This window comes from Ceratotherium simum, chromosome 12 (assembly GCF_057802395.1).
Source record: "Ceratotherium simum simum isolate JZ-2026a chromosome 12, ASM5780239v1, whole genome shotgun sequence".
In the NCBI taxonomy this organism is placed as follows: Eukaryota; Metazoa; Chordata; class Mammalia; order Perissodactyla; family Rhinocerotidae; genus Ceratotherium; species Ceratotherium simum.
This window is the reverse complement of record NC_141911.1, coordinates 70,804,499-71,092,856: the sequence shown is the minus strand read 5'-3', so window position 1 is coordinate 71,092,856 and position 288,358 is coordinate 70,804,499. Positions and strand designations below refer to the sequence as shown.

General features: G+C 41.2%; 1 protein-coding gene and 1 long non-coding RNA gene across 4 annotated transcripts; one reads left to right on the top strand and one right to left on the bottom strand.

Annotated features, from left to right (window-relative positions):
- Nucleotides 1-96,703: 96,703 nt before the first annotated feature.
- LOC147915882 (uncharacterized) lies at nt 96,704-175,896 on the top strand. Of its 2 annotated transcripts, XR_015553754.1 has the most exons (4): nt 96,704-96,800; nt 112,863-112,975; nt 125,694-125,800; nt 175,808-175,896. It is a non-coding gene; the product is annotated as an uncharacterized LOC147915882 (long non-coding RNA). The 2 variants fall into 2 exon arrangements; XR_015553753.1 differs by lacking the exon at nt 175,808-175,896 and having other exon boundaries at nt 125,694-126,687.
- A 3,406-nt stretch (nt 175,897-179,302) lies between these two features.
- PAPSS1 (3'-phosphoadenosine 5'-phosphosulfate synthase 1) lies at nt 179,303-265,572 on the bottom strand. 2 transcript variants are annotated; one of them, XM_087437759.1, is made up of 12 exons: nt 265,419-265,572; nt 252,505-252,619; nt 247,119-247,354; nt 243,876-244,014; nt 239,748-239,866; nt 226,985-227,098; nt 224,477-224,588; nt 222,391-222,596; nt 219,325-219,460; nt 207,828-208,096; nt 196,292-196,521; nt 179,303-180,036 (listed from the first exon to the last, which is right to left on the bottom strand). In XM_087437759.1, exons 1-12 carry the CDS (start codon nt 265,476-265,478, stop codon nt 179,898-179,900), a joined length of 1,875 nt encoding a protein of 624 aa, XP_087293885.1. In that variant the 5' UTR covers nt 265,479-265,572; the 3' UTR covers nt 179,303-179,897. The 2 variants fall into 2 exon arrangements, with proteins under 2 accessions (XP_087293885.1, XP_087293886.1); XM_087437760.1 differs by lacking the exons at nt 252,505-252,619; nt 265,419-265,572 and adding an exon at nt 252,239-252,307.
- Nucleotides 265,573-288,358: the final 22,786 nt, after the last annotated feature.

Genomic DNA, 288,358 nt, shown 5'->3' with positions numbered 1-288,358 from the left:
TATCAAGGAGGTAATATATTGAAATTAGTGTTTAAACTTGTTGGTTAGAATGGAAAGAAGGAGGTATCAACAAAGCACTTCTCTAATAGTTTCCAAATCTGCTGAATCAGAACAAACCTAAAACATCAAAATATTCACTAAAACAAACTAACACTGTATTTGACTCATTCATTCATCTACTTACCATCTATTGGGCATCTACTGTGTGCAAGGCTATCTGTGAGATTCCTTTTTCCTTTAGTAGGCAAATTATTCCTATAATTTCATCTGTTCCTTAACTGCTAGTTACCAAATCCTAAGCCCAAAACCCCAGGAAAGGACTGTGGAAGAATCTTTCTAATTTATGACAGTCTTAGAAAAAAATTAAGGATTAATAAGGAGTAACTGTTAAGGGGCATCAATTGCCTTTGTTCATAGAAAAAAATTGGAAGATGATAGTAGCATCTCCTTGCAGACCATCATCTTCAGTGCACCTGTTTTCCTCATTCAATTTCCACCCCTTGATCAACCGCAGAATTTACTCCTAGAAATGATAATCTCCAAAACAAAATCAACAAGGCAAGTTAAAAAATGTTCTTTAAACTCTTCTTTTTCAAGAACTAGTAGATTTGTTTTATCAAATAAATTTACCTCTAGCGGAAAAGTCACCATTGCTGTGTTCTTTCTCATTAAATCCTTCTTCAGTAAAGAAAAGAAGTAGAATAATGATGTTTGTTTTTATAACCAAACAAGCAAAAAACAACCAATAGAATGAAAACTTTATCTTTTGGAATGGAAACTAATGAATGATTTAGAAAAATTCTTGGGTATTCTGATCATCAAACACAAAAGACACGTACAGAGTCAAATGGATTCAGTTAGAAATCTGTGATCTGGCCTCCTGCTCAACAATCTGAGCATTAAAAAGAATTCTGATGACTCTATAAATTGTAAATATACCTGCCTTCCATAATTCCCATATTGCATTCTCATGGAGCTTTAAATAATTGTTTTAGTGCAGCTAAAAACTAGGAAAAAGTCGTACGGTAAAATGCAATTTATGAGTTTTTGCTCCAAAGTGCATTTTCCACCCAAAAACAGAGAAGTTTTCCTTTCAAAGGTTGTCTCCCACCTGGACAGGAGCTAGTATTCTAGTGTAAATCTCTTGCTACAGAAACCTTATGTGCAATTTCATTCTCCTTTACCTCATCCTCAAGGAGGAAGACCTAATCTGAATCCAAAGGCTAAGAAACAGTGAGTACTACATTGCAGTCAACTTCACGGCTGCATCTGCTATTTTAACAGCCAGTGCTGGCATCATCATCATCCACTGTGATTCCTGACTCAGAATGGTTCTCTCGGTGCTCACAATTCTGTTTCTAGTGTAATAGAGTTTTTTAGGATACACGTGGAAATGACAATGAGCTCTCTATTAATATGATACGGTAAAGGAATGGGATGTTTCACTTAATTAAATGATTTAGCTAAGATAGCATTGCAATATGTACCAAGAAATACATTGACATAAAATCTATGCTAAAAAATTAATATTTTTCTAAAGATTTAAAAGGCATTTTAAAATCTTTTAGTGAATAATATCATTATTTTATAAACGATTAGTCAGCTAAAGATAGATAAATAGATTGCAAGATCAAAAGAATAAAAGCCTTTGAGCTTTTTTCCTGAGCAACAGCTAGAACTTGGGGAAGTGGAGGACAAGCCAGTATACCCGTGTGATTGGCGTAAAGGCCAGAAGACCGGGTACATTGCGAATAAACAATCAACATACAGACAAAAGTTCATTTTCTGGCCTGCCTATACTTACTTCAAGACAGATCCTAACTCCTTCCTTCTGAGGAGGCCCCTGGGCCAGGCGGAGCACCCGAGAAAGATCTGTTGATCCTCAGTGTCATGACTTCTCTGGTTGTAAGGGTAGTCATGTCCCTTCCTTTAGACCTGAGGTCTTTTCCTCTCAACATTTTTCTAGGCTAAGGTGAAGCATAGAGTAACAACTGCTTGATTCCTTTGCCAGCTTTCTCTAAGCCTCTAAGAGACTTTCTCATCTTATGGGGCCAAATGCTTGCAAATGATCTACAAATCAAACCTTTACGATAGCTGTATGGTGACAGGGTCTGGCCCTCTCCCGCATTGCTGAAATGGAGCCAGGTCTTGTATATTCCTTCTCTAAGGAGCTGTGCAGCCAGTTACACTGACCTGCCAGGTTTCCCATCATCACAAGAGAACAAAGGCCTTATGTACTTGGAAACCCTGGTAATCGAGTTCTGAAGAAGGGTCACATTCAAAAAAATTTAGTCCTGTCTCTAAAAAAAGTAGAAACAACTCAAGAATTTTAAAATTAGACTGTATCTAAACATATAGTACATTTATTAGAATTCTTTTCACTCTCCTCCTTTATCCTCTGCCCTGAAATTTTCTGGGGCCTATAATACTCCAAATATGGAAAACTTATCTACCCCATTTCTTCTCCACTATCTTGGTCCCCACCGTTCATGCCCATATAAGGCCTTTATCCATGATGGACCTGCTAAACGCAGCATTCCTGCCCACACAGCCCAGGAAAGGCCTATCTGAGCCCCCAATAGCACCGTTATCTTGAAAACCAGTCACAGCTTCAGGTCCAGTCAAACCTCTCTTCCCTCCCTTCTGGAGTCTGAGCAATCAGAGCCCAGTAATAGCCTTCAACAACTAGACACATTAACAGTGCCCTCAATAGTGGCAGACTTGGGCCACACTGTGAACATAACCCTTTATATCCGTTTCTATGATTCCAAGTTTTTTCCAAGTGATTGAGTCCATAGTCGGTGGTCACCATATTCGGGGACACCAACATCCGGTGCCTATACCCACGTTACCACAACTGCTCTTTTGTGTGTGTGTGTGAGGAAGATCAGCCCTGAGCTGACATCCGATGCCAATCCTCCTCTTTTTGCTGAGGAAGATTGGCCCTGGGCTAACATCCGCGCCCATCTTCCTCCACTTTATATGGGATGCTGCCACAGCACGGCTTGACAGGCGGTGCGTCAGTGCGCGCCTGGCATCCAAACCTGCAAACACCGGACTGCGGAAGCGGTGCGCGAGCACTTAACTGCTGCGCCACCGGGCGGGCCCCATCACAACTGCTCTTTTTAATGCTAACTCAGAGGCCACAGGAAAAGGAATTTATTTGAAATCTGCTTCATTTTAAACCTCTTTTTAAAAGTCTTTAAAACATCCCTTCTGGAGATATATAGGGAACGGGGGCATTTACTCTGTGGCATGAGGAGTCTGTCCTGCTCAGAAAATGGAAACATCTCTGCTCTTCTCACCATCACCATGCCAGCTGCTGATTGCCCACCTCCCCAAGATTGGTGGGTTTGCATGATGAAGTGCTTACTTGGCTTTGGCGGGGTTTGTTGAAACTCCAAGGACTTCTCATGCTGAAAAGCTACTTTGTTTGCTTTTGAGTGGAATGCATTTATTTGAGGGATGTAAACTTCTGGGATTTGTGGTAAGTTTGAAATCCTAATTCTGCTGCATGCTCTTCAATGGGTTGTTTGGCTGGAGGATTAGATTTAGTTTGAGATTTAATCACCTCGACTGTAACAATTTTTTGAGTACTAATTTCAAATCTAAACAGTTGATGCATAGTCCACAAATTTGGACACCTCCGGGACTGCACGTAGGATAATTGGTACAGATTTCTTTTCAGAGATGGGCAAGTTTCCTTCGCTTCTTGCTCGAAGCTATTCATTGGCAGTCATTAGATCCCTGGTAATGTCTGTGTGCATGTTAATTTTTGTCAAATGCTTTTAAATCATTTATTTTTTAGCTAACTCTTTTACATTGCTGACAATGTAATATTTCAATATAATTGTACATCGTTTTTTTGATACCCACATAGTAGATTCTTTACTGTTACTTACTTAGCAAAAGCAGTTTTATTAATGAGCTAGTTTAAGATTTCAGAGAACATAATTTTAATGAGCTCAACTTTATCATTTAATATTCATTTCAAGAGAGGTGAATAATAAAATATTTTATTTTCCTTTGGAATTCCTTAGTATGATATTCGTTGCACTGGATTCACTTTTCAAAGAATATCTGATTTTCACTGGTAAAAGCAAACCTCCATTGAGTCATGCACAGAGGTGGAGGGAGGGGATGTACTGGCATGTGATCGGCACAGAATATTCTAAGCTGAATCCTGAACTAAGTTTGTTTAACCAGAGGCTATTGATTCCTTGAGAATCTATCAAAACCTATTCCCCTGTCTTGCCACCTGGATGTATCCCTACCTTCCAACTGTACCAGGGCCTGCAGCCCACAAACCAGAAGTCTAGGAAAGAGGGTTCAGAAAAAATGACAAAGAATTTACCTGGACCTGGCGCATACTTGGATACTGAAGGATGGCTTCTGTGCCATGAGATAGCAGACCTTAAATGCTGAAACTCATCTGCCACTTCTGCATCAATGGCCTTGAAAGATCTTCCTATAGTTTCCTTAGATCCGCATTTCTTCTTGTTTTGGAAGAGCTTGGTATTGTCTGCAGGTTTGAGATGTCACTGTTAACACATTTTTGGATTGTCCCAGCATAATTTATTGAACAGTCTGCCATTGCCCAGGGATCTGTGGTGAAACCGGTTCCACGTAGGCATACAGGCATGGAGTTCTTTGAGAGCTCTCCCTTCTGTCCTGTTGGTTAATTGTCTCTTCCTGGGCCAGTGCTGCACCACCTTAATTATTATTACTGGATAATAAGTTATGATACCGGATAGAGCAGGCCCTCTGGCCTTGTCACACTTCTTCAGCGTGTCTTGACTATTCTTGGGCTTTTGCTCTTCCGTATAAATTAGACAACCAACTGTCGAGTTCCTGTAAAAATCCTATTTATGTCTGAATTACAATTGCACTTGCATATTAGTTTAAACCTTTGACATTGCATTAAACTGTTTTTGACCTACAAAGATAATTTCATATGGTTCTACCTAATAGACTGAAGGGGAAAGAAGTAACATCCTTCTGATATTGAGTCTCTACTCACAAACATGATGTATGCTGTGGTCTGAAAGTTTGTGTCCGCCCAAAATTCATATGCTGAAATCCTAACCACCACAGATGACGGTACTAGGAGATGAGGCCTTTAGTTGGTACTTAAGTCATGAGGGCGGAAGGCTCAATAAACGGGATTAGTGCCTTATAAAAGAGACCCCGCAGAGATTCTTAGCCCCTTCTACCAAGCGAGGATACAGTGAGAAGGTGACCCAGGAAGAGGCTCTCACCAGAAGGCAACCATTCTGGCGCCTTGATCTTGGACTCCCAGCCTCCGAACTGTGAGAAATAAATTACTGTTGTTTATGAGCTAATCAGTCTGTGGGTAAGCCACCCAGTCCATCCCGTTATCGCAGCCCAAATGGACTGAGACAATGTATCTCTCCATTTACTTAGGTCTTCTTCAATATCGTTTTTAAAGACCCTTGTCATTTTTCCATTCAGGTCTTGAACACATGTTATAAGATTTACTCCTAGGTATCTTACTTTTTTTCTTTCTCCTTTTTTTGTCTTTTTGCTGTTGTAAACGGTATCTTTTTATTACACTTTCAGTTTCTGCACATGTATAGAAATGCAAATTGATCTTTGGATACTGACCTTCCAATCATTTCTTAAATACTTAATGTTTGTAATAATTAATTTGCAAATTCTTTGTGGCTTTCTCTGTAGATAATCATATCATCTGTGAAAAAATGTACCATCTACCTTTGATTTGAAAATTGGTACATGATTTTTGGGGATGATTGGAGGGGAGATTGCTATTCCTGGTAAAATGACATGACATTTTATCTCAAAATAGGAGCCCTGAGGTTTGAGGGTTGTTTTTGTTTTTTAATTTACAATCAGCCTCTTTAATGGAACTTCCCAGCTTTTACAAACCAAAGAGTTTACGATTCATTTTTAATCCAATCTAATCATCTCTCCTTATCATCAGGCAAGTTTAGTTGTTTACACTTTGATCTCTTTGGACTTATTTCGACCATCTCTTTCATTTTGCCGGTTTAACTTTTGTCTTTCTCCATTTATTACTTCTGTTGGTTTTCAAGTTTCTTGATTCCATTTTTCCCACTCTGTTTTGAAGTTACATATTTGATTTCTACAAAGTCAGCATTTCTATTGGATTCATCCAAGTTGCTTTAATCTACCTTTACTCCTATTAATTTTGAGTTACATAATCTAGTTCTATTTCACATGACTTCTTCCATATAATGCAAGGCCCTTGGAATGTTTTAATTTTATTTAATGTTTTAATTTAATTGCTGCCTCTCAAATTTCATATTAGTGTAACTTAGCATTTTAGTTCCATTTTTTTTTAAATCTCCCACTAGTTAGACACTATTTCATTATATTTTTGTCAATGTTCATTTGGATTATAAATTTCTTTACATGACACAGTTCTTTGTATTCCACTTCTTAATTGATTTCATTCTGAATGAAGAAGGAAGAACTTCAGTAGTTTTTCAGACAGTCTGTAACAAGCCTTCTCATAAACAAAATTAAATGCATTCACTTTGCTCTTGGTCTTGAATGATGGTTTAGGTGATTTAAAATTCTAGATTGATGGCTGCTTTTCCTCAGTACTTTAAATATATTATTTTATTCTCATCTAATGTCCATTGTTAGTATTGCTGTCAATGAGAAATCTGTTGTCAGCCTAATTGTGTTACTCTCTAGAAGAAATCTCTTTTTCTCTCTGAGTTTTGTTTTTGGGGTTTTTGTTTTTATTTTTTTTTACTTTTGTTTTACCATATTGCATCCTAGTGTGGGTGTTTTCTTCAGAACTGCTTGAATTTTTCAAGCAGCTCTGATCTTTTAAATTTTTTATTCTTTACCTCTTTAATCCTTTTAAATATATTCACTTTGTAGTCTTTTTCGGATGGTTTTTGGTCTTTAACTTGGTGATGGCTAATTCTCCTGGGTATCTTCTCTGCTAAGTCTCCTTCATAGTGGATCTTATCTCAAGTTCTTCAAAACACTCTTATGATGAGCTTATCTTCAGTGGAGTTTGTTCTTCCTGTGGTAGTTGTATTTTTCATATTTTTTCAAAACTATATTGTAAGCTCCTTAAATATAAATATTTTATCTCACAGAGCCTTCTCATTTCTATGCATCTAATGAGTAGTCAGTAAATATTTAAATGGATTAATGCTCTGAATTTTACCTCTCAAACCAGATTGCAAATTTATCGAGAAAAGACATATGTTTTTGTTCCTTTGATTCTTTCTCACACCTTTCCCACCTCATAACCCCTTCACTGAGTATTATCAGCAAGTTATTGTAAGCATTTACAAAATGTATAGGACAATAAATCAATGAGTTTCTTAAACTATCAAATGCATAAGAATACAAATAACTCTTGGGAACACAAATCCTTTCTCAGAAGCCAATTAAAAAGTGCTAAAGGGGATTCGATAAAATTTACTACAACAAAATGTGGTTGCCACCTGTTTTCAATTACACATTATTATCTTACAATTCTGTCCCAACTGGATTTTTTTACAGCTTCAATCTCTTTATAATAGAAACTGTATGTAAACATAACTATGGTCTTTGATTTTTTTCTGTTTTGCACGTCAGTACATAGTTGCCATGTCAACAGTTGAAAATACTGTTAACAAATAAGTGTACCAGTGCTGAGGGGAAACCCCTTCTTCCAAAGAAAATAATAAAGAAACTATAAGAAAAACCTGTGTTATTTTTTTTAGTTGAAAATCATCACCTCATTTGGTCTCCATAGTTCTAAATGCAGAGGAGTTATAAGATCTTAAGAAGCAGCAAATTCTTATCCATTCAATAAACACTCATAAAGTACCTATTGTGCTATGCCTTGGAGCCACAACGATGAATAGTTGTATCCCTCTTCAAGATTCACTGTCTCTTGGGAAAGGCAGACACATCAGCAAGTGACTTGTGATGAGTGCTTGCTGAGCGGAGTATGGAAGGTAGGCGACCACAGACGAGGGAGGAAAAAGAAATGGCTCCATGGAGAAAGAACAAGCCTCAGGCAGGGAAGGTCTGAAAGATGAACAAGACCTGCTCTCTAGCTCAGTTATGGTAGGCAGCTTCAGGTTTATGAATAGGTTGTCTTTGGAGGTGACAAAGGAAAACGTCTACGTCACTCATTCTACATTTTGCATGGCCTTCCTAATTGACTTATGAAAGCTGTATAAAGTGTCTACACCCATTGCTAAAGATGAATTCTGTGTACAGAGGAGCAGGGATTCACTGAGATGCAGCCAAACTCACCCAGCTGAAGTGAAATGAAATGAAATGACGCCCCCAGAGGGCTTCAGAAGAATCTAGTAGTTGATCCCTCCTGCCCAGCTGAGTTGCTCTAAACTTCCACCAAGATCAAGTAAAAAGTGTTTGATGTTTGAGTGCAGGGCCTTCTACCTCAGGTAAGACAAACAGCTGATGATGGTACCATAGCCCTGACATGGGCCTCAGAAGAAGTTTCTCATCATCAATCCTTTAGCTATAGGATCCTGGTTCTTTGTTTTGGTTTTTTTGGTGTTTCATTGTTTTGTTATTTATTTATTTATTTACTATTTTTGTGTGTGTATGCGAGGAAGATTGGCCCTGAGCTAACATCTGTTGCCAATCTTCCTCTTTTTGCTGAGGGAGATTAGCCCTGAGCTAACATCTGTGCCCATCTTCTTCTGCTTTGTATATGGGACACCACCTCAGCATGGCTTGATGGGTGGAGCGTAAGTCCACACCCGGGATCCGAACCCGCGAACCCTGGGCCGCCAAAGCGGAGCACGCGAACTTAACCACTATGCCACCCAGCCGGCCCCCATTGTTTTGTTTTTTAATGTATAAGAACTACTCTTGTGGAGGAGGTGAGATGGGAGAAAATAAGGAGATAAAAAGTCACTCCAGGCAGAAAATCCATAAATGCAGAAGCTCTGATATATAAGAGAGCAAGGCTAGAGCTCACAGTAGTGAGAGTGCTCTAAGCAAATGTAAGGTGGGACCCATAAATCAGAAAAGGGGACCTTGCCAGCCATGCAAGGAGATTTGACTTTATTCAACAGACAACGGAGAGCTATCGAAGGGTTTTGAGCCAAAGGATAATAATTACAGTGCAGATAATGGTTTGGGGTAGGGGAGAAGCAGAACATGAGTGAGTTCAACTGGAAGTTGTGAAAAGTAACCCAGAGAGGAAATTGCATTGGCCTGCACTATGGTAGTAGCAGCAGGTATGGAGAGAAGTAGATGGCTTCAGAAGAGGTTGAGGAAATATATTCAATGGGACTTGGAATTCCAAAAGTACTTATTTTTAGTCTTGTATCTCCTTTCTTCTTTACCAATTAATGATGTTGTTCAGTGTACCTTCATGCCTCCAACTCTTAGGAATCTGTTTTTGAGAAGTACTGACTACGTTTGCTATGAGTAGAGCTGTCTGGTTTTTATTCACGAGACAAGCAGAGAAGTAGATAGAAACGTACATGAGGAGGTAAACATGGGGATGTCATGCACATTTATTTAAGCAGATTGAGTTCTCTATAGGCATCTGATCTCTGGAAACTCTATCAGGCAGTTCTATCTGTTCTCCTACCTCTAGGAACAGTTACACCCAGAGAATTCCTCAGAGTTTCAGCAAGAAAGACCTCTAGTCTCCTAATTTACCCTCCCCCAGGATATGGGAGAATAGGAACCTTATGGATATGTGCCAAACACCTCACCTTATTAATACTGCCTTCCAGAATGATCCTAAGAGTTCTGGGTCCTTTATACCCTGGAGATTTACCCAGGTTCCTCCACTTAGGAATGAAAGATCCAACACAATTCTATTTCTAAAATTCAGTATTAGGGATTATGCAGTTCTACCACTAAAACTTGTACCTTACCATTAAAATGCTTTCACCCTGCCTCGAACTCTTATTTTTTTTTATTATTTTGATTAAAAATTTAAAGCTTTTCATGAACCTTATTTCACAAGGTTATTTTTCTCCTTTTCTCTCCTCTTGCTTTTCCCTTCACTTATGATAACTCAGAAGAGTGCTCTGATTTCTTTTAACTCCCACTACCAACACTTCCTCCTTTCTGTGGGCTCTATTAGCATCCCAGGGAAGTAGGAGTATCCATCTGACTTTTTTTTTAATTTTATATTGGTACTAATATTTCTTCCATATAAAACAAGTGGCCAGAAGTTTTGACTTAATTAAAACATTGAAATGATGGCGTAAAGTTTGGTAAACTGAAATAATGTGAATAATGTGAAAAAAAAATCTTTTCTCCATAGATAATGATCTATATTTTCCTAAGAAAACTTTTGAGACAGTTGTCACATCACCAGTCCCGACTTTGGCATGCAGAAAACCTCACAACAGCTCTGCTCATGTGGTTTTATAGCTAAGTTATTGGAAACAAAAGTTCCAAAGAAAATTGGCCACAAAAAGAAGAAAATAAAACTAGCCATTCACGCCTAAAGTGCCAACTTCCCCCATATGTAGTCCCACAGAAACCAAAAGGAAAAAATAATCAAAGTAAAACACACCAGAGCTAGAATCACAGAGTCAGGGAGATGGAATTAGCTAAAGAGATTCACCCAAACCCATGAAAATGAAAATCACTCTCTTTTACACAGCTGTCTCCCAGACCCTGTAAAGGAATGTATTCTTACGATTTGCATTGATCTGATTAGTGTATTTACATGTTGCATCCTCCCTTCTGCACCATTCCTCATCAACAGGGCAACCAGTTCATCAACAGGAACACAGCTCTGGAGTTAAAGTAAACACGCCCAACTGTAATTAAAGCAACTTGCAAAATATAGTGCAGCATCAAAATGAGTTGGCTTCATTTACAAAATTATAGATTTTGGTTTTTGTCCCCCAAATTTTGACAGTTTGTATAACAGATTAGTCCTTAAGTACAAACACACACACACAAGTCTTTAATAGTATAGAGGGGAAATTGTAAAGAAATTAGCACACTATTTAGAAATAGTTCAAAATTACAGAGCATTATTGCCTCACAACCATCAATATTAGCTGTTAACTAGGGTTCCAAAGGATGTAAGATAGAAAGAACGAGAAAGAGTAGAGCAGACACATAAATTACACAGACTCATGTGCGCAAGTTCTAATGAAAATCAACCCAAGTCTAAAGGAAATCCAGCAGAAGACCTAAAAGGAATCTATTAAGCATGGTCTTTCAACTATCTCTTTGGTAGACTATCATGTAGCTTGTTTTTTTTAGGAAATCCTAAGTGTCTAGACGTGGCTGGCTTGGGTGTGAGGTGAGCTGGAACCTGTAGTGTGTGCTGGCAGGGAGAAGTAAGAAGTCTTCCACCACAAGGAAGGATGGAGAACTAATGGATCTGCAGAAGCAGTATTATATGGTAGAAATTAACAACAGCTACAGTTTATTTACTTGGTACCTATCTCACAAATTAAAAAACTGAATCTTAAAGAGACCAAGCAATTTGCCAAAACAATCACAAGCTACTAAATGGCAGTCTGGAATATAAGTCAGGTCGGTATGACTCCAAAGTCCGTGTTCTTTCTACTCTATCACGCTGTTACTCATCTCAAAGAGTTTGGCCATGTATTTTACAAACTCTTCTCTTCTGTTCCCCTACTAACTGTTGGGGGCTGGCAACAGGATCCATCCTTAAGGACAAAGAATCATCAAGACCTAGGTAGGAAACTGGTGCTCCAGCCATTAGCTAGGGTTTAGTGAGAGGATTGTCCAGTCCGAGAGAGTGAAAGGGGACAGAGCGCAGAATGTGAGATCCAAACAGAAGCCTGGTTCTACAGGGCAGCTGTGACTCTGGAAAGACACAGGTGCCTAGGTTTCCAGGCTGATTGAATACACTTGGCAGTAATGAGAAGAGAGTAGGAGAGGCACATGGTGGCTGAGCACTTGTACCGATGAGTGTGGTCATGTGAGGACTGTTCGTGGACTTCTATCTTAGTGCAGGGACTGGGAGAGTAAGTAGGTTAATCCAGGAACTAAACTATCAGGAGCTTAGAAAGAGAGGAACAGAATAAACAAATCAGACACTAAACCAGCCTCTAATATATAGAACTATATTTTCTGTTAGCCTAGTTTGGAAAGCCATAGTAATCAAGATGACTCCAAAGCAGAGAAGAGTAAATGTACATGGCGAACAGACAATTTTTGTAAACTGTTTCAGTTATCTTTTGCGTTATAACATATCATCTCAAAACTTAGTGGCCTAAAATAGCAATGATGTATTATTTCCCATGACTCTGAGTTGACTGGGCTCACAGAATCATGGGACAGTTATTCAGCACAACATGATGTAGCCAAGACCACCACTTGCTGTATTCAGTAGGGAGATCAGCCGGGCGTGAGCAGCCCAAATGGCCTCTCATCCTCCAAGGTCTCTCTCATCACTTAGTAGTGAAGTGCAGTTTTAAGACTACATCCATCAATGGAGCTATATAATTGGCTGCACTCCCTGTCAATTAAGATAACTTCTCCAATTTCCCCCCTCACCTAGTAATCTAATGGACACATCTGCCTGCAGGATATGCCTATCTGCACTCCTGCAGTTGTTATAATTAAAAGGAGGGGTTTCTAGAAGAGAATGGAGAAGCTGTCCAGTCTTGTTACAGTTCCCATTTAATGCCTCTCGAACACAGAAAATGTCTTCTACAGACATAACAGCACGGATCATGATGATTTCCAACAGCAGTTCTGCAACCACTACTTCTCCATCTAAGCAAAAGTTTAGAACACTGACATGCACGTTCTGTCATGAGGCGATGGAACACAGATATTCTTTGACTTAGTTTGTCACCATTGTGAGTTTAAATGGGGAAATCCATAGTTTAATAAAACATTCAAAAGACATGACTTACGGTTCTACTTCAGCCATTAACTTGCCGTGACCTTAAACGCATTATTTCACCCCTCTAATCCTCAGGATTTTTGCTATGGACCAAATATTTGTGTCCTCCCTAAAATTCATACATTGAAGCCCTACCCCTCAATGTGACAGTATTTGGAGATACGGCTTTTGGGAAGTAATTAGGGTTAGATGAGGTCATGAGGGTATGGTTCTCATGATGGGATTACTGGCTTTATAAGAAGAGGAAGAGTGAGAGATCACTATGTCTCCACCATGTGAGGACACAGCAAGAAGGCAGCCATCTGCAAACCAGGAACAAGGCTCACCAGAAACCAAATTGGCTTGCACCTTCATCTTAGACTTCCAACCTCCAAAACTTTGAGAAATAAATGTCAGTTACTTAAGCCACCCCAGTCCGTGGTATTTTGTTATAGCAGCCCAAGTAGACTAAGACAATCCTCTTCCATAAAATGAGCCATTGGCATAGAAGATCTCTAAAATCCTTTCTAGCTAAAATTATATTACATTGTATTATTTCCCCTATAAAGTTACATTGTCAAGTAAATATTGCCTCACCACTACTGAAAGCAACACTCAAATAAAATTAATGTAAGTCATCTAAAGAGTAAAAATAACTTCCATTCCAAAGCAAGAACTCAGAAGTCGTTTCAGAAGACATGGATATGCTTCTACTTATTAAAACTTCATAGCATGTCTGAGTCCATCACTATCCCAGTGTTGCAACATAGAAAGGAAGTCCAGTCTGTCTGCTCAGGGAAATCAAAATCATTCATCCAGAAAACAGGACAGAGACTGAGCAATAGTCTTGGCATTGATAGTTACTGTTACCTTGCCTTAGCAATCTAGTGTAAAAAATGTTTTTTGAGCACAAAAGGAGAGGAGTGTCTAAAATGAAGACATTTCACTAATTAACCACTAGTTGTTATAACCTGAAAATTCTTTAATATATCTCTCTCTTCCCTGCTCTGTCTTACACACGCTCACACACACACACACACACACACACACACACACCTGCCAAAAGGGTTTCTTGGCAAAAGGTTGACAATGATAAGTCTAAGCATAAAATACATATTTTTTCATGGTTTCATTAGTAAAATGAGAGTATTTTTTGGTTCCAGAAACTAGAAAGATGATAGAGTAGTATTTTCAAATCTTTTTTACCATTTAATTTTGTCTTTAAACCATAACACCCCCATAAGAACACATTAAAAACCAAAATGCAAGTTCAAGTCCAAGTTGGAGACTTAAGAGTTAATTCAGAAGAAGTTACTTTTGATTCTGAAGCCTTTTGTGACCCCCAAATTGTAGTACAGAATCAGGAGGAAAGGAGCTGGTGATGATTGAACTTTTTTCTCTTTTTGTCATTTCAATGTAGAGACAGTGTTTCTGGCGCAAAAAAAATCAGTTTTCCGAATTACCACAGCAGCAGCAAATCCCACAGAAATCATAAAGAAACAGACTCTTTTCTAAGTCTGTCCAAATTTATCCCAGTGGTGTCAATATAATCTGGTGTCCTAAGTGGATATAACACTATAAAATACACAAATAAAATTAACCTGATTTATCAACATAGAAGGACCACGTGTTTACATATTGAGGGAGATTGGCAGTTAAAGACTTATAAATCATAAGACAAAGAGGAACCCAGAAAGTCAGCTTTTCTCTCTTATTCCCCCACCTTTGCAGAAGTATGCCCTTCAGTGATTTTCCACTTGGGGATAAAGTAATTAGCAGGCCTGAATGACTAGAAACATAGCCTTGCGATAATTAGAACAATCATCACCCCCCACCCCCATCTTTGAGAATACACAGTACATAGCCCAGTGCTTTATCTAAACCACCCCAGACTGATTTATGCAGGGTTTTTCACATAAATAATGAACAAAGAAAACAATTCAGATAAGAGTCTACTATTCATTCACTAAATATTTATGCCAGATATTTAGCAAGAACTAGAAACACAGCAATGAACAAATAAGACACACAGTCTCTGCCCTTCGTGGAGCTTTGAGAGGGAGAAAAATTAAGTGTAATTTTAACATTAATTTAGAGAGAATGTGTAAAACTTTATTACAAGTATTTACTGATCTGTCCTGCATTGTGAGCTCCTCAAAGGCATGAATGAAAGTCTTTCCATCTTTTTCATGGACTTTAAAAAAACAGAGTACTAGTTTGCTCAATATATCTTTATATATATCTCAATATATCTTTTTGCAATAAAACATTTCTGGAAATAAATATATATTATATATGAAACAAACAGGTCAAAGTTTAAAAGGACATTCTTCTTTGCATTTTTCATTTCCAATATGATATGCAATCTTCATTGGTAAAGGAAGTAAAAAGTCTTGAAATTTTTTTGTAAAAAATTTCACCTTAAAAAATATCCAAATGCAGCAATCCATTTGTTTGCGTGGACGCTGCACATAGGAACACCCAGTGCAGTGCTGAGAACTCAGCAACATGAACGTTAGCTGAATGAACTCAAGTATGAATCAATAAAGCAGTAAGTAAACACGGGTGTGGAATTCCAAGGCGTCCACTTCATGACCTTGGTAGCACTAAGATGACCTTCGGGAAACATGGGTCATCGGACTTTGGCCCTCATCCGGCCATTACTGTCTTTATAGTGTATATATGTAACATACAGGAACATGTATGCTGTATTGCATAAATGGTATATATGGTCTCTTGCGAAATTCCTGATTCATAGTCCTTCTTTATGCTCCACTTGTGATAATTGTTTCATTACATTATAATTCAACAGACTTCTATGATCTTCTCAACCAGGCTATTAAACCACAGCTCACCTCCTTCAGGCCTCTGTTTCTCAATAAAGCTCACCCTACTGACTTCATTTAAAATCAAACCTCCCCCACTGCAGCACTCTCTCTCTCTCCCTTACGTTGCTTTATTTTTCTTCAAAGCACTTATGATCCTCTCTTGATTGACAATTTCTCACTTACTATGTAAGTTCTGTGTAAGACAGAGATTTCATCTTTGTTATTCATTGCTGCATTCCCAGCACCTAGAACTATGCTTGGCATGTACTGGGTTTTCAAAAACTATTTCCTGACTGAATGATTGTCTGACAAAGGACAGTCTCTAGGTCACTGCAAGGTGACTATAGGGCTGGCTGTCCTACTAACTGTGATAGTACAATCAGTGAACACAAGTGACTCTAAGCTTAATTTTCCTTTGAGCCCCAGAAATATGGAACTACTTCGTCTCCCATAGACACCAGGCTATTTCTCTCCACTCTGTCTTTTCTCATGTTCTCCCTCTTCCAGGAATGCCCTTCTGTCACCCAAACTCTACTCTACCTAGATAGTTTCTGTTAATTATTTAAGGTACTGTGCCCAGGGTCTCCTATCCAACATCCATGACACTGACCTTAGGCATCACAGCCCTAAATCCTGAGGTGTCCTGGTCCTTAGCACATTGCATTGAAATCATTAGTTACTTTTCTATCTCTTCAACCAGACTATAATCTCTTATAGGACAGGATTGTTTTATTCATCTTTGCATGAATTCAACACAATAGGCACTGAATGAATAATTGAAATGAATTGAGTTAAGTGCTCTTGGGAGGCAACAGCAAGTGATTCCAACTGAAGCAGGTGGTGGAGGGGAAAGGCAAGGAGTCCCAAGACCTGGATTCTGGTCCTGACTCTGGCCACTGTTTTTAAACCAGTGATAAGGCCCCTTCCAAAGCTAAAGACAGTATTACGTGTAGCCTAGTGAAAGTAGTTATTAAAATGTCAGGTTTTCATGCTCCATCTGCTGGTTAGACTGTAGAAAAACCTTGAGGCATTTTTGAAATGGAACAGTGAAGGAATTAGAAATTCTTGTTTGTGACCAATGAAGAAAACAATAAAAAAATTAAAAAAAAAAAAACTGTACTGTTTGTAAAAGGTTAATGACCTAGAAAACAAATAGTTGATAAAGAAAAATAAACATTGACAATTGCATGGCTGTAGTGAAAACAGGCAAAGATTACTTGCTACTTTTGTCTCACATCCGTGCTGTGGAACCCAGCCCCCAAGGAGCCCACACCTGCTGATGTCCACACCGTAGTCACTCCCACGGTGTATCAGGGTTAGTCTGTATGCACAACAGCATCCAGCAGATGTGGTGGCATGTCACTTCCCAGATTAGAGTATGAAAAACTGAGGCTTTCATTCTAGGCTCTCTCTTCCTTTTTCTTTCCTCTCTTTTTCAGATCACTTCCTTCGGGAGAGCCAGCTGCTGTGCCATGGGGACACTTGGGCTGCCCGTGAAGAGGCCAACAGAGTAAAGCATCCAAATCAGAAAGGAAGAAGTAAAACTGTCTTTGTCTGCAGATGATATGATCTTATATACAGAAAAGCCTAAAGACTCCAACAAAAAACTGTTAGAGCTAATCAATCAACTCAGTAAAGTTGCAGGATACAAAATCAACATACAGAAATCAGTTACGTTTCTATACACTAACAACAAAATATCTGAAAAAGAAATAAAACAATCCCATTCACAATAGCATCAAAAACAATAAAATACTTAGGAATAAATTTAACCAAGAAGGTGAAAGATCTATACACTGAAAAACTCAAGACATTGATGAAAGAAATTGAAGAAGACACAAATAAATGGAAAAACATCCCATGTTCACAGATCGGAAAAATTAATATCGTTAAAATGTCCATACTACCCAAAGCCAGCTATAGATGCAATGCAATCCCTAGCAAAATTCCAAACAATCCTAAAATTTGTATGGAACCACAAAAGACCCTGAATAGCCAAAGTAATCCTGAGAAAGAAGAACAAAGCTGGAGGCATCCCACTTCCTGATTTCAAACTATACTACAAATCTATAGTAATCAAAACAGTATGGTATGGGTGTAAAAATAGACACGTAGACCAATGGAACAGAACCAAGAGCCCAGAAATAAACCCATGCGTATGTGATCAATTAATTTACAACACAAGAGTCAAGAATATAAAATGGGGAAAGGATAGTCTCTTCAAAAGATGGTGCTGGGAAAACTGGATAACATGAAGAATGAAACTGGACCCCTATCTTACAGCACTCACAAAAATTAACTTGAAATGGATTAAAGACTTAAACATAAGACCTGAAACCATAAAACTCCCAGAAGAAAACGTAAGGTGAAACCTCCTTGACATGGGTCTCAGCAACAATTTTTTGGATATGATACCAAAAGCACAAGCAACAAAAGCAAAAATAAACAAGTGGGACTACATCAAACTAAAAAGCTTCTGCACAGCAAAAGAAACAATCAACAAAATGAAAAGGCAACCTACGGAATGGGAGAAAATATTCGCAAATCACATATCTGATAAGGGGTTAATATCCAAAATGTGTAAGGAACTCATACAACTCAAGACAAAAAAAACATCTGATTAAAAATTGGGCAGAGGACCTGAATAGACATTTTTCCAAAAATGTGACTCCAAAAACCAATGACTGTTGTTTGAAGCTGTTAGGTTTTGGAGTTATTTGCTACACACAATAGATAAGTAATACACACACAGACATCTAGAACACATTAAAATCTTTATTGAACACCTACATCTGGCTTGACTTTTTAACATGAAATTGCACACTTCCATCTTCCTCAGGAATGGTAATCGTTCTCCACATATATATCTATTTTCGGATACACACATTTCACTAGAATAAGGACTCAGAATTAGAGAGATTTAGAACCAGGGGATATATTCTGGAGAGTTTTTACTAATATCAGTACCTGAGAGAAGATTACAGGCCTTAGAAAACAGCTTGTCACCATCTTATAGTGTGTAAGTGATGAGCATAAACCTCAGGAGAGATCACAATGAACAGTGATTTTTGGTTTTGCTTCTTAAACTCCAATTTAGCAATTGGAAAAGCTCATCAATTCTGTAGACATTTTTTCAAGTTTACCATCTTGCCAAAGAATAGAAAAATATTTATAGACTCTTATCGTGTCTTTCATTTTCTTTTTTGCCATAAAGTGACTTGCTTACCAATGCTATGTAGATGAATGAGATGCAAAAGTGAAAAGAGATGCACATAGGTGATTATCTGAGATATCAGCAAGGTAACGGTTGCTATATTATCTAGAAACTTTTGATAAAATTTTCCAGGGAGATTTGGATTTAATGGTTGAAATCTTAAAAATTTTAAAGTAGAGATAAAAGATCAACTCATCTTGGTTTAACAAAATGTTTGAGAAGAATATAGTAGATACAGATTCCAAATCTAGTTGGTGACTTACAATGAATTAAAACAGAGACCATAAAAGCAAACACAGTATCTTAGCCATGCTCAAAAATCTTAGAGAGTCATGGAAATGAAGTTCTTTTGAGACAGGGAAAGGGGAAGCAAGTGATTTTTCAAGTGTCTAACTCTCCATTAGAATGTTTGGCAGCACCTTCCATGTACTGCAAATTTCGACTAGCCCATTAAGCAAAGACATATTTGTTCAATGGCGACCTTCTGCCAGAAAGAGGAGAAAAAGCAAGGACAGAGACCTAGCTATAGATGGCAGGACCGTTGGGTCTTTTGAGAGGTTCTCTTTGACATTCTCACAGGGTCTTGATGTTCTCTTGTTCTGGAAGTCTCAACTGCACACCTGCTGGCCCACCAGGTGCATGGAGCCCACTCTAGTGTGCCTCCTATAGGACCAAGTACCTCAAAGCTCAGAGTTCAGGCCTCCATACCCTGCTGCGCGCAGGCTTTAAACCTGACTGAATTTTATTTCCACAGCCTCATAAACATGGGGAGTTAAAAGATCCCCTCCCAAAAACCTCAAAAAATGAATCTTTGCACTTCCAGATTTGGCCTTTGTTGCTAGATTCCACGTATGCAGAGGTGGAGGGCAGAAAAGTAGACTCGACGGTTTCTGTGGTGCTAAGTCTCCCTGGTCTTCATCTGGGAGAACAGACCTCCTACAATTGTCTTGCCGATTATATGCTCCTTATAGTCTCTTATATCTTTGACTTGCTGTTGCTCATTACTTTTTTAAAGATACAATTCCAATGAACCTTGGTAATCAGGGATGGGGGATTATATAAATAGAGAGTTTCAAAATCTAAGCTCCACGGAAGCGTCAGGGCAAGGCCGTATCTCGTCCATTGTGACATCACCCTGGGATGGCTCCCTGCCTGCAGACCCACATTCAGAACACCATTCAAGGAGGTAGAATCAGACCACCTATTTATGAATGAGTTACATTTGTTTCTTCTACTACAGAATCAGTATCAAAGAGGCATATCTGCCAGAAACACCACATAAATGAAGATTTGATGAATAGCAGGAGAACAAACAACAGGTTATTCATCATCATCTGCAAATGCCTAAAAGGGAAATGAAACCTCGAAATATCCAACCTTGTACTTGTCTACACATTTATACTAAGGTTGTCACCACCCAGAAACACCTAAGATCAAGCCTTCAGCTCCTGGCAGGATTTAGCACGTTACCTTGTACATAATAGGGGCTCAATAAATATTGGCAGAAGAGGGCAGGAGGAAGGAAGCAGCAAGTTTGCAGCAAGGCACAATGCAGCCAACAGTCACACAATACAGCTACAAGGCAGATGATTCTTTTAAGCTGTTCGGTCAATTCGACTCAATAAGGATTTATTAACCCCCCCTCTCTGGGCTCCGCAGAGTTCAATACTATGTGAATTTACTCAGTCGGAAACACACCGTTTCAAAACGATATCACACTTCGAAGTGAGGAATTCATCCCCAGTGTGATGGGAGACGTGGCAAAGAAGATGGAGGGATAAAGAGAGAAGGCAAGGTTACGCTGACAAAGAAATACAAACCCCACTGTGTCCTCTCACCTCAAAAGCCCTCAACTCCAGGCTAACTCTAGAGGCAAAGGAGAGGCAAAGCAGATGAGTGAGCTTGGTCATTTTTGGCACTTGTCAAAAAAACTAAATATTTTCCCCAAATGTTTTAGGTTCAATAATACCAAACCACAATGTGCCAAGCCTTTTTCCCTTAATTGTTCAAGCCCATGTGTATTCCGAGGGAAATGTAATCCATGTGTCTCTGATTTGCTTACACTTAAATCATTATAAAATGTTAAATTTTTAAAAAGGAGGTCCAAGATATCTTTTGTGTCTTCCTCATGATCCTCCTTCAGGATTCTTCTTAAGAACGTGGCATTTTGAAGTGCCAATGGAGACACAGCCCTGGATAATTAATCAGAACTCAGGACATAAAATCTCTGCATAGACTTTGTTCCTGTATGCAGAAAAGCATGAATTTGTTCAATCATTAAGAATGAAAGCATGAGGGAACGGCCTGGTTGCCGTTAAGTTCTTGCGCTCTGCTTTGGCGGTCCAGGGTTCTCAGGTTCGGATCCCGGGCGCCCACCAAAGCACCGCTTGTCAAGCCACGCTGTGGCGGCGTCCCATATAAAGTAGAAGAAAATGGGCATGGATGTTAGCCCAGGGCCAAGCTTCCTCAGCAAAAAGAGGAGGATTGGCTTCAGATGTTAGCTCAGGGATAATCTTCCTCACACACACACAAAGAATGAAAGCATGAGTAGAATTCTTAGAGTAAATTTGCTACACTGACCTATTTCCTTCAAATACCCTTGGATCTTTATAATGAGGCCTGGTTAACGTGGAATCTTCAGGTACCTTCTTCAGACTACTCAAATAAGATACCTAAAATAGTGCGTGTGAGATAACACTTTCCTGAGGATATGTAGAACGTAAAAGATGGGTGAGCAACATGGGCACTAGAAGAATTAGGTACATCAGTTCCTCAGATGATGTCCTGTAATTTGGTCAAAGGTAAGCACGTACCTCATGTGACAGTTAACCCACCATAGCAAAAAGGTGCACTAAAGCTCTACAGCGTAGAAAATGAGGGAAGCCGACTGTGGAAGCTAAGTCAGTGAGGTCTCAGGGCGTGCTCCGGGTGCCTCTAAACCAGGCCAGTCTGAGTGAAGGAGAAACGGATGGAACCCACTTTCTGCGATTACCTTCTTCTTTTCCTGCAGGCTCTCTCTCCATGGTGGGGTTACTACAGAAAGAGGGAGGAGGATAGGTTCACAGCGAGTCTGCATCTTCAAAAGAAATACTTATACAGGACTTAGAAGAAAAATTTGCCATTCCTTGTTTTGCTTTACTACGTCTGTAATTTAAGAAACAAAAATAAAGAGCTTAAAAGCTATTACCTTAAAGGACCTAGAAAAGAGGTTAGCTCCCTCAAAGTGGGAGGTAGACAAAGTCAGCCTGACAATTTGAGGAGTAAGCACAGAAAGAAAAAACAAAAAAGTAGGGGCAAGGCGCTTGATCAGTGCTCACTGGCTCTAGTTTGTCATTTCATGCTCCCAACAAACCGTAATCGTATCCCAGTGGTTGACCCCCAGGTGGTAGCACTTGCACCTCTGTCTCTCTGCCCTCCACGGTCGATGAGGACGCGGCGCATGCCTTACAGACATCCCCAGGGACCTGGTGAAGCCACAACACAAGCCCATCAGCGGCTGCCCTGGGGAGAAGCGGAGGGGGGAGCAGCTGCACAGATTGGCAACCGCCTGGACCAAGTCGAATGGATGCCGGCCTCTGACACGCAGAGGAAGCTGCAGAGACATCTGGGCCACCCCATCACAAACCTCCTTTGTGAACCAGACTCACAACACTGGATTTATTTCCCTGGGAAAAAGAAGGTCTTGAATCGTTCTCAATTATTTTTATCCCCATTAGGAAAAGCCTCAGATACCCTGTTGCTTCTTCGGAGGAGCCCACAATCACGAATCATAAAAGTTAGGCAAATTATTTGTGGTAACAAGAGAGCACCACATTGATTGGGATTACTTAACATCGCTGGATGTGGTCCAGCTAAGGTCCAGCCAAATGTTCAGCACAGTCTAGGTGGGAACCCGAAAGAAAAGGATATTTCATTTGAACTTGACTCTCATTTTGCACTTGAACTTAAAGAAACTCAAATTCTGTGGGCAGGAAATTGATTTTAACAAGGCATAATTTGTTTCCTTTAAAAAATAAGAGAACTAACATGGCTCTATTCATGTTGTTTGCACTAGCATCCTTTTTGTTTTTTATGACATGGATGACTCTTCTTACAAATCTTGGCTCCAGGGACACAATGTTCTTCTTATTTCTCTTCTCGAGCTCTCCTTTCTCACAACATCCCCATTGACATCACGTCTCCCCGTTCTACAGAGGTGCCTGCTCATTACCAGCAAACATCTCAACAGACTCAGACTTGGACACCTTGTATCCACTCCTTAGGAAATTCATTTATTCCCTTAGTTTGGTGATTTGGGGGTATTATACCAGATCTACATTTCTAGGAGCACGATTTTCTCTCCAGTTTCACAGTTATCACTGATCCTTGAAGACTGACACTACATTCTCATGCATGTCTAACAGTTTCCTTAAATAGGCAGGACTAAATGGGGCGCAGTCAGAAAGCAGTTTTATTTTTCTCCACTACTGTCTTTGATCACTCGCTGTAGAGGCAGTTCAGCTGAAGGAGGCAATGCAGAGGAGTGGTGGAAAGCTCAGACCCAGGAGAACCAGACCACCAGAGTCTCAATCCGGCTCCCAGCTCCCAAAATTAATTATAATTAATATATGTTACTTAATATATATTAAACCAATATGTACATTTGGGCTAATATAAATATTAGAACAGCATTGGGAATGTAGACTAAAAAGCACTATATAAATGTCAGCTATTATTTCAAGTAGATCTTATAATTTTTCCAGCTACTTTGAGATGAAAAAGATCCTCATTTTCTGCTTTTTAAAAGTCCGGTAAAAACTCCAGTCATTCATCCAATTCAAAATTTATTTTTTCCATAGTACAGACCTGATCTAGGCTCTTGCAAACTAGCAATGGGGAAATCAGACATAGTCTTTCAATGCTTTTCTAACTTTTTTTTTTTTTTTTTGTGAGTAAGATCAGCCCTGAGCGAACATCCATGCTAATCCTCCTCTTTTTGCTGAGGAAGACCGGCTCTGAGCTAACATCCATTGCCAATCCTCCTCCTTTTTTTTTTCCCCAAAGCCCCAGTAGATAGTTGTATGTCATAGCTGCACATCCTTCTAGTTGCTGTCTGTGGGACACGGCCTCAGCATGGCCGGAGAAGCGGTGCGTCAGTGCGCGCCCGGGATCCGAACCCCGGGCCGCTAGTAGCGGAGCGCGCGCACTTAACCGCTAAGCCACGGGGCTGGCCCTAACTTTCTTTTGAATATTCTTTCCCTATGCAATATTTTTCTTCTAGATCCTTGAGGGTCAGATGGGGAGGAGGAATTAAGAGAAAGGGGGAAAGGCCATTTTCCTTGACTGGTGCTGTCCCAAGTGTTCTCTTGGCAGTGAAATGCCCTCCGCCAAGGCATACATTCAACTGCCACCTCTTCACTTGTCTGGTTCTTTCCCAGGAACTCTTAGACTGGCCCAGCCCACACCAGAGGTGCCTGCACTACACAGAAAAATCATAAATCAAATTTGCCCTGGACACCATGGTGTATGCCTATTGTCCCAGCATGATTACTGGGTGTACCCCCTTTTATTCTTAAAACTGCTCTGGTTTAGAGAATAAATTATACAGTCACCTTAACACTATATAGCTGCTCAACTTGCATGACACACTTTCCAGCTGAGCTCTTCCACTGGGTGACTGCACCCCCAGAGTCTCCTTGGAATCTGCCACTTCATCCATCCAATCAGCATGTTTATGAAACAAGGTGGTGTGGCAGATTCCACAAGAGATTTTTAGAAGCCAAGCCTGGAGCTGGCTAAATCCTTTCCACCCACACACCACTGTCTATACCATGTCTAGTCACATGACTCATGACTCCAACTTCTAAATACAAGGGAAACTGAAAAATCTAATTTTATTATGTGTCCAAGAAGATGAAAGAAAATTGGTATCTTGCTAGCCTCATCACAGTCCACCCTCTGGTCACCAAATATCCAGTTTGATCTTCCTCCCACGCATAGACCACATCTACCCCTGCCCTGAAGGACAACCAGAAATCCTCTGCAGTCATAGTGTCCAAGATTACAGGCAATGCTCAGTCCCCTAAGTCAGATCTGTAAATGACTCCTTATTGTTTGACGTCCCATTGACTAAAATGATGCTCCCCCCTTCCCCACATATACTCAATATTCGATATAGTCAATGGTGGAACAGGGACAGGATAACTTCAGTAAACACCCCATCAGAAAGAAGAAGAATGGGAGCTATACGGTTGTCACTGGGCAGATATTGTGCTGACCCTTGTTCTGGGGTGGGGAAAGTTTCTTAACTGAACCCTGATTCTGTTCTCTGTGAGGAACTCCCTCATCCATGGTTCTCCTTGGACCTTGGCTCTGCCCTCTGGGATGATACTCATCTAAAGTAGGTATTGAGCAGCACGACCTCCGTGAAGTCTCTTCAGTCTTTGAAGTTACAATCCACTCATGAAAATTTTGGGCTCCAATATTTGTATTGTCATGGCTTTCTAAAGGCTTTCTCAGGTAGTGTTGTATTTTTGGAGGAATCAATTCCATCAAATACTCAGAGGACTTCTAATCACTTTGCCTCCAGTCAGTTCCATGTTCTCTATACCAGTAACCACACCCAAAATCATTTCCTAGACACAGAAGGATGTGGCATTTAAAAAGACTTTGAAGAAAAAATCTCAGTAAAATTTCTTTGTTGAATGAAGCGAATCAGGGGAAAGAGCAAATTAAGGGTGTGGTCCTCCCATTCAGGCCAGTTAACTTCAAGGTAGCCAATACTGAGTTGAGAGAAGGAGAAAGGCACCAAGACAAGAAAGCAAATAAATAAGGCCAAGATGAGATTTAATTAACTCAAGCTGCTTTAACAAATATTCTTTCACCTAAAATAGCCTCGTTTCCTTTCTTCAGACTTGTTTTGTGGGAACACCCATCTCTTCAACACCCTTACCAAACATACGTTAGGTTTTTCTCTCACATGGCAAAAGTTATTAAATACACAGCTGCTATGCATGGTTTGAGCTGTTCAAGTATGTCAAGGGTAGCACTTCTGTAAGTCTTTTGTTTTGCCCTGTTATGGTTGAAAGTTGGCGCCACAGATCTAAGAAGAACATCCATACTCATGGAAGGAATGGGGAGAAGTCGTGGCATCAGGAAATCATTCAACATTGGCATCCAGTATTTACCATTCTGCCTGTGTTCTACACAGTTTGAGCATAGGCAGTCTAAGTTTAAATGAAGTAAAATGGAGCTATTAGTTAAAATATCAGAATCAGAGCAAAAAATGCTTACTATTTAATACTTAAACAAATTTTATAACTGTTGAAAAAAATGGAAAATTAAGAATGTTAAACAAATTGCCTTATGGTGTGATATGGAATAAGGGAAATAATTTGTAATTTAGAAAGAAACTTGGACAAACTAATTTCTTTTTTATTCTCTATGAGTTCTTGAAATGGACTGAAAATTTTTTAATACCAAAAATAAAGTCACTTATAATGACTTTGGTAAACAACGCTGATTTGGTTCAATCAGCCATGGGTAAAACAAATGCAGGTGACTGAATTAATTCTTGATATATAAGGAAAGGGAGGGAGGGAGGGAGGGAGGAAGGAAGGAAGGAGGGAGGGAGGGAGGAAGGATGGAGGGAGAGAGGGAGGGAGGGAAGAAGGAAGGGAGGAAGGAAGGAAAGGAGGAACTCAAAATGGAAGACAATTTCATAACCAACAACTCTATATGGTTAACCAGTTTCAAACCAAACTAAAATAGGATTTATGAAAGTAGAATTTATGGAGAGAAATTATATGGGATTGTATCAACTGTTCAGGAGCAGTTTGACTGTGATTCCTGTGGATTTGAGTTGCTTGGTGGAGGAGAAAATGCCAACCACAGTGAGGAGAAGGCACAGCAAGAGCCAGACACTATTCTAGATACTCTTATTTTAATTAATAGGGTTATTATACTTCATTTAAACTTAGACATTTAACGATACTGCCCAACTCAAATGTTGCAGAATACTAGCAGAAGAGGAATGATAGGGGACTCAAACGTTAAGCCAAAACATTATGAAAGTGAGGAACCATTATTAGAACACAAGTGAGGAAATACCTTTTTACTTGGGGGATAGTGGTGGGAGTTTTCAAATGGTTTCAAGGGGCCATTGTAAAGCTATTGAGACAAGTTTTACAGGATGAATCAGGGCCATCAGGCAGACGTGATAGAGAAAGGGATCCCATGCTATTGGAACAGCAGCACATGTTGAGGCATGGACCATGGGAGAGCCTGAAGTCTTCTAGAACTCTAAGGATGAGGGTTTGTGAGATGGTGGTTAGCAGTAGCAAGAGTTGGAGCCTGAAAAGTAAAAGATCGGGAAGATTACAAATTACCTTGGGTGATTTATAAACTACTAAGTGTTTATTCTCTAACTAGGGGGAAACAGAGATTCATCAGGGATTTTAAGCAGATAAGTAGCTTTTCTAAAAGTAATTCTGGAAAAATTGTAGAAGAAGTCTAGGAGAAAGTGAGACCAGAGGCAGAGAGACCATTTTATTGCTATTTCATGGGCAAAAGAAGATGAATGTCTAAACGAAATCAGTGGAGGTGAAAACGGAGAAGAGGAAATAGACTCAAGACATATTCAGGTGATTGGAAAAGTCCAACTTAAACAAAAACCAAATGTGAGTAGAAGAGTCAAGGAAGATCCAGTGCTCTGAATGATGACTATTGGATGATGATGGTGTTACCCAAGCTGTGGAATGTTGAAAGGGGGCAAATAACAGATTCTTTTTGATCAAGTTAGGGTGACTGTATGGCAGGCCAGTATAAGCGTCTGTCAGATATTTGGAAATGAGCACCCAGAACTCAAGAAATAAAGCTAGTAAGAGCAAAAGATTTGGGCTTCAGCAGTGTGGAGGAATTCAAGGAAGAAGAGATCCTTCTAGGAGATTAGATAAAAGCAGGTATCAAAGATTTAGACGAAACTTTCCTGGGACGTTAGATAGGAGCCAGTGTTTTGGTGATTTTAGTTGCAAGTAATTGCTTACCTGGGTCTTTTGCCCCTCTGCATTCTCCTTCTGCTGTCTGCCTGCCTGTCCTCACACTGTGCCTCTGCACCTATACCACATAATAGACAGGAAAGGGAGAAAAACTGAATCAGTCCCCTTGGGAACACTTAGCAGCTCTGATCAAGGATTTGATGAGAGAGAAAACTGATGCTATTGATTAAAATCATGCATGGCTGTTAACTATAGGATTCAATTATACTTACATGGGTAATTGAGACTTGCTTATATGAAAAAAATCTAAAAGAGTCACTAAAATCCTATAAAGATATCCAAATTCCTAATTTCCCAGAATGGAAGAATGGATTATTCTCCATTTTCATAACATACTACATAATCACTGTAGATTGAAGCAACCTAGATACCAATCGCTTTCAGCCAAGAAATCCAAAGTAGGAGATAAACTTCTCAGTATCTGTCAAGCCTCAAAAAACACATTGGCCATCAATGAAAGACCAAGTCTCTTTACTGCAAACCCTGAGTTACACACCACACCTCCCCATAGACTGTGAATCTCCTCTATTCCCAGTGTCTAGTATACTGCAGTGGATATACAAGAAAAAAATTTCTTTTTCTTCTCTCAGGAAAAGACCACTCTTGTGGTGAAGTACAGATGGCCCCACCTTCCTTGCCATTTCTGTCATCTATCTATTTTTCCTCCTCTTGAATCTAGGTTGGCTCTGTGACTGCTCTGACCAATAAGATGTGGCAGAAATGAGGCTGTGTTTTAAGAGATTGTGGTTTATGCTTTTGTCTGCTTGGATTGCTTTCTTTTGGAAGCCAGCCATTATGTAAGACAGAGAGAGGAGGCTGCATGAGGAGATGCCTGAAGCTAGCTTGAATGTTCCAGCCCCAACTTCTCCAAGGCCCCAGAAGAAGAACCACCCAACTGAGCCTAACGCAACCCACAGAATGGTGAGGAATAATAAATTGTTTTATGCCACTAAAATGTGGGGTGGTCTATAACAAAATAATAGATAATTAAGACAACTTTTGATCTAAACGATGGGTTAAAAATGAAATGCTTTCACAAAAGAGGAATAAGCATAATTGCATTGTAAGTCATTTATTTGCATGCTGGTTTATGCAACTTTAATATTATTCTCTTTTTTTAATGTATGTACTGCTATTCATTAATTCACCCATTCACAAGAAATTATGAGGTGCTGCGATACATAAGACACTCTTCTAGAAGCCTAGGTACCCAGCTTTGAACAAGACCAGAAAGGTCCCTACCCTCAGGATGCAGCTTACATTCTGGTGAAAGGCGGGAAAAGCAGAAAATGAACAAGTGTACACGTAAGCAAACAGAAGACTTGTAGGCGATGGAAATAAAGCAGGGTCATGGGAAAGAGAAGCGACCCGGAGAGGGACCTTCTTGAGACTGGAGGGTTGAAGATGGTTGTCTGAGAATGGGGTTATTTGAGTTGAGACCAGAATAACCAGAAATAACCAGCAGTGAGTAGATGTGCAGGGAGGAGGGAGAGAGGAGAGCTGTCCAAGCAGAGGAAACCACCGGTCCCACTGCACCGCGCAGGAATGCATTAGGCTCATTGGAGGAAAAGAAAAGCCACTGTGGCCTGAGCAGAGTGAACAAGAGGGAGAGGGGTAGAAGACGACCAGAACAGCAGGCGGAGGCATAGAATCATGCAGGGCCTTGTGTGGGCTTCCTGTGTACGAAGTGGAAGACAGTGGAGAGCATAACCGTAGCTGTCTTCGATTGGCTCAAAGAGTGGACCCTTGGAAAAACTTTTCAACTCAGAGGCTAAGGACTCTTTCTGGACCTCAATTCACATGAAGGAAAAGTTACACTGATGCCAACTAAGAGAAGGAGCACCCCACAAAGGAGGCCTAGAACACATACAAAACTTAGCTCCTCCGGCCACTGCAGCCGAGCAGACCGCATGCTAAGGGGGCAAACACAACTAGCGGAGCGTGAAGAAGGAGCCAAGTCTGCCTATTCCATGTTACAGCAATGAGAACAGCAACTTACATTTCAGAATGTCAGAGCCTACAAAGAACCCACACTGTCTCGCTAGATCTTTACAGACACCAGGCGAGGAAGGCTAAGAAGATATTACAGAGATGGCAATCAAGATTCAAGGAGCTTAGACTACTCTGCCAAAGCCACACAACCCAGGACAAGATGTAGGTCCTGTGTCCTAGTCCCTTGTTCCTCTCATTAAATCACACCACCTAACCAGATCCTAAGTACCGTATTCCCAAAACATGTGGGAAATTACAGAACACATGGGAATTGTTTAAGAACTCATCAGAGGGAACACACTGAAAAGCAGCCTTCTATTCATCTGCATAGGACAACAGAGTTGCAGTGTTTGGTGATTCGAGAACGGATGTGCCCTTCAGAATAGGATATAGTAAACCTTGCCCACCTGACTTTATGAGGTCTACAACCTTGATAAACATGAAAAAGGGAATTCCACATCACTTCGGTATCATAAATTTGAAACTTACAACTGCAACTCAAATTTCAAAACCAGTCTCTTAACTCATCCAGCAAAGTCTTTTATGGATTTTCTTGCAATTCTTGGGAAACCTTGGAAATAACTGCTGGGAAAGGCTGCTGACAATAACTCTCTCTCTTGTTCTTGTGTGTTCTCCATTTTCTATTACATTTTTCTCAAATAGAATAGAGCTATATGAGGAATGAACCTGAAATTGTCAGAATAATGGATCTGCAGCAATAAGTCCACTAATTTTATTATTAACTGAATATTATATATAACAGGAAATGACAGAAAACACATAGTAACTAGCTTTCAATGAATCAGAGAGCCTTTATCATGGATTATAGTAACTTCTTTCCTAGAGTGCTCGTGGATGATTTCTGAGGCAACTCCTAGACCACAGTCTGCCCCTTAAGGAATGCTTAATTAGTAGCTACGCCTTGGCAATGAGGTGCTTTGAAATGCTGAGAGTACAAACATCCCCCACACCAAAATATGTTTAATTAACTATTTAGCAATACCCATGTGTTACAAGGGAATTCACATTGTATATTGATATGTTTACTATGTACTTGAAAAGCAATAAATCTTAAAGTTTTATTGTATTATACAACAGAGTATTTGATTCATAACCTGACAACCTAGTGTAAAATTCCAGTCTATGGATCATTGGATCACTTTTATAACATATTCTTCAAAGCTGAAGGTCTCAAAGCTATAAAAATGTATTTGGGGTCCTATATAACAAATTTTGCTTCCCTCATGGTATTTAACCAGCCACTATAGAATTCATAAAATGATATGGCTCTCAAATTTTTAAATTATATCCAGAAAGAGGATTATGCTTGCACTATCCCTGTGGACTACTAGCTTTTGACATGATTCCACTTGTTTTGTTTTCTAGTGTTGAAAGGGGTGGAAAAATCGATCCATTTAATGAACATTTCTGAAAAATATTAACACAACAACAACTGAAAAGAAACGTGCTTTTAAAAGTTTAGAACTTAGAAGAAACAAAGCCAGCTGTTGGGGGGAGGAAAATGAGTCTACCGAAAAAATGAACACAATTTATTTTCAAACATAGACCCAAAGACCATTAATGTTTTCAATCTAAGTGAGCCATAAAGGCCACTTTGCAAAATATCTGTCTAGTAACAGCACTGATTTCAATAATTAAGAAAATAAGTTCCTCAACAAAAGACCCCAAATAGCCAAAGGAATCCTGAGAAAAAAGAACAAAGCTGGAGGTATCACACTTCCTGATTTCAAAATGTACTACGAAGCTATAGTAATCAAAACATCATGGTACTGGCACAAAAACAGACAGATCAATGGAACAGAACTGAGAGCCCAGAAATAAACCCACACATTTACGGACAGCTAATCTTTGACAAAGGAGCCAAGAACATACAATGGAGAAAGGAAAGTCCCTTCAATGAACGGTGTTGGGAAAACTGGAAAGCCACAAGCAAATTACCATACACCATACACAAAAATTAATTCAAAATGGATTAAAGACTTGAATGTAAGACCTGAAACTGTGAAACTTCTAAAAGAAAACAGGCAGTACGTTCTTCAACATTGGTCTTAGCAGCATATTTTCAAATACCATGTCTCCACAGGCAAAGAAAACAAAAGAAAAAATAAACAAATGGGACTACATCAAACTAAAAAGCTTCTGCACAGCAAAGGAAACCATCAACAAAACAAAAAGATGACCTAAGAATTGGGAGAAGATATTTGCAAACCATATATCTGATAAGGGTTAATCTCCAAAATATATAAAGAACTCATACACCTCAACAGCAAAGAAACAAACAACCCAATTAAAAAATGGGCAAAAGATCTAAACAGACGTTTTTCCAAAGAAAACATACAGATGGCCAACAGGCACATGAAAAGATGGTCAACATCACTAAATATTAGGGAAATGCAAACCAAAGCTACAATGAGGTATCACCTCACACCCGTCAGAAGGACTATAATTAACAAGACGAGAAATATAGAGTGTTGGAGAGAACGTGGAGAAAAGGGAATCCTCATACACTGCTGGTGGGAAATGCAAACTGGTGCAGCCACTATGGAAAACAGTATGGAGATTCCTCAAAAAATTAAGACTAGAACCACCACATGATCCAGCTGTTCCACTGCTGGGTATTTATCCATAGAACACGAAAACACGAATGTGTAAAGATATATGCACCCCTATGTTCACTGCAGCATTAGTCACAATAGCCAAGACTTGGAAACAATGTAAGTGCCCATCAAGGAATGAATGGATAAAGAAGAAGTGGTATATATACACAATGGAATACTACCCAGCTATAAAAAAAAAAAGATGAAATCTTGCCATTTGTGACAACATGGCTGGACCTTGAGGGTATTATCCTAAGGGATACAAGTCAGACGGAGAAAGTCAAATACTGTATGATCTCACTCATAAGTAGAAGATAAAAACAACAACAAACAAACACATAGAGACAGAGAACAGATTGGTGGTTGCCAGAGGGGGTGTGGGGAGGGAAGAGAGTGAAAGAGGTGACAGGGTACATGTGTATAGTGATGGATGGTAATTAGTCTTTGGATGGTGAACATGATGTAGTCTACACAGAAATCGAAATGTAATGATGTACACCTGAAATTTACATAATATTATAAACCAATGTTACCTCAATAAAAACAAATAAATAAATAAATAGAAAAGAAAAGAAGTTCCTGTAAAAGGGAATATAAAGAGAGTAACCAACCATTGCAATAATAATTATCATCACCGCCTGGAAGACTGATGTGTAAGGTAACCTGTGCACACTGCCAAGTGTGCTTGTGTGCACACAGACAACCAGGAGGCCACCAGCAGTCAGCACAGTTAAGGAACCCAGTGGGACAGAGAAAAGAGCTTTGAGTTCAACAACTGAGTTTTCCCAGGTCTACTGCCAACTAAGGGAAAGACTGGGGCCTCCATTTCTCAACTCCAGAACGGAGGAGGCAGCACTGGCTGACACTCTGCTGCTTTATAACTTGTTCTATAACGTCATGAGAAAATACACACACAAGAAGTAATTATAAGGATAAAACAGTGATACACTAATTACCACAGGTAATAATTTGGAGAACTTTTTAGTTGAAAGCTGGCAAATTCCTCAGCCATACCATGGCCCCACATTATGCCTCCACTCGTAATAATTCTTGCGGAATTATTAGCATTTGAGTCCCTATTTCTTTCTAACCATTACTATTTTGTCACCAGAAAATTTGTTCCCCATCACTAGAGTATCCAAAAATATGTTGTACCACCACGTAGTTGAGATGTAGCAAAGAAGATCCCACATCAGCAGGTAGGTGCTGGCATTTCCCCACTCTCTCTCTACAATCCTGCACACAAAGTGTCATCACCTCTGTAATGCAAGTGAAGAAGTTGAAGCTCAGAAATGCACTCTGCTCACGAGCTGAGATTTAAGCCCAACTTCAAAGGTGGTACATTTCCCCATACCATCATTTAATGCCATCACAAGAACCAGGAAAATATTGATTAATGGAAAATACACTTTCTGATATGTGTATATAAATCACTACATCGTCACAAACCTTTAAGAAAATCTAATTTCAAAATTTTTCAACTCATAGTCATTTGCTTATGGCTCATATGCTACTGCTCTCTAACAAAATGAAACTATCTGTGTGTCTGTTCACTCCCTTGGACTGGAAGACCATCGAGGACATAAGTTGTATAGGATTCATTTACATATTCCCAACCTAGCACTCTGCCTGCCAAATAGTGGTGTTTAATAAATGTAGACCTAATCTGAAACATTTAAGATAAATTTATGGGATAAAACAGTAATATTGAGAAGATTCTACCCATGATATCAGTTTGTTTCACATATTTTCCTTTTTTTTACTTTTTTAATTAATTTGTAAATTAGGAAAAATCACCTTTGTAAACTTATAGTGACAAACCACGTTGAGTGGGCCACCAGCATTTTCTGTGAGCATAGTTTAAGAAAGACCAGTCAAAGATGAAATAGGATCTGAGTTGACATCCTTCCTCAAAATCTAGTGAGTCCTGCCTCTGGGGAAATCAGTTAGGGCAGGTCGGTCTCTACTTTTTGTTGTCTGTTTGTTTTGTTTTACACATCACGGTGTGAGCAACTTAGATCTTCAGAATGACTTTTCACGTTTCCCCTTCTTCTCCATTCTCATCCCACCCCCACCCCAAGACAGGAGGCGATTAGCTCTTTGGCTGACTGTCCCATCTCGTGTCCACTGAGACATATTAGTGCCTCTCAATGGGGCAATGGTAGTGAATCTGGCCGATGATAGCTGGGCTGAGTAGTTAGTGGACCTACCTGCCGATGAGCTCATCCCCAAAGCCATTCATGACTCTAGCAGATGTTCAGACTTCACAAAGTTGTATCCTTTTTCTTCCGTCTCCAAAGCCAACCAGGATCGCATGGAAATCTGCTAAGCAACGCGGCACACACAGCTAGAACACGGAGAACAGGAGAAAGACAGCCAGAGGCCGTGCTTCTGCTCTACTTCCTCACACCAAAAACCATACCACTGGAGCTGCAAATGACTGCAATGGAGATACCGTGCACAGCTGTGCGAGCTGTCTGCCAGAGGAAGAAGGAAGAAAGAGAGGAAAATCTATACTGAGATCAAAATTTGCCTGCTCACATGAAGGGAAGATTTCAATACAGCAAACAAATCATAATGATTCTGAAAGAGCTAAATTGACAGTTTCAAAGACCAGCACTCTTTATCCACCGGAAAAGCATTACCTGGGAAGCTAGCTGTCAAGACGAGTGTTAAAATTTCTCTGGAACAATTCTTTCTCCAGAAATAAGTAGACAGCTCACACATCCTGGTGGATAGACCCTGAATGTTTCATAGTAATTAAAGTACAACACCAGGCTTTGGTAGCATTAGATTGGAGCCTGTGAACACCTCACCAAGATAGGCTGACATATATCCATCACCTAGTGATCATTGAATATTATCACCGAATTTGAATGTCTGTGCAGATACAAATATATATACGTACACATATACATATTCATTTTAAATTAAATCTGGAGATCAAAAACTAAAAAGGTCTGTGTTCAAATCCCAATTTCCCCCTCTCCATATTTAATTATTTTCTAGGTTCTTTGCTCTCCCAAAAAGAAAAAGAAAGTCATATGCTTCCTAGATTTTACTTTTATCTTCTAAGAATATTTTCAAACACACATTATCAGGGTTTTCAAACCGAAGAACAATTGTTACACTATTGTAATGTGTGACTTAGAGATTGTACAACTGTAAAAATTCTATAATTCTAGCTGAGTATTTCAGTTTTGATAGATACCATAAATGAGATACAGATCAACTGCATACATCCAGCCAGACACGTGTTTAATAACACAAGAAACTCTTCTCCAACAAAAACGTATAAGCATTCTCTTGCTTTGGGGTTAAAGCTCCAATGATTTCCAGTCTTGGTTTTGTCACATCCCAGTGAGTTTCCAGATTTTTAATGCGTGTTACAAATTTTTCAAATAAAATCTGAAATTAAATTTGGAAAACCACTGTGCTTTTCAGTGTTAAAATGGAATATGTACACTATAGATTCTAGTGGGGCAAAGTTTTGTAAAGTCAGACAATTCCTAAAGAGTTAGAAATACTGGTCTAGAGGTTGAGGGCATGTATACTTTAAGTCTTCACAACTAAAACAGTGATGCCAAAAAAAGAAAGCTATCACTGGGATTTCTGCTTAGGCCAAACAAAAGCTTATTACTTTAGGTATAAAATACTTTCAATTTTGAATATTACTCCCAATCCATTCTCCATTTTTCCTTAAGCAGAGCAATTTCCTTTTAAGTGGAAGTAGTTGCATCTTCACATCTACTTGAAAATGCAATTAGATGGAAATATAATACACTACAGCTGGAAAGTGAACAATTCATTTTTCCTCTCCCTAGACAAGGTCACACGGCTGAGCACACTCAAGTTAAGCGTGATACAGAAGTTAAGCCATAAATCCAATGAGATGGAAGACTCTGGCACCCAAGCCATAGTGAGGCCCAGTGTCGAAGAGGCTTGCAGTTTGATTCTGTCTGTCTCATTTAAAAACTCTCAATTCTTATTAACAAATAGCCCCTCTCTCAGAAAAAAAAAAAAAGTGTAGTATTTTACAGACCAGATAAACAAAAGACACTGTCATTTTTAAACCAAAACATATTTAGGGAAAAAAATGTAAGTGAAACTAATTTGCTACATATGTTTTATACATACAGTACATAAGGGGGTTTCTCCGACGCCATATGGAAAGCATCTGAACTTGTAAGACAATGACCTTCATAAATCACTCTAGGCTCCAACTCCAAATTATATCTTGTTCCCTCACTCATGGGATAGTCACTATATCTCATATAAATTCATTATGTTATATGTGCACAATAATCTATCTCTAGCTTTATAAGGAATGATGTCATAACACACGGGCAAGGTTTTTTTAAAAAAGAGAACAAGTTCTTCCACCAGACGGGCCAACCTATAGTACTGCTTCTCCAAACACAATATGTTTCGCAACACAGAGTTATCCACGCTGCTCAAAGGAAAAGCAAATTAATGGAGAAAGAAATGAGCAATCAGAGAACAAAATGTTTTCTGAGCCTTCCTCATTTCTTTTTCTTCCAACGTAAATGTACAATAAAATGGCCTTATATCTTTTCTCATACTTTCCTTCTATATATTTCCCATTTATATCCATCAAAAGGGAATCTATGTTCTGCCTAGTAATTTTTATCTGTATTGAATCACCAACTATGGTTCAGCAGGTTTTTCTCTAAAAAATGTCTTGTCATGCCAGAAGTTTAAATTAAGGGAGCAGCAAGTTTTGCCTCCAGCTGATGAAGAAGGAAAAGGAAATAGATATTCTCCACCCTCCACCTTCTCTTTCCATAGAAAGTCACCTTTTACCAACTTCCATATTGATGCAATCTTTCCTCTATTTTCTGTAGTTGAGGAATGTAGGTTTATCTGTGCCCTTATTCATTTTCAATCACTTGGGGAAATAAGCACTGAGTTACGATAAATATAACTGCTTGATGAATACAGCTGCTTAGTCCTTCTTCTTTAAGAACCTTAAGGTTCTTAAATCCATAACCTGAAATGAAAACCACAAAAACCATGTGTAGATCTATATAAGCACTATTTTTCGGTCCTTTGAAATTGTCTGCCTCTCCTTACTTCCAGCTCTCTTTCACTCTAGACCAGGGATCAAGCATGTAACAGACAGGACTGAAAAGGCCAGGTCTAAGGCCACAATAAACACATGTTCAATGAATTAAGTGAACATTAACAGCTAGGATGGGGAGTTATTATGAGAATGACAACCTTGAAAATTATGCCCCGTCTGAAGGGGGCAGCTCTGAAAAATTGTTGCAAGTCCCAGGTTACTCTGGGGATGGAAAAACACTATAGAGGCCAACCACGTACAGACTGAAAAATTATGTCTACCAGTTGGTTGAGGCCTGCAAACAAACGTAGACAATCTCTGACCTAGAAGTTGAATTTGCTGAAGGAAGAAAGTGCAGTTGGAAACGCAGGGTCCCAATTAACTCTAACTGCTATATAATGCTAGGTGTTCTTATAAATATCTGAAGAGATCAGTAAAGAATGACAAAGCAATGGACTATAACAACATCAAAAATATGAGTAATCACTGCCTTTAAATATTCACATTTTGCATGAGACTACCAGGAGTGAGATATTTGATAGTAAATTTATAGTTGGATTTATCTTCTATTTTCAAAATTGTGGTAAAGAGATTAAGACCTTTAGAATCCCTAATTACAGAAAGTATCCTAAAAAGCCTACAAACTCATATAATTAAGCACACACACACAGAGTACTAAATGTAAGGAAATGCCACAAAACCCAGGTTTTCTACTACTGTAATTTTCATGCTTCTCTTGAAAAATCAAATTTCTAAAAACAAAATGTCCTTAATGCCCTATTTTGTTCACTTACTTACTGGAAATTCAGCACTATTAGGAAGAAACAAGTTTGCACACAAATGATATACTATAATATTATCTTATAAAGATTCTGACCCTATTATGAGAAATTAAAAACAGTACTATGTTATAAAATATTACTATTGCTTTACGAATAATTTTATTTTACTCATTGAGTGTGCATTTATAATATCAGCCCATTCATTGCATATAACTATACATATATTTTCATAATTAATCCCATATTTAACTCTACTTCCACAAATTGCCACCACTTTTAATCATTTGATAAAATCACTGCTTCTTTCTCTACTTCTAGCCATTAGGGAGTGACAGAGCTAGAATTACACCCTCATTATAAATAACCAGGAAGCTAGACAAAATGGTGAAGCAACTGTTTTCAAACATGGACAGCAATGCAGAACTGTGATCCCTTGGAAAAGGAAACAAATGAGATGATCCTACATTTGTCCCAGATTTGGACTGAGGACAATTTTCAGGCTGTAGACTAGCGGGGCAGCATGAAAATATGGCCTGGAAGTCTTGCTGAATTAAGAGACAGAAATCAGAGTTCAGAGAAACTAAAATGCCCACAATTTGGGCAGAGTACAGAAGAGGGATAAAAAGTTCTAGAAATTTGCATAAGGGTTCCCTGAGACTTTGGCTGAATAATAAATTTTCATTCCTAGAATAAAATACCATGAGAACATTTACGAGAAGAGAATAATTACCAAGGAGCTGTAAGCTAAACAATTCTCAGAGCACACAGAACTGATAACCATCATGAAGACTTCCACAATTCACAGTGAAGAGACCTGATTACATGCACAGGGAATTGAGAGGAGACCCCCAGAAGGTTGTACCTCAGTAGAGGGGCTTCATTGTCCTTAAAATAAAAGTTACACTATATTTACCCTAAAGAGTTGAAAAACATCCCTGAAAGGATCAACCTACCTGCCTGCCAGAACAAAGACTAACAATCTTTAAAGATACAACAAAATCAGGCAGTCAACAATGAGAACTTCACAATACCTGGCATCCAAAAAAAAAAAAATATATATATATATATATATACACACACACACACGCAAAAAAAAATTCTAAATATGAACCATAACAAAAAGAAAAATCAATCAACAGAAACCCCAAGGCAAAGATGACAACTAGCAAACAACACAAAGTGGCTATTTTCAATATGCTCATTATGCTCTAAAATCTAAAAGAAATTATGAACACAATAAGCAGACAAATGGAACGTATAAAAACACCTGAATAGAACTTCTAGATATAAAAAACACGATATCTAAGGTAAAAATTCCATTGGATGAGATTAAAAGCAAATTAGATACAGCTGAAGAAAAGATGAGTGATCTTGAAGATACAACAATAGAAATTATCCAAATAAAATCTAGAGAGAAAAAAGACTGAAAAAATAAACTAAAAAGAGTCATGGTTACCTGAGGGACAATATCAAGTATTCTAACTTATGTGTAATTGGGGACACAATTATACAGACAAGCAGGAGAGGGACAGAAAAAATTATTAAAGAAGTAATGGCTTAAACTTTTTTCTAATTTAATGAAAACTACAAATGCTCGATTTCTAGAACTCAATGACTCCTAAACAGGATAACACAAAGAAAACTATACCAAAGCACATAATCAAATTTTTGAAAACCAGTAATAAAGTGACAATCCTAAAAGCCACAGAAGTAAAAAAGCACATTACACACAGACAGAGAAACAAAAACTAAAAGTATTACAGACTTCCTGCTGTAAACTACGCAAGCTAAAAGACATTAGAATAGCATCTTTAAAGTGCTGGAGGAAAGAAATCAACCTGGAATTCTATACTCAGCAAACAGAATCTGAATTTGTTGCTAGTAAACTTATACTGCAAGCAGTTGTTAATAGAAATTATTCAGGCAGAAGGAAATGAAACCAGATAGAAACTTGAATCTATGCAAATGAATGAAGGATGCAAGAAATGATAAATATGTAGATAAGTATAAAAAGACATTTTTTAAAAATTTGTTTAAAAGTTAACTGAATGTTTAATGAGAAAATAATAACAATGTATTGTGTTGTTTATAACATATGTACAAGTAAAATGATTAGAATAGTAGCACGAAGGATGGAAAGGAAAATAAAATACAGATAATCCCCAACGTATGATGGTTTGACAACGATTTTTCAACTTCACGATGATGTGAAAGCAATACGCATTCAGTGAAAATCATTTCAAATTTTGAATTTTGATCTTTTCCCAGGCTAGCAATATGTGCTACAATACTCTCTCATCGTGCTGGGCAGCAGCAGCGAGCCACACAATCACAAGGGTAAACAACCACTACCTTTACAACAATTCTGTACCTATACAACGATTCTGTTTTTTACTTTCAGTATAGTATTCAGTAAATTACAAGAGATATTCAACACTTTATTATAAAATAGGCTTTGTGTTAGATGATTTTGCCCACCTGTAGGATAATATAAGTGTTCTGAGCAAATTTAAAGCAGGCTAGGCTAAGCTAGGATGATCAGTAGGTTAGGTGTATTAAATGCATTTTCGACTTACTGTATTTTCGACTTATGATGGGTTTATTGGGACACAACCCCACCATAAGTCAAGGAAGATTGGTATACAATTATAAGCTTCCTACATCATATGTAAATTGATTTAGTATTTTTGCAGGTAAACTGTGATTAAGTTATAGATGCATATTATAAATCCTGTAGCAATCGCTAAAAACTAGAGATATAGTTAATACGGAAATAACTAAATAAATAAATGGAACACTAAAATAAAGGAATAATCAAAAAATCAGAAAAAGAGGGGGAAAGTAATAAAGAACATATGGAGATGGGACAAATAGAAAACAAATAGCAAGATGGGTGATTTAAACCAAATTATACCAACAATTCATTAAATGTAAAAAATCTAAACCCTGCAATTAGAAAGAAATGATTGTCAGACTGGATAAAAAAGCAGGACTCAGCTGTATGCTGTCTCCAAGAAACCCACTTTATTTATTTTTATTTTTGTGTGTGTGAGGAGATCAGCCCTGTGCTAACATCTGCCAATCCTCCTCTTTTTTGCTGAGGAAGACTGGCCCTGGGCTAACATCCATGCCCATCTTCCTCCACTTTATATGGGACGCCGCCACAGCACGGCTTGCCAAGCAGTGCATCGGTGTGCGCCCGGGATCCGAACCAGCGAACCCCGGGCTGCCTAGCGGAGCACGTGCACTTAACCACTTGTGCCACCGGGCCGGCCCCCAAGAAAGCCACTTTAAATATAGAGATACATCCAGTCTGAAAGTAGAAGAATGGAAAAGGATACACAATAGAGATACTACTCATTTAATATCAGACAAAATAGACTTTATAACAAGGAATATTACCAGGGATGAAGAGGAGCATTTCATCATGATAAAGGAGCCAGTTCATTCAGAAGACATAACAATTGATAAAACAAGTAGACAGAAAATAGAGATACAAATGATAGCTGGCTTCTGTTTCAACTTTCTGACCTGTCATTTTTATTCTATCCTCCTCTGCCATCTCCCTTGCTTCACTAATTATCTCCTCCCTGTCCTGTTTGTTCCACTGCTAGTTGACCTCTTTCCTTCCCCTTTAGTCGAAAACAAGTTCAAGACTTTTCCATCCTAAAATAAACGTTCGTTCTTTGCCCCTGCTTCCTTATCTATCAGAGGCCTTTTATATTTCCTTCTCCTTCATAATCAAGTTTTCTGAAAGTGTAGGGTAGTCCAGCCTCCTGGAGGCCCCGTAGGACTCTGGATCACCTTTTGCTATTCACAGGAAAGCAGGCCCTTCCATCAGAAGACCAGCAGTTGTAGCAGCAGTGAGCACCCTGGCAGCATCAAGCTGCTCAGACAGACAAAGCACTTTCCTTCTGATGAAACTGTGGTTCCCATTAGTTGCCACCAGATGTGCCCAGCTGGTTCACTCTCCTTTATTCAAAATTTAAACGAGCACTTACATAATCATAACAATTGAAAAATTGGCTCAATTTTAGGTCTAGAAGCTTCACCAATTTATGGATATTTGGGGAACCATCTAAGGAGAATTTCATATATGGACATTCTAATTCTAAACATGCATCTCCATTAGCAGAGGGAGATTTATCACGAAGATAATGAAGTTTAAGCTTCAAAGCCCTTCGCTTACAGAGGATCAACATGCTGGGACGGGCTCTATTAAAGTCTTCACATGATCGCTTTGTGTTTTTTTACTTGACAAAGTGAGATATTTAACCTCAGTTAACTAAGACTTCTGACTCTATGCACCCTGACTCCCCCTCCATCACACTCCCCTCATATTAGGAGGCATTTGAGCGACTGTAGGCATCTTGGGGATCTAGCTAAGGAGGAATTCAGTTGGAAATACATTTAGTTTAAGTTTAGAAGGATATATCTGTATGGTTGGCAATAAATTTAATATATAATTAAGTAACTGCTAACAAGATTTCATAGACTAGTAAATGGCAGAGATAGGATTCAAAACAAGGACTGTCTGACTTTAATACTAACATCTTAACAAAACACTACATTGCCTTTCAACTGGTTAGCGATCCATCGTCAGGCCCCTCCTTCCTTAACTTAGTCTGTGCTCAGCCTCAGAATTTGATAGGCTATTCTCAGGCACATTCTAGCTTTTGACACCTTTTCCTTCTCTTTTCCAGGTTTCAACACACTTTTCTAGTCTTATCCCCCACTGCCACCCCGTGTGTTCACTACGTGCCATCCAAATTCATCCCCTTCGTCTTTGCCAGACACATCTTTGTTCACGCTCTTCCCACAGCTGAAACGGCCTTGTTCAATCACCGCTGTGGTCATTTTTATTAATTTCCTGCTGATTTGACAGAAAAATTAATTTCGATGAAAATAACGTAACATTCAATAATACACCTCTACAACGAGGAAACATTGACAACCAACTGGTTAAATAATTCAGGCAGCGTAGGACTAGTATTTCTTCCTGCTACGTATTGCCATGTAATAAACCATCCTAAAACTTAGTGTAAAAGAGTGTTTTTGTATGGGTTAGGAATTTGGACTTGCACGAGGATGGCTTAGCTCTGCAACACCATGCCTGGGGCCTCAGCTGGAAAGATTCAAATGGCTGGGGGCTAGAATTATCTAGAGGCTCCTGTGTCTAGCACCTGGGATGGGATGATTTGAGGACTGGGCTCATCTGGGAGTATCAATGAAAGAGCCTACATATGACTTCACCACGTGCCTTGAGCTTCCTCAGAGTCAGACTGCTAACACTGAGGCACCGGACTCCAGTCGCAACTACTCCAGTGACCAAGTAGGGAAATGCATGACCTTTTTGAGCCTCAGAAGAGACATAGCTCATTTCCACTGTGCTCTATTGATTGAAACAAACACTAGCCCGCCCTGATTCAAGAGGAGGGACATAAAAGTCCACCTCTCAATGGGAGATGAGTCAAAGAACTTGTGGCCATGTTTTAAAATTGCCAGAGTAACTACATGGGAATACTTTAAATGCACTGAAATCTTTGCGTTCACATGTGAAAGAAATTTTACAGAAATCTTTCCGAATTTGGCAATAATCCTAAAAATTTACTTGCCATTACCAATAATGAATGATAAAGCTGTAAGAAATTCATAATAAAATTCCTAATAATAAAATTCTTAATAATAAATTATTGATAATAAAAATTGAACTTTTACCAACCATCCTAGGGGAAAGACTGCCAAAATAAAGCTGTCGTATGATTACACCCCAGGAGTGCTGCTCATTCGATGCATCAACTACACATACAGAATGTGCTGCAGAGTTCAAAACTAAACTCAGCCCCCAACTTGCTCACCCTTCCATGTTCCCTCAATTAGTGGTCCAATCTAGAAAGTTCTATTATGCTAAAACCTTTCCATCACCAAAACTTAAAACTTACACCTCAGAAATGTCAAAAAGTTGCCCACTTTTTCCTTGCTTTCAATCAGGAACCAATATCCTCTCACCAATATCCTCATAATCTCAGGATTATTACAAACTACTTGGGCTCCCTCCTAATTATTTGCTCATTGGGTAAACATCTGTTGAGGATCTACTATATCCCATGCACTTTGGAGAAAAGGATTAAAAATGCAATTCCTGCACTCAGGGATTTCACATGTGCATGAATAAAATGATAAGCCAACATTCACAATATATTACCGTCATACAACTCCCGGAGGGCAAGACTTTTGTCTGTTTTGTTCACTACTGTACACCCAAGACTTTAACAGGATCCAATACATAATAAAAATTCAATAAATAACAGAGCAATGTGGCATTTAGACATGGATGCGATCAGAGCACACAGTCAAGGCCTGTGAATGAGATCTCAGAATGAGAAAGAGACCAGGGAATGCAGTGATTCAGCTGGGTTTGAATACAAGCGTCCATTCCTGGCCAAGCAAATAGAATATACAAAGGCATAGACACACAAAGAGCATGAGACAATTGGAAAACTACAGAGTTCAATATGAGGTATGCGTGTTGTGAAGGAGGGAGCCATGAAATTAGCCTAAAGATTCTGACAAGAGTCAGATCATAAAGAACATCCTGCACTATGCTAGGAGTTCGAACTGTAACTTCAAAGGGAGTCATAGAAGGGCTTTAAGCAAGCAAGTGCCCTGATCAGATCTTCCATGGAGAAAGCGTACTCTGAAAGCAATGCTGAGGTTGAACTGGAGAAGAACAGTCTGCAGATAGAGAAGCCAGCTCGATAGCAATGGTATTTTGGGGTTTTAAACAGTGAAATAGAAAAGATGCTACTCCTTTCTCCTTTCAAAAATTATTCCTGATCCACAAACAGAATAAGAAACACAAACACTATTTCAACAAAACTGTATATGGTTTCAACAAAACCACGGTGTATGACAAAGGCTCCCAGATGCAGCAGGATGTCATGGTGAGGGACACTCCAAGGGAGACAGATGTCTGCAGCTGCACCGTAAACAAGGCCACAGAGTAATATTCAACGAAACAGTGACGCTCCCCAGGGGGACCACTAAAGAGACCATATTTGCAACAATGGCAAGTGTGTGCATGGACTGTCAGAAGGACTTACCCTGGACCCAGAAGAAACCAGGAAGAAGGAGAAATGACACAGACCCCACTCTCCCAGGAATGATCTGTTGGTGAAGCAGACTCCATTAGATGGATGCTGCATGACAAGCGATCTTGCAGAGGCTGATCCTTGTTGGCCAGAGAGAAGAAAAACACAGAAATCACAGAAACAACTTGAATTACAAGGAACTTTGAATAAGCATTGACACTCATAAGCAAATACAATCAATATCAGGAGAATAAGCTAACTATTAACAGTCCAATATGTTCAGATTGTTTATTCTTATAAAGAGGGCAGTTTAGTGGTTAAGAGAATATTGCCCCATTGGAATCTGGCTCTGCCTCTCACTAGGTGTGTAACAAGTTACTTGGACAAGTTACTGATCTTCTATGCACCTAACTATTAACGGTCCAAATTTTATTTTACCTGTCTCCATCCATAGAAGATCCAATGAACCAAAAAAACAAGTAAAGATAGGGATGACCTAAATAACATAATTATTAAGGTAACATAATTATTATTTAATTGATAGATATCCAACTTTATGCCCTAAAACCAAATAACACTCTTTTTTTCAATACTAGTAGCACATTATCAAAAAGTAACTATATATTATGCCACAAAGAAAACTAACAAATTTCAAAAAGCAGGAATAGTAAAGTTGATAGTCTCTGATCAAAAGCATTAAACTAAAAACCTAAGTAAATCAGGAACCCTACTATTTGCTCGTATCATTTACCACAGCAGGTAATGGCAGTAACATAGGCAAAAAGCTATGATGGCCTGAAATCAGACAATGAGAAAGAGGAAACAATCAATTGATAGAACTACGTGGCAATCAGAGATGGGAGCTGAAGAAGATGGAGGTGTCTTTAGAAACTTCTAGGAAGTTTTCCCTTGGGAAATGGATGGATTACATCGCCATTCATTAGCCTCAGGAGTACATTAAGAGAAAATGGCTTTTGAGGAAAAAATCATGAGTTCGTTTTCATCAAGTGGAGTTTGAAATGCTAACTAGACCTCGGTGAGTAAAGTTAGAACAAGCAGCTGAATATGTCAATCTAAACCTCAGGAGAGAGAGAGAGCAAGGGATGCATATTTGGAAAACAATCACGTACACTGGGTAAGCAACACTGCATTTCGATGAGATTCCTCAGAGAGGCTTTGAATGAAAAAGTAAGAGGACACTGGAGAAAGCCCTGGGGTTCACAGATACTTAAAGAAAAGGAGAGGAAAAGGCTTTAGGGAAGGAGACTCAGAAACATGTTTCTCCTCCCATAGCATGTATCACACTTGTAATTATTGGTTTCACGTCCACATTTCCCGCTCACTCTAAGCTACGTGAGGATTGGGACCCAGGTCTATAATATTCACTGCTTTATTCTGATCCTGACAAGGGTCCAGTAAATAGCAGGTGATCAATAAATATTTGTTGAATGAATAAGTCAAATAATGCACTAATCCACAGTAATGTCTCCATCTGAACCCCTTTTGTCCCACTCTTCCTATTCTGTGAGTGAATCTGATCTTTACCCCCCTCTCTCCTGTACATCCGGCCTCCCTCTTTTTGTCAGCTCTTCTCTTTGTTCTGTGGAAATCTCTAAGAAAGGATAAAATTCATGAAACATCAATCTTTACAAATACGGTAACCAAAAAAAAACTCAAAGACTAATATTGGGTCCAGTGGACCCTGATGGTACACTAAAGGTTGATGTTGGCAGAGCAAATCAGTACTTCTCAACCATTTTCATGTCATACTACACATAGAAAATAATACGGCACATTCGGGCAAACAGAGGAGCCCGCCCTTGGGCTAAGGGGAGCCTGCTCGTGGACTGATGGAATCCTATGTACAGATAGACCTGTTAACCATTTGTAATGCACAGGTTGGGAAGCTCTGGAATACACAGCCCTCTTTTAAGGCCTGTCTTCCATTTGAATACTGTTGCTTCCAGAGTATTACAAGATTTGTAGGCATACGTTCAGTTTGCTTATTCTTATAGAGAGTGTAGTATAGTGGTTAAGAGAATATTGCCCCATTTGAATCTGGCTCTGCCACTCACAAGGTGTGTAACAAGTTACTTGGACAAGTTACCGACCTTCTATGCACCTCAGTTTCTTCTTTTATAAAATGGGATACTGATAGTTCCTGCTCCATAAGGTTGCTGTGAAGATTAAATGAGTTAATATATCTGAAGTGCTTCAAACAGTGTTTGACAATAATTGCATTTGGTATTCTTATCCAGTTAATCACTAAACAGGAAAGACTTCACCTTGCAATAACTCACAACAAGAACCTAGACCATACCGTGTGCTAAAGGCGTGAGTATTCTCTCAGCTTTCACGATGTTCGTACACCAAAATTTACTTGATATGACTCATAAATGAAAAGATGCTAGAGCAGCTCTGTATACAAAGATAATTAGAAGGAAACATATAATGTATCAATGAATTCATTGAAACAATCATTCTAATTTGTGCTTATAAATCTAAAAATAAAAACATCTTATAATCATGGAGGAAAGAAGATGGCAATCCTCTCTTCCAAAATGTTATCAAAGTTTTCAAAAGTATTGCATTTTGACAATGCAAATGCTGTTTAAATTCTTATTAAAATTGCTAATATAGTTGTTTTTCACTTATTCTTACTTCTATAATTTCTGTTAAATGGCCTAAAAATATTTTTTAATTAAAAATTTTTTTAAAAAAAATTAAACTCAGGATCCAAAAGAAAAGAAGGAAATAGAAACATTTTCTCCTTAGGTTTGATTGTATTGTAGTATTCATTGTATTGAACAATTTGATACAGGATTGAGGAAAGCACTAAAAATAAATCTAAGTTAAGACGAAAAGAAGAATAAATCATCAGTTCAGAGACAAAGCTGAAGGTCATGAAATGACTGAATATACGCCAACAGTGACTGAATTATGATTCCATGCAAAATCCCCCTCAGACCTATCTTTGTAGAGACAACTAAGCTCATGAACCCAATTGAGCTTAAATAGTCTGAGCAAAAAACTCAGCTTAGGGAGCTCACCAGGGGCCCTCACAGTGAACTCTTTGATAACATTTGTTGATGTCATAGGATTAAAGCTTATGAGGTTTGTTCCTCATAAAACTGCATAAAACATATAAATTACCTTTCTGAAGTAAGCGCACAACAACCTTTATAATATGGAATTCTAATGTTAAAGAGTAAATTTTATCCTTTCTCTCATTTAAATAAAGATATATCTAACCGCCCAGATTCTTCATTGTAATCATGAAAACCAACTCTGACTGTCTCAAGGAAAGGGAATTTATTGGGAGGATTTTATAGACTCAGAGAATGAATGGGAGGCTGAAGAAGCAGTTTCTAACTTTCACTAAGATGATAACCAAAAATGTGGGAAATACTAGGGGAGAGGATCCTTGAAAGAAACTTGGGATACTATTCAGAAAAATGTGAAAGGCAGCTATTATTAATTAAAAAGAGAATCTATCATGTTGGAGGAGGAAAGGAATGAAGGTTAGTCAGAAGAAATTCTAATATGAAACCAGTAATTTCAGGAGACTGTATGCATCCTTAGGATCTCAGAGTCAGAATAAGAAGTGAACTACAGAAAGCTTGGATCTTAGCCATTACCATAACGGGGGGAGCCAAGAACACCCCACAGTCCAATGGAGACTGAACTATGCAGGCTTCACTCTTAAATTCCTTGCTGGTAGAGCCACTAGCGCAGGATAATTATATTATAATGATAAAATCCACTTGGAAATTAATAATAACACCTCCCAAAAAACTTACTCTCCCTACAGCCTTTCCTGATTCATTGACAGCATCTCCATCCTTCCAGATGTTCAGGTCAAATTGGTGGAATCAACTTTGATTCTTCTCACTCTTTCACACCCTACATCTAATCTATCAAAATTCCTGCTGACTATACCCTCAAATTATATCCATGATCCCACTTCTCCTCACCACCTCCACTGGCCACAGGCCTGAGCCAACATTATTTCTCAATTGCAACGTCCTCTTAATGGGTCTCTCTGTTTCTACCCTTGTTCTCAACCCTGCCACCTCCATGGCCCATTCTCAATACTGTAGCCAAAGTAATTTTTTAAATTTAAGTCAGAATATTCTTCCCCTGATCAAAACCCCTTAAGCACTCCCTGCTTCATCCAAAAGAAATGCAAACCCCTTACAATGGCCTAATGGGTCCTGCAAGCCACCCCAGCATGACCTCTTCTCCTCCCCTTGGTCCTTCGCTCACTCTGCTCCCATCACATTGGCCTCTGTCTCCCACACACCAGGGATGCTCCTACCGTGAGGTCTTTGCTCTAGTTGTTCTTCTCTCTGCCTGCAATGCTCTTCCCACAGATATCTGCTTGGCTGCCTCCCCACCTCCTTCGAGTCTTTGCTCAACATCCTCTTCTCAATGAGGCCCACCCTGACCCCTTATTTACTACTGCAACCAGCCCTCACCCCTAGAACTCCTGAGTCCACCTACTCTGCTCTACTTTTTCTGTGCTCCACAATCCTTATTAATCTATAATATGCTACATTATTTATTGTGATTATTTATTGTCTCTTTTCTCCTACTGGAAATTAAGATCCAGGCAGGTAGAGATCTCTGTCTGTTTTGTTCACAGTGTATCCCAAGAAAAATATTGCAACTTATTGCCATATAGGTATTATTCTCAAAATATTTGTTGAATGAATGAAATAAACAGTAATAACACGTAGAGCAGTGTGTGAAGGAGTAATCTCCATCTTGGAGCAGGGTTTAAGAAGAGATTGGATGGAGTTTGTCACAGACTAAGGATGAGACCATGGGTGAAATAATGTGAATAAAAGTAAAAAAACTGAACCTAGGTCCTTGGAAACTCTAAGGTAAAGTGCAAAGAGACCATCCTTTTACAGGAAGGGAGTATATCTCTATGTGAAGGACCTTAGATTAGAGTAATTCTTTTTGTCCATCTCAAAGTAAAGAGGAATGATTTATCTAATCCGTGAGTTTTAGAAGAAAAAAAAAAGAGCAGATGTATTAGGTTCCTGTGGCTGCCATAACAAACTACCACAAACAAACTGCCACAAAATTTATTCCCTCGCAATTCTGGAGGTCAGAAGCCCCAAATCAAGGCGTCAGCAGAACCACACTCCCTCTGAAGGCTCTGAGGGAGAATCCCTCCTTGCCTCTTCCAGCTGCTGGTGGCTCCGTGCTGTCCTTGGCTTGTGGCTCCATGTGAAGCATGGCCTTGTCCTCTGTTTCTGTCTTCTCTTCTGTCTCTTCTAAGGACACTTATCATTGAATTTAGAGCCCACTCAGGTAATGCAGGATGATCTCATCTCAAGATGCTTAACTGCTGCAAAGACTGTTATTCCATATATAGTCACATTCACGTTCTAGGGGTTTAGATGTAGACATACATGTCGTGGGGGGGGGCACCATTCAACCCACTACGGTGGGCATACTCAGGTCAGCATCTTTTCTCTTGGGATCCCTGCATCTAGATAAAGTGGTTTCCGCCATGAAGGAACCCTGTGGTTGTCACCTTGTGCCAATGACAGACTAGCTCCAGTAGACACTCAGAGCCTCAACATCTACTCAGAGCCTCAATATCCACACTTTGTAGACGTCACAAGGTAAAACGATATTTGCTGCTTTTATTGTTTCTCACCAAAGTTTACATTGATTAAATGTCAGATGATAACCAATATCAAAAATATTAACATAATATTTTACCTTCTTTTTTGTGTGCTGTGTCTGTAAAATTCAGTGGCTATTTTGCACTGAAAGCACATCTCAATTCAGACTAGTCATATTTCAAAGGCTCAGTGGGGAGATGTGATGAGTGGCTTCCACATTGAAAAGCATAGGCCTAGAGTAATTTCTAGTGCATAATTGATACTGAATAAATATTACTGAACAAATAAATGATTGAACAAAATATCCTGTCTGATGCCATTGCTATATAGAATGAAACCCTCAAGAGAGCAGAAAAGGTGAATCCATAAGGGGGTTTGTTTTGGACAAGCAAGGGACAATGATAAAAGACCCCCACAACATCAATCTCACAAGACAGAAAGGACTGAGTCTTGCAGAATTAGGGCCATGGCAAATTTCCTGAATACCATTTTCTTGGAGGAGAAAGCCAAATGTAGTGTGATAGTGGCTTGGAATTAAATAATGACCTTAATGGATTTTATTTTTAAATAATGACCCAATTTTTATCCCATAATTTCTTCTGGATCTGAAGTTAAAAAACACAAAGATTTGACTCCTGCAAGTCTATACTCACAAATATGGAATTAGGAATAGGCTTAACCCAGCAAACACTGTAGTTCAGCTGTTGGGCAAGTCCTTAGGCTTTATAACTTTTTATGTTCTGAAAAAACAAACGAAGAAAACAAAACACATGGGTTTGTCTGGCAGATGCTGGAGAACAGCTTTTGCCCTTAGACTTCTAATGCACTGGTGCAAATTAAAACATGAAAGGTAGTCCATGTCTTTATGGCCTTGATTACCACCACGTTCCCCCCCCCCCCCCCGGGTTCTTGTATGGCCATTTCACAGTTTGCCAAGCCTTGCGTGTTTACTTGGAACATCATTGCACAAATTAAGTTCTCTGACACAAACACACCATTAGCTCATTCTAAATTGGATGATCACTAATCTTTCGTAACTTACTGTGCATGAGTGTATAGTACTTCTTGAAGGGCCAAAACAAACTGTCAACAGTTTCAAAACACAGCAGCCCATTCATCTGTTGAAGCCAAGTCCTAGGATCTTCCTTTCGTTGGCATTATGAATGAGGAAGCTGCTTCACACCCCAAATTCTCACACTGAGGGGGCACTGCCTTGAGCAGCTGCTCCAACCTGCTTCTTCAGGTGCCTTTCAGAATGGCATTTAAACCACGATTTGTAACCAAACTTAGGTTTGCCCGCCAAAAGCCTCTATGCTTAGTATAATAAACTAATGCTGAGCCATGTCAAACAATTTCTGCTTTGATATAGCCTTCAGAGAAAGTATTTTGAAGAAACTTCTGAAGTCTGAAATAGAAAACTGCCCTTATGAATAATTCCCCTTACAAAATTAGTAAGTTAAGACCCCAGTATTGACAAAGGAACTGCTCAAAAGATTAACTATTAACCCTTGCCCTGCCTTCACATTTTATTAGGTAAAAAAAATTCTAATTTTTGCACAGCTTAACTTCTCCTCTCAGATCAGTGAATGCTTTTACCTCTCACAGCTATTATGATGAAACCTCCCTTTGAACTCTCCCAAGTCTCTCCTTTGATGAAAAGATTTGAGAATATACGGTATCAATTAAACTATCACCAGAAAGTCTACTTCTTGTTGTAACACAACTGTGCCCTCCCCAATGCTTTCAGGGTCCCAAAAAAGCCAGCTGCGGGACACATCTTTCCCGATAAAACAGCCCAGAAGATGAGGCGCTGATGCTTGTTCCAGCCGTGGCTTCATGTTTCACGTGATCTTCAGTTTCTTTCGCTTTCTCTGCTTGCTTAGAGTCTGAGTCAGTGCTCATACATTAAATGTAAATGCTTTTTGTTATTTAGAAGGCAGGGTTAGGGAGGCAATCTGACTTTAGGAAGCCTTCCTTGAAAATAAAGATACTTCTCAAGCAGGTAGACCCACTCCACCTTCCACATAAATGAAAATTCCTTACAGCATTCTACGTATTATATGAGGGAAGCTGAACCGCTCAAATTTTACAACTTTCAAACACAACCCTTGTATGGTTAAATTCATATTTTTAGCTCTATATGTTTAAATACCTATCTCTTCAAAATGCTTTCCCCCATGCTCATTAACTCTGTTTCCCTGTGGACAATTTGGGATGGTATAAGTAATTTTCTGCACACATTTTTTTTATTTCTTTACTATTTATAGCTAGAATGGTTGCATTTTGCCAGCAAATTATTACCCAAAAAGAATAGAAGTGTCTTGCCAAAGACTTGCCAATACTGCAAAGTTCTCTCATGGGCTATTACTTACAGCCAGATATATCACAGAAGCAAAAGAAAGACGAAAATTTGCAAATTTTTGAAATCGTTTTCAATCTAATGGGTATCTAGTTTATATGGATATTTTATGGTATGAAAATTGAGCTATAATATTAAATCAACTTTTTGAAATTTTAGATTTTACTGTTTTTTTCCCTCTAGAAATGATATATTTTCAAAGCACTGGTCATTTCTTTAATAGATAACAGTAGTATATAAATACAAATATATCCATATACATGTATACATACATGTTTAGTGGCAAATGTCAACAGACCCACTTGATCACAAACGCTCTGCACACTCCTTCCTTTTGTCTTTTGCTCCCCATCACAACCCCTCCTTCTCTCTCACTTTCTTACTGTGTAGCTTGTTTCGACCTCTAGCAAATTTCTCTCCGATTTTGCATCACAAATGTCTAAGAGCTGATTTAGAATTGAGGAGCCTTTACAATTATGGATTCTTTCTGCTAGTCTAGGGGAAGAAAGGAGAAGTTCGTAAAGGTTAATGCAACCGCACTAACAAATTATATCCATATAATTTAACAAATTGTGGTAAGCATTATTTTGAGAGAAAATGTAGATGGACGTGGAGAGTCTGAGAACCCTTCTCTATAGAAGGTCACTTTGAGATGAGCTGAGACCTGAAAGATAAACCAATTTCTGTGTTCAAGATCCTCACAGTTGGAGTAATGGACCAGTGAACACAGCGATTAAACATTCTGCCAATTGACTAAGAAAATGACCTTCATAACTTTACATTTAGCATGTCACATTTTCATTCTGAGAGCCTCCTAGGAATAAAACAAAATCTAACACACTGTTGGCTCACAAACTATTAGGCAAACCATATGAAGTTGCCGATATCTGAATATTTTTTACCTGTAACAACCTAAAATAGGGAAATGAAGCCGAAACTTCTCCTTGTGGTCCGTTTACATGTCTTTCATCCCCACATTAACAGTTACCAGGATACCAGAACAGGAAATTCTCTGCCTTGTACAATCTCAGTTAAAAACACCAACTTGTCCCATCCAAAGGTACACGGTGTTGACAGTGACCTAGATGCCAGAAAGAGTTCATAGTATCCAAAGGAACCCAATTCTCCCACCTGGAAGAGAAATTATGTTTTATTGCCCACTTAAACTTCAGGATAATAATTGATACTCTGAAAAAGTAAAAATGTTCCCTCCAATAATTTTTACTATTCGTCCGGCTCCACTCCCACCATATTTTTTTCTCCTTTGGTGCTCAGTAGGGGCAGGTTGTAAATGTATACGTTAGACCACACGGAATAACAACTCTAAAATTAAGAATATTACCCATTGGGGCTGGTCCTGTGGCATAGCAGTTAAATTCCCACATTCTGTTTCAGCGGCCCGGGGGTTCGCCGGTTCAGATCCTAGGCGCGATGCTGAGGCGGCGTCCCACATAGAGAACTAGAAGGACCTACAACTAGGATTTACAACTATGTACTGGGGCTTTGGGGAGAAAGAAGGAAAAAAAAGGAAAGATTGGCAACAAATGTTACCTCAGGGCCAATCTTCCTCAAAAAAAAAATGTTGCAATGCTCATTAAAAAAAAAAAAAGAATCATACCCATTGATTGGTTATCTTCCTTTTCTGTTTGTTTACTTTTGGAGAGCTCTAGCAATGAAAATAAAAGTATGCACAGATAAGAATTCTCTTTACAAGTATATTAGCATGAATTAGCCTACAAAATAGATACAAATGAGTACAAAAATGTAAAGACATGAATGGAAAAGAGTGTTTCTCTTAATGCAACATTTCCTTGAGGACTCAAGTAACTGCAGGTAATTTTGAAAGTATTTGTGTAGATGCGTGGAAGGGCTTGGCCTAGTTAGCTAACTTGTTAATGCTTCTTGCTTTCTCTCTTAGGTCTTGTTTTACACGTTTGAAAACCAACCATTAAAAATTAAGATGGTAACCAGCTAACATCCACCACTTCGGGGTCATGTAGGCACAGCACACACCTAATCCAGGGTGTATGTGAATTTAATGAAGACTGAAGCCACTTCCTGAAGACAATGAATGTGTGACAGAAAAGAGAGAAATGACCCAAATAGTAAGACCTTTTTAAAATATATATATTGCTAGGTCTTCAGGATTTACAGTCTGGTGTCTCTTGGCCTCAGAGCACTTTAAAAACAAGAAGCAATAGAATATTCCTTCTAAGAGAATAATGCTTATCATCCCCATCTACTATCCTCTCTATAAAACACGAGGGCCAGATTCCCCCTGGGCAGCACGTCCAGCTTCCAAAGTCTCTGCTCCTTTTACTACTAAGTTCTAATGGCGAGAGTTTTCTATATGGCATTGCCGCTAGACACAGAGAGCACTTCTGCTCTAGGGAAATTTAATTCTAGAGCTGAAAAACGGAGGCATGTCAAGACCAAGTGATAATACTCCTCACTGTTGTGGTTATTATGTTAACAATTATGATTAAAGCTTCCTTTGTTTAGAGCTAACCACGTGCCAGGTAATATGCTATGAATGTTGCATACGTTAACTCATTTTACTCCTCAAACAGGTCTGCAAATTTGATGTTATTTTTCCTATTTTACAGATGATGGGAAAACCTTCATAAAGCAAACTAATGATCTTATCACCAAGCTAGTATGTAGTAAAGCAGGATACCGACCACTCTGTTATACTACCTCTTAAGTAATAGAGACCATGTATTGAGCTCCTACTCTGTATCCGTCACTTATATTGCATCTTTTAATACTCACCCCACAACACAGACTTTAGTAACCCTCTTTTATCCCTGTGGCAATTGAGATTAAGGAAGGTCAGCTATGCTATTTCTTCCATGCCACCATGTCTCTGAAAGGTGAAGAGGAACCAATAGTTTAAACTCATGGGGCTTGGTTTTTAACACTCCTCCTCATCAAAGCCGTGTTCATCTATCGGTCATTAGCACACTTAGGGATTCCCACACTTAATCTTATTCCCAATCTTTTAGAGGCAATTATTTGTCCCCTGTAATCATTACAAACAGCCCTGATATACAATTACCTATGCTTTTAACTATTTGATTCCATGGAAATATCTCCAGATGCCCTGGGACTTAAGCTCTCACCTTAACTATCATATCGTTAACGATTATTAATGTGAGAGCCAGAGCGGGCATTTTAACATAAACAGCCTCAATGACTAAAGTTACCAACGTAAAAGCTCCTGGAGTCCAGCCACCAGAGCAGACACAGGCTCTGCTAAGAATAGCTCCCATCACAGCCAGAAGGTCCTTAGAGAGGTTGTGATTTGAAATACGATATGGCAGTTTAAGACACTACATTTTTGAGAGTTAACTTATTTATCTCTTCCATGATCCAAATTTAACTTCTGGTTTTAATTTAAAATCATCATAAACTATTTATAACTTATCAGTAAAATGTACATTTACAGAAGGTTAATCCCAGGTCATAGAAGAATTCTTTGGTTCTGTTTTAGGAGGGGAAAAATGAGCCTGGGGCATCAATATAAAAGACCATTAATATGTGCACACGTCCTCCTCCCGATCCCTGAGTCCCAAAATGGAGAACTGTCTTTCTTCCCTCAGTTTGTATATTTTATGGTAGATCTAAATTCAGGTTAAGTTTTTATGAAGACTTGCTGGCTTTGACATAGACTTTCTGCCCAGTGGCCCCCGTGACCCTCTTATTGGAACTTTCTGTGCATCATTTCCCATCCACAGCCTGCCGTCCACCTCTTCCTTAGATAAAGTCATATGAAATAGTGAAATGTCAAACCTGAACTCAGAGTATGACTAGTTGTGGAATAAAGGGTTTTGATCATTTTTGTTCAACGGACAGACAGGTGTGCATTATTCTTCCAGAGGCTTATAATGAGGTCAGAAGAAAAATACAATACTGTATACATTTCACCAACACTGAACTGAACTCTTATAACATACAGCTGCTCTCAGTACTACACTCTGGATCACAAAACTTTGGTTTTTAAATTCAAAAACGAATTAGGACGGGAAGCCAAATCACAAGGGGTGGAGTATAACATAGCTCGGGATTAAAAAAAAAAAAAAAAAAGGTTTTTTTAGCCAAAAATAAATGATAGACTATTTTTGGTAAAATACTTGTTTGGATGGTTTCAAATGAGGTGGAGTAAGGAGCGTGTTGTTTACTTATACACAAAAAACGTTTAGGGCCACATGTGTCAAGGATTGAGCCAAGAAATGGGGACATTTGTGGCAAATGTGACAAAAATTGTTTCTAGTTCTGAGAGATCATATAGTCTATTAGGAAAGATAGACATTAATAAGCAATCACACAATAAATATTTAAATACAACTAAGAGAAGGTAAGGGAAATGCAGGGACCTGTGAGAACAGATAAAGGAGAACCTGACCTGGCTGGAGAGGGTGCTTCTCTGAGGAAGTCTTCAAGGGAAGAGTGGGGAGGGTGGGAGTACATTCTCCAGCGACATTGTGACACACTAAGAAAGGAGCAGTTTAAACAGCATCCCCAGATCAGGGCTATTTTGGACGTGTAGTGAAAACAATTATCTAAAAGTCATGACCACAGAAAAGACACAACTGGTCTCTTAATTTCATCAGCACATTTTACCATTGGTCACATATTTTAACTGAAAATATAATCCATTCAATCTTCATCATTTGTGCCCCAGGAATTAATTTATCTTGAAAGACTTTAGTTACATTGTTCGACTTTCTTCCTTCCCCTGTGGTGGGCATGACTCATTTCCCCATTTACAGTGTTCTTGCATCCCTTCCTCACAGGGAATCTCCAGCCCGGAGAAGATTCAGCCCCTGTTCTCTGAGGGGATCCCAATACCCAGAAAAGGCTCCTCTTTCCCCTGGTGATGTGAGCTTTCCCTGCCTACCCACAGTACAGAGCACAAAACCCAGAGAAAGAACAAATAGCCTTGTGCAAGTAGGTCACACCTATCACGCTGTATGTTCCAAGGCTATTAATTTGGCTGGAACTTGCCAATGTAAATATATATTTTATTAAACTGGAAACAGAACCTTGATAATGATACTTGGGGGCCAGCATGAACAAAGGATTATATGTTCCTGTTAGGGAAAGAAAGAAAAATGATTGCAAAAAAAATCTATAAACATTGCAAAACATTCTTTTTGCTTGGAATAAGAACTCAAATAATGATGTCTTATTTGGGGTTCCTTCAATCTGGCACATTCAATATTTACTTCTTTGTATATTCATCTTAATACGCATGTGAGAAAGAGGTAGAAAACGCAGATGACTTACTGCTAATGCCTCTACTTATCTCCCAAACTAGGAGTATTACTAGCAAAATTTATTTTCTTTCCAGTACTCTGGGGATTCATAGTACTTGATTCAATGATACTGTATTTTATTGTCTTATTTAAAACTGGGATAAAGTAGATATGTAGGAAATTATCTCTCTGTAATTTTTAAATGATAAAAAAGATGAAAACATGTTATTTTAATAGCCGTTCAGTCCATTGAGCATTAGCAAATAATTGAAAAAGAGTTTTGTCATTTTCCTCCAGACTGCCCTCCAGTCACTGATAAAGAGCACACCCTTCCTCAATGTTTCCTGGAAATCCCATCTAATTTTCAAGTTTCAGTTTAAAGAGTTTGATCACACAATGTTTTTACTTCCTTTCCCACAGTTTTCTGCCCTTCAAATCCCTAACAAGAATCAACTCCTTAAAAAATTTTCAAAAAAGCACTTTTTGCAAGGTTTGTAGAATTCACCAAAGTACCTAGATGTCATGGACTAGAAGGAGCCCCTTGGTACGGTAATCTTTTGGCAAACCAGTGGCAACCACCTGAAGACAATTGTAATTTAGATTTAACAGAAGAATTGGAAGACATTGCCTTTTATCTAAATCTTGAAATGAATCAAACATCCCTGAAGATTGATCATTTTTCAGATGGAGTCTTTTATAGCTATATATTTCACATATATTGTTTTTCCTGGAACTAGAATAAGATACATGAAAGTACCACAAGAAACACTTTTATTTGTGATGTTTCCAGTCCAGTTGGCAGGAGAAAGTAAAGACATCATAGGAAAATCTATTCTTATGAGATTTCCAGCACAGCTTTGCATCCTCCAGAAAAGCCCAGAGAAACATTCAGACTGGAGCCTCCAAACCTTTTGCCATTCATCCTGTCCTCTGTCATTATCGTTCACTTTTGATTCTTTAGTGGGCAGGTGGCTATTACACCATAGGTGGCATCAAGAATTATTCCAACCAAAAATAGGTTTAAAAAATTCAACATAGATACAAGCCAGTTTTATCAACTCTGGTTAAAAGGTTTTGATACTCAGACAGAACATGTTTTAGAATGCAAAAAGAAGATGGCTTTTATCCATTGCTGGACATAATCACTGCTTCCTTGACAATAGTTCAAGTACCTTATACTCATGTTTTTCTGTAATCAAGTCTAGGATGAGACCTAGTCATCTCAAGTTGAAGGAACGCAAAATTGAGCCTTTACTAGTTTTAGGACTTCTCTCTAACAATCAGTCTGTAGTTAAGGGCCCTGCACTATTGACAGAATCAACCTTCAACCACCAAAAAAATCTTACCTACCAGTTCATTACCAAAAATGAAGCCAAAGCCACCATTATACTGACCATGGACTTGATGTCCTGCAATTGATCATGGTAGCCATGATTACAAAGGGACAACCATCATGCATTCATTAACTTGTTCATTCAACATACATTTACTGAGTGCCTCCTTTGCGCCAGACGTTGTGCTCTTGCTTTATAATTTGCAAACGTTTGCAAAGTTTTTACTCATATTGTCTTATTAACAAAAAATACTAGCTACTAATATCAAACACCTCTGCTGACATCACCCAACTCCAAACCCTGTTATCTCTTTCCTAGAACTAGTCTCCCTACTTCCATTTCTTACTCTCAACAAATTGACCAAAATTAGATTTTTCAAATGTAAATCAGATCATATTATTGAAAATACTCTAAATCAGTGGTTTTCAACCACGGACGATTTTGCCCCTCCAGGGACATGTGACAATGTCTGGAGTCACTTTTAATTGTCACAACTGGGGTAAGTGCTACTGGCATCTACTGGGCAGAGGCCAGGAATGCTGCCAAATGTCCTACAGTGCACAGGGCAGTCCACCACAACAAAAAAGTATCAGGTCCAAATGTTGATAGTGCTGCTGCTGAGAAATCCTGCTCTAAATCTAAATTCTTTATCCTAATTTTCAAGCTCACAGTCTTACCCCAGCCTCTCTCTTTAGCCTTGCCTCTGATCACACTGTCCAACACTCATTGTGCTCCACGCACGCTGGCTACTTTGTATTCCTTGAACAGACCACGCCAGTCTGTGCCTCAAGACTCTTTAACTCGCTAACTCCCGGTTTCTTTCCCTGGAATGTCCTTCCAAAACTTTGCACGGTTGACTCCTTCTCAACATTTAGATCTCTATTCAAATGTCATCTCCTCAGAGACAGCTTCTGTAACCATTTCATCCACAGTAACTGCAGCCATTCCAGCCTCGTGAATCTCCATCCGGTCACTGTTTTATTTCCATCTATGATCTTGATACTTTCTGGATTTGCCTTGTTCATTTATGTTGTGTCTCTCCTCAGAACGTATGCTCAGGAGGACAGGAGACCAGCCAGTCTTAGTCACTCTTCTATTCCCTGGACCTGGACCTCTGTCCATCTCACTCTTCATCACCTGCTGGGCCCAGTTATAAAGTCAAAGCACAGGAAAAGAGATGGGACAAAAAGTGAAATGGCAAAAACTGAAAAGAACGTGGGTACAAATAAACAACTCAAAACTTAGAGGAAGTAGCAGTAGGTAATTTTAGTGCTTGTTTTGTGTAGGGCCCTGTTTTAAGTGTGTTAAATGGATTAACTCATTTAATCCTCACACCACCACCACCTCCTAAAAAAACTGCTATGTTAGCACTATTATCTAGACGACGCACAGAAATGGTAGCATAGAGAGGTTAAGTAACTTGCTCAAGCTCACATACCTGTTGAGTGGTGGCTCTGGAACTTAAACACAGGTTTTCTTCCCCACAGCGCTGCTCTCTTAACCACCATGCCCTGTGCCAGAAAAAAAATGCCTGCTACATACACAGAACGCAGCGAGTCCTCTTCCTTTTCCTGCTTTATTCTTTCACATTCTTTTGTGTTCTCTTTGAAGTCAATGAAGCTATGGGAACAAAGGTAAGAGAAGAAGAAGGAGGAACTGGTGAAAATAACAAACATAAAGGAAAGAGTAGATTCAAAGGCATAGTGTAGGGAGAGCTATAGGAGTTCATAGGTAAACTAGTACCAACACAAGCTTGACACATATGCGAAAGAAATGATTCCCAGCAAACGTGAGAAATACCTTAGGATGCTCACCCTGGTGCCCATGCTTCTGTACCAATTTCTCTTGAATGTGCTTTATGATGAGATTGTAATGGGGCTTCACTAAATAATCCTTTTTAAATAGGGTGAAGATGGACCTACTTTATCCTGCTTTGCTTTAAGCAAAGAGTCCAACAAAGCATGTTTTTAAAGGAGAATATAAACTCCCACCAGCACAGTGGCAAACGAATAGAGTTAAGTATCCTCCTGTTTCAGATTTCTGCTTTTCATTCTTAAAACAATGAAATAGTATTCGGATGTCCCTATTCCAAGGCTCCAACACACTATATTTAAAACACGTGGGTTTATTTGTCAGGAGTCATCATATCCTCCCCTCATATTAACAGGAAGCAGGGCTCAAAGTCTCTGATCCCTGTAACATTATTACGGCTGGAGGAGAAAACCTGGGGAAATAGCTCTCCTCCCTGTGGTTGTCGGGGCACATATTTTATCTTGCAAACGTTGGCAGTGAGTTCAGCCTACCGTTCACAGATAATGCGTGTGGAAGCGATCATATCAACGATGAGTAGACATTGCTCCTCCTGACACTATCAGCCGCGCAGTTACTGAAGGGATCTGTTCCTGAAAGCTCCGCGTTCCTTGAACTTTACTATTTCAGCATCGCAGCTCCCTCGTCGCCTTCCTGTCTCCATCTCCACGGCTGAGGTCGGAGCTTCATCTCAAAGACGAAGTACCCCCCTACCAACCCTCCCGAAAAGTGGCTGAGCGGTTCACGCACAGTCCGCCCTGTGCGAGCGTGTACACGCGCATGTGAGTGTGCGCGTGTGTGAGATGAATGTATTGATTTGTGAGCTATTGAGGAAGCACGGGTATCTCAGCTGATCCCCCCCCTTCAAAAAGACATTGCCTGTGAAATTCGTTAAATAACAGATAAAGGAGGTTCCGGCGGGGCAGCCGGGAGCGCTGTGCGGCGGCCGCACCGCGGCTCGCAGTTCCCGCCTCCGGCGGGAGAGCGCTCCTGCCGCGGGGAGCCCACCGCGTGTTAAACGGCGAGTGGGCAAAGCGGCCCTTGTGCTAAAAGGCGGTGATATGAGACTCCCCCTGCCCTGAGCTTTTGTTTAATCTAGAAATGTTCTTTGCCGAGATGTAAATACACCAACTCCAGAAAGCTCTGAAAACCACAAGTGCTTTTCTAACTCATCTGATGGCAAAATGTGACTGAACAAACATGAAGCCATTCAGTGTCCCTTTATCCCACTGCTGCCGTGTGTTTGATAATACTGTGCAGGCTGCACATGGCGTACAAACGGTACAGCCTGCGCATTTACTGCCTTTCTAACGTCAGAAATATATATATATTCAAAAGATACCTGGCCCCACTGGTTTCAGATAAGGGAGGTGGGACTGTACAGATAGTTGAAAGAGATTTTACAGACTTTTCTTCTCTAGCACCTGTATGTGTTCCCAACAAACCTTGTATCCTGCAAAATTGCCCACTAAAAATAATAGGCTCATGGGGAAAATAGAGTTGCAACTCATCATTCAAATTCTACCCAAATTTGTGAACAGAGGAGTAACAAGTAACATTGTTACCTTGTGAGCCAAACGGCATAAACAGTAAATAACTAACAATAATCATAAATATCGCACGCTCTCAGCAAGGCCGCAGGCTGCCTCTGGGGGTGCTGAAAGTGAACAACACCGAGTCGGGGTGCAGGTGCAGGGGAGCTCTGAGAGCAGGAGGAAGTCCCACCTACTGCGAGCTGAGTCCTCTGAGGGGGAAGCCCAGGATACAAGCCGCTGGTTTTGAGTTTTCATGAAATAGAGCTGAAAGGGCCCCGTCTGTGCAGAAGCCCGGTTGAAGGATTTCCTTTCCTGCGGAAAGTTATAATTCTGTTTGCCTCGTTCCGCTCCTCTCGCATAGGGAAAGCACAACACAGCCGTCACCTTAACCTGACATTATGCTGTTATTTACCAATCACAGCATCAACTGCTTGAGATCACGGGCTCTGGAGTCAGACCCACTGGGACTGACCCCTCGCTGAGCAGAGCAAAGGACAAGAGGTACAAGACCACCGGCAATCCTGACCCGCAGGAGCTCACCACCCTGCCAGCAGGAGAGTGGGAAGATGCTACCCCAGAGCTGGTGGTAAATGACGGCCATGAAAAAGGAAGGAAAACCTCTCTCTAGACTAAGACTTGACAGGAAAAGCAAAGCTTTGGCCAGGCCTAGAAGAATCAGCAAGCCATAATTTTTAATCTCTTTTATGGTGAGATTGCTGGGGCATAAAAGGAAGAACACGGAATTTGTACTTAATCAGCTGCTTCTCCTTGGACAAACCACTTCACCTTTCTGGGCCTTTCTTAGCTAGAGCCACCTAACGCCATTTTATGGTGGAATTAGAGCCAATGAGATGCCGGCTGTGAGAGCGCATTGAGGAAAGCTTGCCAAAAGGGCGAACATTGAGGCTGGTGCTCACTTTGTCTATGTGTTCTCTCACAAACATGCATTCCACAGGTGAATGAGGTGAGGGAGAAAGAGGTGACAAAGTTCAACAATCGGCCAGGCTCACACGGTAAGTGGTACACCCCAGATGAGAGCCCAGAAAGGTGAGGAAGAGCCCAGACACTTGACAGCTGCTGGCACCGTCTCCTGGTGGTAGTAAGATACTACACTTACTTGGAAACAACAAAGCTGTGTTTAAAAAAGATGTTCTCTAAGTCAAATTGTTTTTATTATTCAAAGAACCTTTCTCGTTTCTTTCAAACTATTAAGATTTTCCTGTTTCTACAGCATTAATTCCTTGTAGTAATCATTCAGCCAGCCCTGGTGGTCTAGTGGGTAAGATCCACACTCTCACCACCGCGGGTTCCTTTCCCAGTCAGAGAACCACACCACCCGTGTGTCGGTGGTCATACCGTGGCGGCTGCGTGTTGCTGTGATGCTGAAAGCTATGCCACCGTTATTTCATAAATACCGGCAGGGTCACCCATGGTGGACAGGTTTCAGCAGAGCTTCCAGACTAAGACAGACTAGGAAGAAGGACATGGCCACTCGCTCCCAAAATAATTGGCCATGCAAACCCTGTGAATAGCAGTGGAGCCTTGTCTGATACAGTGTCGGAAGGCGAGAGGATGGAGCAGGAAGACCGGGCAGGGTTCCCTCTGCTGTGCACAGCGTCACTAAAAGCTGGAATCAACTTAACGGCATTAACAGCCAAGCCATCATCCTCTCCTGAATTGCTGCACTTGCCTTAAATAATTCAAAATCATTGTGTCAGCATCCTCAAAGCCAAATGACAAATGGCAAGTATAGATCATCCATGATCCATGACTCTCATACATCAGTGGTTTGTACAATGTACACTTTCATGCACAAAAATTGAAACCCAAACCCACCCTTCACACCCAGAAGGAGATCTTTCCTACCCACATGATAAGGATGGACTGAGCTGTTGTGTGATTATGTCTGTCCTAACACTGGGGTGAAGGCAGAGCTGCAGCCACGGCAGCAGAGGATATGCGTGTGGGACCAGCTGAGTGGAGGACAAGCAGCCCCCAGACCTTTGTGTCTCCCTCACATCCCTTTGCGAGCAGACAGCACCTCTGGGAAGTTGCATCTACCCCTGCTTTGGCAAAGCAGCTGGAGTGTGGACATCATCTCTATCATCCACTTGACCATGTGGAATGTATCTTTCTGCTTGTTATCTGTCACCACTAGAAGATGAACTTCTTGGGGGCAAGAGCTATGTATTATCACCTTTGCATCCACAGCACAAGCACAGTGCCTACGATGAAGTGTCTACTCAAGTGCTGAATATATGGACACTTACACTGTCTGCAGTAAAAATATTTATTTTAACATTTCCACTGTTTTCATGTTCTGTGATCCTGAGTCACTTACAATAACAGTAATAACCAGGTGGTAGCCTGACTACATTGAGCATTTCCATAGCTTCGTAATGCTTGAAGGGAGATTGGAAAACATCAACTGTTTTTAAACAGATGAAGCCCAGAGAAGTTGAGTGATTTACCCAAGAGCAAGAAGTCTAGCTAGATCTCAAAATTTGCCACCTAGTATTTTATTTTCCTACTACATCCTAAACAAGGATGTAAGTCATTTTGGCTAAAGAGGAGCTTTTGAAATAAAGTCATATTAGAGACTTACTATTGTGAGAAACGTTCAGAACTCAGAAGTGGATATACATATTTTTATGTCTGGGCAGATGCAAGGGGAAGTCTCTTGGGGAAAAAAGCAGACTGTGGGATATGGTCAGTAAAGGAAGCATATCATATATGACCCTTGACCTCTTTTATATGTTCCAGGGCACCCAGGGATCTGGAAGGATTATACAAGAGAAGAGCAGTACTTCCCGGACTTGCATGAGGCATGGGATGCTTACACGAAATGCTTGTATGGCAATGCATAAACGGACAAGTCTTCTCAGCCCACAGTGACTGTCCCAGGAGCCACCTCGAGGGCCAAGGCCTACGGGAGCTCACACACCAGGAACCATTCTTTCCAGTTGGTCTCCTATGGAGTAGGGCAAAATAGAGCTTTGAGGAATTGAGGCTTGAGTGCAGACTCCAAGAGAACAAAGGGAAATTTTTGCATGCTAATAATAAACTGGAAGCATAAACCCTCATGAAAGGGAAATGATCCCACCTCTCATCTATCATTTCTGTGCACTGCTGACCAAAACTTCCATTCAAACTCCTGAGCCTCTTCCCTATCACTTAAGCACTAAATCTTTCACTTCATAAAGGAGGCTGTATCCTCTACGAGGTTCTCTTGGTCACATGGAAGAGTTTCTGCACGAGGACGTTCCTGGATCAGTCTGAACCCACAGGTAACAATGAGTGATGAACATCCTTGGCATGAACAGCACATATCCCATTGCAAGCTTTCTATTTTGCAAGCTGTCCGTACTGCAGCGTGAAAATTTCTGTTAGATTCCCCAGGGCCATGAAGCGGGTAGAAGATTTTAGCAGCCCTGAACACGAGGCAGCCCACAGAAATATGGATTGAGCTACAGGAAATAATAGACAGTCACCACTGAGAACTATTTTATGCCTGGAGCCAACCCACAAAACTAATGCAATAATAGAGTCTCTAAGTTAAAGCTGGAAATTGCTACCCAGGTCAGGCTACTCCCCGGAGCCCAGAGAGGGTTACTCTGGGTGCATTCTGGAACACTGCAGCTGGTCTAGGTTTTCACTGTCTCATATAATGAACTTTCACTATTTCCTTTAATAATCCTCAACCCCCTGCCTTGGATTGGATAGTCAGTCTGAATTTATCTTTTCCTCACTTCAGTTTTTTATTCCTTCCTTATTCAAGACAAAGCTAAAAAAAAAAAACTCCCTGTCCCTGTGGAATTATACCTAGACTTTCTTATTCAGCTCTTACCTTTCTACAGAGCCTTTGCTCCTTTGATACATCAGTCACTTTTCTATGAAACCTGGCCAACTTGTCCAATTCCCTCAGGTAATTCTGAGATCCAAGATAGACGCATTATAATAGAAAGAACTGATTGGTCAGGGCGCTGGAGCACAAACCCGGTCTCCATTCTTCTATTCACATAGTTATTAAGAGAAAAGAAATGACTTTGGTGCTACATGTCTGGGTTTTCCTGTTCATAAAGTCTAAAATAATACCTTTGTGGTTTCTACCTGCCCCCTGTAACACTGGATTTTCTCCCAAATAAAAACAATTCCCTATTAATCTGGTATTGTGGGGATTCCAACTAATTTCTTGCCAGTTTCATAGCGTTGTACTTTGTCATGACAAATGAAGGACCTAATATATTTTCACCTTTATACAGTCTTTTAACCCCACCAACCACATTCACATGCACCAATCTTGAAGAGTTTGCTATCAATAATGGGAATTGCTCTGAGACATTTGTTTGAGCAATAGCTGAGAAACAAATCATCTTACGTACAGAAAGAAAAAAGCATGTCATGTAATGCTTATAGACCTACCCTACCCAAGGAAATAGCATTCCTGCTGATAGTGGTCTCAATTTGAATTTTACTCCATTTGTAGTTGGTTTTGGAACAAGAATCTAATAATCCATGACGCATAAGTAATCCTTCCTTACCAGGGCTAGAAATGAAATGTCACTAAAAGGTGCAGTTACTGAGGAAGAAAACATTAGGCCAGTAAATGTGACAGAACATCGTATCTCACACAAAACAATCTATTTTAAATCCTCTTCATCCAGACACATTAAGATAGCAACAACAAAGAAATTCCATTTTTGGTGAGAGATTATCCTCTTGTTAGAATCAAATGTCCCAGTAAATAAAGCTGCTCTTAAGAATTTGTTTTTAGAGATGTGTTGTTTGGTCCTCTGAGGAGCATAGATCTCTTGAGAAGATGTGTCAAGATGGCACTAGATATGTGTGGTAGGCAGCCTCTAAGATGGCCCCCAGCATTCCCCACCTCCTGGTGTTCATGCCCTGTGTAACCCTTGAGTGAGGGCTAGCCACATGACTTCCTTTTACCCAGTGGAATATGAGGGGTGATAGGATCTCATTTCTGTGATTAAGCTACAAAATGTTGCGACTTCCGTCTTGCTAGAAGACTGACACACTCTCTTTCTGGCTTTAAGGCAAGCCATCATGTGGGAAGACTCATGCAGCAAAGGACTAAGGGAGGCCTCCATCCAACAGTCCCCAAGGAACTGAGGCCCTCAGTAGAACAGCCCACAGAAACTAAATCCTACAGACCTTCTTTTGAGCTTCAGATGAGAGCCAAGCACTGGCTAGCACCTTGATTTCAGCCACGTGAGAGACCCTGAAGTAGAGGACCGGCTAGGCCATGCCCATTTTCCTGACCCACAGTAACTATGAGATAATAAATGTGTGTTGTCGTAAGACACTAAGTTTTGAGATTATTTGTTATGCAGCAACAGATAACTAATACAATGTGCAAGTAACATTTTGGGGAAGGAAGCAGAAGTAGGCAAGGATAGCCTTCTGACATCTAATAAAGAATAGAGAAAAGGAAGGAGAATTGGGTTGGAAGAGTCTTGGACTGCAGTATAGTCCTAGGCAAAGTTCCCCATTGGAAGAGTCCCACATCTTGCCAGAATGACCCTGCCTTTGTGCCCTTGCCATGCTCAGGCACTGGCTGGGAACAGTATGAAAGAATCATAGCCCTGACACAAACCTGGTGGTGAATCCAGAAGGCCAGCAGCTGGAGCCCCACAGCAGATCTGAGCAATGCATTTCCATGCTACAGAGGAGAAGCAAACCAATACCACAATATGAGAAAGACAGAGAAAAGAGAAGGTATAGTTGCTTTTTTAATCCTATCACTTAAGATGCTCTTGTAGCCAATTCTACTTTCTCAGTCATGTTGCCCAAGGGAGGCAGAGAAGCAATAGTCAGAGGAGGAGGATCTGAGACTGTAGGAGCATCAGTGCCATCCCCCCTTCCCTGCATCACTCTCACTGATATCTCATCCATTGGGTCAACAGCTTCTATCATTTTTGTTTAGAAATTTCTTGCTTTACTGAGTAGGGGATATAGGCTGATTGCATTCTCATTCAAAGGTGTCTTTTTTTCAAGAAAATATTTCTTTAAGGACAAGAAAGAGTGGGAATAAAGGGATAGAAAGAAAAAATTGACTTGATTGAGAAATGATGAAACAAAAGTGGAGACAGGGAGAGATACCAACATGTCTTTTACGTCTTTGAATAATTACTGAACATATTTCAGTAAACATGAGACTGTCTTTTATTTCACAACAAGACAGAAATACATCATGTATGTGAGGAAGCTGAACATGACTATCAACAACTTTTCAATTAATTTGGAAGTGCTTACATTTATTAACCAGAATAAACAGAAACTGATCTAGTTCATAATCAAATGAAGTTTTAGACCCACTACTCCAAGCTGCCTTAGAAAAAAAACCATAGGAAGATTATAGTAGATGAATTATATGAGACCAGTTGACTGTGTTCCCAGACGACACTAAAGGACTCTCCCTGCACTGAGGCGTCACTGAGAAACAGAGAGAGGCTGTCTTCTGTGGTCAGGAGTGATGGGAGGAGATTCTTCCATGGGACTCTCTACTATCAATAGGGATGATGCGATTTCAGAAGAGCAAAGGCCATGTTTTAGCACTCAATAATTAGAGGCAACATCGATATAATTACTGTAATAGGCAGCAAAGCCAGAGTGACAATCAGGGTCCCTTACTAATGGTTAATGGCTAATAGACCATCCTGTTCCTAGAGTCAAGATAGATGGGCAGTGATGAGAGTGCTCCTCAACCTATATAAATATAAGCGATCAAGAGCTAGTGAGCAAAGGCCAATGTCAACCATCTTATTGGAAAATCATGATTCTTTACCTAGCTCTGGTCTCAACCAATTCTCAGAAGAAGAGCCAGTCAACTAACAGGAGGCCGGGTCCCCTTGAGAAAGGACCCCACAGTGTCAAAACAAGAATATATAATGCATGTTACATCATGCCCCAAAGGGACTACAGCCATTTTCCAGAGTAACTACATAGAAGAAAAGGGAATATCCATATCCTTTGAAAATTATTGGGCAGAGAATCAGAGCTGACACTGACAGTAGGGGACACAAAACTCCATAATGACCCGTCTGTTACACTGAATGTAATTGGTTCAAAGAGTCTGTGGATCCCCTCTTGGTGATTGCCCCAGTCCCTGCGTGTGTAACGGAAGGGATATATTTAACAACTGTCAGAACCCTCACATTAGTTCTCCGACCTGTGGAGTAACAGCCATCAGTGGGGAAAGGGTCAAGTGAAGCCCTTGATACTGTCCCCAATAGCCAAGATAGTAAATCAAAAGCAACGCCACATCTTGTTTTGAATTTCAGATATTACAGTTATCCTCAAACTCAAAAGATGCAGGGATGTTGCTCCCTGTCATGTCCCCATTTAGATACCAGCATAGCCCTTCCAAAAGAGAAAGAAAAAAAAGGGATAGATCATCGTAGACCTTTAGAGGATAAAAGACTAGGATGTCTGAAGAAGAAGCATGTGGACAGACATATGGAAGTGGGGAAAAATTGTGCAGATCTTTGCCTCACATTCATGCCCACCAGAGAGCATCTACAGCGGAGGAGTCACTGAAGATCCTGAAGTACGAGCTAATGCATCCAGGGGATGAAAACCAGCTCTTGTCCTTAGCACCCCAGCGCTAGCACAATGGGTCCATAAACAGAGTGGCCATGGTGTCAGGGATGGAGGCAACACATGGGTCCGGCACCTTGGGATCAACTTCAGCGGTGGGGACTGTGGCTTACTCCATTAATACTCCCATTGAAAGAGTTTTAGTGGAGGGGGGGTGCCTTGGTTTTTGTTTATTTTATTTTATTTTTAATAAATTGTGGCCAACAACCACCCTAAAGCATGACAAACAGAGTGGAAAATAGCATTTGGGGTGTAAATGTATGTGGGTAACATCATGGATGCTCTGTAGGAGACACTGTGGATTCTCTGATCCATTTCCCCATAGCAATGGCACTGAAAGAGTTGTAACTTCCCTTCCCAAGTGTCTATTTCTCTACTCTTCTTTGCATAAGGGCTTCCTCAAGCACCTTGGAAGCTCACTCAGCTACAAGCAGGTGCAACTTGGAAGTATGGGAGAATCAACACCCCAGGGGCAACTCTCAATTAATAAAGGATGACTGCTGGTGGTAAAATGTCCCAGGACCCCCATCATTCACGGAATGTGTTCCTCATGGTTTCTTTGTGGAACAGTATTGGGCCACAGATTCCTATCATAGTAACCCAATCATTGATGCATCCTTGATTAACTTTTCTCCCTTCCTTTTCTTATTTCCTATCATCCTTCCTGGGATCACCTCCCTTATAGACAATCTGCTCCCAAATTCTTGTCTTAGGTCTACTTTTGAAAGAATACAAGCTAAGACAATATGAATGATTTAAAACAATAATAATAATGCCTTGTGTAGGTTAAAATATAGAGAGAAATACAATACATAGCACAAACTTCAGTGGATCAACAAATGAAATATTCTATGATTTCTACTTTGTCTAAGAAAAGGAAAAAAATTACCAACTAACATTAGACTTTGGTAAGTCAAGGATGCATGTTATAATTTCTAAAATGATCACTAAAAATGTAATAAAAGAATGTATATTGGGGCCTGCCCAGTGGTGCAAGCAGTTAAGTGCACACGCTCCACTGCAGCAGCCTGGGGTTCGCCGGTTCGGATCCCGGGCACGCGCTGATGCACTGCTTGGCAAGCCATGCTGTGGCAGTGTCCCATATAAAGTGGAGGAAGATGGGCATGGATGTTAGCCCAGGGCCTGTCTTCCTCAGCAGGAAAAAAAGAGGGTGATTGGCAGATGTTAGCACAGGGCTGATCTCCTCACCAAAAAAAAAAAAAAGAATGTATATCTTTCAAACTGAAATATCATAAAATATAATCCAATAAGGGCAATAAGAAAATCAAAGGAACATAGGACAGCAAAAAAAATTTAAAAGCTAAATATATCAGTAATTACATTACATGTAAAAGGCCTAAAGCACCAATTAAAAGACAGAGACAGAATAGAAAGAAAACTATATCTATATGCTCAGTACAAAACACATTGTCTTTGCCTGATTTCCCCAGAAGATAGAGCCGAGGTAAAAACTTATGTGCAGTTCCAGTGCAGAGAGTGAAGACAAGGGGAGTGATTCAGAGGAGGAGGGGAAATAATAAAGCACTTAGAATAGGAATATAACTTCATGATCTCAGGGAAGGGAAAGACCGATAAGGAAAAAAGCACTAATTTAATGGGTTCTGGGGACTTAACATACAGCATGGTGATTATAGCTTATAATACTGTATTATATAGTTGAAAGTTGCTAAGACAGTAGATCTTAAATGTTCTCACCACAAAAAAGAAATGGTAATTATGTGACAGGATGGAGGCATTAGCTAACGCTATGGTGGTTGTAAACCTTACCTTACACAATGTTATATGTCAACCACAGCTCTATAAAGCTGGAAAAATAAAAAAGACAAATAAAAGAAAAAGCAAAAAACACTAATCATGGAGGTAAAAATTGACAAAATAATCCATATTAACATTAAAATTGAGAATATTTGTTTATTAAATATGACTAAAGAGTTGAAGGGTAAACCACAGAATGAGAAAAATATTTTTAACATATACAATAGTCAAAGGGCTCATAAGATAATATATAAGGACCCTTGACATCAATGAGAAAAAGACAAAGACAGACAACCTACTAGAAAAATAAGCAAGAGAATTGAATAGATTTTTTTTTTGTTTTTTTAATTTTATTTATTCATTTTTTCCCCCAAAGCCCCAGTAGATAGTTGTATGTCATATTTGCACAGCCTTCTAGTTGCTGTATGTGGGACGTGGCCTCAGCACGGCCGGAGAAGCAGTGCGTCGGTGCACGCCCGGGATACGAACCCGGGCCGCCAGCAGCAGAGCGTGCACAATTAACCGCCAAGCCACGGGGCCGGCCCTGAATAGATGTTTTTGGAAAGAGGATATCCACATGGAGAATAAAGATGTAAACAGGTTCACAACTTCATTATAATCAAGAAAATGAAAACTAAAATGACATAAAGTATCACTGTATAGCCTTCACATAGCTAAATTTAGATGATCGACAATTCCAAGTTTTGGCAAGCGTGTGGAGCTACAGGAACTCTTTCATGGTGCTCTTGGGAGCATGGTTCAGCCTCCTTGGAAAATCATTTATTATCTACTACAATTGAAAATATGCATTTGCTATGACCCAGTTTCACTCATGCCCAACTAAAATGCATGCATATATGATCCAAGAGACATATACAGAATCATAGCAGCTCTATGTCAATCAACTATAGAATGAACAAAATATTATGGTATAGTCATAAATGGAATACGATGGTAATGAAATGAACCTACAACTACTCAACAATGTAGAGTAATCTTAAAAATATAATGTTTAGTGAAAGAAGCCAGATACAAAATAATATACAATGTATAATTCCATTTACATGATGTTCAAAGAAGGGGAAATTAACTATATTTTTTAGAGATGCAATATGAGGTGATACTCCGTAAAGAAAATCAAAGAGACAGTTGCCATAGATGTAAGGATAGGACCCTCTCCGGGCCAGGATAGTGACTGTGTGGAGGGAGAGCTTCTGATGTGCCAACGACGTTCTATTTCTTGTCCAAAATGTTGGTTACACGAGTTTACACTTTGTAATAATTAATTGAGCTGTGCACTTGTGTTTTGTAGACTTCTCTATATCTGTGTTACATTTCATGAAAAAACAGTCGTTTCAGGGAAGTAGTTGTGCAGAACAGCTCAACAGCCCACCGCTGGGAGGACCAAGGGACTGCTTCTCCGTAGTCAATGGCGATGGGTTATATCCCCGGGATCTCTCTCTAGTGATGAGTCACAAGGACACCAATCATTTGTATAGAGCGAAAAATCTACTTTCTTGCTGTGTGATAAAGTCTGATGGACAGATTATATTTAAGTCACCCTGCCGCACCTTTCGCTGCATGTCGTCACTGTATCATTAAGCACAACCCTGCCTAGTAAACACTTCAATTCTCTTTACTGCTAAATTTGCATCGGTATCTGCCTAGGAAGGCAATCCTTCTTGAACAGTCTGGCTATTGTTTCTGCAGTGCTCTGAGACTGTTTTGAGAAGCTTCTTTTCAAAGGACCGTAATGACCTAAAAGCTGTTTTGTGCATTTTCCTGCCCGTGACATTCTCCTTCTATTCCTCTCTTAAAGGTCATGATATCCAGTGGATCTAAATCCAATTGCTTTTTTTTTGTATTTTTCATGTTCAATCCCTCTACTTGAGGCAATACTTTTTTCATCTCCAATTTTCAAAGCACAAATCAAATTATGCCTCTATTATACTTAAACTCTCATAGCTTCCCTACAGAACAAAGAACAAACTTCTTAAGAATGGGTTCAAGGCCCTCCAGAATACAAGTTCCAACCTTTCTCCCCAACCTCACTTTCTAAAAAAACTATACTCTCTCTTGTAAATCCACTCCCCCCAGAAAAAGAGAGAGATGTATACACACACCTTATTCTCCAATATCCACTCCACTTACCTTCCCCAGACCTGTGTTCAAACCTATTTGTCTGTAATATACATAACGACACAAGCACCGAGAGTGAAAATTGTCGTCTCATTTATAAACCCAATGCAAAATAATAAACATAATGCTAACCAATTTAAAAGAATAGTACATCCTGAAAAAGTTAGTTTTAATCCAAGAAAACAGGGAACATAATGTGGAAAATTTATTAACATAACTCACAATTACAACAAAAGGGCACAACTTCTGACTTTGTAAAGGATGCTCACCAACCATTTATAACCAGCATCAAAATAAAGACAGAGAAAAGGCAAGGATGTTCATGACACCACTAACATTTAGGTTGGGATCAACTATATTACCAAGGGAATAAAACCAAAAAAAAGAATCAAGTTGAAAATATTTGCAATAAAAAGACAAAACTGTAATTATTTATAGATAATACATTTGCCTGTCAAAGACAAGAATCAACTGAAAAACTAGAACTAACTAGCACAACAGTAAGATGGCTAGATAGAAAATCAAAATACAAATGTCAACCACTTCTTATAAACCAGCGATTACCAATTTTAAAATGTCATGAAGAAAGTTTATTCACAGCAGCAACCAAAAACTCAAGAATATCTAAGGAAAACTAACAAGAAGTGTGTAACACATGTGGAAAAAAAGTAACATTTTACAGAAGTCTGTAAACTCTTTTACAGAAGAGCTGACTATAAGCTATATCACACTCCTGGAGAAACTCACTAATTTTAAAGATGACAATTATCCCTAAAGTAATAATATTTTTAAAATCCCAATCAAAATAGTAATGAGATATTTTATGAAACTTAAAAGCTGTTTCTAAAATTATATGGAGGGCCGGCCCAGTGGCACAAGCGGTTAAGTGCGCACGCTCCGCTGCGGCGGCCCAGGGTTTGGATCCCGGGCACGCACCGACGCCCCGCTTGTCAAGCCATGCTGTGGCGGCGTCCCATATAAAGTGGAGGAAGATGGGCATGGATGTTAGCCCAGGGCCAGTCTTCCTCAGCAAAAAGAGAAAGATTGGCAGATGTTAGCTCAGGGCCAATCTTCCTCAAAAAAAAAAAAAATTATATGGAAAAGGAATTAAACAAGAAAAACTAAGAAAAAATAATTAAAAAGCAAATGAGAGGTTGCTTTAGATGTCAAACATACTCCAAAGACAGAGCAGGAATAAACTGAAAGTTCAGTGTAACAGAATGTAAGCCATAAAAAGAATCCATATATTTAGGAATTAGGCATGTAACAAAGTTGACGTTTCAAATTCAAAGGTTAAACCTTTTTAAAAATGATGCTTAAACAACTGGATGCCTATAGGAAAAAACATAATATCGCACCACTCATAAGACAGACTCCAGGTGAAATAAAGACTTAAATCTGAAGAAAAACTATAAAATAATTAGAAGAAAATATAGAAGCCTATCTTTTTGTACTCTTAGAACAGAGAAGACTTTTCTGAAAAAAAAAAAAAAAAAGAATTCATATAAGAAAAAATAGATTTGACTATGTTAAAGTTTTCCAATGAAAAAGGCACCAGAAGCAAAATTGAATGGCAAAGAACCAACTGAGAGAAAACAATTGCCGTACGGATACGGAGACTGAACCATCTGTAAATCTTTAACGTTCCCCAAATCAATAAAAAATACCAGCCAATTTTAAAATGGGCAAATTAAAATTTCTAAAACGAAAGATATATCATTAAAGTAATTAAAAAGTCTACCAATGTATCTTTTTGACAGCTATCAGTTATATTATAACCCAGAAAATTATTTCAAAATTTTAGAAATATTATCAACAAGACCAAAAATGTAAGAGATCTGATCTTTGGAAAAATAAAAAGCAATGAAGTTTGATATTTTGTTGGGTATATATTTAAACTTTAGACATAAAAAATATAAATGTTAAAATGAGAAATGAAGAATCACTACCTATAGTAATCCTGTAGGTATAGTTTTTTACCTATTGCAAACCAGAAGAATTAATATTTGTCAAGATCCACAATCCTTTAAATAAAAACAAAAAAAAAATGCCTGATTTAGCTTTAAATGAAAAGTGTTTTGTGATTAATAAAGTAACAAACACAAAAACCACAGTTTAAGGCAAGATGCTCAAAGACGAGAGAAAATTCTTTGCACATCAATGGGTTAAACGTTTTTTAGCAAAAGGTCGGGCAGAGTCACAGGCAGACTCTCTCACTGAAATCATCCTTCAGAACTTGGGATCTTCCAGGGCGCCACTGTGATGGTTCAAAATGACACAAACTATACCAATTCTCATACAACATGTTTCTGGAATATAACACATTTTTATATTGTTCCGTATCTGATTTCCATATAAAATCAGTTTTCCAAATATAAAAATATTGGAAGTGTTTCAGGAAAATTCTGATCAAAAGATCTAATCAAAAGACTTAGAGGCTTTTATAGTTATAAGCAAACATTATGTTATTTTATAATCCTAAATCATGATGAAATCATTTAAATCATTAGAGGGAAAAAAATCCAAGAATTTTAACATTTCTAGTTTCTTGGGAATTGTAATTTTGGTCACTAAAGTACTATAATTTTTTTAAAGGCTATTTATTGAAAAGGCCAAGCATGAAATGTCTGTATGCTTTGGGCCACTGTAGTTCTCAGCCAGTTTTGTCTTGCCTTTTTACCCTATAAAATTTTAAACATGATTATACTCTTTCCCAAAGGCAAAACGTTTTTAGGCAATCATATAAATAATCTTACTAGGTTTGTGCTGGCTATTTCTAAGAATTAACTTTAACAAAGGAAGTATTTAAGCAGAGGTCTAGAAAAGAAGCAGTTGAGAAGCTGGAGCATAAAAAGAAACAATCAATTACTCTTCCTACAACTAATATTTCTTGAGTGTGTTCTAGGAGCCCAGAACTGTGGGAGAAAGAAACTAGGTGAGGTTTGGCCTTTCTCTTTTCTTTTCTTCCACGGACCTGGCAGTCTCACTAATGAATCAATCACACCACTTTCATTAAATTATTTACTAACTACTTACTATACCTTGGGATTTATTGCTAGTTGCAGGAGCCACGATGGCAATAAGATCACAAAGTCCCTGTTAATATGGAATTTAAATTTATAGCGGAGCCAGACCAAATAAACAAGTAAGCACAAAATAAAATAAAAGCAAGAACATACACGTCAGATGTTTCAATAGTTAACCTGTGTAAACCTTCCAGAGCAGATACTAGAAGACAATGAACACTTGAAAAATATTAGATTTTTTTCTTTTTTAAATTTTTCTTCTTAATATGACGTGGTGTGCAAACCCCTTTGAGGCATACTAAAATGACATGGGCTTATTTGAACACCCGCAGAACTTCCTGCGGCAAATGAAGAAGCCAGTGTGCATTTGAACTTGTAGCCCCTGAATGGGTCCTTGAGGGCTCTCATCAGCTTGGTTCTGGTCTGCTCAGATACGCCCAGCACCCTCCCCAATGCCATACGAGCAGTAGAAACGTGTGTTGAATTGATCAAATGGCAGTCAGTGGAAGATTAGGTCCAAGTCTGAGTGAGTTCCAGTGCCATGAAAAGGGAATGACAAGAAGCGTGGGTTAAAAACAGAAGAGGGCAGAGCAGGTTTGTTTGCTGATGGAAATGATCCAGTAGACAAAGAAAGATTGATGATATGGGCAAAATGGAAGATAACCAAAGGAGCAAACAAGCATGCCAGGAGACACATAACTGTCCAGTATTTCAATTTACCAGCCGCACCCAACTACTTCTAGTTTAACCTTATCCACGGTCCCAGAATGCAATATCCCTATCAGGTCCCAGAATGCAATATCCTTATCAGGTGACCACGTCTCCTGAGAGTCGCTGAGGAATCTGAGCAAAACTGGCTCAATCCAATTCTTCCCCTGCGATTTTGGAAATGAGATGCTGATGAGACTGAGCCAGCCGGCTGCAGCGAGCTGAGCTCAAAGGTCACAGAAAGTCAGAGCCAAAGTTAGCACCATCACAGGCAAAAGCCCCATGCAGACTGGAGTAACGGAGAAACAGAATCCATGAACAAGCTTGTCCACACAGCAGAGGATGGAGCAGATGTGCAGCAAAAAGAAGAGATGAAAAACCATAAAGAGAGAGAGGGAGCCACTGCCTGGATCCCTGATGTTTTCCCAATTTGCTTCTGCTCTCATGATGCCTGGCTGGGGTTCATTCTCATATCTCCTGGTTTTCACAACAGCCCCTTATTTTGGCGTGACAAAATGTGAGTGGTTTCTGCTCCTTACAACCCAAGAATCCTGACCAAAAAATAATTCAATGGTAAATTATTTCAGACTCCAAGTTCTCTGGGACAGTACCACCCATGAGAACTACAATGTAAGCCACATATGTAATTTTTTTTTTTTTTGGTGAGGAAGACTAGCCCTGGGCTAACATCTGTTGCCAATCCTCCTCTTTTTGCTAAGAAAGATTGGCCCTGAGCTAACATCCATGCCCATCTTCCTCTATTTTATGTGGGACTCCTGCCACAGCATGGCTTGATAAGTGGTGCACAGGTCCACGCCGGGGATCTGAACCTGCAAACATGGGGCCATCAAAGCGGAGCACGCGAACTTAACCACTATGCCGCTGGGCCGGCCCCATAATTTTAAATTTTCTAGTAGCCATGTTTTAAAAAGTAAGAAGAAACAGGTGAAACTAATTTAAGATTTATATTATTTAAGCCAATAGATTCAAAATATGATCATTTCAACATGCAATCAATAAAAAAAATTAGACATTTTACATTCTTTTTTTGTAGTAAGTCTTCAAAATAAACTTACAGCATATATCAGCGTGGACGTGCCATATTTCAAATAACAACCACGTGTAGCCAGTGGCTGCTGTATTCAGCAGCACAGCTGTAAAAGCTCAGAGCGGGGTCGGGACCAATGTACAGATAGCAAAAGGGCCTTGGAGAGCAAGTGGGCTCCGGCTCCCCTGTGGAAAAGTGTGGGGAGGGGCAGAAAGAGAACCCGTCAGGGCATCCCAGGTGAGGGGTCAGGAAAGTGAGGAGGTGGAGACTGGAATTAGGACAAACAAATCGGAAGAGTGAGCTATTCCACCAACACTGAGCAAACCTCTCGCCGTTATCCCAGAAAACATGGCTGGATGATGTCCAGTGTGGGTTTGCATGTTTTCCTGAAACAGGTGTCCATTCGAAAGAAGGAATGAACATTCCACTTATCACCACTGGTGAATTTGGAGCCTCTCAAAATCTGTCATTTTGCTATTTTGGGGGGACTTCTGTGACCTTTCTAATTCACAGGCCAGTGGCATCTCTTTTGTGGGCCTAAGAACCCCCAGGAAAAGGGAATCGAGTTGTTCCCAACGTCCCTGTCATTCCGAAGAGAAGTCGCTGTGTCTGGGCCTCGAAACCAGAGGCCTCTCGAGTTAATGCACTTCCACTCACCTGGCTGCTTCACAGACTCCTCAGAAGCTTTCTGAGGATCTGGATTCGCTTTTTGGAAACCGGAGGTTTTACTGAGCTAGCACCTGTGAGGTCTTATTTTCTCATCTTAGTGTTTCGGGAAGTAGCGGGTCTACGTGAGAGGGTGAAGCAGCACTGGGAAACAGCAGCATCTCAGCAAGAGCTGCTGCCGGGACCTGGTGGAAAGATTGTGAGTGCATCACAATGTTCAGGTGACCAAGTGGCCTCAGGCCAACACTGTCTAGTAGGCAGGGACGGGAAAGTGTCTTTGCTGTCTTTTATCCTCCCAACACCAGACTCAGTGCCTTCACTTATGAAGTGACCAATAAAAGTGGAAGGACTGAATGGATGGATGGATGCAACTCTGTCCTAGAGGAATACAAGCTGCAATTGGGTGAGTTTGCTATGGTCCTTTCCTCTGGGATCCTAAATTCCTGTGGACAGTTAGGGGATAGAGGCACTCGTGTGCAGAAAGTCCCTATTATCTTCAAGGACACCTGAGGAATTTCACAAAGTCATATCGCTCCCGGACCTCCTTCCCAAATCAAGGTGGGTGGGCAGAGACCTCTGGCACTCACCAACCCTTCTGCCAAATTGACTCCAGCATCCAAGTGTGCACCAAAATCCAGGCGCACTCTTGCCCTCTCTCCTTTTCTCCAGGAACCCTCAAATCACTCTTTTGGCTGTTGGTTTTTGACATTGGTCCTCCAGGATAGGGCAGCTGAGAGTTCTTTGAATCTGCCTTGCATTCTGCCCAAATCATGCTCTCGTTCCATTTAACCTTTCCATGACTAGTTCTTTGCCACGTCTGCTGTTACCTCGTTGCGGTGCTCCTTTGTAATCCAGTCCCGGCTGTACGCTCAAAAAATGCAACAAGAGAGACCAAGAATACCTTGGATCTGGAGAGTCTATTCTTTGGCGTCAGTCATTGCTCCCTAGAGGCCTGGTTATGGGAGATGACAGAACAGCACAGAGACACTGTACACCCCTTCGTAGGTGGCAGGCTTCGGGTAGGTGATGAGAGAGTGGGACCCAGAAAATAAGATATTGTGTTTAATTGTCAACAGTGTTTCTGTTCCTATGAAACAAGCTGGACCAAAGTCCTACGACTCTCTCCGTCTTACAGCGCCAGTGATTTGCCCCATTTGCATGAGTTCAAAATAAACATTCTGCGGAAGCTCTTCAAGCTTAGTACAAAAACTGCAAAATAAATAAGACGTTGCTATCTGGGGTGCCCAAGAGCAATGAATTATTCAGGGTGGATGTTTTGTTTGCTTTTGCTGTTTTGCATTTTGGAACAGACCCGTGGCCTGCTTCACAGACTCTGTTCCCAGCTTACTTGCGGCTCCTGGTGTGGTAGCGATTTGGGGCTGTCCTAGCACGGCTGCTGAAGGAGGGCTGCTGCCCTGTTTTTTTTCTTCGTTTGTACTCACTGGAGGCACGCTGACCACTGCTTATTTGCTCTTTGATCTTTTTTATTTTTGAACATATGGTCAAGACCTTGCCAGTGCCCAGAATGGCAGGCTGAAATTCTACTAGACTCTGGCCCATGTGATAAACTGCTTTGCTCTGGGAAAAAGAGTGCTGTGCAGAGCAAAGGCTGATGCGTATTAAACACCCCCATCAGCAGGTGAGAATGCACTTCCCTGAGCGTCTGTTCACATCCTGCTGCTTCTCTGTAAATGTAAGGGGCCCTCCATTTAGAGTCACTTTCTATAAGACACTTGGACCTTCCAAATGTTGCCAAATGCAGTAGAATTTAAAAGCTGTATTGATTTAAGAGAATCCATTTCACAAATAAAAATGTGTTTGAACCTGCTGCAAAACAACATCCTTGTGAAACTTTATTCTGTAAGAAATTAACTCCACTATGCACCCCGCCCCTTATATTTCAACAAGCTTAGTTTCTCCTAATGGTGTTGAATAACCATAATATGTACTTTTGAAAAAAAATTCATCAAGTACTTTTGTTGAGCAAGAATATTGTTTGATGAGTTTTCAATATGACTACTCAAAACTCTACAGTGCTAATTTAACAAATATCAGTCATTTTGTCATCTAAGCTTAGAATAAGGCTCATGGCACAATGTCCAAGGCAGCTCTGAAAACAGTCCTAACCTCAGGGCAACCACAGAGAATAACGTGGTGGCTGATGAAAGGTAACAGGGTCGTCACGGGGACTCTGGCTGGCACACAGTGGGGTGGACCGAGGGACTGCTCTGAGGCTGATCCTGTCGCTCACTGACCTTAGGTAAGTCACTTCCGTGTCTCTGACCTCATTTCTTCATCTGTAAAATGGAAACAATGGTAAACCTTTGTCACAGGATTTTTATGAGAATTAAAAAAGATTATGTGGAAATGCATGTTTAATCAGGCAACAAAATTCAAATAACATTGAATCTAGCAGAAAAAAAAAAGAAGGAGGGGGCGTTTTGCAAATTGTTACTCGTTACTTGGTTCAGGGTAACTCTGTATTGATTATACCTCTTTTGCTCTGCCAAGAGATTTGAGATTTTGACATTGTCTCAAAAACTAGGGAAATATTTTCTTCCATTCACACGAGGATGAATCCAGAGAAATTTGACCCTGTAACTTATTTCCACAATGTAAGCATTGGGTTTACTTTTGCCCTCATGTTATAAACAATCCAGCAGGCTATGTGCCCACTGGTGGGAGAGCAGTTAACGTGCACCACCTCACCCTCACACTCGTCCCCCGCCTCCTCCATCACTGCCACCACCAACCACCACCACTGCTGTTCCTAAAATTCTTCCTGGTCCTAATGTCTTCACCACTCCACTCTACTGCAGGAGCCCCCTCCCTGTGCCCCTGCCTCCATCTCTTGTCTAGAAGCATCCTCGAGAGCAGAAAAATGGACCTCCCACCCAAAGCTTTTCTCTTTTCAGACTTTCTTTGTTCCCAGCCACCATAGTCCAGATCACTGCTCCCCAACTCAGGTGATTTTTATATTCTCTCCAGCAATTTATGTCTGCATCTTCATCCTTCTCAAAGACTGAGGGATAGCCAGAGCTCTTGTCTTGATCCTTTATTCCACCTCCAGTAGAGACGTCTGTATTCAGAAGTCTGACCGTTACCCAAACAGTATCTGAAGTTACATTTGTAGAGAGACTGGTAGGTAGACTGTTTTGGGGGTGAATGGGGGGGAAATAGGATGGGGTGATGCTGGAGAATTGAAAGAATGCTTATTCTTAAAGTTTTACTTGGTGCCCAAATTTCAAGCTTAAACATTTTTTGTAGTACCATGCAAAGCACATAAGCTCTATAATTTGGCTTCCACGCCATGCATATATGGAAAATGATGATTCTGTTTAACTATTTAAAGGTGTGAAGATTAATGTGGTGACATTTTCAGTGTACATTGGATCTCTGAATTAAAGATGGTATTGCTTTAGCAGCTTCCACAGGTAGGCAAACCCTGGCTAGGTGGGTCCCCTGCTCCATTCTCCCCAATGCTCAGGTCTCTGCTGAAGGAACCTGAACACGTAAGGAAGATATTTTCACCCTGGTAGGTGAGATTCTATCTCAACCCTGTCGAAATCCCAATTTGGCCTCCAGAAAAATCCCCTGAGACTGGTTTCCAAAACAAAAGCAAAAGAAGGGGGTTGGAATTTACCTGGAGGAGCTTGGAAAGTTTGGAAAAGTACTCAAGGAGATGAATATCACAGCCTCTTCAAGTCACTAAAGCCCGTATGGATGGTGTTGCTGCGTTCACAGCAAGAATGAAAGCCGGTGCAGGGGGCTCTTTTTCCTGGCAGGGAGAGCTTTCCACACGCCAAGTCCCACCCGCATTAAGTTCAGTCACCTCGACTTCTCACGGAACAACTTGCAATGAAAAGAATGAGGAGAGGCACACCAGAGGCACTTGGAGCCTTCCAGAGAAAACCTGGGTGGGTTCTCCCCGCCCCCTTCTCTCTCCTGAGACTTAAGTGATTTCAATCTCTAGGACTGAACTGTAGTAGCAGTCTCTCTCACCCGGATATGTGAGTGCTTTTGTTATAGTCACATTGCACTGTAAGACAGCAATAAATGTCGGTTGCTAAGAGGATTTGAAAGGAAAAGACTTCCAAAGCAGATTGTAAGGACACTCGTGGTTTCTTAAATCTCCATGATGGAAGGGCACATTTAGCAGATGGCGAGAATCTTTCCACTGGCTCTAACCTTCCACTGGTCTTCAGCTTTGTTCCTTCAGTGCAGCAACTTGATCTATGCCCGAAGGTTCTCCCTCTCAGGGTAGTTCTTCCAGGGAGAGAAATCTAGTGTCCCATTTGAATATACTTATGTCAAGTGACTACTTTCCACTTTTGCAACCAATGTCAGAGTAAAGCAAAAGAAAGTGAAGCCATCAGCTCCAAACGGGGTACCCTTGTTTGTGTTCATCTTATTTGGAAGCTTCTGATGGCAAGGCAGTTCTGAATAAGATTCCAGGCTGCAGTACTGTTTCCCAAAGATGAATAAGGTAGTGACTTATAAGACAAAAGTAACATCAGATGGAATCACCAAAATGGGACTGTAACAAGAATTTCCTAAAATGAGGTGCATGTTTCCTTGCTTTACTTAGGTTGCCTTTGTTTGCTGGTTTGTATTTAAGTACCCAAGTCAGGACACTGAAGAAAGAAAGGAGACTTTGAATGTCTTTGACCCACTGCTGAGACGTCCTCATGAAATGCAGCAAGCTCATGTGCAAAAGGAAAAGGGCATCCATCACCTAGAGATCAGCACTTGTGAGTTTCCAAAGTGCTGCTCTCCGTTTCCATCTGTAATCTGACCTCCCAGGAAAGTAGGTCGCTGTGCATAACACAAAGCCGGCTGGGCTCATGGGCCTGGGCAGCACCTGTGTGTTGCTCTCATGCACTCATGCACCCGTGAAGACGGGTCTGAGAGAGGCAACGCGATCCTTCCTTGGACTCTGGCCTCACTCAGACCATTCTTGCTCACCTGCAGAAATCGTGTGCCATATCACATGGGAAGCTGAATCATTTTTTATGCCTGCATGTCTGCATTTGATGATGAATATTTGTTAAACCACATGTTCCTGTTAAATACTTTGATGTGATTCATAAATAAAATATAATCTAAAAGCATGAAATTTTAAAACTCTGCAACTGATCACATACTTAGAATTGGTGTAAGTGGATCACACACACACACACACACACACACGCACACAAACTCATTTGCCTGTGGAGAATAATGTAACGATTGTGGTTCTTTTCTGTGTAAGTTTTCTAAATAAGTCTTCTATAAGGTGGGCAGTTGTGCGATCTCTCCCACATACGTTGTTAAATTCCCAAAGAAAGAAAAGAGCGGAACGACTTTCTTATGTCTGATTTGTAATTCCTGACTGCCTTAGAGAGAAGCAGATGTGAGCTGGGCCAAGCTGGCCCGCAGTCATCGTGAACATACAGAGAGCTCACCACTGACATGACCACTTAAGAAGCAGCAATTAACGAGGTTGAATCTGAGGTCTGGACTCGGCTTTTCAGTCAGCAGGGGAGCTGGGCTCACAAAGCCTACTTTTTTTTTTTTTTTTAGTGGGGAAGATTGGCCCTGAGCTAACATCTGTTGCCAATCTTCCTCTATTTTGTATGTGGGACACTGCCACAGCATGGCTTGATGAGCAGTGTGTAGGTCTGCACCCAGGATCCAAACCTGTGAACACTGGGCCTCTGAAGTGGAGGGTGGGAACTTAACCACTACACCACTGGGCTGGCCCCTCACCAGGGCTACTTTGATGTATGGGTATAGCTCCAGCTTCAGGACTGGCTGTCTTCATGTTCCTCATCCCTCCTCCGTCACCACATTGCCACTTAATCCTCGACACTGAATGACTTGATAATAAAGGGAAGTAGAATACATTTCAAGGACACAATATGAGGCCTTCTTTACGAGATTTCCATGCTTCTCCTCTCTTCTATTGCTTCCATATCTGAAGACAACTGCCTTTTTCTCCACTCAGCTTACCTTACAAAGTATCTCATCCAACAGTAATTGCAGCAAAAGAGTAACTTTTCCCATTTGCTTCAATGAAAATCTGGTGATTTTTCAGCCTAAAAGGCTGTCTCACTCTGCTCAGATAGTCATAATAAAATATCAAAAACTAGATGGCTTGAACAACAGAAATTTATTTTCTCACAGTTCTGGAGGCAGAAAGTCTGCCAGGGTTTGGTTTCTGGTGAGAGCGCTCTACTGGCTTGTACACAGCTGCCTTCTTGCTGGGGCACGTGGGGAGGTGTGGGAGCGGACTCTCTGGTGTCTGTTCTTGTAAGGACACTAATCCCATAGGATAAAGGCCGCACCATTATGACCCCATTTAACTTTAATTACTTCCTTACTCCAAATATAGTCACACTTCGGGTTGGGGTTTCAACATGAATTTGGGAGTGACACATACATTTAGTCCATAACAAAAGCACTCAAAGAAAATCCCTTTAGCTGGGAATCTCTTTTCTCAATACATTGGCTAGAATCTTCACTCATAGATGTGACACCATCCTACCCTTATATTCTGAAGCAGCTCTCAGGCGTACAAATTGTTATATCAAATGGAAAGGCAAACGATGAGAGCCACCATCCTAGAGGAATCTTTTCTAAACTGTAATCCATGAAATATGAATTGTTTCCTCAAAAGAATAGTTCTTGGGTCAAATAAAACAGAAAAATGCAACTTACTATTTTTATCCTTCAGTTAGTTACAGGGCACATTAAAACTTGAAAGGTTCTGAGAAGTCCTGTGGTAAAGAAATCTACTTCATTTCATGTAATTCAATGTTTCCCAAATTTTTTTGAACAAAGAACCCACAGATCATAGTTAGGAAAATGATGTCCTAAATCAATCTAATTAAGAGAATTTGTAAAGTTTTCTCACTAGAAATTTCTTAAAGGATTATTTCCTTAATGTTTTAGAACTATATTTCTATGGTTCTAGCTCTTCTGGGGTTAAGAAAAGCAATATAATCCTAGTAATTAAGCACAAACTGAAGAATATGAGGCTCAGAATTCTATTCCTGGGTCTGCCACCTACTTGTTCACTTTTCTCTGACTCTGTTTTTTCATCTTTTTGCAGCTATCTAAAGCCAGTAGGATTATTTTGTACTATAGTTGTTAAACATATCGAAAATATGAAAGCCCTGCATGAAGGATAAATCAAAACAGACAAGTTTATGATCAGCATTACCTAATTCATCCTTTTTCATTTGTAAGGATATAAAAAAAACTATTTATGCTTAGTAAGATAATTTATGCATTCAGAGAGCAAGCATTTATGATGTTAGTACCACTCCTGTCTCTCAGATGTAATATACTTCCAAGTTTCTGCAAGGATACATTTAATCATACACAGACACGCATTCGCACACACCCACATACACATGTGAGAGGGTGTGTGTGTGTGTGTAATGAAGCAAGTTAAAATGAAAAAATTATGTTTTGAGAGTTGTCAAGTGATCCAAATTGATTATATAAACTAATTAATCTGCGCACACAGATTACAGGAAGATCATTATACATCTTTATAATATCTGCAAAATATTTACTTCACATTAGATATAATTGCAAACACTATGTGCTTCCTGAAACTATCAAATTTTAACTTTCTATTGGCTTGCTAAAACACAAGATCACATCCAGGAGGATTTCACATCAAATCACCTTCCATTCATTGCTGTACTTGGCCAGAGACAATGGGTGAGAAGAGACTGGGTCAATGAAACATTTGAATCAAATCTGTGAAAAGTAGTCAACAGTTGTCATGCTCCCCATGAAGACAATTAGCTCCACCCACAAACATGCTCTAAAATCAACTAAAATTGGTCCCACTTTTAGATCTGGATACAAATCAGATTAAGAACCACAGGAAAGTCAGCAGTGTTTTCGGCAGCCTCATTAGATGGTCTTGCTTGTGTGATGTGGAAAGCAGGAGCGTGTGGGCTGAAGCAGGGTAGGAGACATGGGACCCAGAGACCGTCTTGGCTTCACTCCACCAGAAATATGATTATAGAATGCTTTTTTAAAAAGGTCACTCTCATCAATATACAGAAATCTCTTGCATTTTTATACACTAATAACAAACTATCAGAAAGAGAAATTAAGAAAACAATCCCATTTAAAATCACATCAAAAAGAATAAAATACCTAGGAATAAATTTAACCAAGGAGGTAAAAGATCTATACACTGAAAACTATAGGACATTGATGAAAAAAATTGAACAGACACAAATAAATGGAAAGATAATTCTGTGTTCATGGATTGGAAGAATTAATATTGTTAAAATATCCAAACAACTCAAAGTAATCTACAGATTCAACGCAATCTCTATCAGAATTCCAATGGCATTTTTCACAGCAATAGAACAAAAAGTCTAAAACTTGTGTGGGACCACAAAAGACCCAAATAGCCAAAACAATCTTGAGAAAGAAGAACAAAGCCAGAGGCATCACACTCACTAATTTCAAACTATATTACAAAGCTATAGTAATCAAAAGAGTATGGTATTGGCGTAAAAACAGACATATAGCTCAATGAAATGGAATAGAGAGCCCAGAAATAAACCTACACACATATGGTCAATTAATTTATGACAAAGGAGCCAAGAAAATACAATGGGGAAAGGACAGTCTATTCAATAAATGGTGTTGTGGAAACTGGACAGCCACATGCAAAAGAATAAAACTGGACCTCTATCTTACACCGTACACAAAAATTGACTCAAAATGGGTTAAAGACTTGAATGTAAGACCTGAAACCATGAAACTACTAAAAGAAAACATAGGCAGTAAGTTCCTTGACATTAGTCTTGGCAATGATTTTTTGGATTTGATGCTAAAAGCAAAGGCAACAAAAGCAAAAACAATCAAGTGAGACTATATCAAATTAAAAAGCTCTGCACAGCAAAGGAAACCATCAACACAATGAAAAGGCAACTTACTGAATGGGAGAAAATATTTGCAAGTCATATATCTGATAAGGGGTTAATATACAAAATATATAAAGAACTCATACAACTCAATAACAAAAAAAAACAAATAATCTGATTAAAAAATGGGCAGAGGATCTAAATAGATATTTTTCCAAAGAAGACATACAGATGGCCAACAGGTACATGAACATCAACATCACTAATCATCAAACGCAAATCAAAACCACAATGAGATAGCACCTCACACCTGTTAGAATGGCTATTATCAAAAAGACAAGAAATAACAGGTGTTGGTGAGGATGTGGAGAAAAGGAAACCCTTGTGCACTGTTGGTGAAAATGTAAATTGGTGCAGCCACTATGGAAAACAGTATGAGGGTTTTTTTTTTTTTTTGAGATTCCTCAAAAAATTAAAAATAGAACTACCCTATGGTCCTGCAACTCCACTTCTGGATATTTATCCAAAGAAAATGAAAACACTAACTCAAAAAGATATCTGCACCCCCATGTTCATTGCAACATTATTTACAATATCCAAGACATGAGAACAACCTAAGTGTCCATCGATGGATGAATGGATAAAGAAACTGTAGTGTGTGTGTGTGTGTGTGTGTGTGTGTATACACACACACAGTGGAATATTATTCAGCCGTAAAAAAGAATGAAATCTTGCCATTTGTGACAACATGAATGGAGGTTGACGGCATTATGTTTTAAATCAGATAGAGAAAGACAAATACTGTATGATCTCACTTATGTGTGGAATCTAAAAGAAAAAACAAACAAACAAAAAAAACCAACCAAGCTCATAGATACGGACAACAGATTGGTGGTTACCAGAGGCAGAGGATAGAGGGTAGGCGAAATTGGTGAAGGGGGTCAAAAAGTACAAACACACAGTTATAAGATAAATAAGTCATGGAGATGTCATGTACAGCATAGTGACCCTAGTTAATAATACTGTAATGCATATTTGAAAGTTGCTAAGAGAGTCATCTTAAAAGTTTTCATCATAAGAAAAAAAAATTTGTAACTATGTGTGGTGTTGGAAGTTAACTAGACTTATTGGGGTGATCATTTCACAATATACACAAATGTCGAATCATTATATTTTACACCTGAAACTAATATAATGTCGTATGTCAATTATACCTCAATAAATAAATAGATAAAAATACAAAGAGCACTCTCATAGCACCTTGAAGTTCTTTTGTAACTTCTCTATTGTCTGAATTGCTCAATAGACTATAAGTTTTGGGGCGGCCCCGTGGCTTAGCGGTTAAGTGCGCGCACTCCACTGCTGGCGGCCCAGGTTCGGATCCCGGGCGCTCACCGACGCACCGCTTCTCCGGCCATGCTGAGGCCGCATCCCACATACAGCAACTAGAAGGATGTGCAACTATGACATACAACTATCTACTGGGGCTTTGGGGGGGAAAATAAATAAATAAATAAATAAATAAATAAAAATAGACTATAAGTTTTTTGAGGGGCAGAGATTGAGTTTGTTTTGATGACTGTTTCGTGCTCCATGCCTTGGCACAGTGCCTAGAATGTAGAATATGCTCAATAATTATTTTTAACTGGCGTGAGGACAAATAGATGTTTCAAACATTTTAGAGAAGGGATTTTCTTTTTCTAACTAGGAAGGACTAAGCAAGTTATAAGGACAGAAAAGACAGTCAGAAAACTTTTCTAACACTGTGACCACGTCACCACATTTGTTGATAACTAATAAATGTCTTACTTTAAGTGGGCTAAAATCTAAAATTTATGTTATAAGCAGAGACTGACATACTGCTGCAGAAAGACGATCCACGATGGCAGAAACACCAGTGAGATACCCGGGAAGAGAATGGACCTCTCTTGACACTGATCTCGTCATACTTTGCTACCTTTGACACTAGAAACCCCCCATAAAACTTCACAAACCTGCTGAAACTAAGATTTGGCAATTTCCTGGATTTGAAGTAGGCTGAACCACAGTACTCAAAGAAGAAATTTCAAATGATTGTGTGTTTTAATGCAGTAATTAGGCAGGGAAAAAAACTGCAAAGGAGGAGAAAGGAACATAATAGATCACATCTTCAAGACAGATGCAGAAGTGAAACCAGTCATTGTTCAGCCTGTTGGTCCCGGCAACATTGCAAGGGTCTCTTCCAAGACTTCCAGGCACTTCTCTTCACTGCCCAAGTACTGCAGCAAGACAAAATCCTGACCAAGAGCTTCAGAGACCCAGAAACATAGCATACTTGCTTATAAGTCAGAAAGGGAAAACTTTCAGGAAGAAAAATGCACATAGGAAAAACCTAAGTTCAAAGTTCTGAGGTATTATTGAACAAGTTATTTTTTTTTAAGTTGATTTGAAGTCTAAAGTTTAATGTTAAAATATACAAAGAGGAAATGTATTTTAAAACACCAATAGGATTTTCTAAAATGCATACACATTATGTGTGTATTTATTTATAAAGTACACACATGTGCTTCCATTCCATATATTAAATAGTATATTAGTAAAGCTTAATTTCTTTCTTGATTTTCTTTACATAAAAACACGTATAAATATAAATTCTATTCCTTTCTTCCTATTCCTCAATTAATTGTCATGTACTCTCCTAAAGCTTCTGCTGCCCTTGTAGTGGACCATTGCTCTGGGAGTTTGAAAATTTGTAAATAAATCCTCAAGGTCATAAAATACTTCAGAGAATAAGTGGCAGGATATTTGAGAGGAAAACAATAAGATATTAGAGTGATGGATTGATTTGCCCCCATGGGGACATAATCAGAAACTCATTCTCACACTATTAATTAAAACTGAAAAAAGTCATGTAATTAATAGGGTGATTATATATTTTTTAGTGATCAAGGATGGATTTCTTGAATTGTATATAATGTATATTAAAATTTATTTCTTTTTAATATTAAATTCCAACAAACCTAGAAAAAATACTTGTTGGGACAATTTGACTGATAATGTAGATGCCGTCGGAATGGAATAGAGGCTGGATACCCCTGTGTCTAGCCAGCAGTGAGAAAATTGGGAGAGGGAACAATGGTTATACAAGACAAAGAGAAAACAAGGGGAGCTGAACGGCACAAGCAGAAACTGAAGCTGGAGGACAGCGTTATCTCAGCCGTTTTGAAAGGATGTAAATGAAATGGGAGGAACCTATTTCACTTGCACAAGGACATTCACATGGCAAGTATATTCCTTCGTTTATGCATAAACCCCTAGTATCTCCAGTAGCATCCTTACTGTTTGACTTCAACTGCATGAGTTTGATAACAAATTTACCAAAAGAAATTTCCAGTGACAGGAAGAGATAGATTTACAGTTTTCAAGATCCCAAATTTCAATTCAATTTTTCTTAACCCCTAAAGTTGCAGGTGATTTCCATTTTTACAAATACATTTTCGTATGACTTGTCTACCACTGGATGTTATAAGTAAATTTTATGTATTTCCTTTTTTGTAAAAGGCTGTGCATTAAAATCCCATTTCAACAATTAGGCCTCAGAACACAAGGAATTCCATGCCAGTTCCTCCTGGGTCCCTCACCAGCACACCAAGCGCTTCGTTCATCAGGGGCCTCCCGTGGTGCTCAAGTTCTATTTCTAACCCATCCACTGAGTTCTTCCCCTTTCAGAGTGTTTTTTACTCCACGGCTTCTCTTTTTTCTTCAAGAATCCTTTCATTTAGCAATACAGGCTCATTTTTCAGCAAAATTTTTATCCTCACCAGACTGAAAAAAAAATCACTGCAGTTGCCACCTGTTGAACATTTTCAATTTCCACAATTTCCTCTCAATAAATTCTGACCAGAATTACAGTCATTCTGAAAGTGTTCTCACTGGCTCCTTATTTAAGGCTGGAATAACTTAGCACTGATGTACTATTTCCTTTGATATTCATACATTCTAAGGCTGCACTTTACTACTGCCAAATGGAACACAGATGGTTTCAGTGCGGAAGCCACAATCTACCCCAGTCTCTCTCCTGATCAGTATTCTTTCCGGGGCTTTCATTTCAAACTGTTGATCCCAGGAGCCTCTGGCCTTGTCTTTATGACTTATCAATTCTCTACACAAACCACGTTTCCCTCTCAAAGGGTGAAACACTGAGATTATTACAAAATGGCCCCTGTTATACCATCATAACCATTATTCTTTTGCATTTGTCATCACTTGAATCTCTCTGTTTCAAATACTCATCCCCAATATATCACGCAGACATCATCAGATTAGGTGTAACATTACTTCTCAAGCGCTTATTTAACTTCGTCTCTCCACCCACCAGTTTTCAACATTCACCATATTTTTCCCATCTGTTAGTGAGATGTCGATTTGGTGTTTTTCCCCATCTCCCACCCTAAATTAGACCAAAACACAAACCAGGTTCTCAACCTTCTCAGCTACAAAAACTTTAAAAACTCTGTGTACAGTGGTGTACTGAGAAAAACTGGTCAAGGGAAAGATAAGCCCACTATAAATGTTGAAAATTTCCATAGACTCATTGCAGTGGGTTGAATGGTGGCCCTCTAAAAGATACGTCCATGTTTTAGAATTTGTGAATTTGATCTCATTTGGAAAAGCAACTTTGCAGATGTAACCAAGTTAAGGATCTCAAGATGAAATTATTCGAGATTATCCAGGTGGGCCCTAAATCCAATGACAAGTGTCCTTACAAGAGACAGAAGAGAAGTCACACAGAGGACAAGCCACGTGAAGAGAGAAGCAGAGACTGGAGTTACGCAGGCGCAAGCCAAGGATCACCTGGAGCCACTGAAAGCTGGAGGAGGCGAGGAAGGATTCTCTCCTAGAGCCTTTAGAAGGAGCCCTGCCAACACCCTGATTTTGGACCTCTAGCCTCCAGACTGTGAGAGAATAAATTCCTGCTGTTTTAAGACACCCAATTTGCGGTAATTTATTACAGCAGCCCTAGGAAAACTACTAAAGCCATTATAATTACATAAAGCTTATTAAGGCAGGAAACACTCAAGTCAGGATCCTTGAATGCAAATACTTACTAGGAAGAGAAAATTTGAGTTACTTAAAGGTTCATTCATCTGATAAGTACTGAGCATCTATTATTTGCCAGACCCTGTGCTAATTACTGGGAAAACGTGGATAAGCAAAATAAAAAGTGTTGTTTCTGCCTGAATAGAGCTGACATGGTTAGTGTTTCAGTCCAAAACAAAATCAAAGGCAACTCCAATTTCTAAAAGAAAATAAATCTTGGAAAAGCTCATTAACTGGTTGAAAGTCCTTAGTTATGTGTAAAACAATTAATAACATGTGGATAAGTGTTCTCCCAAGCACATAACTTTAAAAATGAAGTAAAAAAGCATTTGGCGAAATATATTTTGGACTTGACTGAGTTTAAGTTTTTGGGAAAATGGTTGGAAGTGGGCAATGAACTCATAAGTGACACAGGTGATAAAAATGAGTGTGTCATCATTTCAGTAAGAGTTGTCTGTCTGTTTGCTTCTGAATAGCTCAACACACTTCACATATGTTGTGTAAACTTGTTTTCTTCACTGTAGGCTGGACAAATTTGGGGAATCCATGGGGTGGAATGAAGCGTGGAGATTACTCGCTTAACCAACTACATGTATTAACAACTATAATAACTATCATTTATTGCAATGATTATTTTCCAGGCACTTTGCTAAATGTTTTACACACAAGATCTCACTTGATCCCAAAACAACCCTAAAAGGGAGATACCGATGCCCCACTTTCTTTGAAGTCAGCTGCGTACCTGCATTCCTGAAACCTCATGCCCCTCCCAGATAAATGGCCATGGAGTTGGAAGGTTTTGTAACCACTGCCTCTCTTATTGACCCTCTATGCCTTCAATGCCTTCTCCTCTCTTACAGTTAAACACTGAAATGACCATCACAAGCTTAGAAATATGACCCAAAGTGATTATGGATCTATGAAAAAGTCTCCATCTTTCATTTGGCGGAGCTGAGGATAGAAATAGCTCCAGGCTTGAGGGGAACTTGTCCTAACAGCTTGGGAAGACCCCACTCAGCTCTGACCTCTGACACCTCCTTCAGACATACTGACAGCCACAGGCAACATGCTGTCATTCAGATTCTCTCCCTCCTCCCACCCCACAATTGCTTCTCTCCTGTTTTATCCTGCCTACAGCCCAGCGCAGTGGTGCTAAATGGATTCTGTGACACAATTAGCACAGAATTTGGACATTGTCTGCAGTCTAACTAGCCTATGGTAAAAACCTAAAAGAAGGGGCTTTAACAGAGCCTGAGCAAATCACTGTTACAAAGTTGTGTCTTAAAAGGTGATCACACAACTGCTAGTTCCAGAATCTCCTACAGTGTTGGTAAAAATGCAGCTTCTCGGACTCCACCTCAAACCCACCGAATCAAGAGCACAGGTGTGAGGCCTGGGAATCTGCACAATTAAGATTCTCAGGTGTTTCTACTGTGCCCTAAAGAATGGAAACCACCAGCCAAGGAAATATTCCTAAGACATGATTAGCAAGTGCATTTAAGCAGGTGTAGGTATAAAGTGTTGACATGGAGAGCAAGGAAAGGACAGAATGCCCTCAAGAGATAAGCACTAAACCACATGAAAATGCTGTGTACTGGGCAAAAAACACTGGATCAGGGCTCCGAAGACCTGGGCTCTATGCTCAACTCCACCATTCATTCATTCAAAATACATTTGTTAACTACCTACTGTGTAGCAAACATTGAACTCGGCTCTGGGGGTGCAGCAGGAGGCAAATACCTGACCTCAAGAAGCTAGTAAGAGAGAAAAATTGACAAGTTGACAAATACGTATCTATTGTTCAGCAATATACAAGTGCTCTGAAGAAAATGGGGGCTGAAGAGCGATACCAGTTCCATAGGATGGTCAGATCCGAGAAGTGAGGGAAAGGAGGGAGCAAACTAGGCAGGGATCTAGATAGCATGAAGGGGAGGAAGACCGTCCTCTACCCACTCTAGGTCCTTTCTGGCTGGGCTACAAATTAAACTGACTCATGAGACCGAATAGCAGGAGAAAATCAAACAAGCTTTATAACATGTATATGTGGGAGCAACCAGGGAAACTGAGTTTCTCAACAAATGGCAGAGGTTCTCTTCTTAAATGGATTTAGGTCAAGACAAAGGAGGATGTTTTCCCAGTACAGAGAGGGAGATACCTTTACAAATGCAGATTTCCCTTACAAATGTAAATCTTTGGTAAACAGAACGTTGTTAAGAATGGGCTTAGTAGGAACCCTCCCAGTCTGTCGCCTTTAGGCATAAGTTTGGGGGAAGGTCAAAGTTTCTTTCAGAGAAAACAATCAAGGTAAACAGACATATTTTGAAGTGGCCAATTTTGATCTCCCACAAGACCATCCAGGCTGATGGAACAGCACGTGGAAGCTTTGACGAAGAGAGCGTGTTTGTGGTTCACAGGAAGAGAAGGAAGCTGAGGGCTGGAGTAAGGTGAGTGAGCTTGTTACAGTGTCTTACTCTCCTCATTCCATTGCTTTATTTCCTCAACATGCATTTTTAGGTTAAATTTAACTTCTTGTGTTTGACCCATAGCAGGCTTGGTCTGTGAAGTTGATTTAATTTTCTAAATACAAGGGTAACTTGAGAAAGGTCCACATTTTTGCTTAAACCAATTAATCAGCTAGCCCTCTCCATAATTCTGCTGCCTCTATAAATCCCATACAGCCTGTCCCCAACAGCTCCACCTATAAGGTCATCCTAGTGAGGAAGACAGACAGAAAAGTCCATTGTGTCTCGGTAGTTACTCTCTCTAGTAACTTGTTCTCTTAATGTGCATAGAGAACACTGGAGTTCTAGTTCCCAGCCAAGAACATACCGGCATAAGATGTGTTTATCGGATTAAGGAAGCGGTTGTTGACATTGAGTGAAACCAGTTGTTTTCACTGATTTTCACAAAACTGTTAGAATATTTCTCAAGCCAAATTCTAAACATCCAATGTTCTATCTACTTGAAATATGTAGTTAGAAATGTAACATAGAAAACAACATACTTTAATAATTCTACCTCCCTCTGTCCTTTTGATACTGATTTGCTCCAGAGTTCAGCCCTTTGCCTCCTCTTTTTTCACTCTGCATACATGTCCCGGGGCAATTCCATGCATTTCCATAGCTGAAACTACCATCTCAATGTTGATTAATTGCAGACCTATTTCCAGCCCAGACTCGCATGCCTAATGCCTAGTAGGCATCTACAAATATTCCCTGGGAAAAAAAAACAGGAGAAGAAGGAACTAACATTTGTTGAGCTTCCACTAATCTCCACCACCCAGACTTGGCCCGCTGTCTTTCATCACCCCACAACTCTCCCTCCTCTTCCGTGTCCTCCACGCCTGCGGCTCCACCTTCCACCCGACCCCTGGAGCAGAAACTGAAGAAGGCCAACCAGCCTCCACACTCTCGCTTGACGGCACATTCAACTTGTTAGAAGACATGTTAGATTCTGTCTCAAAACATTTTTGAATGTGATCCTTTTTCTACATCTTCACCTCCGATGTCACACTTCAGGCCCCTCCCATTTTTCACAGGGGTTTATGTAGCAAACTCAGCTCTCCTCTCTCCCTCTTGTTTTGGTTTCAGCAGGCAAAGATACCAAAAATGCAGATATAATCATGTCCTTCTCTTGCTTAAAATCTTTTAATGACTGTCAATTTTGCTCACAAAAAGTCCAAACTCGTTTCCTGCCAGTCCCTCTTACACACTACACAGCACCAGCCAGCCCTAACCTGTGCACACTTTCCTGAGGATGCAAGCCTCATACCACAGTGCATTAGCACATGCTTTTTTGATGCCTCCAGAAAACTCTCGCCTTCTCTTCCTCCTCGCCATTTTGAGTGCCCCTTCCCTGTGCCAGCCCAGCTACAATGACACTTCTCGTGCTGCGTTCTTCTCCTCAGAGTTGGCTTTTCTGACCTCTTAGACTGTGAACTTGAAATCAGAAACTACGTCTTTCACTTCTGCCTCCCCAGCATTGAGCACAGTACCTGGAACCACTAGGCTCTCAGAATTTGTTTGAATAAATAAGGAAACGTTCCCAGAGTTCCTTCACTCACCTGTAATGAGCCTGGGGTGTGGGGAGCCACGTGTCTGAGAGGAAGAAAGTGCACAGAGCAAAGTGTCCACTGCTGGGCAGTTATTGCATGCTCCCAATTGCGGTTCTGCCTCTCACTCATTTACACATGGATGAGAAATGTTTCCCTTAGCCCTTATACGAGCGTGTTTCTAATTAAAGATAATCTAGTTAACCAGAATAAATGAGTCTCACATTTAAGAAAAGGGTGACTTTGTGACCGGAATGGCAAAAAGAGACTCGAAAGTAACTCAAACTTTGGAGGTGATCTGACAGAGGTCAGTGGCAGTGCTGGAAGGAAGGAAAGATGGGCACTATCTTCTCCAGACCACGCTGCCTCCCTGGGGAGGGTTCCTGGCAAGGACGTGCCCGAAGAAAGGCAAATCCAATTTTACAGGACTGTAAAGTGGTTGCAGCTAGAGTTTCTGTCCATTTATATCAAAAGTCCACAATGCAAGGCTACGAGTGGTGCCAGGAGGGTGATTTGTTTTCTGAAAGACAAACACCCACTTTTACAGATTTGGAATAGAAACATTTTTGTCCATTTAAAAATAAGCAGTCCCGGGAATGATTTTTGTAAATATCAAGACCGAGAAATGAAATAACCAGTCTAAATTGTTTTGCTCTTACTACTTTGAATAATTATACTTTAAAGGTCTTAATCATTAATTTACTTATGAGGAATATATGATCCTAAGATCAATGTCCTTAAAAATCAAAAATTACAAAAGGAAGGCCTTCTATTTGCTGTGTACCAAACAAAACATTTTTAACTTAGTTTTTTAATATTTAATTACAATGATCAAAAAACAAATATAGTCATCAAAATTAATGATTGCTCCCTGCCCATATATTTCTTCTGAAGGAAAGCTTAACAAACCTAAAAAACATCAGATGGACTTCTGCAAATTAAAATGTATCATCAGTTTAAGAAACACCTCCAAGATCAATTCTATTTACCTGTTAAGAGGAAGTAATTCATGGAATGCTCCTGTTCAAAAGAAAAAATCATATGTTTTAGGCACAAAATACGTTTTTCATGACTTCAGAATTTATTTCTTTAAACATGCTCCAAGTTTCTAACAGTATACAGGCATCATTCAGAGGCAGAAAATGATCTTAGTCTTCTGTTTCCACAAAAGGCTTTGAGCAATTTCCAGAAATGAAATAATTGCTCACGATCTACCTTAATGCAAATATCTAAGGCTCTGCTTTTGACTTTCCAGAATCTCAGAAGTCCTCCAATTCATGACTTGTCTATTTCCTGACAGTTCTCTTTGAAGTGGTTCTGGGATCCATGCTGTTATTTGAAATGTCTGGCTATAGTTGCTATTTCCTGATGTCTGTGAAGCTCTTTCTTCCCTGTGACCTTTACCTGTGGTCCCTCTCACTGAGGCCACTTATGCACGTTTATGTCTGTGTGCTCTGGTCCGTCCATTCAGTCCTCGCTGATGCTTTTATGGCTTTATCTTAATGGGAAAGGAAGGATATCCATGGTGTCAATTCTTAGCTGAATCGACATTTCTATTTTCTACAGGGTCAAGCCATTTTACTTACTGCACACACACAAATAAAAGCTTGAGTAATATTTTCTTTTTAATGACGGGCAATAAAAGTACACATGCCACCCACACAACAAACGCATGATTTCTGCATTTCTGTACTGGTTTTATTCGAGTAAATCCCTCAGAGATTAATAAAGATGATAGTGTGCATAATGTTTTCTTATGAGCAATCAGAGGCATGAATTTGAGACAAGGCAAGAGAAAGAGTTAGCCTGGGGGGAAGATTAGGGCAAAAGAGAGGAAGCTAAGGGATCCTCCTGGCACCCTCTCAAAAGAGAGGCAGATGCTTATATATGGCAAACTGAGGCCAAAGGGGAAAAATGGATTGCTGCCATGAGGAGAAATGGAACAGGAAGTAAAGCAAGAATTTTTCCATTTCCTTTCCCCTATCCAACTAGGCTTAAAGAGTACAGAGGAGTGACTGGTCTTGTGAGTCAGACGACCTAGGTTTAATCTGGAAATTGTCACTAATTAATTGTGTGACCTTGGCCAAGTCAACCTCCCTGGGACTGAGTTTCCTTATACTTAAAATGAAATAAGAATTAGATAATTCCAAGGACAGCAGGGGTTCTAAAACTCAGGCACATATTCAGCCCAGTTGGAGAAGACTATTTGAGGCCAGTTCAGGGGAAGGGGATTGAGTCACAGCTATAAACCTCTATTCTCACTGGTTTTATCAGATACTAAACACACTCCTCACTTCTCCAGGAAACTCCACACACCCCTGCGATAACACCTTCCTTCTCTTCATTAGGAATGGATGAAAGGGATGGGAAGGAAAGAGAAGGAGACAAGAGTAAAAGAGCCAGCCCAGGAGAGAAATAATTCGTGGGAGAGGGAGAGGGGGAGGGGAAGGTCACCAGCTGGACTAGAAGAAGAGGAGGGAGATCCAAGAAGAGGGAAGTCATAGAGACTGCAGGAGCGGATCACCACGGTGTGTGCAGGGAGCAGTAAGATGTGTGGTTCTGATAAATCGACATGTGAGGAGCTAGAGAGGAATGCGTTCCATGCTAAGGAGCATTGACTTCATCCTGCAGCCAGCAGGACTTTCTGGAGGGTTTTGAGCAGATTAGTGGAGGGAGTAAAAGCCAGACTGCCCAGACCAAATCCCTGCTCTGTCACTCGCCAATTGGATCATTTGGGGAAAATACTTTATTATCCTGTGCCTCCGTTTCCTCATCCACAGAGTGGGGACAATACATAGGGTTACTGTGAATATCCGTGTGAGTTGGTCACACAAAGTACTTAGAACAGGGCCTGGCACAACGAAATCCCTCAGTAGATACTGGCTGTGACTATTACAATCAGATTCCAATTTAACAAGGTAATTCTGCAGGATATTTCTTAAAGGCCTATGAATAATTAATGTGGGGGGATTGAGAAGAAAGCATGAGGTAGGTGTTGGAGTAAGTTTGAGAACTTTCTATAAAGAGTATTATATCTTTTGTCCCCCTGAATGAATGAAGCAAAGTCACAATGACCTGTTGAGACTCAGAGAGTAAATATTTTGGGGTTGAAAATACACTGTGGTTTAGAAATTATTTTATATTGGTCAACATGACATAGCCAGACAAATACTTTTATATCATCCATCACTAAAGCTATACCCCTAAATCAGATTAATCACAGATGAAAATAACTATCCCCTAATTCCTCTGTGTGGGTCCTGGGATAAGTAATCCAATGAGAATGCTGACACTCTCTTCTAAAGTGCAGCTTCAGAATAGATGGTCCAGTGAGAAGCTGGTCTTGGACCGCTAGGGTGGAGCTGAAGTTGGGAGCCATCTATGAGAACTGGGCCCTAGTAAGAGAATGGGGCTCCTGTGAAGGATATACTGCCATGCTGCTGGGGCAATGGTCCAATACCCAAACCCACTCCTCTTGCCTTCCCTGGACAGCAAATATGGGAAGGTGCACCAGGAAGCCAGGAACCAGAAGGAGACTTTAAGCCCATCCCTGCTATGAACAACTCTTCCTATAGGGAAGAATGCATATACCCAAAAAGACTCTTCCCTAGAAGCATGAGTGAAGGAATGGGAGTGAGAGATGATGATTAATATTGATTCAATGTTTTCTCATTTACGTTTTTCTGAATCCAACAAATACTCTCTTTTCCATCTTTAAAAGCCCGGAGTAAGGAGCACTAAACTGGGTCGAATCGTGCATGTGTTCTAGCGAGAGTTGAAATCAGCTCTCTCTCAATTACCCGGGTCACCCAGGAATAACTCCAATGGTGTTGAGGCTCACAGATCTAACAGAAGCTCCACTGAAGTCAGGAAGACCAGTCAACACATCTTCACAATAGCCCAGGCAAGAGATAATGAGGAGTTGAACAATGAGAAGGGAAAAGGCAGATTGAAGAGCTACCTGGGAGAAGAGGGGCAGGTGAGCATGCAGGCAGTGTGGTGTTAACAGGCAAGCTTTTGGACTCTGGAGCCCGGATGGACAGATGCCAAATCTCAACTCTACCTGAGCTTGGACAAGCGATGCCACTTTTCTGTTCCTTAGTTTCCTCGTCTAGAAAGTGGGCATAAGAAAGAGTAGGGCTAGAATGAGGGCAGAGCAAGTGAAGCCTGTGCTTGATAACCCTGAGAGCAAGTGCTTCCTTAAGTTTTGCTCCCTAGGTGCTCACTTCACTAGCCCTAGTCCCCGCCCTGATAAAGAATACCTACTTCATTCAGTGATCATAGAGATGAAATAAGCTAACATACACAAAGTGTTTCAGAGCACTGTTTATATGTTTGAGAGCATTTAATAAGTGCTAGGTAATTAGTAGGCACTATTGTTGATTAGATTTGAGGGGGTAAGGAAAGGAAATAAAATTCTAGGTGCACTCCCTGTTTCTGGCTTAGGCGATGGGATGAATGCTGTCGTCATACACCAAGACAGAAATACAGGAGCAAGAGCAGGCTGAGACAGGGGTGAAGTTGACAGGGGAGTTGAGGTACATATGGAACACTTGGGTGCAGATACCAGTGGCAGTTAAATAACTGCCACCAGGGACCTCAGTGGACCTGAAAGTGAGGATCAGTGAGATACACTCAAAGAGAGTGAAAGGTGCATTAGTGGCAGCAACAATGGGAGTGGATTATGTCACCCGGGAAGCCAAAGTGGAAAACTAGCTTTGTTCCTGGGAAAGAGACCCCTTATAACTGCTTACCAAAATATTCATGGAGACACAAAAAGAGACAAAACCTCTCAGTACCTTAAAATAGGTGAAATAATCAATGTAATTCCAAAACCCGGAGAGTACATCTACCCAAAACCAAGCTGAACATGCAAACTAGACCACCAGCGCCAGACCTCCCTTCGCCCGTGTGGGAGATCAAAATTGACTGCCATGAAATATATCTCTTTACCTTAATTATTTTCTCTGACGGACATTTGACCTCTCCCAAACTGCCTAAAGAATTTAACATAGAAGACCTGTTCCAGGAAGGAGCTACTATCATATGATGGCTATAATAAAATGCAAAATAGATGTTACAATAGGAAAGGCACCAACAAGCCCCTCTTATCAAAAATTCTGTCTCTCCCAGGCCACAGTCACTAGGTGGCCCTGCAAGGAGCTGCCAGACAAACATTTACATTTATAAGGAAAATCTCCATTTGTAAAGGTATCTCCCTCTGTGTGCTGGGAAGAGCGGGGGATGGCCTTGTCTCTGGAAACTCTTATCAGTATGGAAGGAAGGACTTAAATCTACATACTCTTGATTACTGTGATTCTTGTCTCTCCGGCCACATTCTCTATAGGTGGCCCTGCAAAGCATTGTCTGACAACCATTTACTTTTCCCTCTCCACGTAAATTGTCTCCTTCCCCTCTGAAATCCCAAACCATTACCTCCCCCAACATCCTCCTTTGTCTTTAGCTGAAGATGGTATTTAAGATGAGAATCGCTGCTATTGTGTTGAGAAACTCAGTTTCCCTGGTTTCTCCTATGTATACATGTTATTAAACTTGGTATTATTTTCTCCTGCTAACCTGTCTTTTTAATTATTTGGCCAGCCATAAGAACCTTAAGGGAAAGGGCAGAGGGGGATTCTCCCTCTTCCCCGACACCTGCTTGCCCAAAGGTCAGCAGGAGACCCTTCATCTTTTTCCCCCACTGCACAGAGAATGAAGGATCCAGACATTGGAAAGCCAACTCGACTCTTGCTTTTTAAAGACAACCAAACTACTGGTCTCTTACCACCTCCATCAGTTCCTCACTTTTCTACCATCCAATGAAGAATCTAGGAATCCACCCTGTGTGTGTTTATGTGTGTTTGGAAGGAGAGAGTAGAATGAGTGGTGCATGGCCTCTGGGAGGCAGGAAAGTCTTAGTTGCAGAACCTGCATGGAACTGTAGGTCTGTTTCCCACGTCCTACTTACTTCACAAGCACTTGAGCTTAGGAGGTAAATGAAGAGTCTATTTCAGCCAAACCAACTTGAGTCGACCAAAGGCTTTACAGCCCTAGGAAATGGGCCAATGGTGCACGTTAACCTGCCATCAGCAGATTGGAGGAGATTCCCCTAGAACACTGGGCAGAGGATAGGGCCACGGGCAACACATACGCCTTGTTTGGTGAAACACTAAGTGTGGATAGATTTGTCTTTCAAGAAAGCAGAAAAAATACAGAGCCTTATCAGGGAAAAATCTTCGGTCTACAGGAAATGAAACATTTAAAGAAGACTCAGAGGAACCCTACTGCAGGAGGCTGGAAACATTCTCGATAGTTTGGTATCCTTAGGAGAATTTAGGGAGACGTTGTCTCTAACAGGAGGAGAAAGTAAATAAATAAGGAGTTGAGTTTGAAAGACAACAAAATAAGATAAAATATATGTGAAATAAGGAAGGATGGAAAGAAATTAAAACAATATAATTTATATCCTCATAGAAGGCAGTAATATACTCTTGAAATTGTGAAAAGTCAAATCAGTGTTAAAAAGGACCAATTTGAAATGCTATACCAGAGTTTAGATTTTTAAAAAGACAAAGAGATAATGATAAAAGAGAGAATGGGATACCCAGGGGAAAGAAAATGAAGATTTAAAGTAAGAATTTTAGCATCCTAAACAAAGAGATTATGATAACTGGATCCAACACAATAACTAAAGACATAATGGAAGAAAACTTTGTTGACTTGAAAACAAAACACCTGAGTTTGCATATTAAGAAACCCTCACCATATTCTAGTAAATTCATAAAAGAATACAGCTAAAATCATTTGGCAAAATATTTGAATGGCAAGGAAAAATAAAAATGTCTACAAGTACGAGGAGGATATTTTTTCAAAAGAATAAAACTCAGGAGGTCATTAGACTTATCAAATAAAACATTAAATGCCAAAAAAACAATGAGGAGAAAGATTGTGCACCAAAATTTTTATACTCAGCCCGTGCATAAAAGACAACAAAATATATTCTCAAGGATACAAGAGCTTAGAAAACAGTATTCGAAGATCTTCATGAAAAACCTTTCTTGGAGACTTCTTCCAGCAAATATGAATTCATCAAAATAAGAGATGATCACAGTTTAGGAAGATTTCTGTGTTCTGTTTACTCAGAAATATAGCTGGATGACGTGTGATCAGGTGGATTCTGCAGCCTGGAGAGAGAAGCTTGACTCTGCTCCTTCAGCTTCTCCCTGCACCTTCCTCCACTTCCTCAGATCAAGAAGTTTGCCTTGTGCCCTCCCTTGATCCCACAGTTTGCACGGAACCCACTGCCTCTTTGATAGCTCATAAAACATAACTGATCCTATTCTGTCACCGCCTTGCAAAAACTGAAGAAAATATTTAAATGATCAGACATTGTGTTGAGAGAATGAAATCTTCTGACTTACTCTCCAACCAAGAATTGCATTGGGCAACATAATGATTGTATCCACTGCAAAGGAACCTGAGTGATGATATTCTGTAACATTAACACCCATATTGGCCAGACAAAATTGTTAGGATTTTTTTCCATTGTAAAAGATTAACAGACTCCTGCAGCAGATGTTAACTTTCCAAGCACCACTTCACGCCACCTCACAACAGTAAGGAAATACAAAAACGCTAACTGTGGCTCTCTCTGGGGGATAAGGTTTATTTCCATACTTTTCAATTTTTCTACAATGACCCGAGTACATAGAAAAAATTTAAATAACATAAAGAATTTTGCCCAAAATCATTTAATCACACGTATTTTTAAATACATCAAATGGACTGCTATGGTAATAACATTTATATCTGGGTTATAGGACTACAGATGTGTATTTTTTTCCTTTTTCTTTTCCTAACTTTCCAAATTATCCATAATGATGTTATAAAGCATTATATAATCATATTACACGATGTACAACTGTATTCTGTAATAATTGCTTTTTATGGGGGAAAAATATCTTTTGTTTATAAACTGAAGGGAAGGGGCAATAATATAAAATAATGCTGTGTACTCACTAGTGTCCACTTTAGACATTTAAATAATCATGGGTGACTTTAGTGGGAGCCATCAGCATGGATGATGACTAGTAATGGTGCCGAGAAAGTCAGAGGAAGAAGACATAACCAGATTGTCAAATACTGCAGGGTCAAGTCTATCGAGACTTAGAGGCCTCCACTGGATTTGATAAGGCAAGAGCTATTTGAGTAGAATAGTGGAGACAGAAATCCAACAGCACAGTTTTAAGAGTGGAAGCGAAAAAGGACTGAAAAGTATCGGAGACGTCGCGTGCTCAAGGTAGCTGTCACGGGCACAAGGGACGGTTCACATCCAAAGCCTCTAGAGCCGTATGTATACTGTTGGTTTCCTCTGAAACGAGTTCTCCATTTGCCCCTTCAAAATCATCCCCAAGTTATTTTGGAAATCCATGTGGTTCCAAAGAATCTTACTCTATTTTCCTACAGGGATGGCTTCCATGGTCCTAGATTAAATCAATCAAGTGATTGGTTCATGAGTGGATATGGGGCCTACACTGGTCCAAATACAGGGATAAGCAAGAGTTTTGCTAGGAATTCTGTGACCCGGATGCCTGTGCCACCACCTGTCACCACTCTGAGTGCCACTTTATATCCCATGTGAATTGTGCCCCGTGGAGTGCTGCCACACAGTGGCCCTGACGGATATTCTCTCCTGCTCTGGAAAAACGTGCTGTGAAGACACACAGTCTAGAAGCGGGGGCCATCCTGTGACCACAAAGAAAGAGAGGATGAGGACAAAGCCCGCACGTGAACAAAGCTGAGTGACATGAGGACAAACAGTAAATCACAGAGAAACAGAGCAAGGGCCCACACCAAACCGCCCCTACAGGCTGGCTTCTACCTGGACTTGTTCAATAATGTGAGCCAATAGATCTCTTGTTTATTAGCCCAGGGAGAGTTACACTTTCTATTCTGTACAACAAAAACCATTTTTATGATACAATACCCTGCTTCCTTGTCTGTCCTTACTGTAAACATTCTATACAAAAGCTTGAGTTTCATTTTTTGAAACAAGCAGGCAAAGTCACCTCCATTCCTCAGAAGAAAGGTGGAACTTGATAGGACATTTCAGGAATTTGCCCATCCTGGGCCAAGCAGGAAGACAAGGCAGGGCTGGCTGTACAGTCAGATGTGAGTTAGCAGGCATGCTGTTGTTGTGCTGTCTCTTCTTCCTTTCTTGTACACAGTCCCCAGGGAGATAGACGTCCCAGTGTGAGGACCTTAAGCCCCTGTTCTCCACGTTTCCATCAGAGAAAGCTCGTGTTCGTGTCTCGTTTAATGTATTTCTTAGCTTACTATTAACAAGAGTTCCATTTTCTCCTGTATATGTGTCATTTCTGTGTACTATTTTACTCAGTATAAGAACGTGGAAAATCCTCCAGGTTAATCCTGAAAGCACGCATCCAGTCTAGGTTTCTTTCCATTACACCACCATACACAATTCCTTTTCCACTGGACAAAATTTGCTGAACGTGTCTCAATTTGAAGAATTAAAAAGGAAGGAAAATACATGCTAAACCAAAAAGAATCTATGAAAAAAAAGCAACCCTCAAACCCAACAAATAAGGCTCTCATGCCACGTTCTGGAGGGCATTAGCATAATCCTCTCTACTCAACTTTTGCCTTTAATCAGACTTCGTCTAATGTGAGGTTCTCTCCTCATGTGAAAGTTGTTAAGTACTTACAAGGTAAAATCATCCCATATTTTCTTGATCCTAATGCTTCCCAATAGTCCAATTTGCAGACCCACAAGGCCATGTTCAACATGAATACAGCATATTGATCCCCTCCCCTCTGAGAAGACAAAAGCACTTCAAAGAAGGGCTACCCAGGCAGAGGAAAGACTTCAGCTTGATTTCTAGCTATACAGTCATTTATGCATACGACACTCTTCACCCAAACACGCACACACCCCAAGTAAATACCGAACATCCAAGAAATTTTCATCTCAACCCAGGAAAATAACACCTCAAAGATATAGGGACAAAAGAAGAAGTAGGGAAAATGTGTCATATATGCACTAATATCCAGAGGAAGTTCTACTACTAAATCTGTTCTGTCATTATGAGCTGAAGAGACTACATTCTATGGCCTTCGGAAATGTGGTTACCAGCTGGACTGCTAAGTAGTCAACTGGCTATAAGGTAGTCTTGGGAGAATGACTAGAAATATAAAAACACACAGTGAAGAATTTTTAAACTACTATTGTCAAGAAGACACAAAAATGATTAACTTGCTCATGCTTACCTCAACATCACTTTCTAGCTTACAAACAACCCTTAGAGTAGCAGAACTTTTGTTTTTTATCATACCAGACACACTGCTTTAATCATATAATATATTTGGCTATTTGACTACTAATGTCCCTGTTGCAAAAGGTACTCTCCTACAGAAATCTTGGAAACCAAATAAATAGGGTCTATTTCATTTAGAGTATGATGCTAGACCTCTGAATGGATTACTCTGAATTCTATAAAATAAATTCATTCAATATTAGCAATAAAATATAGGAAAATACACTTGATTTGTTTGATTTACAAATATATCTCTGTGTTAGTACCAAACTATTTAAAAGGTTGTTTTAAAATGTCATATATTCTATATTTGTGATAACCCAGGGGCTCGTTCACTTTAACAATATCAAGAGCCAGGAAGAAATTATGAACAAATACTCTAGAAAAACAAATCATTGAAGAGCTGATTAAGTTCCAAAGAAGCAAAGTCTTCACTATCCATTAAATTTAATATTAGGTGCTGGTTAGTGACCATTTTTATTCTTCAGAAGATTAATTACACATAACCTCTCTCTTAAGAAAATTGTGGTATTATGTGACTCAGATGTGAAATTCTACTGGTTTGTACCAAAGATATCTTCTATCTCTTAACAGCCAGGAAAATACATTTGAAAGCATTTTTTAATAGCTAGTAGTCTTTAAAATATGACATAATTTACTCTTTCGGGGAGGAAACCAATTTTCAAGCATCCGTTGGCGTTGTTGGGAATCTCCACACTCGTGCACAGGCGGTCCAGTCATCCAACTTGGACCCTAATAGCCAATCAGTGAGCACTATTTCATTCCACTGGGAATCTTAGGGAGTCGGAATTTTCTATATTACTTTTGTTTTTTGTGTGTGTGTGAGGAAGGTCAGCCCTGAGCTAACATCCAATGCCAATCCTCCTCTTTTTTGCTGAGGAAGACTGGCCCTGGCCTAACATCCATGCCTATCTTCCTCTACTTTATATGGGATGCTGCCACAGCATGGCCTGATGAGCAATGCATCAGTGCTCACCCGGGATCTGAACCCACAAACCCCAGGCCACCGAAGCAGAGCGTGCTAACTTAACCACTACACCACCCGGCCAGGCCCTCTATATCAGATTTTTTAATGTATGATTTAAAACTTCTTAACTGATGATCCTAAAATCAATACCTGTTTATTTCAACTGGCAGTGGCAAACTTTACTGATTCTCTGCAGAAGAACCTGGATGCATCTTTAGAGAGATAAAAGATAATGTCGGTACTTTGTGAAAACTATCAGCCAACAAACTACACTGGTATTTCTTGACTTAGTTGCTGTAGAATAGCCTAGAGAGTTCCAATTCCAAAGAAAAGGAATTAATATCAAAGCAAGTCTTGTCCCCATGGTTTGGAGGTGGTTTTTTTTTTCTTTTTGGTGAGGAAGATTAGCCCTGAGCTAACATCTGTCGCCAAGCCTCCTCTTTTTGCTGAGGAAGATTGGCCCTGGGCTAACATCCGTGCCCATCTTCCTCTACTTTATATGGGATGCCGCCACAGCATGGCTTGACAAGCGGTACGTATGTCCGCACCTGGGATCCAAACCCGTGAATCCCAGCCGCCAAAGCAGAGCCCGCAATCTTGACTAATACACCACTGGGTAGGACCCCTGGAGGTTTTTTTATAGGAAAGCTAAACCATGCAAATTGTGTGTCTTTCTCTCACGTTGGAGAGGTAATAAGAGAAGCAACAGAGCTGATGAGCACAGGCCTAAGATGTGTGTGTGTGTGCATCTGTGTGTGCACTCGTGTGTGCATATGTGCATGTACACATGTGTCTCTTGTGTAAGTTGCTTAAGCCTATACACTTGAAGCCATTTGCGTAAAATAAAATTCTAATCCTAAAATAACAAGCCAAAAGATATATCTGATATAGAAACGTCATTTATGCCAATTTTCAAGGTCAGTGGTTCGGGAAGAAAGTTTGGAAAAATGTATGTTGAAGATCATTCACTGCAGCATTGTTTTTAACAGCAAAAGTGAAGTGAACATGTTAAGCAGTTATGGGTATTGATTTTTGTCAAAGGCTTTTTTGTCATTTATGGGGATGGTCATATGGTTTTTCATCTTTAATTTATATAGTGAATTATATCTGTAAGTTTTCAAAAACTGAAAATTGTTACATTATTTAAATAAACTACACTGTTGAGATTTGTTATTTTATTGTGAAGATAGATTTAATTGCTAATATAATGGTGTTATACTTAGGTGAGTAATACTTATTGATTTTCTTTAAATCTACTTAATTTTTACTCCCTGTCCTCATCCAATGTCCCACCACCCACCCTCCAGTGGTGTACAGAGCTCGCAGCCTCACTGAGAACAGTGGCCTTGTGGAAGGCTGGCTAAGCATCAACACTCACCCTGCACTGTTCCCACCCGGGACCGTGGTCCGCCCCGTACTCCCTGTGGGCCCGGCCATGGTCCCACTGCTCCTCCATCATGTTGAACACGTAGAACAAGGCAGACCAGACTATCCGGGTGCCCCGCAGGGCCAGGAGGAACCCAGACCTGTGCTGCTCATGGGACCCATATAATTCTCTTTCCCCTTCTGGGCCCCAGCACTCTTCAGGTGGTGATATGAGGGAAAGCCCTCTCTGTCTCTGAGTTCCTCAGAGGCCCTCCCTTCCTCCTCTCCCTCCAAGACCCCTAATCTCCTCAATAGGCCCTGGCCTTTAGAAGCCAGACCTGGCTTTCCATATTGCCACAAACTTCCCTTGAGGCAAAGATGTACAGAGCTGGTCACCTGCTCCATTGCAAAGTGAAAAATGAGGAGAAGAGAAAAAACATAAATAAATTCAAATATTTGAAAAAGTCTCCTATCACACTAATATTTTATTTAATAGACTGGTATAGATATTCATAAGGGAGATTCATCTATAGTTTCCTTTTATATGTCATCTTTGTATAGTTTGGGTAGCATTACTGTAATAGCTTTAAAAAAAGAATTTAGAAGCATACCCACTCTCTCTGGACTCAGAGTAATTTAAATAGAATTACAATTATAAATTCCTTTGAAGTCTGCTAAAGTGAACCTATGAAACCATCTGAAGTAGGGGAAATTGATTTTTGAAAATTAACATTTTGCATGAAAAATGGTCTATTTACCTGTTGTATCTCTTTCTAAACAATATTGGTAATTTTTATTTTCCTAGAAACTTATTGATTTCTTCCAGATTTTCAAATATATCTGAAGGGGTTCAAATAAGTTATTATCTTAAAATTACTTCAATTTCCTCTTTATCTATAATCATTCCTCCTCTTGTTTCTAATTTTGTGAATTTGTACAGAAGATTGTTTTTAAGCAAAGAAAAAAGGATGAATCATATCAAACAGAACAATTTATAGATTTAAAAAAAAGAAAATTCACAAGCAGATCTTAGGGAGAAGTGGAAAGAAGAATCAAATTCTGAGCTTCCTTGTATACCTTCTAAACTGACAAATGGCACGATATTGATTGCACATCAATTTGAATTCATTATTCTGAGTCCCACTTAAGGAAGATTTGTCAGTTATTTGCTTAGAATGGTTCACTGTTTAATAAGTAGAAAATGCTATCTACTCTAGAAAAGATATTTGCACACCTGTGTTCACTGCAGCATTATTCACAATAACCAAGATGTGGAAACAACCTAAATGTCCATCAACGGATGGATAAAGAAAATGTGATATATACGCACAATGGAAAATTATTCAGCCTTAAAAAGAAGGAAATCCTGTCATATGTGACAGCATGGATGGACTTTGAGGGCATTATAATAACTCAAATAAGCCAATCACAAAAGGACAAACACTGTGTGATTCCATTTGTAAGTGGTACCTAAAGTAATCAAACTCATAGAAACAGAAAGTAGAATGGTGTTTGCCAGGGGTTGAGGGGAGGAGGAAAGGGGAGTTGGTGTTCAATGGGCTTAGAGTTTCAGTCATGCAAGATGAAAAAGTTCTAGAGATCTGTTGTGCAATGTGCATACAGTCAACACTACTAATCGTTAAGATGGTAAATTTATGTTGTGTGTTTTTTACCACATTAAAGAAAATTGCCATCTAGTGACCCATTGAGGAAAGTTCCCAAGGTTTTGTTTTTGTTTTACTTTGTCTCTCTCTTTGTTTTTTTCCAGTTGTAAAGATGGTTTTGCACTAACATTTCTGAATTCCTCTCACCGAGCGGTACTTCTCTGCCGAATAATGGATTTGGATTAGATTGCCTACAACCACACCAAACGATGCAACTGTAAGATTCTGTTATTTTCTTTCCAATGATACCTATTCATAAAACAGCCAACTTGGGGTTAAAGGAAAAGAGCCTTGAAGAGAGTGGCTTCTCAATAAGCGTCACTGAATCGAGGGGAGGAGAGACTTTTGCCAGGTCATATAAATTACAGGCTTAGCCCAATCCTTAATCCTTAATCTCGACCCTGGTTCTAACCCTTCCTGAATGTTAGAATCACCTGGGGAACTTTAAAACTCTTGCTCCTCAAGCCATGACTTGGGCCAATTAAATTAGAATCTCTGGGGTTGAGACCCAGACATCAGTGGTTTTTTAAAGCTCCCCCGTGGGTAGTCAAAGCTGAGAACACTGACGGAGGCTCATCTGATGTACATGCCACTAAAAATGAGAAAGGTCATTCAACTGAAGTGCACTCATTGATTTTATATATGAATAACTATTAATCTTCCAGTGAGACCTTTCACTGAATTAGGTGCCATCAAAACGTCCATAGTATTTAGTATGAAATGAATGTGCCATATAGACCTCCAAGTGAAAGGGTAAGCAAGGACATTTTCCATTTTCCTGTACATGATATGAAATAGCTCCCTTTCACGAGCTATATTTTAGTTGAAGATAAATAGGGCTGGTCATGGTAGAATTATAGAATTTGTGAAGGACTTCCAGTCTTTCCTGTTTCTTGCCTTTCTCCAAATCAATTCAGATGCCACATTCCTACCCCACTCTACCCCAGCCCCATTCCCTAAGATGACCCTCTGTAAGGAAACAGGCGGAATTCTGAATTTTTGTTTTGTTTTGTTTTCACTCTGTATCTCATTCACACCTATGTGGTTTAGGCTTTTATTTTTTTATTTTTTATTTTTTATTTTTTTTTTGTGAGGAGATCAGCCCTGTGCTAACATCTGCCAATCCTCCTCTTTTTTTTTTTTTTTTTTGCTGAGGAAGACTGGCCCTGGGCTAACATCTGTGCCCATCTTCCTCCACTTTATATGGGATGCCGCCACAGCATGGCTTGCCAAGCAGTCCGTTGGTGCGCGCCCGGGATCCGAACCAGCGAACCCCGGGCCACCGCAGCAGAGCGCACGCACTTAACCACTTGCACCACTGGGCCGGCCCCTAGGCTTTTATTTTTAATTGTGTAACTATAGGCTATCTCCTAACATATTTACAAATGGAATCTGGGTTGATATCAGAATGTACTGGGGGTTGTGATGGTGGGACTCAGTTTGTGCCTCCAGCAAGGTTTCAAGTCAGGCCTGTTCTAGTGAGTTTGGGGAAATGCCTGGAGAAGGAAGGGCACTGAGAGTCTGAGCTTTCCCAGGGTTAAGTGAGGCTGCTTGCAGGTGGCTGCTTCCCAACTATGGCAGTCAGACCACTCCAAGACAAACCAGGGATAACCACGAAGAGCTATCAACCGTGGGGAAAGGCACACAGGAAATCTCAACTCAAGGACATGGATGATAGCAGCAGGGTGTGGGGACCTTTGGGTTTGATGAGTTAGGGGACACCCAGGGCTGCATATTTACCCTGGAATTAGCATTTCACATGCTAATTTCACATGCACACCAAGTTTAATCTCCCCACAGCACCGTGAGGCAAATAGTAGTATTCTCACCTTGAAGATGAGGAGATTGCCCCTCAGGAAATTTAAGTGACTCACCCAAGGTCACACAGTCAGCAAGTGCTGGTGCACCTTTGTGGTCATTCAAAATTTAGAAGTAATGTTGAACATAAACTTCCAAATTCTATCCAAATCATGGCCAAGACCAATCTTCAAAATATTCGGTACATAACAATTAAGTTTCACCTGACTCCTTTTACTCCAACTTTAAAATGTAAGACTAAAAATGCAGTGCACTCATTTCTGCTTCATGACAGAAAATGTTAACGAAAAGGAATAGGGATTTAAAAATTCATCATATTGCAAATGGTGGGGGGAGGGCAATTATTGGTTATGGAATTTCTGGTTACATCCAAAATAAAACTTGATCTATTTTTTGCTCTGGTGCAATGGCAACATGCAATTGCTCTCTGTTCTCCTGAGCTCATTACAGAGATTCTCTTTTAAGGCAACGCTAATTCTTTTCAGATTTGCATATTACATTCTGAATATTAAAGCCATAAAGCCCAGAAACACAGACTGTGGCCTGGGATATCCCAGGTGGATAGAGTCCCAGAAAGTGATAATATGATCTCATTTGAACAGTAATCTATCAAGTGAGCATCAGATTTCATCCCTACACTTTACAAACCTGTTTTCCAGGCATATGCTATAAAATACACATAACTGTATACCTGTGGAGAAAAGAAGTACAGAGAAAATGATTTGTCCAAAACAGTTTAGAAAAAATATGTGCATACATGACATTTCTGACAAGGCTGTTTTGACACAGCTGTGCACTGATGCAGCTGTTTTCATGCAGGGGATTTTTAAACACAGCCCAAAAAACAAACCATTAAACTTTCAGCTGTTTCTATTAACAAGTAATGTGTGAAACAGACATATTCTTCCTGTTCTAAAATCTCTCCACAGCCTTGAACCTCACCCTCTTGTAGATCCCACCCTCCCTGGGGTAGCAACAGGGATTAAGTGGGGGTCTGGAATGAGGTGGGGTCAGAGATGGGTTGAGGATGAGGGATGGGGTGAGGTTAGGCACAGTCTGGCAGACAAACTATATGTGACCAGAAGTTATATGTTTACCACACTTACTCATCTCAGAGGGCCCTCAGAGAGGGCCATCCATCATTCTTAGCAAAGTGCTTGCTCCTTCTCTGAGAATTCATTTATGTCTTAAACAGCCCGCTAAATTTACAGTGGGCATACTCCTTTACATTCGTGAATACAGAATTGTCTGTGTAAAAATGCTACTTCATTTGTCTTACATTTGAACATTTAGACAGCTCGATTGTGGATACCTCCGAGTTTGGAGGTTTCCTCATCACACAAGCTTGATTTGATTGGACGTATATTGCACACCGAGATGGGCAAGGATATTTGAACTACAATATGATTCCTCCATGGAAAATGTTCAATCCATTTTATAGCAGTTCTCTCAATTCTCAATGATATTTTTTTTCTATTTACAAAAGTGATGCATACTTAAAGAATTTCCAGGATTAGATAAAATAAAAAGAGAATGGGGAAGGGATCGGGGGTGGCCGTGATATCTGTTGCACCCATTACTCGGTAACAAGTGACCTAACACTCTAAAAAGAGAAATGTGATGACCACCATGTCAAAGGGGATGAGTCCAGTGCACCATGTGAAACTAGCTGTCTTAGTGAGGCTGCATCAACAGGTCTGATTTGGAGAAATGCCTACACATGGTTACACCTCAATCCTCTTCTCCAAAATAGTGAGGACACATCTTTCTCTCTTATACCCCCTTTTGCATTGTTTATTCAATTGCTTTCCTGAAATCTCCAGTGGAGTGGAATCAATTAATTATGACCTTGCTCCAAGAAAAGCTCTGATGACTGACTTTAGCTATATTACTAGAAAGAAATATATACAAGTTGCCCACTACGTTACAAAAAGAACTTCCTATTAAATTAGTTAGAACTACCTTGTACAGCATTACTAATTAAACAGATAGTCCTAATTTGGTTAATTGCCTAGTTGAAAACATGGTTAGTGGATGAGCAGGTTCCTAGCTATCATTTAGAAAAGCAAAATCTACCTTTGAGCTACTGTGGAAGCCAATATGCGTATCTGTTGTTCAGTATGGAAACTATTTCTCCTGAATGAAGGATTTGGTGCTCTACCTTTGGGGAGTTCTCTATGCAAGTTCTCTGTATATCATCTGATTTCCATTTCCTCATGGGCTTCGTGCCCCAGTGAATGAGTGTGAGTGTGCTGTGCTTGGGTGAAATGCATACACAGCTAACCCAAACATATCAGTGCAGACTCACATATGTATGAACATACATCCACATTATGTCAGAGTAAACTGTTCCATTAAAGTACATACACACAGGAATAGGAGGAAATTGAAACCTGAAAAGACAACGCACAAGGCTATAAAATCAGGATCGAGCTTACAAATTCCATGTATGGAGTCTAAAGTAGCCACTGAAGAATTAACAAAATGAAAATTAGAAAGTCAAGAATGTGGCTAAAATGCATAAATTAATACAAAGAATTGTCATTTCACACGGGGCTGCTTAGCACATAAATGTGTTATCTGATTAAATATCTCTGAGTTCTTCCTAAACGCCAGGCACTGGTCTAATCATGAGCGATGCAGTGCTGCACAAGACGGACCAGTCCCTGCCCTCAAGAAGCTTACGGTCCAGCACGTACACAGACAAAATGGGTACACAAATAATTAAATAATTTCAGATCATGATCATTTCTTTAACGAAAAATACAACACAGTGAGGGAATTCAGAATGACTCTGGGGTGGGGGATAGAGTATGATATCTGAGCAGAGACCTGAAGGAAGGGAGAGAGTGAGCCATGCAGAGGTATGAGAGGAAGTGTCAAACGGAGGGGAAAGCAAGGATTTGAGGCAAGAAAAGCACGAGGGGTTTAAGAGTCAGCAAGGCAGTGTGATTGGAGGAGAGGGGACAGAGAGGTCAATAATGAGATGGGAGCATGAGGCAAGAACTGGACGGTGTCCCCTCAGAGAGAGGAGGAAGCAGCAGTGGACGAGGAAGGGACGGCGAAGTAGGCGAGTGCGGCATCACAGAGGCCCCAAGAAGAGAGAGTTTCCAGAAGGAAGAAATATCACACTGTGTCAAAGGATGCTGAGAGACTAGCAGAATGAGGGCTGAGAATTAACCGTAAGATTCGGCAAGCTGGAGTGGTTTCAAGGGAGAAGTGGAGACCCTTTCCAAGAGTTTTCCTTAATAGAAAGTAGGGAAACAGAGTATTGGCTGCAGGGAAGCATGGCATCAAGAGAAGGGTGTTTCCTGAGATGAGATACATCATAAAGCAATACACGGCCAATGCAAGTGCAACAACAACAAAGATAAATCTTGCACCGTTTATTGCACTGAATCAGTGCGCAAATATCTCACTCACACACTCCAGCTCCCAAACACTGACTTGTTTAGTAATACTAAGTCAGATCTTTAACTTTCTTATCAATAGTTTTCTTGGCCCTGTACCCTAACCTATAGAGTTGATTTGCTTCCCAGGGATACTAAATGCATTAAAAAACAAAAATTATTATAGAAATCCTCAGAAATGCCATCTTGAGGAACACATCAAAATAAGTTAAAAATTATAATTTCAGTCCCAAATTGCATGTGATTGTTCACTTTTATAATTTAAGATTCTATCAGAGTGTAATCAATGTTAACATAATTTTTTACTCTGAGCACTATTTTGGAGGAGATGTGTGTCTCCTCCAAACACATACCAACAGATCTGAAGGACACTGGCAGAATATATAAATCAGCACATATATGAAGACACATGGACTTGTGGAAAGAGTGCAGGTTAGAAACCAGGGAGGACTAGGATGGCACCGCAGATCTGCAGGTTACCAGCACATGACCTGAGGCTCCCGAGCCTCGATTCTCTCATGCATAACAGTGGAGGTGATAATGTACAGCTCTTAGGGATGCTATAAGAAATAACCGAGTAAAAAATGCAGGTAGAGTGCCTGGCATATATACAATGTGCTCAAGAAATGGTAGCATTGATTTTTATTATCAATTCAATTAGGTCTGTTTCAATTAGGCTCTTAACCTAAAGGAGAACGTGAAATCCTTGTCTAAATGAAGAATTACTGGCTACAGTGATTCTCTCACCGCTCACTCAGGTCCTTTTCACTGTAATTCTATGAGTCTACCAATTTGGTTTAAATAATCACTAAAACCAGACAGAAAATTAAATTACAAACACAGTGCATAATCCAAGTTAGAAGGGAGGCTTAAAATTACATGAGTGGCATGGAGGAGAGAGTTGATATCTCAAACTGTTGACTCACAAAACATCACGTCATTGAAGGCACAGGTAAAAATTTGCTCACCTTTACCTTGTCCACTGTCCCATACAGTAAAAGGATTTTCTCCTCTTCAGCAGTCTACAGTGTAACAGTGCGCTGGAAAATTAACACTAAATTTCCTCTTTTCAAATGCTTATAACTCATCCAACACTTGAGAGAGAAATTCTCACCACTTTCTCAGGGTGAAGTCCCTGAGATTCCCATGGTCTTAATGGAAATCACTCTTCTCAAACCCTACAAAAGACTAGCAATTTAGCTATTCCCATTTCCATAGCCAAAGCTGTTGCTTTTAATTTCCTCTGGGTGTTTTTTCCCTCCATTAAAACTGTCGTAAGATATTTATGGTGCGTATCCAGGAGCAAGATACTCTGTAGAGCTGCCCTCTCCCCCTCCCATTGTGTCTGTTCATAGAACGACAGTTTCTTCACTCCAGTGGCGTTCTGTACCTCGTACAGGAAACACGCACCAGTAAATTCACGTATGATGGGCACAGTCCTACTAACCATAGAGGCTTATGAACTCATGTGATCTATTATGTCCAAAACATTTCAAATGTGAAAGCCCTTTTAACTTCGAAAACATTCTTAGATTTCCACTTAAGAGTAATTGTACTTTAGGTATCTGAACACTGAGAAAACACATAATAGCAAGAAAACGTTATGGATTATAAAGTCCTATTAATGAACCTATGCTTTCTTAATTACTAGAGTAGGTTTATGTATGTTAATCACAGCACACAACTGAAAATAGTACATATGTGTGAGATATACGCTCAATCCACAGACAAGCTTAGCACAACCATGGGTTTATAGTGTCTTCGTAGTAACTCTGGATCCTCAAGAAATCCTCACACTATAGTAGTCCCCCTTATCGCTGGTTTCAATTTCTGAGGTTTCTGCAGTCAACTGCAGTCTGAAAGTATTAAATGGAAAATTCTGAAATAAACAATTCACAAGTTTTAAATTGCACGCCATTCTGAGGAGTGGATTAATCTTGAGACGTCCCACTCTATACTGCCCCAAACATAACTCATCCCTTTGTCCAGAGGATCCACGCTGTATCCACCACCGCCAACTAGTCACTTAGTAGTCATCTCAGTTATCAGATCGACTATCTGGTATCACAGTGCTCGTGTTCAAGTCACCCTTAATTTACTTAACAATGGCCCCAAAATGCAAGAGTGGTGATGCTGGCAATTCGGATACGTCAGAGAGAAGCCACAGAGTGCTTCCTTTAAGTGAAAAGACGAAAGTTCTCGACTTAACAAGGAAACAAAAAAACTGTACGCTAAGGTTGCTAAGATCTACAGTAACTTTTATTACAATTATTATAATTGTTCTATTTTATTATTAGTTATTATTGTTAATCTCTTACTGTGCCTAGTTTATAAATTAAACTTTATCATAGGTATGTATGTATAGGAAAAAACATAGTATATATAGGGGTCAGTACCATCGTTGGTTTCAGGCATCCACTGGGGGTCTTGGAATGTATCCCCTGCAGACGGGGGAGACATGTTGCAAAGTACTGGCAGAGGAGACAGGCCACAGCCTCTGGAGTCAGAAAATCCTGGTTTAAATCATAGGTCTGCCTCTTACCAGCTCCATGAATTTATCCTGATTCCCAGCTTCCTTAACTGATAATTCTAATTTTAGGGTAAAGGCTGTCACATTAAAATACATATAGCACTTAAAACGCAGTAGTAATAATGGGTAATATTTACTGCACGTTTACTGTGCCCTCTACACCAGCCTTACACTGTTCACACTTCTGTAAAGACATAAACTTGTAAACGACAATTTCATGGAGTATATTGTGGTGGTCAGGAGAACCCACGTCAGAGTCCGAGCACCGGGTTCAAATCCAGGCCCTGGGCTCTGATATCCAATGGCAGCATGGCCAAGGACAAGTTACTTAACTTTTCCAATATTTTCTTCCTCATTTGTAAAGGAGATAGTCCCTACTTTATAGTAATAATATTTGCAAGTGCTTAACATGGTGCCTGGAACACAATAAGAGTATGTAAGTATTACATATTATTATTATCATTTCATAGGCCAGGCAATTGGGTTTGGTAAACTAACTTGCCCAAGGTCACACAGATGCTAAAGGCAGAACTGGGGCTCTAATCAGATTCCTTTCTCTCACTCGTATTTTATAGGTGTTGGCTTCTTTCTGGATACTCGCTCCTCCTTCCACTGCTCCGATGAGGTTCACCCTCCGGGGTAACTGAAAGGGACAGGCAGTTCCGTCTAAGCAGTAGGCAGCTGTAGGGGCTCCAATCACAGCCACCTTCCACAGACCACCAGGAGGAGGGGCTCTGTTTTCCCCAGTGCAGCCCCTTCCAGGGAACAACGAAGACAGCCAGAACAAGAGAGGTGACACGGATGCGCAAACCCTTGACTTACTGTCTCAGTAAGGGCTGGGGTAGCAGCCCGGCAGTGGCTGAGAGAGGCAGCAGGCATGGCACCCAGAAGCACTGTAGCCACAGACCCAATAACTCCTTGAACACACAACCCAAGTCTATCCCCTCTGACTCTCATCTTCCTTGCTGCATAAACCCCTCTATGTTGCCTTTGCCCAATTCCCCTCAAGATGGCGCTAACCTAATCAGGTTTTCACACCTCTCCTGAATACTAATGTATTGATTTCCATAAGCATTACCTCTTCATAACATGATTTACATGAAGAAAATGCCCACAATGCCAACTCAGAGTGGTGCAGGCACAGTTAAGTCTTTGCAGAAACCTGGGCTCAACTTGGTTGGACCTTAAGTATCCACTCAACTCATTGCTAGGGTACAAGTATACTGAAACAGGGCAGACCCTTCCTCTACGTCCCGTTGGCCAGATTTATCTTCTTGTCAAAGATGCTTCCACTCAAAACCCCTAGCCCAATCTACTTTATTATCATTAATTCAACATGAAACTAAAATTAAGAGCTGAGCTCTCAAGGTCTTTCATAAGACCGATCACACCCACGTGTGAGTTCTAATCCTTAAACCGTGCTTCTGCTTTAACCCGTCGCAGTTCCCCCACCAGCCTTGACACCATCCCTCCAATACAATGGTGTCCACTCCTCACCAACACTGTATGAGATTTTCTATTTGAACTTGACATCAGAAGTATTGAAAAATTCCAAGGCACATATTAACTTGGGCTCAAAGGACTGGTAGTTCAGTGAAGTTCTCAGTGTCAGTGGATTTTTGTACATCTGCGTGACGCCAAGACTAAGCTTTGATCATACGACCTCAAAGACCTTCACGGTCTGCTTTCTCTCTGCGTACCCCTAAGAATTATTTAAATTTTTTTGCGACATTCCTGCTCAAAATCATTCAAAGATTCCAATTTGGTGGTTGGCCTCAAGCTTACACATACTCCCAGAGAGCCCTCATTTGGGAGCAATATTTTAATATACCATGCTTTCTGATCAGTACCACAAGCCTCTCCACTACACGCCTCCACTAGATAAAATTGTCACTTAAGTACAAGCAAAGTGGACTGGCATGCCCTCAGCAAACAACAGATAATGAACTGAACACTGCTGAGATTGTCAATATAGTCTTTTAAAAAATTATAATTACAATTTCCATTAGAAGCACACAAGCCCTCTTTGCCAAATTGAAAAGGACAAAACTAGTACAAAGAGAATTTCCATGTTTTTGAAAGGTCTTTATGAACAACAGGACTTTTTTTTTTTAATTACTTTTAAAAAATTTTGGCACTACCCCTTGAAACAAGTTAAAAGACAAAATAGGCTAAAATGTGAGGCCTGTAACCAGGGTGCTCGGTCAGTGGGTTCCTTGCTAACATAGCCCCAGAATCCTAATTCTGTCGCATTACTCTTGCCTTTCATGTCTGGAGAATTTTCCTTTGATTAACACCCTTGCAGTATGGGACTCCACAGGATGCTAAGCAGGCTTGGAACCTGAGATCACTAACGACAGAGCATTCCCACGGGCAGGTCTTCACGAAGAGTGGGCAGACTAGCCCAGTTGAGGGCTCTCTTCTCAAGGAGCTCCAGGATCTAACCATCCAAAAGAGGGCCTAGGAGGAACAAGAAGCCCAGTCTGGAAGACACCCAGACAGAGCTATTTTCTTCTCCCAACACAAACTCAAAACAGGTGCATCGCTTTTATTTTTTATTTCCACTCTCTGAACTTTCTGCTTATATACACAATGACTAAATTTAATCACTAATCCAACCAAATGGTTGACAATTAAGTCAATCACTATTATTATTGATTGCATAATAATAACCACAGAGGAGTTTAAAAGTTACCCCCATCTAGCTGGAGCCCCAGGGGCCCAGAAGCCTTACGCAGGCATCTGGGGGAAGCAGAAGGAAGGGATTTTTTCGTAATCTTGTAAGGAATCGGGCTTCCAGGCAGCTCACTTTGTAAGCTGTTCACTTTGTAAACACACTGAGTCGATCAGCTGGCCGGCCAGGCTCACTGGTATCCTTTCTCGAAGGGTGGGGAGATCCAGTACAAGGAAGGAGAATTTGTTTCAGGAGCTACACCAGGCAACGTTCAGTTAAGAGGAAATAGACACAAGTACCACGGCCTAAAGGAAGTGGTGAGGGTGAGCAAACGGCTTCCCGGCCAGTCCTTTCTAAACAAGATCCTGTTTCCCTTTTCAAAGTACTAATGATCAGCCACACACACCCCTCCACACACACACACACACACATTTTCTCAAGTCACCAGCTATCCTATCCTACCAAATGATAATCACTACCTTATACAGAGCACCAAGCTAGGTGTTTCCCAAATTTTATCTCATTTAAATCTCACAGCACCCCCAGAATGTAAATATTTTTCCCTCCCTTTCACAGATGAGGAGCATGGAAACCGAGTTTCAGAGAGGTTAAGCATCTTGCCCAAGTTTGCAGTTAGGAAGCTGGGAAGGTGAGACTTAGATCAAGGTGTTTCTGGTTCCAAAGCCGCCTCTAACCAGTTAGGTCTAATGTAAATAAAAACCGTCTAGGAAAACCTTATACCACTATACTTCACTTTTTATAATTTCTTATCATCGTAATATTACATCATGAAAGAAAAGGTGTTAAGCCAAAAATAGCATTTTTTTTAAGTGCTCAAAATACTCACAACATAAATTTGCATCCACAAACCATGAGCTGTGAGTCCTAATTGATGCAAAAGCTTGTAGCTCCTGATTTCTTGACCAAAACATCTTCAAGGATGTTTCTGAATTTAAGGGAAGAGATACCATTCCAACTGCTGCATTTCAGAGGCAGTGGAAAGATTATCTATTCCTTTTTCTTTTTTTTTTTTTTTTTGCTGAGGAAGATTGGCCCTGGGCTAACATCTGTGCCCATCTTCCTCTAATTTGTATGTGGGATGCCTGCTACAGCATGGCTTGATAAGCAGTGCATAGGTCCACACCCAGGATCTGAACCTGCAAACCCCGGTCTGCCAAAGTGGAGCATGTGAACTTAACCTCTACGCCACCAGGCCAGCCCCTCTATTCCTTTTTAACAAAGAAAACAAGCAAAAAAAAAAAAAAAAACCTCCTCCTTATGTACCTAAAATTTATTTAATCCTTAATAGCTGCCAAGCAGGTAACATCAGTAATATATACATATAAAATCATTCAGACTAAGCTGTGAATGATGGAGCTCATAACCTTTCCTGGAAGCCCGTCTTTGAGATGAACCAGGGGCCTAGAAGAGTTGTTCTCAAACTTGAGCATCCCTCAGAATCACCTGGAGAGCTTGTTGAACGCAGCCTGTGGGCTCTGCCCCCATGACTGATTCAGTCCATCTGCCATGGGACTAGAGAATTTGCATTCCAGAAAGTTTCTAGGTGCTGCTGGTGTTGCTGTCTTGGGACCATACTTTAAGAGCTGCTGCTGTAGAACTGAGGCAAATAGAAGCAGAAGACTTAACAGAAGCTGCTCAAATCGCAGCTAAATAGATTTTTAAAAACTAATTTGAAAAATACTACTTCCTCACCTCGAAACACTTCAGGCTTCACCAGGAGTTAAAGGGAGATAGGGGATGGCTCATTTAGTCAAGAATGGAAATGAACTAAAATTCAGAAGCTTGGATTTCTCTGGGCATGAGTGTGTTTTGGGTTATGCTGTGTTTACTCTTGGAAAAATGTGCCATCCCCTTTTTATTCTCAAAGGGCTTTAAATGCTTATTAAAAAATGTTCTTTGAAATCAAATAGCTCTTTAAAGGTTGTGTTTTGGTGATTTGATTGTAAATGAATGAAAAGCATATGGATTAAGTCACACATGGTTTTAAAGAATTAGAGGCAAAAGTGTCTAAGGAGACACATTGAGCGTTTACCAAATTCAAATGTTTGAGAGGAAAAGTCACAGGATGAGAAAATAAGCTGACTTTATTCTCATTGGAAGGCTAACATACCTGTATGTAAATAACTGCATGTTAAGAATTTGAGCATCACCATGAGGTGTCTGCATTTATCATTTCTGCCAAGGTTCTAACATAACCTCTTATAGTATTCCACTTTAAGCTAACCCCAAATGCACAATTATAAAGAAATTGTACTCTGAAATGGAAGTTTCAGGTAAGATAATAATATTTTGCCTTCAAACCATGGCTGAGATTCAGCACCTAAGATGGCCATTGTATTATCACAAGTTAATTATCTACATATACAAAACATATGTGGTAAAGAATATTTTTAGATCTTAATTAATATTTGTTCTCTTGGAGATTTACTTTTTCCCCTCCCAAAGCACATTCTAGAACAATGCTTTCCTGTGCTTATTGCAGAGTGAAGGGATAAGGCACTGCAGAAAAGACTCAAGGGAGGATCTACTTGGCTTCGTGTTCAAAAACAATGAATTCAGGAGAACCAAGAGAAACGAAAAACGTTCAAGGTTAGGGCTTTGAACATGGGTGTTTCTAGGGCTGTGGGGAAGGAAATGGAAGAAATGTAAGTAGTGGGCAGAGTGGCCAGGCTAAGAGGCTGGACCTGAAAGACACAGAGACAGAAATGGGGGGCCCATTATGAAACGGAGTCCGCATCTGGGCTGCACTTGAGTGAACGCTAAACGTGACCTTTCCTCCATCACCACATCATCATTCCTTTCACGGCAGTTAAAGCCCCTTTGTGGGTGGTGTTCTTACATTACTGATTTATTCCTTCTGCTTATTTTTCATGGTCAGTCTTCCCAGAAACTCGTCTGTGTCATTAAAGTTACTATGTTATTAATGTTTCCAAAGAACCAGATTTCAGTTTTGATGATCATCTCTGTTTGGTTGTTACTGTTTGTTTGCTTGCTTGATTTTTATGTCATCTGTATTATTCCCTTTCTTCTGCCATTTTTGTGTTTCTTCTGTATTCTTTTCCTAGCTTTATGAGTTGATTAATATCTTTAGGTTAATTTTTTAAAGAAATGCATCTTAGGCTATAAATCTCCCTCTGAGTGCTGCTATAGCTGTATCTCACTAATTTTCACATGCACTAGTTGTATTATCATTTATTATAATTATTTCAAAATTTCAATTTATATTTTCTCTTTAACCCTTAGTTTACTTAGAATTATGTTTTCCCAGGTTTCAAATGTGTAATAATTGTTTGAAATTTTTTTGTTACTGGTTTATAATCTAAGGGTATTTTGGATAAGAAATAGGATCTCTATGAAATTAGTTAGTTGGTCAATTTTTATATATGTTCCACGTTGTTCTTGGGAAAAACAATGTGTGCTCTCTAACCTTTGATCTCAGTGGTATCTAAATCAAACTTGTTAATCATATCATTAAATTTTTCTATATAGTTATTAAATTTTGCCTTATTAATATATTATTTGTGACATCCCACACATCCTATATGTAAGCAGTTGTATTACTTTCTGCCTTATCTCTCCTATATCTCTTTTTGCATATGCAAGCAGATACATATGTTTTCTTATTTCCTCTTTCTTTTACACAAAAGATAGCATTCTATATATACATTTATGTGCTTTGATTTTTTCATTGAATAATATATCCTAAAAGGCACTCTATATGAGTTCATAGGCTTGCTCTTTATCATTTTATTGAGGTCATAATGATTCATAACATTGTGTAATTTCAGGTGTACATTATTATGTATAAGGGTCTGTATAAACTACATTGTGCTCACCACCAATAGTCTAGTTTTTATCCATCACCATACCTATGTGCCCCTTTACCCCTTTCACTCACTCCCTCACCCCCTTCCCCTCTGATAACCACTAATCTGTTCTCTTTATAGATGTGTTTGTTTATCTACCACATATGAGTGAAATCATATGGTATTTGTCTCTCTCTGTCTGGATTATTTTTCTTAACATAATACCCTCAAGGTGCATCCATGTTGTTGCAAATGGGATGATTTTGTCTTGTTTTATGGCTGAGTAGTATTCCATTGTATATATTTACCACATCTTCTTTATCCAATCCTCAGTTGATGGGTACTTGGGTTGCTTCCACATTTTGTCTATTGTGAATAATGCTGCAATGAACACAGGAGTCCATAGATCTCTTTGTATTGTTGATTTTGTGTTCTTTGGATAAATTAGCCAGTAGTGGGATAGCTGGATCTCATGGTATTTCTATTTTTAATTTTTTGAGAAATCTCCATACTGTTTTCCATAGTGGCTACACCAGTTTGCATTCCCACCAGCAGTGAATGAGGATTCCCTTTTCTCCACATCCTCTCTAACATTTGTTATTTTTGTCTCGTTAATTGTAGCCATTTGGACAGGTGTAAGGTGATATCTCATTGTAGATTTGATTTGCATTTCCTTAATAATTAGTAATGTTGAAGATCTTTTGATGTGCCTGTTGGCCATCTGTATATTTTCTTTGGAAAAACGTCTCTTCATATCCTCTGCCCATTTTTTGATTGGGTTTTTTGTTGTTGTTGAGTTTTATGAGTTCTTTATATCTTTTGGAAATTAACCCCTTTTTGGATGTATGATTTTCAAATATTTTCTCCCAGTTTATGGGTTGTCTTTTCATTTTGTTCATGATTTCCTTAGCCTTGCAGAAGCTTTTTAGTCTGGCAATGAACTCTCTCAGTTTTTGTTTATCTGGGAAAGCTTTTATGTCTCCATCATATGTGAAGGATAGCTTCACTGGATAGAGTATTCTTGGCTGAAAGGTTTTGTCTTTCAGTATTTTGAATATATCATTCCATTCTCTCCTAGCCTGTGAGGTTTCTGCTGAGAAATCTGCTGAAAGCCTGATAGGAGTTCCTTTGAAGGTTATTTTCTTCTGCCTTGCTTCCCTTAATAATTTTTCTTTGTCATTGGCTTTTGCCGGTTTTAATATATATGCCTTGGAGAAGGTCTTTTTGCATTGATGTAATTAGGAGTTCTATTGGCTTCATGTACTTGTAAGTCCAGTTCCTTCCCCAGTTTCAGGAAGTTCTCAGCTATTATTTCTTTGAACAAGCTCTCTGCTGCTTTCTCCCATTCTTCTCTCTCTGGAATACCTATAATCATAATATTGCTTTTCCTAATTGAGTCGGATATCTCTTGAAAAATTTCTTCATTTTTTTTTTAATCTTAGTTCTCTCTCCTCCCCTACCTGAAGCATTTCTATATTTCTGTCCTCTAATTCACTAACTCTGTCCTCCTTAACATCAGCTCTATATTTTATGGTTTCTAGATTATTTTTTATCTCATTAATTGTGTTCTTCATATCCAGAATTTCTGTTTGGTTTTTTTTTTAGAGTTTCGATCTCTTTGGTGAAGTATTCCTTCTGCTCATTAATTTTATTCCTGAGCTCATTGAACTGTCTCTCTGAGTTTTCTTGTAACTCATTGAGTTTCTTTATGACAACTATTTTGAATTCTCTGTCATTTAGATTGTAAATTTCTGTGACTTCAGGGTTGATTTCTGGAGACTTGTCATGTTCCTTCTGCTCTGAAGCATTACTGTAGTTCTTCATGGTGCTTGATGAACTGATTCTATGCCGGTGCATTTGTGGTAGCATCAGGTAGTATCAGGCAGATTCCACCTGCCACCGCTGGGGGAGAGCAGGAGCTGTGTTTTCTGTTCCTGCCCTGTCTGCTGGAAGTGGTGCGGGCAGGGTTGCTCTGTGTTTGCATGCTGGCTACAGCCATTCTACAGGTTGCACTCGCGTGGGCAGGGCTTCCGTTCACACACCATAGGCAGGGCCTCTGTGCCCGGCAGACTGATCACTTTTGCACAGGTGGGGCCACTGTGCTCAGCAGGGGACTAGCCGAGCTGCTGCACTAGGCAGGAGGGGTGCATATGCAGGGGCTGAGCTGCCAGTCGGTGGGTCCTGCAGATTGCTGTGTTCCATGGGCAGGGCACCTTCTGAGTGAGTGGGGCACCTTCTCACCTGTGCTGTGCTCAGCAGGTGGGCGCCTTCACGGGGGCTGAGCCATCACCACTCAGTATAGAGCATTCGCACCAGTGGGGTGGGCACAGCATGGTGGGCACTCCTGTCAGCGGGGCTACAACTCTGAAAGCATTCGAGAACGGGCCAGGCTGCTCCTGCGCCCTCTGATGGTCGTGCTGACTACTGTGTGAGGATCCCCAACTGGGCTCGCTGCTGCTGGGGAGGGGGAACACAAGAGGTGCACTCACCTAGTTCCACTGCCTCCCAGGGATCCAATCCACCTACCTTCAAATGCACGGCTGCATGGATCTCTCGCACTTTCTGTTCAGCTGTTACGGGCATCCTCTGCTGGTTAATGAATGTCCATTTAGTTGTAACCTTGAGGGGAGAGACAAAGGGAACAACTCACTCCACCATGATGCTGATGTCACTCTCCATTTATCTTTTTTTACAGCTACATAGCACTCCATTGTGCAAATATACCATAATTTAGTCAACCAGTCTCTAATGTATGGGCATTTAGGTTGGTTATAATATCTCAAATTTATAAATAGTGCTTCAATGAATAATTTTGTGCAAATATATTTTCATATTTTGGGAGGTGTATCTTTAGTGTAAATTCCTGGAAGTGAGGTTGCCAGGTCAAAGAGGAGACACATATGTAATTTTGTTAGATGTTGGCAAATCCCCCTTCATAGAGGATGCACCATTATTGCATTCTCATCTGCAAAGAATGAGAGCGGCTTGCCAACAGTCTTGCCAACAGAATATTCTGTGAAGCTTTTAAATTTTTGCCAACCTGGTAGGTAAGAAATGTTATCTCAGTATAGTTTTGATTTGCATTTCTCTGATTATGAGTAAAATTGAACATATTTTCAGATGTTTGAGAGCCATTTTATATCATTTTTGTGAATTTTCAGTTCATATCTCTTGCTCATTTTTCAATTGAATAGTTGGTCTTTCTTCCTCGTGTTTTTTTTTTTTTTTTAATGTTATTAGGGTTGTCCGCACTTTATTTGTGGTACATTTGCTGATATTTTTTTCACAACTTGTCTCTTGTCTTTTGATTTTGTTAGTGATGCTTTTTTATGAAAATTTTTTTTTAATTTTGTCAAATTTATCAATCTTTTCTTTTGTTGCATCAGGATTTTAAGTCATATTTAGAAGACCTTCCCCTCTGCATGGGGTATGTAGAGAGTAATTTAGACGTTCTCTTCCAGTTTCATTTTTCACGTTTAGATCTCTGATCCATTTGATGCTTATTCTTGAGTACGGTGTGAGGACTAGATCTAACAAATTTTTTTTTTCAAATGACTATCCAGTTGTCCCAATACCATTTATTTAAAAATCCATTCCTGCCCCAGCAATTTCAGATACTACCTTTATCCTGTGATAAATTTCTATATGTACCTGCGTAGGTTTTGAATTTTCTATTCTATTTCATTGATCTGAATGTTCATGCACCTCAGTACCTCATTGTTGTAATTATTGGTTACCTTAATTATTGAAAACTCTTTTATAGTGAGCCATTGTGGTCCCTCCCCCTCCCCCACTGACCCACAGCACTTCCTTTTCAGTGTTTATTAGCTAGTCTTATGTGTTTCTTTTTCCATATAAATTTTAGTTTTGATTTGATCACCTCCAGCTAAAAAGCTTGATGGTATGTTTGTTGGGATCACCAACGTATAAATTAACTTAAGGAGAATGATACTGAGATGTCTTATCTGAGAACAAGGATGTTCATTTGTACTATTTAGGAGTACTTTATAATTTCCGTGTAAGTTTTGCACATTTCTTATTTATTCCTAAGCATTTTATCTTTCATTCTTTTTGCTATTGTAAATGAGTTTTCTCTTCCACTATAACTCCTAAATAATTATTTGTGTATCTGAGAGCTATTTCTTCTAGTCTGTTAATTTTATATCCTGCTACCTTGTTAAATTCTTTTAATGCTTTAAGTTAGTTTTATATTGGTTCTCTAGGGGTTTTTTTAAGTATACTATCTGCAAATAGTTGTTTCTTCTTTTCCAATTATTATATCTCTGATTGTTTTCCTTTGTCTAATTACTTTGGCCTCTACTTCCAACACAATGTTAAATATCTCTGGTGATGGTGGGTTTACCTGCATGTTTCTGGCCTCTGTGAGAATACAAATTTTAGGATTTAAGTATAGATTTTTTTATTATATTAAGGAAGTATCCATTTATTCCTATTTTCTCAAGTGTTTTTATTAGAATGGAATTTTGTCAAAGGCTATTTTCAGCAGCTATGGAAATATTCATATGATTTTTTTTCTCTTGAGATCTATTGTATAGTGAATCATACTAATAGATTTTCTTAATATTGAATCATTTTGGATTCTTGATAAAAGTTACACTTGGTCATAGCTTATTGTTTCCTTAATGTGATGGAGTCCATTCACTAATATTTTATTCAGGATTTTTGCATCAATATTCACAAGTGGTGTAGTATCACTGTATTTATCATGCTTAGGTATCAATATTATACTCACTTCATTTAAAGAATTTGGATGTTTTTCCTCATTTTCTTTATTTTCTATACTTTAAAACAATTTATGAAGCATTTGGGTTTATCTAACCCTTGAGGTTTTGGTACATTTCCCCTGTGAAAACTTCTGGGTCTGGTGTTTTCTTGTATGTTAGTTTCATAATAACTTTCTCTCTCTCTCCTATGAATATTGATCTATTTAAACTTTCTTTTTCTACTAGGATCAATTTTAGTAACTTTAATTATTCTCTATTATCAGTGTGTAATGTTTGATACATATCCAAGAGATTGCTTCATTGATTATGTTTTTTAGCTCTTCTATATTTTTATCTTTTTTTGTCCACTTGATCTACCTTGTATTGTGAGTAGTGTATTGAAAAGTCTTATTACTTTTTTGCCTTGGTAAGTAGTGGGACGAATTGTGTCCCCCAAAAAGATATGTTGAAGTTCTAACCCCCTGTACCTATGAATATGACCCAATTTGTAAATAGGGTCTCTGCAGATGTAATTAGCCAAGGATCTCCAGATGAAATCATCCTGGATTTAGAGTGAGCTGTAAATCCACTGACTAGTGACTTTATAAGAGAAAAGACAAAGAGGTTTGGACACAGACACATGGAGAGACAGAGAGAGAAGAAGGCCATGTGACAAGAAAGACAGAGATTGGCATGAGGCAGCTATAAGCCAAGGAATGCCAAGGATTGCCAAGAGCCACCGGAAGCTAAGAAGAGGCAGAAAGGATCCTTCTCTAGAGGCTTCAGAGGGAGCATGGTTGGCTAACACCTTGATTTCAGACTTCTGGCACCAGAATGGTGAGAGAGTAAATTTCTGTTATTTTAAGCCACGAAGTTTGCAGTAACTTATTATGGCATCCGTAAGAAACTAAAACAGCACTTACACTGTAACTCAACTGGATAGAAAATCCTTGTCTCTTATTTTCTTTTCTTGAGTTTCTTGAAAATGCTGCTCAACTATACCTTGATTTGTTTTGATAAATATGATGCCAATTTAATTCTTATGTTTATAAATAATTTGGACCTAAAGATTTTTAGTTTGTCTTTGAGTCTAGTCATTTGACTAGAATAAGTCGCAGAGTTCATTATTTCAAATCAGTTTTCCAAGATTCACCATGGGCCCTTTCAATATTGAGATTTCTGTGTTTCTCTCATTTCCATAAATGGTTTAAGTTTTCTATATTAGTTCTATTTTGTTGCTACGTTTTATTTTATTTTTTCAGTGACTCCAATTATACTTGATTTGTATTTTTGTTGTTTTTCATTTAATCACTTTTGCTGGCCCTTTTACTTTCTTCTTTTTATTATTTTCTCTTGTTTGTTTTCCTATCTTTTAAAAATGCCTCATATTATATTGTCATTTAAGACTATTCTCCCTTAAATGCAAATCAAAACTACAATGAGATATCACCTCACGCCCGTCAGAATGGCTATAATTAACAAGACAGGAAACAACATGTGTTGGAGAGGTTGTGGAGAGAAGGGAACTCTCATACACTGCTGGTGGGAGTGCAAACTGGTGCAGCCACTATGGAAAACAGTATGGAGATTCCTCAAAAAATCAACGATAGAACTACCATATGATCCAGCTATTCCACTGTTGGGTATTTATCCAAAGAACTTGAAAACACCAATTTGCAAAGGTACATGCACCCCTGTGTTCATTGCAGCCTTATTCACAATAGCCAAGACTTGGAAGCAACCTAAGTGCCCATCAAGGGACGAATGGATAAAAAAGCTGTGGTATATATACACAATGGAATACTACTCAGCCATAAGAAACGATGAAATCCAGCCATTTGTGACAACATGGATGGACATTGAGGGCATGATGCAAAGTGAAATAAGTCAGAGGGAGAAGGTCAAATACCGTATGATTTCCTTCATTAAGTAGTAGATAATAACAACAATAAACAAACACATAGGGACAGAGATTGGATTGGTGGTTACCAGAGGGGAAGGGGGGAGGGAGGAGGGTGAAAGGGATAATTGGGTACATGTGTGTGGTGATGGGTTGTAATTAGTATTTTGGTGGTGAACATGATGTAATCTATGCAGAAATAGAAGTACAATGATGTACACCTGAAATTTTTACAATGTTATAAACCAATGTTACTGCAATAAACAAAAAATTTAAAAAAAAAAAAGAAAAAGACTATTCTCCCTTGAGCATCTTATAATTTAATCTTAATTTCTGAGATCGTTTATTTTTCCTTTATTTTCTTTCCCAGTTGAAATCAACCCTCATTACATTTCCTACATTTTTCACCATTTCTGTTCTTCTTATTTGAATTTTTTATTCTAACTTGGTTTTTTTTAATAGTCCTAAATGCTTGCTTGATATTAAATTCACTGTAGCGTAATGTGTGATAGTTTTCTTCTACTTATTGATTGATTCTTTGGGGGGAATTTTCATCAGTTGAAATATTTTGATTTTCATTCTCTATGTTTTTCTTACAGTGCCTTCCTATGGAGTTAGTCTGACTTTTCCTGTGTGCAGCATTAGGATTTCTGGTTCAAGATCACCCTCTTCTGTCAGTAGAGTGAAGTGCAGTTTCTTTAACAGGTGACATTATTGTCTGGGTGAAAGGGAAGAGTTGGTGTGTTTTCTTTTTCTATTAATTTCTGTATGATTCTTAATTCTTCCCTCTTACGTATTTCCTTTCCTTCTCTGCCACTTCCTCAGGGAAAGTCTTTTCTCTATTTTCCCCTTTTCCCCCCAGAAACAATGCTCCTGCAAGGCTGTCACCTCGTTTCACTCACATTCAAGTCCCTTCTTTGTAGCTGCTGCTGTGAACTAGTCCCAGACTTTGGTTCAACGTGTTAGCCGTCAATGTTAGACATTGCTTTCTTCAGTGGAATTTTGTATCTATGCTGCATCTATGCCCACCATGTTCCTCTCTCCCACTTTGGGTACCTACAGAATAGCAGTGGCAGTGGGAACTTTATTGGTAGCTCTGTTTGAATTGGTATTTATTTCTCTACTTATAGGTAATTTGAAGTTTGTGATGTTCTCTGTCTCCTAGAAATACTGTAGGCATAGGTCATGTATGACTCTTTGTGTTCCTGTTTTATTTTACAGTCTTGGGGGAGGGTTTGTAGAGCGGTCTGGATTTGCTGGTCATCGTTATCCTACAGCTAACCAAAATTCTCCATTATCTCTTGAAATATTTCCTCTTCTTTATTTCTTCTCTCCTTTTGGAACCTATATTATATGTGCCCTCATTCTGCCTTCTATGTCTCTTACTTTTTATTTGTATTTATATGATTTTTTCATTTACATTTTTTCATTTTTATTTTCCATATTTTTGTCCCTGCTGTATAATATTCTCAGATAAGTCTTGTAATTCATTAGTTCTTCCTTCAACTGTGTCTAGTCTAATGTTTAACACTCCCATGGAGAATTTTTTTCCCAAATTATCCTTTCATGAGCTTTAAAGGATAATAATATATGTACTTCATACTTCATAGGTATGTACTTGGAAATATTAAGAGTTTTAAAATGTTACAGTGCTTCAAACAGTTCCTGGTACATAGTAGGTACTCATTAAGTGTTTGCTACTGTTATTACATATTTAGGATTCTCAACTCTAGCTCTTGTTCCCATAGGGCCTTCACCCTACACTTCTCTTCCTCTGCAGATATCCAAATCCCAAACCCCAGCCATTTAGACCCATATCCACTTGCCATAACCCCATCATCCAATTTGATTTCAACTTCCACACACCCCTGTAGCTTTCTGGAACCTCTTTTGGATCCTGGCTTTGTTGTGTGTCCAAAAATTCCTTTATTGTATTTTGTAATAACGGTAATAATAAAAACTAAAACGTTGATAGCACTCTTCATGGCCTCCGTTCAAAAGCCGAGATAACTGGCCTTTCCATCCACATTCCCTGAAGCGACACCCAGGACTTAGCTTGAAAGATGCCCAGTGGGATTTATATCTGTCCAAACTCCGAAAAGGTTTAGTTCCTGTCTTTCCTATCCATTTTAAATAATCTTTTTGCAACATCCTAGAACAGTCAAGGTTCCAAAGAAGAAGCTGATACTTCTGACAGCTAGCTGCATGGGGGTGGGGGACACTCCCACATCCATATGTGTAGAGGACCAGCTGAGGTACTTGGAGAACCACTGCTCTATACTATAATTTTTTTGCCCACTATACAAAAAAGAACTATATTAAGAAGGAAAAGCTTCGGGCTGGCCCCATGGCTTAGCGGTTAAGTGCGCGCGCTCCGCTGCTGGCTGCCCGGGTTCGGATCCCGGGCGCGCACCGACGCACCACTTGTCTGGCCATGCTGAGGCCGCGTCCCACATACAGCGACTAGAAGGATGTACAACTACGACATACAGCTATCTACTTGGGCTTTGGGGGAAAAATAAATAAATAAAATTATAAAAAAAAAAAAAAAAAAAAGAAGGAAAAGCTTCACACAAATTCCCTTTAGGGAATTTATTTTATTATTTCTAAAAACTGAAAACAGATCATTGGAGCCAAATAATAAACAAAAGCAAATTGGCAACAATAGGAAGCAGGGAGAAAAGCGATGTAACAGGAAAGTAAGAGGAGACACCAGCTCCAACATCTTCTGGTGTAAGGATTAGAGAAAATTCATCACATCTATTGCTTGTCGACAACCTTTGAAATGAAATGAAATGAAATGAAAACTCTTTTTTAAGCCTATGAGTCAAAGGCAGCCAGGTTTCCTGCTAAAGAGGGAGCCTGCTATAATAATGCAGAGGATAAAGCGAGGAGTGAGAGGGACTGAGCACACTCTGGGCAAAGGGTGAGGAAGAAGGCAGAGCTGGAGGCCAGGGCTCCAAAGGAAACACTGGAGCTACATTAATCAGGTTGTTATAAGGTGACATGCAGAATAATACAAAAACTAGCAAAACTACCAAAAAGTATCCGTGGATTTTTGTGGAACCCGGTGAAAGGGCTGAGTTTTGCATCGAAGTTTGTATGATGCTGGAAAGGATCCCATGTAGACAAGGGAAAATTCCTACATCTGGGTTATGGTAGGAATTGAATCTCTTAAAAGGTTCTAGTAGGAATTGTGTCTCAAATGTTATAAAAATTTTAATGTATATGGTAGGAGGAAATAAATATGTTTTTCTGCAAGACAAGATGGAAAATCTAGAGAAACATCACAAAATGTTGTTGTTTAACTCGAGGCTCTTGTCATGGCTCCCCCAGTGGCTCCAGTTAGGGCCACCAGCTCTGAAACACCTTTGATAAGAATTGAAAGTATTGGTCCCATCTCCCAGGACCACCATCAGTAGGAATAGAATTCATACTTGCTAATCAGCCCAGCACTGTATTGCCTTAAGCAGTACAGGTGGCCACATCCAGATGAAATGCAGAAATCACACATCCCTTCTATTCCTGTGTGTTCTTGCGTAGTAATCTATAACTCTCCTGGCTATAAACTGTTCCTTCCTAGCAACAACATACCATGATTTCACTGGCCATTCTTATTCATTAATACCAGCTGCTTAGCAGTGCCTGAAGGTATCAGAAGAAATATGTGTAGATGTTTTTACCATATGGTTTTAAAAGCTGATGAAGCCCTTTCATGTAAAGCTGGGGTTGGCCAGGCACAAGGCGCACACAGCAAAGTCCTGCAAAGTGAAACCGGGATCAAGGCTTACTACAAAAGAAGAGTCCTTTTCTCCTTGTCACTTCTGACTTATGACCTTCTTTGTACCAAGGTACTGAGATTATCTAAAAATATCTCAGGCAGCATTACCACTGTGAATTTATAAACTGTGTTCCAAAGATTGCTCCTTACTGCGAGCATTAAACCTAAGGACAGAGGGTATAATAACTCTTTTGATAAAAATGAAATCTTTTGTCACAAGGTTGTTTCAGGTTGACAGTTACTTCCATTATAATTTATTTGAGAGCTGTGCACAAAGATCAGGTTTTATCAGAGATGTTTCTATTATGTGGAATTTGTTCCGTTTTTCAGGAACTATTAAGCGCCTGTTCTGGCCCAGGCACTGTATTACGTGCTGAGGACACGATGGTGAATAAGTCAGACACGGTCCCTACCTGCACAAAACTTGCACTCCAGGGGAAACAAAGGCAAAATCACTGGTGTCAGTGCACCAAGTGTGATGAGAAGAGAAGAGGGCATGTATAACGGGTGGGCCTAGCCTAGTCTTCGGAGCCAGAGAAGGTCATAGCCTGGAGGAAGTGAGATTAAAACTAAGACTCCCTGGGGACAAAAGTGTTGGAGTTAGCTAGAAGGGTGGGGAGAGGAGCTTCACTGGAAAAGGGAACATGTACGTGGGCAGAAGCCCTGAGTAGCAAAGAGAATGCAAGTTCAAGTCACTTGCAAGTGATGAGCATGGCTGCAGCTGCGTGATCACATGAGAGATGAGTCTGGACAAGCGGACACTGCTCTGATCACAGCGAGGATATTGGACTTGATGCTAATGGCAGTGGGAAGTAATGGGAGCAGGAGAGTGACTGGATCAGATGCATGTTTTCCAAGGATCATTCCTTGGAAGACAAAGGAGAGGAAGGGCAGATAAGTGGCCGATGGTCTGGATGAGATGGTGGTTATGAGGATGTAGAGACGCTCTGGTCCCCTGAGGTACAGGAGTGACGAACTGCTTTCACTTTGTCAGGCACTGGTTTCCCCATTCTGCGAAATATCTCCAGCCCCAAAACCACACTCGTTATTCATCCCATTCTCTCTGTGCTAAGAAGGGCCTGCCAGGTATCAGAAGCCATGGCTGTTGACAATAAAGAGGGCCAGAGCCTCAGCTATAGCTGCCAGAGCAGATGGAATTGAAGCAGACCAATGCCAGGCCTCAAGGAACAGGGTTATATGATTTACTGTGGGGTCAGAATACAGGTGACAGCAGAGGAGAGGAGAGGAGAGGCGTGGATGGAACAAAGAATCACCAGTCACCCCCTTCGCCTGGCCCCAAACAGTGATGAGAATGGCATTCAGTATGGTGTGCACCAAGAAAGCCCTCTAAAGCAGATTCCCTTCTGTGAGACAGGTCTGAAAGCTGTGCTGAATTCAATCACCTAAGAAACACTCTCTGCCACGAAGATCTAAGATCAAAGAGCAGAAAAACAAATAAAAGCAATACCATAAGGTCCTCTGGAAGGCCATTTGACAGTGTGGCAGCTGGGTGTGGGAGCGAACCCAAGACTGGACTGAAGGCCTTACATTTGATGGAACTGCTGACTCTCCATAGGACTCAGAGGCCTAGACCCAGGCTATCACATGGTGTCGTGCTAACAGTATTGATTAACGCTGAATGGCAAGATGAAATTACTAACCGAGTCCTGGAACGCAGTCAGCCTTCAAGGAGAGAAGCAATGTTCACCTGAACATCATCTTCTTGGACAAGACCGGTGGAAGCTGGCTGACAACAGGATATCCATGCAAACGTTTTAAAGTTGAAGACAGTTGATGTGAAACCAAAGAAATGTTTTGAATGTAAAATTAAACACGAATCAAATGAGGAAACTTATCCGTAGAGCAGCAGGAGAAATCCAAAGATGCCCCACACTTCTTCACTTAGAGAAGCTGAGGCGTTTTTGTTAACATCAGGATAGTAATTTTTTTTAAGAAAAGATCAACTTGATGCTGAATATGGCAGAAAAAGCGTTTTATAGAAAGACAACCCCAACTACTGAAGCAGCATTAACACAACAAAAAATTAAAAAACAATCATTGCACATTCACAGATAAAGACAACTCTCAAATGCATGCAGTGCATAGAGGACGGTTAGCCCGAGTTTGGTGTTCTCAATCATTCTAGAACCATGAAAATGACCTCAGCCAGTGGTGTTTGCTCCTCACATGAAGTCAAGTCCTGAGTTAAAATAAAATCACGAAGTTTCTCCTCACATCTGAGGTCCCCAGCTCAGTTTAGACACCATCGAAAGCCCCATCAAAAGCACAAAATCCTTTGCTCTTGCCATCTCTTGGCCTCAAGATGGGCAATTGAAATTCCTTTACGGGTCAGGAAAAAGAGCCAAGTAGAGGCATTGCCTTCATGTTTTCTACTGGTTGAACTTAGGAGAATTTGCCACTCTACAGAATAGCTGTGGAGAACTAAAAATAGCTACAAATTTTTTACCTCCTTCCCATCCGAGATAGGGTCTCGGACACCTCCCCCTAACTCCGGGCAGGCTCTGTGATTGCTCTGACCAACAGATCATAGGAGAAGTAATGCTGGACCAGTTTCCCCGCCAGAAGAACATTGCAGATCCTACAACACTCGCGCTGGGGGAAGCCAGACACCATGTAAGAAGTTCAACTTGCTGAGACTGCCGTGCTCTGATTTCTCAGCTTGTCACTTGGAGAGGCTCCACGGAGAGAGAGATGCCTGGCTAGTCCCCAGCTGTTCTAACAAACCAGTCCAGGCACCCAGGCAAGGAGTGGGCAGCCATCTTGGACATTAGTCCAGTTGTGCCTTCAGATGACTCCAGCCCCATGTGACATCTGCCGGTAGCCATGTGAGAAACCCCCAGTGAGAACTGTCCAGCTGGGCATTCAACCCACTGAATCACGAGAAATAATAACAAATTGTTTTAAGGCACTGTTTGGAGTGGTTTGTTACAGGAATAGCATTTTGCCAAAAATCTCACTGCAATTTTCAAGAGGTAAATTCTACAGACTTGTGTTGTGAGGGTAGCCCCTAACCATAGGTAGTTATTTAAATTTGAATTAATTAAATTTAAATAACATCTAAAATTCAGCTTCTCAGTCACACTAGCCCCACTTCCAATTCACAACAGCCACAAATTGCCGGTGGTTACCATGCTGCATAGAGCAGATTATGGAACATTTCCATTATCAGAGAAAGTCCTATCAGACAGCACTGTTACAGACCAACCAGGAAGTCTGTCCATGCTGCTCTGTAGAAGGAGGAGGCTGAGAGGGACACGTTGACAATGCATTCTGTCTTCTCACACATAAAACTAACTCAAAGCATAGTTCTAAGACCTCCATCTAACTGAACTGAGGAAAGAAATGAAAAGCCAGGTTCAAATATAAAATAAGGTTGATGAAACTTGTTTGATTTTTCTAAGCATGAGTCTTAAAAGAAGAAAACTTTTGTTAATCACATCCCTCCAGCAGTAACCAGTTTCATTTCGTCACTGAACGTGGGAGATATTCTTAAAGGAAAAAAGTCATCTGAAGCTCAGCCTTGCACAGCTGAGGCAGGCATGCTGCTGGAATTGAATAGGACATGATGCGGAATTCATACAGGCTTTCGCCTGACAGAGAGTCATTAAGATAAATCAACTGGAAAAGAACAAGGATCCGGTGCCTTGGCACAGATCCCTAAAAAATGTTGCTTTTCATTATGAGATTCCCTTTGTTCCTTGTGGAAAATTCTGAAGCTACGTGGATGTATATGTGTATGTCTACATGGGAGAGCTACAGAGAAGAGACAGCGAGGCACGCAACCCAGTTACGCATATGTACATACACGGCTGTGTCTTTAGAAAGAGGATGCTTAAGAAGTCTTCTTCAATGCCTTTGGGGCAATTTGATGTTTTTTTAGGTAATTTTGATTTTTTTTAGGTAAAGATCAAGCTACACAATTTCAAAAGTGATGACTTTCTAATGCCATGTAAAATGAGAATAAAGTTTAAATCAAGTGTGACGTAAAGATTCAAGACACATGAGAATGTAGGATACGGGGTATTTCATTTTATCTTATGTGGGCCCAAAAGGAACTCCTGCCTGTGCTTCCCCTCAGTTTTTTGTCCTCAAGAATGCTGTTTATTCTCATACTCCAAAAAGCCTCAGCCACCAAAGGGATACATGCCTCTTCCTTACTGCTGGATGACGGGGAAGGGTGTACGTACAGCTGCATTTACAGAGAGCCTAGGACAAAAATAATGTCTGGAGAACGGTTCCAGGTCTGGCAATGTGACTCCCAGAACTAAAACTAAAGAGACATTTTTTCAATATAAAAGCCTAAAAATGCTACAATCATCCATATTTTCTAATGAGAAGCCCCTTTTGACTTCTTACATAACATACTTGCTACATGGAGCAGGGAATGGGGGGAGGACATGATGGAGGCCTGAACTCCCATCCCAGGAGGCGCAGAGACAAGGCATTGTGTGCAATTCATCACAATAATCAGCTAAACGTACATATGTACGTGCCATGGACTCTAACCTCTAAGGATCTGCTCACCCACTGTTTCCATGCAAAGGAACAGTTCCTGCAACAGGCATCCCAGAAGACAGTGAGCCACTCCAGTCACCTGAGAAAGGGAGCTGACTGGAATGATCTCAGGTCTGGGCTACAAGGGCCTTCTTATGGTTCTAGCTGAACACAAATACCATACTCACATACTCAAATCTTTCTTTTTATTTCCTCTTGCCTACCTTGAAAGTTTGAAATTAGAAGAGGTATACAAGATAGTCAAAGGAATTTTCCTGCAACTTTAAAAAATAATTTTTTAAACACATTTGAGCTTAAACCAGGCATGGAAAATTTCAACCCAAAAGATTAAATTTGGAGAAAGTTACTAGCAGATGAGGACTAGAGTTATAATAGAAACCACATTGCAGACACCATTATATGAGTCATTACCAAAAATGTTGCTCTATATATATATAAATACTGTATGCTACAAATTTATTGAGATCAGATCTACGCATTATCTTGAAAATGTCCACTAATGTTTGCAAAGCATTTTAACCTTCGTAAAAGAAAGATACTATCCTTTCCCATAGAAGGTACTCCATACAAATTTCTGGCATTGAATTAAATTTGGATTTCATTATTTTAGATTTTATGATAACGTCACCACTGCTAGAATTAAGGTTATCTTTTCCAACTACAAAGAAAAGCTCTGATTTCCTTAAAGAGAGCCAGCAAGATGCTAGAGATGAAAGTGGGCACGTTTAGTTTGAAACCAATTTTTTTAATTTAATAAATTATTTGTGTACAAATACATGTTGCTGATAACAAATAACTGTAAACTGCCAAACAGACCAACATTCAGAGAATTTAGCTCTCAACTTTGTGGATTTTGAAAGTCTCCTCCCTTGTCTTCATAAGGAGGTGGGGCATGGAGTGGAGGGGCAAAGGGGTAGAGAGCAGTAAGACTGGTCATCAAAAAGCTTCTCATTCGGTTGGTGTCACCGGCACTGAGGGACTAAGAAAGAGCCATTTGCATCTAAAACAGAGACTCTGTTAACATACACCAGTCACGGACAGAAGCCATCATGCTCCACAGCCTGTCGGGGCCACAAACACAGGGATTTTTGTCCATTTATTCACTGCTTTGTCCTCAGCAACTATAATAGTGACTAGGATCTAACTGGTGCTTAGTAAATATTTACTGAATTCTTTCAGGAATAATTAAATAACACCAGCTTTCTCATTTCACAAGGAACAGGGTTGAAGTTACTTTCACAGAAGGAATTTCCGGGGTGGGATTAATCATGACCTTAGAGGTGTGTTTTGGTCCTTGGTAACTAGCGAGGAGGCAGCAACAACCCCAGCTGGAGGAGAGCTGAGCTAGAATCGGAGTAGACATCCTGGGTGGGACCTCCTGTAAGGTTTGCAGGACTGAGAGCAACAGTGTTGGCAAGGCCCTCCAGCTAGACACCACCAGGAAGGCTTCTGTAGTGTGCTGGGACCATTGACTCTATGCGACAAGGGAAGACAGTCATTATGGGGAACACGGCCCTTGCAGTAAAAGGGTTTAGAAGGGGGGCCAGCTGGATGGCGTAGGGGTTAAGTTCAGGTGCTCCACTGTGGCTGCCGGGGGTTCCGGGTTCAGATTCTGGGTACGGACCTACACACCACTCATGCTCAGGCAGCGTCCCACATAGAGCAACTAGAAGGATGTACAACTAGGACATACAACTATCTACTGGGGCTTTGGGGAGAAAAAGGAAAAAAGGAGGAAGATTGGCAACAGATGTTAGCTCAGGGCCAATCTTCCTCAAAAAAAAAAAAAAGAGGATTCAGAAGGGACTTATGGCATTGGGGCTTGCATTGAGTGATTTGGGGGACAGTTTCAGGAAGTGAGACTTTGCTCAGGAATTGGATGCTGTCAGGAAATGGGCATAATTTTATGTTTGGGAATCTTAATAATTCTTATCTAGAAAATGAGAAGAGAGTGGAACCTATGTTGTATTGTAAAGAAGCAGCAGTCTCTCATAATAACTAGGAAAGGGGATGTTTGGTCATTTTTCAGTTTGGAACATGTTCTTGTAGTCAGAACATGACTCCAGAGTGGTCCTGTTTCTGTCTTGCTCCATCACGGTCACAGAGCGACTTTGTCTGACAAGGGTGTTGTGTGAAATTGTCTCTGTTCCACCGAGAACACCCTGCCTGGCTGTAAGTACCAGGTCAGCTCCCAGCCACCTGGAGCCAGCTCGGCTCTCGGATGTCTGGGCTGCTCTTCTTCTCAGGACAGATGGAGGCCCCTATATCCTTTATCTAAGGATTTAAAAGTTACAACTCAACCTAAATGTTGAATAAAGCATGTTTTAACTTCCCATCTTTGCAAATACATTCATAACAACGAAACTGAAAAGATTGTGTAAAGGTATGGTTTTTATATGACTGAAAGTTGGCAAAATATTCTCAAAGACTGAATTTAATTACTATTCTGCATGTCTGAATGTTCTATTGATGAGTCAGTGATGTCTGTATGACTAATAAAAGAAAGACTTATATGGTTCATAAATTATTATGTATTTATTCATAAAATTTTCTTGCCTACATTTCAGCAAAATTACTAATTATGTTGTAATAGTAAAGATTTTTACATAATTTCTGTTCCACCAACAATAATAATCTAATAAATTTAAAGTGTAATGATATTCAAATATATAAAATTTGGATATATCTTCACCAAAAACAGGAATTAAAATTTTAAATTAAAATTATTTGTATACTTTTTAAAAAACAATACTTTTCTTCTAATATATTCAAAATTATTACAGAAATCAAAAGGCAAATGAAAAATTACTACGGAATATCAAAATATCAAATAAAAAGTATATAAAGATAAATTTTCATTATTTTAAAAACGTAAGTAAATCTTACTAAATATATTTAGGAAAATCAAGTTATTTGTGATCCTACCTTCAGTGTCCATCCCAGTTGCCAGTGTAAAGAGTTGCTGTCAGTCTTCACCAGTATCACGTCTAGACCTACAGATAGGAAATGTGACAGAAGTTGTGACGTTGAAAGTGATCTTAAGCAACCAAGTACAAACTGTTGGAAATACCTGTTAACTTCATTAGTGTCCCTGGACCCACAAGCTGAAGCAGGAAGAGAAGGAAGTGGACTCAGCACTGCTGGGAAACGGGACTTCATTATGCGGGAGCTGTTGCATTTATGCTGGCTAAAAGGCTGGTTTGCAGGAGGAAGGGTTTGATGAGCTAATTAATTTGTCTTTTCTCTTACCTAAGCATTTTTGCCATTCAAATCCTTCTGAGCTCACGAGGGTTTCTCTTCTTCTGAAGCCTAATCTGCAAGGCCTTGTGTAGTACAGGGGCACTTGATAAGTTACAGGCTTTGTGCCCTCCTCACCGAACCGCTGTGTTTGAGGTACAGCTGACCTTAAGTAAAGTCACTTTTACATCTCCTTATAGTCCATGGGATGTTTGTCATGGGGAAGACTAGCAAGTCAAAAGGTACTGGGGAAAAGGAGGCTGGGCCCCATTGTGGGCAGGCTCTGACGGAGAGGAGAATAAGGACCGTTGTTGGAGAGGAAGGGGCATGGCACCTCCACTGTGTCTTCAGGCAGTTTCCGCTGGTGACCAGCCACAGCAAAGGGGCCACAGACACAGACGCAGTCCACTGAGCCCCACTCCCCGCCACCATCCATTACAGGGAGTCCCACATGAGACACAAACAAGGCTGGGGCTGCTTCCTAATCCAGGTTACTCCTGAATGTAAGAAAAACTCGTTTCTCTTCTAATTCTATAATGCCAACCAATTTTCACAATTCAGAACCCCCACCACCACCACATTCCTCCCAAATATGCAAAATTTTACTAGAAGCAGCCCCACTCCTGGGGAACACATTTTGACTCTGAGAGCCAGGCTTTCACTGGGTAGGGAGCTCCATTTACTGTAGACAGAATGAGATTCAAGGTCCATCAAACATCATTGGCCTGGTGACCTCCACTCCCCCTAGATCTTCTTTTATTAACCTTCCAAAGATTTAGAAGATAGATTCTATGCATCAGACATTGTCATCAGCTTCTGAAGTTGCAAAGATGACAGAACAGTCTCAGCCCCACGGAGTTCAGCAGAGTCTATCAGAAATGCTCACTCTCGCTACATGAAAAGTACCCACGCTTAAAAACCACAGAGCCGCTCAGATCTCTGCCCTCACAGGAAACATTATCGTCTGTTGTAATCTGAAAAAAAATTGCATTAAGTAGAAGGGAAACCATTTTAATTCATCTTGGTGTTAATTTAATGGTTTATGAATTTGTGGAATTTATTCCTATTTAATGGTATTTTATACTCTCAAACTAGTAGCTGCTAGTTGATATTGGTTGGTGGCTTTACGCCACAGACATGCAGATGCTAATCTCAGATAACCCCCACGTTAGAGCCCTGAGTTTATGATGGATCTATGCACTAGTCAGAGTTCTCCAGAAAAACAGAACCAATAGAATGTATATGTAAAGAAGGAGACTTAATAGAAGGAAATGGCTCATGCAACTATGGAGACTGGCAAGTCTAAATCTGCAGTGTGGGCTGGCAGGCTAGAGAATCAGGAGAGCCAATGGTGCAGATGAAGTCCAAAGGCAGTCTTCTGGAGAATTCCCTCTTGCTTGGGTAGGCTGGTCTTTTTGTTCCATTCAGGCCTTCGGCTGATTAGAGGAGGCCCACCCACATTATGGAGGACAGTCTGCTTACTCCAAATTCACTGCATTAAATGTTAATCTCATCCAAAACACCCTCCAAGTTGACACATAAAATTAACCATCACAGTCTATCATGGGATGGGTTTTTATAGATTTTTTTAAATGTAACTGTGTCATTTAGTCCTTATCATAACCCTCTGTAGTAGGTGTACTAACCATTCTCTTAATAGATGAAGACAATGAATCTTAGAGGTTCAGTAACTTGCTGAAGGTGACACAGCTAGTAAGTGGGGATACAGGGATTTGAAACCAAGTCTGTTCCAATTCAAAGACAGTGCTTTTGTCTAATCTACCCACACTGGGAAATGTCCTTGTTGATGTTCGCTATGCTAACATCAGGCAGACAGAGGTTTGCTCCTGGAAACCTGTGAGAAATGCTGTACAGTGCCAGTTCCTGCTCCACCCTTCCTCCTTAGGGCTGTGTGCTCAATTCTCCCCACATACCCACAGATGGGTAAAGTTACCAAACCTCAGGAGACACCACTCCTATTTCGTGGATAGGCTAGAAGGCTCTGGAGATTAGGGAGAACAGAAGTAGAAAAGAAACCAACTCCACTATGAACTGGTACCTGCATGTCTACAATGTACAACAGCTAGTCCTACAGACCACGCTGATTGTAAACCCTCAGATATCAGAATATTATCAATTGATGATTATGTAATTAAAACAGAGTCTTTTACAGTCATATCTCGCAGAATATCTCCCTGGCTAATGTTTTATGGTAGACCATCTTTTGGTTTTCAGTACCCAACCTTCATGGAACATATGTATCTTTCAGCACAACTTATTTTGGCTGATGTTTACATAGAAAGGATTTATATTTATATCCCTAAAATTCGTTGTCTTAGTCGGGGTTCTCCACAGAAACAGAACTAATAAGATACATACAGATATACATAAGAGAAGATTTATTACAATTGGCTCACTTGATTATGGAAGCCAAGAAGTTCCATGACCTGCTGTCTGCAAACTGAAGACACAGGAAAGCTGGTGGTGTTCAGTCTGAGTCTGAAGGCCTGATAACCAGGAGGGCTGATGTCAGAGGGCAGAAGATGGATGTCTCCACTCAAAACAAGCAAATTCACCCTCCTCTGCCTTTTTGTTTTCTTCAGGCCCTCAAGGAATTGGATATGCCCACTTACATTGGTAAGGGCAATGTTCTTTACTCAGTCTACCAATTCAAATGCTAATCTCTTCCAGAAACACGCTCACAGACACACCCAGAATTCATATTTTACCGGCTATCTGGGCATCCCTTAGACCAGTCAAGTTGACACATAAAATTAACCGTCGCACTCATTACAACACATTAAACAAAATTATATTTAGGAAAATTCTGCAATTCCAAATACAACTGTTAAAACGTCAGACTCTCCACAGACTTTTTTAAAAGCTGCCTGGTAGGAACAGAGGGAAGGTCAATGTGTTATTGCCGGCAAAGCAACAGTTTATTAACCACTATTTTTAGTGGTTTGGTGATCAGGAAGCAATATTGTAAGCATTTTACCATCTACCACTTCTGTACATAGGTAATATACATAATTACCGTTTTAGTTCCATTTAAGGAAATTAGTGGGGAGGGAGTAGTATATCATACTTACATTTCCTATTTAAAGTAGTGGAGAATGAGCTCCAAGTCAGCATTCACTACACTGGACATGACGTTCAGAAATGAATTTCTGATGTTAAGAAGGTTGTGTGTCATTTTATTTAAATAACTCAGGTGGTGGCGAGGATTTACTGATCCCCCTGTCTTAAGAGAATACAAACAGAGCATCCATTTCCTTTCCTACACCCTGGAAATCAGCAAGCTCTAATTGCTTCCTCATTGTGGGACTTGATTCCACTGGAACCAGGAGCATCAACGGATAAACAAAGTCAGAAGCTTGCTCAGGTTTCCTCTCCGTGTCAGCAAGTACCGTGGTGGCGAGAAGCCTTTTGGTGGCAGGAAGGCCTTTGCAAGTTTGCCAAAGCTCCTCTGGAAGGTTGTGGATGCTAACAAACGTTGTTTGCACAGATGCTGGCTGCCAGCCTAGAGTAACAACTTCCAACTATTTACTGTGTGTTCACCACCTACTGAGATTATGTTAATTGATCAAATGCAGGTCGTAAACAGAAAGTCCTGATTCCTTTTCCCCTGGAGTTAAAAATGTACGCACAAACATGGACGTGTACCCAGGCAGCTTTTCAGAAGTAGAAGTGGCTGATGCAGAGTCTGCAAGACCTTCGGTTTCACCCCAAGAAGCATACTCACCACTTCGTGAGTGAATGGCTTCACTTTTGTGAACTTTGAGTCTGCTGGGACCTTGTTTGGTGACGCTTCTAATTTAGACCTTGATGCTGTCAAAGGTACGAAAAATCATTCCCCTTAGATAAAGAGAGAATGACAGCAGAGGTACCGCTCTTTCTTAAAATCCATCCTGTCTCCATTTGCAAATGGATGAGCTGAAGAAAGGCCTATCTTTAAATGAATCAGTACGTAAAGATGGATCTGCTTAAGATGCGCAGGGGATAAGGAAGGCTCTGCTTTCCAATCTCTGTACTTTATGAATGTAAAAGTTCTGTGTTTCTGTTTTTAAATCAAATATATATAATTTAATGGACTTTTATCAATAACATTATCTTCCATTATCTGTATTTGTGGGGGGGACAGATTATAACTGTTGCTCTAAGTTTGTAACAAAGCAAAGTAAAATCCTTCTTGTCCCATCAGTGTATCAAGGTGTCTAGGTATAGAAACACCCATGACACTTTACTGAGGGGCTGACAACGTACTCTCTGAAAGAAACGTATTGTTTTTCTCTCCGCGGGAAAAGAAGTTTTCATAGCTATGCAAGAACACACACACATACCTGTATGACCTTGTAATTTTTTTCCTTTTTTTTTTTTTTTGGTGGGGAAGATTGTCCCTGAGCTAACATCTGTTGCCAATCTTCCTCTTTTTGCTTGAGAAAAATTGTCGCTGAGCTAACATCTGTGCCCATTTTCCTCTATTTTGCCACCACAGCATGAGTTGATGTGCAGTGTGTAGGTCTGTGCCGGAGATCCGAACCCGCAAACCCCAGGCCGCCGAAGTGGAGCATGTGAACTTAACCACTACGCCCAGGGCCAGCCCCATGACCTTGTATTTTCAAACTAAGGAGCAAGTATCTAGAACACAGATCATCTTCCATATGTTATATATTAGTTATTTCCTTTATTGAACACTCCACATATAAAAATTGAAGCACACTCAAGTAACACACTCACTTTCTTCTTCCACACACATTCAGCCTTGAGGTGTCTGAACTAAAGTAGATACTCAAATTTTTGTTTCTTTCCTTTCTCTATAAAGAAATATAAAAACTTAAAATTCCTGTGATGTTGTAGTATAATACGATGAGGGCAGACCACCGCTCATAATTGTGACCCAGATTGGAGACTTTATAGTAAGGAAAATGAACAACCTACCAGTCCCACATGTAACAACAGGAATGAATCTCACAAACACAAACACAAACCAAACACGCGAATCCAGACAAAAGAATCCATACCATAGGCCAGCACGTGGATCAAGTTTTAAAAGCAGGCAAAACCAAACTCTAGTATTTAGGGATGTATGCTTCAATGATAAAACTATGAATAAAAAGTAAGGAAGTGACTTCCAAAAAGAAGATTGTGGTTTCCTTTGTGGGGAAAGGAAGACATGATGACTAGGAGGGGCATGCCGGGCATTTCTGGAGCCGTGGCAATGCACGTGACCTGGTGTTTGCTTCGTAACAGATGAAAGATGCGCTGTGCCTGTGGGTGGGTGCACTTTTCCATAAGTGTGTTTCATCGCTTAATGTAAAGTTGGAAAGAATAATTTGTGGACCCAATTATATGTCAGGAACCTTAAAAAAAAAAGGCTAAGACTCTGGTGCTCGAATTCCATGTTTAGAAATCTATTTTATAGATATAATCTCTTTAAAATATCTCATTCTTGATATTTACTGAAAATTATTAATACTTTGGAAATTAATATAATATAAAATCCAACAATAAGGAAAATGGCTTAAATAAATTTAAATAAAAAATTTAAATTAAAAAAATGCAGCATGTGGGAGTTTCAAAAGCCTTACTTCTTCAAAGCCTCTATGAACCTTACAAAGAAAGATTATCATTCCTTGGTCAACTGAAGAAACAGAGGCACGTGGAACTTAACTAACCTGGCCTAAGTCACACAGTCAGGAAGGAGGGGGGCCAGAATTTGAACCATTCTTCTTAATTCAACATTCTGAAATCCATTAAATTATACCCTACGTAGATGTAGGGTTACACAAACAAGATTAGCTATAAATAAAAATAACAGTATCTAATCTTTTCTCAAAAATACAGCAGCCATATCCAGGAGTGAGATCCAGACCACAGGGCGGATATCATGTTAACCAGTGATTCTCAACATTTTCGGGGGAGGATACAGGTGCCCGTGAGAATCTGCTGAAAGCCAGAAAAAAGCACACGTGTGGGTTTTTTCCCCTATAATTTCAGGGGGTTCCTGAAATCTTCGACGCCTACTCACACACCTCTGGTTTTAAACTTTTGCCTACATGAACATGAATTCCAGAAAGCAGTAGACTAGTATTGAGTATCTGATGGCTGGAAAAAACACAACTTAATTATGCAGAAAGGAGCTAGAACAAACTTTATTTTCTCCTTAAGCTTCAATAAAACTCCACAACGAAGACAATAGGAATACCACCATTAGTTGCCCACTGCAGAGTTTTCAAGGATGGCAGATCTTAGTCTTTCCTTCCCACACCCAGAAAAGTGGAAGTCTTACAAAGAACTCCTGGAGACTGATGGATAAATCCCTACTGCCCTTCTCTATTGTCTAAAAGAGAAGCTGAAGGCTTTCTTTGCAATTACTTCTTGCCTGTGCATAGTCCAGGACTTAGATGGATGAAAATAGAAATATAGTAACACAAAGCTGATGAGACAGCTCCAGGCATGAGACCAACCTCCCTTGCTCAGATCTTCCCTGGCAAGTGGATCTGAGATACTTGAAGGAGAGAACGAAGCAGACTCTCAGAGCCCTGACGTGCTCCATGCTGTGCTTGCCAGAAGCTCCCAGCACATCACACTGGGCCGGATCATCACTCATACAGGTTTGGCCAGATTCTCTCATCCCAAATCCTTGTCCCGAAACATATTCATTGGATTACGACTGTAAGCCTATTTATGTTGCCTCCCCACACTCCACCATTTTCCCCCCACAAAACTGAAAAGCTCACTTAAGACTTGGTGACATTTAAGGTTATAAATATAAATATCTGGAATCCCACATGTTACAGAACAAGCTGACTACCATGTGCTGCACACACAGTTGGGGACCAAGTTGTAGTGCTTACACTGCTGTTTGTTCCCTTTGCAGCCCCGATCTGTGTCCCCATTGGCCACCCCAGTGCCACATCAGAGGGGGACACAGGCTCTGACAAGAAAATATGGGAAGACCACAGTAAAACTCAGAATGGAAGTTTATGAGTCCCTTACCATGTGCCAGGAACTTTGAGTTAGCTGCTTTCAAATATTTCATCATACTAAACCCCAAAGCGCTGTGAGAGCCTCATTGTACAGGCAAGAAAACCAAGGCTCCAAGAAGTGAAGTGACTTTCCCAAGGACACACTTGGCCTTGACTCTTGTTGGGGAATAAAGCATTCAGCTCAGAGTCATATCGAAAGAAACTTTCTAACCATAACTGACCATGGCACACAGTCAAGAACACTGTCAGTTTATAAGCTTAAAATCAAAATCCCTCAACAACACTTCCCTAAGGGGTCCTTCCCAGACCTACCCTCCGTTTGTCTTGGGAACAAGCATCATGAAAATTGCTTGCATGACTGTCTTACTTAAGGTTTCTATGTTCCTGTTTTATATAAAACAGGGAAGGCAGTATCAGACTCTTTCCTACTTCCTAGGCTTATACCAAGAGCAAAAATAAGTTGTGTGGATGAGGCTAATTAAACAGAATTTCCATTTGATGCCTTGCTTGGTTCATGCACGGGGAAGTTGATCTGGAGTATGAATTCTGAGCCAGCACAAGGAGGGAAGAATAGCAACTTCAGTTGTATGATTAATAAGCAGACATAAATGCTTAGTACAAGATATCTCTCACTCTCATTTTCTAATTGTCCTAATTTCTTCATCCAGTTGTTTTTTTATCATGTTTTCTCATATGAATCCTCATAATATATCCTAAATCTTTTTGGAAAACTCAAGAAGTTTTTTTAAAATTGTGACAGAGAGTACCTAAATGCTCAATAATCCCTTTAACTCTTCCCGAAAATTCAGGGAACTACATTTCCCAGCCTTCTATGCAGTTTGGAGTCATGTAACTGGTCTGGCCAAAGGAATGTAGATAGGAAGTGACAGAGGCCACTTTCAAGCCTGGCCCTAAAACCCTCAAAGGATCATCCCTGCTCTCTCTTCTCATCTACAATGATTGAGGAATCCACAGATTGAAAGTAACAATGTCAAAAAATGGAATGACCTACATCTACCTACAGACTGTGATAAGGGCAAGAAATAAACTAGTTTTGTATTAAGCCACTGAGATTTTGGGATTATTTGTTATAGGAGTTAGCATTGCTTATCCTGATTACGTGTTAAGAAAATTGATATTGTTCTACCTTTTAAGACTGGCAAACAAAAGGTAGAAAAATAATTTTTGAAACCCTAGCAAAGAATTATACAATCTCATAGATCATTAAGCACCAGGGCATGTTTCAGGTTCTAGCAGAATTCCCAGTATGACCCTTTGTTACTCATTCCTAGTTCCATACATTTGGCTTTTTCTTTTGAGAAGCTGCCAACACTGTTTTAATATCTTGAGTTTGTTAGCTGGTTGAATGGTACTCCTCCACCACCTGCAAAAAAAAGTATGTTACAACCTGATCCCCAGAACCTGTGAATGTGACCTTACTAGGAAAAAAAGTCTTTGCAGATGTAATTAAATTAAAGATCTTGAGATGAGACCATCCTGGATTACCCAAGTGGATCCTAAATCCAATGACAAGTATCCTTGTAAGAGAGAGAAGAGGAGAGGATACAGACACAGAGGAGAAGCCATGTGAAGATGGAGGCAGAGATTGGAGTTAGGCTGCCATAAATCAAGGAACACCTGTAGCCACCAGAAGTGGAAGAGGCAGGGAAGGTCTTCTCTCCAAGAGACTTGAGGGGGAGCATGATCCTGCCAACACCTTGATTTCAGACTTCTGGCCTCCAGAACTGTGGAAGAAGAATATTTCACTGTTTAAAACCACCAATTTTGTGGTAATTTGTTATGACAGTCCTAGGAAACTAACACAGGGCTCATCTTCCTTAAAGGTTGACCAAAGAGTACAAGGCAGTGCCCCCAGTTGCCCCTGACCTTCTTCTAAAGAAAATCTCATGGGCGATTTTGTCATAATGGTGTTTACTGTTAATCACTATTGGAAATAAGCCAGGATAACCAAAAGTAGTAACCAAAATTGGAGAATTTACAAAGAAATCTTTAAGAAGCGTTTTTTGTTACTATTCAGCTCTGTGCTGACATCCCTGACTGTATGGCACCCAAAAGCCCGAGTGAACCTCTACTTTCTACATTTATTTACAAGGTGAAGCTCATCAAACAGCCCCTTCTGAGTCATCTCCAAATTTTTTTATTGGAGATTTTTTAAAATCTAAAATAAAAATTTTTATTTTTTTATTTTTATTGGCATTTTGAACACACATCCACATAAATTTGTCAATCTTCTTATATTTTTAGTGTTATAAAACACATATAAAATTTACCAGTTTAACTATTTGTAGGTGTACAATTCATTGGCATTAAGTATATTCACAACATTGTGCAATCATCACCATTATCCATTTCCAGAACTTTTACCATTATCCCAAAGAGAAATTTGGTAACTATTAAGCAATAACTCCCCACTCCCCACTCCCCTCAGCCCCTCGTAACTTCTATTCTACTTTCTGTCTCTATGCATTTGTCTCTTCTAGCTACCTCATGTAAGTGGAATCATACAGTATTTGTCCTCTTGTGACTGGCTTATTTCACTCAGCACATTGTCAAGGTTCATACATGTTGTAGCATGTATCAGAATTTCACTCCTTTTAAGGCTGAATAATATTCCCTTACATGTATAGACCACATTGTGTTTATCCATTCGTCTGTTGATGGATATCTGACTGTTTCCACCTTTTGTCTGCTGTGAATGATGCTGCTATCAACATTGGTGCACAAGTATTTGTCTGAGTCCCTGTTTTCAATTCTTTTGGGGGTATAACTAGAAGTCGAGTGCTGAATCATATGGTAATTCTATGTGTAACTTTTTGAGGACCCACCATACTATTTTCCACAGCTGTTGCACCATTTTACATTCCCACCAACAGTGCACCAGGACTCTAATTTCTCTACACCCCACCAACACTTGTAATTTTCTGTTTTTTTGATAATAGTCAACTTAACAGGTGTGAGCATTTATTTTTATACAAGTGTCCATTGTACTATTAGTCTTTGTTAATTATGAAATATAAAAATAGAAAATTAAATTTGAAAAAGATATAGGTAACACCTATATTTTTAAATAAATTTAAATTTTATTTTTTAATGTTTCTCAGAACATTGTGTTTATACTAAAAATTTAACATTAATATTAATCATTTTAGTGAAGCTGAGTGATTAAATATATCTTGTTATATTTTTAAAAATCATAGGTTAATGTTTTGTGATATTACTGAGTTTTAATGGCTGTCATCTGAAAAAAGTTCCTTGCACAGATATTTAGATCCCCATGGAGAAACTATAGCAGTGTTGTAAATCCTAGAGTTTAATTTTCAATTTCATTTACTAATTTTCAATTAAAATACCTCTAGTCAATTTTCATCTTTCTGAAATCAGTCTGTTTCCTTGTAAATAAATCAGAAAGTATTGAATTTTCTTATTATCAAATAGTTTCAAAACTCGCTAAAACTCTCTATCTGAAGAATGTTTTTAAACAGAAAATTTAGTTTCTAATTTTTTTTTTTTTTGGTGAGGAAGATTAGCCCTGAGCTAACATCTGTTGCCAATCTTCCTCTCTTTGCTTGAGGAAGATTGTCGCTGAGCTAACATCTGTACCAATCTTCCTGTATTTTGTATGTGGGATGCTGTCACAGCATGGCTTGATGAGCAGTACGTAGGTCGGCACCTAGGATCCGAACCCACGAACTCCGGGCTGCCAAAGCAGAGCACGCAAACTTAACCACTATGCCACCGAGCTGGCCCCTAGTTTCCAATTTTTTTAACAGTTTAGATATCAGAAAATTTGTACGTGACACATTTACATTGTTTTTAACAATAAAATCACATATCAGTGGAAACATTTCCAAACATCGAATTTTGAAACACTTTGTTCACAACAGAAGTTTCTTTTGAAAAGCAATTACTTTCTCTTTCACTGGTAAAACATCAATTAAACTTGGGAGATACATTAAATGTGTTTCTAGTCTTAAAAATGTCTGCTGGGTAACATGCTACTGATAGCCACTGTCATCACAGGAAAAAATAGCAAATTTGGACCATTGTCCTTTTGTTTAAAAAATGCAAAATACATCTTTAAGTGAAACAACTCATGAGTACTTCGTCATGAGAAGTGCAGTGAAACTGTTATGGTACAAAAAGACTTGTACAGCCTCTTCCCATCTCATTACAAAGTCCACAATTTTATTTTGTTTCTGTGAAACTAAGCGCTTCAGTACCCTCTGCATAATAGCAAAGGCAATACTTCAGAACAGGATTAAATAAATGAAAGAGTGAGGGGGCACTGTCAAGCCCACTGCGTGGTGGGATTCCCACTTGTAATAAACTGAAAAAATGACCACAAAATATGATGTCAAAAACATAAAATTGTGGGAGGGGAGAGTAAAAGTGTAGGGTTTTTAGTATGAGGTCAAACTTAAGAGCCAACAACTTAATATAGATTGCTATTTACATAGGTTATTATATATAAATCTCATGGTAACCACAAACCAAAAACCTATAATAAATACACAAAAAGTAAAGAGAAAGAAACCCAAACATATGACTAAAGGAAGTCATCAAATCACAAGGGAAGAGAACAAGAGAAGAAGAAAGGAACAGAGAAAAACCACAAAAACATCCAGGAAAAAAGCAACAAAATGGTAATAAGTACATACTTATCAATAGTTAATTTAAATGTAAATGGACTAAATGCTCCAGTCAAAAGGCATAGGGTGGTTGAATGGATAAAAAAAACAATACCTAGGGGCCGGCCCCGTGGCTTAGCGGTTGGGTGCGCACGCTCCGCTGCTGGTGGCCCGGGTTCAGATCCCGGGCGCACACAGATGCACCGCTTCTCCGGCCATGCTGAGGCCACGTCCCACATACAGCAACTAGAAGGATGTGCAGCTGTGACATACAACTATCTACTGGGGCTTTGGGGGAAAAATAAATAAATAAAATCTTTAAAAAAAAAAAAAAAACAATACCTATATATAGGCTGAAACAAGAGATACATTTCAGACCTAAAGACACACAAACTGAAAGTGAAGGGATGGAAAAAGATACTCCGTGCAAATGGAAACAAAAAGAAAGTTGGGGGAGCAATACTTATAACCGACAAAATAGACTTTAAAACAAAACTGTAACAAGGGGCAAAGAAGGTCATTGCATAATGATAAAAGGAACAATCCAACAAGAGGATAGAACACTTATAAGTATCTATGTGCCCAACATAGGATCACCTAAATAAAGCAATTATTAACAGACATAAAAGGAGAAATTGACAGTAACATAATAATAGTAGGGGACTTTAAAACCCCAATTACACCAATGGATAGATCATCCAAACAAAAGATTGATAAGGAAATATTGGCCTTAAATGACACATTAGAGCAGATGGACTTAAGAGATATATACAGACATTCCATCCAAAAACTGCAGAATATACATTCTTTTCAAATGCACATGGAACATTCTCCAGGACAGATCACACGTTAGGCCACAAAACAAGTCTAAATAAATTTAAGAAGACTGAAATCATATCAAGCATCTTTTCCTGCCACAACAGTATGAAACTGGAAATCAACTACAAAAAGAAAACTGAAAAAATCACAAATATGTGGATATTAAACAAAATGCTACTGAACAACTATCAGGTCAACAAAGGAATCAAGGAAAAATCAAAAAATACCTGGAGAAAAATGAAAATATGATATACCAAAATCCATGGGACACAGCAAAAGTAGTACTAAGGGAATTTTATAGCAAAACAGGCCTACCTCAAGAAACGAGAAAAATATCAAATAAATAATCTAACATTACACCGCAAGGAACTAGAAAAAGAGGAACAAATGAATCCCACGATCAGTAGAAGGAAGGAAATAATAAAAATCAAAGTGGAAATAAATGAAAATGAAAAGACAATAGAAAACATCAGTGAAACTAAGAGCTGGTTCTTCGAAAAGATAAACCAAGTTGACAAAACTTTAGACTCAATAAGAAAAAAAGAGAGAAGACTCAAATAAATAAAATCAGAAATGAAAAAGAAGAAATTACAATGGATACCACAGAAATACAAAGGATTATAAGAGAATACTATGAAAAGCTATACAACAACAAATTGGGTAATCTAGAAGAAATGGATAAATTCTTAGAATTATACAACCTTCTCAAACTGAATCAAGAAGAAATCGAGAATCTGAATAGACAATCACTGGTAAGGAAATCAAAACAGTAATCAAAAAGCTCACAGGGCCAGACCCGTGGCCTTGTGGTTAAAGTTTGGCTCACTCGGCTTTGGCAGCCTGGTTTGGGTTCCTGGGCACACAACCACACCATTTGTCTGTTAGTGGACATGCCACGGTGGCAGCTCATACAAAAAAAGAGGAAGATTGGCAACAGATGTTAGTTCAGGGCAAATCTTCCTCAACAACAACAACAAGAACAAAAAAAAACTCCCAAAAAGCAAAAGTCCAGGACCAGACGGCTTCCCAGGGGAATTTTACCAAATCTTCAAAGAAGATTTGATACCTATTCTTCTCAAACTCTTCCAAAAACTGAAGAAGACAGAATGCTTCCTAACTCATTCTACGAGGCCAACATTACCCTGATACCAAAACCAGACAAGGACAACACAAAAAAGGAAAATTACAGGCCAATACCACTGATGAACATAGATGCAAAAATCCTCAACAAAATATTAAAAAATCAAATACAACAATACATTAAAAGGATCATGCACCACGGTAAAGTGGGATTTATTCCAGGGATGCAGGGATGGTTCAACATCCTCAAATCAATCAACGTGATATACTGCATTAACAAAATGGAGAATAAAAAATCACATGATCATCTCAACAGATGCAGAGAAAACATTCAACAAGATCCAACATCCACTTATGATAAAAAAAAACTCCGAATAAAATGGGTATAAAAGGAAAGTACCTCAATATAATAAAGGCCATATATGACACACCGACAGCTAACATCATACTCAATGGTGAAAAACTATCTCAATGGTGAAAAACTCAGTGGCGAAAGCTATCCCTCTAAGAAGAGGAACAAGACAAGGACACCTACTTTCACCACTCTTATTCAACAAAGTACTGGAAGTCCTAGCCAAAGCGATTAGAAAGAAATAAAAGGGACCCAAATTGAAAAGGAAGAAGTAAAAACTGTCATCATTTTCAGATGACATGATTTTATATATAGAAAACCCTAAAGAATCCACCAGAAAACTATTAGAAATAATAAATGAATACAGTAAAGTTGCAGGGTACAAAAGCAACATATAAAAATCAGTTGTTTCTATACATTAGCAATGAAATAGCAGAAAGAGAAATCGAGAATACAACCCCTTTTACAATCTCAACAAAAAGAATAAAATACCTAGGAATAAATTTAACCAAAGAGGTGAAAGACCCATACACTGAAAACTATAAGACATTACTGAAAGAAACTGAGGAAGATATAAAGAAATGGAAAGATAATCCAGGGTCATGGATTGGAAGAATAAACATGGTTAAAATGTCCATATTACCTAAAGCAATCTACAGATTCAATGCAATCCCAATCAGAATTCCAATGACATTCTTCATAGAAATAGAACAAAGAATCCTAAAATTTATATGGAACAGAAAAGACCTTGACTAGCCAAAGGAATCCTGAGAAAAAAGAAAACAGCTGGAGATATCACACTCCCTGATTTCAAAATATACTACAAAACTATAGCAACCAAAACAGCATGGTACTGGCGCTAAAACAGACACACAGATCAATGGAACAGAATCCACAGCCCAGAAATAAACCCACACATCTATGGACAGCTAATCTTCAACAAGAGAGCCAAAAACATACAACAGAGAAAGGAAAGTCTCTAAATAGTGTTGGTAAAACTGGATAGCCACATGCAAAAGAATGAAAGTAGACCATTATCTTACACCATACACAAAAATTAACTCAAAATGAATATAAGACCTGAAACCATGAAACTTCTAGAAGAAAACATAGGCAGTACGCTCTCTGGCATCAGTCTTAGCAACATATTTTCAAATACCATGTCTGACCAGGCAAGGGAAACAACAGAAAAAATAAACAAATGGGACTACATCAAACTAAAAAGCTTCTGCACAGCAAAGGAAACCATCAACACAATGAAAAGACAACCTAACAATTGAGAGAAAATATCTGCAAACCATATATCTGATAAGGGGTTAATATCCAAAATATATAAAGAACTCATACATCTCAACAACAAAGAAACAAACAACCCAATTAAAAAATGGGCAAAAGACCTGAACAGACATTTCTCCAAAGAAGATATACAGATGGCCAACTGTCACATGAAAAGATGTTCAACATCATTAACTATCTGGGAAATGCAAATCAAAACTACGAGACATCACTTCACTCCCGTCAGAATGGCTATAATTAATAAGACAGGAAACAACAAGTGTTGGAGAGGATGTGGAGAGAAGGGTACTCTCATACACTGCTGGTGGGAGTGCAAACTGGTGCAGCCACTATGGAAAACAGTACGGAGATTCCTCAAAAAATTAAGAATAGAAATACCATACGATCCAGCTATTCCACTGCTGGATGTTTATCCAAAGAACAGGAAAACACTAATTTGAAAAGATATATGCACCCCTATGTTAATTGCAGCATTATTCACAATAGACAAGACTTGTAAACAACCTAAGTGCCCATCAAGGGATGAATGGATAAAGAAGACGTGGTATATACATATATATAATGGAATACTACACAGCCATAAAAAAAGACAAAATCACGCCATTTGCAACAACAGGGATGGACCTTGAGGGTATTATGCTAAGCAAAATAAGTTAGACAGATAAAGACAAATACCACATGATTTCACTCATACATGGAAGATAAAACAACAACAATAAACAAACACAGAGACACAGAAAACAGATTGGTGGTTACCAGAGGGGAAGGGGATGAGGTTAGAGTAAAAGGGTACACATGTACAGTCTCAGATGGAAACTAGATTTTGGTGGTAAACATGATGCAATCTATACAGAAGTTGAAATATAATGATGTACACCTGAAATGTATATAAGGTTATAAGCCAATGTCACCTCAATAAAAAAACTAAAAAATAAAATAAATAAAAATGACACAAATATCTCCCTTGTATCTTTTGCAATGTGACCTTGCAGTTTGACTTTGCAGCTCCTTCCATCGAAAGATGGAGACTATTTCCCCTTCCCTTGAATTGGGCAGCTTTGTAACCTGTTCAGGCCAATGGAACACAGCAGGAGCACCAGCGGCACATTTCACATCCGGGCCTCTAGACACTGCAGGCTTCTGCTCTTGCCCCTGGAACTCCACCACCGGGTGATCAAGCAGGGGCTTGTTAGGAATACAGATCCCTGAGCCCCTTCTCCCAGAGATTCTGATTCACTGGGTCCAGGGATCAAGCATCAGAAGCAATTCTGATTCAGGAGGCTTTCAGATAATACTTCAGAAAACCCTGTAAGTCTTGATTACGGAGCAGCCTCAACTTCAAGCCTATTATAAAAATCAGAAAAATATATATACACTCATGTTCACTCATAGCCACCTTTGCAGAATTCCTGAGTTTGAATCTAGTCCTGACTGCATTTTAGTAGCTTAGTGATCTTGAATAATTCCCGTAACCTCTCTGAGCTTCAGTTTTCCTATTTATAAAATGGGAATTTTACCTAGCTGTTAAGTCTACTGCAAGAATGAAATAAGTTGTATAAAGCACTCAACACAGAACTTGGTGCACAGCAAATGTTCAAGTACGTATTATTCCTATGTCATTATTATATTGTTATCTTTAAGTACCTACTCTTCTTAAAGGGCTAACTTGCATTTCTGGACATCTCCAAATCCCTCAACAGAAACCCGGTCTCACACAAAGTCAGGCTCTGGAATCAGTCCCACCTTGGTTCCTGTCCCCAATTCCACCACTTCTCAGCGTGTGACTTTGAGACTTAACTGAAGTCTCCATTTTCCGAATACAAAGGGATTCCCTCTACCAGGGAGCTGTGAGGATGACAAGGGTCAATGTGTATAAAGCCCTCCGCCCGGTGCCTGGCACATGTCACCCACAGAAAACATTACTGAGTAGCATAGTTTCTTCAGGAGTCTCCCTCATAAATCCTGAAATTCCAATCAAGAAAAGACATCTGCAGTTTTCCAAGACACAACTGACAAACTCATGGTAAGGTCACATCACAGGTGTTCTTAGTACCTGGAGGGAGTATCCGGTAACATGACAGTATTGGTGGAACAATTTGAGGGAGGGCCACCAGAGAAGACAAAGAGGGGCCCCTGGAAGTTTCCCTAAGGCACAGACCCTAAAAGCAGACACATCTGCTATTTAGAGCTGCAACAAAAGGAAAAAAATTCATTTTGCTGGACTCATTGTCAAAAGCTCACCTGTGAGGGAATAATGAAGTGAAAGCATATGTGGCCACCTCAGAACAGTCAGAGCTGTGGGGTCCAGGGAGATTTTTGGAAGATGGTAAGGGCATCCTTCCTTCTCCAACACTTCTGCCAACACCTTGAGCCAGGCCCCCAGCCCCCGTCTGAAAAAGTGCAAGCCTTTTAAATGGTCCCTCTGCCTCTTGCTCTTCAGTCCCTCCTCTCCACTCAGCACACGTGGCCACAGTTATTTACCTAAAACCCCAAAGGTCTCACATCACACTCCTGGGTAAAAATCTACAGTGGCTGCTCCTACTGGGTCCAGTGTAAATGCTTCATTCTTACTGCAGGAGGCTTCACCCCTCCACACGCATGAAGTTCCTCCCATTAAGGACAACAGTAACGCCCCAGCCAGAGGCAGGGGAAGGGCGATGTTCTCCTGCACATTCAGGGAGCCCAAGTTAGAAAGCTTGCAGTCAGCAAAATTCCCCCACACTCTCACACCTGACATCTAATTTCATTGCATTCTAGCCAGAATAAAACAAAACACTTGATGCTGTTTTAGTTTGCATTAACAATAAATCTAGAGTGATGTCAGCAACACGGCAGAGTGAGCTATTCCCTTTGTCTCTCCACCTCTGAATAACAACTAAACGGACATTCATTGACTGATAGAGGATACTCACACAGCACAACAGGATGCCTGAGAGACCCACACAGTGGTACATCTGAAGGTGGATGAACTGGGCCCCTGTGAAGCAGTGGAGATAGGCGAGCACTCCCTTACCCCTCCCCAGCAGCAGTAAGCCAGTTCACAGGTCCTCACACAGTGGGCAGTGCTACTCTAAGGTGAACAGTATCCTGGCCAGCAGGAGTGCCCACCACGGCACCATGGCCCTGCCAGTGGGAATGCTCCTCAGCACAACTGTAAGAAGAGGCGGTGGCAGCTCTGCACACACATGCATGAATGCTTTCCCTTCCAACAGGAGCGCCCACCATGCCAGGGGGAATGTGCCTCAACATGACTGTAAGAAGAGGTGGCAGCAGCTCTGCACACACGAATGTTTTCCCAGCTGGCGGGAGCACCCACCATGCCACTGTGGCCCTAAAGAGTGGCCCTGACTCAGACCCCATGAAGAAGCCCCTCCCACCAAGCACAGTGGCCAGCGCAACCATAAGCAGAGGCGGCAGCAATCTGGTGCACGTGAACACTATCTTGGCCCATGGGAGAGCCCAACATACATGCATAACTTCCAGCACATGTGGCAGAAAACACAGGTCCCGCCCCCTCAGTGGTGCAGGTGGAATCTGTGACCTGAAACTACGACAAATGCACCAGCAAAGGATTAGTTCATCAAACACCATGAAAAACTACAGTAACACTTCAGAGCAGAAGGAAAATGGCAAGTCTCCAGAAAACAACCCTGAAGTCACAGAAATTTACAATCTAAATGACAGAGAATTCAAAATAGTTGTCATAAAGAAACTCAGCAAATTACAAGAAAACTTAGAAAGACAGTTCAATGAGCTCAAGAATAAAATTAATGAGCAGGGGGAAGACTTCACCAAACAGATTGAAATTATACAACAAAACCAAACAGAAATTCTGGGTATGAAGAACACAATCAATGAGATAAAAAATAATCTAGAATCTTAAAAAAATACAGCTGACATTATGGAGGACAGAATTAGTGATTTATAGGATTGAAATATAGAAATGCTTCTGGTGGAGGAGGAGAGAGAACTAAGATTTTTAAAAAATGAAAGAATTCTTCAAAAATTTCTGACTCAATTAGGAAAATCAACATAAGGATTATAAAAATTCCACAGGGAGAGGAGAGAAAGAAAGGAGCAGAGAGCTTGTTCAAAGAAATAATAGCTGAAAACTTCCCAAACCTGGGGAAGAAACTGGACTTACAAATACATGAAGCCAACAGAACTCCTAATTACATAAATGCAAAAAGACCTCCTCCAAGGCATATAATAGTAAAACTGCAAAGGTCAACAACAAAGAAAAAATACTAAGGGCAGCAAAGCAGAAGAAAATAATCTACAAAGGAATACCTATCATGCTTTCAGCAGATTTCTTGGCTAGGAGAGAATGGAATGATATATTCAAAACAATGAAAGACAAAACCTTTCAGCCAAGAATACTCTCACCAGTGAAACTATCCTGCAGATACAGTGGAGAAATAAAAGCTTTTCCAGATAAACAAAAGCTGAGGGAGTTCATCACCACTAGACCTGCCTTACAAGAATTGATAAAGGATGCCATCATACCTGAAACAAAAAGACAAAGGTCTACAAAGCATTGAGCGAGGAAATAAATAGACAGACAAAATCAGAAATTTGCAGCTCTCTAACAGAACAGGTTAGCAAAAAAATTATAACATAAAAGATAAAGGGAAGGAAAGCATCAAAAATAACTATAAACACTTCAATTTAGTCACAAACTTACAAGACAAAACAGGATAATTTGTGACAGCAATAACTCAGAAGAGGAAGAGGACGGGGATGGAAGGTGCTTAGGCTAATGAAGATGAGAGGCTATCAGAAAATGGACTATCTCCTCTATGAGATCTTTTTTATTTATTTATTATTTATTTATTTATTTATTTTAGTTATTGGAAAACTTTACATTTGGAACTTGAGTATAGGAATCCACTTTTTAAACTGCAAATTTTAAAAAGCTAAATATATACAAGTATTTAAAATGAAAATTTAGTGTTTGAAGTTTGGGCCCCTCTGCTCCAACTGAGGATGACTCTGAGAGGCCATTCAGCTTCTGTGCTTCCCAGTGGAGTCACTGAGGCCTCACTGATACTGGACCACAGTCCACGTGCACCTTTTGTCCAATCCTGCACCTTTCTCTTCCCTTCCAAAAGAGTTGAGGCCAAGAGATTTCCTAAATAAATCTTCTGCTCAATAATACCCATCTCAGAATCTGCTTCCTGGAAACCCAACCTGCTAGAATGTATTTACTTTTAAATAATAAAATAAACACCTGGGTCCTCTGAGACCTCAAACATCTGAGGTCTTAAACATCAGCCTTTGCAGGTCAGCCCGTCAGAAACTCCATGAATGCCCACTTATGAGATCTTTTATACAAACTTCATGGTAACCACTAAACAAAGAATCAGAGCAGAGTCACAATTCATAAACAAAGAAAACTGAGAAAACCACCATAGAACCCTGCCAAACTGAAATGGCAGTCAGAAATACAAGGGAAGAGAAACAATGGAAATATAGAACACCCAGAAAACAAGAGATAAAATGGAAGTATTAAGCCCTCATATATCAATAATCACTCTAGATGTAAATGGATTGAATTCTCCAATCAAAAGACACAGAGTAGCTGGATGGATTAAAAAACAGACTCAACAATATGCTGCCTCCAGGAAACACATCTAAGCTCTAAAGACAAACATAGGCTCAGAGTGAAGGGATGGAAGACAACACTCAAAGCAAATGGCAAACAAAAGAAAGCAGGTGTGGCCATACTTATATCAGACAAAGCAGACTTCAGGAAAAAAAAGACAATGAGAAACAAAGAGGGGCAGTATATACTGACAAAAAGAACATTCCACCAAGGGGACATAACACTTATGAATATATATGCACCTAACAAAGGAGCACCAAAATATACAAAGCAACTATTAACAGACCTAAAAGGAGAAATTGACAGCAACACAATAATAGTAGGGGACATCAACACCCCCCTTACATCAATGGGTAGATCATCCAGACAGAAAGTCAACAAGGAAATAGTGGATTTAAATGAAACACTTGAGCAGATGGACTTAATAGATATATATAGAATATTCCATCCAAAAACAGCAGAACACACATTCTTCTCAAGTGCACATGGAACATTCTCAAAGACAAACCATATGTTGGGAAACAAGGCAAGCTTAGATAAATTTAAGAAGATTGAAATCATATCAAGCATCTTTTCCAACCGTAATGCTAGGAAACTAGAAATCAACTGTAAGAAAAAAGCTGGGAAAGTGACAAGTATGTGGAGACTAAACAACATGCTACTGAACAACCTTTGGATCAATGAAGAAATCAAAGGAGAAATTAAAAAATACCTGGAGACAAATGAAAAGAAAAATACAACATACCAACTCTTACGGGATGCAGAAAAAGCTCTTATAAGAGGAAAATTCATAGCAATACAGGCCCACCTCAACAAACAAGAAAAATATCAAATAAATAATCTTAAACACCTAGAAGAACTAGAAAAAGAAGAACAAATAAAGCCCAAAGTCAGCAGGAGGGAAATAATAAAAATTAGGGCAGAAAGAAATGAAACAGAGACTAAAAAAACAGTAGAGAGAATCAATGAAACTAAAAGCTGATTCTTTGAGAAGATAAACAAAATGGACAAACCCTTAGCCAAACTCACTAAGAAAAAAAGAGAGAAGGCTCAAATAAGTAAAATTAGAAATGAAAGAGGAGAAATTACAATGGACACCACAGAAATACAAAGGATTGTAAGAGAATCCTATGAAAAACCGTATGCCAACAAATTGGACAATCTAGAAGAAATGGATAAATTCTTAGACTCATACAACCCCCCAAACCTGAATCAAGAAGAAGTAGAAAATCTGAATAGACTAATCACAAGTAAAGAGATTGTAACAGTAATCAAAAACCTCCCAAGAAACAAAAGTCCAGGATGAATTGGTTCTCTGGAGAATTCTACCAAACCCTAAAAGAAGATTTAATACCTATCTTCTCAAGCCATTCCAAAAAATTGAAGAAGATGGAACACTTCCTAACTCATTCTACAAGGCTAAAATTACCCTGATACCAAAAACAGGCAAAGACAGCACACAGAAGGAAAATTACAGGCCAATATCACCGATGAACATAGATGCAAAAATCCTCAACAAAATATTGGCAAACCGAATACAGCAATTCATTAAAAGGATCATACACCATGAGCAAGTGGGATTTATACCAGGGATGCAGGGATGGTTCAACATCTGCAAATCAATCAATGTGATACACCACATTAACAAAATGAGGAATAAAAATCACATGATCATCTCAATAGATGCAGAGAAAGCATCTGACAAGATTCAACCTCCATTTATGATAAAAACTCTGAATAAAATGGGTATAGAAGGAAAGTACCTTGACATAATAAAGCCATCTATGACAAACCCACAGCCAACATCATGCTTAATGGTGAAAAACTGAAAGTCATCCCTCTGAGAACAGGAACAAGATAAGGGTGCCCACTCTCACCACTCCTATTCAACATAACACTGGAGGTTTTGGCCGGAGCCTTAGGCAAGAAAAAGAAATAAAGGGTATCCAAATTGGAAAGGAAGAAGTGAAACTCTTGCTGTTTGAAGATGACACGATTCTATACATAGAAAACCCTAAATAAGACATCAGAAAACTATTAGAAATAATCAACAACTACAGCAAAGTTGCAGGGTAGAAAATCAACTTACAAAAATCACTTGCATTTCTAGACACTACTAATGAACTAGCAGAAAGAGAAGTCAAGAATACAATCCCATTTACAATAAAAACAAAAAGAATAAAATATCTAGGAATAAATTTAACCAAAGAAGTGAAAGACCTATACACTGAAAACTATAAGACATCATTGAAAGAAATTGAGGAAGACACAAAAAAATGGAAAGATATTCCATGCTCATGGATTGGAAGAATAAACATAGTTAAAATGTCCATATTACCTAAAGCAAACTACAAATTTAATGCAAGCCCAATCAGAATCCCAATGACATTCTTCATGGAAATAGAACAAAAAATACTAAAATTTACATGGAACAACAAAAGACCCCGAATAGCAAAAGGAATCCTGAGAAAAAAGAACAAAGCTGGAGGAGGCATCACAATCCCTGACTTCAAAATATACTAAAGCTATAGTAATCAAAACAGCATGGTACTGGTGCTAAAACAGACACACAGATCAATGGAACAGAACTGAAGGCCCAGAAATAAAACCACACATGTATGGACAGCTAATCTTCAACAAAGGAGCCAAGAACATACAATGGAAAAAGGAAAGTCTCTTCAATAAATGGTGCTGGGAAAACTGGACAGCCATATGCAAAAGAATGAAAGTAGACCATTATCTTACACCATACACAAAAATTAACTCAAAATGGATTAGACTTGAATGTAAGACCTGAAACCGTAAAACTCCTAGAAGAAAATATAGGCAATACACTCTTTTGACATCAGCCTTAGCAGCATTTTTTCAAATACCATGTCTGCTCAGGCAAGGGAAATAAAAGAAAAAATAAACAAATGGGACTACATCAGACTAAAGAGCATCTGCAAGGCAAAGGAAACCAGGAACAAAACAAAAAGACAACCCACCAACTGGGAGAAAATATTTGAAAATCATATATCCGACAGGGGTTAATTTCCAAAATATATAAAGAACTCACAGAACTCAACAACACAAAAACAAACAACCCAATCAAAAAATGGGCAGAGGATATGAAGAGACATTTTTCCAAAGATATACAGATGGCCAACAAGCACATGAAGAGATGGTCAACACCACTAATTATTAGGGAAATGCAAATCAAAACTATAAGATGTTACTTTACGTCTGTCAGAAAAGCTAAAATTAACAAGACAAAAATCAGCAAATATTGGAGAGGATGTGGAAAGAAGGGAACTCTCATTCACTGCTGGTGGGAGTGCAGACTGGTGCAGCCACTATGGAAAACAGTATGGAGACTCCTCAAAAAATTAGAGAGAGAAATACCATAAGATCCAACTATCTCACTACTGGGTATTTATGCAAAGAACATAAAATCAACAATTCAAAGAGATCTATGCACCCTTATGTTCACTGTAGCATTATTCACAATAGCCGAGCCGTGGAAGCAACCCAAGCGCGTCCTTCAACTGATGAATGGATAAAGAGGATGTGGTAAATATATACAATGGAATACTACTTAGCCATTAAAAAGACAAAATTGTCCCATTTACAACAACATGGATGGACCTTGAGGGTATTATGTTAAGCAAAATAAGTCAGACAGAGAAAGACAAACACTGTCTTTCACTCATATGTGGAAGATAAACAAACACATGGATAAAGAGAACAGATTAGAGGTTACCAAAGGGGAAGGGGGCTGGCGGGTGGGCAAGAGATAAAGGGGAATATATGTAGGGTGACAGATAAAAATTAGACTATTGATGGTGAGCACAATGCAGTCTATACAGAAACTGATAAATAATAATGTACACATGAAATTACACAATAGTGTAAACCATTATGACCTCAATAATAATAATAATAAATCTAGTGTAGCTGAACATTTTCCCATTTTTATTTTTTTCACTGGTTATATTTTCGTATTTTTTGTAACAAGATTTTCCCCGGCACTTTTAAATCAATTTCATTTTTAAGTACGCTCCCAGAAGGAGAAGCCTGGTTATCATAAAGAGTTACTTGGTCCGATCAATTTTGACTTCCGACCTCCTGTAGCCATGTCCTGTGGCTCACTGCAGGATTGGACGGTGGGAATCTTCCACAAGTCATTCTTGACAGCTGAGAGGCAGTGAGCTGTCCCTAGGGGTAAGGGAATGCCTGGACTCCATGAAGTGTGACAGAGCTCCCTTGCATTCCTCAGATCGTGAAGAAAACTTGAAAAAACATATGAACATGGAAAAGCTTGCCCAGAGACCTTCTGAGACTGAAGTGTTCCTTCCTATAACCTTTCCGCTGTGGGAGGAGAGACATGGGGAAAGAGAGGCAGAAATACTGAGAGAATGGGAGACCGCCATGGCCCCAAAGATAGAGATGCCTGAGTCGGGTCCCCGCCACCTCAGCTGAGAGGGCAACAGCAAGCGTTACACCATGTGGGCTACGTGGGCTTATTCCCCAGTGTTGGAGGGTCTTGTGAGGCAGGACCAACTTTGGGGGAATCTGGAGGTGTCTGTAGATACCTCGTAATACCTGTTAACTTTTCCTTTTTAAAGTTAAAATCTCGTTTAGTTGATTATAAGTCAACTAAGGAAGCTGGGCTATCTAGAGTGTCTTGTCAATTCCTGGATGGAGTCTTGAGCCAAGCAAACTGCAGACACCTGAAGAGGTAACCTAGCATCCGAAAAAAACATTTAAAAATGTTCCTACTGTTATTGTTAGTGGTGGTCTTGTTCCCTTCCTTAAAGAGATTGTATGAGCCCTTAGTGTTTCAGGAATCCCTGAGAAATGTTTATGGAAAAGCAAATACGTTTTCCCCTTTTAGGACAGGAGAAATGACAGTTCAGGAGAGGACTGTGCTTGTCCACCGCCAGCTGTAGCTGAAAATACGGCGGGTACTCCCAAATACTTCTCAAAACGTCCAAAGGACCAGGGCTTCACTCTGTGATTTTCAACAGTAACTTCTCCATAAACCCCGCTTCCAGAGACGATGGTCAAGTCCACAGCCTATTAAAGTCTTTAATTGGAATGCAGATCCAAATCAAAACATACTATAAATTTTTAAACAAATCAGTTCAAAAGAACCATCCACCTCAGCTTTTATGCCACCAGATATCCAACTTTAGGGTGCATAAGAATGACACAACGCATGTATTTAAAATGCATATTCCCGGCTTCAACCCACAGATACCAACCCAGGTGACTTGAACACAGATGGGTCAAGGCCACAATTTGAAATACATTTCTTTAGACTTTTTTCAAATACAACTAAACAGAAATTGCTAAATATCGTCCATCATATCTGGTTACAGAGCTTGCCAAGGAAGCATGATTAAGTCCGCCTACCACACAGAAAAAAAAGGAAATTTTGTGTGGCTAGTGGTCCTCTCTCTTTTATGAGGAAAGCAAACCCCACACTCCAACAAAATTCCTCTTGGGGCTCCTTGGCTCAAATTGGTCCCATGGCCGATGATAGCTACAAGGGAGGCTGGGAACACAGGGAACAAGGCTGTCTCGGTCAGACCAAGCGCTTCATGACCACCGTCACAATCCTGTCTATAAAGAAGGTGGAAAAAAGGCCAGACAGCTCATTGCAACTACCTCGAAAGGGAAGGAAGCAAACATATTTTGAAATCCTACTATATGGAAAGTTCTGGAACAAGTACTTTCACGTTTTTTTTTTTTTTTTTTTTTTTTTTTGGTGAGGAAGATTATGTGATATGTGAGATGCCCGCCACAGCATGGCTTGATAGGCAGTGCATAGGTCCATGCCCAGGATCTGAATCTGCGAACTCCGGGCCGCCAAAGCAGAGTGTGTGAACTTAACCACTACATCACCGGGCCGGCCCTACTTTCACACTTTTAAAAATCTCATTTGGGGCTGGTCCAGTGGCACAGTAGTTAAGTGCGCTTGCTCCGCTTCCCCAGGCTGGGGTTTGCAGGTTTGGATCCCAGGCACGCACCGATGCACCGCTTGTCAAGCCATGCCGTGGCGCCGTCCCATATAAAGTAGAGGAAGATGGGCACGGATGCTAGCCCAGGGCCAGTCTTCCTCAGCAAAAAGAGGAGGATTGGCAGATGTTAGCTCAGGGCTGATCTTCCTCACAAAAAAAAAAAAGAAAGAAAATCTCATTTAACTTAATACTGCAAACTCCTGTGTACACAGAGCTCTTTGCTTTTCCCATATCAGCTCTCCTCTCTCTCACAGTAGAAGTCATCGCTCCAGATTTGTTCAAAAGGATTGTCTCTTAAAAGTTGCCATTTAAGGTAATTTTAATCACTCAAAAATGAGTTTTCACGTTTGTCTCTAAGCTGTATTATATTTTCTTTTCTTTATTGAGGTTCTTTGTTCTCTTTTGTTCGTTTTTATGCAAACTTAGAGCACAATACTTTTAATCCATTAGAGATATGAATAAAAGGAACCAAATCCCCACCGTATTGTTGCAAAGATTTAAAAATATCAACAACTTAAGACCCCCAAAGCAGCTACTATGTGGGATATAGTGATTGCCCTGAGAGACAGGGACATTAAAATTTTTTCTTTTGTTCTCATTTTTTAAAAGGAAACTAAATGCAAAGGAAAATGTTAATACAATGCACCGGATACAAATTAAAACATGCAAGTCAGGAAATGCAAAGGTGAATGTTCTCATAGGAACCTTAGCTCATGTGCTCTGCCCACATGCACAATGATGTGTCAGCATGACACACTGGTGTCTCTGCTGATAAACCCGACATTCCGGGCACCAACCTTTGTGAATCTGTAATTGTCTGGACAGCCATGATAAGTGTAGAAGTGAAAATACTACTCATGGAACTATTGCTTATTAAAATTCACATTTATTTTTATTCTCTGCATTGTACCTATTTTAAAAATATAATTATTTGTATTCACAAATTTTAGTTCCCATTACCAGAAGAAATGTTGCTGGATTAACGTGATGCTCAGAACTCTGGTCTACTCAGTCAACAGTTCAGTCAACATAGCCCCAAACTGAGTCAGACTGGATGTCTGACACTTATTGAATTATTTGGACATTTTACTCTCATGCACATCCAATCTTACCCCTTAATAGGGGCAACTGAACATATCCTGAACTGAAACCATCCTGATTTCTTTGACTTGATAGGGTTAAATCTGCTGAAGGATCTGGGTGTCTTCCCCCTTGCCTTCTCCCCCACTCTCCTACTCCCCTCCGAGTGGAGAAGGGACCAGAAGGGGAGATAGACAGAAAACATATCATGGTACTGCTCCGTTCCCCAAGCCTGTCCCTCCTGTTAGAAGGGACTCCGTGCTGTAGAACTAATTGTCAATCCAGATTAGGGATCGGCAAACGTTTCCTGCAAAAGGCCCGATAGTGAATATGTTCTGCTTTTTTAGGCCACAGGGCCTCTGTCTCCACTACTCACTGTTGGAGCACAGGCAGCCACAGACACTACTCAAACAAAGGGAGCGGCTAGGCTCCAGCACAGCTCTATTTCCACAAACAGTCTGCCAACTCCTGGTCTAGGGAATTCCACTTGTCTGTTGTTTTCTTATTTATTCTATTTTATAGCTCAGGACTCAACACTGTGTTTAAATATACACTGCATCCTAATTCTTTTATATTCTGCCACTACTATTCTAAGTGATTCTATCATTTATCCTTCTCATCATAAATCTTCCAGCTCCTTCTCCAGGAGAATGTTCTCATAAGCAATTAAATTCTCATAGGAAATTAAATTATTTTTTTTACCTTCTCCAGGACCCAAACCTCCCAGCCATCATCAGCTGGTGAGCACACCTGAGTTAGGACACGCGCGCCGTAGGCCCTGCAGGAACTAGTCACTGCTGTGGGAGAAAGCACCACAGCTGAGTGAGCACACCTGAGTCAGGACACGCAGTCACTGCTGCGGGAGAAAGCACCACAGCTGGTGCCTTAAAACAGCTGCTTGTTTCTCCTCATGAGCCTTTGGTCGTCTCCCCTCACGTCTTTCTCACAATTTTCTTGCCTATTCTTATATGTATTATTCCAAATGAAACATTATTTCATCGAATCCCCCCCCAGAAAATTCATTGAGGTTTTAATTGGCTCACTTATTAATTTAGGAAGATTAACATTTTTATGATATTAAGTCTTTTCACCCAGGACCACGCTATACTGTGCCATTTTTTCAGACCTTGCTTTATGCCTTTTCATAAAATTTTACAGTTTTATTCAAGTAGATCCTGTTTCTTTTCTTCTTAATTTTGTTCCTAAGTATTTTGCAGGTTATGTGGCTATCACTATGGGGACATTGTTGGTTCACAAACTCTGGAATTTCACCGTGAAATCTGAAACCAGCCCCGGTCCACAGGGGGCAGGGAGAGAGGAAGAAAGAGGCAGACAGACACAGGTTGGGAGGTGGCCAGTGTAAGAAGCAGGGCACTGACTTAGGAGGCTTGTCTGGGGGCCGTAAGACTAGATCTCCACCCCTGCCCACCATAAGCTTAAAGTTTATATTGAGGCCTTAACCGGGCTCAGTCACCTTTACCATCCAGATGGTCTCCACAACACGTTGCTCTCTCAAGGCCGCATCCTTGAAATGGCTCCAGCTGTGGGAAGGTGGGCAGAAGGTACATTCCCAGGATAGGGGAGGGGGGAGGAGCCTCCTAGCGCAGGGGTCAGCTCTCGGGTCAACCAGAAGTCACGTCCTCTGGATGACCTCCTCCAACAGACATTTTCATCTGTAGTCAATTATTATCAATAGAGATTTTGACTTTTGTACATTTATGTGATTTCGGTTTTTGCACATTTATCTTATACCCAACCTCTCTATCAAAGTTAACTTTTAATTTTAATTTCTCTAACAAAATTATATTATACTCCATTTTTATTTCACTTTTGTTCCTAAGTATTTTACAGGTTGCGTGGCTATCATTATGGGGACATTGTTGGTTCACAAACTCTGGAATTTCACCGTGAAATCTGAAACCAGCCCCGGTCCACAGGGGGCAGGGAGAGAGGAAGAAAGAGGCAGATGACACAGGTTGGGAGGTGGCCAGTGTAAGAAGCAGGGCACTGACTTAGGAGGCTTGTCTGGGGAGTTTTCTCCTTCTCCTTTCTTAATAATATCCGTTACCATGTCAGCCATCTCCACAAGCGTTAAACAAAGTAACACATGGAAAGCACTTAGCACAGTCTCTGGCCAGTAAACGTGAGCACTCGGCGAATGTCAACTAGTATTAAGATTTTGATTATGCTTATTCAAGGTAAATGTAAGTCTTATGCCTTTCTTTACTTATCCTCTACTCTTAGCTATGAGATCTTTCGACCATATAAGCAGGAAAAAATTCTCCATGTGGAAAACTCTAGGAAACTGTATAATTTGGTACTCATATTCCTAATACATTATAGCCACAGAAGATTCCAATAATTAGCTAGCACAGGAAGCACCACTTATAGTTCAATTCTGAAAGTTAAATACACTTAAGATTTTATGCTTTGATCAGAGGTGTCAACAAGCTGAACTCAGTTTGTATAGGAAAAGTGTAGCCCTTGTAAAACACAGCTTTAAAATAACTAATGACCACATTAACTCAAGCAGACCTTCCTCATTAAGCTTCAGGCTGAGAAGAAACTGCCTTTCTGCTCCCCATCTTGCACTTGATTCCGCTTCCCCAAAGTGCTATCATTTTTTCAATGATTTTTTCTTCTGCGTTTGGATTAGTCTATACTTGCTTTAGGCAAAGGTATTTTCTTTTTCGCTTTTTCTCTCTGCACAAATGTACTTGTTTTCTTAATCTAGGAAACACAGGAGAAGCTGGACACAAAGGAAAAATGAGGGAAAAGAAGTGTGGCTGACCCAGGGGTGTCGTGTTCGGACGGCCTTGAGACTCGGACTAAGCCTTGAGACTCGGACTAAGCTGCGCCTGCACTGAGGCACTTTGCTCAGAGAACGGTTTTACGAAGCAAGGATGACAAGGTCTGGTCTCACAAAGGTTGGTATCACTGTGTTTTGGGCCAAAAGACTACATCTTTAAATAATAAAATAACAATAATAATAATAAAGGAGCCGTGCTTTACACACATTACCTCACGTAATTCCTGACTACAACCTTCACGCCACAGATAAGGAAACTGAGGCCTCACAAAGCTCAAGGTCACACAACCAACAAGGAATTGGTCAAGTTTGACCTTAGAGCCTGAATTCTTACCCACAAAACTATACTCTCCCTTAAGCTTGTGACTCTGCTTAAGCCAAAACATCTCCTAGACAACTGAACTTGGAACTTCTGACTCAAAATTCTTTAATGGCTTCAAGTGAGTAGCCCATTGGAATTTGCCCACAACATATCACAAGTCACATTCCCTTATCTGCACTGATGTGGAACATAAACATGTGCCCCAGGACCACAGGAAATAGCACCAGCCACACCAGTGCTGAGGGTGGAAGTCATCTAGGGCCGGCTCCGGGCAGCCAGGCTGTGAGTCGGACACATGTCAGACATAACCCAAGTCTCTCCTTGGAATTACTCAGACTCAGCTGTTTTTCTCGGGGAACTGACTGTGCAGCAAGGCCCCAGGATGTTTGCTTTAACAGATGCCTACGTTTTCTTGGGCAATAGGAGCGGTTTTGCTCTCGGGAAGAACAAACACTTCTCAAAGGGGATAAAGCCGGAGCTGTTGGAAGGAAAGCAAGAGAGGGCGTCAGTGCTCTAATTTATTTCAGCAGCGACGTTTTCCCTTTCTTTACGGAGGCAGATATTACAGATGCTCGGTGCTGGCACAGGTCTGGGAGACCAAGGTTCATGATGAAATTCCCATGTTTCCAATTTCAGTTCCTCAAATCCAGGCCCTAAATTCTGGCGCCCTTTTCCTCAGGAATCTGGGGAAGCAGGAAGTCAGGATAAAGAGGTTTCAATCTTAACACCCTCTTGCTGAATCGCAGTCCTCAAGGACATGCCTTCAGGGAGGCCAGCTCTTACCTCAGTCCAGAAGACAGTGGGTAGGTGGGCAGGATGTTTTCTGCACAACTTATATATAATTATATTCAGGACAAGACTGTGTGAGTAGGAAATGGAATCTAGCAGAAATACAAAAAGGCGTGTAGGCCCAATAAGAAATATACCCCACACATAAATGAGGCCCAGTGGGCAAATACTTCCCTACTTTGTGAGCCAACCCACCCCTGCATACATATGTGCTAATAAAAATATACAGATGTGGGAAGCATGACTTCCAAATTTTTCCTGATAAAGTATCTGAATGCTGGCTTCCAAGAGATAGATGTAATTGCTCCCCTCTTGGATGGAAATAAAACTCAAATATGTGGTCTTGATTATCATAGTGGAATAGAGAATTGACAGATTTAAAACATTATGTTTGCCAAGATGATTGCACTCTATTTCCTTTCCTCCTTCCTTTAAAACAATAATTATTTTTCCATTCACTTTTCCAGCTGATGGATAGATAAAAATGACACCAAGATGTCCAGGGCCACGTGGCAGGAGAGGTTTGTTGTAAAGGTCGAACGCTTTAAAGACTGGTTTGCGCCCATTTTTAGGACCTGGGAAGAGGAAAAATAAAATTTCTGCACATATCAGATTTGTAGATTAGAGACACGCATACCAACCTGCGGACGGGCGGAAATCATTGAGTGCTTTGCTTTCTTCCCCTCTCTCTGGAACAAACAGGTTGGCCAATCTCAACAGCACAGGGGCCTAGGATCATGTTTTCATCGTGTCCCCCACTGTCAGCTGGAGAGCAGAGAACACAGCGGGGACCAGACTCAGAAAGAACAATTCCATGACAGAACACAAAGTTACTTTTTAGACTACATTTCACCCTAATGCCATTATCCTTGATTTTATATTTTTGTAGTTTTAAAAGGTTAAGTTCTCTGAGTGCCTAGTATTAAAACATTTTCTTCTATATTTTTAACTTTTAAAATATGCAGACAGTAAAAATCATCCTGAATTTAGCAGTATCAAGATTTTCATATGAAATACACATTTTTTTACATGCCACCTGTTACAATCAGGGTTCTTGGTAGCAAACAATACAAACTCCAGATAATTTAGGCAGCAAAGGAATTTATGGGAAGCCTGTGGTATCTTACAGAATTGATGGAAAATGCAAGAGAATGAGGCTTAGAAAAAGAAATGAAAGGAGGTTGGTGGCAGAGGACTCAGCCGAGGCCATGCCACTGGAACATTCTAGATGGGATACTGCTTCAGCACAGGAGCCCCTATTCCCATGGGTGCCACCCCACTAGACACTAACAGCTCCCAGAATCTGGCCTCTCACTGCCACCATGAAACCATGATTCACTGTCTCCACATCTTTGCATCACCTCCTACATGTTCAACATTTCGGGTGGGAGTTTCTTAATTAGTTGAGCTGAGGGGCTACCACACCTTAGCTATTTGCGGTTAGAGAGGGAGAACCTACGGTTGCAGACTCATATAAAGGAGTTCTCCCTCAATAAAGAGATCTAGATAATGTGGCACCAAAGAAGTTATACCAATGATCACCTCCAATTTCTTCCAACAACATCTCCATCCATAGACCCTCTATAGCACACACTGAGTCCTTTTATTCAGTATCCACTCATGAACAAATCTATCCACTAGAGAATATCTACTCACAGTCTCCATTTTTTTCTATTTATCAACTTTCTCACTGATTCCCTCAATGATCCATTTTTACTTTTTTTCTTTTTTGCATTTTTCCTTCTATTTGTTTTCCTAGTGGTATTTTATTCCCACATGCCTTAATGACAGTACACCATCTTCATGTATAATCTGCCATCTCTTTATAATGCTTAATTTTCAAGGCCAGATCATACAAGATTATTTCATCATAGAAAGTATGACTGCGAAACAAACATGCTGGCATCTCAACCAAAATTGTATATCCAGTTCCTAAACAAGCATCCCCACTTGAATATTCTACTTGATGATATTCTACAAAAGCAAACTTGATATGTAGCCCCCATCCTTTGCCCCCTAAAAAACAGACTAACTGGTACCCCCACCTCCCTCTATCATGTCTCTATTACTAGTACCATCATGTTAGGGGTTTAGGAATATCAGAGATATGTGGGGAAACTGGTTGAGTTCTTGGACAGACTGAGAATGCATTATTTTCTCACCTAAAAATTCACTATGAAACACAGTGTTAGATTCCACTAATTATTAGATTTCAGTAATGAAAGATGCCTGTATTTTCCCTCCTCCATCAGCAACTTTTCACAAGAAAAAAACAGTATGTATAAACAAAACAATACAAAAAGTATCACTTAAGAAGCCAAAAAGTTTAATTTTATTGAACAAAGAAAGTTCATTCAGGGTTTACACAGATCATAAGAATACTTTAGATTATAACAGCTGAAAGATCAATAGTTGATGGGAAGGAAGGAAGGAAGGAAAGAAGAGAGCAGTTCATATTTTCAATGTAGAAAAAAAAACTAATTGCTACAGATGCCTTGCAAAATTTCCAAAACAAGGTCTAGCCAAGTTTATTGTTTAGAGGATTTTCCTTCTTTTTTCAAGGGATGAGAAGTGAGATTCAATGTGTATACTATTGGTTACAACTAATATAACAGCTTGAGAAAATCGTGAGACAGAAGCATAAATATAAAAAGATTTTAAAATTGTATTATAGGGATACTAACTATAATAAGTGGAAAAGATACATTAAAACCAGCAGTGTGTTACACTAGTTCAAAACAGAACTCATAAGGCAGACCAAAACTGATGCTAGTTAAGGAAAATGGTCTGTTTTTAGGAAGCGTGTCCAGACAGACACGACCACAAAGAAATGGCGGCAGTAACTACGTGGTCCCCTCTTGTTACTCAGTGAGGTGTCAGAGGCGGAGGGACTGCGTGAGCTGCTTAGGCTTTCTCCAAGGATTTGTAGTATTCCATCAGCACAGCCCAGGCCTTGGGGGCCATGAAACCTTCAGGAGGTTTCTGGCCTTCTCGGGCAAGTTTGCGCATGCGTGTTCCTGAAATAAATTCAAAGTCTTCATTGCTGAAAGAGAGAGAAAAAAGAAAACTATTTCACATTTTTTAAAACTTAGTTATAATGAAATTTTAAAGAGCACTTGTGCTCCTTCTGTTCATGTTAGACAAGCTTAATGGAAAAAAGTCTGGATAAAACGAAGAACTTGTGAATACAACCTGATTTCAAATTTGTCATTAAGCAGAAAACACCACACTATCAAAAAACACCCATTTTTAGAACTCCAAAAATACATATATTTTAATTGAAATTTTTACTGAGATCATTGTCGATTCACACGCAGTTGTACGAAATAATACAGCGAGATCCCAAGTGTGCTTCACCCAGTTACCCCCATGGTAACATCCTGCAAAACTATAGTCCAATATCACAGCACGATACTGACACTGATTCAACCCTGTCACTGCCAGGACACAGCATGGAGACAACCCACCAACCTTATTCAGATTTCCCCAGAGTTACCCACACTCATCTCTCTGTGTGTTCATTCAGTTTACTCAATTTTATCACACGTCTGGGTCTGTGTACCCACTACAGCCAAGAATCAGAACAGTTCCAAACCCCCGACACGACGCTCCCTCAGCGCCCTTCTATAGCCACCCCATCTCCTCCCTCCCTCTCTCACCCCCAGCCCCTGCAAGTACTAATTTAGAACCAGGAATTTTTTTTAAAAGAAAAACATAAAATCTAATTTAGCAGCATAGATAGAAAACTTTTTAGGAAGTATCAATCTGAAAGGCTAAATGCATATTGGAACATTAAGAGAAAAACTGGAATTTTTAATATAGCAACAGCAAGTAAGTAGCAATAATCAATGTGATTCTACTGATAAGATACCACAAAGGTAATGTTAGCTCCTCTCACCTTCATACACACAAAACACACAGACGCCCTCAGACCATTAAGCACAGAGCACCTACGGCTGCAACACATATTGTCCACTGATCATTTCAACCTCTTCCCTCAAACAACAGAACCAACTAAACAGCAGAACAGGACGCAGAGAGAGTTCTGGATCACTCAAGTCACCAGACCACAGGCCCTGTCTGCTCCTCGTTACCAGCATCCGTTCCCTCCCCACCTCGCTGTGGAGTCAACCTGGGGATCCAGTGAAACCATGAACTTCCAAGTGGCCCTTGCTTCCACAGGTACACCAGGTGTGTTTTAACTGACGCTCACTCTCAGGAATCTATGTCAAGGAAATAACCAGAGATGCAGACAAACGTTATGCATCAAGATAGCAATCAGAACATTGTTTTATGATAGTAAAATATTGTAAATAACCTAAAGGTTGAAGGTCTAAATAAGTTATGGTTGAGTCCTGAGCAGAATTACATAGTCATTAAAGCATAGTTAAGGAAGGGATAAAATGTTCATGACGTAATCAACAGTAAGTGAAATAATCAGGACACAAAACTTTATATACAATGCCATTGCAATTTTTTTAAAATATTGGGGGGGTGGGGGGAAGGTCATAAAGAAACACACCCAAATGTTGATAGTGGTTATTTCTATGAAGTGGTATCACAGGTGCTTTTAACTTTGTTCATGTTTTCTATACTTTTCTATAATGATGATTTTTATCAATTATCAAAATCAAAAAATATCAAATTACTATCAAAAACAATTTTTATAATGAGTAAAATCTTATTTAAAAAATCTTTATCCAAAGTGACTTTAAAGATTTTATTTATTTTATGTTTTCCCCCCAAAGCCCCAGTGGATAGTTGTATGTCATAGCTGCACATCCTTCTAGTTGCTGTATGCGGGACTCGGCCTCAGGATGAACGGAGAAGTGGTGCCTCGATGCGCACCCGGGATCCGAACCCGGGCCACCAGCATCGCAGCGCGCGCACTTAACCACCAAGCCACAGGGCCGGCCCCAAAGTGACTTTAAATAATTTTAAATAACATAACCTTTAATCCACCTGAACCCTCAGTCATTTGGGGCATCTTCCCTGATGAGAGCAGATAACTGCCTGCTGCTGTAGCACAGGTTCCCCTTCTGGCCCCACAGCGCTCACAACGGTGATAATTCACACCATACGGCAGACACGAGCAGTCAAGAGCAGATCCGAACAGTGGAGGCACCCAGAACACAGTCAACAAATACTTACTGACCAGTGATCGGGTGCTGGATTAGCTTTCTAATTAGGAACTCAATAAATACTTGGTACAATATGAAAGAACAAAGTATTGGCTCAATACAGAACCATTTCATAGTCTTAAACAAGTCACTACTCTTCATCCTCTGGCAAAAAAAGGAGATACCGGGTTTCTGAGTGCGGCGGTTGATTTCAGCTACTTGTACATTCCCTTTGATCTAAATGTGGATTATTCACACCGGACATCTCTCCACGCCCTTCATGGCCTCCTCAAAAATCACCTTCAGATCTGCCTTCTCTCTGACCTTGCTCACCTCTACGCTAGTCAGGGGACCCACCTCCTCCTAACCTGGCTCATCTAGCTATTTATGAGCTCTCGGTTGTCCACTCGACAGAACCGGGCTCCTGACGAAGACAGAAGTATCGTGATTTCCTCATGACCCAGACTATGCACCAGCTGCTGGTCTCTCCTGCTTTTCTGCTTTTCGCCGGCTCTGTGCTCCATGACCTGACGACTCACAGGGCTTACGAACTTTGGACTTCGTCGTCTCCCCACCAGACTCTCCACACGTCTCACACCTGGCCTGCCCCTACGCTTCACCACTACTGCTAGTTCCTAAGATCAGCTTGACTCTGGGCGCCGGATTTAGCTCTACCTCTTAGAGTTGCTGCTGGCCCCAATTCTGGTCTTTCCAACTCCCCAGGGAAGCACCCAGACTGTAACAAATGCTCCACCTCCCGGGGAAACACGTCTAAGTTTTATTCTGAGATGCTATACATACAGGATCTGAATATAAAATAGCGTGACTCATTTAATCAATCACCGTGTTAAGCAGGCAGACAGGCACGTTAGTTCAGGTGTGCACACCCTCCCCTCACCAGTCTGCTGCTCCTCCCATCCCCTCCCTGCACTGCCACAAAGACAGGAGGACACACACACCCCCACTCAATACGTCAACAGGTCTCATCTTCCTAGCTGAGACAGCTTTGAAGTGTCTACGCAAATTTTCAAAGATGATCAAGGAAAGGTTAACAGATATTGCGTAAAAGCAAGACCAATTCAAATAGTTTAAACCTAAGGGTATCTCTCTCTTCTCCCATCTGTTCCATGTGTAAGAAAAGTCAGATCTACTATAATACACCACAGTAGATGTGTGAGGTATGCTATCATCTTTCTCTTACATAAATGACAACTTAAGAGGAGAAAAAGAAACCTATTGTATGTGAAATGGGCCTAGAAAAGAAGCAAGACTATGAGAGGAGAGATTTCCAAAAAATTCAGGAAAGGCTGGGGTTAGAAACATAATTGGTAAATTTATCAACACTAAAACGAAAACTGAGTTTGAGAAGACAGATAAGCTCTCCAAAGAAAAGAAGACTCAGCAAAAGGGAAAGCATTTGTCCGAGGAGGAGGAAGAAAACCAAGAGGATTACATGCAGGTCACGGAAGAAGAGAAATTTCAAAATGTTAAGGCCACAAGGGGGCTAAGGAAGACGACCATGAGGGGGAAAAAAACCCACTGGATTTACAAATCAGAATTTAATCTGGGGCCAGCCCCGTGGCTTAGCGGTTAAGCGCTCACGCTCTGCTACTGGCGGCCCGGGTTGGGATCCCGGGCGCGCACCGACGCACCGCTTCTCCGTCCATGCTGAGGTCGCATCCCACATACAGCAACTAGAAGGATGTGCAACTATGACACACAACTATCTACTGGGGCTTTGGGGGAAAAAAAAAGGAGGAGGATTGGCAATAGATGTTAGTGCAGAGCCGGTCTTCCTCAGCAAAAAGAGGAGGATTAGCATGGATGTTAGCTCAGGGCTGACCTTCCTCCCAAAAAAAAAAGGAATTTAATCTTCTTTAATAGAAGAGTTTCAGCAGATAATGAAGGCAACAGATGGAGTGGTAATGGCAGAGACACAGTGGAGAAAAGATGTGATTTTTTTTTTTTTTTTAAGGAAAAGGGAGGTCTTAGCAAGTGTACAGGCAGAAGAAAATCAACGACAAGAATGAGAAAAGGGGGCCGGCCCCATGGCTGAGCGGTTGAGTGTGCATGCTCCACAGCTGGCAGCCCGGGTTCAGATCCCGGGCGCGCACCGACGCACCGCGTCTCCGGCCATGCTGAGGCCGCGTCCCACACACAGCAACTAGAAGGATGTGCGACTATGACATACAACTATCTACTGGGGCTTTGGGTGGAAAAAAAAAAAAAGGAGGAGGATTGGCAATAGATGTTAGCTCAGAGCCGGTCTTCCTCAGCAAAAAGAGGAGGATTAGCATGGACGTTAGCTCAGGGCTGATCTTCCTCACACACACAAAAAAAGAATAGAATGAGAAAAGGGAGGAGGACGAAAGCCAAGAGCGAAATGGAAGACAGAGAAGAAAGTCTGGAATGAGGAACGCAGGGAGGGACTTGGACAGAGAGAGGGTCAGCAGTGGAGGGAAGAGGAGAGAGGGATGATCTGGAGGTAGAAGAGGACTAGGCAGTCAGCACGAGGTCTCAGCCTTCTCAGTAGGGACATAAGGCTGCCTGCTGAGAGTCACAGGCAGCTGTGCGGGGAGGACTGATAACAGACCCATCAACAGTCAGTCAACTTCATCTCCAGCCAGCGAGGTTCCCACACCTGAGGGCAGGGCTCAGCACAGCCGAGACTGAGAGCAAGTCAAGGGAGTGGAGGGGTCCAGATCTCCTTCCAGTCATATCTAAAAACCCTGTTCCAACCTACTGTCAAATTGGCTAGTTTAGCTGAGAACCATTTGATGCAAGATTGACTGAATGTTTCAGTTCCTTTGGAGGTTCACTTATAAGCTCCCTAAATAAGCTGAGAAAAACGATGACCCTAGAGCTTTCTCTGGCCATGAACATTTTAAATTTTTATTTCAAAAAAGAAAACGTCGTGTCACACGCATAAAGTGCTTGTTCTTGGTGGCAATGACGGATGAGGGAGGAAGCAGCTGCCAGATGACGTGGTCCCGACCTTCTGATTAAAGGAAAAGAGCCAGACCACTGGAAGTCCTTTCTTTCCCAAGAACGCCAAACCGTCTGAAACCCAGAAGTTAGCTTCATTCCTTCAGAAACTGCCTTTTTAACCAGGGTCCCTTGGTACCTCTTTTCCTGGGGCTATTTCGCACTCCATCCGCCCCGCACACCACCAGCGTTTCTTCATCATACGAGATGGAGTTTCTGCTTACACATGGTGGTGGTTCCACTCCACCCCCACTATGGAAAACACATTTCTTTCTCTCTACCTCACACTGGTGCTGTCACATAAGGACTTTATTTCTTATCAGAAGTCAGGTGCAAGGACTTGACACAGGAGTCACTACCTGTAATCAAATCATATTTTTCACAATTCATCTTTAATTGGACATCATTTTACAGAAGTAATTAAATCAAGTAAAAACAGACACGTTTGGGGAATGATCTAAAATTAGCTCTGAACTTTACCTGGGAGTAATCAGGAACCTGCCAGGAGCAGGAAACGCTGCTAAGGAAAGGACCCTAGACTCTCACTACAAAGCAAGCCTACTAGGCCATCTAGTAGGCCTACTCACCCAATCTCCCATGGCACCTGAAGAAAGAGACACAAATACGTTTGGTTTCTCCTCCTGCTGAAAACACTTGGTCATAGATTCTTATAATCCACAGCTCTCAAAAGAAACAAAGGGGAAGGAGTTAGAAGGGCGGGAGGGGGAGAAGTGCACCATCCGGCAAGTTCTGAGGGACCTGTGGGACCAGCCAGTTGTCCCACACGGACACACTCACTCCACGTGGCCAGCATCTTGACTCACTCTGGAGAACAAGGACTCCTGGCCACCTGTTGAAGATTCTAATCTTCACAACCATCTACTGTCCCTCAGCCCACACACGTGGCGATCAGAGCCCCCGCACAAGCTGTGCATACGGACTAGCACTGGGGTCAGCAGATGGCCCTTCAAGCGTATCTTCTGGAGGTTCGTATTCAATTAGACCAGCTTTTTAAGAATGCCAACTAGACGATACACGATCAGAGAGCAAAGGGGAGTTTATGTTCTGAAAAAACTAAAAATAATGGTGGTAACTTATAAGCGAAATCTAATGAACTATTTTGGGTCTAGCGAACTTCTCATACAACTTGAAAGAAGCTTATATAATATAGTGTACATAAAAACACTTAAGAATTCTTAGGAATAAGGTACAAAAATCATCTCTTCAAAACTGGATAAACAGGTATTTATGGTTTTCTTTCTAGGAATTAAAAAGCATTAGTTTGCAACATATGTGACAAATTTAACAATTTTTATTTCCAAACCAAAGACCAATTGAAATACAGGAAAAACTTAATTATCTAGAACCTAATTAACCCAAATCCTTAATTCATCGTGTTTTCCTCCCAGCACCCTGATCTTATAAATGAAAGTTTGAGAACAGTTTCTATCATTCAGTCAAATAATGGCTTGCCAGATTTCCTGAAGGGTACTGCAGAGTCAACTCAATTTTCTTTCCCATAAAGGGTCATGAAATCTATAATATACCACCATGTAGAAGAACAGAATTTTTTGTTAGTTTTTTTTTTGAGGTATAATTGACATATAACACCATATTTGTTTCAGGTGTACAATATAATTATTCAATATTTATATATATTGCAAACGATCACCACAATAAGTCTAGTTAATATCCATCACCATACACAGTTGCCTCTGGCAACCACCAATTTGTTTTCTGTATCTATGAGCTTGAGAACAGGGGTTTTTAATTGACTGCCAATGGACAGGTTTTAAAAGGATCCGTAAATATCTTGATGGGGAAAATTTGGGGCTTCTGTGCTTTTCACTGGGAGAGGGTACATCCCTTTTCATCTGCTTCTGAAAGAAGCCTCTGATTACTTAAGAATGGATCCCAATTTTCAGCAAGCTAACCCCCGAAGCACCCGGATGCCCAGCATCCACATAAAACTGTCTGGGAAGACACATGGCCGAGCTCTGTTCGTATGGAGACTCCCCCCGCAGACCGCCCTGGACGATTCCAAGCAGCACACCGGTGTCCTTGGGGGCTGCCTCCTGCATAAGGCCTGCAACCACAGACAGAAACAACACATTCCAAAGGGCAGCCCTAACAGCCTCAGTATCCACGAGTTCACCAGAAAATCAAGTGAACCCAAGTACCGAATTCTAGATGACAAGGACATTGCTCTAGCTATATTAAACAATTTCTTTCATACTTGTCACCAGGATTTCTTTGTTTTGTTACTCGCTTTCTCCTTTTGAGACACATGACTATCCTCATTTATTTAGAAACCAGGACTTCTAGTACCCTCAAAATGTCTAGATCAGCTCCAAATATGAAAGCAAAAAGAAGCCTCTGGAGTGAAAAAAAAAGCCTATTTTTGACTTGTGAATAATGATGAAATAATTAAGAAGAGCATAAGGTGCCCAAATATGCCAACATTGTTACAAACCACTGATTCTCAACAGAGGTGATCTTGCCAGCTTACTCCCCCTCCCCAGAGCAAACACCCTACGATGCACAGGGCGGCCCCCACAATAAGAATTATCTGGCCCCAAGTGCCAAAGTTGAGAAAGCCTGCTAACTGGCATGTTGTTAAGCAACAGTCTGATTTGATATCGTTAGAAAAAGTAAATCCTACTCCTACCCCAAAAGGGCAGAAAACATAAGAAAAATGAGAAGATCCCAAAGTCACAAGAAAGGAGACAAGTAGATAGAAGGAAAAAAAAAAATGAAGACATGGGACATATGACTTGTGGCTATTTCCTCCTGGAACTCTTGACAGTGAGCGAGACCAGCTCTACAGCCTGATGGGAGATCAACAGCGCAGCATCTGGAGGTGCAGTTAGAGAAACTGCACCCCATGTTTGCAGGGGAAAGGGGGGAAGAGGTTGTACTAGGTGGGAGGGCAGACGCTACCTGCCACAGCGACACCCAGGGACACCAGAGGGCCGCAGAAGCCTCCCCAGCCAGTCCTGTTCCGCAGCGCAGAGGGAGCCTTCACAAGCTCCGCCACTCAACCCTGGCTGCACCACAAGCATCGGGACTCCCGGCACCAAGGATAGCACCAGAACTACAACAAGGAGCCGCCGGAATGGGTGCAGAGAACTTGTAACAGCACCGAAAGGTTCTAATGAAGAGTAAATAAAGAAAAAGTAGGAAACAAAACTCTACATTACATGTTAAATAAATAACTACTGTGTTAAATCAAAGTAGAGAAAAAGCGCAAAAGCAGAGCACACGAAAAAATGGGTGGTGGCATGAGAGTTATTCTTCTCCTTTTAAATACTTTCATAATTTAAAAAAAAACATGTTTTTATTGGTTGACCACTGGGGGAACTCATTCCATTCATCTCTTATTCACCCAAGAATGCACCAAATTTGGGGTACCCCTGTACCCACCAAGCAGGAGCTCTCCAGGCACAAAGGTGTAAAGAGCGAGCACATGACTAGGCCCGGCTTCCTCCCCCAGGCTGGAGGACTAGGAGCACCCTGCACTCTCTGCTGGGGGACCAGACCACTGACCTAAGCACAAGGGAAGCACCTCCCCGAGAGCTGTCTCCTCCGCTCCTTCTACTTCTCCCGTGCTGATGGGTGTGTCCACTCACCCCCAGGAGTAGCAGAGCTGGTCTCGGGCTTCGAGAGAGAGAAAGAAGCAGCAGACCTTTGGCTCACTTTGAGTCAAGGCCACCTCGGCAACAAAAAAATAAATCTTCCACGTCATCTATTCTAGCGCACTCGAGTCTAACTGGGGCCTCATGTGGCCGGTTACTGCTCAATGCCTGTCCCTCCCTCCCTCCTTCTCTTTCAGAGGTCATGACAGATTAAAAGGAGGACATGGGTACTGCTGGGGTTTATAATGAAAACACCACAATATCTCCTTAAGATGGCCCTTCTATGATTCCTAGTATTAATCATCAAAGAAAAAAATTACTTCTAGAAAACATTCGCTTCTCGCTTCTCTAAAATGTTTTCAAAAGAGGGGTCTAAGAAAGCAGGAAGACAAATAATGTACATTTCCATATCGTCTATTTCATTACCAATCAAAGGAAGTTTGCCATAAAAATCAGAAAGAAAAGGATCATCATCTATTGGTAGATAACTCTTAAGGGAGTAAAATACAGAAAATCCTTTGTTTAGGAACTGTTTTATGAAATGGAAAATCAGGATCAGAATCCTGCCATCAGAACACTTTCAGAATCAAAATATTTTTCCTATTATAGAAAACTTGAAGTTTACCTCGCATACAATAATGATGCTGTTAGAAACACAATCCCTACACTAATTCCATCGCACTTCCACACCTACCAGTTTTTTGCATTAAAAACTCTGCCCGCCACCTCTGGAATCCCAGAGGGGAATACTGAACTAAAATGTTTTGTGGTGGTGGTTGTTGATCGTTTGGAAATATGGGGGGGGGGGGATACTAGATTTACATATTTAGTAAGAAAAAAAATCAGCTTTCATTTAATATAGCAATTACACTTTAAGTCCTAATGACTGTGCCTCCTACAGATGTTCTGAGTGGATCCCTTTCTTCCAATCACAACCTCCCAGACCTGAGCCACCACTAACTGCCGCCTGCACTAACACACCCCTTCACACTGACCTCCCCTCCCATCTTCCTCTTTTCTATACTGCTGGGTCATTTCTATACTTGGATGTGCCATGTAGATAGTTTCAAACTTGTCTTTGTTTTTATAACTCTGCAGGTACAGCTATGTTGTAACTGCATCTGGTAATTCCGGTAGTGAAGTACCTGTAGGTCTGCTTCTGTGGACTGTAGTGTCCATTTCTTCTCGCTCTGGTGCTCTGTCTCCTCTAATACTTGATCACTCTCAACTGACACTGCTCATCGAGCTTGTATAATTATCTGCAGGACTAGGCTGAGGCCCAGGACAAAGGTGTAATGCCCCAGGGAGAGGCTGCTTCTGCCCAATACCTAGAGGCAGGCCTGATCAAGCGCCACCTGAAACTAATTCCTCGGGTTGAGGACTTTTTGGTTGTTTTGTCTTGTTACCACCCAGGTAATGCGAGTTGGCCCATCCGAGCAGTTCTGAGCTTCTAAAGCTACGGCTCAGCGCCCGGCTCCGGCTCCGTCTCCGGGGTAGGGGAATGCTTCGGTTCACTTCCAGCTCCCCTCACACTTACGGTGGGAGGGAGGCCCAGCTGAATGAGTGTCTCCTGCTGGACTCCCCCCTGGGTCAGGACCACGAAAATCCACACTCAAGTCTGCCGGGTCCACCAGGACAAACACAGCTTCGGCGCTCAGCTTACCTGAAGTTCCAGCCTTCACTTAAGAGTCTGGCCTCACAGTTATCATCATCTTGTCAGGGCCACAATACTATAAAAATGTTTCCTTTTATCCAGCAGTTTTAGTTAATTTCTTGGGAGAATCATCTGTATAATGTAACTTGCCCAATTACCAAAAACCTGAACTTCCTCATATCTAATGCACACTGTAACAACATTATCTTTTAAAAATCTATTCCAGGTCCTACCTTTCGAAGAACTGGTCCCTGTCTGTCTCATCAACCTCCTTTCACTCTCTGCTCTACCCTATCCTGGCCTTCTTTCCAAACCCTCTATGCTTCTTCTCACCTCAGGACCTTTGCACGTGCTCATCCCTTTGTCGAGAATGCTATTACCTCCTTCTTTACCAAGGGAATGCCTACTTATCTTTTGGAGCTCAGCCCAAATGTCACTTGCTCCAGGAACCCATCCCTGATAACTGAGACTTGGCAGACAAGTGCTGGCAGAGTTTCTCGCAAGTCTTCTGCAAAGCACTCACCACCCTTAATTTACTGTGCTGTGAGTGGTTTACTGTCTGTCTGCTTCTCTAGAACGTAAGTCCCATGAGGGCAACGATAATATCTGCCTGTTGACAACTACAGTGCCCACACCTAGCAATGGCATGTACATAGTAGACTCAATAAACAGCTAATAAATGAATAAAGCATAGCAAAGCCAGAAAGTTTTGTACTAATTTCAATGTAACATGTTGACTTAATATGAGATATATATAAAATACAATATATACTTTGATTTTCAAAAATATACATACTAGTACATCCCTAATTATGATTCAAATGTATAGTAAAACAAAGAAGACAATACAATAGATTTTAAATTAGATCTTATCTATTAACAGTCATGCAGTAACTCCCCACAAATAACATATGTGCAAAATCTACAAACACAGGACAAGACTCATTGGTAAATTCAGTCAATCACAGTCAGACTTCTACAAGTTTTCAGAAGAAACATCAAAATTAATAAAAACAAAGCATTTTATGAATTAATGGAAACTTGAATAGAAATACATACATATTACAAAGATTACGCAGCAAGAAAGGGAAAGAAAAGAATTCACACAAGAAATATTTCAGTGGTCAGCATGACAAGGCTCAGATGTGAAGAGTGAAGTGAACGAACAAACGACTTCAAGATTCTATATAATGGGGGCCGGCCCCGTGGCTTAGCGGTTGAGTGTGCGCGCTCCGCTGCTGGCAGCCCGGGTTCGGGTCCCGGGTGTGCGCCGACGCACCGCTTCTCCGGCCATGCTGGGGCTGCGTCCCACATGCAGCGACTAGAGGGATGTGCAACGGTGACATACAGCTGTCTGCTGGGGCTTTGGGGGTAAAAAAATAAATAAATAAAAATTTAAAAAAAAAAAAAAGATTCTATATAATGGGAAGAAAAAGCAACTAAGGAAGTTTAGGATTTGGCGATATATGAGGAGAAAGGTAAAGCTGGTTCTGGGCATTTTAAGTGATATCAAGGACTCTAAGCAGAAATGCCCATTAGTGCAGCAGACAGAATTCTAAGACGGCTCCACAGTGTCACTACCATGATATGTCCTCATATGGCAAAAGGGATTTTGCAGATGCAATTAGTTACTGGTCAACTGACCTAAAAGAGTGGAATTATCTGAGTGGGTCTGACCTAATTACTCATGCCCTTTTAAAAGCAAAGAATTTTCTCAGGGAGATCCGAAGCAGGAGAGGGATTCGCCACGAGGGAGGTTCTACTGCTGAGACGGAGGGGCCCACAAGGAAGGACCTAAAAGTGGTTTCTAGGAGCAGAGAGCAACACTCAGCCAACAGCCAGTGAGAAGACGGGACCTCAGTACTACAACCGTAAGGAACTGAATTCTGCCAACAACAAGGGTCATTTTGGAAGTAGATTCTTTCCAGAGCCCTCAGATAAGAGCCCAGCCTGGCCAGAGAATCCAGGCTAGCTCACCTCGACTTCTGACCTACAGAACTGCAACGTAATACATGAGTACTCTTTTAAGCCACTCAACTTGTGGTAATGTGTTAGGCAGCAATAGAACGCTAACACCATTAGCAACTTGGAAACACTGAAGTACAGCTGAAGAGTCACCACACAGAAACCATGAGGATAGACATGCTTTCCTGTGGAAAGTATATAAAGGAAGAGAATATTTGGAAAAGCTTTGAAGGATGCCTACAACTAGAATGTTTTTAAAAAAAAATGACACTAATAGTACATGATTTAAGGTATACTCCAGCATTAAAAATATGAAAGAAACACTCTATTGATAACGTGAAATAACCAGACAGCAGACATTTATGCCCACCTGTCCCGTCATCACCCATCTCCACAAGACACTCTCACTCCTGTGCACTCTCTCTTTGCTGAATTGCTATTTCAATAATCTGAACCATAATTTTGCATTTATCTACCCAAATACAAAGATTTACTGCAAAAAGGATAAAAAATTACAAATAATATAACTGAGTTATCTCTGAAAGTTGTGTTTGCAATATCTGAAAGAATGTGCTTTAATCTTGGAGTCCTAAACCTAAGTTTCCTGGAGTCACTAGTAGAGCTAATATGAACCCACTTAACTTTCTAAGTGTAAACAGATGACTTTTATCATAACTCCTATCAATACTAGCTTGCCTGATATCTTCATGAAGTTTGTTTCATTCTCTCTAAGCCTTGTCTTACACTGGTATTTAATCAAATCAAAAGCTACAAAATCATTAATTACATAAAAGCTGGCATTGAATAACATCCATTAATCAAACATAAGACAACCTCATATGTGCATAATTAATAACTGTTTTCTCACTACATCAAAGACTATCGCCTTTCCACAAAATTTTAATAACTTTCCAACATATTCCCATCAACTTAATTATATCTGAACACAAATATAAAAAATTGGGAAACGAGGCAGTTTTAAAGCTTCCCAAGTGACAATTTATTAAGATTTGGTAACTCAAAAAAATTCCAAGAAAATGAGCCACTTATGCAACTAATACAGAATTCATCATCGGAAAATCTTATGAGAACTGATGTAATTATTTAGCTTTTGAATGATTAAAAGAGAGACTTAAAGCAATGCTACACACACTTAAAACATGAAAGTTATCAAGGGCTTCGCAGCACATCAGTGAACCACATACAGATGGTCGCAGGGTCCTGCGTGGGATTAAGTCAGCTGATGGTGCAAAGAGACCACAGAAATGAAACATGTCGGCATAAGACGTACAAAACAACGCTCCACTCTTCGGTTTTGTTTCCTTAACTCATCAAAATGGAAACTCACCTAAGTTTTACGTATTTGGCCACCAGCAGAATGATTCTACTTCTCTCTCCTCACTCTACGACCGAGGAACCATCACTTTCTGAACAAGACTGTCATAACACCGTGTACACAAACTACACAAATAAACTGCACGCTGGGTGAGAAGCAGAGGTAGCTGCCCAGCACGCCCTCTTGGACACTGCATGCCTGACATGTCTGTAGGAAGGCAGTGCTGTCCCCCTCAGTGTTCTCAGCTGGGGAGCTTCCAAAGGAACTGCCACGCGCAGGCCTCCCCGGGACTGAGTCTACCAGAGTCTCTGATGGTGGCCCTGCGCTCATTTCAACCACAAAGGACAGGACTGTATTTGAATCTTTTCTACTTTCCCTAATATTTAACTTATATTTTCAGTTTTCAATCACCTTTTGTGGTAATATAGTTCAAAATTTACTATAACCTCTTTTTCTTCAGATTCTTTTATTAAAGCTTCTAAGGCATCCCTTTGCTAGAAAAAGTCCATTTACAACTCTTAGCACACCACCATTTTTTTTTTTTTTTAGTGAGGAAGATTGGCCCTGAGCTAAGATCCGTTGCCAATCTTCTTCTCTTTGCTTGAGGAAGATGTTCCCTCAGCTAACATCTGTGCCCATCTTCCTCTACTTTGTATGTGGGCTCTACATAGCATGGCTTGATGAGCGGTGCGCAAGTCCGCACCCAAGACCCGAACCTGCGAACCCGGGCCATCAAATCAGAGCGCGCAAACTTAACCTCTACACTACAGGGCCAGCCCCAGCACACCACTTTTACAGCTGCATTGTTTTTAGATAGTGAAATTGTAGTGTGTGTATGTACAAGTATATACACATACAAATATATACACACCCTTACATATTTTTAGGCAAAGAAACTAAAAACCCCTATGATTTAGAACTATTTCTAGATGTTGGCAAACTCTGATTTTGTACAAGGGTGAAAATGTTCTGGGTTGTTGCAAATTGTTCTCATGGTATGGTTCCATACTGGAGTCTGGGCCACATTTTAGATCTTTATAGTCTAGAACCGCTCCTGTCTTGAACCCCACACCCAGGCCACACGGAACAGTCCTTTCACACTCACCCGCACCAGTTATATGAGCCTCTTCTGCTCATTCACTCTCATAAGATTTTCCTGTATTTTAGCTACAGTTCATGGCTCAGAAAAGCCTGTTCTCATCTAAAATTGTGCATTTTCTCCAGAACTATTTACCCCATAAAACAAGAAGCCAACACGTCTCTCAAACTCTACTGTTAATACCAGTATTTCTGTATCCAGGCAACCTGGCATTTATCTCAAAACAATTCAATGACACCAAACTTCATGTCCCTTTTAGAAACAAGAGACTGTTTTAATTTTTAAAAGGTTTCTCTTTCTCTCCTGTGCCCACCATTACAAAACGGGCCACACCAACGAGGACACAGGCTGTGTGAGCATTACCCCTAGCACCAAGTCAACTATAAAGTACCACGGAAAAGAGGAGGAGCGCTCTCAGATGAAAGTGATTAGTACCTGTACACTGATAAAACATAAATAAAAAATAATTACCTGCTCTACCTGCTGAACAAGAATTGTAATCGTATTAAAAAAGCAGGTGTGTTAAATAAGTGCTAATCAACAAAACCACAGGCACCTCCTGCGACGTGAACATCACCGGGTTCCACCAATGGTGGAAACAACCACAGGTTTTAAGCAGAAGGGAATCGCCGTGTCCACTGCCATCACCCTAGAGACGAGGGAACAAGGCCAGAGACGACACAGGACTCTTGAGTCACACGGCAAGGAGGGGCCTAGAACCCCCACTGCCACTCCAGACTTAGAGCGTACTGCCCAGTGCTATTATCTACAGACGGGAGTTAATACAAGTTGTCAGTCAAAGGCGACAGATGGATGCTCAGTACTACCAATAATCCGTACTAGAAGCTCGTTAGCCTTTGTCTCTCCCAGGATCTTGGGAGAAGGAAGGTGCACTCTCCGTGGTCAGGGCACGGGCTCTGGAGCCAGAGTGCTCAAGTTCAACTGCTGGGCTGCCATTTACTGGCTTTGTGACCTTACACAAGTTATCTGACCTTTGTAAGCCCCAGCTTACTACTCATCGATAAAATGGGGATAATACAGCACCTTCCTCATAGGATTGTTGTGGGGAGTAATTAATTTAACACCTGTAAAGCAATTAGCACAGGGCATGTCACACAGTGATTGCACAAACACTGGTTAAACTCTCTCTCACGACACAGATGCCCTGGGCTCACCTGAGTAACCATCACTAAGTCCCTGGACTACTCCTACATGCTCAGGAAGATACAGTAGATATGCAGATGCAAAAATGTCAACACAGCCCTTAAATACTTCACAAAACTCTTAAAATCACGAACCATGAAACCAGCTTCAATTTTTATTTCTACTCCTAACTTCTGGAATATTGAGAAATTACTTTCCTTGGTCTGCTTTTCTCTGAAATGGGTACACCAAGCTTGTCATCAGTCAAGTTGCTATAAAGAGGAGACAGTACAGTAAAGCTCTGTGAGCAGCTCGGAGCACAAGGCGTCGCACCAACGTGTGCACGGGACGCACGACTTACTGCTCAGAGTCATAGTAGTCCATACGCTTCTTCTTCTTGTTGTAGGCTGCAACTCGGAAGGGAACTATTTCCAAAGTGATCAGGCCAGGGGCCATCGTCAGCACTTTGGCGCCATGAGTTGGCTCGTAAAGATCCTTCCCTGTTTCCGGATGAGGCATGCCAGCAGGGTCTCGTCCAACAATGTAAAAATTGGCTCCTGCAACCATCCGTGCTCTGCAATGCCACTGGACCTAGAATAAAGGTTGTCATATCAGATAATTATGCTTTATGACCAGGACTTAGGAGTAGTAAGTGGATAATAAATGCACACAGGTTTTATACAATCAATACCTATCAAGTAGTAAGTGGATAATAAATGCACACAGGTTTTATACAATTAATACCTATCAGTAGAAATCTCAACAACTTTAAATGTATCATCTTGAGAAGCCAGAAACAAAAACCCCTCCCACCCCACAAAAATCTAAAAGTATAAATGTGTATGAATGTTGTGTATATGTATTTTTATATATATATACACACACACACACACACATATATATGTGTGTGTGTGTGAGGAAGATTAGCCCTGAGCTAACATCTGTTGCCAATTGTCCTCTTTTTGCTGAGGAATATTGGCCCTGAGCTAACATCTGTGCCCATCCTCCTCCACTTTATATGGGACGTTGCCACAGAATGGCTTGATAAATGGTGCGTAGGTCTGTGCCCAAGATCCGAACCTGTGAACCCTGGGCTGCCAAAGTGGAGCACACGAGCTTAACCACCAGGCCAGCCCCTACTTTTTTACTTATAAGAGATATGTAAATGTACATGTCTCCACATGTATGATTTTACACAACTACTGGATGTCATTTATACCTAGTTCAAAGTCTAATCAACGAGATTAGAAGTCAGGCTAGTGGTTGATCCTTCGAGGGAAGGTAACTGGAAGGGGCTTCTGGGATAATGGTAACGCTCTGTTTCTTTTTTTTTTTGGCAGCTTTACTGAGTATAATTGACAAAATTGTATATATTTAAAGTGTACAACATGATTTGATATATGTATACATTGTGAAATATTTACCACAATCAAGTTAATTAACACATCCATCACCTCACATGGTTGCCTCTGTGTGGGGGTGTGGGGGTGGGGGGGTGAGAACACTGAAGATCTCCTCTCAGCAAATTTCAAGTAAACGGTACAGTATTACTAACTAGAGTCACCAGGCTGCACATTAGATCCTCAGAACGTATTCCTCTTATAACTGCAAGTTTGCATCCTTTGACCAACTTTGGAAATAAGAGCTTATACCTAATCTACTTTGAGCTTGTTCTAGGGTCCCTGGTAATGTTCCGTTTCCTGATCCAGAATTCGGATGCTGGCAATTAGAGTGTGCTCACTGTAAAAGTTCATTGAGCTGTATGTACACTTATAATTTATGCAGTTTTCACTATAGTTCTCTATTTGTCCTATGTCTCAATTTTCCCTATTTCTTTTAATAGATTAAAAAAACTACTGGATGAAAATGATTTAAATTGTATGAATACTTACATAAACCGGTTCTGAGAAAATCATGTAGCTAAGTGACTACTACCCAAGATACTAGGTAAGAATAAAACAGGGTGTAGGTTGTTGACTAAACAGCCATGCTGCACCCAACACTAGCTTTGAAGCCTATATTTTCACATTAAGACTTAACATTGAAAAACAAAAATTAGTCCAACACCTAGAACTGTGGAACTTTAAAAGTTAAAGTGACTGTAAGAGATCACTCTCATTAAAATCTGAAGAAAGTGGACCCCCAAAGGTTTACTTGGCCAGTAAGGCTAGGAGTAAGCCCAGGTCTAGCAATCCAGCCTTAGCCCCCTTTCAGTGTGAGGCCCCACTACTCAGTGGTTTACAAAACCATCTCTGCTCTACACGAAGATAAGGTACAAATGAAGACCACTGCACATCGTTTTCATTTTCGCTCTCTCGATAGTCCCTTACACTGGGTACTTATATTTTTATCAAGAGACTTTAGAAACTGCAATAGCATTAGGGCAGTCCCATACCCCACACTCAAATTGGTCACCCTAAGGAGTTTCAGCTTTTTTAGTTGTTTCTACTGGTATTTACCTCTGTATTTCCAAAAGCACACATATATTGCTGTGTCTTGACTGTTTAACCTTAGATATTTTATAATACAGACATTATTTCCACAGTATTTATATTTCCTACTGTAAAAGACGATGTTTGGCTCTTACCCCACTCTCCTCATTCCCTACCCCATTTACCAAATAAATACAGTGATAAACATTTTTGGTGAAATCAACATCCATCTGTAAAATGGGAATTGCTATGGTATTTATCTCATAAAATTTTTAAGAAAAATTAATATATGAACCATGTGAGGCCTTAGAATAGTACCTGGCACAGAGTAAATACACAATATGTGTTAGCCATTATTATCTTTATTTTATATCCCTCCTTGTACAATTGTTTTTCTAAGAGTTAATAATTGCCTTGATTTTTTTTCCACTCCCTCAGTTTTCCATATACCTGTTTCTATGTACCTTGTACGATGCTTCTTCCTGAGCACACAGTTTAATACAGTTCCCAGCCCCCCTTGCAGTGTGCCCAAGAGGCTGAGCTCCGCCAAACAAATGAGAGCCAAAGTGATGTGTGCCACTTTCAAATGCAGACTATTAAAAAGCCTCCCCAGCACTATCCTAGTTCTCTCCCCATTTGCCAGCTGAATAGAGAAAACCCAAGGTCCTACCTGTTTCTACTACAGCATTACCACTGCTTGCATTGAGCTGCAATAGCTCTATACGAACAAGACAGCAAAGCATGATGCTAACAGACCTTTGTTCTCCACATACGCCACCTCTTCCTCTACTCACCCTCAGATTCAGCTCTCTGAAAATTCTGCTCATCCCCCTCTGCTCCTTCACCGTAGATGCACAGGAGACTTTTCCAAGTCCAGACTCAGAATTTTTATCAAGGGGTCAGTCAGGATTTTACCATCAATTAACCACTTTGCAACTCCACTTAAATGAAAAGTCTTTTCTGCCTCATGCAAATTAGCTGCTGCTTACACAGAGTTAAATTAAAAAGGCAGTCTAAGTTCTCTGAATTTAGGTGAACTTACTTTTCTCATTAAATATTTATGTCTAGTAGCTTAAATCATTCAAGTACCAAAGGGTCAGTGCGAGTGTACGGCTTAATTTTAACACGTAAGGAAGCTCAGGTCGTTCAGTCCAACCCCTTCTCTCTTTTAAAACAAGAGAGGAAACTGAAGTCCAGAAAAATTAGCACCTTATAGGGTCACAAAGCATATTGGTGGCAGTGGCCAGTTCTAATTTTGTTTTGTAAAAATACCAGAAAATTAAATTACCTCTTAGACTTCTCTAGAGGTTATATGAGTAACTTTAATGTCAACACATCAAACATTGGGGGTGGGGGTGGGGGGTCAAGATGCTCCTGCAGGTGACCCAAATGATTTCAATTTACATTTAGTGAATGGTTTCCCTGTGAGAATGCATTTAAAACTGTAAGAGATGGGAAATAAGCAAATCACATGTAACTCTTCCAGGAATGCCTGGTGTGAGTCAACTTATAACCTACTGAAAAGGTCACATGCTTTAATCAAGAGAACGCAAGTCAGCCCACCGCCACTGCGGCATCTGGTTAAGAAGAGGCTTTAGACTCAGGCTGTCCAAGACTGGAATCCTGGCTTTGTCCCTTACTGACTGAACGCCCGTAGGCAATTTCTTTATATTAGCTTCAATTTTCTAATTTATAAAAATGAAAATGATAATGCTTAACACCTAAGATTGACAGGAGATTTGAAGCACTCGGGGACAGCAGCTGGCCCTCAATGAAGGACAGTCACAACGCTGCTGCTGTTACTATCCTTCTCTGAAAGATTCCCTGACAATCCCAGTTGAATGAGTTGCTTCCTAACCATTATTTCCAAAGAAAATTCATTCACTCTCTGAAAAAGATGACATGCTGCCTAGAAGGTGGTTGCCAGAAGCCCAGTAAGGGCTGCCTGTTTCTCTCTCCAGCAGACTGAGATCAAGATGTTTTATTTATCTTTTTCTTGTTTTTATTAGTGGAAGATTCCCCCTGAGCTAACATCTGTGCCAATCTTCTTCTATTTTGTATGTGGGACTCTTGCCACAGCACTGCTTGAGGAGCCGTGTGTAGGTCCACGTCCGGGATCCGAACTTGTGAACCCCGGGCCGCCGAAGCAGAGCAGGTGAACTTAACCACTACACCACCGGGCTGGCCCCATTATTTATCTTTTTATGCCTGGTGCCTAGCGTAATATCTGGAATACTGAATGCATACTGAAGAAGGAATACAAGACAATGCCTAAAGGTTTTCTACAAAGCCTTCTAAGAATCTATAAATGGCCAACCTAACAACAAATGACTTATTTTCTGCGTTACTTGCATCTATGTATCAAATAACAAATAGCTTTGCTACTTTTTTTCTGATTATAAAAGTAATTTAATTCATATGTGACAAACAGTGCTGGCTGCCTACACAACCACTGATTTCTCTTTGCCCTCATCTCCCTATTCCTTGATGATAGAAACCTCACTCTAGAAGATGAAAATGCCAGGTCCCTGCCATACGGCTATACAGCCACATGGCCACACAGCCACGCCACCAAATGGCGATACCACCACACAGCATCTGGGCAATAATGGCACCTCTGGGGAAGTCTCCCGGAAGGTTTCTGAAAAACTCTTCCTCCCTGATAAAATTCTCAACTCTCATTTATCTGAAAATGTCTTTACTTCACCTTTATTTTTGCTTGAATATAGAATTCTAGATTAACAGGCTTATTTTTACTTTGTTTTTTGCTTTTTTTCTCTTAAAGATGTGACTCCATTGCTTCTATTCATCGTGCTCCTGAGAAGTCAGCCATTGTTCCTGTTATTTCCCTCTTCCCGTCTCCCTCCCCACCACCCTGCTTTGTTGGTTCCTCTATATCATTAATTGTCAGCAGATTGACTATTACGTGCCTAAGTCTGGTTTTCTTTGCATTTATTCTAAGAGTCAGTGGGCTTCTTAAAAATCTGGGTCTGGATAGGTTGATGTTTTTCACCAATTTCAGAAAACTTTCAACCATCATTTTTTCAAAACCTTTTTCTGTCACATTCTCTCTCCCCTCCTCTCAGAACTCTAATTATACGTTAGATGGCATGACACTGTGCACAAGTCACTGAGGCTCTGCTCATTTTTTCCCCATCTCTATTCTTTTTCCAAATAATTTCTATTGATCTGAGTTTTAGCTCACTGACCTTTTCTTCTGCCAACTCGTCTGCTTTTAAGTCCATTCAATAAATGTTTTCATTTCAGATACTATACTTTAGTCCTTGAATTTCCATTTGATTCTTCTTTTTTTTTTTTTTTTTTAAAGATTTTATTTATTTTATTTTTTCCCCCCAAAGCCCCAGTGGATAGTTGTGTGTCGTAGCTGCACATCCTTCTAGTTGCTGCATGTGGGACTCGGCCTCAGGATGAACGGAGAAGTGGTGCCTCGATGCGCACCCGGGATCCGAACCCGGGCCGCCAGCATCGCAGCGCGCGCACTTAACCACCAAGCCACAGGGCCGGCCCTGATTCTTCTTTTTATAGTTTCCATTTTTCTGAGATTCCTCATCTATAAGAACATATTTCCCTTTAAAAAGCTTTAATGCTCTTATTTCCTAATTCCAACATCAGCATCATCTCAAGGTGTTTCTAGCGACAGTTTTTATTCAGGTTATAAATCACACTTTCCTTCTTCTTCATATTTTCAATAATTTCTTATTGTATGTTGGACTTGTGGATGATTTGTCTTAAGGAGCCTGAATTGTGGCTCCACACCAATGTGAGTATCACACACTGTGCACTGCTCTGGCAGCAAGCAGGTTCCCAATGCCCTGACCCACTCTGAGCAGCAGGCTCTCGGCTTCAGCTAGCCGATTAAATACTGTTAATACCAGTATTTCTGTATCCAGGCAACCTGTCATTTATCTCAAAACAATTCAATGACACCAAACTTCATGTCCCTTTTAGAAACAAGAGACTGTTTTAATTTTTAAAAGGTTTCTCTTTCTCTCCTGTGCCCACCAGCTCTGGGCCTTGCTGGTGGGAAGATCTGACAAAGACTCTCTCCTAGATCTAACCCTGGTCAGGCTCCTCTCAGCCCTCCAGGCCTTGACCTTCAGTGTCCATCCTTGTAGGGCCTGTACCGCCCAGCTGTAGAAAAATCTTGCAAAGTCAGTTTAGCGAGAACTCCCCATCCTCCATATCTGATCATTCCTACCAACCACTAAGTGATATTTGTTAGGGCTGGGCTGCTTTCACAAGAATCCTGCTAGATCCAGAATCATCCCTTGCCTGTTATTTCTGATCTTTCCTCCTAGTAATTTTCTACCCACTGACACCCCCACTCTGCTCCCTGGCTGTAAGTCCCCACTTGTCCATGCCGTGTTCAGAACCCAGCCCAGTGCTACCCTGAGGTCTCTTTCCCTCCTGCAGCAGTTCCTGCACTAAAATCTGTTTTCACCGCAGTAACTACTATCCAGCTCTGGTTTTCTCTGACAGATCACAGTAAGTTACCTGGCCTCTCTGAGCTTCAGTAATGCATCTGTAAAATGGGAATAAACCTATCTCATGAGGTTACACAACGTACACAGAGAATCTGCACGGTGTGTGACAGACACATATGCAGGCACTCAAAGAGTGGTTATTTTCATTGCCTTTTTATTATTTACTTTCATATCCTTTATATTAGCTGTATATATTATGAAACACCAAGGGGCATTCCCAGTCAGAGGATGCACACTCCCACATGAAGTCTGTTGGGAGCAGGTCGTCCCGGGCTCTCTGCCATAACCAAAATCCCAGGACTTCACGCAGACTGACAAGCAGACTTGAGGTGTGGGCAGCTCCCTTGATGTCAAGACAGGACCCCAGGGATGTTGAGAACTTGCAGCAAAGTAGTTGGTTACTGTTTTTAAAGTAGTTGATATTAATCAGCACGTACTGTCAGGAGCGAGGCAATGTGTTCCACGATTTACATCATCTCATTCACTCCTCACAACACAAAAACATAGGCAGATACTGCTAACACCATGAGGCAGGTATCATAAGAATACAGACGATACAAAGAGTACCACACCCACAACTCTGGGCTGTAACAATCAAAAAGTAAGTGTGAGAGATACCACCTCTGATGAATGTCAGCCAGGGCCATCCTAACTCACTATTTCAGAACTCCTACAGGATACTTTAAGAATTTACTTCCAGTCTGTTTTCAAAAAATATGTGCCACATATTTAAAAAGTATTTTAATATTAATAAGACTGAAAACATTCTGTGGAGGTTTTGGTACACAGCTCTGGAGCCAAACTTTCTATAGGCTATGTGACCTGGAACAAGTTTTTTAACCTCTCTACCTCAGTTTCCTCATCTGTAAATTGAGAATAACAGCAGCATCTACCCTCTTAGTGTTGTTCTGAGGATCAGTTTAGCTAATATGTGTAAAGCACTTGGAATACTGCCTGGAAATACAGTAAGAGCTCAGTAACAATGGGCTATTATTACATTCTATTTCTCAATCATTGTAAACAGTCTCAATCACTGTAAATGATAACAACTCATGGACTTTCTCCACCTCCTCTTCAGTGAAACTCATTCAATAAAATGTTTCTGAGGTTGCTTAAGAAATAGTAAAAGTATTACAAAACACTCAACTAAATAGTCAAGGCTAAAGAGCAAAAATGGCTACAATGACAAAGATAATAAGCATAGGTGAGGAAATCCACTGCTGATGGGAGCGTAAAATGGTTCAGCCACACTGGCAGACTGAGGGAAAGCTGAACACACACTCCCCACCACCCAACAGTTCTGTTCCCAGGTTCACAACCAACAGAAATGTCCATGCAAAGGCATGCACTTAAGTCTTCCTAACAGCACTGTTCGCAACAGCCAAACACTGGAAAGGGCCCAAACGTCCATCGAGTCTTGGGGGTAGTCACACAGTGGGACATTCCACAGGACTGCGAATGACCAGCCTACAACTCACTACACACAACAACAAGGGTGAGTTTCAGAAACACAATGTGAAGTGAAAGAAGCCAGACACAGAGTCTCTCCAGCAGGATTTCAGTTACAAGAGTATGAGGACCGGCTGGACTGGACGCTGTGACGTGGCGCCCAGGTCCCCTCGGGAAGGAAGCATTACCCCCCGGCTTCCAGGGGTGCAGCAGGCACACACCCAGCAGCTGTCAGCCCTCTTTAGAAACTGCCTCTGCAGAAAAGAGCAGCCGTGCCCAAAGTCATGTCCCCTCCCTGGGCAGCCAATCCCTGGTCAACACGGGGGCACGAATGTCTACTTCTTGTGCAACTTGGAGCATCTCTGAAGGCCTTTCCAGAACTCCACATGGGGTCAGCTGAGGCTTCCACTCAGATTGAATCACGGCTCAACTTCTCCCGCTGCCCAGTCTCACTCCCTTCCTTTCTCTTCTCTTCCAGAAGCACTACTCCCAAGAGCAATCTGTAGTGAATTTCCTGAGCCCTAATCTTGCTCTCAGAGTCTGCTTTCCAGAGTATCCAAACTTCAACACAAACAAACTGGATCCATGATGTGAGAAGTGAGGATGGTGATGGCAGCTAATGGGGGTGGACAGGCAATGAACAGGCGCAGGAAGGAGAGCTTCTGGGGTGCTGGGAACAATCTTTTTCTTAAAGTCTGGATGCTGGTTGTATGACCCCAAATTCATTTACCTGTCCACCTAAGAAATGTGTACTTTTTCCTAGGTACACTATACTTCAACATGAAGTTAAAAGAAAATAAGACAAATTAGAAAATGACCAGAATGGGACAGAACCTTAAAGAACATTTAGTCCCACCTCCTTGTGCACCCCTTAAATAACCACTTACTATGCACTTAAACATAGCCCAGAAGTCTAACGGAGATCCCACCCAGCTGGCAGCAAACCAGGCCCAGAATCGTGCTGGCCTCCCCAACGACAGTCTCGTACTGTGTCTCCCAGACCACGCTCTTGTGGCAGCAACAGGAGTGGAATCTGAGGCCAGGGAGGGGCCTGCTGCAGCCAGCGCACCTCACCTTGCAAGGAGGAAGCCTCCACGGTGAGCCAAAATGCATGCACCCCAGAGGGACCTGTAGGTACCTTCACCTTTCAATCTTCCTTAAGAAACACACCTGGCTCTGAAATCAGAAGCCTTAAAAATATTTCTAATACAGACAAAACAGCATACTTAACCCTTTGTGGTGTTCTCCCAAGGAAGGATTTTCTCTTTTATGACAGCTGGCTGTTTTTGTTATTTATTTATCCCTTCATTCCCACTTTTTTTTTTTTTTATTCATTTATTTATTTGGTGAGGAAGATCAGCCCTGAGCTAACATCCATGCTAATCTTCCTCTTTTTGCTGAGGAAGACCGGCTCTGAGCTAACATCCACTGCCAATCCTCCTCCTTTTTTTTCCCCAAAGCCCCAGTAGATAGTTGTATTGGACATAGTCGCACATCCTTCTAGTTGCTGTATGTGGGACGCGGCCTCAGCATGGCCGGAGAAGCGGTGCATCGGTGTGCGCCCGGGATCCGAACCCGGGCTGCCAGCAGCAGAGTGCGCACACTTAACCGCTAAGCCACGGGGCCAGCCCCCCTCATTCCCACCTTCTTAAAAGCAGTTTTTAGTTTATTTAGTTAATAAAATGTCGTATCTCTTCCTCTTTTAGATAGGGAATAAGAAACACAAAGAGGACAGAATACGTCCTCAACAGGGAAGGTAAACTCCTTGACTTTCCCCACTGGCTCTTAATGAGGTTACTGATCATAAACTCACTCCTGACCCTAAACTCACTTGGGCCATCCCACACTGAAAACCATTCAACCTATAATTCTGGAGAACTTCAGACCAAAAGATTCCCTTAAAACGATAATGCTGAAGTTGAAGACAGCACCGTAGGAGAAGCTGGGAACGACTGGAACAAAATTGTTGCTTATCTCCAAAACAATTTAGTTCTTCTTTGGGATACAAGAATTGAAGATCATTGTGGTCTCTTGGAAACTTAAAGGGCTGTCACCGCCCAATTCTTAGGAACATTTTACACCAACAAAGAGGGAAGAATACGAGAAGTTTCACCTAAGGTGGAAGTTCCAGTGCATTATTTAGGCTGGATCCAAGAGAAGACTCAAATACATTTTAATCTTTTAGTTGTTATTGTAGTTTTGTGTTTGTCTGTTTTTCTTGGATGAAGAGGTAATGGAGTATACAACCCCACAACTAAGCTCCAATAAAAATTTTTAGGCTTGATTCCAAAGAAGAGCCAAACATGCTTGGAATTCCTTTGAAACTTTTTTTGAAGGAAGACCTCACAGAGTATACACAACTAAATTATTTAATCCTTTCTAAAAGGGTGTGCCTCCCAGATAAATCTAAGTAAATTCATTTCCCTTCAAGGCAGGGATAATAAAGAATGACATAATAACGTGCATTCCATTCTTTTTTCTTTTTTATTTTTTTGTATGAGGAAGATTAGCCCTGAGATAACATCTGATGCCAATTCTCCTCTTTTTGGTGAGGAAGATTGGCCCTGGGCTTACATCTGTGCCCACCTTCCTCTTCTTAATATGGGACGCTGGCACAGCATGGCTTGACAAGCAGTGCGTTGGTGTGTGCCCGGGATCTGAATCTGGGAACTCTCAGGCCGCCGAGGCGGGGCGCACGCACTTAACCGCTGAGCCACCAGGCCGGCCCCGCATTCCATTCTTTATCTTGAACACTTAACAAGAAGCTGGCTAGGAATTTCCCCACACAGTTTTTTAGGTTGTTCACTGATTTATTCATTTATTCAACAAATATTTTTTGAAAGCCTACTCTGCCTTGAAACAAAAACCTAATTAAGTCCTCTTCTTTATATATGGTTATAAAAAGATCTCAGAACATCCCTTTCGACCACCAAGCAGGACTCCAGAACCCTCCGCCACCCAATATCAAGAGGCAACTTTACTTCTAGACTCTATTATTCTCAATCCTTCGCAAAGAACAGAGGAGCAATGTCTTCTGAACTTTGTCAAAGACACCATGCTCTTCTTCCCACTGAAATACCTCTGGCCCTTCCAAAACCCAGAAGTAAAAATCAGATCAAATGTGTCCTCTGGGAAGAGTGACCCAGGACTCTGTTACAGGGATAGGACGGTGTTGTCAGAGCTGTGTCTGTACCACGGCAGCAGCTCCCGAGAAGCCTGGGCCACACCGTCCCCAGCTCCCAGCTCTGTCTGCAGGGAGCCTTCCCTCCTCCACAGCTGGGACCAAGAACCACAACACGAGCAGGAGAACCCTCTCCCTGCCTTCCTGTTCCCAAGAAGGCTGCCTCCGGGGGGCCACCTATAGAGGACATCCCTGACAGAGCAGGACAGGGCTCCAGGCAGGCCGAATGCTGAGAACAGACCCACAGATGAGAGAAAAATCAATGGATGGGTCTGTGTCAGTAGCAGTGGTTTCAGCATGGCCGCAGGGAACATCTGAAGAGCAGTGTACCTCAGTTGGTCCAGCATACATCATGGGAGACGGGAAGATGGCCACCACTGTCGACTCAGGACTCAGGACTCCCTCCTCCAGCACCGCCGCGTGCTGCTTCATACGCCACCTTAAAGGAACATCGTCATCCTTCGTCCAGCCACCAAGAGGGTGGAGGAGGAGGACCGGGCGCCGATAGCCCCTCTCCAGAAGTTGCTTGTGGGTGTCCTGCATTAACAGAGCATGTCCGTTGTGCACTGGGTTGCGTAACTGAAATGCAAAGACAGCATCTGAAACGAGAATTTCCAGAGTTAAGAATAGTACATTTCTAACAGATTACCTTCCAAAGGATAAGCAATTCTTCTTGAAGCCTGATGCTTAGGATAAGCAAACACGTGTGCTCAGAATCAGAAACTGGTGAAAAATGTGTACTGCTTGGACCAGCTGCTCCAAGGCAAGATGACCTACAGTAATTGTTACTTTACCAATCTTACAAGCCTGAGCATGTGTAACGTAATAGCGATGGATCCATAACAATTACTTTCTGCCTTCATGGGAAACTTGAGAATAACAATCAGGCTTCCTGGTCCTAATGCCCCGTTCAGCTGCTTACAATGGATGTAAATTCTTGGTCTATCCCTCAATCACCAACCAGGTCAATCCTTCCACAGGACCTAAGACACTATTTTATTAAAGGAAGATAGAAAGGCAGACAAATCTGCAGTTTAGGAAATATACTTACTATCCAAGGATGCTCATTTACACTAATTACTTTGCTTGACTGGACCCTACGTTGTTCCGGGAAGCCAGGTTTGGGTCTTGGATAACAACTTAGCAACAACAATGAGTAATAGGCATTATTACTCTTTAAGCATACCCTTAAAAGGGCATGCTATTACTCAAATGCTGAAAACTGCTAGATTAGTTACACCGGTTAACTCCACATCTCCTGCTCACAATCCTGGCTTCATTCCTGCACTGGGCCGGCCATTGGGAGACCTTTCTTAGAAGGCAGACTCCAGGCTTGCACCCCAGGAGGAGAAAGGACTCTGGCCCAGCACAAGCCTGCAGTACTAGGGCCAAAACCACAGCCATTTGGGAGGCTGCTTACATCCCGGCAAGTAGAGCAAAAAAGATTACACTGAGAACAAAGGGAGTCAGGATTCTCACTGTAGGAGAAAGAAGGCATCAACACAGAAGGGAGAAAGGCTAGAACAGACTATGTGGTATTGGTTAGTGGTACTGATCCTGGTTTTCACCTGTACAGACAGATACAGGAACACATATTCGTGTGTAAGTGTTTATGTATATATGTGCATAGGGATACGTCTTAGCTCTGTCCACTGAAAGGTCCTACAAGCAGCAACCACCCAGTGGCAATGAAAACAACTGAAGCCCAAATTGTGCATTCTAAATACCACCCCCACTTAAATAAACCAGGGTTCTTGGCAAAATGGCTGATTCTAGGGCTAGAGCAAGGAAAGTACAACATGAGCTCGAACATCTAGGGTCATAAAGACAGGACATGCTCGAAGAATGATGGGGACATGGCAAAAGGATAGAGCAACCAGCCTGACAGGGCCCCAGTGGCCAACCCAGGACGAGCTAACTGTCAAATGAGCAATAACAGCAATAGATTATAACCCGCTGAGTAAAACAGGAATCTGCGAGTCCACAAAGAATAAAATAAATGAATGCACCAATGGGGGAAAAGTGGAAACTCTACCTTATGGAACACGGCATTGCTTCCTATGATATTCCTGACAAAAATGTGAACCTGAATCTAATCACCAGGAAACAGCAAAGAAACCCAAACTGAGAGACAGTCAACAGCAAATGACACATACTCTTCAAAAAAGGTCAATGTTGAGGAAAGAGGACAACAAGGACTAAGTGGCAGTTCCAGACTGAAGGAGACTAAAGAGACATGACTGAGCTCTGGAACCAGAAAGGAAAGGTGGCAAAGAGAAGACTTTACTGTTGTTGGTTTTGCTACGAAGGACACGACTAGAACAACAGCACTATCCGAATGGAGAATGCACGAGACAGTACTACATCAATGGTACTGTCTGAGTTGGATGAGCATACTGCGGCTAGGCAGGAGACTGCCTTATTTTTAGGAAATACATGTGTGAAATCTAAGGGGTAACGAGGCATCATGTCTGCAGCTTTCAAAAAGAGTGATAGCGAGAAAGCAAATGAAGTCTAACTGTGGAATCTGGGTGAAGAATATATGGAGTTCTTGGTACTATTCTTGTAATTTTTCTGTAAATTTAAAATTATTTTAAAATTGAAACAAAAAAGGAAAAAATTATGACGAAACATGAACCAATGACAATGTGTGGATCTTATTTAGATCCTGATTCAAACAAACAAAACTGTAAAAAAAGAAATATGACTACAATGAAATTAGAAATTTGAACACTGACTGGATATTTGATGATATGAAGAAATTATTTTTATTACACAGGTGCAATAATGGTATCATGATTGTGCTTTCAAAGTCCTTACCTTGAAGTGCTACGTACTGAAATATTCAGATGAAATGACACGGAGTTTGAGATTTGCTTCAGAATAAGGGCTTTAAGGACTGAATTTCACTTTCTATTTTCTACGTCTTTGAAGTGGGGAAGATATTAAGGTTATTGTTAAGATAAAATAACATAAAGTATCCAGCATGGTGAAATGCACACCACAGTGTCTCAATCAATCTAAGCTCCTTAAGACAATTCATTCTTTAAAAATAAAAACAGAACACCACATATAAAAGTTCCTGGCAGGAACTGAACCCACTGTTCTACTGGTGGCTCGAGGTCCACTCAAGTACAAACTAACAGTCCCAGCGAGTGTTTCTAAGATAAGGGTGCGTCCGCTCCGTGCTGACACACGGCATGCGTGCTCCTTAAGCAGGAACAGGCGCCGCCCACCGAGCAGGACCCTGGGGTAACACACCTCAGGTGTATGACAACTACACCCCTGGACTGCAATCAGGCCAAATCTGATATTGTAAAATTGCCATTCTGCACGATTATGTACATGATGGGACGTGCAAAAGGAAACAAAAATCAATTCTGTCTCAAAAACACAGATTCTAATAATTTATCTACCTAGGCTTTCCTTCCAAAAAGAATTAATCTAGCTCCACACTGGACATTTAACAGATAAAGTTAAGATGGATGTCTTATTAAAAGTTCACATTAGCAGCACATATAGGATTTTACTGCCAAAATGTCTTCCAGGTAGAACTATTTCCTTACTATCAGTTCCGCTCAGAAATCCAATGATCATGTGATCTGTCTGCCCATTTTTTCTTGCCAATATTACCAGATCTTTCCTGAACTTCTAGCCTTCTCAATTCCTTGTAACTATTTATCAATGAATTACACAAATGTCTGGGTCCAAGCTGCATTTTCATCCACACCATCTGGTTTCTCCACTAGAGAACTTATGTGGGAGAACGATGTAACAGGAGTACATGATCCACTGGAAGAACACATTCCCAGGACACTGTCCCAACTAACATAACCCAACACGCACCACTGTCACATCTTCCTCCATCAATTTTCCATCAAGGAGGGAAGAAGAAGAATGGGCCACTACGGACCTGGGGCCACTGATATTTACAGCCGCTTTTATTAATGTCTCACATTTCCATCCCCACTTTCTAAAGGACAGTGATGCCCCCATTGTCACATCATCATCAGTGCAAAATATTTGCCTTTTTGCTTATAATTCCTTCTGGCTCAGTTTAAGGCTGCTTTACCTAAGATCATGGTTTCAACTGCTGAAAATGGGAGATGATCTACAAGATGACTGAAATTTAACCTTTATGATTTCCATTTCTTTCCAGCCCTTCGTCCCCCTGGTTCTTGGGAAAGGACCAGCAATTCTATAATCTTGACTTCTAGTAAGTACACTGGGAAGCTGCTGACACCATGCATAAAAGCAAACTTTTTCTATAAAGAGCACAGCGAGTATTTCAGGCTTTGCAGGCCACAGGGTTTCTGTTGCTGCTACTCAGCCCTGCTAGAGCAGTGCAGACAGCCCCCACAACGTACAAATGAGTGAGCGTAGCCGTTTGCCAATAAAACTTTATTTACAAAACTGGCGGTGAGCCAGATTTGGCCTGCAGGTTTACCAACCTCCGAAAGACAAATGGGATGTGGCTGATAAATGTAAAAACAGCACGGCAACCAAGGCAACTGGTGTGAGCAAAACTCTGGAGGCAGAAAAGCAGAGACATGTCTGAGGAACACTGAGGCATCCATTTGGCAAAGATGGATATAAACCTGGTGAAGATTGTTACATAGAACTGTGAATGCCAGGTGAGGAAGGATACTGTTACCAAGCACGGGTTGTGAGTTAATCAGCAATGTTTACAGAGAATTAGTCTAACAGGACCGTGCAGGATTGTGGTGGGGAGAGGAGAGTAAGTGGGCAGAGTGGAGAGACAGCCAAGTCAGAAGACTGCTGCTGAGGAGCACATCCCCACATTTCCACATAAAATGAAGCTTCCACCAACCCTGCATCCTCTCCCCTACTTATCTACCCCTCCCCGGACACGGACAGGCTCCTGACCTACACACTGGTGGAGGGGGCCACACTGTGACAACAGCGGAGACAGGGGCCACCCTCTCCCTCACACCTCTCCCCATCCCACTCCCTGGTGCCTGAGGACGCTGCGCAGGGCTCTGTTAGTGACTCGAAAATCTGCGTCTTCAGACCAAAACTCTCCCCTGAGCTCCAGGCCATCTCTCCAGCTGCCTCCCAGTGCTCCAGGGCACCACAAATTCGACTCCCGCCAGCCTCGCTAACATCTCCGTCCCCCTCACACCCTCTGGGAGCACAGTTCCATCCCCACCCCCCACCCCCGCGTCTCAGACCCTTCCCTGCCCTGGGCCTCCACAGGCGATGAAGCGCTCTGTTCCTCACTACCGATCGAAGCACACAGGCCTTCACCTCCTCTTCACAAGACCTGTCCACTAACCGCCCGCCCCCCACCCGGCCTCCACACAGCCGCCAGGGAGGCGGGGCAGGGAAGAAACCAGTTTGGACAGGGTGCGAATTCCGTTCAGACATGCTGTCCTGAGGTCACAGGGAAACTGGCCCTGCCCCCAGGAGCCTCCAGTCTAGTCAGAGGAGGGGAGCAACACTCACTAACCAGAGGACAAACACGTGTTCAAGGGAGATGGGTCCTTCCACTCCAGCAGGACATGACTTGATCTTTGTTTCCAGAAGGGAAGTCTGGTGACAGCGTGAAGGATAAAGTCATGGAACAAGACTGGCTCCATTCATTCAGCCAACTCCTTCCTGCTCTGTCACATTGTGAGTACGAAACTCCCACCAAATCCCAAAGGCACTTCCCTGTTTTAAATGGTCCTGACCCCTCTACCACATCCAACATAAAAAACCTACCCCACTGCTCACAGCCTCAAGGCCTGCCATCCATGGCACCAATCTTTTCTACTTCACCTGCCTCTACTTTATTTTTAAAGTAAAAACCATGAAACACTGAAGAAAATTTGGGGGAAAAAAATCACCCACAAATGCACTACCCTAATAGAACTGTTCTTGGTCATTTGCACCGTTTCCTTGTTCTCCTCATGCGCACATTCTATACAGGATCAATCAAGTACACAGGACACTTGATACTCTGCTTGGTCGTTCTGGTCTCATCACCTGTTTCTGACATCTTGTGCTCCTCGGGGCAACAGGGCTCAATGCTGGGTCCTACGAAATCCCTTCTTCACATACCCATGCAGGAAACCCACCCCTTACCTGGATTCAATTACTGAGTGCACACAGATGGCTCCTGTTAGCTGCATCCTAAGTCCTGACCTTTCAACAGTCACAGAGAAGTACTAAAACCATCTCAACGGACACCGTGCATCACCATCCCACACCCCTCATCTCGTCCACCTTCACACCGTTGCCGCCACATCTCAAGCCAAACGCAGGCCGAGTCCCCAAACCTACTCCTTCCCATCTTTCACATCTGCGTAAAAGAATAGCCCAGTGCAACAGGTTCCATCCTTCCTAAGGATTCTAAGTCAGATCCCTTTCCCTCCAGCAGGTAGGAGGGGAAGAAGCAGAGAAGATTCCTCTGAGCATGTGCTGACTTTGACAAGGAAACGACAACCATGAGCAGTTCCTGCCGGTGGGATGGGGAGCAACAACGCCCCTGGAGGTGCGTGGGATGCAGGCCACCTAACCCAGCGTCGTGGCCATCAACACTGTCGTGCGGCAGTGCTCAGAACCTGGGTTACCCTGTTCCGCAATGTCTCAGCCGCGTGCCTGGAACAACTTCAGCTCCCAGCAGAGCTGTTTCGAGCAATGAACCAGGTGATGAGCAGGAGAGTGCTCCCAAGTCTTAGTCGCCCTCCCCCGAGTTCTCAGGACTGTGCTGAGCTCCCCAGCCGAGAGTCGCACCGGTATGCACCCCAATACCACGCCAAGAATTACATCTTCCTGCTTCCTTCCTTTCAGCTTCTTCCCTGTAAGACCATCCTACACACAGGAGCAGTAACAAGTTTCTCTCCCAGCCCTGCCCAAGCTTTACTAGCTGCACCTCATCTACCCCAAGGCCTAAGAACAGGCATCTCTGATTTTCCCTAAATCAGTGTGGCAGCTCAACAAGAGAGCACTGACAACAGCGCTAGTGTGGTAGGAAGGGCTGTGTGTGTGTCTGCCACGTCCAGTGTTTGTTTTTGTGGGAGCCCTTTGAAGAGAGCTGGAGGTAGGAAAGAGTATGATCTTCTGCCTCTCTCCAGACTGCCACAAATTACTGGTCTTTCATGTACTTGAACTGCTTATGAGAAATAAAAAATCAATAAGACCTGAGTAAATATGAACACAATTAGATTTCTTCACAAACAAGTAGTTTTATACCCCAAAGTATGGCAGCAATGAATTGTTTTCATTCCCAAGACTAGAAATCCTGTCCAATTAAAGTAGAAGCTAATGTTGAATACAAAGTTTTTTGCCACGGGGTCCTGTGCTGCTTGTGTCCCACTCCCCATCCCATCTAGTCTCTGTCTTGTGCCTGTGTGTGTGCACGTGGGTGTGTGTACACACGGGAGTGTGCGTGTGTGCATGCACGCCTGTGGGGGGGGTGCACATGCCAATGTATGTGAGGATGTGTGCCGGGGGTGTATGTGTGCTCACAGGTATGCACGCAGCTGTGTCTGTGTGCACACGTGTGTGTGCGCACGGGGTGGCGGTGTCCTCCTGCCCCCACGATGGGCGACATTAGTGGGCAGCCAGAGGATGGAGGGAGAAAGTCAGGGCAGCCCTCGCCCACCACACCTGCCTCAGCACAGGAACCCTGGCTATGCTGAGCAGCCCACTCACAGCTCCCACTCCTGGCACCCAGTTTCAAAAACACGGCTTCCTTCCTGTGCCCTTCAGAAGTGGTAACACTGCCCAAAGTTGTAGTTCCTGGGGATCTCAACATTCAGGGGTTCCCCTAACCCCTGACCTCCCTTCTCTAAATACTCCTTCCTTAAACTATGTTCCGAGCCTCATCTGAGGGTGCCTTGACCTGACTGACAGGCCACCGCACCTAGCTCAGATCCCAGGATCTCCAGCTCACGGCCATGTATGGCCAAGAAAGCCCCACGCCCTCACAGACAGACCACCTCAGCTTTCTCATGTACCCTTCCCAACCTTGCCTAAGACATTGTGTAACGTCTCCATCCATTCCTTTAAGATACAGTTTGTAGTTCAACAGCTCTGCAAAGCTTTCTCAGATTATTCTATTTTATTATTAGCATGTGCTACCACATTCTAGCTTGCACGAAATTATGTCAACTTCTTCCTTTGTAACCTGGCAGGACACCAACATTTTGTGTATAATAATTACGAATTGGCTCTTAGCTGGCTTAAGTGAAATTCCTTCTTTCTTTCCAGGATAGTAGTCAACCACCCGAGATTCAAAGAACCTGCCATCGGGAGCTGAGTCACTTGACAATCACCAACGTGGGTATTAAAGACTTCTCAATCCTTCCAGCTACAGAATGGTTTGGGAACACAAAACTGATCACATTAATGTGCACACAACAATAGCCCACCCGGGTCATCAAAGTTCTTCTAAGACAAGGGAAGGAGAAGAGGGAGAGATAAGGGCCGGCCCTGTGGCTTAGCAGTTAAGTGCGCGCTCTCTGCTGCTGGCAACCCGGGTTCGGATCCCGGGCGCACACCGACGCACCGCTTCTCCAGCCATGCTGAGGCCGCATCCCACATACAGCAACTAGAAGGATGTGCAACTATGACATACAACTATCTACTGGGGCTTTGGGGGGAAAAAAATAAAATAAATTAAAAAACTACGGACCATGTTTAAAAAAAAAAACAACAAAGAGGGAGAGAGAAGAAAAACCCTAGGTAAAAGAAAAAAATAAAGATTCCGTTTTCTCTCCCTTGAACTGTGCTTTATACACGTGAGTAGATGACTTGTAAGTTACCGGCTTCCTGAAAGAGAGAACAAGAACTACAAAGGAAACTCCTCGGTCTGTGCTTCTCCGCCTAGGACCGGAAAGTAAACAAAATAACATTCCACGATCATTTTCGTCTGATAAGGCTAACAACTGGCTCTCAGCTACTCTAAACAAAGTTGCAATCACTCATTGTGCAACAAATTCTCTAAAGGATTTAAAGTGTTTGGCTCACTAAGGAGAGTGTAAAACAGATATAATATTAAAGCCTCCAATTATGAATGATAATTCCTTGATAAGACCCCTCAACAGTGCCAACAATTAATTTCCTAACATGAATTCCAGATATGAATTCAAATTTTGGCAAAAAATTAAAGTAAATGAGGTGGTCTCAGCAAGTCCTCCGTTAAACATAGTTCCTGTTCTCCAGAAGAAAAGAGCAGCCTACACATATTAAACGATCAGATGCTTCTGGATGCAAATAGAAGACCCAACTAGAAGTGTCTAAAATAATTCAAACACGCATGAGGTCTTTGGATAAGAAATCTGGAGACAGAGGACTCCAGGGTTGGATCAGAAACTCAAACAGTATAACATTCTCATGGATTCTCATGGACCGAAAATGGCTGCCAGAGCTCCAAACACCAGACCCTTACATGACAGCATCCAAAGCAGGAAGAAAGGGAATGATGGGAAAGATGACTTTTTGTCCTAAGTCAGTTTCTTGTCAGGAAGGAAAATCTTTCCTAGAAGCCCCTCTCCCTTACACCTCCATGGCCAGAACTGACTTCCACACGGACCCTTAAACCACGCACTGACAAAAGAGAACAAGGCGCCATCACTGACGCAGATGGAGCAGGATATGCCCCCTATGACTGGGCCCAGAACGCCTTAGCAAGAAAGAAGAAGATACGCTGCTGTGCAGGCGAGCGCCAGCGCAGCATTCAGAGACATTCCTGCACAAGCAGTTCAGCCAAACACAGACGGCACCTGACTTACCATGGTTCAGCTGACGATTTTTCGACTTTATGATGGTGCAAAAGCAATATACATTCAGTAGAAAATATACTTTTGAATTTTGAGTTTTGATCTTTTCCCAGGCTAGCAATATGCAATGCAATCCTCTCTCATGAGGTGGGGCAGAGGCTCAAGCCACAGCTCCTGCTCAGCCCCGCAATCAAGAGGGTGAACAACCGATACACTTACAACCCTTCTGTACCCACCCGACCACTCTGTTTTCACTGTCAGTGCAGTACTCAGTAAACCACGTGACACATTCAGCACTTCATTCTAAGACAGGCTTCGTGTTAGGTGATTTTGCCCCGCTGTAGGGTCACGTGAGTGTTCTGTGCACACTGAAGGGAGGTGAGGCTAAGCTAGGATGTTCCATAGGTTAGGCAGATTAAACGCATTTTCGACTTACGATATTTCCAACTTAGGATGGGTTTACTGGGATGAAACCTCGTCATAAGTCGAGGAGGATCTGTATTTGCTCCTTTAGAGGGGAGGAGTCAAGTTCAGAAGGGGATGGGGGTCCTACATTCAAATACCCTAAAAGGGCCAAGCAGGAGATGTGAATGAACCAGGCAGGCTCGTGGGGACTGTGGAGTTCTGAAGAGTGGGTGACCCACCTGAAGCCTCCAGTTCTCCATCCATTTTAAGCTCTTATTTCAAATATCAGCAAACTACAGTAAAGCTTAAGAAAGCAGATATTCTTTCACTAAGCTTCACACCAATACAGGTAAGACTAGCTTTGGACTCACACAGGAAATTATGACACCTTAACCTCTTAGCTCTGTGCCAGGTACTATTTACAGGGCCTTAAGCATCGTATCTCGTTTCACTTTTTAAAATAAAATGCTGTGCGTGCGGTACCACCACTGTCCCCGTTTTTACAACCGAGAGAACTGAGCCTTAGAGAGGAAAGCAGTCTCCCCACACTCACATCACTACTGGGTGGGGAAGCACAGACAGTGTGCACACAGGGCTCTGACGACTGCCAGGACCCGGGATGCGCAGAAGCTAATCACAGCTGATGAAGCGGGTGCTCGGGCCCAGACTTCTGTGGTCACTTGGGAAGGGCAGCTTCTGGGTAACAAGTATGGCCTGGCGGCCAGCTATTTCCTTAAAAAGTACCACAGTCACCTGACTTTTCTCAGCCATTTCCGCCTGATTTCTACACAGAAAATATAGAAAAGAGTAGCAGCAATGCTCAGGGCTTAACCATTTCTGTAGTGGGTGGGAATTAATTAGTAATATGATTATAAGCTGCTCCAAATTCTTCAGATCTTAAACAAGTCTCCCAAAACCTACAGTGAACGCTGTTCCCCGACACAGCACCTTGAATTTTAAGTGTAGGAGAGAAAGAGTGTGGGTACCCCAGCATAAACACATCATCTACCTACTTCTGTGTAAAAGACCTGCTAACAGCAGACGTCTGGCGTAAAGACCCTGTCCTGGAGCACTTGATAACATATAAGACACTATTACAAAGACCAGCACCATAGACTCTCTACCCCTACTGCCTCCTTTCATCCTAATCCAGAAATCTGAAACCATGATTAACCTACTCTTCAACCTTTTCTGTTATCTGTTTACCATCTCTCTCTTCTACACTGTGAGCTCCTGACTTACTTATGGATCCTCAGCACTCGGCACTGTGGCATATAAAGATGCACAATAAATGTGCTGGATGAGCAGCAAACATGATGAGAGTTCTGTTGTTCTATTATTTTCCGCAGTGACACAGTCCACTCATATATGACATTCTGAGTGAACTCAAATAATTTCTCTTCCTTGGTTTTATTCAGCTTTAACAGGTGAATTTTATAATAAACAAGTAAAAGGTCAATTTGTTATTAGCATCCATCTTCCACATAATATACAAAATGATATTAGACCAAATTACACCAACATAACAAAACTACATAGGTTGGTTCAGACTGCCTGCCTTTCCTTACATATTCCACTCCTGCATTATCTTTCCTCGTCATTCTGTTTTATATTTTAGCAAGCGTTGGAAAAAATATTCTAGGACGTTCCCATCACGCCAAGATTCCAATTAGATAATTAGGCCCATGTCTTACCAGCATTCATGTCTTTAAACTTCTGCTTTAGCTCAGCAGGAGTAAAGCGATACTGATCAAGACCATCGTTCCAATAAATTCGGTCCAAGACTTGAAGATCTCCTCCAATCAGCCAATCTCCTTGTTCCATAACCATCTAACAGGGAGAAAAGAAAGTAATTTTTTAAACAGAAACCAAGATCAAAATGAGTAAGAACATGTCCCTCATACAAGCTAAAAACAGTCATAAACTACTCGCATCTCAAGGTCGATGGTAAATCTGAGCGGCTTATCAACTGAATCGGGATTAGAGATGCTACAGAATTAGAATATATTTTATAATTTCTCAAAGGACTGTAACACAACTATTGTATTTACATATGAAAAGCAAACAAAACCAACATGAATAATTATGACTTTTCAAGTAACAACAACATTCTTTGCACTGTTGATTAGCAGAAAAACTTGTGACCCTGGGTCACCCCACCCTCTGTGTTCTCCAGTCCTAAGCTTTTAAGCAATGAAAGTAATGATTATGGAGTTCACGCCTTCCAATCTCCACGCCACTTCAAATTTCTCACAACTTCCCTCACCTTCTTTCGCTGCATCTGGGAGGTGATATCACGCTTTAGGACCTTCCATTCTCAGTGCAGCTCAAGCTCACCCTTCGCCCCCGGGTTTGGTTTCTGTCTAACAATGCACCTGGCTGCTGCCTCACCTCCTACCTGACTTCCTCACTAGTCGTCTGTCCCATCCATCAACCACTCGCTCATTCAATAGAGATCTGCTGTGTGCCAGGGCCCGCGCCAGGCACTGCGAACAGCAGAAAACGAGAGAGAGAAAGATCTTGCTGTAACGGAGCTTATGTTCTAGCAGAGGAGACAGAGGAGAAAGCAGAGAAACATCGGCTGGTCACAAATATCCCAGAGAAAATGAACAGGGCAATGCAGCCCAGTGCCCAAGAGCAGCGTGAACGACAGGTAAGAGGAAGGAGTTAGGACAGGCCTCTCTGAGGCGGGCGACACTTAACCTGAGACGATGAAAAGGAACTAGTCGTGGAGGAAAGTATTTCAGGCAAAGGGACTGCAAGTACCCAGTCCTGGAGCAGAAACAGTCTTTTGTCTTTGAGGAATAGGAAGAAGGCTGATGTGGCGAGAAGGGTGGAACGGGTCAAAGCAAGCAGAGGAGCAGAGGCAGAGTAAGAGGCCAGGGCCAGGTCACGAGCGCTCACAGCCCCGTCAGGCACTGGGGTTTAGTTTACAGGGAGCATCCACTGGAGAGTTTCAGAAGGCAGAGTGATATGCTCAGATTTATATTTTCACTGTGGCTGCTCTGGGAGAATGGAGAGTAGCAGGTCTGAGAGGAAGCAGGATTCCAGCCAGGAGACGACTGCCAAGGTCTAGGTGAGGGACCTGGCGAGCTTGGACGGTACTGGTGGAAGTGGAGGTGGGATGTGGACATCAGCACAAGACCACCAGGCTGAGCTTCCTGAAGCACCACTCTGTGACCCTCTCATGCTCCAAACTTGCCCGCGACCTCTCCGCTCCTAGTAAGTGTGGCTCAGGGCAGGCAGAGCAGCGTGGCGGAAAGAGCACAGAAGATCTAGGCAGACTCTAGTCCTGACTTCCAGCTGGTGCCTCTGTAGCTCTGGGCAAGCTGCACCCACTCCAGGACCCCTCAGGACAGAGAAACAACCTGTCTACCTCCAAGGGTCACCATAGGATGGGAAAACAGAAATGTGCTTGGAAAGCATCAACACGTAAATTGTTGCTGAGAACAAACATCTTAGGGTGGAACACTCAGTCGTCTATCTCCCCACTCATCAAGCAGCTGGTTCTCAAGTACACTGAGCCGCTGCTGTTCCTGCTCCATAAACCTGGACTGCTTCCTCACAGGCCCCTCCTATCCAAGTCCTCCTCGCCCCTTGGGGCTGCACACCAGGTACTAACTATCCTAAGAAGTCTTATGGATCACTGTAAATGAAAGCAGCTCATAATATAAACAGCACTCACGCTTGTGGACTGACTAAAAAATAAATCGTCTCCTCCACTGAGCTCATATAAAAAGTATTCTTTAGTGGAACAGGTTACATATTACAGGAAGCTCTGTGTACAGCAAAAATGTCTGCTACGGAGTACGGAAATGGCTTTGCAGCCCAAAGTCCTGGATTCAAATCAGACCCTCAGCCCATCTATTAGCTGCATAACTCTGGTCAGACATTTATCCCCTGTAAGTCTCAGTTTCTCCTGTGTAAGACAGAAATGCTACCCCTCCCACAGGTTAGCTAGGTGGTTCAAAGAACTTACACACGCACGTTTTATAAACTATGTTGCTATTAATAACCGTAGAATTTTAATGTTGAAGGAATGTCTGACACCATTACTAGCTCAACCTCCTTATTTTCTAAGACAATATATCTACCTATTAAAAAAGCATCACTTTTTTGTTCTTCCCAAGACAATGAGATTTAGCATATTGCTGTGATCTAAACAGATGTTATAGAAATTTTCTAGATAAAGCTACTAAAATTTCACTTAACCAGTGTCTTTTAAAGCTCAAGGTCTAGTTTAAAACACCTAACAACTGACAGAAATTTGACTTCAATGATAACTTCACATATAATACATAAAATACAGGAGGCACTTTGGGGAGACTAATGATATTTCCCTGCTTCCATACCAGAAACACAATGTGCAATTAAAAGCCAGACTAGACAACAGCACCCTGCTGTGGGGGGGATCCCACTGCACCCTGACCTCACACCCTACCCGTGACTGCGTGGTTAGTGTCTGCTCCCCCTCCAAGCGCAAAACAATCGCCTGCAGTGTCCATCAGGCCTACATTCCCAGCACCACCACCCAGCTCAGTGCCTGGCATACAGTAGGTGTTTAAAAAATATCTGTCAAACAAATATTTATCTGGCAAAACGACAAGACCACATGCTCACTGCACTAATCTAAGATCCAGTCTTGATTCCTCAAAATATTAACAATTCCAATGGAAGAGTCGACACACAGGTAATGCCCACACTTCAGCACAAACACTGTTGGCAAATCAAGGCAGAAGGCAGCAAGGTGTGCGCAGGACCTTGATGTAGGGGTGGCTCTTGCAGGTTGTTCCCCACTGTCTGGCACAGCGTTCCTCCTTCCTGTGCTCAAAAAACTCTGGGTTGCGAAGAATAGCCACACGGCGGCCCTCATACATCAGAGCAAATGCCGTGCAGCCGTCCAGCCTCTCTTTATCTTCATGAGTAGCTGTCAGAACTATAGGCACTGACAAGTTAATGACACCCCCTGCAGGGCACAAAAGAACAGAAGCACACAGCATGGGTTACTCAACAGGCTATACAACCACCTTTCACTCCAGTGGATACTCTTCAAATAATAAAAGATTTACGGGTCCAGTGACGGTGTTCAGCCGGTACCTGGCACAGAAGATCAGGAGGGAGAACAGGCAACAACCCAAGGTTAAAAAAACAGCAAAAATTAGGAGATTCAACCCTGTGTGTAGCAATACTTCTCACAAGAATGCATGAAACTGTCTTTTAGGGGAAAAATTTGGCAGAGAATCACAGAAGTAAAAGAAACTGTTTAACAAGGAAGAAATCAGCTGGTTAAGTCTAACATCACCAAAAATATTCTGAGCGCCTCCAATATATGAATAAGACAAAGAAGTATGTTTCAGGGCCTTTTCAGGAAAAATTGAAATCCTTGTTGACAACTACATTTTGAACGGCAAGTTGATTAAGTGTACTGGAGTATACAGTCATGCGCCACATAACGATGTTTCGGTCAAGGATGGACCGCATATACGATGGTGGTCCCATGAGATTAGTACCATATAGCCTGGGTGTGCGGTAGGCTGTACCATCCAGGTTTGTGTAAGTCACTCTGTGATGTTCACACAAGGATGAAATAACCTAACGAAGCACTTCTCAGAACATAGCCCCATGGTTAAGCGATGCGTGACCGTACTCGGTATTGTCCCCGGAGGGCGCTTCCTTGACACGGGAAGACAAAACACTCAAGAAGTTCTTTTGTTTTTTGGTTTTTAATCAGAATTGAATCGATATCAGCTATAGTGACAGCCAAGAAAAAAAGACAGCCAAAAAAGTCAGTGGCTCTACTTAAAGCAAAACGTGTTGTCAGTGAGACCAAAGGCACATGCTCAGTTTCCAATCTTTCAAGCTCTAGAAGTTTTGCTTCTCCTCATTGTGCACAGGTTAAAGAATAAAATGCACTCTCAAATTCCTACGTGGATCTTATTTACATACCGAATAGAAACCATACTTTTTGAGCAATCTTGGCACGCCTTCTGTGGACAAAAGATGTCAACAAAATCAATGGCAACTGCTTGGCTGCTTTAAAACTGCCACCACTGGAGACAGCTTAAAATGGAAAATTAACAGGACGCACCAAACCCGACCAAATCATTACCAAGGAGGCGGTCCAGAAAGACTCCACGATTAGTTCCAAGGAAGAAAATCAAAAAGCAATACTTAATCCTTATGTTCTTGTGATAAAGTTTCTTGAGAAGAAAGATTAGGAATTACATCTTCTAATATTTATTTCATTCCCCAGTTAAAAGATGTCATAATGCAGAAGGACGTGGCAGCAATTTAGTAGGTCCTGTGACATTTAACAACATTTTCTTTAACGCAGTAAACTAATCTTACCAACAGTACACAAAGTTTAAGGTAGCTAGATTGTAATTACAATATACTGAACATTAATTTCTTTGGTAATTTTTTTTTTTTTATTGTTTTAAAAGAACAGGAAGAACCATCCTCTTAACCACCTATTTCAGGATTCCTTAACTTGGACCCCTTAGAACACTCAAGCATGGCTTCAGGATAGCAAAATTTGGTATGTGCACTTTTCGAGGAGAGGCTGTCCACAGCGATCAGGTAGACGCGGCACAGGCAAACTGTATTTGCTCTCTAAATCCATTTTCAGCCCTAATCCCCAGGTTTTCCTCTCTTCCTGCAATAAATCACCATCAAGAAAACAGAAAAGCTCTCACAGTTCACTTAAAGTGTTCAGTACTGACACAACCGTCTTAAAATGCTACCTCTGATAAGATGTAACCATGACTTCTTATAAACAGTGACGAATCCCTTCAACTGTGTAATTTCTCCCCATACCCCACGTACACGGAATGTAAACCATCTCACCATCCAGAAGACAGTCGAAGTGAAGACACTGCAGGTACTCCCTCTCTCTCATGAAGCCGTTCAGCGGGGTCGCCCAGCCTTCTGCCAGAACCTGCACCCACTGCATATCCACCTGGGAAACGAGCAAGTGGAGAAACTTCTGTCTCGTGTAGTTAGGAACAAATGTAGTAATGGCCTTTAGGAGTTTACTTTTGAAAGCAATGGAGACAAACATCTCAAGTATGACTACAGAGTACACAAATCTAATAAAAAACAAGGGCACTAGGAAAATAAACACTGATCCTAATAAATTTAAATAACATTAGGCTTCCAAGTATTTCTAGTGAGGATAGCATCTCCTAAACCAGTGGTTCTCAAAACTTGAGTATGAATAAGAAACCTCTGGAAGTCTTGTGAAAATGAAGGCTGCTTCACCCCCCAGAGCTTCTGATTCAGTGGGTTTGCTGTAGGGCCCAAGAATTTGTATTCTTAACAGATTCCCAGAAAATGCTAACAATAGTGGTCTGGAAACTACACTTTGACAACTATTGTCCTCAACTAAAAAAACTTTAGATAAAAATATTTACCAAAAAAAGTCCCTCACCAATGACAGAGTACCCTCATTTTACAAAGATTGTATTATTTCTTGAACTTTAATATTTCTAGTATATCCCATCAGAAGGTTAAAGAATTGAACTATATACCATTAATGTAAGCTGGATATGCTCATTTTTTAACTGTGTGTGTATACACGTATACGTATATATGTGTATGTGTGTATATATACAGCAGTGGTTCTCAAATGAGAGAAGATGAAACCGAATGGCATACAGTAAATGCAGCTTACTATTTACCCCCAACTGTGCTGGCCAACGTGTTCTACTGCAAAATCAAATAAGGGTCAAGTATTCTCCTCCAAGTCACAGGACAAGTTATACTCATGGACCAAAGTGTTTCACTTTCAAGTTTTCCTCTTATTAATTTTTCCTAAACCTCTGACAGTGGCCACTATTTATCTCTTTTGGAATCAATTCTAGATGGTATCTATTATGGACTGAATGTTTGCGTCCCCCTGAAATTCATACGAAGCCCTAAACCCCCAATGTAACTGTATTTGGAGGTAAGGCCTGACAGGAGCTGATAAAGGTTAAATGAGGTCCTAAGGGTGGGGCCCTAGTCCAACAGGTCTGGTGCCCTTATAAGAAGAGGAAGAGACACCAGAGCTCTCTCTCTCTCTACCCTGTGAGGAAACAGCCAGAAAGCGGCTGTCAACAAGCCAGAAAGAGAGCTGCAACCAGAACCAAATGGGCCAGCACCTAGATCTTGGACTTTCCAACCTCGAGAACTGTGAGAAAATAAATTTTCGTTGTTTAAGCCACCCAATCTATGGCATTTGTTACGGCAGCCTGAGCTGATTAATACATCATCTGACTTAGCATGAAGTTTTTAATTAATTACTTTCATACTGTGCAAAGGACAAACCACTGTACTGAAAAAAAGTTCACATTTAGAAAAAGCTACTATCTTTCTGGGTTGTAGAATGTGACTGACCTGTTCACATCCGTTCATCCTAATTCTTTCTGTGTGTGTGTGCATGTATACGAACGTGTGTGTGTATGTACACGCGTGTGTGTATACGTGTGTGTATGTGTTCACTCCACACAAAGTCTGTCACTGACAGATCTTGTTCCTCTGCAACAGTCAGTCCTGAGCAGCTCTGTTCCGACTCCCCCGCACGTCTTGGCTTCTGGTCAGAGACCCAACAGCACAAACCACATCAGACAACTTGCTCCTAACAGGGATCGGAATATCGACCGCAGAGTCTCTCTCCAAGCCCAGCGGTTTTGGTTTTTTTTCCTCTTTCTCTTTAACTTTCAGATTTGGCACTTCCCTCTGTGTTTTGGATTTTTACTGTATTCAAAGGCAGGCTGGGAAATTCAACTTCCATTTCAGGTTCTTAATCCTTAATCTGTCTGTTTTTAAAGTACACCTAAATGATACGATTTAAAATTCTCTATGATTTGAAAATGATAAATTATAATTTCCACTGTCATCATATCTACTGTAAGCGTTTTTTGGTGGGAAAAGCATCTAATGATATCATTAGAGCTAAGATGTACAAAAGAAGCATTCTTAACAATATAAGGAAGGGAGATTCAAGGTTTTGGCAGAGAATTAGGAAACATGTTTAAAGGAACAAACATTCATTTTAGTTATTATATTTAGTATTTCTTAACCTTTTAGAACCCATTCCTTCTGATAAGCCTAAAATCTTACACAATCTTTGTTCTTTGATATTTCAAAATAAATAAATATTATGACTACAAGGAAAGCAAAGCCACAGTAATTTAGGACTATGGCTTCACCAGTAAACACATTTCTATCCCTGGAATCCGTGATACACACCCCACTGTGTGGACCACCACCACCACCCACGCCCTCACACACTGCTATAAACCACAAATTTTATAGACTAGCGACTACCTATGAGCCTAAATCCCTTGGTACGAAAGACAACACAGCTCTTACCTTATTAATTTTCAGTGCTGGTAAGGTTTCTGCATCCGTTTTTGCCAAATGAAGCTTATTTTCTGGCACGTACAGCTCTTTCACTTCGTACGAGGCATCCACAGGTACAATATCCTACACAACCACAAGGGCACAGTTAAATGCTTGCTTCAACAATGCAGAGTTCTCCAGAGGGAATCTTCATGAAGAAAGCTAACATTTAGAAATAAGACTTAAAAAAATTAGCATACAAGAGGGCTCTGAACGCTGTGCCTCCCATCAATTCTCCTAATGCCAGCCAATGGACTCTCAAGCAGGTGACAGCCCCCATACAAGAAGTCATTACACATAACGTCCCATCACCTAGGGAAAGAATGAATTCCAGAATGTACCGCATGTCAAATCAGGCAACTGCAAAGAAGAGGTGACCTCCAATAAGAAGTAACAATAAAAAGAAACAAAAAAACCCATCTAAACAAAATCATTATCATCTTTAACACGTCATGAAACCACTTTATTCCAGCTTCCACATGCATCTTTATCTCTAGTGTCACTAAAGCCACCTTCCTAGTCACACAACACAGTACTCCAGGGTATGTCTTACTCCCACCACTGTGGGTGAAGAAACAGCACTTTTGGATCCCATATGAACTGCAATCTGGAAATTTTATCCTAACTCCAAGTACTCGTTTAAATTAACATTGGGACAGCACTTTTCCCCATGTGTCCTACAAGTATATTTGTGATACCACAGCATCATCACTTACACCCTGCTCACTAGGTGACCTTTACAAGGCTTGCTCACAGCACTTGTCATATCCCCAGGAATAATTACTTAAACTTTTTTTTAAGCTAAATCTACCGGGTAATCTTTATATGCATACAAAACCAGCGCTGATCAAGGGCTTTCATACATGTATCTCACCCAAGCAATAAATATTCAAAATAAAGTAATTCTCAAGAGAATGAGAAGACCATCCCCAGACTGGGAAAAAATATTTGCAAAAAGCATATCTGAAAAAAGGACTGGTATCCAAAATATACAAAGAACTCTTAAAACTCAACAGTAAGAAAATTAAAAAATGGGCCAAAGACCTGAAGAGGCTTCACCAAAGATGTACAAATGGCAAATAAACATATGAAATGATACTCCACATCCTATGTCATCAGGGAAATGCAAATTAAAACAAGACACCACCTCACACCTATTAAAACAGCCAAAATCCAAAACACTGACAACACCAATCACTGATGAGGATGTGGAGCAACAGGTACTCTCATTCATTGCTCGTGGGAATGCAAAACGGTGCAGACACTTTGGAGGACAGCTTGGCAGTTTCTTACAAATCTAAACATACTCTTACCACACAATCCAGCAAGCACACTCTTGGCTATTTACACAAATGAGTTGAAAACTTATGTCCACACAAAAACCTGCACAGATGTTTATAGCAGCTTTATTCATAATTGCCAAAACTTAGAAGCAACCAAGATGCCCTTCAGTAGATACATGGATAAACTGGTACTTCCAGACAATGGAATATCATTCAGCACCAAGAAGCAGCGAGCTATCAAGCCATGAAGAGTCACAGAAGAACCTGAAATGTATATTACCAGGTGAAAAAAGCCAATCTGAAAAGGCTACACGTATGTATGATTTCAACTATACGACACTCTGGAAAAGGCAAAACTATGGAGACAGTAAAAAGATCAATGGTGGCCAGGGGTTAAGGGTGGTGAGGGATGAAGAGGTGAAGCATAGGGGATTTTTACGGCAGTGAAACTATCCTGTATGATACTACTATCCTGTATGATACTACAGTGGTGGGTAAGTGCCTTTTTACATTTGTCCAAACCCACAGAACACAGAGCCCTAACATAAAGCGTGGACTCTGGGTGATGACGTAGGCTCATCACCTGCAACAAATGTACCACTCTGGTGGGGATGCTGACAGTAGGAGAGGCTGTGCATGGGGGAGGGGAGCAGAGTACATGGGAACTCACTCTGTACTTGCCACCTAGCTTTGTTGTGAACCTAAAGCTGTTCTAAAAAATAAAGTCCATTAAAAAAATGCAAAACAACAACAACAACAAAAAATAATTCAAAATAAATATCAATGGAAGAACCAGATTTTTAAGGACATACCCCTCTATTTTTCCTGAGGAATAAGTTTGGGAAGAAACTTTTTACATTTGGACCTACATTAGCATCTTCAGTAGAGGAAAAAAGCAGAGTCAGCCATGTGCATCAAAGCAAGGATCTGAGGAAAGGCCTCGGTGCCACCGCTTCCGCTGCCCCTGTGGGTTCCGAGAATCTAGAAAGGATGATTCTCCTACACTTCTCCTTAAAGATGGAACAAAAGAGACACAGTTCAGCACTGGCTAAATCATGGGCCAGATCAGCCTCCTCCTACCGGTGAATTCAAGGCCTCTGGTCTTTCTCGTGATAAACCCAAGAATAAATAAGAAGAGTAAACATGAATGAAAAGAGAAAACAAATAACAAAATTTAAAGACAGAAAAGAAATAACCACTGCTTGCTACGATACCGACTTCAGCGAGCCTGCTCCTGGAGTGCAGACACAAGGGCACTTTCTGGAGGCCCCTGTGTCCCTCCAGCTTCCCGCTGCTCACAGAAGGAGAGTAGAAAAGTATGTGTGTGAAGCACGAATCCTGCACAGCACAGGCCCCTCACACCCCTTCCAGATCTCCTTCTGCATTCAGTGTCCTGTGGCACCACAGGGAAGACTATCCACTGTGTTTCCAGAGGGCGAACACTCCCCGGGGGCGTTAGAGAACATGCAGGAAGAAAGACAGCTGCCACTAGCGGCCTCCACTTGCTCTTTGTAGATACAAATACCATACAACCTGGCAGTAATGAGGCAGATGATTTCTAATGAACCCAAGAGAAAGAGGGCATGTCCTCAATTTTGCCAAGGGGGTCACAGAAACGATAGGTAAACACACAATTTAAACATAATACCTGATTTCACTGTGCACCTGAAGAGGAAACCACATAGAGATAAGATGCTTCTTTTCTTCACATGTCAATTATATCTCAATAAAACAGAGAGGAAAAAAAGACTCTTCTTAAAATCTAGCAAGAGAAATAGCTTAAGGTAGTCCACTCTGTGCCTTCTAATTCCAGGAATGCTTTTTAATACATTAAGATTACAGGGCCGGCCCCATGGCTTAGCGGTTAAGTGCGTGCACTCCGCTGCTGGCGGCCCGGGTTCGGATCCCGGGCGCGCACCGCCGCACCGCTTCTCCGGCCATGCTGAGGCCGCATCCCACATACAGCAACTAGAAGGATGTGCAGCTATGACATACAACTATCTACTGGGGCTTTGGGGGGAAAATAAATAAAATAAGATTATAAAAAAAAAAAATATTATAAAACAGCAGTAAAGAGAATTTGGAATTGAGAAAAACAAACCATGCTATAAAGGGTCATCACGGTCATTTTTCTATGTTCCCTTCCAACTGTTCTTCGCCCACAGGCACATTACAGGAAACTGGCAGTTTCAGAAGTCTGTACAAAGCCTGTTACTTCATCGACTAGGAAACAAAAATTCAGAATCAACGTTTCCTGGAAGAACAACATGATGTGCATTAAGCGAAATGCACACACATCCTACATGTTCAGTTAGCTTCCTCGGTATGTTTGCATATGTCAACCTCTCAAAGATGACTTGAGACACACCCATCTTTGCAGCTGCAAAATAAAGAATTGAAATCCTCTACACTAGGAACAAATTCTAAAATTAACTTAAGTTACACAAAAAGTCAGGCATCATTAGGACTTTTATGAGGTAGAGTATGATAAAGTTTCACAAATCAGACTTAAAATTAAATATTTACATTAATCACAAAACATTAGGAACACAACATCCTCAAAACCAAAACGAGATACGAGAAAGCAACAGGGGTCTATAAGTTTATTTCTGAGGTTTGTACCTAAGATGAGTTCAAATTCTAAGAGTGCAACCTTGAGCAGGTTACCTAACACCTCTGAACTGGTCTCCTTCTCAGAGGTTTTATATATACATACACACATATATATCTATGCATGTATGTTACAGGGCTGTTGTGAAGTTAAATGACTTAAATATCTGAACTGTGGGGGCCAACATTAACTGGATGCCTACTACAACAGCAGCACTGTCCCAAGGGCTTCACGTGAATCAACTCATTGAATCCTCACGCAATCCACCTATGAAGGTAGAAGGATCCTCCTTTTACAGATGAGGAAATTGAGGCTCAGGAGAGGTTAATAACTGGCCCCAGATCCCTGCTATTCTGCCTCCCAGCGCACTTAACACACAATAAGTACTCAATAAATAATTCGTTGCAAGCACGCCCCAGAGCTGTCTAAGTCCTCTACGTATTAACTCACAGACTCCTCAGTACAATTCGGAGACAGAAACTATTATTATTTCCCATTTCATAGATGGAGAATTGAAGCCAGAGAAATTAGCTTATTTCTTCCAAGGTCGTATAGTGAATTGATAAGAGTTGGAACTGGGACTCCAACTCGGGTCCCAGTATTACTCTCCTCCAAAAATAAAACCTTTCCTGTGTCTGCCATGAAAACTAAGTTATGAAACATTCTGTCACACCAGTTCTTATTTTCATGATTTAATTAAACATTCACAATTCCCAGGGTTTCTCGGTAGCATATGATCTTTCTGTGTCGATAAAGTTCTAGACAGAAAGTCAAGACACTCAACATTTCAGATAGGCTAGACATTTCCATTAAGGATAAGTGAATGATTTTCAACCACCTTTTTCAAACCCCATCATTGTGAATACATTGAAAACCTCCCTTTCCACCACTTTGGGCCCCTTAGAACTTCAAAAACCAGAATCCACAGTCTGGGAACCAATGACATTGGGACCCCAGGGAAGAGAAGAATTCCACTGATACAAACAACTCTACGTAAAGCTTTCTTGGCCATCTCTGAAGCCCATATTATTGTAAGGATGGGACACCTGTTTTATGTCGTGGTGGGGCTGACTATTCTCCCCCTCCCCACATTTACCACTGATAATTGTCAACCATCGTGGAGGGTCAGAGGAGAGCACCCAACAGGCTAATCTTGTGATCTTTGTTGGATGCAACAGGGCATTTTTAGCTGGTTTCCCAGCCAGCATCACTAGATTCAGCTCACGTCAGAATATTGATGACCAGCAGCGCTCACCGCCCACAGGGATGCTCCAGGCACGTGGCTGATCTGTGTTCCTTGCTCCACCCTGGAATGCCCCCTCTCCAGAGCGCCACCACGCTGGAGGGACGCTCAGGTACGCCAATCTGCTCCCTCTGAAGAGATGCCCACAGTGACAACTGGGAACAAATACTTCTACACATCACGTCTCCAGTTTCCTTCAACCACACCCCAAGTTAAAAAACCAATGTACAAACGATTTGTGAGCAAATCCAAGTGTCTCGAAGAAAACTCGCTGAACATGAAAGAGTAGTATCTATATAAAGTATGAGCCCAAACAAATTATTTTTTTAATGTTTTGTGCACTAATAAAGCATGGCTCTAGGAATGAATGCATTTCAGTAACGTGCTGCTTTATACGCAAGAACATAGAGGCTATAATTATTTTCTTTTCAAGGGGGAATTTTTTTCTTATTTTGAGTCAAAATTTTTTCATTATAAACATTTCACAAAATTCTTCTCTTCAAAATTTACATCAAGCAATATTTTAAAATGAGTTTTAGCCTCACAACTTGGATACAAAATTCTTCTGATGCCTAACCAATGCCAAAATAAAAGTTCAAGAGGTTGCTACTGTTTTTCTCTTCAAAAAAGATACATCAAGTGAATACTTTTGGAATTAACACAAACATAACAGCATGAATCAAGAGGAACATGAAACATTTGCTTAAAGAAAGCACGCTCTGTGTAGATTCTATCTGTAGAGAGAAGAGGACTCTCTACCCTCTATCTTTTTGTAGGAATACAAAAAGAATCTTAAAAATGCAGACACAGGCAGTTTCTAGCACATCCTACTGACAATCTTTTCAGCTTCCAAAACCACTACTAAGCATCTAAAAGCAGCAAAACCACCTCAAAGTAGGACAAGATATCTGGACAGCAGAACTGAGAGTCCCTGCCACATGAGCTCTCCATTTTATTTGAGATTCATTGTTTGTTTCCAGAGACACAGCCGGCTATTAGAAAACAACGTCGTCTTCTCCAACTTGCACATATAAAACCCTCTATTTCAGGAAATCTTCTTTAAAACAGAAATAGATCCAGGTGGGGAGCAAGTCTGACAGACCTAAGCCCTCAGCTCCAGTCTCAGGGCTCCCCAGTCCCCCGGCACTCAGGGGACAGGGGACACGGCGCTCCCGGAGGCCTCCTGCCTCGGGGTCAGTGAGCAGCTCACAAGCCACCACTAATGAGGAAGGTCTAGAAATATTTAAATATTATGAATGTTTAAATATTAATTTTTGAATGTAACTTGGGTACTCAGAATTTTTTTTCTTTGCTCCACCGACTGAACACAATCTAAGATCTAACATATGCTGTATCGACACATTTGTTCAAAGAGACAATTGTTTGTTTTTGTCTGGAAACTTGCAGGCAGAACATTCCCACCTGAAAATAGCAGTTCTTGCCTTTTCTTTTTGATCTTCCAAAGGAACTCCGAACATGTTAATAAACACAGTGAGTCCACATTTTAAGTTTTTAAAGTATTTTCTGCACTTTTTTTTGAGCCAAATCTGCTGAACAGCTTTGAACACTAGAGCTCATTCATATTTTTATATAACTATTAAATTTCTATTATCTAAACTACATGCATCCAGAGCAAGAACACTGAGCAACATGCTGGTAACACTTTCAAATCAAGCTGAAAGTCTGGTTTTTACGTGCAGCATAAAATCCATTCAGAGCACCAAACCACCATTTCATAAAAAGACAAACCTTTAAATAATTTATAGCACTAGTAAATCTAGAGTTCCTAGTAGATTTAAAAACAGTATTTAAAATATCACTTTAGATTAAAACCAGCAGCAAGAACCCTACTTCCTGATGTCAGAACACACCAAGTTAAAACGCATTACCAGTAGGCCATCTAGTGACCGTTCGAGCGGTAGGAAAAAAATTAAATCCAAAAATCCTCAATACTTTTCAGTGTCTTCTATTTTCTTGAATAAAAATATGCCAACTGAAGCACGTTAAGAAAATAAAGATTTTTTCCTATCTTCCATCAAAAAACAAAAAAATAAATTCTTTAAAAAAAGATGAATGGCAATTAGCTTGAAAAAAAAAAGAAAGATGCTCTGATGAAATACATTTATATAATACTTTTTATTATATAAATGACATTACCTATCCCAATTATATTACATAGGCCAGATCGAAAAATAAATAAGACAATCCAGAGATGACAGAGGATACGTTAACGTTACACTAACCAAAAGACTCATCATCCTAAAATACCCATGTACAGCACAGTAAAACATACCCTATCTTAGGAAAGAACATTAAAGAAACAACACCTGGTAGGATTTATTTCAGAAGACTCTCAACGAGGTAATACCAAGCATCAAATAGAACAAATCCTATTGGCTGCCGTGGAGACAGCACTTCCCAAACACCTGTATCCTCTAGCAAGTCCCAATACTACCCTCTTGGCTCTAATAAAAACCGGTGGTACAATGGGAAATACATATTTGGTCTTTGTCCCTGGTCCCTGGCACAGAGCTCTGACAACCCTTGGAATCTCCTGAGTGATAAGAGTGTCTGGAAAGATAATGGGATGACCCTAGGCTGAGGGGCTCCTCCGAGAGACCAAGCCAGATTAGAGGGCTGGACCACTCAGCTCCATCACCAGACCCCTGGGCTAGAAGGGACTAGAACTTGAGCTCCGTCACCAATGGCCTAAGATTTAATCACTCACGCCTACGTGATGAAACCCCCACACAAACCTCTAAAGGACAGGTTCAGAGAGCTTCTGAGCTTGTGACCACATGGAGCACGGCGTGCCCAGAGAGGGCGTGGAGGCTCCAGGGCTCTCCCCGCTCCCCCGGCCCCTACGAGTCTCTTCCATTTGGCTGTTCCTGAGTTGCACCCTTTACAATAGACCGGAAACAGTAAGTAAAGTGCTTTCCCGAGCTCTATGAGTCGAATTGCTGAACAGGGTGGGGGAGGGGGAGGGGGAACCCTCGGCCGCAGTCAGCCAGGTAGGAACGCAGGTGGTCTGGGCACCCTATTGGCAGCTGGCATCTGAAGCAGGGGCAGCCTTGCGAGACTGAACCCTTCACCTGTGGAACTGGGCTGACTCTGGGCGTCAGTGTCAGGACTGAGCTGTGGAACAACTGAATCGTTGCACACCCAGCTGGTGCGAGACTCAGAGAACTGGCTGGTGTGAGGAGAAACCCTCCAAAGTCTAAGAAGCTGGGCCTGAAGAGGCGATAAAACACACTTAGCTTTATTTTAGACATAGTTTTCACTACATAAGGCGTAATAACCCAAGTCCCTCATTTACCACTGAGATTGAGGTTTTAGAACCTCAGTGAATCATAACGTATCTGGCAAAACGCGCCTCAGCTTTCCAAGGTAAATCAGGTAACCTACACACGCTTTTCTTATTTCACACCACACAGAACCTTGCACACTAACCAGGGACAGGCACGGGCAGTTTATTTCTTTACTAGTAAACCTTTCCAACCCAGGCAGTGCTGACTTTGATCTGCTCTGAAACACTTAAAAGTATTCTAAAAATATTAAACCTTTCTAAGAGAAAATAAAACTACGTATAACATTCTAACATTGACATGACAAATCTCAAGTAAAAACACAAGGGTAAGTTCAGTGTACAATGTACAAAAAATGCAAACAAACTACAATCAAAATAAAAAGGAAAAATACTAGAAACAGTTTCAACGAAAATGACATATAATATCTACTGATTTCATAAAAATTTATAGGAAAACTATAAAACAAACCCAACAGAGTAAAAGTAGAGTAAGAACAGACAATTCACTAAAAATGAAACACTGAGATTCCACAATAGAACATCACCTAACAAGAGGAAAGGCCTATAAATAATCCATAGAATCTATGAAATCTACAGAATCCTAAACTTCCTTGAGCCCATCGCAAAGCTGAGGTCCTAAAGCAGTAACGTGAACTGCTTCCAAAGAGTGACAGCCCCAACAGGAAAAGACATGACACATGAAGGTGGGAGACGTGGGAGGAAGTGGTGGCTTCAATGAAGGCAGGAAAGAGGACACAGTCAAAATGATTTCAGAACCCCTACAGGCTGAGTGTGGACTGGTGTAACAGGCTAGCCTAACTGCGAGCCCAGACACAGGGGCTCTGCACTCACTCACAAGCAGGCCTGGAACAGGTGCTCAGAAAAAAGATCAGGAGCAGGTCTGGAGACTAGAGAGAGCTCTCCTCGCTGGCGCAAAGGCACAAAACTCTGCCCACTCTCTGGATCCTTGGCTCACAGAACACAAAAGCCTAAAGCTGATGGGAAAGGGCAGAAAACCCTCCCAGGATCCAACGTTTCTGAAGGAGAGTAGAGCCAAATATGTCTGCGGAAGAGAGGGAGGTGGAGGAAACTCGTGGTCCAGGATCCTGAACTGATACAAACCAGGGATCTGCTAATGCACGTGAAGAACAGAAGACCTCCAGGTTCAAGGCAGAGGTTGGCTACCACGCAGGGAGGAGAAAGGACATTGAGAAAGACCCACTCCAAGATCCGGGAGCACAGGTCCTGCCTAAGACTGAAGCTGGACCAGCAAAACTGAGAACCACCACTGCTCCCCTAACACGAGCCTAGCACTAAGGAACAAGCAAAGCAGTTCACTGCTGAGAGAGGACCAAGAGCCTGGAGAGAGCTCCCGCGTGGTGCAGGCAGGGAATGCTGGCAGCTGAGGTGGAGCAGAACACAGAAAACCCTGCGCAGGCCTGGCCACACTAAGCACAAGGCAGGACAGCCCACCACTGCAGGAATATGAAGCTGGGGGTGCAGTGAGAGACACTAGAGAACAAGGAAACCCAAACCCAGCTGAGCTACCGACTACAGTAACTCAGCTCACTGCACTGACAGGGTGACTGAATGCCCAGGCATAAATACTATCTACCTCAATCTCTACTGTTCTTCCAGCTTTCGGTACAAAATTATAACACACCAAAAAGAGCAAGAAAAAACCGCCCACTGTTAAGAGATATAGCAATCAACAAAACCAGATCTAGAAATGACCCAGAGGTTGCAACCATCAGGAAGGACTTGAAAGTAACTATCATTACTATGTTAAGGGATCTAGTAGAAAAGTGCACAACATGCAGGAACAGTAACTTCAGCAGAGAGATGTATACTATATACATAAAGAGAGCGAGGGGCCCGCCCAGTGGCTCAGCAGTTAAGTGCATGCGCTGCACTTCGGCGGCCCGGAGTTCACATGTTCAGATCCCAGGCGTGCACCGACACACTGCTTATCAGGCCATGCTGTGGCGGCATCCCATATAAAATAGAGGAAGATGGGCACAGATGTTAGCCCAGGGCCAGTCTTCCTCAGCAAAAAGAGAGGATTGGCAACAAATGTTAGCTCAGGGCTGATCTTCCTCAAAAAAAAGAAGAGAGCCAAATAATGAGAGAATTTTTTTAATCATTATCAGCATTTAAGAATTCCTTCTACGGGCAAATACAGCTGAGGAAACAGTAAACTTGAAAATAAGTGACCAGAAATGATCACATCTGAAAAATCGAGACAAAAAGAGTGAAAGAACAGAGCACCTGAAGCTGTGGGACAACATCCCACTGTCACACACGTGCACCTGGAGGCCCAGAAGGAGAAGAGCGAGTCGGGCAAGAGAAACACGTGAAGAGATAACGGTCGAGAGTTTCCAAATACTAGTAAAAGAACCAAGCAGCAACCCAAGAAGGTCAGAAAACTCTAAACTGGAAGAAAAAAGACTCAAACATACTGAGAGATCTAGACACACCATACTAAAACTGCTAAAAACCAAAGAGTAAGAGAATATCTTGAATTCAGGCAAAAGAAAGAAGAAACATTACAAAGAGAAGAACAAAGAAAAGAATCAGAAACAATGCAAACCAGAGCACCAAGGTGCAACATCTTTAAAGAACTAAAAGAAAAATCGATCAACTCAGAGTTCTATGCCCAAGAAAAATATCTTTTAAAAATGAACAGATGAGAAAGATCTGATATAAAGCCTTTCCCAGTTCATTCCTCTGTGCCTCCCAGTACGCTATGTGCACACTGAAACTGTGGTCTCTAACGCTCTCTAGGAGCTGTATACAGGCATGTGGCACCTAAGGACACGTCAGTCAATGGCGGTCCTATTAGATGAGTACCATACAGCCTAGGTGTGTAGCAGACTGTACCACCTAGGTTTGTGTGAGTACACTCTATGATGTTTGCTCAACAACAAAATCGCCTAACGATGCATTTCTCAGAACCTATCCCTGTCATTAAGTAACACACGACTGTACTCCTCTATCATCCACAATGTAAATCCCTCAAGGACAGAAACACAGCTCGTTGATCTTTGTGTTGCCAGCGCCTAGGACTGCGATGAACTACAGTAGTGGGTTTTCACAGATGTCTGACTGACGATGGATGATGAAAGACGAATGCTGGTGCAGCCTGGGAGAGAGGGGAGGGAAGCCAGAAGCAGAGCAACAGGACTGGTCCAAGAGCTCAGAAGCTGGTTAACAGGAAACCTGGAGAGCAGGAAGAAGTGCAAAACCTTCTGGGATCAGGTCTCATTACCTGCAGGTAACACATCCATATACAAAGAAAGGCATCAGACCAGTGCAGCTACCAATTCGTATTATTTCTATTTATTCAGCTAAAATGTTTAGATAAGGAAAATAAATTAGGAAGGTGAGTCCCAGGTTAATTATCTGGTAGATATTTTATAATACGGAAAAATTCAAAGTCTAAAAATTTATAAAATAGGGTAATTTAAAAAAACGTTGTATGTCTAATACAGCCAATAAGAGATGCTAGATGAAAGAGGTTTATGATAATAGGATTCTAAAGATCAAGACGGGATTCAAAGGCCATAAGCCCCAGTTAGGACAGGGTGAGGAGCATCGATGCATCGCTGTCTGCCACCACTGCACCAGGAGTCCCCGCGCAGCACTGGCCACGACGAGGGCAGAGAGTGACCACCGACACTTCACGAAGGCCGATCCCCCCCAACTAAGTGAACCATGTGACCTTCCGCTGGAACAGGGGAAGAGGGACTGGACGTGAGGAGGAAGGAGCAGAGAAGGAAAGAAAAAAACTTCTCAAAACTCAGACGAGATCGAACTCCGAGGGAATGACAAAGGTCCGTATGTCCTGGAGCCTTTCCCTCCCTCAAGTTCAACCAAAAGGATATACCATCACGTTGTCACAGGGAAACGCGGGGCACTCTCTAAATGCCCAGGAAAAGTTAACTACACTATATACCTTAATTGAAACAAACATAACAATGCCAAGTTGTAGAGCTGAATAATGAGGCAGAGGTTTCTCTCTTGGGTATTTGTGTAGTAAAATTACTGGTAAAATAAATGGTAATTTGGCTCTCAAGCCTCCTGCGATTTATGTTGACTGGGACATTTCCCATGTTGTAACATACGGTACCCCCGTCACAGGGAACACAGTGACACACACAGAATGTTGTCAGCACCACACAGAATTTGAAGCACAGACGGCACTCCGCACTACTACCAGGTTTCTTGGAGGCGCAGGTCCTGAGATGGACACAGTGAGTCTGCCGACGCCGTCTCTGATCTTCTCTTACCCGTTCCTGCAGAAGCTCCACAACCTGCTGCACGCAGTCATTCACGTCACACGAGTCTGTTTTCAGCACCAACTCAGGGGCCTCCGGTTTCTCATACTCAGAATCAATCCCCGTGAAACCTACAAAGGCACCAGATTGGGGGGGGGGGTGGAAATTAACGTTAAAATAGGTGTGTTTCTTTGGTGCAGTCTGTGCTCTGTGGAAACTACCCTTTATGCTGCCCCTCCAAGCTACAGGGCTGTAGCACTGAAGCTGCTTTCTGGGGAGAATATTGCTAACTACACTTTCGTTTCTTCTTTAAACACGCAGTCAATTCCCTCAGTACTCACAGTAGTCATGCTGAGTAAAGTGGCCGAGAACGCTGACTAAGCAAGCACCGAACCACTGCTCCCAGGGGACACAGGGGAGGCTTCCTGCAAGCCTCTGGTCACAACACTTTCTAATTTTACAAACAAATTTCAGGGAGTAGGCGAATGTGCAAATATGGAATCTTCAAACAACAAAGGTCAACTGTACCCACTTCTCCTGTCACCTGTCTTTTTTTTAAGTAAACTGACTGTGAAGAGACAGGAGTGAGGGCCAAGTGACCCAGAGCATCTCAGTTCCTCCCCAGGAACACAGGACATGGCGCCTGCGCCCCGGGTGTAAAACCAGACTTGGCGATGTTTCCCTCCCTTCGATGCACAATCTCTCAACCAAGTCAATCCGCCCACCACAGTCACCAGGATTATCTACAGCCACATTGGAGCCCTGCAGGCTTCTCTGCCATCAGATCAAGGTTCAAGACAGACAAATTACTGCTATTAGCTTAAGCAAACATAAATCAGGAAGGTGATCCTGTTATATCACAAAATACATGCCATAACCAAATATAATCAATTTGGATATTAACCACTAGTGAGATTTTCCCTATTGTATATGTGTTACTGTGTAACTGCCAAGAAAAGGAAGATGACATCACGTTCGCCAGGACAGGCTGAGCTAAAGATACGTTGCTCCCATCTCACACTTCTGACGACACCCCACACAGAAGTCGTCCCCGGCCCATCTCACACTTCTGACGACACCCCACATACAAGTCGTCCAAGGCCTGTCTCACACTTCTGAAGACACCCCACACAGACTGATGACACCCCACATCGAAGTCGTCCCCGGCCTGTCTCACACTTCTGACGACACCCCACACAGATGTCGTCCAAGGCCTGTCTCACACTTCTGACAACACCTCACACAGAAGTTGTCCTCAGCCCACCTTAGACTTCTGATGACACCCCACAGAGAAGTCATCCAAGGCCCATCTGCCTCAGAATAACTAGGTCATCCTTGGGTTTGAATGGTAAACATGAATTTAAAATCATTACTATTAAGAGGCACAGTTATCAAAAGAGTTCTAAAATAGACACAAGTCTACAGCCCACTCATTTCATTTTTTTATATTTGATATTTCTAAGCATCACATGAAGTCCTGAACCCAAGAAGAAATTTCTGCATTACCAATGCTCCCAAGAGAATTTAGTGGTGAGGCACAATAAAATAGATGGGAAAAAAATAATTCTGGTTAAAATACTAGGTCTTAAGCTCTGATTCTCAAATGTAGCTACACTGGAATCACCGAGTCCCACTCCCACGAGACTCTGCTCTCACTGGTCTGGGGTACAGCCCTAGCACCAGATTTTTAAAAGTTCCCCTGGGTAATGCTAATGTGCAGCAAAGCTTGAGAAGCACTGTGTTAGAAGACTTGGCTTAATAGCTTAAGAGTCCAGGAATTCTCTTCCTAGCTAATTTATCCCGTTAGTGATTATAATAAATGTACGTTGTAAGAAAAACATATGTATTTAGGTAGATAATTAACTACTTGAGCAGTAATCATGAAAATAATCTAGGTATTAGAATGGCTGACACAGGGACACATTTACAGTTTAGTAAATGCCACAGAAAGGCCTATAAAAGCTTGACGTCCACTGAACGTAGGCAATCCCATCTGTCCTTGAAGGTTTACCCCCACGGCTCGGAAACACGGAAGGGAAGCATTGACAGGGAAACTTTTAAGCACCGTTCTGACAATGAGTAAATGACCTTTTAAAACAATCAGTTCTACAACCAGGAACTCTAGCACCACAGCAAACCCAAAATAAACGTGTGGACACACATATATATCAACCTAAGAACATTTTATCAGGGCCGGCCCCACGGCTTAGCGGTTAAGTGCTCGAGCTCGGCTACTGGCGGCCTGGGTTCAGATCTGGGTGCGCACCGACGCACCGCTTCCCCGGCCATGCTGAGGCCTCGTCCCACATACAGTATCTAGAAGGATGTGCAACTATGACATACAACTATCTCCTGGGGCTTTGGGGAAAAGAAAAAGGAGGAATAATGACAATAGATATTAGCTCAGAGCCGGTCTTCCTCAGCAAAAAGAGGAGGATTGGCATGGATGTTAGCTCAGGGCTGATCTTCCTCACAAAAAAAAAAAAGACGGACATTCTATCAATGTTTACTCAGGGGAACTTAGAAATACTCAGGGAAGTAAACAAGTAACACAGAGAAACTAAACCAGTGCAAACCCACTCCCAGATAGAGAATGAAAACTTGAGTGACTCGAGGTGTTCTGGATGCGGTCTTACTTATCTCTGCGTCCCCGGAACCAAATATGTACCTTGCAAATAGAACCATCGATAAATGTGTTGAACATCCGATTTCCACTCCCCCTTCTCACCCACCCAACAAGCACTTGCTGTGTGAGTGCCACGCTCTGAGCCACGCACTGTGCTAGCTTCTAAAGACACAGAAATATGCAAGATGATACCCCTGCTCACAGTAGCTTACACCGGCCGGGCAGACAAACCTGCCTCCCTCACCGATCCATCCTCGAAAAAACAACAAAACCAACTGCAACTAAAATAAGTAAAAGATTAGGAGTTCCAGATCCTAGATCAGAGATCCAAATGTCTATTACAAAAAACTGAAATGAAAACTGCCCATCGACAGAGAGGGTGAGACAGAAGAGCAAGGGCTCAATTGGGTTCCCTCCAGTTGTCAGAAATTATTCAGGTCAGGCAGCCGGTTCTTTCTGCGTCAAGAAAGTGCCGGCTTAACGGGGGAAACGGAGTCTCCACGGGGCACGACTGGATATCAGCCTTGCCCAAGGAACCAGACTCCACTGCAGCAGGCGGAACTCGCCCCTGCGGAAATGCTCAAGCGTTCCCAGGTCCAAACGGAGAAGAGCCCAGAACAACAGGCTTATCCTTCCCACTCCGCCTTCTCCTTGCAGGGCCAGCAGCTGAAAGTTCCTGGGAGCTCCTGTGATGGTCCTAGGCCATCACACTCCCTGCCAGGAAGGCAAACAAAAGTCACCTGCATGAATCATTGACCCCTAAACAACGCTGACTGAGTCATGTATCTTTGATTTTTCCTTAATGCTGGCATGTCCTCTGTTTCTGTTAACAATTACAGGATTAATGTCAAAGGATGTCTAGAAGATAAACGACAGGATTAGGATCAAAGGCCACAGCAGACAGGCTCCAAATGTCTCCTTCTATGACCAAATGTTCACCACAAATGAAGCTCTGCGAGTAGACCAGAAAGCCTAAAAACCAAGGTGTCTGTATTTTCATGGAATCAATGATACAGACACGTTAAATCAGTCTAATTCAACAGTTGTACACCGAATGAATAAGGGACCATTCCAAGCACTACGATATAAAAAAGAAGAAGACATGGTCTTTGCTCTCAAGATGCTTATAATTCAGGCATTTTTCCTAGTAACTTGGTATTTCCTGCATTTTCACTGCAACAAAGAGAACAGAAGTGGCAGGAGCTAGCAACGGATATCCAGTCTACCATCAGGCACCTAATTATATCAAGTAGGTTTCCACCAACCTCCAAAGCCCCAACCCTCAAACTGTCGTGTGAGTGGGATTCCAGCCTGATCAATGATCCTCGCTGGGTGCCCACAGTGCCAAGCACTGCTGCTGTGCCCTAGAGAGACAACAGCGTGATAAGATCCACTTCCTCTTCTCAAAGAGTTGAGTCATCTGAACACTCCCAATCTCACAGAAAAGATCAGTCTCAGACAAAGTAAGATAAGATATCTAAGCAAAAAGAAACTGGGAAAAAAGCACCACTTACCTTTAATTTCTCCAGCCCGTGCTTTTCTGTAGAGTCCTTTGACATCCCTCTGCTCACAAACATGCAGAGGAGCGTCAACAAATACTTCAAAAAAAGGTAAACTTGCACCCTCATGAATTTGCCTTGCATTGTTGCGATCCTTAGAAAAAAGACACAATTAAAAAATCAGTGCTTATACGAATCAAAGGTACTATATTAATATCAAGGACAAGTAAAAGTGCTTTTCAGCAGAGTTAATGGAAAATAGACAAAATTTAATTTATATTTTTAAAATATAAACTGAAAAAAATAAATCCAAGAAATTAAAGGTTAACACACCCATTCTTCACAACATAACACAAAAGGCATACTATCCTAAAAACCCAACATATCGGGGAGTTACTGGAGGGAAAATAACAACGCCCCATAAAGACTTCCTAAATTTTATGAGGAACCTGAGCCAAAGCCCAGCTCGAATGCGGCGCCGTCAGGCCGCTCTCTAATATCACATTCAACTTCAGCCGGAGCTGACAGGAAGGCAACTTCACAAAATGTCCTTTCAGAAGCTGAGGCCAGTCTACCTACTTGCCAAACGCAGGCTCCTGCAGCCGCTTCTCATCTCCAGCATTCCCAGAACTTTACTTTTCTGCACAGCTCCTAACCCCCAACTCTGGTAATCACCCTCATGGCTCAGACTAAACTCTCTCCACCCTGTCCTCTGGAACACTGTTTCCTTTGTAAGTCAACCACGTTCTCCCTCACCCTGCCATTCTCAAATGCAGCTCCACATTCATACTCTGTACACAAGGCAGTGCCAACACTTTCAAAGCCAGCCCCGGCAACTTCCCCCATTCTATCCCCACACGGCTCATTTGAGCACTCGCCACCTTTCTTAAGGCACTTCTGAGAAACCATGCCTACTTCCACCCCAACCAGACGACCATACTTCCTATTTCAAAAAAAGAATCCCCAGGCACGAACACTCTCGATCTCCTCTCTGCCATATAAAGTCATCTACATCCCCCAATCTGTATCTCCCTCCTGCCGCTCCTCCCATCAGATTCCAAACCCCCTTTCCTCTCACGGACGCTGCTCAACCCATTGTCCCTACTCCATTTGATATGCCCTAAGCATAGTCCAAACCTCATTCCTGGTGTCCTTTGAGATGAGATCAACAAAAGTCTTGCTCCATACTTGCTCCCCCTGAGCAAACCAGGGGGCCAAAAAGCAGATCAGCACATACTTTTAGATATCCAGGTCTCAGCTGATAGCTCTTCAAATCAAATGTTACTGACTTGCTCCTTTTCTAACAGTTGCAAAGATTCCCAGAAGGCACAAGAATACCACTGTTATTTTATAACTGTGGAAATTGTTTATATCCAAGGATTCAAGAACTCTAAACAACTCGCATTCTGCTTATACCCTTCATTATCAATATACTTTAAACTGATGTATTGACACTGATCCCAACATTTCAGGAAAAAAGTAGCTAGTCCTCACAGAACCTTTTAGAACTCCTGCCATGGTTCAATTAAGTGAACCTGTATGATTAACACTCAATCTGATACTTATCTGTAACTCTTACAGCTCAAAGTTTGTTTTTGCTTTTAAAAAAGTCTAAGTAAGCATCCAAATTTGCTTATGATACAGTACTAGAATTGTGCTAGTATTTATTACATTTACTGAGTACTTAATACACAGCAGGCACTGTGCTGAGAGCTCTGAATGCACGACTTCCCTCGGAGCAACCCTATGAGGCAGGCATTATCTGAGCTCAGAAGGTAAAGTGAGCTGGCCAAGGTCCTAACAGCAACTGGCAGAGCCGAGACTTCAGCCCATTGTGTCTGCCTCCAAAGCCCCTGCCTTTACTCACTACACTCCTAGCCTGCTGTGTGATGTCTGGACTTCCTAAGGGGCTACGCGATCATTTAGCAAACACTAAATATCTACTGGCTTCCAGGAACAGGGCTTGGCATCAAGATTACAAAGATAAATAAGACGCAGTCCCAGCCCTCTAGAAGCCAGCAGGGTTTTGAGGCAGCAAAGCAGGGTGGGCAGGAGCATGGACTCCAGTCTGTCTGCGTACAAATCCCTGCTCTGCCACGTCGAGTGTGTGCCTTGGGGAGCGGACACCTCTGTTTCCTCACCTCTACCTTCCTCGTTGGGTGATGAGAACTAAATGGATTAGCTCACATAAAACCACCTTAAAACAATTACCGGTAAGTGTTCAATAAACGTTAGCTACTATCATCATTAGCAGTAGTAGCACTGCCGCTGCTGCTGCTGCTAACACCACCAACCAATGAACTGCATTTATAGCAAAACAAGGTGTTAAGGTACAATAACAAAGGCATCAGCACAGGTAGCCAACGAAGACTGAGGGAAGAGGGGCAGGTACTCAGGAGGAGACAGAGACCTAACACCCAGGTTAGATACCTAACCTGAGGCTCAAAGCATGAACAGGAGTCAACTGACGCTCAGAAGAGAAGGACACAAAGAAGGAGAAGAGCGCCTTTCAGGCAGGAGGGGAAGCAAAAATCTCACGGTGAGAAACAACATGACTTTTTCAGAGAAATACAAAAAAGTAAATTGGTGCTGCTACGGTCTGTAAAATAAGAGGAAGAGGGTGATGAGAGATGAGGCTCCAGAATTGTGAGCAAAGAAGCCACAGTAGGACACATGTCAAGAAACTGAAGATTTTCCCAGGTGTCTGATATATGTTTAGTATTTACTGTAGGTTTACTGAATTGAAAAGTCAAGCTTGAAATAACTTGGCCATTGGCTTGAGGCCAACAACTTTGGTTCACTATGGGGGGTGTTTTTATAGCAGGTTTTATCAAACATGAATTTATGCAGAAAGTTGCAGCACAAAAATGTTGTAGGTTAAGGGGGCCAGCCCCGTGGCGTAGTGGTTAAGTTTGCACGCTCCACTTCAGCGGCCCAGGGTTTGCAGGTATGGATCTCGGGCGCAGACCGATGCACTGCTTGTCAAGCCACGCTGTGGCAACGTCCCATATAAAGTAGAGGAAGACAGGTACGAACGTTAGCCAGGGCCAATCTCCCTCAGCAAAAAAAGAGGAGGACTGGCAACAGATGTTAGCTCAGGGCTAATCTTCCTCACAAAAAAAAAAAAAAAGTTGTAGGTTAATTATTTTAATTTGGATTTAGCCTCAAAGCACATGTCAATGTTGACACTATTTGCTTTGCCCGATGCCGTCTTCTCAACCAATGTAATCAGAACAGCAATGGCACAGAGCCACACACCTGAGTATAAGGCGATATAAAACTTGTGATGCACACTAAGCCGGCATCTGCAAACAGCTTGGCAACTTCTGCAATGCGGCGAACATTCTCTTCTCTGTCTTCAGGACTAAAGCCAAGATTCTTGTTGAGACCCTGACGAATGTTGTCACCATCCAAAGTGTAGCATGGTATACCATGGCAAACCAAGTACTCCTCCAAAGCCATGCTCACCGTGGTCTTCCCTGCTCCAGACAAGCCTAAAATCAGAGAGTCCAAACAGATTCCACAGGGCAAGTCAGAAGGATAACCACTTAGTAAGAATTTTAATCACAGGCTTCACTGCACTCATTATTCACAGCAGTCTCTCAGTTAACATTCTTATCCAATATTTCTCTATAAGATTTACCACTCATCTAGCAAAACATCTGTAGTTTAAATACAGTAAGTACTTATGTTTTTAATAACGCCTATGCCCAAGGTTTTCTAGAAATCACTGACGAGCTTCACAGGTTTAACCAATTTTAACATCAGATGTGGTTAGATAGATATTTGCTTCGTCCTCTTATTAGCACTATTCTAAAGCTGCACGCCAATTTTAAAACAAAGTTATGGGCCGGCCCCGTGGCTTAGCGGTTAAGTGCGCGCGCTCCGCTGCTAGCGGCCCGGGTTCGGATCCTGGGCGCGCACCGACGCACCGCTTCTCTGGCTATGCTGAGGCCGCGTCCCACATACAGCAACTAGAAGCATGTGCAGCTATGACATACAACTATCTACTGGGGCTTTAAGGGGAAAAAAATAAATAAATAAAATCTTTAAAACAAAGTTATATGTCCAAACTACTTATGGGAAGGGAAAAAAAAGGACAGAAGTAAGGGAAATCACCCCTTACCCCAAGACCATCACCTCTCACAGACCACCAGGACAGAAGTAACCAGGAGTCCAATTTATAACATAATCAACCCTGGAGAGAATGTCCTCATTCAGCTCGTCTTCCTCTACCCATGCTGACTCACTAGCCAACGAGAAGTAAAGGAGAAGGACAGGGCACATTTACCCACTGACACTCGCCACCTTGGTGAGTGTGTAATTACAGAATTCATAACTAAGGTAGTTATGAGGCAAGAAACAAAATACTGAAGTCTAATGTACCAATGCTCCTGAAAGAAGCCATGGTAGTACAGAAGGCTAACCGAAAAAATTAGAAAAGAGGATGACGTGTTGAGAGGATCAATATAGTGTTAGTTGCTTTACATATTAAAAACGTACATCAGGGGCCGGCCCCGTGGCTTAGCGGTTAAGTGCGTGCGCTCCGCTGCCGGCGGCCCGGGTTCGGATCCCGGGTGCGCACTGAGGCACCACTCCTCCAGCCATGCTGAGGCCGCGTCCCACATACAGCAACTAGAAGGATGTGCAGCTATGACAGACAACTATGTACTGGGGCTTTGGGGGAAAAATAAATAAATAAAACCTTTAAAAAAAAAAAAAAAAAAAAAAAAAAAAAAAAAAAAAACGTACATCAGGGCCGGCCCCGTGGCTTAGTGGTTAAGTGCGCGCGCTCCGCTACTGGCGGCCCGGGTTCGGATCCCGGATGCGCACTGACGCGCCGCTTCTCCAGCCATGTTGAGGCCACGTCCTACATACGGCAACTAGAAGGATGTGCAACTATGACATACAACTATCTACTGGGGCTTTGGGGGGGAAAAAAAAGGAGGAGGATTGGCAATAGACGTTAGCTCAGAGCCGGTCTTCCTCAGCAAAAAGAGGAGGATTAGCATGGATGTTAGCTCAGGGCTGATCTTCCTCACAAAAAAATAAAAAAATAAAAATAAAAACTTACATCAATATGAGTACAGCAGATTGTATTTTCCAAAGACAGCCGCAACAGAATTTTCCATCCTGCAAGCGCTTCTACAATGTGACACTGCCACTGTCACACCAAGAGGTAGAGGCTAATTCCCTGCCCTCGAATCTGAGCTGGCCTTAGGACTCGCCTGTAGCCAAATGAATGCAGTGGAAACAACGATGCGTGACCTCCAAGGCTGGCTCAGAAGAGGCTGTGAGGCCTCTCTTTGGACACTTATGTGGAAGAAGCCAGCTATTAAATACCCTGAGATGACCGAGCTAGAGAGATGATAAGGTGTTCCAGTCCATAGGCTCAGCTGGCTAAGCTCCCAGCTGACAAGCAGCATCACCTGAGTAAGTCACGGCGGACGCCAGCCCACCTGAGCCTTCAGATGACGGCAGCCACGCCAGCATGTCTACCACCAAGCAAGACTCATGTGGAACTGCACAGCTGAGCCCCCCTGAAGTCCTCACCCACAAAATGGTAAGCAAATTAAAATGGCTGTTCTACACCTCTAGGGTTTGGGCAATTTGTTACTCAGCAACAATAACTGGAACAAACAGATAGAGGGTGAGGGGGAGCATGTTGTTCTGGGGTATTTTGTTATTATTTTTAACTACCAGTCATAAATACTGGTACCAACAAGTATCAGGAAGGAAAAAAACCTGAAACCTAAAACCCTGAACTTTTTATACAACAAAGACAAACTAAATTATGATAAAAGTGTCTGTTTATACATACATGTGTATTTATATATATTTTATGTATATATTTAACTTGAAACAGTGTAAAAATAGACAGTGCTGAAAATTAAATTACTGACATAGGTTTCATTGAGAGGATTACAGTGAACACAGACAAAAATGCAAAGAAATTAAAACAGAGATAATTAGTAGATAAGGCAAGACAGACAACCTAAAACTAAGATAAGAATAAATGGTATACCTGAAGAAGAGAAACCAACTATACTGGCTTGAATAGGGCCCCCCCAAAAACTCATGTCTATAAGGAACTTCAGAATGTGATCTTATTTGAAAATAGGGTCTTTGTGGATGTAATTAGTCAAATTAAGATGAGGCCATCCAGGATTAGAGTGAGCCCTAAATCCAATGGTTTGTGCCCCTATAAGAAGGCCACGTGGAGACACAGAGAGAGAAGCTGATGTGACAACAGAGGCAGAGTGAAGCAATGCATCTACAAGCCAAGGGACGCACAGATGGCCAGCCACGACCAGACACTGGAGGGGGGCACGGGACAGCTTCTCCCTGGAGCGCACAGAAGGGACCGCCCTGCCGACACCTTGACTTCAGACTTCCAGCCTCCAGAACTGTGCGAGAACAAATTTCTGTTGTTAGAAGCCACCCAGTTTATGGCAATTTGCTTCAGCAGCCCTGGGAAACTAATACACCAACCAACGTAAAAATACAAAACAAGGAAGTTTATCTAAAATAGAACCTGAGAAGAAGCAACCGTGTTGCAGGAAAATGGTACTCAGACCACTCAACACCTTGATGAGTTCCAGTTAGGCTAATGAATGGCAAGAAACCTTGACTTTTGTTTCCAACAACATCATCAAAAAAAATCAGTGAATGCTATAGAAGACTTGAAAAGATAATTAACAGGTGGGATGAAATGAACACATACAGAATATTGCACACATTAGGGGAACACATGTTGTTTTCAAATACACATTTATAGAAACTGACTACATACTAGACCATAAAGCAAGCACTGAAAAATATGATAAACAGTATTTATAAGCACATTAGTGGTAAAATAAATGGAATATACCATGTTCAAGAAAAGGAGTACCCAATATTCTAAAGATCAATTTTCCCCAAAATTGACCTTTAGATACAATGCAATCCTGAATCAAATCTCAATACAGTTTTGGGGGAATTGGTTAAACCAAATAAAAACTTATACAATAACGCAAAGAGCCAAAAAAAATATTTTTAAGTCAAGACACTCCTGATGAAGAAGAAAGTAAGAGGACTCATTCCACTGGACTCCAAGACTTATAAAAATGTAGTAATTAAGACAGTGTGGCAATAATAGAGACAAGTATACTAGTGGAACAGATCAGACAGCCCAGAAACAAATCTACACATAAGAGGAAACGTGATACATGACAGCTGGCACTGCAATCAGAGAAAAGGATACCCTCATCAATATATGCCCTTGGGACAACTGATCATCCACATGGAAAAAAGGAAAACGGATCCCTCCCTCTCACTACACACCAAAACCAACTGCAGGTGGATAAAAGGCCTGAATGAGAAAGGCAAAATTCCAGGAAAATATAGGCAAAGAAAGAATTCCTTCAGGCATCCAGATGAAAAAGCAAAGCTCCTAAAGAGAAGGAAAAAAAAATCAGATTAGTCTCACACTTCTTCGCCAACAACATTTAATACCAGAAGACAACGGAGCAATGTTTAAAGAACTCCAAGAGAAAGAAAGTATGAACCAAATATATATTTCACCCAGCCAACTTGTTGTAAAAGACAGGCAGACATTCTCAGACCTAAAAACTCAGGGGACTCAGAACCCAAAGGAAGAGCATCTTACAAAAAACTACTTAATGATGAACTACAATTAAAGGTTGACTCAAATAAAGAGCTCATGAGTGAACACGGCACAATAAAAGAACTGACGGTGAGCGGGTAAGCACTGAATCAATTTACTTACATAACTCAAATACAAACAATTATGGAAATCTAAGATTTGAGACAGAATATATTCTAAGTGCTACAAACCTGGACAATACAAAAGTAACAATTCAACTATCTAAACTTAAGAATGAGGAGATGGAAAGAATGTGAGAGTGTTGACTTCTTTCATACAAAAACAGACCTGTCTGAACTTGAAACACGTAATTTAAAAAAACAGAAAATGAAATGTTTTTTGCCAATCAGGAGAATTTTAAGGACTGGTTATATCCAGTGTTGGAAAGACACTGGAAAATGGACCCTCTCTCACACTGTTAGTGGGAGAGTAAAACAGATACTATTAACAGTTTAGTGAGCAATTTGGCGAGATAGATCAAAATTTTAAATACAATTTGTAGAAGTAAAAGGATCCATCATTTTTAAAGCTACCCCAAAACCTGGACCAGTTTACGCTCTCACCAGCCAGCTGTAGCTAAGCCCAAAGAGAGGCCCTGGGAAGACCAAGAACCAATCAGGGGCCAAAGCAAAAGTGAATGACAGAAAACTGATGATGTGACTTCTTTATCACTCATTCTTTCTCTTCCTATGGTTTCATTACTAGCTTCTTGAAGGCAGAATCCACGTCTTACCTGCATGCAGAAGTCTATAGAATGTAACGTAGTTAACGAATAGAAGATAGTTTTAAGATGCATTCTGGTTTTTCCTCTCTATTTTAACAGCAGTTCTATAAACAACAAAAGGAATTACCAAAAGGAAACACGTTATTATTATGCAACTTTGTCAGTTACATGTTATGATGCTCCAGATACAAGAACAGAGCTCAAAATTGAAACATGCTTACTCCTGGTTCCAGGCTGTCTATAAACAGTGCTTTTGAAATCAAGTGATTTATTACCTGTGAGCCAAACTGTGCAGCCACGAAAGCCACCTCTGGTCCCCACCACCTGACCCCTCTTGTTCCTGCTGACATGGTGAGCTTGATAGGTGACATTAGTTGCTCTCTGCATCCCCTGGAAAAAAGAAAAAAAGAAAGAATGAATTCAGGTTCACCTGCGTCCTTTAAAAGGTAAGCACATACTCCCTGCAAACACACAGTCACTATCCTAAGCAATATGCGAAGAGCAAGGAAGAAGATTAAAAGTAACAGTGAGCGTTTTTTCTCTCGAGTATCTGGCACGGTGTTCAGTCCTTTACAGACACCAATTCATTTAACGCCCACAGCCACCCACGGACGCAGCAACTCTCACTACCCGGGTTTTTTTTTGGCTCAAGATTCGTCCTGAACCAACATCTGTGCCAATCTTCCTCTATTTTGTATGTGGGTCACCACCAAAGCATGGCCGCCAAAGAGTGGTGTAGGTCCATGCCCAGGACCCGAACCCAGGCCGCCAAAAAGGCGTGTGCCCAACTTAACCACTAGGCCACGGGGCTGGCCCTTACTGCTGTGGTTTTATAGATGAAGACACTGAACCTGAGAAAAGGTAAATACTTGCCCAAGTTCCCATAACTAGTGAGGGGTGGACACCAGAGCCCAGTCTTCTCACTCAACCATTCATTCACTGAACCAGGATTTACTGAGGCCCTACTAGTACACCACGTGAATGAACAGGGTCCCTACCCCACTGAGCTTACCTTCCACTGGGGGAGACAAGCCAATAAAACTGTTATAATGTCAGAGAACGACAGTGCACTGTAGAAAAGAAAACAGGAGAAGAATGGAAAGGGAGAGGGGGGCCGAGTGCCCCTTCTACAGAAGGATCTAGAAGGGCCTCTGAGAAGGTGGCATCCAAGCAGACTCCTGAATAAAGTGTGGAAGCGGGTCTGCTGGAATCACAAAAGGCACGATGAAAAAAGTGAATGCACGGATAACGTTAGTATTTGTGGTTATTCCACAAAACAAGCGGAATGCAACTGTTGTTCTCCCAAATTTTCTTCTTCTTAAACCAAAGGGCATAAAACTACAAAGGCCTCAAAGGATCTGAACAGGCAGTTCTCCAAAGAAAAAATACAAACAGTGAGCAACCATATGAAAAGATGTTCCACCTCATTAGCCATCAGAAAACTGCAAATCAAAACCACAGTGAGACACCACTACACACCCACTAGGAGGGCTAGAATCCAAAAGACAGACACATGCTGGTGAGGATATGGAGAAATTGGAATCCTCATATATTTTTGCTGGTGGGAATGTAAAATAGGACAGCCACTTTGGAAAACAGCAGTTACGCAAAATGTTAAACACAGAGTTACTGTACGACCAAACAATTTCACTCCTAAATATACACTCACAAGAAATGAAAACACGTCCACATAAAACTTGTACACATATGTTGATAGCAGCATTATTCATAAAAGCCAAAAAGTGGAAACAACTCAATTGTCCATCAATTGATAATTAGATAAACAAAATATTTTAAAAATTGTATGACATATCAACACAATGGAATATTATGTGGCAATAAAAAGGAATGAAGGGTTTTTTTGTGTGAGGAAGATTAGCCCTGAGCTAACACCTGTTGCCAATTCCCCTCTTTTTGCTGAGGAAGCTTGACCCTGAGCTGACATCCATGCCCATCTTCCTCTACTTTACATGTGGGATGCCTGTCACAACATGGGTTGATAAGTGGTGTGTATGTCAGTGCCCAGGATCCAAACCTGCAAACCCCGGGCTGAGGAAGTGGAGTGTGTGAACTTAACCACTATGCCACCAGGCCAGCCCTGGAATAAAATACTGATACACGCTACAACATGGATGAACCTCAGAAACATTACGCTAAGTGAAAGAAGCCAGTCACAAAGACCACATATTGTGTAATTCCTTTTATTTGAATTTCCCAGAATAGGAAATCTCTAGAGACAGAAAAGTAGATCAGTGGTTGCCTCAGGCTAGGAGGTTGACGAGGAATGGAGAGTGACTGCTAACCAGTACAGGGTTACTGTACTGATTTAAAACACTCTAAAACTGATTGTGGTATGGTTGCACAACTCTGTAAATATACTAAAAACCACTGAATTGTACATTTTAAGCAGGTGAATTGAAAGCTATGCAAATTACATCTCAAATAAAGCTATTTTCTAAAACAAACAAAAAAATGAATCATATAGCCTCTATCTCTCTTCCTATGGAGCAAAAACATAATTTAGGTTCTTTTCTTCAACAAGTTACGTCTTTGTAAAACAGGTAAGTGTCAGCGCTCTTTGATAGAGTGTTTGCATCTGCATCTGCTACGGCTCTTATTGTCTAAGACAGTTCTAGTCATCATTCATTCAAAAATATTTACTGACTGCACAGTACATGCTTGACATTCCTCCAGGTGCTGACAAAACAGACGCCAGCGACACTGACAACTATCACGGTCCTCACGAGCTTCTCCAGGCCTCACTCCCAGTGCAGAGGTGCTCAAACTGTGGCCCCTCACCAGCAGCTTCCGCATCTCCTGGGAACTGGCAGCAATGCAAATTCTCAGGTGTGGCCCCAGGCCTACTAAGTTAGGAACTCTGGGCTGGGCCCAACAATCTGTATTGTAAAACCCTCTAAGGGATTCTGACCCAACTTTGAGAACCACTGTACTGATGGGAGAGATGGGGGTGGGGAGGCACCAAGATAAATAAGTAAATTATGTAAGTTAGACAAGAATAAGTATCAACGAGGAAAAAAAGTAAATAAAGCAAAAAATGTGAAGCAATATCATAGGAGTGATGTTGAAAATTTACATAGGGTGGTCAGGGAAGCCTTTATCCCCAAGAGGACATGTAAGACCTTTGATGACCCTCAGGGAAGCACCTCCCAGACAGAGGGACCAGCAAGTGCAAAGAAAAGTGGAAAAGTGATTAGGGAAATCTAGAACGATTGTGGCAGCCTGAAAGACTCGTTTGAAGTCAACTATCATAAATTTAAAGCAAGACCAGTCACCATGACAGCGTGTTTTCACAGCCACGTCAGTGGCACAGGCTGAGGCAGGCAATAGTCGGCAACGATCCAACCAGGGCTGTGGTTTGGTCCAGATGTCTTCAAAATGGGGAGCAGACACCCTAGTAGGTACATAAGCCTGGATTTTGTCAAGGAACATATTTCCACCCAGGTCTCCACTCCCACACGTCCTTTCTAAAACTGGTCTGCCCAAGAAGGTCCCGGGGTTTGGGATCGCTTTTCCCACCTGCCCCTTCAGACTCCTCCTCATGGATAGGTGAGAGGCACCCCTGCCCATCTGAATCTCACCATTACTCACTGCCCTCGGGGGGCGGGGGGGGGGGGGGGGAAGCCACTGGGGCCAAGGAACAACTTGACAATTCTTTTAACAGGCACACCACAAAAGCCGCCCCCCCTCCCCCACTAATCATCTCATTAACTGATGTTTTCCGACAAAATTATGCTTTTCTATGCTCAATAATCACTTAGAAAAAATATAATATGGGTCTTTCAACCCATTTCTTTTCACTAAACAGATGAACCAAACATGACTTTCCAACCCTGCATTTCCAAGATCTTAAACAAAAGCAGGGTTTCAGACACTGACACCTGCACCTTACAGGAAGCAGCGCGCCCCTCCCTGAGGTCACTAGTTTAGCTCTGGCCAGGCTGCCTGCGAGGAGAAGGGAGCAGGCTCAGCTGGAAGGGGAATGGGGGAGCAGCGAGGAGGGTGCTATGCAAGTTCTCAGCCCTACACTCACAGAACCTGTCTGACTTGGCCGTTTGGCGACGTTTTCCAAGTTACTTTGCTTTGGGGCAAAAAGCAGCAGGTATCTAATGAATTTAAATTCATGTTGGGCCTATAACATGTCTTCTGCTGTTCTTACTAAGTTGAGTAGAACGTACAAAAATTATCTGACAAGCTGATATGGATGAGAAAAAACAGGATAAGCAGAGACTGCCTGTTCTAATCACTAGACAAGAACGCTCCCCTGGGGTTTCATTCCTCCTACCTTTAAAAAAAATTCTAGAAGAAATATAGCAATCTGAGTATAAGGATGCTTATGCGTGTTTGATATTTCTCATATTAAAAAACAAACTTTGAGGGGGCTGGCCCCGTGGCTTAGCGGTTAAAGTGCATGCGCTCAGCTACTGGCGGCCCGGGTTCGGATCCTGGGCGTGCACCGACGCACTGCTTGTCCGACCATGCTGAGGTGGTGTCCCACATACAGCAACTAGCAGGATGTGCAGCTATGACATACAACTATCTACTGGGGCTTTGGGGAGAAAAAGGGAAAAAAAGGAGGAAGATTGGCAATAGATGTTAGCTCAGGGCTGGTCTTCCTCAGCAAAAAGAGGAGGATTGGCATGGATGTTACCTATGGGCTGATCTTCCTCACAATAAAAATAAAAAAAAAAAAACCCACAAACTTTTAAAAAGGATTTGCCCCATTCTCCTCCCTCCCAGTTTTTCAGAATAAATCAAAGAGCACTTTTTCAAACTACTGGCGCTGCAAGGTGGTGGGCGTATGCCGAACTGTACTGAGCACGAACAGCCAGTCCACATGTAGTCTTCTCCTTCCCCTCCTTTTCCACCCACTCTAGCCAAATCCTTCCTATGATCCGGCTGGAAAAACATGACATGGGTGACTCACCACGGGCCAAGAGTGGGTTAGTCCCTTCCAAGTCTACAATTCTACGCTCAGAGCCTTCCATGGCCTAGTTTCTATCCACAGGACAGAGAAATCAGGCTTATTGCTTCTTTGCTAGTAGTCTGGGTGGTTTGTAGAATCAGTCACCTGGCTTGTGTACATACATCAGGCAGTCCTTGTAACACTTACTGCCCAGAGCATTGGTCTGTTATCTACAGACTGTTTGATACGTTTAGGTGTCTTTTGAGCATATGCATTTTGACCTCCTTGGGAGGGTAGGACAAGCACTATGAGCTAGTTCTCTGTATTTTCCACATTGCCAACCTTTCTTGTTCTTAGTCAGTGCTCACTGGATGTTGGATACAAGGCATTTATTTTAAAGTATGACTTATTTTCTCTGTATGACTTACAAATGAAATAAATCTTAAGTTTAACAGAAGAGGCACAATTCATTTCCAGAGAATTCACTCCCTTTCACATTTGGGACTAAATGACTATCAGTTCTGTTACCAGGCTAACATTACACGGCTCTCATACTTATGATGTGCATTTTCTGCACATTCTACAAACTTCTGTGCTCATCACCTACACAAGGGGCCTTGTGCTCCTTTCTGACCTGCCTTAATCCACACGCAGGCTGTTTTTATCTACTTCCCTATGGGTCAAATTAACTTCTTCTATGATGCCACTTAGAGAATTTCAGGCTTTGTGAGTTGATTATGATTTAATGAAGAACTCTGCATTTTTAAGTGAAATTTGTAAAGGCACGGAGCATACACCAAATAAGCATAACTGTACATGTCAACATCTACCACCCATCCTGCCACCCACCTGAAACTAACTGCTAAACAGTATATTCTTCCCAGGAGAAATCCGTGAAATGGTAACAGGCACGTTTATGTCCCAAGACATAATGTTGATAAACGGGAGTGACGGCAGAGCACAATGTGGGTAAACGGGAGAGACAGCAGAGCACAATGTGGGTAAACGGGAGAGACGGCAGAGTACAATGTGGGTAAACGGGAGAGACGGCAGAGTACAATGTGGGTAAACGGGAGAGACGGCAGAGTACAATGTGGGTAAACGGGAGAGACGGCAGAGCACAATGTGGGTAAACAGGAGAGACGGCAGAGTACAATGTGGGTAAACGGGAGAGACAGCAGAGTACAAGGAGCAGAAACCCTTAGTTCACAGACTTGACTGATAACTAAAATAGCTCAGTTACTGATAAGTGAAACTAATCTTTTGAACATTAACAAGTCAAAGACAAACAGCAAAAGCAAAGACCATATATTCCTGGCCATCAACCCTCATGCAGAGGCATTTTGTCTCTCCAACTATTCTGTTTTCAAGATTAAAGGACATTTAAATATTTATTTAATGGATTTTTTTAAAATATCAATACTTTCAATGGAAGGGCCCCTGGACGACCTCCAGGTGGGAAGTTCATCCCTAAGAGATTTCTATAAGTCAGAAACGAGTCTGGGACTCCTGTTCATTTGTTCAGTATCTGGTGACTGATCCCTTCGAGACACTGGAGATAAAACGGAACAAAACGCTTCAGGGAAGGACACCAACCACAGACAGGTAAAGAAATCATTACGTTGTGACAGACTCCTGCCTCCCACTATGGCGACAGCGGGGCACTCCCCACACATATGAAGAGGGTTCACGGACTGGACAGCCAAAAATACACTAACGTCTACCTCAGAGGCTGAAATCAACTACTAAAACCATGTGAGAATGCACAAAAAAACTTGTACACGAATGTTCATAGCAGCATTATTCACAACAGCCAAAGAGGAGAAACAACTCAAATGTCCATCAACTGATGAATGAACTAAATGTGGTCTATCCACACATGGAATATTATTCAATTATATAATGAAGTACTGACCCATATACAACACGGATGGACTCCGAAAACATCATGCTAAGTGAAAAAAGCCAGAAACAAAAGGCTACATACTGTAAGACTCCATTTACAGGAAAGTCTAGAATAAGGAAATCCAGAGACAGAAAGTAGATTACTGGTTTTGGGGGGGCAAAGGGGGATAGGGAATGACCGCTAACGGGTATAGGGTTTCATTTGGAGGTGATGAAAATGTTCTAAAATTAAATATTGGTGATGGCTGCACAACTCTGTGAATATACTGAAAATCTTGAGTTCCACACTTAAACATATGAAAGATAAAGACATAGGGAAGGAATGCAAGCATCAAAGAAACTAGAGAGAATAGAGAAAGGAGCCTGAACAATGGCTGCTGTGTTCATCTAAAGTCAGAAACAGGACTTCTATCAGTAATGTCTAATATTTCAACCATTTTTACTCAGTTAAAACTTATTTGGTAAAGAGCTATGTCCTTAGGAAAGGATATTTCACAAAAATGGTTACCACTTAGGTAAACACCAAAAAGAAATGCTGTTCTCTTCATTTCAACTAATTACTTAGTAATTTGCTTTCAGAACAGTCAGGGTTGGGGTTTTACTGTCTTGTTGGTATGCTGCAGATAACTGATCCATCTCAGAGCAAGGGATGGTAACTCCCAGGCTGGTGGAAGAGACCATGCTATTATCAGTTGGATCCTATTTAAATTACTACTTCTGCATTTCAGATTTAAGTAATTCTTTTTTCCCTTTTTCCTACTCAAAGCAAAGAAGAGGTTTTCTCAACTTCAGCGTAATGACTTTTTGGACCAGATAATCTGCCGTGGAAGCTATCCTAAGCACAGTAAGATAGTCAGCATCACCCCTGGCCTCTACCCAACAAATGACAGAAGCACTACCTCCAACACACACACGCTACCACCCGCAACAAACACAAGTGTAACAAACAAAAAGGTTTCCAGATATTGCCAAACGACCCCCCCCCCGGGGGGAGGGGGGGGCAAAATTTTACCTGGTTGAGAACCACTGGAGCAGAGAACTGCTCCTCAAAATTCAACATAGAGTCAGGCTGGAGAAGCTTATTTCACATGTGAAATTTAGAGAAGCAACTATGCTAAGGAGAGGTTAACATCGTTGCGTCCCCTGCCAGAAGCCAGCACTGCAGAACCCAAAACATGACTCCCAAGTAGCCACTATCTCTTGAAATTTTCTTGCTCTAGGAAGAAAGTAAAAATAAATACATAAATACATAGATAAGTAGAAAAACAGTGTTGGCAGTCATCCCCAAGTTACTATCTAGACCTGCCCTGTCCAATAGAACTTTCTGAGACAATGAAAATGTTCTATACTGCGCTTTCCAATACAGTGGCCCCTAGCTACATGTGCCAATGTCAACTTCAGATGTGGCTGGTGGAACTAAGGAACAGACTTTTTTATTTAACTAAATTTAAGTTGCTACATGTGGCTAGTAGCTGCCAGACTGGACAACTCAAATCTAGACCTTGCCATCCTAGTGCTCACGTGCCAGGCACCATCATGCTTTAAATACATGACCTATTTAATTTTTTTTTTTTACTTGTTTATTTATTTTTCCCCCAGAGCCCCAGTAGATAGTTGTATGTCATAGCTGCACATCCTTCTAGTTGCTGTATGTGGGACAAGGCCTCAGCACAGCCGGAGAAGCGGTGCGTCGGTGCGCGCCCGGGATCTGAACCTGGGCCGCCAGCAGCGGAGCGCGAGCACTTAACCGCTAAGCCACAGGGCCGGCCCTACATGACCTATTTAAACCTCACTATAACCCTACGAGGCATGCACTGTTATCTCCACTATAAGGTATGTTTTATTATCCCCATTATTACACACGAGGACACTGAAGCCCAGGGGGTTAGGTAAGGTGCCCAAGGTCACACAGGTGGTAAGCGACAAACCTATCATCTGATTCTCACCACATATGGAGCTTATTCTCTTGCTTAAGTTGTGCTAAGATATCAATAAGTTATCTAAGGCTTTACTACCAGAAGCACCCAAGCTTACTCTGCACCCTGCCCCTTATACCCATCCTATTACACCACAAGGAGCTGAGTGTAGACACAAAACATCTATAAGGAAATATGATTACACGATAATAGCAGAGTGCGATATAATACAGAGGTGCACAAGCAATTCAGTCTGTGTACAAGAGTGTGTACAAGTGAGAGCCACACCGCTAAGATAAAGTAACCCAAGGCTCTGAAGATTTCAGCAAGTGATAAAGGGTAACCGGTATCCCAGGCAGAAGGAATGGCTTGTGTCAAACCATGAGGCTGTAAGGAGGTATGGAAGGAAAGCTGGGGCTGGAGATACGGAGCACTGGAAATTTGGGGAGTGGTGGGAGAGGGGGGAACAGAAAGGGAAACCAGAGAGAGTGTGTGCTTCTGAACGTCATGCCCCATTTCAGACCATTCTGAGGGCAGTAGGATCCAACTCCCCAGGAAGGCAGGTCCAAGCTAGGGATTCATACCAGTGTGAGTCTACAAGACAGGTGACTGACACCTGGATCTGAACTGAGTGCCCCCCATTCCCTCAACCCAACTAGCACGACCCCAAGGGCAGATGAAACTGGTCCCACTGGAGAAAGGTTCAATCAAATGGAGAATGATATTCGTTACACCAGACGCTTTGTGAGACTGAGATAAGAGAAGGCTAAAGGGGCAAGTCCATTCTTGATTTTTCTTTACTGTTCTTGTAGATACATGGAGACATCTTCCTGTAACACTGAATACACATACAACGTTCCCCAGCTTCATAACACATTCTCCTATCTCTTTGCCTATATCTCCCAGGAAGCCACTTCTTTTATCTGCTTCTTAATAGGAGATAACACCCAAAGCTTAGGACTTGGTCTCACATTTTCCTCTCTTTATATTCTCTAAGTCAAATTTAACCATCAAATCTTTAGTTCCAACCTTAACCTAACTCAATCCCTATAGCTGTGCTGTCCACCTGTCCCTACTGAGTATTTGAAAGGCACATAGTGTGAACTGTGTGTTAAATATAAAATATACTCCAAGTTAGGAAGACCTAGTACCAAAAAAAAAAAACAGTAACATATCTTTTTAATAATTTTCTATTGATTATGACAGTACTGAACTTGTATTTGTATTGAAAAAATATTTATATTGAGATAACAGTATTTTGGATATATTGGGCTAAATAAAATATATTATTGAAATTTATTTCAACCTGTTTCTTTTTACTTTTTTAATGCAGCCTCCAGAAAATTTAAAATTACATATAAATTACATATTTAAATTTTAAACTACATATGTGGCTCACATTCTATTTCTATTGGATAGCATTGCTCTATAGACTATCCCTACTAAGGCTGTCCCTTCAAATACAGCATGCTTAAAACTGGATCCACCACCAACAAGCTCTATGCCATCTCTGTGTCTCAGTTTCTTCTTTTATAAAATGGAGATACTACTTGTAATAAAGAAGATAATGTAACAGTAAGAGCTAACACACAACACTTACTGGATGCCAGACACTGTTCTAAGCATTTGTCATAAATTAACTCCTTTAATCTTCACAATAACCCTGTGAGGCGACCATTTCCATTTTACAGAGGAGCAAACCATGGCAGAGAGAAATTGAGTGAGTGCCTAGCCAAAGGTTACACAGTTAGAAAATAGTGGAGCCCAGATTCGAGCCCAGGCAGTCAGCTCTGAGTCTTTGCTTTAAACCACTGTCTCTCACGAGACCCATCTCAGAAATGTTGCAAAGATTCAGTAAGTTAATTTAGGTAAAATATTTCAGCTGTACCTGGCACAGAGTAATCTGTCTTCAGTGTGTAACTACTATCTCCATCACCCTGGCCCCCAACCTACTTCCTAATCTCTGTGCATGTCACAACCTTTCTCCCCATTTCCCAGGACCAGAGCCTCAGGAACATCTTGTAACATGCCTCCCTCTTCCATGCCCTGACTGAGTGAGGTCCTCCTGACTCTTCCTTGAGCGGTTTTTTTTTTTTTTTTGGTGAGGAAGAGTAGCCCTGAGCTAACACCTGTTGCCAATCCTCCTCTTTTTGCTGAGGAAGATTGGCCCTAGGCTAACATCCGTGCCCATTATAGGGTCCTCCGCCTTATATGTGGGACGCCTGCCACAGCATGGCTTAATAAGTGGTGCAAAGGTCCACGCCAGGGATCCAAACACACGAACCCCAGGCCAGCCCCTTCCTTGAGTGTTTTTAATGCATCTGTTCCTCTATTCCCACTGCCACCTTAGCCCGGCCCTTCTCCCCTCACACTGGTTGAATTAATAACGACAAGAACACCTTAAATAGCACTCATGTGCCAGGCACGCTTCAAATCTATTAATTCATTTAAACCCCACTATAACCTTGTCTGTTCTCCAGGGCTTCACATCTGAGCTCTAACAGGGTTTAATCTCTTCAGCCAACTGGTCTTCCTGGAATACAAATTTTGTCATGTGCCCATTAGTTGATTTAAGTATGTGAGAGGGAAATACGGTGGGTCTTCCCTATTGGGACACAGAAAGACGTCCAAGGCCCAGAAAATTAAGAATTTTAGGCTCATCGAAAATCTCCCACAGAATCAAGCCTTAACTCAGCAGCCAAACCTCAACAACTGCATACCCAGCCCCCTCCTATCTATTCACTCGTATTCCACTCCTCAACAAAACTCTCCAGAGTAAACAGATCTCTTCATTGTTGCTGGAATAAAAAATAATATTAATTCTCATCCCAGTCTTTTATCACAGTTCCCCTCTTCCTCAGAAATCTGAGCACATTTCTTCCTCATAAACGCTCCCAAAAACACCCAGGCTAAACTAATCTGTGCTCCAAATTGCAATAAACCTTCCGTCTTACACCCATACACACCACCCACTCTGTGGTCGGTAATGATACACTCACCCCCTGGCCATGCCACTGACAACCCCCACCCGGCCAGGGGCACCAGAAAGCAGGCACCGAGGCCCTCATTCCGCATCTTTTCCACGTGGAGCGCAGTTCTCTACAGAGAATACACACTTATCCGGCAAATAAAATAGGAAATAAAAGGAGCTATGGATGGTGTAACTGAAATTATCTGTAAATACGCTAATTTGGTCAACCTTATTTCCCTAGCCAGGAAATACTCAAGGTACAGGAGCAACATCAATAGTTTCACAGCAGTGGTTTCAGTGCACTTTTAAATTCATTACCGTCTTTCTCCCTCAGAACAGCCCTGTGCAGCACACGCCAGGACACCCCTCTAAGTCAGCTGACGTATAAAGAAGAGCACACAGCTGTCATCGGCAGGGCTGGGACCAGGGGCCAGGCCGGCAGTCCAGGGCTCCTTCAACGCCGGAAGTCGCCTCTCATCTCCCTCCCCTCCTCACCGTCCCGAGGAAGAGTTGAATAAATCACCAGGAGGAGAAGGAATCAGGTGAGAGGCCTTGGTAACAACAGATGCGGTAAATCAATGACTGCAAATGAACATCTGCCTGAAATAGCTTTTTTTTTCCTTGACTCAACAAGAGTAATGATGCATTGAAACCTCATGATTTTGCTGTACTGAGAAATAAAAATTCCATCTAAACCTAAAACCAGTGCCTTTCCAGACGCCTAAATCGGACAGCCGCCCCCACCTCACCCCGCTCCGCACCCTTAGCTGGAGGCTGTTTCTTAGCCAACAGCAATTAGGGAAGGGAGCAATCTGATAAGGACACACCACTCGACCATCACAGCCAACTGGCAGTCGTTGCTACACGTTATAAACCTTTTAGCCTTCCCATACCTTCCTGTCTGCAGCAATCGAATCTTTAAAACCCCATGTTATTTGCTGGACATTCCAATTTAACACCGACCCACAAAGACCCTCAGTTCAGGGCAGTCTCGGCTTATGAATGGCCGCATTGTTGGGTACCCGCCCTTCACACTGGAACTCAGGCATGGGAAGGCATGGAGACGGACCCAAACCTGGGCTGGCCGCACCGGCAGGGCCAGCAAAACCCAGCGCGCACGGCGGGCGCCCGCCTCCGCTCCCCCGCAGACCTTGAGGCCCTCCCGGGATGCGGGGGCGCCCCGTCGGGGGCGGGCTCCAGCGGCCAGCCCATCCCGAGATGCTCCCCGAGGCCCCCGCCGCGCCGAGGGGCTGGGGAAGGGGCGCTCTGCCCACCATGGCGGGTCTGCCGGCCTGCCGCGCGCAGCCCGAGCCCGAGCCCGAGCCCCGGCCGCGCGCCACTCCCCCGCCCCGCGCCCGCGCCCGCCGGCGGCCTCGGGTACCAGCCCCGCGCCGGAGGATGCAGCGGAGGCGGCGGCTGCGGAGCGGCTGCAGCCGGACCCCGGAGGCGCCCCCGCTCCTCCGCCGCGCTCACCCAGCTCTGCGCGTCGTTGCTCAGCTTGACTTTCTTGCACAGGCTCCCGGGGACCTCCATGGCAGCAGCGCGGGCGCCCGGTCTCGGCGCCGGCAGCGCAGCTGGAGCCGGAGCAGAACGCCGGGCGGGCGGGGCGGGGCGGGGCGGGGCGGGCCTCCGCGTCGGGGCCGGCGCGCGCTGACGTACGCTCGTGCTCGTGCTCGCGGCTCCGACTGCGCCGCGCGACCGCCGCGCCTCCGAAATGGGTCCGGGGCAGAGGTGCGTGGGGCGGGGCGAAGCGAGCGCGCCCGACGCCCCGCCCCCTTGACGCCGAGGAAGGGGCGGGGCCTGGGAGGGCTGTCGTGGAGCTTCCCCGCCTGGAGCCCTGCGCTGCGCATGCGCAGAGGCTGGGCTCGCGCGCCGGCACCCGCCCACGGAGGAGGGCGGGAAGGTGCGGATGCCCGTCTGCGGCCTCGGTCGGGGGCGACGCTGACGGGGTCCCCAGCCCTCTGGCTTCTCCCGCAGAGCCCGGCCCCGGTCTCCTCTCCGCCCGCGTCGCACGGCCTGGCCGGCCGCGCCCAGGGAAGAATTAACTGGTTGACCGAACAGCTCATTCTCCACACGTTCCGCTGTGCTTCAAAATTCTGCTCAACGCACAGTTTTCTTAAAAAGTCAACGCCGGACCCTGGACGTCGATAATTAACGTCTCGACGGGGTGGGTGGTTGCTCGCCAAGTGCCGCTGTGGCCCCCGGGACTCTCTGAGGAGGACCTGTCCTGCGGGCCGGCGGGCGCGGCCCCCAAGGACCGAGTCCAGGCCGGGGCCCACCCGGGGGGCCCTCAGTCCCCCGTTACCCCGGGCGGCCCCGAGGGGCGGGCGGGGCTCCCGCACGGGCCACCCCCCGCGCCCGCCCGCGCCCTCAGCCCGCCCCGAAGCTCTGCCCCCGGACCCGGCGCCCGCACGCGCCGCTCCCGCCGCACGCCCTGCCCCGCGGGGCAGCCGTCTGACGCGGAGGCCCGGTCGCGCGGCTCCAGCGCCGCCGTAGCAGCGCCTCCCCGCGGGCGGCGTGCAGAGCCGAGCTCCGGGTGATGTCCGGAGTCCTGCCCGCGCGGAGAGCCGGGGCGCCCCAGGCTCGGGGGGCCGGCGGGCGCCTCAGGGGCCGTCTCCCGGGAGGCCGGGGTCTGCGAGCGAAACGGGGTTTGGGGTCCCCTCGCCCCGAGGACGCGCACTGGCCCTCGTTAGCCCGTGTTTCCAGGCCTTTTCATTGCAAGACTGTGTTAAAGCAAAACATATCACCGGTTTACGTTGGTACTGCCGTTCAAATTCGTGGTTCCTGACGTGGTCGTACAAACGAGCCGGAAACAGCTCGTCAAAGCAGGAGCAAGGGAGTTATCGAAAACTGCTAGGATTCTGGCAAAAGGACTCAGGAGCCAGCTCGAAGAAGCTTTCCCGTGTCAAAGATGGCACAGGGAGCCCTAACGGGATGATCGCTGAAAGATGCTGAAACGAATCAAGTCTGTTTAAATCTCAGCTTCCATAGTGGTGATAAGTAAAGAAGAACTCAGTCGTCACCCTCAGAGGATGCTAGTGCCCCACCTCATGATTCTGAAAACTGAGAAATAAAGGGAAGGAGTTAAGCGTTGACGCTGCATTCCCTGCACTAACTGTGTGTCAGGTAACGAGCAAGTTGATGAGGGGAGGCTTCCCTTTGTAGAAGTTCAGCTCATGAATGAGGAGGAAACGTGCAATTGTATTACCATTTTATGCCTTCTAATGATTTCACAATGGATAAAAACAGTGATCCTCAATGGCTGCTATCATCATGAAAATAAAGAACATCAGAACTTTTTTGTCTTATGATGATGTATTAATGCCAAAAAAAAAAAAAGAAAATTAAATCTGACTCTAATCAAGCGTTCAGGTCTAATTATCAGTTTACAGTTAATGTAGAGGAAAGAGGAAGATGTAGAATTACCACAAATACAAGCAGCCAAATCCGAACTGCGGAAAACTCTGCATCATAAGGGACCCGATTCTTCAATAATTCAATTACAGGGAAAAAAATAGATGAGGAAGAACTAAAGGTTAAAAGAAAACTTAAGAAAAATATCAAGCAGTTGAAATATATGGAACTTATTTGAACACTGATTTAAACAAAAAAAAACTTTCTAAAAATGTATGTGGCAATAGAGGAAATTTAGAGAGTCCCTGGATTCTTGATATTAAAGACTTACTTTTTTTGGTATGATAATAATATTGATATTATATTTTTTAAAGGAAGTAATTTTAAGGTACATAATGAAACATTTATCAATGAAATATCAATGCCATAAATATTCAGGAAAGAAAATGGGGCTCTTGGAAATTAAAAACATGATAGCATGAGTGGAAGAAAAGGTGAAGATACCTCCCAGAATTCAGAGCAAAAATCCCAAAAGATGAGAAATAGAGGAGAATTTAAAAAAAGAAAGAACAGTCCAGGTAATGCAACATCCAAATATTAGGAGTTCCAAAAAGAGAAAACTCTTAGGAGGAAATAACCAGGGAAATTATTCAACAGAATTTCCTAGAACTGAAGGACTTGAGTCCTTCCATGAAAGTCTGGCTCAACAGATAAAAATCTAACACACAAAGCGTAACTCTAAGAAGTTTCAGAACACTTCCCCAGTGTTCTGAAATTGTTTGGAAATCCTACAAGCTTCCAGGGAGAAGAAGGAGAGTTCACAAACAAAGAATCAGGAATAAAAATGAATTGAATATATCAAGAAAAACACTGAGAGCTAGAAGACAAATGGAACAATACCTTCAGAGCTCTGAAAGAAAAGTATTTCCAATCTAGAATTTGGACTTATCAGACACCCTTTCTGAAGGAAATGATGGAGGATATGCTCCACCAAAATGGAAGGAGAAAGACATTGCATCAAGAGTGTCCACAGAGGAGACAGCTGAAGGAAATTCCCAGGTGGAGGGTGAAAGGAGAGCCCAGGATGACTGCTGTGTACCAGGCCTAGAGATAATCAGTCAGAAGGTTCTCCAAGACGTTGGAAAACCCTTGGGGAGCCTTGTTTAGGAAAATGAAATTAATAGAGCATCTGAAGGGAATGACTGTATTGAAAATGATTGGGACAACTGACAGAGTTTGAGGTTAAATTAGCGATAACTGCTTAGAAAACTAAGTCATCAAAAAGGACACATTTATTGTACCCTCTCTGTACAAACTTTATTTCAGGGTAATCAAATAGTTGATGAGGGAAAGTTCATACTGATAGAATTTTAGCTATTAAATGCAGAAGGAATATTGGCATTTGAAAAATCGCCATTTTAAACACCTGATGAGGTAATTGATATAGGCAATAATAATTAGTGGCTGCCAAAAGCATTAGGTGAAATGTAGTGTGATGGTTAATTTTATGCATCAGCTTTACTGGGCCATGGGGTGTCTGGATATTTGATTAAACATTATTCTGGGTGTGTCTGTAAGGATGTGTCTGGATGAGACAAACATTTGAATCAGTACCCTGAGTAAAGTATACTGCCCTCCGTAGTGTGGGTGGGCCTCATCCAATCAGTTGAAGGCCTGAGTAGAAGAAAAAGATGACTCATCTGCAGGTAAGAGAGAACTCCTCCTGCCTTACTGCCTTGAGCTGAGACATTGGTCTTTTCTTGCCTTCAGATTCAAACTGAAACGTTGGCTTTTGGGTCTCAATCCTGCTGGCTTTCAGATTGGAACTTACACCATCAGCTCTCCTGGTCCTCAGGCCTTTGGAATTAGAAGGGAACTGCACCATCAGCTCTCCTGGGTCTTCAGCTTGGTGACTGCAGATCTTGAGACTTCTCAGCCTCCATAATCACATCCTTATAATAAATCTCTATTTAGCTAGCTATCCTATTAGTTTGTTTCTCTGGAAAACCCTGACTAACGCAGATAGGAAAGGGATTTTTATAATGGGGGGGTCAGGCTGACACCACCTGCATCCGCTGATCAATCTTAGCATCTCTAAAACTGGGACACCAGATATCACGTACCTTAAAATGTGATATACGAGAAATACTCAGCACTAATTTTCTTAGTTTGGGTTGTTCAAGAAGCAGGCATGGAAAGGAGAATTTGAGTACAAGTCATTTATTTGGGAGGTGATCCCAGGAAACACCGTGGAGTGAAAACAACACGGGAACAGAAAGGAAGTCAATAAAGACTATGTTATCAAGCAGCTATTGTGGGCACCTGGAGCTTACTCCCAGCAGGGAGCCCTGAGAAACAGTGCTGAACGTGTGCTTCAGAGAGGAGAGAGCTGGGGTATTTGTACAACTCCCTCGAGTCATTCTTCAAGGACTACTCCTAGGAAGTGTTCATTCCCTGGTGCTTTTGGATTGCCATGCACATAGGTAGAGAGGGCACTGGTCCCCAAGAAAGCCCTCATTTAAAGAGATGGAGGTATAGGCCAGCCCCAGTGGCCTAGTGGTTAAGTTTGGCGTGTTCTGCTTTAGCGGCCCAGGTTCAGTTCCTGGGCATGGACCTACACCACTCGTCTGTCAGTGGCCATGCTGTGGTGGCTCACATACAAAAGAGGAAGATTGGCAATGGATGTTAGCTCAATGCAAATCTTCCTCAGCAAAAAAAAACAAAAAAAAGATGGAGGTATAGTCACAGGTGGAAGTCAGAATGGCATGCTCCACAATAGTAAAGGCTGAGGGGATATGGATGGGGCGCCAGAAGTGTTTGCTATAACCACTTATGAAGCATTCTTTAAAAAGAAAAGAAAAGCATGGGTGTGTTTCTGTACTCTTTCTTTTTTACATAAGGGAGAACTTCTTTTTAAGAAGAGAAAAACAATAAAGAACTCCACAAAGAAAGTCACACACATTTACCAAAAAAAAAGAAACTATCTCCAGAGTAAAAATATCATGCTGAAAAGGAAGGATAATAATAGTTTTACTACATAGCTCAGCTCTAAATCACACTTAGTTGTAATAATGTAAACTATGAAGGCATACCTTAACAAAGTTGCAGTATGACTAGATGGAGAGGTTGAGGGGATGAAAGGAGTGTGTGCATGTGTGTTTGTGTGCCCACATGTGTATATGATGGTTATAGGAGTGGAAAGAGGGATAAATCCTCATTTTCCGTAGTCAGAAACCAATAGATATTGCCTAAAATATAAAGACAAAGAATAGCAATACACTCATTATTTCAAGATATGGCGATACATACTGAGAGAATTAGCTAAAAGACTTAAGACTGATTGCTCCTACGGACGGAAAATTGGGGGAGAAGGGGAAGATGACTAGGGATTTGTTCTTTGTCATAAAATCCCTTATAGAATTATTTGACCCTAAACTATTTGGATATATAATTTTGACACACACATGCAAAAAACTTTTTTTTAAAGAATGAATTAGAGGTTAAATGAAGTGAGCTTGTGAGAACAACCCTTAAGTTATTTGGCTTAAAAATAGAGCAGAGAAATAAGACATAGCTGAAGGACAATACGGAATCAAGATAAGATATTTTAAAAAGAAAAGAGAAGCTAGAGCAAAGTGGATGCTGATGAGAATGATCCAACAGAGAGCAGGAGGGTAGTAGATGGATGGAGGTCCTTGAGGGTTGGAATCCGGAACACAAGTGAAGATGGGCCTTTGACGGGCTGTAGGTAATTCCTGCAAAATAAAGTAAAAAGAGAAGATGAGCAAGGTGCCAGCCCATGTATGTAGGTGGTGGGAAGCTGAGGGAGTTTCCATTGAGGACTTTTATTTTCTCAGGTAAGTATGAGGCAGGGCCAGTACTGAGAGAGGACCATGCTTTGAGAACTACTGCTCTAAATAACAAATGGGCATTCCTAGATATCTATAACTACGTAATTAAGCTTAGACACTGAGATACTCTCCCTTATAATTTGTATATTCCCAAAGTCATCAAAACTGAAAAGAACAAATTAAATATTTTAAGCTAGACTGAGAAACTATAAAAATTAAGAAACCCAGAGCAAAGTGTATTTTAACCCTTCGGGTACACAGATATTCTCAGTAAGATGGTAATAGTTAAGTAAGTGAGCTTGGTAACACTGTATGTCACTTACCTTGGTAATATTGGAGCATCAGTCTCAGAAGGTCCAGGATGAACAGAATTAAAAAGATGCCACACAAGCCAGAGGTAAATGGTCACCAGAATCTCATTCACCTCCACACTCCCTTTTGTTAAATCCCCACCAGCTGAGAAACTGGTGTGATGATTTGGAAGCAGACAGGGATATTTGATTTCCATCTGGAAGGAATCACTGCAGATTCAGGAAAATTCCCTTCCTTCTACTCACTTCAGGTCTCTGGGACTTGCCAGGGGTCAGTCTGTAGAGAAAATTACCCCTCTAGTCAAGGCAGTTCCATTGCCCCACATTTTGCATATGTGGAAGATACATGAAGACTTGTAAAGGTATATCCTCTCCACCAGGGGGATTTGACTGAGTAAACAACAAGATAAGAGAAACAGGGCTGAGAGAAGCCTCGAAACATCAGTTATCAATTTCATCTGAGGCATTTCCTTGTGGTTAACATTGTCATTTTTTTCCTTAGAAAAAAGCCCCCAAATAGTGAATTTCATAAGACCAGTTACTGAAAATTGTTGTATTTTTAAATTATAGCTTGTCCAAAATTCAAAGGGGATCTTCACAGTGAGCTGGAATTCTAGGTTTTCTACTAATTACATGACCTTGGGAAAATCATATAACTTCTGGGGTGGGTGTGGAGTGGGGTGGGGGGTAAGGGGGTCGGTTGGATAAATTTATCTCAAAGGATTCTTGCAGTTCTAAAATTAGGCTCTTAATTTAGGTGTCATTTATACCTGAAAATAACAATTTAATCAAAACCACAAATTATCTTTAAGCACTTTACTATTTCTGTATGTTAAAATAGCTGAGTAGTGGGCTGGCCCTGTGGCTTAGCGGTTAAGTGCACGCGCTCTGCTACTGGCCGCCCAGGTTCGGATCCCAGGTGCGCACCGACGCACCGCTTGTCAGGCCATGCTGAGGCCGCATCCCACATACAGCAACTAGCAGGATGTGCAACTATGACATACAACTATCTGCTGGGGCTTTGGGGGAGAAAGGAGGAGGATTGGCAATAGATGTTAGCTCAGAGCCGGTCTTCCTCACAAAAAAAAAAAAAATAGCTGAGTAGTAAGTAATGGGAAGCAGCACCAAACACAGCGTATATTCTTTTCCCTGATTCTTTCAGCATAATCATGAGAAGACTCATCCATGTTGTGTATGTATCAATAGCTCATTCCATTTTATTGATTATTAGTATTCCATTGTATGGTGTTATGTTTTGTTAAATTAACACTTGTTAAGTGGAGCACAGGGTGCCGGATGGTGACTTGTGGCTCAACAACAGACCACAAGAGAAATAGAGAAGTTCATTACTCACAGGTCCTGGAGGAAGTACATGGCACATTTGGAGGGGCCATATGGGGAGGTCAAGGCAGGGTGCAGGCAGAGAGAGAGATAGGACCTGGGGCACGTGATTTATTAGGGTCCACAGGTGGAGTGCTCTGGGGTTCCCAGGCTAAGGCCGATGTGTCAACTCAAACCAAAAAGAATGGGGTTTTGGTAAACTCCACGGGGTCTTATCTAAGCAACACACAAGAGGAAAGTCCTGGGAGTCAGGGGAGACCGATGATCACAGGGCTGTTGGGGAAGTCACATCAGGGACTTATATCTGCTGGGTCAGTTTAAGGTCCCTGCAGGCCGCCTGGCCAAACAAAATGGATACCAGGCACAACACCATGGAGCAGCTTAGCTAAGCTCTTGACATATGCATTTACCATGATTTGTTTATTCAGCCATTGAAGGATATTTGGGTAATTTCAGTTTTGGGCTCTTGAAATAAAGCTGCCATGAACATTCATCTACAAGTCTGTGTGTGGACATGTGCTTTGGTTTGAATTTGCACTTCACTAATGACTAATAATTTTAAACATCTCTTCATATGCTTATTTGCTATCTGTGTATCTTCTTTGGGTAAGGGTCTGATCAGATCTTTTCTCCATTTTCTAATTGAGTTGTTTGTTCTCTTGTTACTGTTTTGAAATTTTTCTTTTTTTTGGTGAGGAAGATCAGCCCTGAGCTAACATCCATGCTAATCCTCCTCTTTTTGCTGAGGAAGACCAGCTCTGAGCTAACATCTATTGCCAATCCTCCTCCTTTTTTCCCCCCAAAGCCCCAGTAGATAGTTATATGTCATAGTTGCACATCCTGCTAGTTGCTGTATGTGGGACACGGCCTCAGCATGGCCTGACAAGCGGTGCGTCGGTGTGCGCCCAGGATCCGAACCTGGGCCACCAGTGGCGGAGCGCGCGCACTTAACCACTAAGCCACAGGGCCGGCCCTGAAAATTTTCTATATCTTCCATCACAAACATTTTATTTTTCATCTCGAGAAGTTCAGCATGGGTCTTTTTAAAAAAATATGTCTTGGGGCCCACCTAGTGGCGCAAGCGGTTAAGTGCGCCTGCTCTGCTGCAGCTGCCCAGGATTCGCTGATTCGGATCCCGGGCGCGCACCGATGCATCACTTGTCAAGCCATGCTGTGGCGGCGTCCCACACAAAGTGGAGGAAGATGGGCATGGATGTTAGCCCAGGGCCAGTCTTCCTCAGCAAAAAGAGGAGGATTGGCAGATGTTAGCTCAGGGCTGATCTTCCTCACAAAAAAACAATATATATATATATATATATATATATATCTTCCATGCCTCCATTTAACATGAGCAATCTTTCCCCTATCTGTTTGAAAAATGTAAAATAATTGTTTTAATGTCCTTATCTACTAATTCTGTTATCTGTGTTTACATCTCCTTTTATTGATTCATTTTTCTCATTATGGGTCATATCTTCGTCTCTCCTCTTTTCTTCTCATCAGACCCCCTGATACTGTGAATTTTACATTACTGAATGCTGAATATTTTTGTATTCCTATAAATATTCTTGAGCTTTATTCTGGGTCACAGTTAAATTACCTGGAAACAATTTAATCCTTTCAAAGCTTGTTGTTAGCATCATTAGGTGGTACTAGAGCAGCCTTTAGTCTATGACTAATTGCACCCTACCATTCAGGACACCATTTTGAGTACTTTGCCCAGTGCCAAGGTTTTCCACTCTGGCTAGTGAGAACACGATCTGTTGTCACTCAAAGGCTGTGAGCTCCAGGCCTTTTTGCCTTTGCTTTTGGGTGGTATTTTTCTCTGTCCTCTGTCATTTTCCTCACTTTTCTTTGCACTGGTAGACTTTCTACCATCTCTGGAGCTCTCTTCTCTCAAGTATTGTACCCTGTCTCCCAGATTCCCAGCTCCAACTTTTTAACTCAGGGGCAACACTGGTCTCTGCCTGGGTTCCCCCTCCCTGCACTGTAGCCTGGAAACTCTCTCCAGATAGTAAGCTGAAGCAATTGTAGGGCTTACTTCATCTATTTCCCCATCTCTCAAGGATCACTGTCCTGCACTGCCTGGTATCCAAGGTCTGAAAACCATTGTTTCATGTATTATTTTGTTGGGGTTTTTTTAGTTTGTGGGAGAATATATCCAATCTCTGATACTTTGCCCAGAAATAGAAGTTGCTTTTTTATGTGGTTACTTTTATAGTAATAACTTCTTTGCTTTTTTTGTTTATTTGTTTCACCATTTAAATGTACGTTCCTGGACAGTGTAGAATTGACAATTTCAAAAGCAAGATATGTCTTTAAAACTATTTTAATCTGTAAATTTACTCCTCCGTCCTTTTCATTTCCTTATAGTTCACTAAAGGGGAGTGGGGTTCCTAAGTAAATTTGGAAATGAGTGGAGTCTGTAAAACTAAAGGCAAAGGAGCTGCACATAAGCCCTGTGCTCTAGTTGATCCAGTCGATGGATGAGGGTGCCGGTTAACAATTGTGATGCTGCTGTACGTGTATAATGGAGCTGAGCAATTACATGAATGGATGGCACAAATTGACAGCCAAGTTTCTCACTGTTGGAGTGGGATCAGCAAGGGGTGCAGGTTGGCAGGAGGCTAGAATGATCCGTGTGGTAATGGGTTAGAATGGGAGACATTAGTGAGAACTCATGTTTAGCTTAATATAGATATAGATAATTACATATAGAAATATTTACAGATGTGAGTACATACATAAGTGAAATACACACGTGTATTTCTTTACTCTGTCGGCTGAGAGGGCTCAAAGGAAACAACTCAGTAGCAATGAGTACACCTAATGCTCAGATCTTGGTTTCTAATACAATTTCCAATAAAAGGAGCCAGGGTTTCTTGGAGAAATGGCTGATTCTAAGACTAGCAAGGAAATATGCAAGATGAGCCCGGAACATCTTGGAGTGTCAGAAAGTAAGGAAGTACAAAAAACAAAAACAAAACGAAACAGCAAAACAATATGCATGCGGGTCTGTGAAAAGAGCACGGGAGCCAGATGAGAGAGCCGCCAATGGCCAAGCCTGGAACAACCTGAGCAACAAAATCAAGTAGTGGTGGATTGTCACAAGTGTAAAACAAATATGTGAGCCCATGTTGACACAAATACGTGATCGAATAAATAAATAACTGGGGAGAAGAGACATCTCCCATGCAGAATTCCAAACAATTTATATAGATACTTGACTCTCAAGAGAGGGAGCACAAATCACCACTCCTTAAATGTGAGCTGTGCACACCACCTTCCAAGTAGTACATTATGGAAATGGAGAGAAAAAGAGTAACTTCACAGTGAAGAAACTTGACAAAACTACTTCATCCAGGTAATCAAGATCGATATCAACAGTGATAAATCACCTTGATAGTATGTAGTTTTGAGGTGATGTGATGAAAACGACCCTTTACCCCTGTGACGTTCCTCCAAAGACCCAAAACTCCAGTCAAATCATGAGGAGAACGTCAGACAGATTGCAATAGAAGGGTAACCTACAAAATACCTGGCCAGTACTCCTCAAAACTGTCAAGGTCATCAAAAACAAGGAAAGTCTGAGAAACCGTCACAGTCAAGAGGAGCCTAAGGAAACCTGACAACTAAATGTAATGTGGTGTCCTGGATGGGGCCCTAATAAATTAGGTAAAAACTAAGGAAATCTGAATAAACTGTGGATTTTAGTTAATAATAATGTATCAGTATTGGTTCATTCAGTGTAACAATGTCCCATACTAAGGAAAAATGCTAATAGGGAAAACTGAGTGTGGGATATATGTATATATATACCACCTGCTTAATTTTTTTGTAAATATAAAACTGTTCTAAAAAATAAAGACTATTAAAAATAAAATAAAATCCTGGCACTCCAAAGCAAACACGTTTCTCTCTTGTGCTGAATCCCCAAATGCTCAGCATCCCCCAAGCCTGGCCAGACAACAATGGAAGGCAAGTTCTGCTTACTCCTGGCATCTCGGCTTAGTTTCTTCTCCCTCATGAAAAGTGCAGCTGTGCCACTGATCGACGTGGTGCTCTGATGTCCATCTTCTACCTCTTCTCACTGACATTCTAGACCTGGCATTTCTGTGGACTTCAACTGAATTCTCTGGGTGCCGTCCCTGCTCCTCACCACCCTCTCCTAATGAATACCCTAGGGAGTGGTTGCATTTTGACTCCACCATCCTGGCCAGCAACCCTTTCTCCTGGTTTTCCATCGTTCCCTAGAACAGCTCTGCTTTAGTAATTAGCTAAATTTGGCACAACCGTTCTGGCTTCACTGGTGTCCATGTGCTCTCTCCTTTCACCTGTCACCTTCCTTCTATAATTAATTACCTCGTTATTCCTTTCTGGTAGTCAATGGGGGAAAATAACTTATCCAGAACTAGAATTTTCTGCATATATTTCTGAGATCCTTTAAAGAAAAATTCTCACCCGTAGCCAGTTTCTTCTGCAGCTATTGATCAAAGAGCTTCCTACAACAGTTGAAAAAACTGCCTGAATGGTTGGTTTGCCAGCCGCCCCTGTCCTACCTATGGTTGGGTCCCCTAGGAGGGGTTCCTGCTGTGTTTGCATGCTTGTGAAGGGACATGTCATAGTGGCACTTCTCCCCCGACCAGACAATTGAATAGAGTGTTTTCTCATTCTGAATAAGAGAGTACCGGCCTCTCTCCCTGGCATCGTGTATTGATTAGACTCTTTCAGATAGTGGGAAATGGAGACATAGATGGGCTACCCTTAGACATAGGTGGGGTTTTATTCAAAAGATGGCAATGAAAAGGAAAGAGGAAGTTTTTTCAGCAGCCACGCAACAGGATAATGAAGAAATAGCACCCTAGGGCTCCATAGAATGGAAACTCATTTATTCCCTGCTTCTGCCTCTACCAGCTAACTGATTTCCTCACATTCAAACTACCCAAGTGACAGGATCCAATTAGGTCTGCCTATCACAATCCAATTTGGGCTACCCATGTTGGTAAAAGTCTCATGCCAGGATATCTTTTAAGTTGCTGGCCAGCCTGTATATAGCTGCCTTTGGGTCAGGTGCCCATCTGGAGTCTAGTCTCCTGCAACCAGGAGATGGGGTCATGTAGTCTAAAGTACAACAACTAATTCATTAGGAAGCACCTAATGGGGGTTATAGGTCAGGAAGAAACTCAGAATCACATACTCCTCTCTTGCGTAATAGACCTGTTTTTCCCAAAGTTCCTTCCTTTGGAAACATCAATTCTTTATAAAGTCAATGTGTGTTTTTTGAAAAAGGGTCCTGTGATAAATCTCATTCAGCAAATATTTCTAAGGTATTACTAAGTGCCAGGCACAGTTCTACACACTTAAATGTTTGGGAAATGCCAGGTGAAAGTAAACAGATTTTTATACGGCAACATCCTTACTGTTTTTAGGAAGCCATTACAAGCCCAAGAGAAGGATTGTCGTTTGCACTCTCTCCCAAATTTATTGAACTGGGTACTCTTTTTCTGAAAAGCAGTTCTTAAGCCTCAGATACGCAAAAGATACATCCTGAGAGACACTCGATTTTACGATTGAGGACCCAGGAAATGACGTTGTCAAGGACACATGTGCTGTAGCAGCTAGTCTCCGCAGGGTACCTCCCCTCCCCTCCTGGGAGGCACACCCTGTGTAGTCAGTCCTCTCCCACACTGAATCCAGGCTGACAGAATGTGGCAGAAGTGACTGTGAGTCATTTCCAAGTGACTGTGACAACTTCGGAGGTCTGGCTATCCTGCCAGAAGCACGACAGGGAGAGGCGACACAGGGAAAGAGAGGCTCTGCTACTGCACGGAAAGGACCGGGGAACCCACCCAAACCCCAAATGGCTGACCCGAGAGAGCCGTTTCAGGCAGACCCGTCACTCAGTCCACCCCAGCTGAAGCGGCAGGCGTGAGTGGAGCCGCGGCCTGGACGTTCCAGTCCCCGTAGTGGAATAAACAAGCCACGGCCAAACCCCGGTCCACAGAATTGTGAGGCACAGTAAAACGGTGGTTGTTTTAAGCCACTAAGTTTGTTAGGCAGAAATAGGTAAACAAAAAATATATTAACTATTTTGGAAAAAATATTGCATAAACTTAATATATTGTGCCTAAATTATATTTACAAATACCTGTCTGTTTCAGAAATGACCTATGTTAGAGGAAATACATTAGCTATTTATTTATAAATTCTTAAATAATTTCACTGTTTACTACAATCATTTGCCTTCATTTACTTTTGAAAATAACCACTTTATCAGTAAAAATTAAAAATCAAAGTTATGCGATATTTAATCACAGAGAAGCCAATTTAATTGTGGGTATTTTTTGCAGTAAACAAAATTAAAATACTTTCATACAATAAGGAACTAAGAAAAAATTGGATTGAACTTGAGACATCCATTTTTTCATAACAGGCAAATCTAATTTAAAAGCACATCTACTTGTTTAGGCTGCAATAAGTATCAATAGCAATTCAGAAATTATAAATTTCTAACATAAAAACAAGGTCCTAATTTCAGTGAGAGAACATTATCCTGTTATTTACAAGCTTGGGGATGCTAATTACCCCACAGGAATACCATGTTACACACAGTTAAACACAAGTCTCTTTCTTCCTCCTCCTCCTCCTCCTCTTTTCCCCTTCCCTTGCGTCCAACCTTCTCCTAACCTCTAATCCTTTCCTCCCTGGATGTCCAGAATGCTAGGTAGGTCACACCGGTCTGACTGTTTGTGAGGTTGGGTTCTGAGGAACCCTTGCGTTCATTTCACACAAGCTAGTCAGAAGCCCAGATATTGTGTTACCGTGTTGTAATAGTGAAAATCTTCCCCATTTTAGGATTTGCCCCTTTCTGGGTTGAGCAGTCTAGCAACATAAGATGCCCACAAGATCCTACATCACAGCTCTTCACTCCTTACATAAAAACTGTATTCCTGCTTAACTTTATTGGACATGACTTCCAGATATTCACATGGAAATTATTCCACTTAGGTGTTTTGGTAAATGAAATTCACTAAAGCAAGAGTTGTAGAATAAGAATTTAAATTATAGGAACACATTTCAATATGAAAAGTCATACTAATAAGGTTGTGTCCAATAAAACACAAAGTTAACGTTGTTAAAGGAAAAGCTAGAAGAAAGGAAGGCATTGTGGAGCGTTCAAGACAAAGTGTCTACTCTTCAAACCAACGTGTCATCACGCTTGCTATGTTCTGGATGTCTGTGTCCCCCTGAAAGTCGTATGTTGAATCCCAACCCCCAAAGGTGATGGTATCATGAGGTGGGGCCTTTGGGAGGTGATTAGGTCATGAGAGTAGAGCACTCATGAATGGGAGTAGTGCCCTTATAAGAAGAAACCTCAGAGAGCTCCCTAGCCCCTTCCACCATGTGAGGACCCAGTGGGAAGGCACGGGCTATGAACCAAAAAGAGGGCTCTCACCAGAACTGAGCCGTGCTGGCACCCTGATCTTAGACTTCCCAGCCTTCAGAACTGTGAGAAATAACATCCATCGTTCATAGCCACCCAGTCTGTGGTATTTTGTTATAGCAGCAGGAACAGATTAAGACAGTGCTTATGTCTGTAGTTTCTCCAGGGCTCTCATTTATGCAGCAGTTTGTAATTTATGCAGAAACACAGCACAAGAACTAGATTCTTGATGTATTCAGGTACAGCACCTTTAATGAAATATTTCCTCCAAAGTAAATTTAGATTTAAACTAGTGATAGTGATCTGTTTCCTTCAATACAACATTTGCTCTTAAGAGTAGTTTAGTAGGAACTGATTTATGGTTAGAAGACAAAGGACAGTTATAACTAGGCCCTGCAAGGTAGAAGATGAAACCAAGTTAAGTAGGGCACTAACGTTACTTGATAGAGCTCATAAATTCTTACAGGAGCACAGATGCGATTGTAATTCTCCTCTACTAAATATGTGTTTATACCGCAGCATTTAAGCTGGAATAGTCAGATGTAGGAAAGAGACTGGAAGGTCAAACCTGAGGAGAGTGAAGCCACACATGTTAAAAAGAAACAACATAAGTGCAGTTAACGCTATGCTGACCTCCAAACACTGAACAGCAAAATAATTCTCTGTTACATTCGAGAGCAAACCCGGATAAAACAAAAATACAGAAAAATACATACAAGTACATTTTCTCTCTTATCAAATCCCAAAAAGGTTGTTTTACCTAAAGAGAAAGAAACCAAGATGAATACAATCTTTGATATATTTATTCCATTTTTCCTGTGTGTATAGCTATATACACACTTGTATAAAAACAAGGCCAAGTTTTTTCAATTGGACATCAAATTAGAGGTACTCTAAATGTTTGTTAAGGCAGAATTATCAGGGAAAAATCTACACTTAGTAATTAACTATTTTATTTAAGCAATAAAATTTGCCAAGAGTCTTTTGGTTGCAAGTGACTGAAATCACTCAAGTGGATTTAACCGAAAGTGACCTTCCTGGCATAGGAACTAAGAATTCCACTCAAGTGGATTTAACCGAAAGTGACCTTCCTGGCATAGGAACTGAGAATTCCAGATACAGCACAAGCTTCGCGCATAGCTGTTTTAGGGGCTCAAGGGATGTTAGGACTCTGTTTCTATCTCCTGGCTCTACTTTCCTGTGTGTCATCTTTACTCTTGGGAAAGTGCTTCTCAAGGTGTATGAGTTTGGTCCAGGCTTCCGTCCTCGTCCAGCAACTCTAGCACAAAGAGAGGAGCTAGAGAGATGCAAGTCTGTCCCAGACAGTGTGTCTACCTATTCTGGAGCTAATCACAGGGCTGGGAGGAGGGACGGTATGTGTAGGTTTTGGTGGCCAGACTGAGCCATATTCTTCTGGAACTTGGCAGGAATAGCAGAGTAGGGGACGTTATCCCCACACAAACCATAGGGAAAGACAGGGGAAGGGATGATTTATTGGGACAAGCTGGAGGTCCTTTTACCAGCATAAGGAGGAATGAACACTTGGCGAGCAACATCTTCATATTAACCTGCCTAATTTTTTTCTTTCTTACAAAAGTACACAACAAGGTGGGGTGAGGAGTCCAGCTATTTGTGCTTGATAGTTATTTGAATTGTAGACAAGAGAGAGTTTTATCCAATGAAAATTAAAATTTAATTCAAGATTCAAGAAAAGCATAAGGACTATGGAAATGACAACTAGGTCTCAGAGAAATGTACCATCTGAGCAGCTGGTCAAAGGTCATACTACTGAGGCTTTAATGTTGATTTCCTTTATGTGCCTTTTCTGGCCTACCACCACCCTTTGGGTACCTTTTCCCTGTCTAGGCAATTTCCTGCCTTTTGATCCTCCTCCAGAGGGAGAAGTCAGAAAGCTCACTCTCCCATGTCCACTCAGAGCTAGGCTGCAGCACGGAACTCAGGCTCCCCCACTCACACACCCACGCGAGACGTCAAACCAGCAATGAGCTACAGGACAGGCAAGGCTGCAGGAAATCCATTTTTTGGCAAAGGTAGCAGCTGAGATTTTATCTTTCATGGTCAGAAGATGGAAGTCCTAGTGTCTCATGTCCACAGTGAGTGGCCTGTACTTAGTGTCTGGTTTCACTGGAGTCTTTACTAGCACAATCTCACAATGTGGTTTGGGCATTGTTTCTGAATGTACAGCCGCCAAACCTGGCTCTCTAGTCTTCCAAAGATTCTCTGAGCCAACTAACATTCCTTAAGAAATGTCTTTTTTCTGCTTAAACTAGCAAGAGTGTTTTGTTTGTAAACTAAGACCATGATTAATACAGTGACTGTGTTAGTTTCTGAGGGCTGCCAAAACAAAGTACCATAGACTGGGGGCTTAAACAACAGAGGTTTATTTTCTCACGGTTCTGGATGCTAGAAGTCTGAGATTAAGGTATTGGCAGGGATGGTTTCTTCTGAGGCCTCTCTCCTTGGCTTGCAGATGGCTGTCTTTTCCCTGTGTCTTCACATGGTCTTCCTTCTGTAACTGTCTGTGTCCAAATTTCCTCTTCTTATTAAGGACACAAGTCATATTGGATTAGGGCCCACCCTAATGACCTCATATTAACCTAATCACCTCTTTAAAGACCCTATCTCCAAATACAGTCCCATTTGAGGTACTGGGCATTAGGACTTCAACATATGAACTTGAGGGGAACCCAACCCAACCCATAATGGTGACCACAGTTGTGCCGGGGTCAGAAAGCAGACCAAGAGTTGAAGAGAAGATATCTACCATTGCTACTGAAGAAGAAGTTAACAGACACACTCCACAAATAAAAGCAGAGTACTGTAATATTTTTATATGAAAGACAAATTTATGTGCTTAAGTTTACCAGGAATATAGCACACATCCAAAAGGGAAAACTGAGTTATTGATCGATGAGTTTATCAGTGCAAAACCAGATTCAGATAATAAAAATTATAAAATTTGGTCAAAATTATTTGGATAATTGACTAAACTTTCTATCGAATGTTATATGGTTACTCCAGCCTGTAAGTTCTGTACTTATTGTAGAAGGAAGTAGAGCACATGGATTAAGAGCACAGACATTGGAGCCAGGCTCTGGTTTAGACAAATCACAGTTTTGCCACTTACCAGCTTTGTAAACCTTCTGTACCTCAATTTTCTCATCTTTAAAATGGGGGCAGGGCCAGCCCCGCGGCTTAGCGGTTAAGCGCACGCCCTCCGCTACTGGCGCCCGGGGTTTGGATCCCAGACTCGCACCGACCCACCGCTTCTCCGGCCATGCTGAGGCCGCGTCCCACATACAGCAACTAGAAGGATGTGCAACTATGACATACAACTATCTACTGGGGCTTTGGGGGAAAAAAGGAGGAGGACTGGCAATAGATGTTGGCTCAGAGCTGGTCTTCCTCAGCAAAAAGAGGAGGATTAGCATGGATGTTAGCTCAGGGCTGATCTTCCTCACAAAAAAAATAAATTAAATAAAATAAAATGGGGGCTAACTAACAGAGTAATTATAGAAGTCAAATATGTATCACATGCAAAGCATTCAGAATATCTGGCTAAACACTCAACAAATGGTAGCTTTTATTATCTAAAACAAAAATCCTTCAAAAGTTGCAAACGTCCAATACATTTTACTTTTTTAATTTCCCATCCAATACATATTCCTACCACTTGGAAGATTTGACCCTCAACCTTCTCCTCACACTCCTCATTCTCCCTAAAGTTCCTATGCATTTGCCACATTCTCTTTCCATTGTCTGCCCTCGCTCAGTGCTGTCCTCACATATATGGACACACGCATCGTTAGGAACCTCCTCCTTTCTTTCCTTAATTTTAAGAACTGCTCAGTTACCTCAGGAAACTCTTTTGAACTCTGGCTCCAATTTCAAAGAGTCCAGATAACTACATTTTGAAAGAATCTGTTCAGATTGCGCTAATTTTAGTGCGACGGTTCTAAAGGTGAACAGTAGGTGGCAACATTCCTAAACTGTGCTGTGTTCCTAAAACTTGGTTTCTGATCACCTCAAATGCTGAGAGCCTCAAAATGCCGGTGTATGATTCTTTCCTAAACTTTTGCTTGGTCTTGTTTTAAAAATCAAATAAGCCTTTGGATCTCTCCATAAAGGAATTCTATAGTGGCTCATTCTTGAACATAAAGTATTCCTTTTACTTTGCATGATAACTAATCTTCACCTTTTTAAAAAATTTTTGAATTTTGTTTCCCTTAAAATAACAGAAATATAAATTGTGTCTATTTATTAATTATTTCACATTCTGTTTGTGGCATTTTAAGTGGATTTAGTTCTTTGACATAACTAATAAATTTTTATTTAATTTCACAGAGATCCAGAAATGACATTTCACATAATATACACAACAGAAGGATACATACATGTTTTCTTTCTTTATGTGTTTTTCTTCTGGAAATTTGAGCTCAGGGACTGGAAAATAATAGCTGAGAATTTCCTTATAGTGAGGATGAGGGAGACCAGCGGTGCATTTTCTTTGAAAAGGAAATTGTTGTATAAATCTTCTAGTTTTCCTTAGGAAATTAAAATGTTAACTGGGATTTCATCTCAAGTACAATATAAAATGTATTAAATAAAAATACATTTTATTATAGTTAAGGCAAAGAGCTTTTAATACAAAAGATCATTTAGGACTCTAAGACAAAAATAGACAAAGTATATGAAGAATAAATGCAAAAAGCCAATTACCACATGAAGAAGGTTGAAAATCACTAGCATAAAAAGAAGCAAGAATAAAATTCTCTTTCGCCAAAAACAAGATTTGGTTTCCCCCACTTGTAATGAGAATTAGAAAGACTATAGTAACAGCTTGAGTTCTGATCCCAGCTCAGAAATCTACCTAGTTATGTGACCTTGGTCAAATTTTTTGACATCTTTCCGCTATAGTTTCCTAATCTGGAAAATGGGGTTAATAGGTAAAATGAGGGTTAAATGAATTAATACTAGTAAATTTCTTAAACGAGTACCTTACTGAAATGATAATACTTTGGGTATACTGGGTTAAATAAAATATATGATTGAAAATACACGCAGGATATCATGCATTCTGAGATTATAGAATAGATGGTCTGCTCCCATCTACAACCCAACCCCACAAGTGCAATGGAGGGAGAAGGGAGGGTGAAGTTCTTGTCTTCTGAGGTTAAGGGCATGGGGTGGAGTGGGGAGCCAGGCAGGAAAATAGCACCAAACGCAGAGGGGAGTTTGAATCCTGCTTGCTCAGTAGTCTCCCAACTCAGTATTCCCAAAGTGGACCGACAAAACTGGTACCGTCTAGCCAGGAGTTTCCTGGAGTCGTCAATGATTTCCTGAAGTCCAGTCAACTGCAGCCCCTGAGTCGGTCCCATCAATACGCAAGCTGGAGCGGACAGTCACCACCAGATGGTGCCAAACTGTAGTGGGGACCAGGATGGATATGGGTAGTAGAACAACAGCCCCAGGATTGTGCAGGCTCTCCTACTCATTTTATTAACCTCACACTGAAAGACAAGAAAATAAATCGGAGATGGAATGTTGGAAAGGAAGACAAAGGACTTCATTATTTCACAAATGATGTGATAGTCTACATAAAATATCTAGAAGACAACTTATTGGAAATAATAAGAATTTACCATAAGATCAATATGCAAAATTTAGTTGCATTTCTATAAAATCTAACAAGTACTCAGAAAACATTTCTATAATAACAAGCACATAGAAAACACAATTTAAAAAGAGATTCCATTTAAATAACTCAAAAACAAGATATCTAAAATTAAATCTAATAAAAGATGAATAAGGCCTGGACAGAAAAACTATAAAACATTATTAAAAGACACTCAGAAGACCCAAGTAAGTTGAGAAATATGCTATGTTCCTGGAAAGGAAGGCTTAATTTTAAAAAAAAGTGAATTCTCCCCTAATTGACCTAGGAGCTAATATAATTCCAATCAAAATATCAACAGTCGTTTTTGTGAAACATGACAGCTAATTCTGATATTTATATGGAAAAGTAACACTACGCAAGGCACTCCTCAATAAAAAGAGGGAACATGGCCAACAAGACACTGGAGGTAATGATGAAGCCATAATAATTAAGACAGTGTTGTTTTGGCACGGAGAAGGCCAAATGACCAACTGAGCAAAAGAGAGAGCCAGAAACACCCAAGAACATATGGACTTGATACACGACGGAGGTGGTAGTGCTGATCAGTGAGGAGTGTTCATGCTGAGATTAAATAAATAGATGAATTTCTACTGATAATAAGTAAATAAATAGGAAAGAAGGAAAAGTTCTCCCTCATAGAAGAATCTCAGGTAGAAGGAATGATGGAGGTAGAAAATCACCATTCGGCAACCACGGTAGTAATAATTGATTCAGACAAAATCGTCAATGGATGCCAAAACTATTGGGTTGAAATTTGATGAAGAACAGGATAGTTACATAGTCTCAAAGTATCTCTCTACAAATTCCTTACAAATTACTTACTAATTACAAAGGGTTTATCCACTTTCAGAGTGGATAAACCTGGAAGACATGACCTTAACCAACTAATCAAAGTTGACTTCACCAAAAATGGAGAAAACTGACTTTATATGGTTCCTAAGTGTTGCACTGAAAAAGACACAACCTCACTTGTATTGTATTTCTGCCAAAAATTCATAAACCTAAATCTAATTATAAAGAAACATCCCCTGAAGAGAATCATGAAGAAAACCCACATTGAGGGACAGTCTACAAAATAATTAGCATGAACTGTTAAAAAATGTCAAGGTCAAGAAACACAAAGACTGACTGAGGAAGTCTTCCCAATTCAGGGAGACTGAAGAGACAACTAGATGTAATGTGCGATCCTGGATTAGATCCTACGGCTGGTAAGAGAGTGTCGTGCAGGGTGGATAGGATAGCTAGAAAGGACACTTTATTAGGACAACTGGTGGAATTTGAAAATAGACTATAGATTAGCTAAAGTGTCACTGTTAAATTTTCTGATTTTGATAATTGAATGTCCTTGTTTTTAGATACATTCAAGTATTTACAGGCAAAGGGGCATGTATCTGCAATTTATTCTCAAATGGTTCAGAAATAACAATAACAGTTTGCATAATGAAAGAGAAGGAAAAAGCAAATGTGGCAAAATGATAGTCGTTGAATCTGGTAAACAGCATGCAGGAACTTTTTGTAATATTCTTTAAACTTTTCCATGCTCTAAATTGTTTTGAAATAAAAAACTGAAAAATAGCAAGGGAATGATAAATACAAAACCGAAAATAGTGGTGACCTCTGGGAGTGGGGAGGCCAAAGTGTGGTAGAGGGAGCAGCACTTGGGGAGATGCACCGGTGCTGACTCTGCTAGTTCCTAAGTCCCAAATTAGATGATGGGATGTGGACACACATTTTATTATTTAGCTTTAACAATTATAGATATTACATTTTTGTACATAGCAAATATATTTTAAAAGATAATAAAGGAAAAAACAAAGAAAAAAGATGATAAGGTGAGAATCAGATGAATCTGATGAGCTGTGTGTATGAATGAGCTGTGTGCCCTTGAGTATGTTTCTTCTCCTCTCTGAGGTTGTTACCTTGCCTACAAAAAAGAAATAAAAGACCTGCCATGTAGCTTTGTTGTAAAGTGCTTGGCAATAAGTGCTCATTAGGTGGTAGCTGCTGCTGCTGTTGTTTTCTCTAATAGAGCAGAGATGAGGGGGGATCCCTATAATGGTGGGATTAATAGAAGTGATAGAAGTTTGGAATAGTCTTTATGGTCAACTGGTAAGGAAGTTATCTAGGGAGTAAAAGTGAGCTAACGTTGGAAATCATCAAATCGTCATAGAGCCAATGAGCTTTCTGTATTTTTTCTAAGCTGCACTCCAACATCTGGAAGTAAGACGGAAAAAAACAGATATTTATGGTGGAAGGTCTAGAGGAAGGTCAACGAAGCAGAAAGGGCTGCTGAAAGTGAGGCAGATATAACTGGTCAGGGCATCCTGCCTAGGCAATAAGCTCTCCCTTATCTAAAACTTGGAGAAAGGAGACACACTATTCCAGGGAAGTGGAAGATATAAAGTAAGCTGATA

Excerpts from the sequence above, each read along its gene's own strand:
- PAPSS1 (XM_087437759.1), bottom strand. The coding sequence starts at position 265,478 with ATGGAGGTCCCCGGGAGCCTGTGCAAGAAAGTCAAGCTGAGCAACGAC. Across the intron at positions 222,597-224,476 it reads CTTCGACTGTCTTCTGGATG|GGGGTGTCATTAACTTGTCA; the intron begins GTGAGATGGTTT and ends TGTGCCCTGCAG. Across the intron at positions 219,461-222,390 it reads AGAGCCACCCCTACATCAAG|ATGGTTATGGAACAAGGAGA; the intron begins GTCCTGCGCACA and ends TCTCCCTGTTAG.